This window comes from Salvia miltiorrhiza, chromosome 5 (assembly GCF_028751815.1).
Source record: "Salvia miltiorrhiza cultivar Shanhuang (shh) chromosome 5, IMPLAD_Smil_shh, whole genome shotgun sequence".
NCBI lineage: Eukaryota > Viridiplantae > Streptophyta > Magnoliopsida > Lamiales > Lamiaceae > Salvia > Salvia miltiorrhiza.
In genome coordinates this window covers 55,432,399-55,715,988 of record NC_080391.1, presented here as the reverse complement: position 1 = coordinate 55,715,988, position 283,590 = coordinate 55,432,399, and the positions used below count along the sequence as shown (strand labels likewise).

Genomic DNA, 283,590 nt, shown 5'->3' with positions numbered 1-283,590 from the left:
GCAAGAAAACTTGCATATTTGGAAATGTAAAAGATGTTTTAAATGTAATTAACAAGCTTAGTTTGTCAAATTTACTTTCCTCTTGATTATTGCGTGAGAGACAAATTTTCAATGAGAGATCATGAGTGTGTGTTAATCTTTTCAACAGTGTAATTTCCTATAAATGGGAAAAAGAGGATTATTGAGTCACATTAGTCAAATTGAGGGTGCAATTGTGAATGATTTGTGATGTATTGCGTGGTTATTTTCTCTGCCCTAATCTTTTTTATTGCGACAATTCAACTCTATGTACGGCTGAAAAGCAGCTATATTGGGACTTGGAAGTATTCAATTGAAAGTGGTTAATTGAGAAATTATCATCACACAAGAAGATAGTCCACTTTTCACCATCAAAGAAAACAATTTTCACCATATGTATATAATTACATGGTAATTGTATATAATAGCACAATTATTACTTATTTTTGGGTTTCTAAATATGACTTTTAAGCCTACACATAAAAATATGACACTTATAATTTATAAATTTGAAAACATGAGTTTATCCTGATTACTGTTAGACAAGTACGCATGAACTTATCAGTCGAGTCGACCACCTTTAAACGAAGTTTAAGTTCTTCCAACTTTTGCAACCTTTTTATGTATACTACTAGTCTACATGTACTTTTCTAACATCATGTCAACTTTAATTTGATTGAAATTAGACCTATGTTAACACACAAATTGTAAAAGTCATTTTTTATCAAGTTATTAAAATCATATTTTAAAGCAAGACATGTGTAAAAAGTGGTAGAACCAATATCATAATTCATTTGGGAGCTGAAAATGAAGGGTGAGAGAGAGCCAAATTAAGGTTAGCCTTATCAACAATTTTTTAGTGGGATGAGAACTATCCAAATTATGAGCTTTTGAGCTCCATATAATTAATTATTTACATGAAAATCCACTCTTATTTATTAACAAACAAATTTACAAGACCATAAGGTTTACCAACGAAATAAACTACAATAAAATTGAAGGATATACTTGTCTAATCATTATTTAACCAAAATAAAACAACATATTCAACTCACTACACATCAGCCAGACAATCACCAAATAATTAACACAAAGATGCATGTATGTTGTCACATGTTTAATATATTATTTTGTACTGATAATGATTAATTAGCAGAGATAATCGCATAATTTATTACATGTATCATACCAATCCTATCTCAAACCATGATTTTAACCAAGTATTATAAGACCGTATCGAAATTTAAAATAATGGGGTATATTCTCTCCAATGAAAACTAAAATAATAAAAATACAAAAATAAAAATACATTAATATTAGTATTATTATATTTGTGAAAAGGAAAAAAAGAAAAGAAAGAAGATGCATGAATGGAAGTCCATTAAAATCCAGCCGCACTCACGCGCGTGTGGGAGCCAATGCACCTAAAAAAAAGATGACACGTCATCGACATGGTGGGTCCCGCCTCTTATTATCTCTCCTGCCCGAGCTGCCCGTGAACTCCACTTCCCACTCCGTGAAAACTGACCGCTCAATCCCTCCGAAGTGCTCAGCTTTCCACATTTGCCCCTCACTTTTTCCCCCACTTTTTGTTTGGTTAGGAGGGAAAAATGTTGAGAGGGACATAAAAGTAATACATTTTTTTATTTGTTTATTTTCATTATCCATTTGAAATTTTGAAATTTTTATTTCAATTTAAAGGCTACACTATACCCCCTCAATTTGGTCACTTGTAATGGCTTTTCACCTTTTTTTTTTAAGTTTAAGAACTAAAAAAGTATTATTAATTACTTTGGATTTTTTCATTCACTGTACAAAATAAAGTTTGATGTCATTTATATATCAAGTTAATTTTCTTTTTTGATGAGATATATATGTGTATCTTATTTATAGGGGTGGGAATTTCGGGATCGGGTAATCGGGTACCCGATACCCGATACCCGACCCGAAAAAATCGGGTATCGGGTACCCTATACCCGAAAAATTAGGGGTCGGGGTCGGGTTCGGGTAGTTAGGGTGTTAAAAAATCGGGTATCGGGTATACCCGATCGGGTATCGGGTATACCCGAAATACCCGATTTTTTAATTAATAAATTTTAATCTATTTTATTAAATTAAATATGAATTCCAAGTAAAACTCCCAGCCCTACACCCTCGGATCCTCCCTCCCGCCTCCTGTATCAATTCCCTCCCAAATCCAATTCCCAAACTTTTTTCCCAGCCCGCCGGCCCTAACCTCTCGGCGGCCTACCACCCAGCGGCGCGCCAGCGCCCCTCGCCCGTCCACCGTCCACCCAGCGGCGCGCCAGCAGCCTCCCCCCTGTTCGGCTGTCCCTCCGCTCGCCTCCCACTTTCCGTCGCCGTTTTCCGTCAAATTGCACCGCGCAGAAGCCAGCAGCACTCCATGCCTCCACCGGCCACTGCGCATGTATTCTTCTTCTTTTTTTTTTTTTTTTTTTTTTTTTTTTTTTTTTTTTACAGATTTCTAATTTCTCAGTTTTGAGCACAAACATATTTGGTATATACAAATTCAATTGACAATTGATTGTTATTTGGTAATTGGTATACACAATTTTGGTTGTGTTTTGAGCAATTGACATTTGAATGTTATGATTGATCGGTGATATTTGCATATGGGCCATATTTTCCAAATTTTTTTAAAAAAATCGGGTATTAGGGTAAATCGGGTACCCTAATACCCGATTTAATCGAATTCACAGTTTGACTTTAGAAATTGAGATTTTGATCGGGTAATTTAGGGTACCCGAATACCCGATTCGGGTACCCGAGTCGGGTATTAGGGTACCCGATTAAGAAATCGGGTTCGGAGTCGGGTATTGGTTTCTGGCCTTATTCGGGATCGGGTACCCGATTTTTTCGGGTAGGGTACCCGATCCCGACCCGATTCCCAGTCCTACTTATTTAGTTGTAAACACAACTACAATGTGATGCAATCTTCTTCCTAAATATGAAAATTTGATGGGAATTTCATAAAGTGAAATTTAAGGTGCTGGACAAACCTTTTAAAATACTCTATTTTCAAATATATAAAGGGAAAGGTCCACCAATTTTTTTTGAAAAAATTACTATAAAAGAAAAGATAGTTGCTCTTGTAATTGTGAAAAGGAAAAAAAAAGAGGCAAAAATTAAAATTATAGAATAATGAAGATCATTGTATTACAGTATGGCTTCATGTGCTCTTTGGAGAATGAAGAGAATAAAGTGAGTTTAATTAGATATAATTTCGGGATATACAAATATTTGTACATAATATAAAAATATTTTTTGATCGTTATATATATTAACACTATTCTATTTTTAAAACTATGCATGACTTTTACTATTAACATTACATAACCAATCACACATATTTTTGATATATAAACTCAAAACAGCCAACGATTTATGGAGATTTGAGATTAATATATCACTATTTTGATCTAAACATCTATTTGGATTATTCATAAAATTATGTTAATTAATTAGATTAGAATTTTCAGATCATTGATAAAATCTATTATTTTGTTTGACTCGTATCATATTAAAAGACTAGAATTAGAGAAATTATAGTACTCCCTCCGTCCACGATAAGTGTGGTTTTTTTGTCATTTTCGTCCGTCCACAATAAGTGTGATCGTTCTATTTTAGGAAATATACATTTATACTTTTACTCACACTCACACACAATATTTACGAAAAAATCATCTCACAGTCATTTATTAATTACGTTACAATTCAACTTTGATGGGACTCTTTCTTCACTTTATATACATCTAACAATATTTTCTTAAAACATGTGTCCTCTCATCCACACCACACTTATTGTAGACAGAGAGATCAATAAAGATAAAATCATAAAAGTACACAATCATAAAAAGTAAACGTCATCTAAAAAAATGTCATTCTTCAAGAATTTGAAAAATCAACTACATCAGTGCATGTCCTTCGTCCACAAAAAAATTAACTATATTCTCACTATCCTTCTATTCCACGATGATACATTTTTTTGTGGAGGAAGAGAGTATTTATTAATTAAAATAATTGAACAAACTCGTCCAAGAAATAAAGTATCACAGATTCTAAAAAAAATTCAAGAAAATACTCTCTCCGTCCCGCGAAGCATGACACAGTTTCCTTTTGGGTCTGTCCCACGAAGCATGACACGTTTCTAAAAATGGCAAAAAAATTACCTTTTATTCACATTTTCATTTTTTCACCTACCACACTTAACACACAAAATATCAATTTCTTAATTCTCGTACCTAAAAGAAGTGTGTCATGCTTCATGGGACGGAGTGAGTAATTACCTAGAAAATTAGTAATCACACCCTTTTCCAAATCACTTCAAAAACCAACAAAAATAAAAAGAAAAGACAAAAACAAATCTATTTGTTTCGGTTTAGACAAGGCGAGGTCATTTCCGGTAACTGAAAGTTGCTGCCCGTATTCTCCGGGCAGGCTCCGATTTGCTTTATTTAGTCTTAGATTCTATACAAAAAGCAACAAACCGATTATTCACACATTTTTTCTGAAATATACTTTTCCTTTTTTGTTTTCATACATAAATAATTATTTCACACATCACACATCCAAACAACTCGATATCTATTGTGGATGATTACTATATATATTAATTTTCCATTTCTTTTTTTCCACCTTTCAGCAATTGAAGCAGTCAGCATAATTTTGTGTTTTCCGCAGAGATTTTGATACCTTTTTTTTTCAAGGGGAGAGACATTTCTGCGGTGGTGGCACTGTTTTATTTTCTATTTTTATTTTTCTTCGAAGTGAGATTATAATCACTATTATTTTCACTATTTCCATTTTATTCCACCTTTGCTTGTTGCACTGTGCAAACTTTTTGTCAAGCATGTGATCTGCAATCACTGAGCACTTCGTACCCTAATCTCAGTGTGATTTTCAGCTCATATTTTCAACTGGGTTTTTTCAGTTATTCAGTGGATTTTTTTTTGCTGTTGTGGATTTGATAGGGAAAGATAAATTGTTTCTTGGAGGTGGGAGGGGCGAATATTCTGTAATCTTTTATGGTGTTTGGCTCGAGCTGATCTTTGAGCTTTTTTTGTCCCCTAATTTCTAATTCTTTTGGGGGGATTTTACTAAGAGAGAAAATCGTTTATTGAGGATTTAGGTTTCTTGAAAAGAGATTAAAAAAGAGAGAGAGTGATATTTGACTTATTTGAGGTGTTTCTGTGGGATTTGAATGATTATTGGAGTACTTTTTAAGGAGGAGGTGGGAAATTTGGGAAATCTTGGAAGATTTTGATGATTTTTGCTTCTGTGGAAGATGGGATTAGCTGATGATGGCTTAAAGGTTGAATCTTGGAGCGTTGAGAAATCTAAGGGGAGGAAGAAGAGAGATGATGATGATGATGCGGTGGAGGAGACTGGTTGTTGGATTAAATTGAGGTTTATTGGGAGCTGTATTTCTTCAAGATCTAAAGTTGATAACTCTCTTAGTGGCATCAGCACTCATGGTAATATTTTCTTTCCCCTTTCTATAATTAATCTTATTATAATCTGGTTTTGTAATTAATCCAATTTTGTTTCACATCAGTTTGTTATCTCTAGTTGATTTGTGGTCCATAGTGGTTTCTTTGTGTTGGGATTGATTGTGATCACAATAATGTGTTTGGAGGGGATTATGCTAAATCCCTCAAGAAATGGATCATTATTAGGTAGATTTATTGTTTTGTGTAGTTTGATGTTGAGACCATGTGAATCTTCGTGTGGCGATTAAGGAGGTAGGAGAGTGTTAGAGATTCTGTTAGCAACAATGTAGATGGAGTGAGGGAGCATGATAAGGGCGTTGACGGATGTTGGGAGCGTTTAGTTCGACTTTGTTCATCAACCACGGGCTAGAGGTTCTTCGTGAAGCTAGAATTATGCATCCACGTTTTGTGAGCTAGCATAAATTTAGGTATGAGATGTGTCTAATGTATGTTGAGTAGAATAAGTGGATTTGTTTGGGAAATTGTGTGCGATTTTGGCACAATAGTTGGCCGATTTTGTTTGACTTTGTAAATGAATGATGTATAACAAACATGAGTTTTGAGAAAGACTCGAGGATTGGTTGTATAGATTCAAATATACTGATGGAAAGGGAAGACCCTGTGAACTCGTGTGTTATGTGATCGAAAAAGTACTTCTTGACGTTGGCATATCATTTGGTAGTTAATTGATAATAGAAATTGGTTAGAATATGCAGCTCTTATTTGAGAATGCTTTTATTATGTTCTTCGATTGTTTGGGCAGACATCTGGCTGAGCTCATTTGGGAAACTACACACAAAATGCTTTAAAATGTTCCACTCTTTTTGTTCACTTGATTTATGTCTCAGTTGTTCTGCTTAAATAATAATCTTGCAATCGTATAGTAAACGTAATCAATCCAATCATTTTAGGCTTTATTACGATGATGCTGTTTGTCTCCTATTATATTAATTATTTTTTCAATGTGCCAATCCGAGCAGAGAGTAAATCTACGAACGGGACTAGTACGGATCAACCAGTTGCCCCGGTAATCCCGTCCACCACCACTAGCAACGCTGAAAGCAATTCTTCCAGTAGCAAACTCGAAGAAGAACTTAAAGTTTCTTCTCGACTGCGGAAGTTCACATTTATTGACCTTAAGTTGGCAACTAGAAATTTCAGACCAGAATCTCTCCTTGGCGAGGGGGGCTTTGGTTGCGTGTTTAAGGGGTGGATCGAAGAGAACGGCACGGCCCCAGTCAAGCCCGGGACGGGACTCACAGTCGCCGTCAAAACCCTGAATCACGACGGACTTCAGGGTCACAAAGAATGGCTGGTTTGATGCTTTCTCAATTTCATTGAGTGCTTCTGTTGTATGTGGTTTCATTGATACGTATCCGATAATTCTGACTTCCCATTTTGCTTGGCAGGCTGAAGTAAACTTTTTAGGCGATCTCGTTCATCCTAATTTGGTTAAATTAATAGGCTACTGTATCGAAGATGATCAGAGGCTGCTCGTCTATGAGTTCATGCCCAGAGGAAGCTTGGAGAACCACCTATTCAGAAGTACGCACACGGCCTTCTTTTGGTTTCTCATTGCTGACTATCTTCAAGTTTATCGTTAGTTCTTTATATGCACGATCTTGAGTGTTTTGTTTGCGCGTTTACATATCTAATACTTTGCCATTTCTTGCTGGTTGGAAACATTCTCGATTTTCTTTTCAAGTTGGACGTTCGAGTAATTGATACTCCCTCCGTCCCATTATGGAAAGTGGGACATTTGCAATGGGACGGAGGGAGTATAATTCGTGAACAGTTTTATTATTTGACATTTGTTTTTATTTGTGATATAACCCGTATTCGACCATTGTTAATTCCAGGGTCGTTGCCACTCCCATGGTCGATCAGGATGAAAATAGCTCTAGGAGCTGCCAAGGGGCTTGCATTTCTCCACGAGGAGGCGGAAAGACCGGTGATATATCGTGATTTCAAGACGTCTAACATTTTGCTAGATGCTGTAAGTACATAACCTTTGGTCTCTACATATATAATTGCTAGATCTCGAGACTCTCGTTTGATGGCCCGATCGTATTCCTCCAGGAATACAACTCGAAACTTTCCGATTTCGGACTCGCTAAAGATGCTCCCGATGAAGGCAAAACTCACGTGTCTACCCGCGTGATGGGAACCTACGGTTATGCAGCCCCCGAATACGTCATGACAGGTAAAAGAACCTTCCTTTCTCGTTGCTCGTTCGATCAATTGCGATTCTTGATTTCATGATGTTTACTTTGGATGATAGCTTAGATAGATAAGAATAATACATGTCTATCCACTACATATTTTGATGGATCGAACAATTTTGCGCTTGTTCGAGGCGACAACCGTATTCTATACGAACATGCATCTCCGTTATTTTTTTTTTCTTCTTCTGATCAGCTCGTCTCCGGTTCCATGCAGGACATCTTACATCAAAAAGCGACGTATACAGCTTCGGCGTCGTCCTACTCGAAGTGGTCACGGGTAGGCGATCAATGGACAAGAACCGGCCGAACGGGGAGCACAACCTCGTGGAATGGGCTCGGCCTCATCTAGGCGACCGGAAGCGCTTCTACCGTTTGATAGACCCCCGGCTCGAAGGTCATTTTTCTATTAAAGGCGCCCAGAAGGCCGCCCAGCTGGCGGCCCGTTGCCTCAGCCGCGACCCGAAAGCCCGGCCGCTGATGAGCGAGGTGGTCGAAGCCCTGAAGCCTCTGCCGAACCTCAAGGACATGGCGAGCTCGTCTTACTACTTCCAGACGATGCAGGCCGACCGGGTCAGCTCCAGCCCCAACGGGAAGAACGGCCTGAGAACGCACGGGTCGTTCACGAGGAACGGGCAGCATCAGCAGCAGCACCCGAGGAGCCTCTCGATATCGAACGGGACCCACGCTTCGCCGTACCACCAGTTTGCTCATAACTCCCCGAAACCAAACGGTAAAACATAGGGTCGTCTCTCATGGCGCCCAATATGGATATAGTTTGTGTTGTTGATGGTGAAAAAGGAATATGAGTGAAGACAAGTTGTGTTGTGGTAAGAAAAAGGAGATTTTAGTGTTGTAGATAGTGTCTCGTGGTCGTGGGGGCTTCGACCATTCTTTGCACTCTTAATTCATACACTTTCAAATGTTTTTGATTGATTTTCTAATTCTTTTTTCCATCTCACTCCATCTTGGGTTGGGATGATTTCTTCTCTAAATTTAACCACTTTATATCGCATGCAAATCTAGATTTTTTATTTATTTTTTATTTAGGGAAGTGACAAATATTGCTCCATCCGTCCATGAAAAAGAGTCCCATTTGGGGTTTGGCTCGGATTTTAAGAAAGTTGTTAAAGTAGGTGTAAGTGAGATAAAGATATAATTTGTAGGGGTATTATTAGTACAAAAAAGTAGAATAAAAGTACATTTTTAGTTAAAAAGTGGAATAAAAGTACAATTTATAGTTAAATGTAAGAGAAAAGGTATGATGTGATGGTTCAAAAAGTTAAATGAGACTCTTTTTTATGAAAAAAAAGGGATAATTAGGACTCTTTTTCATGGACGGAGGGAGTATTTCATATCACGACGCATAATTACAGAAAGTCTGACTTTTAAATCATTATAATATATAGTAATATATTTTGAGATGTCCATAAATTAAAAACAAGCCCAATAAATTAGAAGGAATCATCTTTTAATACTCTCTTCGGGGGAGGGGCACGAGTTTTAAGAAAAAATGTATTTTTTATTTGTTGAGTGTAGAAAGTGGCACAATTTTTAAGAAAAAATAATTTATTTGTTAAGAAAATAATTACTCCCTTCGTCCCAATAAAAATGACTTGTATTCTATTTTGGGTCATTCCACTATAAGTGTCCCGTTTTCATAAATAGAAAAATTTAACCCTTAAAAAAATGTGACAACTTTACACCTCCTTAATTTTTGTGCCGAAAAGTTTTGAGCCACTTATAGTGGGATGGAGGGAGTACTAAAAATGAGTAGGACACGAATTGGACGGATCAAAATGAAAATTATGACACGAATTGGTGGACGGGGGGAGTATTAAAAATGAAGAATAAATGCGAAGAATTAAGAACAAAGCTAGGGCTTTTTTATTTGGGCTTTTTGAGCTTTCAAAGTTCAAACTACCCATCGGCCCAAAGGGAGTAATCGGGCTGGGCTTGTTTTGGACCGCTCATGTACCTAATGCATAAACAAATCTACTTGAGTTATTCTAGTGTTTTATATTTATTTTATTTTATAATGATCGTATCATTATAAAATAAAATAAATTTAAACATGAACCCAAACTGGTCCCAAGGCAAACACTTCAGACAATATTAAGAGAGCAAAACTGAGGTTCAAGAACATGATGGTGCTTTGTATGTATAGCTTCCATTTCTACCGATTTCGTCGGTATTTACCGACGACTCGAGTGCTGATGAGAAGCCCCGGGCGTTCGTCGCGTTTATGTTTTGTCGCCACATTCATAAAAATTTGTGTCAGACTGTCTGTATTTATAAAAACTCTATTTAGAGTCGTGTTTACAAAAATTTGTGTCAAATCGTCTAATGACTCGATCTTCCGACCAATTTACTTTTGGAGTTAGACAGCGACGAATTGATGAAATAAAATACGAGATGATACAAGACTACTCCGAGCCGGAGTGAGTAATGTTGATTACAACTTCCATCATCACTCCAAAAAACAATTATTAATTAGCATATAGATATAGTCAAATACGATCACCACCTTTATTGCTAGCTCTGTCTAACTCAGAGAAAAGAAGCTTTGAATTTCTCATGGCTTGATAGCCACAGCCAGCCCAATCTTGGCGCTCTTCTCTATGGCTCTGGTGTCGACTTCGCCGGAGATGGTGATGAGGGACTTCGGGCGCCACTCGTGCTGCAGGAGCGCGCTCGCCTTGCCGTAGTTGTTCACCCGAGCCTTCACCGCGGTGGTGGGGTCCATCAGATGATGCGCCCCGAAGGTGAGGGTGTTCTCGTTGCTCGAGAAGCTGTGGGTGAACTCCGCCCCTACGGTGGTGACCGTCAGCGGGCTGACAGTGTGGAAGTAGGATGCCGTGACGCTCTGCCCCTTGTCGTTCCTGTCGAATGAGGGCAGCCGTCACGGACCCGAGACGAGTCAAGGGGGCTCGAGCCCCCCACAAAACATTTAAAAAAAATTCTTTTAAAATCGTCAAATTAAAGTATTTTGTGTGAATTATTGTACCGATAGCCCTCGTCACCGAATCAACCCCACCAAGAATTTTTTCTGCGTCCGTCCCTGTATATAGATATACAAAAAGTTGAGTTTAGAATGGAAGACTCACACCATCAAGGATGCGATTAGGTCAGTACTGGCGAGACTGATTCCGGCGTTCAATTTGGTGAAATTCCCGGTACCGGTGTCGAAGGAAATGTCTGTGCCAACGGTGGCCCGGTGATTCCCGGCCACACCGGAGAAGTTGACGGTCGGCTTGGCAGTAAACCCGAGGCTCGTGCTGATCCCGGCGTACTCGTGTAGATATTGAAGCTCCACCTATGATAAAAAAAATTAAAAAAAATTGAGACATTACAAGTTACAGACACCACGGGATTTAGCATCCCGTGATGCTGCAGGCAAATTCACTCTCCCACAAGAGAGAATAGAAGAAAAAGACCTTGCCGGACTTCTGATCCGGAGCCACAAATCTAAAGATCGCCTTCACCCCGGGAGCCGGCTCATCGATAGTGATGGTTGTGAATACCTACCAATGTTAGAAAGAGTTAGATAAAAAAAAAACGATCTAAACCACCTACAAAATCCATATTGTTTTCACCTACAGCTACAACAGTTGATCAACAACTATATGAACAAGAAGTGTGTGTGGCGTATCAATATAAACATTTCATAAGAAACATCTCATGTTGTTCATAGGTATGACCGTGCATCACACGAAGAAAACATCGAAGTGACTAACATTGGAGCTGGTATCCACTTTCACATCAGTGGTGATGTTCTTGTTCTTTAAAAGGGTGCTAACATCAGCTAAGAACAAGTCCCCTTTCTTAGTCCCTGATGAAGTAATGGCCTGTCGAGCAAATACGAGCACAACAATTAGAACAAATGAATTTCTTACACATTTACCAAACATGGATAAATGCATAAAACAAAACCATTGCCAAATTAAGTGATACAGAATCCATCAATTGCATATCTACTTTGGATAAAATGGGGTACGTCTAATTTCGTATCAATTACTCCCTCCGTTCCAACTTTTATTATTCATCTTTCCATTTTTGTCCGTCTTATATTTTGGTATTCATTTCTATTTATAATAAAAATAAGTGGAACTCTTACTCCACTATAACACTCTAATAAAGGCAGGATTCTTATTTCACTCACAACACTCGACCACTTTATTAAAACTCGTGTCATTCTCAAATGGATACTAAAAGCTGGGACGGAGAGAGTATTATCTAATTTCATAGATTCAAGAGTAGAGGAATTGACCTTTCTCTACCAAAATCTACTTAAAAATGGCGTTGCTTCATCCAAAACCATCACATTGCATTGAGAATTTGCTCATTCAATCCTTTTTTTTTTTCAATAGAAGCAAAGAGAACAAAACCTTCTATGCACTATTTAATTAATCCCAACAGCTAAAAGTGGTTTATCAATTCCATTATAACATATGAAATCATTATTCGATTGCATGCGATTCAATCAATCAACAATTTCTCTTGCCATAAACGAGCACATATTATTAATATTAAAAAAATCAAAAGAGGATTTTATTTATTTATTATTTATAAGATACTAACCACCCCAGTTGAAGTCAAAGTACTGAGAGTGAACTTCCGATCGCCCTGATAATCCTTGTAAAGAAGATCTGAAAAAAAATAAACAAAAATCCACGAAAAATTTAAAATTGGGTAAATAAAAAGGAATTAATTCGTTCAAAATGCAAATGACACCAAAAAAAGAGGGAAAAAAATAAAAATAAATATACCTCTAGCTCTCTTGCCAATGTCTGAGTAGAGGCCTGGACCCTTGACGTAAACCATTTTCTTCTTCTTGAGTTTTGCAGAGAAATTGCAGAGAGAGAAATGAGTATTTTTGAGAGAGAGAACGAGAGAGTATGTGTACTTAGCTATGAATTTTCTGATCCTAATTTGTTGCGTCAAAACATGCAGATTGTTAAACACTTTAAATTAGAGCAAAAACTATAGTAGTATTAAATAGTACTAAAAATGATTTTTTTTAATTAATGTTTTCGAATTGGGAAGCTGCTAGCATAATTTTGGTGTGTATATATATCATATATGAGTGAATAAATTAAGCAGCATGCATTGGTGGCTCCACGTACTTGTTTCGTCACGTCAATTTAATTAGTTTGAACTAATTAATCGTCTAAACTTATATAGTTTAGTAATTTTGTATCCTCGGTTTTAATTGAAAAAACAATTTTACTCCTTTAACTTGGCCTTAATTTCAAAATTTCGATGTCACTTACATTGTAATATATTGATTTAGCTAGTTAGAAATATCAAGGTTCAAAGCATATTTCCTCGAGAAAGAATGAAAGAGCGAGAGAGTGTGTTTGTCTTTTATTCCTTTAAATAGAGAAATAATATAATACTAACGTATAAATTTATCAGTTAAAATGAGGGTCACATTTTGTATATTTCTTTTAAATGATAGTACTATAAAATTGTAACACTCTCGCTTACGAATAATATAAAATGTGTTGTCCGATTTTTTTTTAATCTGTATAATTTTTTATTACGTCAAAACGAACGTTCATTTCTTTATATCTTGATAATAAATTAATATAAAAAAATTTACGATTGAGTTACCATCCAAATATATGGATCTTCAACAATCTTGTCTTGGAATTATATTGCATAACTTGTTGAGATTTTCTATTTATATCTCTATATCTTTATAAGAAGTATGCACACATATCAAAACCTTCAAACTAAACATGAGACAAAACACACACACAAAATAAAGAAAGAACATTCAACAATATTAATATTATTACTATACACAATTAATTAATACTATTAAAATAAAATACAAGACCAAAAAAAAAGACCACATTCGTTTTAAGATTTAAGATTAGTAGAGTCAAAATTCGATGGCAACGAACCAACAACCTTAAACTTCTCGAGAAAAATGCACATTCTTCGCGCCAAAATCAATCTCAGCTCTCCACTTCCTTATGTGGTCTAAAAAATCTTGTATTTTATTTTATTCTTTTATTTGTCAAAAACATCTACTTATAAATAGCCAAATCACTTTCTTTGAAATCTTCATTGTTGTCTCCTACAGCGATAGGCGAATCGCTGGTGCGAACTTTTTCCAGTGGTTCGCAACTGAGAAAATAATGATATAGAATAAAAATATATATATTTTCAAAAAATAAAAGAAAAGCATTATATGATAGCTCCAATGGCGCTCACAAATTATAAACTATCTATATTTCTTTTGTGCATCTTGCTGCCGCTCGCAGCTCAGGCTAAAATCGCCGATTTCGACGAATATTTGCAAAAGAAGGCTGCGGAATCGTACGAGGAATCCTTGAACTCGTTCGATCCCAACCCCGAAGGCGTGACCGATGATTTCAACATGATGGTTGGCAAGTAAGTTCGTTAATTTGGTTGATTCGGTAAATTCAATGCTATTTTTGGAGATATGATGATCCGTCATAAAACCATGAATAATAGTGATCATATTAGGGTTGATCGACCTGTCACATTGAATTGACATAATTTAAAAAAAAAATCATTTTGTTAATTGAAGGTGATTGTCCATGATTGTGTACCAACATAAACAAGACCATGTGCTATCCTTCTTGATATATGACATGTGACATGTGGCAAAAATTAATTGGTTCAACATATTTAATTTAAATATTAACATATTCTTTATTAAAATCTCTATTTTTCCTTACATATTTCTTCATTTTTATTACTTTCTATATTTTCTCCCAAATTCTCAAAATTTCTCGAACTACTAAGATTATATTATCCTAATCTTGAATATATTCTCTTCCAAGATTTCAAAATTGGTTCAAACACCCAGTATTTCTTGTTATAATTATAATTATAATTTTTTATACTACAAAAATGGCATTGTCTGCATATTTTTCCTATCTGAATAAGGTAGACAGAAGGAAAAATATGCAGGTAAAAACATTTTTACTTATTTTTGTGAATGATTTGCCTACAAATAGCACATTTTCAAATAATAATAATAATAATGTCCATTAAAAGTAGTATCGAAGGTTGTTCATACATAAATATTGTTCTTTTTTTTTAATAAATTAATAAGTAAATAAAGAAATTTAAAGTTTGCATTGCGTTGTGCATTTATTTGTGTATTGTGCATATAGGGCCTTGATCGGTACCAAAAACGCGACGAGGAGAAATCTCCGTAACGAGGATGGGTGCAAGGCGACCAACCCGATCGATCGTTGTTGGCGGTGCGACCAGAACTGGGACAAGAACAGGAAGAGGCTGGCCGAGTGCGGCGCCGGGTTCGGGTACCGCACAACCGGCGGGAAAGAAGGGAGGTACTACGTGGTCCACGACCCGTCGGACGACGACATGGTGAACCCTAGACCGGGCACCCTGCGGCACGCCGTGACCCAGAGCGAGCCGCTGTGGATCGTGTTCGCCCACAGCATGGTGATCCGGCTGAAGCAGGAGCTGATCGTGAGCAGCCACAAGACCATCGACGGCCGCGGCGTGCAGGTCCACGTGGCCTACGGCGCCGGCATCACGCTGCAGTTCGTGCAGAACGTGATCATCCACAACATCTGGATCCACAACATCGTCCCCGCCAGCGGCGGCACCATCAGGGACGCCGTCGACCACGTCGGGCTGCGGACGCAGAGCGACGGCGACGCCATCACCGTCTTCAGCTCCAGCAACGTCTGGCTCGACCACATCTCCCTTTCCAAGGCCACCGACGGCCTCATTGATGTCATCGAGGGCTCCACCGCCATCACCATCTCCAACTGCAAATTCAACCACCACAACGATGTAAGCAACCCCAAATTTTTTGCTCATTTTCAACTTAATTTTTTACAAAAATGTAGTCCAAATTTTGAACTTAATTTTTTTTAGAAAAATATAGTCCAAATTAAGAAAAATATAGCCCAAAAAAAGTGGTTCTTGTTAAAACAAAGTCCAAATTTTGAACTTAATTTTTAATTAGCCCGAATTTACAAAAAATATAAATATAACATAATTTTTTCGACCAATTGAGGAGTGTTTGGCTCGTTGGAAGCTGAATTGGCAATTAAAAACTAAATAAAATAATTACATTAAATTTTTTTTATTTCCATATGAGCTCCCAAACGTTTAATTTTAAATCAAATTAAAATTTGAACTCTTAAATGAAACGATGACTTTGGGAGCTGACGTGGAGATAAAAGATCTAATGTAATTCTTTTTTTTTTTTTTTGCAAAATCAACTTCTAACGAGCCATGTCACCTCTCAGTTGGTCAAAATTTTCAATATACATATATTATTATTAAAAAATAATTCGAACTTGATATAGTTTGGGGCATGAGTTTTAATAAATTGTACTAGTATCTCCTCAAAAAAAAAAAAAAAAATTGTACTAGTATAGTTTGGGTGCATAAGTGGATAAACTTGATGTGTTAAAAGGTGAGTTTTTTTTATATATTGAACGTGAATGACGTTTAAGAAATAGTTTCAAAAAAAAAAAAAAAAAAAAACTATTAATTTTTGTAGGTGAAAAAAAGTAGTAATTAATAAGATTACAATTTTCATGGATCGAGAAAGTAATTAATTACTTTGTCAACCGTCACAGGTGATGCTCTTGGGGGCAAATGACCTGAGCTCCAAAGACGCGATCATGCAAGTGACGGTGGCCTTCAACAGATTCGGGATCGGGCTCATCCAGCGCATGCCCAGGGCACGATGGGGGTTCGTCCACGTCGTCAACAATGACTACTCCCATTGGGAACTCTACGCCATCGGCGGTAGCGCTCACCCCACCATTATTAGCCAGGGCAACCGCTTCAGAGCCTCCAACTACCGTTACACTAAAGAGGTAATTAATTGTGTGCATGTGTGGACCTAGCGGTAGAGTAGTTAATTAATGCCTAAGGGCAAAAGTCTTGGATTCAAATCCACCCACCATGACGCAATCTTTAAATTTATTTATTTAATTATTATTTTATATAAAAAGAAAAGGTAATTAATTAAGGAAATATTTTTTCTGCGTCCGCCACTGAATGTACAGGTGACTAAGAGGGACTACGCCCAAGAGAGCGAGTGGATGAAATGGCAGTGGCGGTCGGAGGGCGATCTGTTCACGAACGGGGCCTACTTCCGAGAGTCGGGCCCACCGTTGAAACACACGAAGAACCCGTTGACGGGGGAGAATTTGATCAAGTACAAGCCGGGATCATTCGTCGGGAGACTCACGCGCAGCTCCGGTGCACTTAGATGCCGCAATGGTCACTATTGCTAGATCATATATATTTCATTTTGTTTAGAGATTGAATTTTTATTTTTTGCTTTTCGATCGACTTGTGTGAGGCATTGAGGAATGAGAAAGTGTAATGAATTGCCACTACCGGACTATTTTAATTATAACAAGACTTCTATACATATATATATATATATATACAAAGAGAAAGATTCTGTGGAGAATGCAAAATATTACGAGAATTGAGAATGTGTGTGCATTCGTGTGAATAAGTCAATAATTTTTACGAATAAATCAATGTAGCACATGAATAGACATTCTCTTTTGGGTTTGAAATACTGAAGGAGACGAGATTTTCACCATATTAACTGGATACGACTATTCTTGAGTTATATATATTGCTTTATTTGTGGATTTTATTGATTTATTCGTTATTCTTATTTTTCACGAAAAATATAATTCTCACTAGTATGAATATAAAGTTTATTTTCAGTCTTTCGATTATCAAGATCTATAATGAACGAGTTTACGTGGTTTGCTTATGCAACTACTATCGTCATGTGCGAATAGAATTTATTGACTTTTTACATCAAGAAGGTGTTGAAGAAATTCAATATGAAAGAAGCAAAGTGATTTGAGTGTTTTTCTGCGCCTCAACATAACTAACTCCTGAAGCTTAGAAACCTAATGTTGAAAAGGAAAAAAAAGAAGAAGATATATATGTGTGTGTGTGTAGTCGTGTAGAATTTCATATACAAATGTGGTAGGAAGTATTATGTATACACCATAATTAACATGCACTACACCTAACTTAGCACATTCAATATATAAGTGTTACTAATAGATTTATGGCCAAATGGTGTTTGGGAAGCTTTGAAGTATACTTTAAGATATATTGAGACAAGGAAATCACAAATTTATGTTTTCACCTTGTTTGTGTTAATATTTTGAGTGACAATCAAAATGTCATTTCACTTGGTGAAACATTGAGCCCTTCATAAAAGATCAAAGCATATAGATATGAAACTGCAATTGTTAGAAATACTATTGAAAAATGCATAATATATCCAAGTGGTCAAGCTATAAACTGATGAAGAGAATGCCTCAAACATGTTAACTAAAGCTCTTCCTTATGTCAGGTTTAAGTATTGTCTTAAACTAATTGATGTTATTAGATTCTATAATGAAACGAAGAGGAAGGGAAATGGCTAAATAGATGATTATGAAGGTAGCAGTCAGTGTTCTTGACTTGTGTAAGAAGTTATTATTATTATTATTATTATTATTATTATTATTATTATTATTATTATTATTATTATTATTATTATTATTATTATTATTATTATTATTGTTACTCATCAGGATTATATCTATCAAATGTCTTTTCGTAAACTTAAATCTTACGATTGAATCACGTAAATTCGGTGTGTATTCGGTTCTTAAGCTATAAGCCTATAATCATGTAATTACTCATCAGGATTAATATATATACCTATCATTTATCTTTTCGTAAACATAAATCTTACAATCGAACCATATAAATTCGGTATAACACTGCATGTATTTAAATAAATAGATAGATATGAAAAGTATGTATTTATTACACTACATCCACTATAACACCTTAAAATTAGTTCTGAGATCGCTATTTATAGTAATTAATGTACAAAAATAGAAATTCAATAGCATGTACGAGGATTATGCCCTGACACGTGTAGATGCTGCAAACACATGGCGCGACCATATTCTTTTAGCCCCAAAAAAGAAAGAAAGAAAGAAAGAAAGTGGCAAGAGATTACTGAAACATATAATTTTGTGAAAAAACTGCAAATTTATTAATCAATCGATTATCAGAGCCGATACTTCAAGCAGGTAAATTCTGTTCTTCACTATATCTCTAGTTTCGATTAATTACTGGTAAATTTGGAATCTAGGGTTGCAATACTAACACAAAATCGAATCTTAAATGCATGTAAAACTAATGGGATATGTAGTTTTTAATGGGAATTGTTAGAACAGATCAGACAATAGTTTCATTAGATTCTGCATGATTCTGTTTTTGTAGATCGATAAATAACTATTAATTCATTGCCCATTTTGAGATAAATTCGCGTACAGAAATTGTGGATTAATATTGAAGAATCTTATGATTATTTTTTCTTTAGATCCTTTGTTTGTTAGGTAACAATTCGAATTCATTATGTAACATAGAAAAATTGAGAGTTAGTTACCACGATTTAGTTGGCAAAAATTGTAGGTTTTGATCGCTTAACGACATTGATCGAGATTGAACCTCCTTATTGTGAGAATTGCAGTAACTTATACGTTCAGTGCGGTAAATTGTACGCGTTGGGAAGTTAATCGAAGTATATTAACTTCCCATACTCAACAAAAACCGCGATATAAAATGTGAAGTTAATTTATTGCATAATGCGTACTATGTAGTACTGCACTGAACGTATAAGTTACAACCGTTCTCACGGTTCTCATAATAAGAAGTTCTCATTTGAATCTTTTTCCTTTATATATTTCTTGACGAGTATGTAAGTATTGATTGTACATTATTTATTGCACTGAACGTATAAGTTGCAACAATTCTCACAGTTCTAGTAATAATATAAGAAGTTCTCATTTGAATCTTTTCCTCTCTATATATAGATAGCTCTTGATGAACATGTAAGTATATGATTGTACATTATTTATTGCACTGAACGTATAAGTTACAACAGTTCTCACGGTTCTCATAATAAGAAGTTCTCATTTAAATCTTTTCCTCTCTATATATAAATAGCTCTTGACGAATATGTAAGTATATGATTGTACATTATTTATTACACTGAACGTATAAGTTACAACAGTTCTCACGGTTCTCATAATAAGAAGTTCTCATTTAAATCTTTTCCTCTCTATATATAGATAGCTCTTGACGAATATGTAAGTATATGATTGTTCGTAGTGACAGAGATGGCAGCGAAGGCGAAGCAAGAATCGAAGAGCGGGAAGGACGAGAGCTACGACGCCTATTTTGATACGGTGCAGAGCAGAAAGAAGCTCCCCTGCGCCTTGCAGGAGAAGCTGACATCTGCGTTTGCAAAAATCCCCGTCTCGTCCTTCCCTAAAGTCCCCGGTGGGAAAGGTAAAGGTGTCGTTACTTACCAATTAAGCTGCACTTCGTCGTTACATAATCACTAGTTTTACATTAGGCCTAGTGTCTGTCTGATCCGATGAGTCCCCGGATTTTGTAGTTATCGAGATTCAAGCCGACATGTCGATAGGCGACGCCGTTAGGGTGTTGTCCGAGACCAACATTCTGTCGGCCCCGGTACTCGACCCCGCGGCTAGTGATAGTAAGGACTGGAGGAAGAGATATCTAGGGATTGTGGATTACTCTGCTATAGTCCTTTGGGTGCTGCAGACGGCAGAGATCGCGGCGGTCACCTTATCCGCCACCTCGGCCGCTGCTGCTGGGGTCGGGACTGCTGCTGCCGGCACTATAGGCGCCCTGGCCTTGGGGGCCACCGGCCCCCTGGCCGTGGCTGGGCTGACCGTGGCAGCAGTCGGGGCAGCTGTGGCCGGGGGCGTTGCTGCGGATAGAGGGATGGGGAGAGACGCCCCCACGGCCGCGGACAAGTTAGGCAAGGATTTCTACAAGGTTATCCTCTACGAGGAGCCTTTCAAGTCCACCACGGTATTTGGCTATTGATCTTAGTTGTTCAATCTCAATTTTTTTCTTCTCTGGTTTTTGATGTGACAAATGTGTGTGTGTTGCTTCAAACTCGATAGGTTAGGTCGATCCTCAAGTCGTATAGATGGGTGCCGTTCGTCCCCGTTGGCCCGGATAGCTCGATGCTGAGCGTGATGCTGCTGCTCTCCAAGTACAGGCTCCGGAACGTGCCCGTGATCGAGCTAGGGAGCCCCTCGATCAACAACTTCATAACTCAGTCCGCGGTGATACAGGGCCTCCGCGGATGCAGGGGACGGGACTGGTTCGACTGCATCGCCGCGAATCCTATATCCGACCTCGGCCTCCCCTTCATGACTCCGGATCAGGTTAGAAAGCCTTAAAACCTAGCTAGCTAGTTAGCTAACTGAAATTGTTTAGTGTACTAGCTAGCTAACTGCTTTTGTGGTTTAGGTGGTGAGTGTTCGAGACGACGAGTTGATCCTCGAGGCCTTCAAGAAGATGAAGGAGAATCAAATCGGAGGCCTCCCCGTCGTGGAGGGCTCGTCGGGGAAGATCTTCGGCAACATAAGCATAAGAGATATTAGGTTCTTGTTGCTCAAGCATGAACTATTCACAAATTTCAGGTAGAATATTCACAAATGTTTCCTTATGGTCATAGCTATTTAACTAAATTGAAATGTGTGTGTGTGTGAATATTTCTCAAGGGAGCTCACCGTGAAGGATTTCATAGGAACCGTGGCGTCGGCCACGGACGACAATGGCAAGATCGTGACACCGATCACGTGCCAGTCGAGCTCGACTCTCGGGACCGTGATAGAGACTCTGGCCTCGAGGGCGGTTCACAGAATCTACGTGGTCTCGGGGGAGGAGAAGCAGGTGCTCGGCGTCATCACCCTCAGAGATGTCATCTCGTGTTTCATCACCGAGCCTCCGAATTTCTTCGATGATTACTTTGGTTTCGCGGCTCAAGAAATTCTGAGCCGATGATGCCTTTGAATGGGACGAGGCCGGAGATTCTCCGGTGATCCGTGACCGTTGTCGATAGGATTCAAGGCAGAGGGTGGCCAGGTATATTGCCTAAGATCACCTAGGATGTACATGCCTTTCTGCTGTGTGTTTGTGTGTGTTTTTTTCTTTTTGGAATTTTAACTAGATTGAATCATGCTTTATCTAGTATTGCATTTTCCTATGTTGAGTTGTTTTTTCTTGTGTTTAAATTTCTTAGATTGTTTTAGGAGGGGATGATATATTAGTCTAGCTAGATAGAACCTCTGCTTTTTGTTTAAATTGCAAGCTTACATGAAATTTTGGACATTAAAAAATTAGTATATGTATAACTCAATGAATGAAAAATAGAATAACATACACAAAAAAAATAAAAAAATTCCGATCTAGCTAGCAAGATATCGGCATCTCCAAACGGCAAAGTGGGCAATAATGACTAACGCCGAGCCACTTCATGATGCAATGATCGTGAAACACGTGGAAGCACGGCGTTCGCAGGCCCTCGTGCAAGTCGTCCATGCAAATCGGGCAGCTCCCGCCGCCCTCGACGACCTCCCTCTCCAACGAGAGGATCGACCACCCCGCGGCCGGTACCATCTCGTCCTCGTCCTCATCCTCGTCCTCGTCCTCGTCCTCTTGATTGATGTCAACATACGTGTTTAGCGTCGCGAGATGGAAGTGGAGATGGACGATGGCGGTGTGGCATCGCCTCGCGATGGCCTTGATATCGTGCCTCGCCTTGATATCGTGCCTCGTGGTCGTCCACACGAAATCGACCACGATCTCGCGGGTCGAGTCCCGGACGGGCCAATCCCCGAGCACCGCGTGTAGGGCTCCGCACGTCTCCGTGTAGTCCAAGAACTGCTCGAGGTTCAACGAGACGAACTTCTCGGTCATGGCGGCCAACCGCCGGCCGTGGAACTGCCACACATCGGAATCTCGCCGGATTATCCATCCGTTGTCGACGGTTTGGAAGGAGAATCGGTAGTTGATGTCGAATCGGGGAGGAGGAATCGGATCGGCCGGCGTCGACGTCGTAGATTCGGCATGGATTGTCCGCCGCAGAAGAGTGAAATCTTCGAAATCTTCCATACGGTACATGGATGTGTTCTTACACATATACTATGTCTTAATCAAAGTGTAATTCAAGTATGATTCTGCTTCTCGTATGTCTTTTATAAGCTCTTGTTTGGCTGTAATAAATAATAAAGTGGTCTCTTTATATTAATCCTAAATTAGTTTGTCTAAGCGAGGATTCTTTCCGAGTTTATCATTGTTACGTGATGTTGTTGGTCTTTGATGGGATGAGATCCAGTGTCCCACAATTTTATGTGTGCCATTGTGTCTCATTCTTATATCTATTATTTTAAAAATATTTTTTATAAAAATAAAATTTATTATGATACTATGAATTATATTTAACTTTTTTTTAAAAAAAATAAAATTTTAAAAAGTATATACCATGACTTTGAATTTATCAACCTATTATTAACTAATAAAAGTGAAATTAAATGATAAAAAATAATTATATACCCTAGACTGATGGAATAAACCCTAGTTAATAATCACAAAATTAAACTAAAGCATATAAAGTTGAAATTGAAGAAAAAATATATAAGAAAAGAAATAAAATTGAAAGTGGGACATAAAGTGTGGTACACTGAATCTCATTCTGTCTTGGATGCGTTGATTCTATAAGCTAGGAAATATATAAAAACACTTCTTAAAATATAAATATAAACGTTTTTTAATGTACGAATTTTATCCAACAGGGTTACGAATTCATCCAACATGGTTACGAATTGTGAAAAATAAATTTTTGCTACCTTTGGGATTCGAACCCAGGACCACGAATTCATCCAAAAGGGTTACGAATCAACCGTAGATCTTGATGATCTAAGGGCTGAAAATCATTTATATTCTATACACTTAAGAGTGTTTTTATTCTAGCCCTCCCCTATATATTTATATATATATATATATATATATATATATATATATATATATTTTGAGTAATGCTATTCATATATACATACTATGTATAAACATAGTACCCTTATATTTTGTTTTTAGTAGTGCGTTGATTCTGGATGGTTAATTGGTGTTCGTTGCTTCTGTTTTTGTTTAGACGAGTGCTCTTTTTCTTCGTTACGGTTTTTCCCTTTTGGGTTTTCTGTAAAGGGGATACCCTTTTGGGTTTTCTGTGAAGGGGATTTAACGAGGCTCGGCCCTTAGTCCGCGTCTCTGTGCTGTCAAGGGTTCTTTAGGTTCGTTTTTTCTTTTTTTTCTTTTTTCTTCAAGAAATAACCGTATTTTAATAATAATATTTTAAATAGGAATAATTAATCTCTTTCTAATCCTAATTTACCCCTAACAAAACTGCCGGCAATGTTGTTGGAGATTTAATGTTGTCTTCTAAATACTCATCATTTCATTAGGCAACAAATCCATTCGCCAATAATTATCAAATCCGCCAACAATCCATTAGCCATTTTTACTGATACTTAACTATGCATAATGCATGTATATATTTTCATATTTTATAGAAAAATATTTGTTAATATTGATCCATGACATATTTTTTCAATGAAAATGAAAATAATGAAATAATGAATACTTAAGTTTTTTAATAAAGGATGTAAATTTTTGTTGATAATAAATAAAAGTATTTTTTAATAACCAAAAATGAAATATTTAATAATAATTATTCATTATACAGTTGTTTAATGAAAAATGAAAATATTTGTTTCTTATCATGTATTTTTATATGAAGATTATTTAGTCTTTAGAAGTGATTATACATAGTAAAATACTGAAAAAAATAAATGGCTTGATTCCAATTTCACTTGAAAAAAAATAATAATAAATAAACAATATGTTTTGTTTGTAATTATTTCCTTATTTTTTGGATTTCAATTCCAAAACATCTTACAAGAATAGTACAGAAAATAAAACAATCTTACATCAATCATACGTACATACGGAATAAGAAAATAATGATGAATATAAAATATTACAAGAATATTTATTAAAATAAATTGAAGATACAAAATAACAAAACAGAAATGAAAAAATACGATCAGTTTGTGAATACTATCATTTCACTAAATACTTGAAGTTATGTATCTTTGAGCATAACAAGTGTTAATATGACTAAAAAGTCATATTCATATTTGATTATTTGAGTAGAGTCAAGAGTGTTAGTGTTTATGTTAGAAGTTATCTCAACATGCAATGCATGGTACAAAAAATAAATCATCATTAACATTTAGAAAACTACTTAATAGGATAGTATGCAAATTTATATTACAAATTACAATTTTGTACTTAAATACAAAATTACAAATTACAATTTTGTACTTAAATTATAACTGACACTACTGTCTGTAATTAACACTATTCTATTATATAAGTGACATTGCATATAAATGACACTATAACATTGTAAATGACACTATTCAAAAATATAAATGACACTTCATGTAATTAACACTATAAGATTGTAAATGACACTATAATATTTTAAATAACACTATAAGATTGAAAATGACATTATAACATTTTAAAATGTTATAGTGTCAATTATAAGCAATGTCATTTCTATAACTGAATAGTGTCATTTACACGATTTGGGTCAGGATGCGGGTTTGGATTAACATGCGGGTCAGGATCTGGGTACGGGTCAACCCGGGTGTACATGAGATTTTGTGTTTAATTTACTTGAGTTGTGTTGTGAAAGTTTTAAATTATAATTAATAATTATTTTATATACAAATTATCTTAATTTTTTATTATATAGTACAATATTAGTGTTTTTGTATTTTAATACTTTTTTATATATTATTATGTCGATATTTATATAAGAATTTTACATCGTCGTACAATATCATTGATTCATATTGATTTTTAATTAACATATGAAGACATTTTTTTTGTTTGTAATCTCCCTATAAATAATATATAATTACATTGGAATGCTATTTTTCTTTTTAACGATTAATCATATAAAAAATAATAATATGGATATATAGGATGCCATGCTATAAATAAAAAATTGTGTCATGGACGCAAGTAAAAAAAAAATTGTTATTATTATTATTATTATTATTATTATTATTATTATTATTATTATTATTATTATTATTATTATTATTATTATTATAGGACACAATATATTTCACTATATAAATAAAATTATGTCAATATTTCCAAAGATAAATAAATACATATTAGGTAATAATTAATTAGTCAAACATAGTATAACTAGTTTAATCTATATAAGTTAATAGTCTTTAACTATTAAAGAAAGAGATTTATAACCATGTATTTGAAATCTAAAGTTTAAATTTATTTCCATAAAATTTGTTCTAAGGCTAAAAATGTCAAAATATATTTTAGTTAATGATAATTTACTAAAATGTCCTATATATTATGTTTATACATAGTATGCATGAATATATTTATCCTTTTTTTTCCTTCATAACACAAATAGTGATACTTACCAAAATCGCCGTCTTTTCTTTTCTGGACGTCAAACAAAAGAAAAAAATACCATTTTTTTGTTGTTTTTTTTTTTTTGTTTTTCAAACACTCAATGTAAGCACCAATTTTTATTTTTAAGTTGCAATATTTCTTTTCTTTCTTTGTATCAATATCTATATGAATATAAAAGCTAAATCAACTACAAAGATTTCCGTCAAAACTTCATCAATATTATCATAATTATGATTAATTTAATTTTAATTATATTAATATATATATATATATATATCATTAATTTGCTTAAATATTTTCCATATTTAAATTAATTAATCAACATAAATTAGTGTCAATCAAGAGATCTTTTAAATCTTGAATAATTTAGGTAGATATCCATATATTTCTTTATTTGAAAATAACTAGTTTAAATATAAAATTAGATAGTATATATTTTAATTATAATATACATGCGGGACATATATTAAAATGAGGTAGTCAAATTAGATGTATTTAATTTAAATATAATTTTCGTAATCAATTTTTAATATATATATATATATATATATATATATATATATATATTATAGAAGAGTTCAATGGAGAACACTAAATATTCAAATAACAGAGAACATTGAGCATGTTAGTAATTCCATTTGAACGTTAAACGTTCGTAACAGTCATTTCGTTGAACATGAGCGTGAATAAATATTGAATTTTTGGGGGTTGTGGGATTCGACCCCTTATATGTTCAACGCCATGTTCAACAAAATGACTGTTACGAACGTTTAACGTTTAAGAGGAATTACTGACATGTTCAGTGTTCTTTGTTCTTTGAATATTTGTTGTTCTCCATAGAACCTAACCCTATATGTATATATATATATATATATATATATATATAGAGAGAGAGAGAGAGAGAAGTAAATGTTTGCAAAGAAATGAGAAGCAATCTCAGTCATTGATCTTATCTAATCTAACGGTCAGCGTTCGTTCGTTTAACGTTCAACGGGAATTGTATTGAACTTATACAGGGTTCGAACCCCCAAACGTTCAACAAAATTATTGGTATATTCAACCGCTTCTACTGACATGTTCAATGTTTCTTCATTCTCTACTTATATATCCTTCTCCATGGAACTTAACCATATATATACACACACACACACACACACACACACACACACACACACACACACACACACACACATGTGTTTGTGAGAGAGTTTCATGGCAAATTTTGGAATAGAGAATAGACTAATTAAAGTTTGAGGTGGTCTTGGGTACACCCAGTGTACCGAACACCCTGGTTGACCCATACCCTGATCCTGACCCGCATCCTAATCTAAATTCGCATCCTGACTCAAATTGTGTAAATGACATTATTCGGTTATACAAATGACACTACATGTAATTGATATTATTCTGTTATACAAATAACACTGCGTATAAATGACACTATAACATTGTAAATGACACTGTATACAAAGGGGATAAAAAAATTCCTAACCGGACTATGGATCTGCACTATCTGGTGTCTATGGAAATGGAGGAATCAGTGCAAATTCAACAAAGATATTTGGAACAAAGAAAAGACGATTGCAGAGATCAAATCGAGGCTTTGGGGATGAAAGTCGGCTTACAACATTCCGATACTGTGCTATGACTTCAGACTTTGGTTTAATGGTGTAAAATTTCTCGACTGAGTTTGGATTCTGTTTTCAGCAGTTTAATTCTTTCATCTGATACTGCCTCTCATTGTATCTCTTCTTTTTCGTCTAGTACCATTGGTGCCTATTATAATGAAATCCCTTTTTCTGATTAAAAAAAAATGACATTGTATATAATTAACACTATTCAGAAATATAAATAACACTTCATATAATTGACACTATAATATTTTAAATAACATTATAAGATTGAAAATAACACTATAACATTTTAAAATGTTACAGACTTACAGTGTCATTTATATGACTGAATAATGTCAATTATAAGCAGTGTCATTTGTATAACTGAATGGTATCATTTACACGATTTGGGTCAGGATGCGGATTTGGATTAGCATGCTGGTCATGATCCAGGTGCGGGTCAACCCGGGTGTACGGAACATCCGGGTATACAGGAGATTTTGTGTTAAATTTTATGTATTTATACTATAATTTTATAGAATTGAAAACATAGCAGCATTCACTAATAGTTTGTGAGTTAATTTACAGCTAATTAACCCTCCAAAAAGATATGTTGTGATTCTTGTGAAATATGCATCTATAAAATAGTAGTAATTAAAAGTTTCGAAAACTCATTCTAAACTAATAGATACTTTGAAAGAAAAAATATCTAGATATTTTGGTGAAAATTTTAACTACATAACAATGTTCATTAGATTAAAAAAAATATGTTGTCAAGATCTTGATCATTTGATTCAATATATACTCAACTATAAAATGAATCCATCTTCAGTTTAATATTACTATATTGATTACAATTATTTAACACTAACTTTAGTCTGAGTTTGCAAGTCTTTATTTACATGGCTTACCATATGATCGTTTAATCAGAATTGTATCCCTTGTTAATAGTTGTAGTGGGCAAAATTCGTCAACATGACCCGTATCCAATCAGCACTCCAGGCTGGCTCAGCAAGCCAAGCAACCTGGTCAATCCAACCCAATTAATCTTTCAAGTTGGACCAATGAGCTAAACAGCCCGGTCAATCCAGCCCGACAAACTTCAAGTCCAACTTGTCTCAATAGTCCGGTTGGATAAATCGCACTTGGCCCAAACCCATCAAGTTAGCTCGCCAATCTGGCACGACCCTAAAAGGCCCAGTCAGTCAAGCATATTGGTCCATCTAGCCCAAGAAGCTATAGATCAACTTGAATCGATAACCAGGCTGGAGGTATCACATCCGGCCCAAGGGTTACCGCCCACCTTGTTGACGAAGTCACATGACCTAGCCATCAACCCTAAAAAATATCTTTCGCCAAGCTGACACAGTCAAAGGATGAATCTTTATGATCCCGTCCAAATCGCAACAACTTGGAAGTGGAAAGCGTGGACGGATAAGGTCAGCTTGTAAAACCCTAGCGGCTGGCTGCCCTTTATATAGACAGACTGACTAGGTTACAGAGAAGACGAAAAAATCTTACTTGCTCTCTACTCTTTGAATTCTCTCTACTCCGCCGCCAGTCTGAATACTCTTCCAAGTTGGATACAGCCAACTTGGCCTATCTCCGTCTCCCACATTCCATTATCACAACCGGCTATCACCGTTTCCACCCTCCGACGCCGCCTACAGCCTGGAATAACCGCTCATTCCAGCCTGCCTTTCTCTCTTATTTCAATTTGTTTATCATTCTATTTTACTATTCCGTTACTGACTTGAGCGTCGGAGGCTCTACGGTCGACACCCCCTCCCGGTGCTCAACCTAGGGTTCTTACGTGTTCTTGTGTTGACAGGTTGCTAGTGCCCGATCTATCCGGACGTGCATACGTCAACTTCAATTGTAGATTTTAGCCTCTACAATAGTATTCACTTATAATCTATGACAAAAAAGAAAACATTGCTATTTCAATCATGGCACTTTAAAACTCCACTCTTTCTCTATACGATTCTCCAAATGATAGTTGTATCCATTTTTAAGAGAGTATCCATTTATAGTCCATCAAAAAGAAAAGAAAAGATCATAATTGAATAGTCATTGAAAGTCATTGGAATTGTTACTTCATCAATAAGAGAAAAAAGTTGAGAGATTTGTAATTGCTACATCTCCTGATAAGCAAGTGCTCTACCATCTTAGCTATTTCAAAAATCAAGAAATGGAATTGAGGAACCTGCATGCACATATTATACATTGTGGATAAGTCTGTTGCAGGGTATTACACCTTCGAGTGCAGCAGATTCTACAAGGATTTATGTTCGGATATTTTTTTTCCCTTCATAACACAAATAATGACACCTACCAAAATCGTCGTCTTTTCTTTTCTAGAAGTCAAACAAAAGAAAAAAAATACCATATTTTTTGTTGTTGTTGTTATTTTTTTTTCAAACACTCAATGTAAGCATCAATATCTATATGAATATAAAAGCTAAATCAACTGCCAAAAGATTTCCGTCAAAACTTCATGAATATTATCATAATAACAATTAATTTAATTTTAATTATATTAATATATATAGCTATATATATCATTAATTTGCTTAAATACTTTTCATATTTAAATTAATTAATCAACATAAATTAGTGTCAATCAAGAAATATTTTAAATCTTGAATAATTTAGGTAGATATCCATATTAATATATGTCTTTATTATATATATATATATATATATATATATATATATATATATATATAGGGAGAAGATCCATGGAGAATGATAAATATTTTGAGAATAGAGAATGCGTTCGAATAAGTCTGACATTTCGATGAATAAATCAATATATCGTATGAATAAGATTTTTGGCCATGGTTCGAATTCTGATATGGGCGAGATTTTCATTATTTTTACCATATTTACTGAATACATCTGTTCATTATTTATGTTGATCTATTCGTAAAATTTATAGGCTTATTCGTTATTTTTCATTCTCTCCAAAAATATAATTCTCTATGGATCCCTACCCTATATATATATATATATATACACGCGCGCAGCAGGTTCCACAAGTTTGAATATTTCTCTTGTAATCTCTTGTATACATAGCATTCTTTACATTCCACACAACTTAATTGAATATATCTTAATTGAGAGTCAAGAGCGACCAATTCAGATCATTATAGTGAACTGAAGCAAATGTATAAATAAAATTTTATAAAATACACATGAAATTTATTTGATGTAGGTGATGTAAAAATTTATAAAATACTTTACTGTAATACATTTTCATATTTTTTTTTTCTTTTTTTTATGGACCAATGTCATAATCCTCACTTTTTCTACGCATTTTATGTAAATATTGATTTGTGCGTATGTATAACTTGAATAAAATTAACTTTTTCTTAACTAATTAATACTTTTAATAATACTACAACATAATCATAAAAGATTAGAACTTAACTCCTGATTAAAATTTTAATTGTAACTTTAATTATCAGTTAGTGTGTATTAAACTATTAGTCATAGATTAGAATTTAATAATTCTAATTAAGAATTAATAATCTTCAAAGAGTTTAGTGATTTGTTTAATTGAATTTTATTAGATCAAATTAGTTTTATTTAAAAAGGGGCAGGCCAGGCCGTCTTCTATTATAATAAAAAGGTTGATATTTAAGTGTGCGTCAGTGCGTGTATTGTCATAGCGGTAGATGGTTAGATGGTCTTGGACATTAGGTCTTGGATTCGAGTTCACCGTGGTGCGGTCTTTAATTTTTTTTATTATTTACTTGTATAATTTATCCCAAAAAAAAGGGTAGATATTTAGAAAAGAAAAACTAAAAGAATATATTAAATTTAAAAGTGAAAATCGAATACAAGTTCAAAAATTATGGCAGTAGTATTATCATGATCATGATGTTTGAAAATCGAAAGAAGAAATGGGGCTAGAAACTTTCTAACTTGGAAAGGAAAGGCCCGTTAAATTAAAGCAGCCCACTTAATCGGCCCAATAATTCATAAAAGCCCAAATTAAATTTGCTAGCAAATATTGACGACCCGACCCGACCCAATGCAGTTCGCTAACCACGTGCTCAAGTTCAACTAAGAGATCCGCGTCCTTCCGTCCAATTAGATTCCTCCAACACTCACTTAACCAATCGGAGTTTGCCACGTGGGATTACACGTAACATCGGGCCCACATATTGCCTTTGTTCATAACCCAAAATTAAAAAAAATTGAAGAAAATGTTGAGAATATAACTGTAACAGAAAACGAAGGTTCGGGCACGAGCTACAACTTGGTGATCGGAGCGGGCGGCGATCTGGTGGTTTCCGTTACATTCGGAGGCAGATGGAGTCTCGCGGCGCCGGAATCCACCGCGTTTTTCTCCTGGCTTTCTGCGTCGCCGGCATTTGGGCGGCTTATATCTACCAAGGGGTTCTTCAGGAAACTGTGTAAGCATTTAGAGCTCGATTTTTCTGCTCCAATTGTTGTGCAAATGTTAATTATCTTAAATATGAATTGTAAATGTTTTGTGATGGAGGTTTTGTTAATTTTCATGGTGAAAGTAATGTTCTCTTTTTTCCGGACAATAGGAGAACTGTGAATGTTGAAGAAAGAATTTGCCAATTTGGAGCTGAGTTTACGTGGCTATGATTATGAATAGCATTAGTCAATGTGCTAGCTCTTTGTGTGTGTGTGGAGAGAGAGAGAGAGAGAGATGTTTTTGTGGATTTTTTTATGTATATTATTTCCTGAGTGTGTTGTGGATTTAGTTATCCGTTTATTTGTTGTAATTGTTCTTTTCTAAACTAATTTTTGGACTTATGGTTGAATTTTGATGACAATGTTGTTATAGGTCGACAAAAAGATTTGGTCCTGATAAGAAGAGATTTGAGCATTTGGCGTTCTTGAACCTAGCACAGAGTGTAGTATGTTTGATATGGTCATTTCTAAGTAAGTTCATAAGTTGAATGCTTTTCAGCTGAATCTGTATATGCTGGGATGCTTATGTTTTTGAATTGCAACTTTGAAGTGAAATGGCTCTGGTCAAATGGTGGTGATGCTGGAGCTCCATGGTGGAGTTATTGGAGTGCTGGCATTACAAACACGATTGGCCCGGGTATGGGGATTGAAGCGCTTAAGTACATAAGTTACCCCGCCCAGGCATGTTCGAAATTCTAAGCATTCTTGATATTTGTAGATTTTAGTTCTTTTGGTTAATGTTGATTTGTTAAGTCATGATTGATCTTAATACTTGTGTCCATTTGGGAGAATCGTCTTTATATCTTGAGAGGATTGTGAATTAATGCTCGATTCCATATTTACAGGTGCTGGCTAAATCTTCAAAAATGATTCCAGGTGAGTTGATATGTATTTGTTGCTTATTGAATGAATTCTCGAGTTTCCACGCTTCCTATTTCATGAAAGCATATAAGGGTGTTATTGAATGAAATCCAATCTTGCGTAATGAATAAAATCTATTCTTGAATTGGAAATGGAGGAAAACTGACTTCACAAGAATAAATTCATTGCAATTTAAAGCTCTAACTTATTTAATTGGAATGACGTTCCATCGTGAATATTATTTATTTACATTTTACAAAGAAGAAGAGTAAGATATCACATTAGAAGGAATGTTCATAATTTTACAAAGTATCTTCATGAAACTTGTGATCATACTTTCCATTTGGGGGTAAAATTGTTTCATCCCTACCTCAATCTTATGAGTTGATTTTCCTTTTGCAGTCATGTTGATGGGCACATTAGTTTATGGGATTAAATATACAATCCCAGAGTATGTCTGCACATTGCTTGTTGCTGGAGGTGTATCCACATTTGCACTTTCAAAGGTAGATATGCGCGCTTCACTGTTTGTAGTCCCATTAGAATAGCTAAATTCTTATGTCAATTGCCGGAGACCGTTGTTATGTAATCTGAATTTGGAGCCTGTTTCTGAATGCAATTTTGAAAAATGGACTCCATATTTCTGAATGTGATTTTTATTTGGTTGCATATTTTTCACCCCTCAGACCAGCTCGAAGATAACAAGCAAACTAGCACAACCAAATGCTCCAATTGGATATGGTCTTTGTTTCCTGAACCTTGCTTTTGATGGATTCACAAACGCGACTCAAGATTCAATCACAGCAAGGTAAACGAAATTTCCTAGTCCTCGTGATCTGCCTCTCTATTGGTATGAGATCTGTTTAATGCGTATGCTTTGATCTCCTTAAGACGCGTTTCCTGCCTCTCTCTCTCTCTCTCTCTCTCTCAAAATCAACTTGTTTATAATCAATGTGACCACAGCATATTTTGATAAATATGGAAGCTGGAATTCCTATTCAGGTACCCGAAGACAAGTGCGTGGAACATAATGCTAGGCATGAACTTATGGGGCACCATCTACAATCTGATATTCATGTTTGGCTGGCCAAACGCCATCGGATACAATGCTATCGATTTCTGCAGGCAGCATCCGGAGGCAGCGTGGGACATCCTACTCTACTGTCTGTGCGGTGCAGTCGGCCAGAACTTCATTTTCCTAACCATAAGCCGATTCGGCTCCTTGACCAACACAACGATCACAACCACCAGAAAATTCGTGAGCATCGTGGTTTCTTCGTTGTTAAGTGGGAATCCCCTCTCCCAGAAACAATGGGGGAGCGTTGCGATGGTCTTCTCCGGATTATCGTACCAGATTTACCTGAAATGGAAGAAGTTGCAGAGAATGCCGAAGAAAAGGAAGTCCAATTAAGTGAGCTCATGATTTTTAGACTCTACATGTAATATTTGATATTTCCCCCTCCCTTGAGCTAAAAATTTGATGTAAAATTATGGCCAAGTCATTACATTAATTTGGATTCTTGTATCCTTGAAATTGTAGATTCGAATTTAGATGAACAGCTAAGATCAATGTTGAATAGATAATATTTTCATTACAAACATGAACTACTCTCTCTCTCTCTCTCTCCCTCTCTCTCACTCTCTCTCTATATTGGCGAGGTGCCATTATATAGTTACACTAAAGAACTAAGAATCTATGTTGGTTACATCTATACAATAAGGCTTATGTAGCCAAATTGGAACAGTGGATTTCCATATCCAAGTTCCATGATGAGGCAAAAGAAAAAAATGACTCAACATTATGTAAACAACAACACTCGAATGAATGTAAACACTAGAAATTAGGAAAGAAGAAACTCGAGGATGCAGATCAACGAAGATCGATCTTCAAAAGCTGGAGTGCTCCTCAGCATTCTAGGCAGCAAGAAGGCAGATCTTCGCGGGCCTATCTGTAAAAACACAGGTCGAGATGGCTGCAATCCAACGGCAAACAAACTCCTAAACGAAGAAACAGAAGATCTCTACACGACAAAAGGCTCCAGACGGGGTTGTGGTGATGATTCCGGTGCCTTGGTGATTTGATCATAGACAATGGAGGAGGGACCTCTTGCAGGGTGGTGGTGGCTGCGAAGGATTCGTGACTTTGCTCTGAGACGACGACTCCAGTCCTAGAGTTTTCATCAAGAAGTGCTTTTCCTGCACAGATTCATTCACTTGGTTAGCAGAGAAAGAAAAAGACATTGAAAAGATTCAAAAAAATAAATAAATTTATATGAAGTCTTACACTTTCTGAAAATTTTGGGCTGGGAATTGTTGCTGCAAGTGCTCTGAATAGTGGTGTCACATTAGTAGGAGAGCTGAATTCTTCATTATCACCTTTTATGTCTTCATATGTTGACATATTTTTCACTGGATTAAGAAAAGAAAATTAAAAGTTAATTATAATACCTATTGCATCTTTGTCTATTAAACTTGTTATGTGTTATACCTTCATCTGTGCTTGTCCCAGAAAGACAATGTTTATCCAACTTTTCTTGATGCAATGCAGCAGTTTCTTCCTCACATTCTCCCCTCTCGTCGCGTGGCACATCAGGCACGAGAGTCGATCCTGTGCTATACTCAGAGCTTGCTGGGGACGATGATCTACTGCCTTCATCGCAGCTTCTTATCTCCTCCGCCAACGCATTGAGCTTCTCTACTTGAAAATCAGCATCAACATCTGTCATCTTAAGCAGTTGTTGCCTTTCTTTGCTCTGTTCCAGAAAATCTTGAAGCACCTGAGGCCATGTTATCTCATAAATCATACCATATCATAAAAATGCAATATAAATTTTATTTTTACTTTGTAAAACAGAATTATCACCACTTACCATCCAAGCATTTTCAAGGCTCTGACCTGTCTTCTCTGCATCAACTTTGATTGCAAGAGAGCTCAGCAGCTCTGCTTGCTGCAGCAATGCAAGCACCTTCGGATCGTCCTTCTCAAGAAACGCTCGTGCAAATTTGAAATCGCATTTATCAGTCGAACCCTCCTCAACGCCATCAACGTTTTCTCCTCTGCATCAGCAATACAAATCACATTTTTTCGTTTTAGAAAATAGTTCAAAAAATTTCACCATACCTCAACTTCTTAGGAGCATTTTCAGATCCATGATTTGAGCTGAGTCCACTGCGAAACACGACCCTTTTGTTGTTCAACTTGACATAAGAAGTGGTGCTGTTTTTCTCCACCAAGGCTTCTCGTTTCGCCCTCTTCTTGCAGAGAGTGGTGAATCGATTCTTCACAGCGTTATCAGTCCTGCAAACGAGACAGAAAACACCCGTTGCAGCAACCGACTTTTCGTTTCTTACATCAAATTCAAAGGAGAGTTTTAAGGAAGGATTCGAGTCTTCATCACCTGCCTGAAACCACCTTTGCTATCTCAGTCCATCTGTTCCCATAAATCCTCTGCGCCTACAACAAAATTTTGAATTTTTGTGAAATCCCACAAAAATAACTAACTAAAACTACAAAGATCATCCAATCTTGCAAACAAACAAGTGTGAATTCGACACGTTTGATGCTAACCTCGCACAAGAGCATGTCTTCCTCAGGCGACCACCCTCCTTTCTTGAAATCGGAATTCAAATAAGTGAACCATCTATTGAAACAAAAACAAAAACAAAAACAAAAATAAAAAACTAACTCAAAAAAGTGTTGCAAATAGCAAGAATGAAATCATACAAAAAAAAACAGAGGGAAAAAGGGGCCTATCACTATCAAAATCAATGCACACTAACCTCCTCCTACATTGTCTCGTCGTTTTGTCCTTGAATTTTGATGCAATAATTCCCCAACTGTCACAAAAATCACACTCATTGAGTTGAGTTTCTCTCACAAGCCACAACATTCAAACATAATCATATTATTACAAAAAAAAATCAAGATTCTTACTTTTCAGAGCCATGTAAACGAATTTGCTCGCGCAGAATATCGTCTTCCTGTGATAAATCCATCAAATAAATCAACTTCATGCTAAAAAAAAAAAAAAACAAAACAAAACAAATTTACCTCTTGACTCCAAGAAACTATATGTCTTTCCTTCTTTTTCAACAACACCTCACCAATATCTGCATCAAGATTGCTGCTACTACAATGCACCTCCTTCTTCTTCATCTTCTCCGAAAATCGTAAAGCTTTTCTCTCTTTCTTGCATGCTCAAGAAATGGATTCCTTTTGTGGGATTGAGGTATATATTTCAAACACCCGTGAAAAAAATCAAGTCTTTTTTCAACCCTTTAAACGAAAAAGTTCAAACAGTTGGTGGTTGAACCAAAATGCCTAGGATTCGACCTTTTCTAGCTCAACTTGTCTCAGGCAAAAAACATCAAACACATTAACACCATCCTAAATATAGGATCCCATTTCGGTTCAGCCGGTTCGGTTAGTTTTTTGGGGAAGTTTCGGTTTCATCGGTCGGTCTGGTTTTCGTGAGTTTGGTCGGTCAAAAACCGAATCGACCATATATATAGATATATATATATACTCTCTTTGTTTCATTAAAATCGACTCAAATCTTTTGAACACAAAAATTAAAGAAAAGATATAACTTGGATAAAATTGGTAGAAGCCCACAACTTTTGAAAAAATAAATATTGCCCAAAACTAATTTTAGTAAGATATCATAAAATTGGATAAAACTGATTTTCCTAGTTTTCTCATTTTTGTGCAAGTAGTGATTTCACTTGCATACTGTTATTTTTTCACTTTTGTGTGGTGTAGAGCCTTCATCTGCGTGCGAATTGTTTATTTAATTATATTTAGATATATCTCTTGTAATACTGACTAAAAAAAATTATATCATAAAAATAAAAAACGAGCCAATTTTAATGGAACAGATGAAATATATTTTATTAATTTTTAATTTTTATGTGGTTTGCAGATAACACACGCCCCTCTCCACCTTATCTCTTTCCACTCCCTCTCCAAACAATGTAGCAACTATGCAAGAAACTCTCCACCTCTCCTCCTCCTCCTCCGCCGCCGCCGCCGCTACTCCCCTCCCCCTCAATTCCCCTTCAATCCCCCGCCCCAAACACCTCCAATTTCCACCCCATTCCTCCACCAAAGCCCCCAGCATTCCCCTCCCTCCTCCGCCCATTTCTCCGGCCGCATCGGAAACTTCCCAAATCCAAGAAATCATCCTCTACTTGGACTCCCTCGGCGTCGACTCCTTCTACTGCCTCCACACCCACCCGCCGCTAATCTCCACCCCCGTCTCCCAAATCAAATCCACCGTCGACTTCCTCCTCTCCCTCGGCATCACCGTCGCCGACCTCCGCCGCATCTTCCCCATGTGCCCGGAGCTCCTCACCTCCTCCTCCACCGCCGTCCGCGCCACCACCTTCCTCCTCCGCGAGGCCCGCGTGGGCGCCGCCGACCTCCGCTACGTCGTCCACCGCCGCCCCCGCCTCCTCGCCTGCAGCGTGGAGCGGCAGCTCCGCCCCGCTCTCTACTTCCTCCAGGGCACAATCGGCATCGAGGACGTCAGCAGATTCACCTTCCTGCTATCGTGCTCCGTCGAATCGAAGTTTATTCCCCGAATCGATTACCTGCAGAAATTAGGGTTTCCGTACAGGGACGCGATCCTGATGTTCCGGCGCTTCCCGTCGCTCTTCTGCTACAGCATCAAGGAGAATTTCGAGCCCAAATTCGACTATTTTGTGGTGGAGATGGGGAGGGAATTGAAGGAATTGGTGGCGTTTCCGCATTACTTCTCGTTTAGCTTGGAGAATCGGATCAAGCCCAGGCACAGAGTGTGTGTGGAAAAGGGCGTGTGCTTGCCATTGCCGACGATGTTGAAGCTCTCGGAGGGGCGGTTTCGGGCGAAGCTGGAGGCGGGGCGGAGCTCCTCCGCGCCGGTGAGGAGTTCTCCGTTGTGGACGACGAGTATAAATGATGATGTGACATAGATGAAGGAAATTAATTTGGTGCTACTATTTGTTTTTTGTTTGTGTTTTTGTATGTAAATTACATTCTATTCTTGAGAATGATTATAAGGTTTATTCAATGGATCATTGCTAAGAAGAATTCATGGATGAGTAGTGTTTGTGTCTTATGTTGATGTGCCTCTCTTTTGGAGGAATGTTGGTGCTAGAATTGGCTACTAATTTGCTTGCTAAAAGTTAGTAATATGGTGGTGATCATTTGTTTCTCTTAGAGCATCCGCGGCGCAGGCTCTAGGGCAGGGCTCGTCCGCATCGACTTGATGCTGGCCCTTAAATTGAAGCCGAGCACGATGGTCGGTTTTTCTTTTTTAAGCAACGATCGGTCGGTCGATTCGTGATTTTTTGGTCGATCTGCGGATGCACACCCCTAAACTCAAGTATGCATACTAAGGTCAATAAGGCCTATCTCAAATAGCAAAGCTGAGCACAGTGAGAGTGGTGCGAGTGTTGATCATTTATATCTTCAAGACTTCAACTCACAAAAACATTTTTTTAATTATAAATTATTAATTTATATTAATTATATGCTCCGTATATTTTTTGGCTTTGAAAATCAACTTATGATATATTTATAAATTACTATTCATTTTTAACTTACATTAAAAAAAAAGGAACAAAAAACGATATTGTTTTGTATTTTCTCCATCCAAGAAACATCTTCCTAGTTTATTTTTGAAAATAATTTCACTAACTATCACATTTACAATTCTTATATATTTACACGCATTGTCACTAATGAACGCACCACTTTTGAAACAGCTCCACCAACTATCACTATTTTTTCTAATTCGTGGGATCATTCTACACTCATCAAATATATAACTAGTTTTTCTTAAAATCGTATCGTATCTTCTAAAAAAGATGTTTCATGGACAGAGAGGGGATCAAATTTTCTATTGGTAATGCACAAAAACTATGTCGTTTTATATCATGTAAATTAAAAAGAATATCTAGCAAGCCATACAACTTTTCGAAATCAAAAAGTTGTATGATTAATACAAAATCAATAATTCATTATTTTGAAAATAAAAAATCAATAATGTATTGATAATATAGAAAATAGTTTGGATTTAAATTGATATTTTTAGCCATTAAAAAAATCAAGTGATTCTTGCTTTGTGAGCGCGGGTATGAAGGAATTTGAAAATAAATAAATAAAATAAGTGAGTATATAAAAATAAACGCTGAATTCCACGAGAGAGAAGTTAATGATGAGAGCATAGAGCAACCCCACACCCTCACTCTGTGTGTTGTGTGTGTGCTATAATTCCCACTCCATTTCTGGATTAGTTTGGCTGCATACTTATTTGAATATTAGGTGCTCGACAAAATGCGTGACTCAACTGTTTCACACTAGCCCTCACAAAAATAGTTGGGATTTTTCAAATTTGAGGAGTCCAATTAATATTGAAATAATTTTAAGTTCTTGATTCTTGAGATAAAATTGGCATAAAAATATATGAACTTAATAAATAATTATTGTAACTTATCATAATTGAGATTTATGCCCAAAATAAAGTTTGCGTCAGCATGATAATATAAATAGCATGAGTTGACTTTGATGTGGCACTGCTCCAATAAGAGCGATGTTGTTTTGGTTATGAACATTTATGTCACCGAGTTGCAACGCCAACTTTAGTTTTGAAGGAAATCTCAATCGTGATAAAATTACAGCAGTCATTAAGTTTGTAACAATTTTTGAAGTTGGTGTGCAAAAAACAATCAGCTAAAATAATGTATTTTAACGCCAATAATACATATGCAATATATGTTAAAGTTTTGTACTGCAAACTCATCCTAATTAATTATAATAAAAAATGTGCTAGCTTCAAACTTGATCTTATATTTTAAGCATTCCCATTTCTCTTTGTTAATTAAAAACTTTATTCTTGAATGAAAGAACAAAAAAATATACTCTCTTCGTCCCTGAAACATTTTCCTAACAGAAAGCGACACGAGTTTTAATAAAAATTTGTTGTATATTTGATGAATCAATTAAATTAAAAGTGGTGAATTCATTTATGACAATCGGTATAAAAATATGAGAATTGTACGGGTAAAAGTTAGTGAAATTGTTTTCAAAAATGTATTAAGAAGATATTTTGGAAACAGGCGAAAATAGAAATAAAGAAAGATGTTTCATGGACAGAGGAAGTAAGATATCGAATATATATTAATTTCAACTTCTTAATTATTTTTTTTATTACGAAAAACAATTCAGGCATTGCATTATTTAAGAATTTTGATAGTCATTTCATTCTACCAATAGAGCATATATATTCAATTAGAGTAATATATAATGTATTGTTACATTTAAAGATAGGATTCTTCGAAGACAAACTTAGTGAGGTATCTTTCTAGATGATGGTCAAGTTTTTTTTTTTTTTTTTTTTTTCAGTTAGTGTTAGTTTGAAATACAGCTTTTCGTAACTTTTAGAAGAGTTTGATAATTAAAAAGTGGGATAATTGAATAGTATATTAGGTATTGTCAGTTTGAAATAATATGGTATGGAGATTATTGGGGTTGCAAGCAAAGCCACGTGATGCTGAGAATGTTGTTCTTCCCAAATTTGGTCTTCTCTGACTATTCAACACTCTGATTAACAGTCAGATTCTTTTTATTATTATCACTATTAATTTATTATTGTAGTTTTGTCGAGAATTGAAAGATACATCAGCTAATATAGAATGTGAATTTGAAAGATGAAAATTATCGATTTAGGTTCGAATTGGAGCTATCGATTTACTCTATAAGTATATTGTATTTTGATTAGTTTTTAATTTGTAATTGTTTTCAATTAGTCCATAATTAAGTTGAAATCATATTTTTATTACATGTTATCCATAAAGGAAGTTCAAGTGAAAACCTTTATTTCAATTTTAAGAATGTGAGAACTATTTTCAGTCGTTTTATTGCAAAGATTTACTATGTATGCATCAGATTTTAAATCTCGGGAAGGGTTAGTATAGTTAATTTTGCAATAATACAGTGACTTTATACGATCAGTACAGTATTATGCATGAGAACCAATCGTGCTTATTCACTATCGCTCAATAAAAAAATGAAGTTAATTGATAAATTATTTAATGGATGTGAGTAATCTTGAGAGATTATATTTTATTTTGAATATTATTCGTAAGTGTATGTGGCCCTGTATCTACCCACAGAGAATATAATAGTGCTGATAAAATATTATTGAACTATAACTTAAATTGTAATTTGACAAAAAAAGAAAGTTGAAGCAGGGAAGGCCCAATGGATATGGAAGTAGCTAGCTCTTAAATAATTGAATTGTATGATGTGAAAGCGACTATGTAAGTGAAATTAAATGATTTATTTCGTGTGACGAGGACGTCAAATTTCAAATTGCTGTGGGTCATAAACCAGAGCAAATCCCAGAAGATTAAGCTATATATATATATATATATATCATATTTTATTTATTTTAAAGATATTACGTCTTTATTTTATGTCCCAAATTTTTAATATTTTCAATAAAATTAATCTGAATTTTCATTTTCTCCTAAAAAACTCTGAACTTTCTGTTTTTTTTTTATATATATATGAAATGTCCCGCTATATAAAATTCGAAGACGAAAATATGACAAAAAATCCTGAACTTTCAGCATTTTCCAACAATGATAGTTCTTAATATGGTTTTCCCACAATGACGGTCCCCAAAATATTTCATTCGACGAGATAAGTCATTTTTCTGTCATCGAATTTTGTATAACAGGTGCAGCTGCAGCTACATGGAGGTGGTGGTGGCGGCGGCGGATCCACCTCAGAGCATGCATGGAGGTGCAGCTGCATTCTCCAAAAAAATAAAATTGCATTTATATAGAAGTATATATATTATTTCAGATTTAATTTTTGCACTCTCAGTTATAAATATAACCTCAAAGCAAAATATAACTCCAACTTAAAAACAAATCTTAAATTTCAAAACTAAACAATAATGTTTGAGAATGTATTATTTTTATCATTAAACATTTTTTACATTTATAATCATGTAATTATTTATCACATCCTCAAATCAAAAATCATGTATCCACCACAGTGGTGGCTTGTCCCACAAAAACAACACTCTTCCTGCGAAACGAAGGAATATTTTTTATAAAAATACTTTAATATAACAACACGTAGAAATAGAACCCTATGTAAAAAGGCAAAGCTCTTGCCATTTCATATCCCATTATTCCCCCCACTTTGCAAAGTCGAATGATAAATTTCCCGACTTCAAATTTGTAGCTACATGTGACACTAAATGCCACTCTATAACTATTACTAGCTAGAAAAACACACAATTAATATAAAGTATTATATATGTCACACTTTCATAAACATGAATTTTGCACTCATAATTTTTGCCTTTGTCATTTCCCAACTTTATGGCAAATCATCGTCGCTTTTCAACTTTTGTAAATCGACACATAAGATTCCGACAGATAATGTGAAGTTCGACCGATGACGAGATTAATTATAATTTTATAATCATGGAGCGTAGTGAATTTATTTATTTTTATTCTTTTGTGGATTAACAATATTTTGAGATTTTGATGTGTACATTTTGTGATGGTCCAAGATGCCCAAAATCTATGTTCAAACTACTCATTGCTAGAGCCGAATGCCCTAATCATGAATTTGACGGCACCTATTTTTATGTTTGGATCATTCGATTTTTAACGAATTTGGTTTGTAGATCTTGATTAAATGAATGATAATGATTATTTTTTTCAAATGGGACATGTAAATATTAATATGCATGGATCTTGAACTTCATAATTTTTACGTTCAAGATTAAATCGAAATTCTTAACCTTGATAAGTCATAGCTTATTGACGTATTTGATAATATACGAAGAGTCGTATATGAGAGGATACCCTCCATCATTTTTTCCATTTTTGGGTGTCTCACAAAAATATGAACATTTCCTTTTTTGTACATTACCCCCTTACTTTTTTATCCATCCTTTTTATACTTATTCACAAAAAAACCATCATGACCCACCACTACTTTTCCTTAATTAATTCATTACTTTCACAACACTTTATAAAGTGGGATCCATTTTTCACTCACAATAATTTTCAACTAATATTTCTTAAGACTTGTGCCACTTTCAATTGTTCATGTTTTTGTGAGACTGAGGGAGTATAATTTTATGTTTCTATCGCCAATGGCGAGAGGATTAATTTTTGATCAGTTATAGTATATTGTAATAATGTTTTTTTTATAACAATAGCTGATTTTGCAAGGATCGATGGTGCAAATTGATTTTGAAGTTATTAATACTATAAAATTTCATTTAAATTGCTCTCTCTATATTATTAAAAGATATAATCGTGCACGGAACTTAATGTAATGATCATGAATTTGGGTACGGCGAGATCATACTAACTAGCATTAATTATATTAGGAGCCTTAATTAATTAGCCTCTCAAAAGAGGAAATGAATCATGTGAAATTCAAATTAAGATGGCAGGGTTTGAAATTCGACACTTTTATATGTGCATGTACCATCATGCTAGTTTTAATAGACAAATAATGAAATAATTATTTGGTTTCACTTGTGTATGTTGGTCAAGTGGTAAGGAGTTAATGCCTAAAATCAAAGGTTTTTTATTTGAGTTTTATGTGGCACGGCCTTTAAATTTTTTCACTTAATACTGTTAATTTATCAAAAAAAAAAAAAAATTGAACGATCAGTCCCTTCAATGACATTCATCTATATTAATAAAGAGGTGAAAAAAAAAGTTCGAGCAAGATCATATAATATAAACATGATAATCAGGGAGCTATATCAATAAATTATTCCACCATAGTCCTTCAAAATTTAGGTATACCACCCCTCCCCCCCAAAAAAAATAGTAGGTCTTCACTCTTGTGAGTAGTGAAATCATCTCACTCACCAAAAAATCTTAAGATAAGAGATTCACATAATTATTTAAAACATAATAATGGTAATGCAATTACTCTACAATACAAAAGTAGTACTCCCTCCATCCCAAACGAAATATCCTATTTTTTTTTTGCACGGAGATTAAGAAATGTGTATAAAGTAGATAAAGTGGGTTGGTGGAAATTATTTAAATATTAAGTATAGAGAGAGAGTGTATTGCCAAAAAAGGAAACAGGACATTTCATTTGTAACAGTCCAAAAAGGAAAATAGAACATTTTGTTTGGGACGGAGGGAGTATCATATTCAACACTATTTTTTAGATGCTCTATTTTAAAAAAATATTTGATAAATAATGTGTTTAGTGAAAAAAGAGACGTGATACATTTTTAAGAGACAGAAATATAGAAGTCCCACGAGATAAGCACAAGGTACACCATCATTGCTCGCAAGAAAGGAGCGTGAGCGAACCCAATTTCCAAGGGTATTGATTATATGAGGAGTGGGCCGTAATACTTGGATATTAAGATTTAATTAATCATCATTAAAACTAATTAGCGCGATTTCCACCAATAGGGATGTTACACGCATCCATATGTTTGGATTAAGCTTCATTCATCACTGTCATTACCACCGTCTATCATCTTTATAATTACTCCAACTATAAAAGAAAAATATCCATTGATTTTATAACAAAATTTCTTTTGTATGTTTTCGTACAATGAATAATTAAATAGGTAATCGGGTGTTGTTGAATATTGTCTACATACTTATTAGACCTAGTGCTCATCATAATTTTATAGAAGCGTAATCATCCTTAATTTGTGGATGTAATAATATTGTAATAACATATCAAGTTTTGTACTAAAATTGAAAAATCAATAATAAAAAAAAAAGTGATGCTAAACGGCAACATTGTGGCCACCCACAAATTACTTAAATAGAAGAAAAAAAATTAATTTAATTTATTTTTTAAAATAAAAATAAGATTTTGTTATTTTATTGTATTGTCTATATTGTAGTTATATTTTTTATAATTTTTGGTAACTTTTTTATTTTTATTAAAAAATAAATTAACAATAAAAATGTAAAAAAAATTAAAAATATAAGTAAATATAGAGAATACAATAAAATATCTAAATTCTATTTTTATTTAAAAAATAAATTAAATAAATTAAAATTTTTCCTATTAAACTAGTTTGTGGGTGGCTACAATATGACTGTATATGTATTGGAAAAAAAAAATCACATATTAATTGACAATGAATCATTTTTGTTATTTGGGTACATTACCAATAACAAACACCAAAAATTAAAGTGCAGCCCACACTTCATGTTTCACTAAGGGGACCCATGAAAAATCTAAGTAACGCTCCTTCTCTTTTAATAGTTTACATTAAATTAAATAAATTGAACAACTATGATATACTATTATTATGTGCCAAATGGATGGGTGTTTTACCCTTCAAATTCATAAAGTTTGTTGGCTAACAAATATAGACAAAGAGTACAAATCCACTTTCTCTTCTTTCCAATCAAATAAAAACTCCTTTTTTTTTCTTTTTTTTTCCTTTTTCTTTCTTTTATCATTTTATTAAGGGAGGGGGTTGCTACGTGCACACCATTTGTAAATGTGTGTCTCCATATTTTAATTTATCTCATTATTTTATATTATTATTACACATTATGCATAATAAAATAACAATATTATCAATGCATAAATATTAGATACTTGATCATGTAATATTATTCTTTATATATGATGTGTGTGTTCTAATCTGCATAATATTTTGATCAAATTCAAATGCCCCTAATTTCTTCACCACCTTTGTACATATCTTGAATATTCTAGGCAATTTACATAGGTTTAAAAAAATAAAATAGAGTCCTATAATCCCACGTTAAAAGAAACAAACTAGGTCAAAAGTCCCCACGTGAAGAATGACAAAGAAATTATATCTTTCGAATTCAATTAATATTTTTTTGTTCAAATATGTATTAGTATAACTTTTTTTAGTTACACATACTTACACATCGTAAATGACTCGAACCCGATCTATTAATGAAAATATTGTATAATTATACAATATATATAGTAGATAATTTGTTTATTTCTTGTGTTTGCACTTTGTACTGCATATTGGGGTGGGGCAACCAATTAGAGTTGTATATATAGATTTTCACTTCACCTTGCTTTCTCCACCATCTTTTTTGCCATGCTCTCTTAAAAGGAGAGGTTGTTGGAATCCAATGCCCTATTTTTTCTATCATATAGTATTGTTTTTGGTCATTTTGCCATATTATTATTATTATTATTATTATTATTATTATTATTATTATTATTATTATTATTAACTACAACATTTCTTATATTTGCAGAAAATCGAAAGCTAAATTATTTGACAAATGTAACATTGATGTGTTTATTTCTTCATTCTTGAGGTGGATTCTCACTTTCTAATATAAAAGGAAATTTTGTTTTCGAGGATATTCAAACAGTAAAGACAATCTGTATTAACAGAAAAATTTAGGGTACAATTCTCATCGTCTTATTTCCTCTAACTCAAAAAAACGAAGAAGGAAGTTCTTAACTCAAAGAAAAAAAATATATAGGAATTTTGTACTCGACAATAATATATATATAGATGGACTAATGTCAATGTCTATTTCTTATATAGTCAAACTTAGCAGTATTATACTCCCTCCGTCCCATTAGAATTGATACTTTTGAGTTGGGCACGGAGATTAAGAATAAAGAATTAAGAGTGTAAAGTAGGTAGGGTTCACTTATTTTATGTGAGTAGAGAAAGTAGGAACCACATACTATTTTAGGAAAGTGTCAATTTTAGTAGGACAAACAAAAAAGGCAAGTGTGTCAATTCTAATGGGACGGATGAAGTATTATAATACGACCCTTCGTAAACACACAAATGTATACATCAATGACACAAAAAAAACTTTGAGCTACTTATAGTTAATTCGCAATTAATTAAACACTTAAAAGCGTGTCAATTAATTTAGGTTGAATTATTAGTAATAGAGTAGTGTATCTATGGGATATGGCAATTTCAATATGTAGAATAAATAAATACATCAATCACCTCACCTTCTTTAACGGCTTTCAATAAAGAGGTGTAAAATGCCTGTTATAGCAGAACAAACACCGCATTTTCCTCTGAAATTCCAAGTGCCTTTGCTTTTTATTTATTGACATTTATTTTATTTCTCTTTTGGGCATGATAGAAAGAGGCCTATATAAATCTGATATTCTCGAAAATAAGGAGAAATAAATAATTTAAAAATTGCGTGACGGGGGACTTTAATTTGAGACGTTCGATCTCAGATATTAATCACTCTGTCGTTAGACCAACACACGCATACACGATCGTGATCTTCGACTATAAGCTCACACACTCTACCCTACAATTACTAGGCCACCCTCATAGCATGTAAAGGAGAGAGAGTGAGAAAGATATTGGGCTATACCCCACTTTGGGCTACTTTTAAGGGTTTGAAATGGTCCAATTTCTGCAACTATTGGAACAGCCTTATTAAAATCACCTGACCATAACTGCTCTTTAATGGGCCTATCTATTAAATATTATAGCCCACCTCTACAACACCTGACCTGATGTGACATATTTTCATATGCAATATAATTTTTTTAATTTTTTAATCTTTTAAACATGTCATGTAAAATATGAGACAAGTATAAATACAGATTTATCTCCCAAACAGCCAAAAGCAATATATGTACATGACTGTTTGTTGTCATTGTATCTGTATTCCATTATTAAATTGAGATTTTATTGAAGAAAACAAAAAAACAAAAAAGAAAACGCTAACAATCCTTGAAAACACATTAATGCAAACTAAGTGTCGAACCTCCTCAAAATCTCTTTAAAAAAAAGTCCATTGAGAGAAATCCTGATAGATGGAGAAGAAGGCTCGTCTATTACAAAGCGAGAAAACAAAAGCAAGGCAATTGTATTTGTATTCCATCAACATGAACTAAGCAAGGGAAAATTATTTAATGATTTATATTGAGTTGTACGTTTTTTAACACCGAGTAATCAAATACTCCATCTGTCCCATTAAGCTTGTCCTATTTCTTTTTGACATGATTATTAATAAAATTATAAATAATATAGTAAAAGTGTATAAATGTGTTAGACCATATTATTTGCAGTGTAAAATCATTACCAAATATATAAACAGAACAAGATGAATGGAACAGCTCAAAAAAGAAAACAGCACAAGATCAATGGGACGGAGGGAGTACAAAAAAATCTAAAATATGTCTATTGCACTTTCCACTAATTCTTTTTGTTAATCACTCTGCACTAATTCTTTTTGTATATTTACAAGCTAATAACTCAAAATATAATATCTGATTATACAAAAATGTAACAGAAAAGATCTCAAATACTACTCCTATTTCTTTTCCGTGACTGGGTTAATTGGACTTGGGCTTGGGCCTGTACAATTAATTTGGGCTAAATGTATATTTCAATGGGTGGCATTAATTTGTACAAGATAATATCTCAATCTAGCCCTTTTCATATCGCAAAAAAGAATTAAAACTATATACTATTAGATAAAATTGGGGTTATCAGCGCCTAAATATATCAATTTTAAAGATACTTTGATTTTGTACATAAACATTGAAATGAATAAAAGAGTACATGAACTTTAATATTGTAGCAATTTTACCACAAATTCAATTTCTAGACATTCGAACTCTATAAAAACTCTACAATTTTCAGGTTTAGAGATGTCCTATACGATGTCAATTTTTAAAACGTCCGATGAGTACACGTTGATATTTCGACTTCCCACGTTAGCTTTAATTTGAGATAAAATTGAATTGTGGCAAAATTACCACAAAATTAAAGTTTATAATTTTTTTTCTCTTTTTGAAGTTCATGTGCAAAACCAGAATACCCAAATTAAAGTTAGTGTATTCAGATGTTAATGACACATAAGATTATAAAAATAGTAGTCATTATGGACTATTATAAACGAATTTTTTGTGTGTAAGGATATAATAATTCAGAATAACTATTAATTTCTATATTTTTATAATTTATTAATTTCTTAGAACTATATACTTTTGGCTAAATCAGTGTGTTCCCTCTAATTATATTTGCCTAACTAATGTTGCCCTTTTGCATTTCTTAATTTCTAATGTTGATCTTTTATTTTATAGTAATATATTGATTTGTTTATTATTTTATAAAATTACCAACCAAGTCTTTGGATTTGGTTTATCAATAACATAAGTAATTATCTTAATTAAGCATGCTTATCAATTCAGCAAATAACTCCAAATTTTATAACAGTCTGATTGAAGATCAAAATACTGTAGAAATAGTATGTTTATCTTCATATAATCAGCGTATTGAAATATTGTACATAGTATTTGTTAAACATATAATTTTCAAACCCACCCCATATATATTATAAAATTAAATTGATCAAGTAAACCAAACTTCAATGTATAATAGCTTACAACTGATAAAAATTAAGAAAAAAAAAAGAAAGAAAAAAGTTGGAAGGGACGTCGAAAATAAGGAGGGCTACTTACATAGGTTTTTAATAGTCGCAAAAAAATATGGAATAATGAATAATGATTATGATCGACATCAATTAATTGTAGGCACGTTCCTTCTATTAAATAGTACTAATTCTGTACTTGGAGAATCAACCTCGTAGACACATAAAAAACTTTTTTGCTCATAATTAATTTCTAGAATCTCATCATCATTTAGCCAAAAACTTATCTTTTTTCTCTTTCGATCAAGTTAATTGATTAATTAATGAATACATTATCAAAGATTCGTTGACATAGACTCAAATCCATCGTCTGCAGCAGCCATTAGAATTAATTAATTAATTAATGTAAAACCTTGTATTTTTTTTTGTTTACCTTTCAAATGCTAAATTCATATGTTGATCACGGTAACATGTTCGTAAAACAATCAAAGGAAAAAGAAATAAATAAATAGTACTAATTTCAAGGTTTTCGTTAATTTCGAGAGCAGACACGTACACTGGATGACTGAAACTCCGACTTATTAATTTGAGGGAAAACGTCTTATCATTGGATCAAATGTCAAAGACCGTTAAAAGAATGTTTTTTTTTATCAAAATAAAATGAAAATTGAATTCATGTTACACGAAGTCATGCACGAATGCAATCATATTTAAAAAAAAAAAAACTTAAATACCAATCATATTTATATTAACTTCTTTTACCCCCTTAAATTAGTATGTATATATATACACAAAAGATCTATCTTTATTCTATACTAGTAGCTACTATACCATATTACTTCTACACATGACAAACACAAAAAAATGAAACATACTAAAAATAAAATAAAATAATTCAAACTGCCCTTTGTATGGCACAGCTTTGGAAATATGGAAGTATTATTAAATAAAGCGATAGAATATTTCCTGGTATTATCTGTTTTACACATACTTATAGAAATTTACGAGCAATAAGAAATATTATAAAATTTCATCAACTCTAACAAACCCTAATTGTTTATTTCTGGTGCGAATGCAGAGTGCATGTGGCCACTTGAGCAGCTTTACTTCAGCAAAGAATATTAATTTATTTTATATAATTATTTATTTCCACTAGATTTAATTTCAGAAATCGCATCTCAAAAACTGATATAATACACAAACTCAAAAGTCTTCCAGCCATTTTCTATTAATTGTGCACATGATCCCAGATTGATCTCCCTTTTCCTAATATTATTAAATTTGCTGTCCAATTATTATTAAATTTGCAAATATCCTCAAGATTCGTAGCTTCCACAAATTTTAATCGTTAAAAAATTGTTCCTTCATAGGATACCTAATCCTTAAATTGTAGTAATAATTAAAAAACCCACAAATGTTGCTAGAGCAATGCCTTTGATGAGTAAAATAGCTCGAACTAAAATAATCAGCTCGAAACAAAAATAGGTAAAGCAGATTATCAATTTTTAAAATTTTGATTTTTGGTACATTATAAATCTCTACAAGTATCACCAACCGAGTTAATTAGGGTCTGAAGTCGCTACAAGAATTTCGCTAAAAGACAACGGGTCAAAACCGTCATCTATTAGAAAATTGTCAGTCATAAATAATGGTGTAGTCTATGTAGAGTCGCTAATAGGCGACGGTCAGCCTAGGCTGACCGTTGTCTATTTTGTTCAAAAAGTCCCTATTCTTATAAAATTATTGTGCAAAACTTCTCGCCGCCAAATCAAACCGAGGGAAAATTCACTTATCAAAATCTCGAACTCGAAATTCAAAAAATTAAATCCTTGTAGATGGAATTTTACTGAATTATTATTTTTGTTACTATTTGGAATGGATGGAAAAATATCTGTAGGTGTATGTGTGTGTTGCTGATTAGGGTTTGGTGTTAATTCCCCTTTTCTAGTATCATTTCCACATCAGTGAGTAAAGCAAAAAAATGAAAAAAAAAAAAGTTGATGAAGAATACAAGGCTGGATATTACATCATTATCACTGATACCCCCCTTGGAATGAGGGCTCCATTTCGAGAAAAAATCCAATCACTGCCCATCCATCCAATCCTGACCATTTTTCGTACCTTCAGTGAAAGGTGCCTCTCAATTATTATTATTATTATATATAAAAATATATTTGTATTTTCCTTTTTTTTCAATCTAGCTAGCCTCTAGATTTTGTAGACGACGATCTGATTATATGTTATTCATATATATTATGCATGTGTTTCTTCGTAATTCTCTGTTCTCACGAAAAGATATGATTCTCACCTGATTCTTCAACAATGGTATATATAGTTCTCACCTGATCACCAGCCACAATATCCCTCATCCATCTACGAAAGCTATGAATCCAACAAAATCGACTCAGAAAACGATCACACATTGACCAAAAGTTATTAAATTCACTTTTATGGATTCAAAATGATTTTTAGTTTACAAAAATTATTTAGTTCAATTTAAATTATGTATGCTTTATCATGATAAGTTTCTCTTGAGTCTTGATTTTTTTTTTTTTTTGAGGAATGCTTCATATTAATTTATTACATGCCTATTCACATAATACATACTCCATCAACTATATAGACACATATAATTCGTCTATTGGAATTGATGAATTACAGTGGGAAAATCTTGCAAGCCTAGAGAGAGCAAATTTGTAGAGTCGAAAATTAGGTTATTTTTTTCTTTGATGAATTTGCAATTTTTATTTAATTTGAAAGTGGATTTTATGAGTGATAGAGATGAATGTAGCTTTTTGTTGTCAGTGGAAGCAAGAAAAACGATTAGAGCAATGTCTCCTTCACGAGAACTAACATTTTCCCAACTTTCACTAATTAATTTTCTTCCCATCTATTTGTCATCTTCCTCTCCTTGAAATCTGTGCTTGATTCTCTCTCACTCTCTCTCTCTAGGAAGGAAATTATAATATCTCTCTCTACTGCTAAAATAAAATGAAAAAGAAAAAGAAAAAAAAATCGATCAAGAACATTTTCATTTGCAGCGTTTTATTTAGAAAAATAAATAAATAAATAATAATTCAGTAAATTTTACTCCTCAAATATTCGAATCCGAAAAGTCTCCCAACCGTGCGATATTAACTTTTACTAATTTGTACAACAAATTAAAACCAAGAAAGAAAGAAAAAAAAATAATAAAAAAAAATCGATCATCAACTGATCAACAAAATATTCAAACTTCTCCCCATTCCACAAGCACCATACCATCTTCACCGTTGCAGATTTAATTTAATGAAACCTTTTCCAGATTTAATTAAACGCAATTAATTTGATTTTAATTGAACTGCTGCTGCTCTAACCACGGCCAGAATCCTGTCTGATCATCCATCCCCACAAACATATTACACAAGCTCTCTTCCTTAACGGCGTGCTCCATTTTCGAGTTGTGGAAGAGCTGCTGCGCCGCGGCCGGCCTCAGCGACGGCGGGAAGAGCTGCCGCCCCGAGATCGGGCTGTCGATCGCCTGAGTCCTCGAGATATCCAGCTTGACATTCTCCGAGCTGTTCTCGCTCCGATTGCTGCAGGAGCCCTCCGTTTCCTTGTTCAGGTTGATGGATTCCGTCGGCTCTCTGTTCTTTAGGGCCACTATCTGAATATCCCAATATGTTCGTAGCTTTAATTAATTAGTTGGGCGAAACTTGAATACTTTAAATTTATATAAAAAAAAGGACCAATCATTATAGTGGGGGTGGGTGCAAAAATCGATAGAGAACTAGCCAAATAAAGGCGAGCATCGATTAACCAGGGGGCTTAGCCCACTGGCCACCGGGTCCTCACTTAAGTGAAGTGACCCGGGTCGATCCCTCTTGGGAGCGAATTGGAGATTGGAGATATAAGGTGGATTTGGTGTATGGAGAGATAAGGTGGTTCTTGGAGTGGATGGGGAACTAACTACTAACATCTTACATGACTTTGCCCGATCAAAAAAAAAAAAGGCGAGCATCGATCGACTAGTATTGTTCAGTGTGCTTGAATTTTGCTCGTCCAAACAAATATTAATCATTACAATGAGAGTGCGGAAATCAAGAGAGATATATAAATAAATTTTAAATAATTAGCTAGCTGGTTAGCGGCGAGTATTGGTCGGTTCAACTATAGAACCGTCCGGGTTTCATTCAGGGCGATTAACGGGCCTTTGCTCGCCCCTATAACATCGGCAGATAGTAGATAATAACAAACAAAGGATGCGAAAACGAGACGATTACGAATATAATTACCTGAGCGTGAAGCTTGTGATTGTGTGAGTGGAGAGCGTCGTTCTCGGCCTTAACAGCTTCAAACTGTCGTTTGAGGATCTCGTAGTCTTTCTCCAACTGCTTTGTCTTCCACCGGGCCCTTCTGTTCTGGAACCAGATGGCGATCTGGCGGGGCTGGAGCCCGAGGGCCCGGGCCAGCTGCATTTTGCGCTCGGGCTCGAGCTTGTTCCCGAGCTCGAAATTCTTCTCTAGGGTTTTCACCTGCTCCATGTTCAGCCGCCGCTTCTTCTCCCCGATCTGCGACCCGTCGTCGGAGAAGTCGTCGTCCCCGACGCTGCCGCCGTTGTTGTTGTTGTGCATCTCCTCCTCGATGCCGCTCGAGAACGCCATCGTCTGAGGCCTCTTTGCTAGCAGCGAAGCCACTCCTACGATATTAATAATAAGCTTACAATTTCCATCTTTATACATACGAATTTTGATAAAAAGATGATAAAGAACGTTGTTTTCTTCCCCCCTTTTCTTTTTTGTTCACTTCTTTTCCTAAAGTGGGAATACAGATTTTCAATATTCCTCGATAGTTTCGAAAGTTGTCAAAAGTCCATAATTGGTGTTTCTCTTTTCGTCCAAATACACACACTAACACACACACACACACACTTAGAGAGAGAGAGAGAGAGAGGAGAGAGATTGTACCATGAAAATCGTGAGGGGGAAGAATTGGGGCTAGAGATGTTGAAGGCTGGCTGTGTTCATCTTGATGAGGGATTTGAAGCATGAAATTGGAGTGAAAGAAGGCCATTTTCACCACTACGAATCATGAGCTATACCGGTTGTACCATCTGCATTCCGAGTGGTACTGAAATGTTGCTGGTGATGATCCAACCGCCGCCATTCTTTTTCTCTATGCATTAATTCATTTCTGTGTAATGAATCTATATATATATGTGTGTGTGTGTGTATCAGCTTCAAGGATAGGTTTTTTTTTTCTTTTCTTTTCTGGTGGAGTGTGTGTGTGTGTGTGTATTTTCAATTTTGAGAAGTGGGGTTTTTATTTATATTAAGCCATTTTCGATTTTATTCTTCCGAGAGAGATGAATTTGGAGATTAATAGTTGTGAACTTGCGGAAAAAAAAGACAGCGATCAAATTTTAAAAAAATTGGGGGAAATTTGACATATATTTTAATTTAATGTGTGAAGTGGGCTGCATATTTTTTCTACTGTCGACAGTTGGCATTGAAATTTGCATCGGTTTGATTCCTTGCTAAAGAGATTTGTACATGGTTTTTAAAAGGAGAAGTTGGTGACTTATAAGAGGGGGCAAAAAAGAAAAGGATTTAATTTTTCAAAAAGTTATCCTTTTTCTTTTTTGTGGGGTGGGGTTAGATTATATAGATGGAGAGTTTCTTAAGATGCTGAGAGGTAAACAAACTTGAAATATAAGAGTTTATTGTGCGCGTGTGTTGACCTGGTGGTAGGAGGTTACTATTCAAAATCTAAAGTCCTAGATTCGAGTCTTTTGCCGCGCGATAATTTATATAAAAAAAGAAGGGATTATAGTCAAAAAATACACGAACTTTGATGAAAGTTGCAAATTTCACCTGAACTTTCAAATTGGCCAAAATATACCTGAACTTATATTTTTTATTGTAAATTTCACCTCGACGGAGTTCAATCATTGCAAGTTCAGGTGAAATTTACAACAAAAAATATAAGTTCAGGTATATTTTGGCCAATTTGAAAGTTCGGGTGAAAATTGCAACTTTCATCAAAGTTCGTGTATTTTTTGGCTATAATCCCAAAAAAGAATTCATTTTTAGGAACATTAAAAACTCTCGATTAGTAGAAGGTAATTGACATTTACTGAGGTTTAGATAAATTATTACTCCATCCGTCCCATTACTATACAAATGTCTCATTACTTTTGGGCACGAAGATTAAGAAAAATGTAAAAAGTAGATAAAGTGAGTTGGTGAAAATTATTTAAATTTTAGATATAGAGAGAGAATATATTGTTAAAAAAGGAATGAGACATCCATTATGGAAAGTAGGAAATTTATAATGGGACGGAGAGAGTAAAATTTTATTTTTTTACTGTACTCAAAAGGAAAAATTAATTTAAAATTTTCTCTCCAAGGTCTAGTAAGACTGAAATATTGGTGAAAATTCAATCCAAAGATAATCAAATAGTGATTTTTTAAAAATAAAATAAAAAGGAGATTGAATTTTGGTTTTCTTTAAACGAATTTTAGTTTATTGTGTGATTAAAAAGATACAAGCATGCATGCATATTTAATATCGAAGGCCAAAACTATACTCTTTATTTAATTAATTGAGTGCAATGTAACACGTAGAATTTTAGGTAAATTGCAATTTCAAATATTTTTTCTAATACGTTTGGCAATCATGTAACTCTGTGATCGGTCTGGCACGCATACATATATTGATCTCTATATTGATTTGCAATAACTAATAAAGTTTGTGTCGGAAATAGCAAAAGTCCAAAATTTTAGTTAAAATTGCAAATTGCCCCCAAAATGTTTATGTACTTTTCCGTCCAACCCAATGATTTTCTATCGAGATAGTAATTAATATATAAAGTGTATTGATATGTTACACATAATTTGTGAGCACCTGTCTTTTATAGTTTATATTAATAATTTCATTTTTCCAACAAATTTATAAACTATACAATAAATATCAAAACTTAACTTATTCTTTTCCCTTTTAACTTCAAATTTTTATGTAATCTTATAAATTTAGTGATTCTACTCATAATCAATGTACGATGTATCGATCCTTTATATATATCATATACATTTAAAGTCTGAACGTCTCTTTGTCTTACTAATCCAGTTCACTGCCTCCGATCGCATGTTTTGAACCTTCAAGATGGACAATAGTATTGAATTATCTATGCGATTCAAACTCCGCACCGGTACACAAATTCATCCAGCAAAGATATAAATACACAGTAGATATATGGTTGAGTTATCATAAAAAAAAAAATCTCATTTAACGTAAAAACTACGAACCTTGCACTTCACCTATAAAGTTGTACACTTCTGTGATCCTCTAAATGCATTGTAACTGTACCGTCTACGTGATTCGAACTCAAAACCACCGGAATGCATATACTTTATGTGTTATTTGATGGATTCATGAATTTTACTGAATGAATTCGCGCAATTACGATTGCGTAGAAAATAAAAAAAGGATAGTAATGGGGAGGGTGAAAAATAGAGAGATGGGGACGGGAATCTACAAAAAAGGGGCAGGCGTTGCTACCTAAACCACCAACAGGCATCGTGCAGCAGAGACCATCTCACGCCATTTTCCTCTCATCAGCCATTCTGCAACTCTCTCTCTCTCTCTCTATATACAAAACTCCAAGAGAGAGAGAGAGGAGAGAGAGAGAGTCTCTTTCTTCTGTATTTGATAACCCTACCAAGCTGTTCCTTATTTTGTCCTCTGCTATACCCCTTCCAACTGTCCATTTCACATTACACTCAACACTTCTTTCTACATCTTTCCATTTCCACCTCTTTTTTTTTTTTTTATTCATTACTTTTTCTAGATTTCTATTTTTATTTTCATTTCTTAGTTTCTTGTATGTATTCTAGCGTATATACAGATATAGGAAATTGCAAATAAAATCATCTTTTTCATGTTGATGAATTGTTATAATAATTGATTAAATTCTTGGGCCACGTTCCTGTGCAATAGACCGAAAACCACACAAGTCGACAGATAAATTACGATTGAAAAAAAATGAATAGTAGTGAAATTCGAAACGGAGACTCAATTATGAATTAACCATCAGAATAAAATTATATTATGATATTTTGTTTTAGTTGAAATACTATATTTTTTTTTGTAAGGTTTAATTTCGATTTAAGAATATATAAAAAATCAAGATTCGGCTTCTTTTTGTAGTTATTATTGATTGATTATTAAAAATTTGTTAACAAATTAAACTATTTTATTTTTATAGGATGTATGCTTCTATATCTTGTTGTTGTGTTATTCAAAGTCATTTAATTAAATGTAATATGAATATGTGTACATATAATTAAGAGAAATGAATGTAGATAGAAATAATTTCTTCTTTTTTGGTATGAAAATTCATAGCAAATCTTGAGGGTTGATTAATGTATAACATTAATAGTCTTGTATAATCGGTAAGAAAATTATTTGACAATAAAAAAATAAAAGAGAAATATTATAAGGTGCTCGTGTTTAAGTTTTTTTTAAAAAATATTTTGATATAATTATGACTGTATTAATTATTTTTATTTTGGGATTATAGCCAAAAAATACACGAACTTTGATAAAAGTTGCAATTTTCACCTGAACTTTCAAATTGGCCAAAATATACCTGAACTTATATTTTTTGTTGTAAATTTCACCTCGACGGAGTTCAATCATTGCAAGTTCAGGTGAAATTTACAACAAAAAATATAAGTTCAGATATATTTTGGCTAATTTGAAAGTTCAGGTGAAAATTGCAACTTTTATCAAAGTTCGTGTATTTTTTTGCTATAATCCCTTTTATTTTTAAAATCTATACTTACAATTCTTTAGATTTATGTAAAAATTGTGCCTCTAGCCATATAATTAATTTCTAGCTCTGCCACTGTGTATATATGTGTGTATTTATTAAGACATGATTCGGTGCTTTCTAAGGTACATGTGCCTTCAAGTGTTCAAACATGTTGTGTCTTATATATATGGTAGTTTTCTTATTCGTAAGGAAAAAAAATCGATGAAATATGTTGTCATCTTTGGTGTAAGTTGAACTGAGATATGAATTACCATACATGATATATATGAAGATCTAATTAACAAGGAAGTCTATCTATAAATAAAAGTTCTTGTACAAGTCAATGATCTATTTCAACAAGAAAATTATCATTTTTGAGTTCATGCTGAATCGATTAATCTTGCATAATATAATATCGAGTGTCTTTTGTACCCGTTAAGTGTCATCGCAAACTTGGTTCTAATGGTGGAATATTTATGAGGTAAACAATTTTTAGTTCATTACTAAAAATTGGTTCTAATATAAATTACCTATTACATATGATATGCATAATATTTCACAATTTAAGATAACGATTACAATCAAAAGAAAAATGATAAGAAACGAGGTACCCACTAGAAAGTGACATTTGAACTAACTATAAGATATTACTCTACAGCTCTCATTCCCATCTTAAGCTAAATTGGAGGAATGTTTGTATAGTGAGATTTCATCAATTTTATTTCCCTCTTTTAATTTTCTTTTGGATCGATCCCACATATTTAATTTTTTAAATTCCAAATGACTTTGAAATCTAATAAATAATTAATAAATACGTGTCAACAACTGCAAAAAGGCATTGGGGGGGAAAAGACAAAGTTGTGTAGTAGAATTAGGTAATATTTTTCACGTGGGTGAAGAAGAAAATCAAACAAAGTTTAATATGGTGATTAATTGCAAGATCATAAAAATAATAAAGTATTGCAAAATGGCGAATCAGCCAAAAATGATTGATTGCATGATCACCTAAAGTGATGAATTTGATGGAAACAAATTCAACTAAAACCAATTTAATATTTAATATTTTACTCGTCGCATCACGCTATAGTAAAACTTAAGAGATCCTAATTTGTTCGATATGAAATTATATACATTAAGAAATGAGGGATATGGAAAAAGATTTCCCTAATCACAACGAAATCTCGATTAGGTCAAATCATGATTATTTAAATACATAAAATTGCTGGGAAAATTTTCTAGTTATGGCAATTTTTACTAATCTAAACACTATCCTAAGATATAGCTTAATCCATTTCCGACTAACTTTTATCTTTATTTTGAAAGTTCATTAATTTACTAAAGAAAATCAATTTTGTCTTTTCCCCCTAATTATGTTCCTATGTTTTATGTTGTATTCTACCTATATCAGCTTCCATTCCTCATTGAATTGTAGCGTTCAATACAACATTTTATTATTTATAGTATGCAAATAGTGACATTCAAATAATAGTGAAAGGTCATATATCATCCATGAGTTGGCAGGACCAAAAAAAAATAAAATCGAACAACATAAACTTGCCTAACTCAGATTATATTTTAAGGGTGTATTCGTTTTTCATCCCTCTAAATAAATAGATAATTGTACAATAAATTATAAATTTATCATTTAAAGTGGAGATCATATTCGTTTTATCTTGTTTGTTTTAAATGATAGTATATAATACTCCTTCCGTCCCAATTTAAATGGTGCGTATTCCTTTTTGAGCCGTCCCAACTAAAATGGTGCGTTTTTATTTTTAGTAATAATTTTACACTACAAACAATGTGGCCCCACATTTACACTATACTTTTATTCTCCTTAAATCTCGTGCCGAAAAGAAGTGCAGCATTTAAATTGGAACGGAGAGTAGTATATTCATCTTGCTCTTTATAAGGTGATATAAAATTATTACGCAGATATAAAATTATACCTTATTTAAGAAAAAAAAAATAGTGTCTGAAATTTTATACGATCTACCTGAATTTTTTATTACGTCAAAGCAAATGAGATATTAAGCGTTAAATAAAATTTGTTAATTTCTTATAACTCGAAGCAAACACACCCTAAGTTAGAAAATTTTGCAGCCAAATTGGGCCGAGCCCATAGACTAATTATAAGGAATTTCGGGTCAAAACTTATATAACTCAAGTTGGCCCATTCACTAGATCGAGTTACTTTTGACTACTTTAATATACACGAGTGAAGTTTATTCCAAGCACAACACACCCTCAAATAGCAATTATGGGCCTAATCTTTCATAACGAATTAAAATATTACATCTATTTATTAAGATGATGTATTCATTATAAATTTTTATGATCGAATGACTGAGAATAATTTTCTATTTTCATTTTAAATAAATATTATCATTTGAACCTCGTTATATATATATATATATATATATATATATATATATATATATATATATATAGGGATGAATTATACTGAGAATGTTACCTTTCGTGAGAAATGAAAATGAGTATATAGTGTTGCATAAGTTGAAGATAATACTATATAAAAATGTTACTTAGGTTCGAATCCAGAAGGAACGAAAATTTTATCTAGTTAATTGAATTTTAAGCTAGCTAGCTCTTAATTTACCAAAACCATCAAGAAAAGAAGTGTATTTACATGAATGTGCTCCTAGCTAGGAAATAACATATATGAGGAAGTTAGTCTAGATATATATATATATATAGGGTGCGGTTATAGTGAGAACCACAATTATCGTGAGAACATAAGAACCAATAAAATTACTGCATCTGCTATACAAATTAATGCATCCGCTATTAAATTTAATGCATCCGAAAAAAAAAATTTGTTCCCTTCAGGATTCGAACCCAGCACCTGCATCCATCCACCAAGATGATGCATCCACCGTAGATCTTGATGATCGAATGGCTTAAAATGGTTCTCCGTTCTTATTTTATTAGTGGTTCTTATTTGAACCTCTCCCTATATATATATATATATATATATGTTAAATATTCTCCCCTGCATGAAGAAATCAGTAGCTGCCATATTTAACAACGTGATCATACATATGTATGCATGATCATGTAATTAGTGGGACCTAAATTGAGAGATAATGGTTGAAAGAGTCCCACTTGTTGTAATATTAAAAGGCCTACATAATATGTGGGAGTTGGATGCACATGACTTTATTAGTTGGAACCTCCCTCCAAATTCTAATGTAACATCCATGTTCTCTCTCTCTCTCACACACACACAAGCATGTATATGATTGGTTCATGATGGTATTATTTGAAGAGAACATATAGTGATTATACTTAATAACGAGAAATGAATCTTCTCCCCCACATGCCCTTGTGATGAAATTTCATTTTGAAATTTTAGAAAATAAAAAGAAATATATATTGGTGGAAACTGTAGCCCATGTGAGCTTCCATGCTTGACGTCACTCTTTCCCACATTTCTTGCTATTGAAAGTGATTTGTCAACCACTCCATATATATACATATATATATATAATTTGAAAAAAGTTATATATAACTTTTTTCAATTTTTCAAGATTTTCGTGGCATTATTTATTTGTTTCAAGAGTTTGAAGCAAAACTCCCTTTTGCATTATCATGATAACCATGTTGTACTCTTTTTTTTTTTTTTTAATCGTATTTCACTCATCTCATATATATATATATATATATGACTGTGCTCCAATAAGATCCTTATTTTTCGTGAGACATTGAGACCTTTATTTTTTAATGAATAAGACATATATATTAATGAACAAGGCAGTATATACTGATGAATAACGAAAATTTAAAATATTTCGCTCCCTCCAGAATTCGAACCCTGAGAAAAAAATTCGTCCTCTTGGTACAATATCAGTCATATGATTGATAAAATAAACGCACAAGATCGTGTCTAAGATCTCACTAAAAACAGAGGGTCTCATTTAGGGGTGAGCAAAAAATCCAAAACCGAATAACCGAATCGATCCAAACCGAAATTTTAAAATATGATTCGATTTTTTCAATTTTTCGGTTCGGTTCAAATTTTTTCCCCATAAAATTTCAATTTTTCGGTTGGGTTCGGTTCGGATTTTTTAAAACCGAACAAAACTGAAAAACCGAATTATATTTATAATATATATATAATATAATATTTTAATTATAATTTTATAATATCTAACTTCTAATATATTTTTAAATTTTATATATTTTTTCGGAATTTTTGGTTTTTTTCTTCAAAATTTTTGATTTTTTCAGATTAATTTGGTTTTTCAGTTCGGTTCGGTTTTAATTATAAAAATTTCGGTTAATTCGGTTCGGTTCGATTTTTTTTTCAAACCAAACAAAAATATGGTTTGATTTGGTTTTAGCAAAATCGAACCATATAACTGAATGCACACCCCTAGCTAGTCTCATTGGAGCGCTCCCCTATATATATATATATATATATATATATATATATATTGATTTTGCCGACATATTTACTGTTCACGACCGTTAGTAAATAAAATATGATATAAGTTGTGGATTTTGTATGAAATATTAATATGTAAGAAAATGAAGCATGTTGTTGTATATGTAAAAGAATGTGTGCAGATGTGCATGGGGCAATTAGCAACAGCTTGGCATTTGATGATGAATGTGCGTTTGTTTCTCTATTTCCGACTGGCAATGTCCATTGCAACCCCACTATATATTTAACTAATTTGTCACTAACAATATACTATAATTAAAAACGTATGCATATATACTAATTTGTCACTAACAATATACTATAATTAAAAGCGTATGCAAATATACTAATTTGTCACTAACAATATACTATAATTTGTCAAATTAATATCGACCTTAAAAGTATGGACCTCCGACTTATATATATTATCCAATTATTATCATAATATAATCAATTATATCATGGTATATATCGATTTGCCACCTATGCTTCTGAAATTTGTACATGCAGGTTGAAACCTCGACTTCCCATTTATAGGAGGTGAGATTCCATTTGTTAAGTTTCAAAGTTCTAGTTGTTTTCTTTAATCTACGCCTATTGAAAAATAATTAAAAAATCGAGTCAAATCAAACCAAATTAAAATTTATCTTTAGTTAGTTACTAGCATGTTGTTGAATATAAATGTAGGATTCCATTTGTTAAGTTTCAAAGTTCTAGTTGTTTTCTTTAATCTACACCTATTGAAAAATCATTAAAATCGAGTCAAATCAAACCAAATTAAAATTTATCTTTTTTTTTTCTTCTTTATAAAACCAAATATTTATCTTTAGTTACTAGCATGTTGTTGATATTCATATTTATAGGATAAATTCTAGTATGAAAATATAGGCTCAGGCAATATTTTCAATTCGGGTTAAAAGATCAGACGTAAGACATATATAATTAACTATATATAGATGTGTAGAAAGAATAAAAATTAGTAATAAACTTCACTTAATTATCGTAAAAAGAATATCATAACAAAAAATAATTGTATACGAAAATATAATTTTATATTGAAAACTGAAATTAAAAGCTTAAAACTTGTCGTAAAATATGCTGTAAACATATTTTAATCATATGATAATGTGTGACAATGTCCATAAACTTGTTTTAAGCATATCTGACATTTTGTTCCATTTTCTCCTAAACTTATTAATTTTGTGTTGGGTATTCCAAATTTAATGTATTTATAATGAAGTAGTTTAAAATTCAATTGGAATTGGGCCAAGATATAACAGCTCTAAGCCCAACACAAAGCCCACACTGTTTTCAAAACCAAGTTTTCATCCCACATCGAATTCCAATGGGTTTCTTAAGCGTTTTATATACCTCCATTCTCTATGTATATATTGTCCCTTCGGGGACATCCGATAAAATTGGAACGATACAGAGAAGATTAGCATGGCCCCTGCGCAAGGATGACACGCATAAATCGAGAAATGGTCCAAATTTTTTTGTCAATATATTCTTCCAATTTTGAATTTTTTTTTTCTTTTTCTTTATATTTCTTCCAGTATTGATTTTTTCCTTTTCTTTGCTTTAGAGTTGCCAAGTTTCAATTTGAAGTGTTCAATAAACCAAAAATTTCAAATCAAATTCATCAAATACAAACTTATACACATACATTCCAATGCAACTTCTTTTTCTCTGTCTCTTTTTGAAATTGCTATATTTTTTTTACAGTTTCATACTCACATTCCCAACTTGCGCACATTAGATCACTCGAACCTCTCACCTAGTAGTTGGAGAAGAAGCGAAACGTCTTATCAACTGAATTGAGCTGCACTTCGTCGTCTTTGAAATTGCTATACAAGAATACACAGCATCTCCACTAGCTATCTTTGCCAGCACCGCGATTGCCAAGATCGGCTGCAACTTGCGAGGCTCTGTCTAGAGCGCCGGACAACCAAAGAGCCCCCTTAGAGAAGTAACTCGAACTAACCACCGCGTTTGCAGCCGAAGCTGCTGCCCTCTGCGTGACGTACGCTGCTGATCTTGTTGTACCAGAAATGTGGTACCTTTGATCCACAGATTTGGCTGCTTCAATCCCAGCTGTTACCTTATCAGTCAACCCGATTCCTTGGCTAAGTTGTGAAGCCTTCGCTATTGCAGCTGCCGGTACCTGATGAGATTGACCATATGCTTTAGCTCTCACCACTGCATCTTTTCCGAGTACAAATCCTTTGGCAGCAACTGCTTTGACCGTGTCTTGGGCGAAAGAGACGGCTTTGCCAGCAGACGGAGCAGCCTTGTGTCTCTCAGGCTGAAATGAGGATACTCAAAATAATTACAGATATAAACATGATATTAGAAAAGAGACGTAATGAACTGAGGGGAATGTGTTTACGCTAAGATTGTAATGAACTGAGGGGAATGTGTTTACACTAAGATTGCTATCATCTTCGATCTTCCATGAAGAGGAATTGTGAACATTATACTCATCATCGCAGTGTCCCCATTGTGTTATGCGTACAGGTTGATCCAATACGGTGTCTCCCTAATATAAACAATCGGCTTCAAAATGTGAAATTCACGAGAGAAATGGAGATGGAAAGAAGGGATAAATAAAGGTTAGGCTTTCAAGAACTATTCAGAACTAAATGGAAAAACAAACCATGGTTAGGCTTTGAAGAACTATCAAAGTTTTACCTTAACATTTGCCATTCTCTCTATCGAATTGAGATTGATATACAAATTTAGTTGAGGTTTTGGCAAAAGAGCATCAAACAAATTCAAACACTTAATAATTTTTATTTTTTTTTATAAATTAACAGTATTAGATAAAGAAATTTAAAGGCTGCGCCACTGGGGACTCGAACCCAAGACATTTGGCCTTAGACATTAACCCCTTACTGCCTTGGCCAACACACGCATACCAAACACTTAATAGTTGATACAACAAAGGAATACCTTTACACATTTTGAAGTGGGAAAAGTAAATTACACATCCAAGTAACATAATTTCAAGTTTTCAACATAGAATGGCTATATAAAACTTGATTATGATACCTTACATGATGCAGATGACTACACATTCTGCGCTTGCGCTCACACACGTGCGATATATAAATATAATTTCATAGAGAGGGTGTATCTCGCACAACATTAAAAAAATATAATTTCTTAAATCAGAAAGTGTTAATTTTAAGTAGTGTGTTCATTTATCTATATTCAATTTTAGTCCCACATTTTTAGTTTGTTACTATCTTCCACTTTCCTTTTGTGTTCATTGCTTTCTTTCTATTTTAATTTCTTATTCTTTTTCGTAATATTGTTTCATTTTATCTATAAATAAAAGAAACAAAAGACTACAAAACATTCTCCCTGTAATATTATTCTTTTCTTCATTTTCCCCTTCGAATAAATACTAATCATGCAATCATGGTATCTTTTTCTCCTATCTTTTCTCGTATCCAAAGTTAATTTACTTCCCTCTTTTATTTATTAGAAGTTGTATATCAATTAAAGTGGTTTTAAAAGGTTAAAGTTAGGAGTACATTCCACAATAAGAGGAAGATAATTATCTTATTAGTGCTTGGTAGAGTGCTAGTGTATATTGAAAGTGGTTTTCTACTTTTTCGGTAAATTAAGGTGGTTCTGTAAAAATGTACTATACTATATAAATAGAAAGTTCCAAACTTCATTATTATATGAAATAAATTTGATCAGTTATCAAGACCAGATAACGAGCCTTAGATCTCAAATCCTCAAATGCTTTATCCAACTATTATTAACTGGAAACTGCAGAATAAAGTTTTCATAAACTAAACTTACACTGAGAAGGACAGCAGTTTCCGCAGCATGCGGATTTTTGAAAGTCACATAGGCTATACATGCAGAGTCACCGGCTCTGTCAAAAGACAAGCAAATATAACCTCTAATGCCATCACATAGAAGAACTTTTGTATAAACAAAAAATCAAAGAAACATTTACAGCAAGCTCTAGCAATAACAATTCCAAAGAATTCTTGTAATGTACCTCCTAATAAGTAATAACCTTCACCCTCTCAATTAAAGAATAATTCTTTTAGAATATAGTTACTAAAGATGCGAGATTCTGCATTATTTATAGATGAGATATCTAAAAAACAAAACCAATCTTATCAGTATATCAAGTACCTGACGAGTTCAACATGTTGAATTGAACCACAGAAGGCGAGAAAATCACGAACATCTTTCTCAGTTGCATTAGGAGATAGGTTTGTAATTTCTACTGCATAACCTCTCGTCTTCATTTCTGGCCTCATTGATCTTCAAACAAGCAAACTGGTCGATCATTCAACTAATACACTTTCAGAAACATTACCAGAAAGTAATTACATCAAAAACCAAGAAAAACGAGAACGTGACAGAGAATATCCTCACTTAACCACAAGAAACAAATCCAAAAGTATAACTCCATATTATCCAGCCAATTTAACTCCGAAAAACATCGGCCAAAAATTTATGAGCAACAGCTACAAAATAGTGTGTGGCTGGCTAAACACGCCCCAAAAATGTCAGCGTGCAGCTGAAAATCTTTGCTAATAACCGTGTATTAAAAATTTCCGAAAACTAAACATAAATGGTAAGATGATAGAGACTGATAGACACAAGCTGAAATTCAGTAAACCTAATCTCAAGAGAAGAGCAAACAATCATCAGCCAAAACGTGCAATTCTCTACAATTGAACTAATACGTTAATGAACTGAGAAATTACCCTAAAATTGATTATGAGCGAGTCACGAGCAAGCAATTAGAAACCCTAAGATGAAGAAACAGGACTGATTCCACAGCAAAAAGATGAAAAAGAGAACAAATAATTTAGCATAATTCGATGGTTTTCAGCTCAAATTCGAAACAATTTTCGCCGCCATACCTAATTTAGCTAAAAATGTGAAACCAAAGATAGAAATTGGGTGAGATTTGAGGATGAAGCTTCGTGTTGATGAACACCGTTAAAGTTTTGAGTTTTTAATTTCGCAATAATTTATACAGAGCAGTTGACCGCCATAAATTTCGTTTATTTTGGATTTCGTCCTTGAAAAACTTTGAATTTTCATTCTGATCCTTTTAACTTTTGAAGGTTGCCGACTTGCCCCTTGATTTACCGTGGAAGTATTTTTTTTTAAGGGAAAAACATGTCATATATTAACTCAAAGCGGAATCAACAATGTCTAGAAGCTGATCAGGAAAATCGACCTTTCAAACAAGATTATCAGAATAAGACAAAGAAAAATGAGCAAGCTCGTGAGCAGCTCGATTTGCCTCACGTCTAACGTGAAAAAAAAATCTAAAATAATATAGTTCCGTGCATGAGTAAAAGCATCCCAGAGCTCATCGCATAAGGACTCGGATTCATCGTGTGAGTCTTGTAGAACATGAATCGCTAAAAGGGAGTCCGTGTAAATAATCACCGGTCATGTATCATTCTCCAAACAGTAGCTCGCCGCCGCTAAAATTGCATGTAGTTTCGCAAGAAGTAATTAAAAGAGCATTTTCAATTTTCATATGCACAATGAGATTTTAATAAACTCTTTTAAATATTTAAATAAAAGCAAATATTAAAAAAATCGATTACCATTATGAGGCAATATTTAAATTTTATTTTGACTAATTAAACTCTTTTAGTCCATAAAATACCTACAATCTTTCTTTGATATGAGTTAATTATTGATGGCTGTCATATCAAATACAACTTTTTAAAAATAGCTAAAAAAACAATTACATAAATCTTGTTTCCATATTTCAACTTCCACCTACCTGATAATAATTGTATATTAATATGCTATGTGATTGTTGAAATAAGAGACATAAGACTATCATCAATCGATGTACGCACTTACGCCGCCGATGAGGCCTAGCTCAAGTGACAAAGTTGAGGCACTCAAGAATTCTCCTTTGAGTAATTTTTCTATTTTTGTGTGCATAGTGTTCGGGCTGCGTGCGGTTATTTTTTCACATTTGTGTGGTATAGAGGTTCCGCCTATGTGCGACAGTGCGAGTTGCTTATTTGATTATATATTAGATATGCCTCTTGTAATTCTAAAAAAATTGATGTATGCACTTATGGACAAACTATATAAATCTCCAAATTGGAAATAGTGGATATTGGTAAAGTTTTTAATTAATTTATAAGGAAAATACACACACACACATATAAGTATATATCTATATCGATGTACCAACTAAAATAAAAATAAAAAATAGGATAAATATCATTTAAAACCTCAAACTATTTTTGCACTATCAATTTTATCTTGAACTATCGAAAATATTTTTTTTAACCTTGAACTATCAATTTTGTATCAATTGTACCCTTTGTCGGTTTTTCACCCTTCAAATTTTTAATTAGTAAGGCATATAATGACATCGTTATATATAATATGGGTTAAAAATAATCATTTTAAATACATCGTCACATCCGACAAGTTATGTCAGATTTTACAAAATTGATAGTTCAAAGTTTAAAAATATATTTTTGATAGTTCGTGATATAATTAATAGCATAAAAATAATTTAAAATTTAAAATGATATTTACCCTAAAAAAAAGTAACTTATAACTATGTAACTTCTGAGTTTGGTATCTTACCTATTTAATTTCCCTTAGTAATTAAAACATAGAATGTGTTACTTGTTTTGTATCCTATGACATGCATCTTACTCCCTCCGTCCCTGAAATAAGTTCCTCTTTTTCCATTTTGGGACGTCCCCCAAATAAGTTCCTCTTTCTTTCTTTCTATTTTTGGACAACTACCCCACCACTAATAATACTTTATTTATTCTTACTTTTCACTTTTTCACCACTCCCAACACTAATTATACCACTTTTTCACCTTTTCACCACTCCCAATACTAATTATAACATATTTTTCTCCACTATCAATACACTTTACCATTTTTCTTAAAACCCGTGCCGTCCCCAAAGAGGAACTTATTTTGGGGACGGAGGGAGTATTAAATTATACATTTTGACTCACTTTAATTTTGTAGTTGTAGTGTATCAGTGTTATCGTTCTGCTTTTCTAGATTGCACGTTCATCTATAATTGAAATCTCTTTAAATTAATAGCCATGAGACCTATAATTAAATTTTATTTTATTTCTATTTTTATTTTTTTACATTATATATTAGCTAAGAAATGGTAGCTATAATGTTTTAATGTATTTAAATTAGAAATATTTATGTATATTTAATTAAATTAATAAATTCATGTATATTTATCGATTCATTTTAACTATATAAACATTTTCATGGATCTACCAACTCATTATAAAAATTCATGTATTTATCGATTCATTTTAGATTAGGGCAATGGTTAGACCGGAGCCTTCGAAGCCGCCTTTCCGTTTCTCCTCCCTCGTCTCCTTCGTGGTTTTCTTTAATTAGATGAGCACTCTTTTTTCTATATATCCGGAATTTTTTCCTATTGGAATTTTTTCCTAGATAGATTTTAATGAAGCTCGGCCCTTAATCTGCGTTTTATGCTCTCAAGGGTTTTAGTTTTTTTTCCTTTGCTTTTCTTTCTCTTAATAAAGCTTATTTCATCATGAAAAACATATATATATATATATATATATATATATATGATTCAATGCATAATTAAATTTATATAGTTAGGGAAAAGTAAGAACGCCACACCTTAATTTTCATTACAATTAACATATATATTAAAGAAGTAGTATATCTTAAAATGGTTATCCGTTCTTATTTTATTTAATGATTTTTTTTTTGTATTTAGTGATTCATATTTGAACACTATTTTAATTACCATATATATATATCCTCCTCTAGGGAAAAGGTAATTGAACGTTATCTAGTGAAGTAAGCTGAGACTATATTGCGATGCACATCTCTTTCAAGAATATGAATGGAAATTTATCACTTATCACCTTATTCACTTATACCTCACGTGAATCATTATTATATTAATGCCCAAACTCATATATTCAACACGAATTTCCAAATAGTGATGGTAGACCATCAGGGGGCGGCTGATGCAGAAAAAATCTAATTTGGTGACAATCTATTTTTTGAATTTCAAATTTGAAATTTTAATGATTATTTATTTTTTATAATTCAATTTAATGTGTCAATAGTGTGATAAATGGCGGGAACTGAAAACCCCTCTTGCGAACATCGACAACGTTATATTTATAAAAGTATCCAAATCGAGCATGTAGCATAACATTATTCTATCAATCAGAACCCTAAAATTAATATAAGTGAAAGAGAAAAAATGGAAAAAAAAAAAAAAAAAAAAAAAAGCATATCCACCCACGAGTTTGGAAGTGAACAAAAGAGAGCTAGCCCTTTCAAAAAATCAAACATATGCAAATGATATAAAAAAAATAGTAACATATATTTATATATGGATAGCATACCAAACCATATAGCTACATACATATACTGGCAAAATTAACCCTAGACGTACGACAACAGAAGCGAAACGTACAACCACATCTATGCGCTGTAACAACATTACAATAGCAAGCTCCTAATAATGGCGGCTTGAGCGCTGTCGCCGTCCGTCGATTCCAGCAGCCCCGACAATCGATGGCTCAGATCATCCACCTCTCTGTGCAAGTTCCTTATGTAGTTGCACGTCTCCTGCAACACCTTCGAAGCCGAAGCCTGCATCGATCATTCCAGAATCTTCCATTAATCCCATCAAATGCGATTTGTAATTAATTTTTCTTTAAATGCAGCGTGTCTGTGTTGACCTAGCGGTGCCGTGGTTAATATATGAATAATTGAGCTTTCAAATCATACCGTCACTTCAGCACTAAGTTTGACGATATATAGTTAAAAAAATGAAAAATTATTTGAAAGTTTAGCAGTAATTTATATGCGACTAACCCTTTACGAATTTGATGACGTGGGCTTACCTTGTCGGAACGGCGGCTGCGGATCTCGGGGATGAGTTGCTGCAATTTCGAGACGAGGTCGGCGATCTGATCGTCGGTTATCCTCGAGGATCCCGACGCCCTCGAACGCGATCTTCTGCTAGACATTTTAAGTTACAAGAAGTTGTGGTGGTGGTGGTGGTGGTGGTGAGAGTGAAGGGAGTTTAATTAGTTGTTGTGTTTGTTGGATGTTGTGTGTGTAAGAGAGAGAAAGAGAGGCAGAGGGTTAGAGAGAGAGAGGGAGGGAGGAGGGAAATGGGGCTTAAATGGTGGAGGGAAAGATGACTGTTGAGGGACAAGTTATGGACAGAGGGGTAATGGAAGAGTGAGGGGTGGGATTTTGGAGAGTAGATATTGTGGCAACACTAAAAGTGGTTGTGTTGGAGGAGATGAAGACAAGTGCATGGGAGGAAGCGGTGCCCTCGATCGCTATCGAGACGGATCCCGAACATCCCTGTTAAGTATATACTCTTTCCGTTCACGAGTAAATATTCTGTTTCGAGATTAATTAAATTAAATATCTCTCCGTACTCGAATGAGCGTCCAATTTCAAAATTTCACGGTGAAACGATTGTTTTCGGTGCAAATTCTTGATCAGGTAAAAAATAAATAAAGGTAACATATACTTCTCTCACTATACTAGTTTTGACGGCCGATGACACTTATCCAGAAGCATAATAAGTCTTCCATCTAACTTAGACTAGTCAATTTTCTACATTCTATTGTTCAAAAATAAAGTGTGTGTGTGTGTGTGAGAGAGAGAGAGAGAGGTTTTGGGGTTGGCCATGTCCATACCGTATGTGTTCCCCAAAGTGGCAAACTAGGGTTAAGAATTGAAGTGAGTTAGACCAAATTTGGTTGTTAATCAGCCAACTTTGCGGGCCTCTTTGTGTCGGTCTAAGCATGCACTCCCATGTTATCTCTCATTTAAATAATGCTATATGTTTCTCAACCTAAATCATTTTTTTATTCCAAGCATTAAACTCCAATTAATAAATTATCACCTGACTAGGGAGTTAAGAAGCAAGTATGATATGTCTCCTCAAGTGTTCTAAACAATGTGACATCTCCTTCATAAAGAATGAAGTCTAATTAACAATCAAATTTCAAAAAAAGAAAAGAAAAAAGTCAAGCATGTTCATCATTTGTAGAATGTTCATAAAGGAAATGTGATTGGGAGCGTTTATACTCTCTTTTAACATTCAAACAATGCGATCTACTTTATGTTACATGTCAATTGAATATAAATTTTCTATTAGTTAATTACAATATTGATTATACTAAATGAAAGAAGAACCATCTTTAGAAAGTTCACATTTATACTAATTTCACATAATTTTTTTATGGGTTAATTGCATCAAAATACCTGACCTTCTCCCAAAATTTGGTTTTTTGACAAACTTTTTAATTATAGCAAAAATTTTAGCTACATTTCAATTTATTGCAATGTCCGTCCCGCGTATATTTTCGGCCAAATCCATACATTTTCGGCCAATTTATTTTAGCTACATTTCAATCTATTGCAATGGATTTGAGACGACAATGTTTCATTACCCGGCACGACATGCCACCTAAGCTTTACGGAGGTCCACCTCAGCATGGATTTGGCCGGAAATATACGCGGGACGGACATTGCAATAAATTGAAATGTAGCTAAAATTTTTGCTACAATTAAAAAGTTTGTCAAAAAACCAAATTTTGGAAAAAGGTAAGGTATTTTGATGCAATTTTTTTATTAATTTACATTAAAAATAACTCATTCGAGATATAATTATGCTGAGATACCCAAAAGCTCTTATTCGTGAGAGGTATTGGATTTGTAGTTTTCTCACTTTTATGTGGGTAGTATTCACACTTTGTGTGGTAGTGATCCCACCTTTCTATGGTGTAAAAGTTTCATCTGTGTGTGAATTATTTATTTGATTATATTATAATTCTAATTTAAAAAAAAAACACATATAATTATGTTGTTGGCTATAGATGTGCTTTCCACAAATATTATGTGCCACACCACACAGGATTTGAGTCTAGTAAAAATAATAATAATAATAAAAATAAATCTATGGGGCATGCAATCCATATATTTCGGCTGCAGATAAGTATAGATTGATGTAATTTGATGGTACAAAGTGACTTGTGGTAGATATCGAGGCTGCATTTTCCAACTAGATAAGTTCAAATTCACAAAGATCTTTTATTGTAATCTCACATGAGTATTATTATAGTATTATATTAATATATATTTATGTTTTCATATATTAATTAATAAAGGTTTACTAACTGTAAAATACATCAATTTTAATTTGGCTACCTTCAAAATATACGAACTTCAAATTACTATAATTTTTATCGCTATTGAGATTTTCATAAAAATTAAAACTGGCATTGCAATTCAATAACATAAATTTTCATTACCAAAACAATATAAATAGTGTCATGTCAAAGCCAGTGTGCACCATTTATGCCATTAGATCTTTTTCCCTTTATTTTAGATCAAAATCTGAGTCATGATAATGTTACCATAATTATAAAATTCGCGTGTTTTGCTTATACCTATTCTAAAATTGGAGTGCAGAGTTAAAAATCAACAAAAGTTTGTTTATTTTACGACCAATAATTCATTAATAAAATAGACTATATATAGGGAGAAGATCAAATGAGAATGGACAAATGTAGTGAGAAATGAGAATGAATGCATAAGTCAGTATATATCTTGTATAAGCTAGTTGTAATGACTGTATAATGAAATTCAATTAATTAATAAAATTTTCACTGATTCGAACTCATGTAAAAATTTGTGCAGTATTATATTGCAGTTTATGCAACTCTATATACTTATTTATGCATTATTCTTATTTCTTATAAAAGATAGTATTTTTAGTAGTATAACCCAACCCTATATATATATATATATATATATATATATATATATATATATAGATATATTGAGGATGTGTTTGCTTTATATCCCTCTAAATGGAGGGAGTAAGATATAAATTCATTATTTATAATGAAGATCACATTTTCTATATCTTGTTTAGTTTGAATGATAATATATTCACTTCATATAAGATGGTATAAAATTATATCGTTCTCTATTAAATACATAAAATTACTTATTTTTTAAGCGAAAATATGCTATCCAAAAATTTATATCATTTATTTATATTCTTTATTATGTCAAAGCAAATAAAGTATAATGTGGTAAATAAAATTTATCCATTTCTCATACTTCAAAGCAAACAAATTTTAGAGGTGGTCTCCTATGAAATCAATTTTTAAAAAAATATCATCTTCACAATGACACTATTTCAACATACAAATGATACTTTATAATAAAGTATCATTTGTATGTTGTGAAGATGATTTTTTAAAAGAGTAATGCTAAACAGCCACATTGTGGCCACCCACAATTCACTTAAATAGAAAAATAATTAATTTTTAAAACTTATTTTTTAAAATAAAAATAAGATTTAGGTATTTTATTGTATTATTTATATTGTGAGTTTTTTTTATAATTTTGTTGTAATTTTTTTATTTTTATTAAAAAATGAAAAAAAAAATGCAAAAAAATTATAAAAAAATAACTACAATATAGATACTACAATAAAACAACTAAATCCTATTTTTATTTTAAAAAATAAATTAAATTAATTAAAATTTTTTCTATTCAATTAAATTGTGAATGACCACCATATGGCTACATAGATTTATTGTTTTTAAAAAAATCGATTTTACCTGAGTTTTTGTGCACTTTTTAGAGCTAGCTAGAAGTTAGCATGACGTTGTTGACCGCATAGAACGAATGATTTATAAGGGCACATTAATCGAATATTTTGTTTGAGATCAAGCACGTGTTATCTAATAAACTCTGCATTAGATTCGACAATTAACCTTAATTGTGCAGCTTTGAAATAGACAAATACTAGCTAGTTAATAATCAGGTGAAAATAAGATGCAATAACCTCAAGGTATCATTTTACTACCTTTTTGAGGCAACCCTACTTAATTAATTACACTTAGAGTAAGACAAAAATTTGGATTATTGAGCATATTGAGACTCTACTTTTTTATTATTGGTGTCGGGTGTGTAACACGACATATATTTAAGTGTGTTAGTTATATGTGATAAGATGTATAGTTCATTGAATATTTCATATGATCATTTACGATAAAAAAATACTTCTTTCTCGAAAAAGAAAAAATTAAAATTTAATTAATATTTGATGCCACTTAGACTATTTTAGAAAGTGATTGAAAAAGATCACATAAAAAATAAGGGATAGTGGGCATGAATGATGCATGGTTAGGATTTCAATACGTCCAAATTCGATATTTTGAGATCAGCTATTTCGTCATCTCTAACTAGCCAATATTAATTTTAACGATAAAATAAATTACCAACAAACTTTATCATCAGTAGATTTTTCTCTTTTATTATTATCTTTTTAATTACTTTCTTGGTTAAATAAATAGTTAATGAAATGATGAATCTAGAGATGCGGTGGCGGTGGTGGCACGTGACGGGGGATTAATTTGTTACAGTTTTCTCCGGCGAGATTTCAGGTTCTTCTAACTTTGTGAAACTGCGTCGGAATTTGCGGTGATTAATATATATGGATGAGTATTTTATATAAGAAATAAGAATAATGATTGCATGAATTGTTTATAATGATTGCATAACAGAATTCAATTAATTGATAAAATTTGAAAATCTATCATTACATATTCATTTTCATTTCTTATAACATTTGTTCATTCTCATTTGATCTTCTCCTTACTTATAGATTAAATAAGAAGTTCGTAGTTTTTACGTATTAGAACCCAACAGTATATATATAATATATTATAAGAACTCGTTTACTATGTGATATGAGATAATGTGTGATAGGTCTTGGCATTACGATTCTTTTACAGTCTTCTAATGCGCTAAGGGCTGGGATCGTGGACCTCGTTTTTGCCTTTTTGGCATTCTTTACGTCTCTTGGTCTGATGTTTGTTCTTATCTTTTTCATGCTTCACAAGCATGGGCGGTTGGAGGATTCCGGGCGATGGTTAGTCAGAAGCTCGGGGTTTCTCTGACTGTTGCCCTTGACCTTTATACAAGCTTTCGGTGTGCTGGAACTTAGGATCTTTTGAGCAACTTGATCCTTGGTTTCCTCAACAGTGGCCATGGTTTCGTCTGGGTGATGGTTAATTCGAAGCTTGGAATGATTCTTTGACCAGGTCGGTCCTCTTGCTTTTGTTGTCCTTTTCGTTTTCGGCACTCTTTCTCCTTGACTGAGATTTTTTCCATACGGGCTTTTCTCAATTAAGATTTTGATGAGGATCTGCTTTTAATCAGCAGCTTGTGCTTTCAATTCATGAATTTTTTTTCTCTTATATATTAAACACAATTTAATAATGAGATAATGCGTGATAGTATTTTCAATTGAGATATATCTATTAATTTATTATATATCGATATCATGTTGGGTAAGCTATATATAAAAAATGTTAAGCTAGATGTGATATAAAATAAAAAATACATATAAATAATAGATAATGTGTTATTAATTTATAAAGAATTTTAATTTTTAAAGTAAATAATAGTATATTAAAATATTATAAATATTTATTTAACACTTATCCTACGTAGCAAACAAGCCCTTAGTAGGGAGAAATCTATTCCAAAATTGCGTTACTATCTCTGAGAATATATTAATGTTGAAAAGTGATTGGCAAATTGAAGGAAAATATTTATTAACGATAATCTCATAGTTTGAATAAGGAGTGTACGACTTTTAAATAGAGGATCTAATTTGGTTCGTCACGTGAAAGGTTAAACACACCCTCAGTCAGTAGTGGTTGCAGATCTAAAATGAATAAATATTGTTCTTTTTAATTAAATACAATATATATTATGTCATGAAATTAAATATACAATAATTAACAAAGCTACTCAAATCAATAATCAAAACTAGGTTAATTTCGTAAAACTTAGTTAAGTTTTAATGATTTCGTACAAATAAATAAAAATACAAATCGCAAAATTAATGATTTCGTAAAACAAAGATTTTGATACATCAACTTTACCGCTTGATTCCGATCTTTTCGAAAAAATGAATAAACACATGGAAATTAGTTAAGTTTTTATTGACTAAACGAGCTAAATAAATTATAATAAATAAATCCTTTCAAAAAAAAATACGGGCTAAATAAATTATAATAAATCAATTCTCTATTCTTTCCACTTATTTTTTTTATCAGAAAAAAGGAAATCTTATAAAACAAATGGTACCAGAAGTACCAACACAAAGTTACACAATTTCACAAGACACTTTCTCAGTCATCCAAGAGGAAAAACTGAGCTCAGTTTTGGAAAAATTAAAAATCTTGTTCCAACTCCAAAATCTAACTTTGATGTCGCGGATCACATTCTGAATATCCTAGGGTTTCCCTTCAAAGCGGCTATCATTCCGGTTCTTCCACAGTATCCAAATAACACACATCCAAAGTGCTGTAAGAAATTTTCGGCTCTCAATCTTTCCACTTTTTTCTTAACATACGACAGAAACGATTCATCGAGATTAATTGCACAAAATAATTTGTTAGAGAAGTTTTTCAGTGCCCATCAGTATTGGATATATAATTTATTAAATTAATTAATTTGCATATCAGATGCAAATATTATTTACTAACATCCTAATTAATTTGTTGTTGAGTCAGATACATAACATGTAACGTGGAAATGGAATATATATTGATGCATCTCAGATGAGCTGTTTAACAGTACGAGATTACAGAAATTAATCATAATTAATAATGTATTTAATTTAGCTGTAAATTAACTAATCGCATTATGCAATTTTCTTTTTCTCGGTGTGTGCACAAACTAAATAAATAAATAAGAACAATAAAAAAAACAATTTTATTGCATGATTTCGTTTCTTGAAGCTTTCCACGTGAAAATGTTTTTCTGTATTCTATGTGGTCGTCCGATGCAAACTGTCAGATGAAAAAAATGTAAACTAGGCCCCACAAAAAAATTAAAAATATAAATTACACGTCAAAGTTTTATACTCCATCCGGCTATAAAAAATAATACTCCATTTTTTGTCATTTTGGAATGTCCACAAAAATAATCTCTTTTCATTTTTTAAATTTTTTTTTATCACATGATGGGCCCTTATCTCCACTCACAATACATTTAATTATCATTATTAATATTATCTTTTTAGTAGAACTCTTTCTCCACTCACAATAAACTCAATCATTTTTATTAAAACTTGTATCGTCCCTTTCTAGAACTATTTTTTGTGAACAGATGAAGTATATGATATTAAATATTAATATAAAATCAAATATTAAAGAGACAATATATATATATATATATATAATGTAATATATAGTACATCTTGTACCAAGAAAATTAGACCCCATAGAACTGAGAGATTATTTTATAAATACTATTAACATATTATATAATGTAAATATTGTTTCATTTTTCCTCTTTTAATTGTAATTGTATAAATACTAGGATATCATATCCAATACAAGATAATATATATATATATATATATATATATATATTGTTTCATTTTTATTTTTTTTGGATGTCTCACTCCAATAGGCTCATTTTCTATTTTAAGTATAGAAAAGTGTGTACTTAATTGATGTGGATCACACCACTTTTCTACTAAAAAGTAAGTTTTTTTTTTAATCTCTGTGCCCAAAAGAAGTGAGCCTATTGGAGTGGGACGGAGGGAGTAGTATATATATATAAACATATAGTATTGTAATATTATTGATGGAGTTGCATTATTAAGGAAGCACTAGGTCCCTTTAAATATTGGAGATTTTTATGGTACTATAGCAAAAGATATGTGCGTTCATATATATTTTTAAGGTAAATTTTTTTATTTTTTATTAGATTAAAATTTTATTACGAATGAAAAAAGAAAAAAAATCTGTAAAAAATTCGATGAAAGCACATCACTGAGCACGCAGTCAAGGTTTTCATGCGCTCACCTTATTATTTATGCGAACCTATCAAGCTGGTGTGGTCTTAACCAAACCCTGACATATAACCTTATATTCAACCCGAATCTGATCCAAATCCTAAACCCTAATATGAACCTATGTTTGAGTCGAGTCTGTACCCAAATTCGGCTCACGCGCACTGTGTGCTAGGACCTACTGAAGTGTAACTCGTTTTTAAATGAGAAACGTATATTTTTATTATTTGTAGAGCCCACACTAAGTTTTATATTATTCATAATATAATTTGTATCAAAATCCATATATAAAAATATTGATTGTAATTATAAAATTAAATATAAAAGTGTGAGAATCGCCCTCATGATCGTCAAAGTTTATGGAAAGAATTTGTAATTTTGACGCAAATGTTGTTTTTTCTAATTTCAGTTTCTTTGACTATCCATTATTCATCAAGAATCAATTAATGAGGCAAACAGTAGTTATTAGTCGGGCCCTTTAAAGAATTTTTATTCCTCTATCAATATATGTGGGGTCTGAAAATATAATCTCAAACTTAAAATATAAAAATACAATTTTGTAACAAAAATATTATTTCGACGACAATCGCGACTATTTCTGAACGTACATAGTCCCCATTGGTTCAGCTGCCAGTCACGTGATTATTATTATTATTATTATTATTATTATTATTATTATTTTAAAACACAGCATTAATCATTTATTTTGCTTTTTGGCTTAATATTCAATATTCATATTTGTAATTAAAAGATGTACAGTAAATTCAATTGAAAAACGTTGTTCATTAGTATAATTAGAATGGACGCAGAAAATCTCTTTAGAGGCTTTAGTTTTTAGATTTTTAGTTCAGGATTAGTAAGTGACTCGTCGAAATGATTAAAATATAAATTTATGAAATTATTAATGTATTTTTTGTTTCATGAATTTTTTTTCACTAAAATAAAGAATTTAATGAAATTATTTCGAAGTTTATTTGAAATTGACTGACCCAATTTAAATATCTTATGAAATTTATATGTAAGCAGAGTTTCGATTCAAAAAATATTAAAAGAGAAATTGAAACAATTATTTGAAACGTAGCTATATTATATGTCTGTAGTTGTAATTAGTAATTAAAAAAATAAGAAAAGAATAAATTAGATGATATCACTAATGACTTAAACTTTAAAAGTTTGAATAAATTATTAATTTTGCAATTACCTCGTAATCTATCGAAAATTTCATCATACACCACGTTAGTTGTTGCGTCTTGCGTAAGACATCTTTTTTAGTGACTTTTGAGATTGCCGCGTAGAGTTGCCCATAACTAAAAATAGGTTTCGACAGGTATAATCATATATTTGAAAGAGATTATCCATGACTTTTATTTATTGTCGACATAGCAAAAAAAACACTCACAGATAATTGCCTTCTCTGGAAGTCTGGAACCGAATTGAAAATTTAGTGAGTTGCGATGAAATTGTAATCATTCTAACTATAGAAATTTTCTTGAGCGTATTTTTTTTCCTGAAATGAGTTTGCATTCACTTACGTGTTCCCCAAGTTGAGTTACTATTAGTCTGGTGTCATTGCAAAGCTCATTAGATTGATCATATTTTTGAGAAGCGTAATTATGTATGACACGATCAATTTAATATCATGACTTAACAATCCTGAACACTTGATCGTGTCGAGATATTCAACTGAGAATACTTGTTCATCGAGGTCAATTTATCCGCAAATGCTGTCTGAACTTAGGTAAACCCTTTCTTTGGTGGACATTAGAGACATTACGTAATCATTTATTGTATCAACCATCTCATTAGGGGCTAAGATAGCTCTATTCTTAAATATTTATGTATCAAATGCATTATTAATTATGTTATGGATATAGATAAATTTTTCTTGATTTGTGAAATATTAATATAATGATTTTTAGATATTTCATAGTTTTTAGATATATACTGATTTTTAGATATTTAATGATTTTTGTATGTGGAAACTAATTAAAATTTAGAAAAAAAGAAAGAATGAATGAGAATTGAGGAAAATGAGTGTTATACGACGTCACATAGGATAAAATTTATTTTGTTGGAATATTAATATAATGACTTTTAGATATTTAATGATTTTTAGATATTAAAATTGATAAAAATTTAGAAAAAAAATAAGAATGAAAGAGAATTGAGGAAAATTAGAATGGAGTAATTAGAATAAATGAGAATTTATAATCCGTCATCTCCATAAATGAATATTACCAGATAGTGCATCAGAAGATTGAAAATGACTAAATTCATTCAATCGTATAAGTTCACCAGTGCTCTTTTGAACAATGAAATCAATTTATTTATATTTGATGGAATAAATGTTAACAATTGAATTTAATAGTTAATATATATATATATATATATATATATATATATATATATATATATAGGGGGCAGTTATTCAATAAACCACCCTTATTTTAAGAATTACGAACCAGCAAAAATGCATGAATTTTATGTATAACACGCATGAATAAACTGTATAAAGTCATGAATTGCGAAAAATAATTTTTTGCTACCTTTGGGATTCGAACTCAGGACCATGAATTTATCCAACAAGATGATGAATCAACCGTAAATCTTGATGATCTAAGGGCTGAAAATGGTTCCTAATTTATATTTTAAGAAGCGTTATTATTTTAGCATTCCCCTATATATATATGGTAGTTCAAATAAAAATCATTTTATTGTAGGAACTTAGAACTAATTATTTTTCCATCTTAACAGCGATATGATTAAATCTTATTTCAAAGGTTGTTTTTTAAGATCAACTTTGTTGTGATTTTTAAGGGATTTATAGTCTTTTTCTATAGTAGTTTTTTATTCGTGTCCATTAAAGTATTAGTGATTAAGGGTATAGATCAGTTCTACATTTTTATCTTAAGGGTGGTTTTTATTTTAACCCAATTAAAATATTATATACGTCGGAAACTGAATTGGTCTGCCATGAGGTTGAAGATAATTTTTTAGGGAATATAAATAGAATCAATAACATCAAAGTCATATATATATATATATATATATATATATATATATATATATATATATATATATTAAACTAAAGTAAATCAAGTATGTTTTTAAATTGAAACTGGAGAGTAGGATATCATGAAGTATAATATTACAATAATCATTACAACATCAAAATTACAAATATATGTATTTTCTATTTTCGTGTATGGACACAAATAAAATTTTATTGATCAATCGAATACGTATATAAAGATTTTTAGATATATAATGATTTTTAGATATTTAATGGTTTTTGGATATGGAAATTGATTAAAAAATAAAAAATAAAAAATAAAAATGAATGAGAATTGAGGAAAATTAGAATGGAGTGATTGTACGGCGCCACGTAGGATAGAATTTATTTTGTTGGAATATTTATATAATGATTTTTTAGATATTTAGTTTTTAAATATATCATGATTTTTATATTTTTAATGGTTTTTAGATATAGAAATTGATTAAACTTTAGAAAAAAATTAGAATGAATGAGAATTGAGAAAAATTAGAATTGAGCGACTGTACGACGCCACATAGGATAGAATTTATTTTGTTGGAATATTTATTTAATGATTTTTTAGATATTTAGTTTTTTAAATATATCATGATTTTTAGATTTTTAATGGTTTTTAGATATAGAAATGGATTAAAATTTAGAAAAAAAATAAGAATGAATGAGAATTGAGGAAAATTAGAATGGGGTGATTATAGGATGCCACACAGGATAAGATTTATTTTGCTTTAATATATAGATTTGACAAAAATTATTTTTCTATAATTCTTTACCATAATTATTTGCATAAAATACTAATTATTTGACCAAAAAAAATTGAATTAATTATTTGACAAATTTTTAAGAATGAAAAGCAATTTGTTTCCCGCCCCCATCCCAGCATCTCTTTTTGGGCCCGGCCCGGCCCAGTCCTGATATAGTTCTCATCCCTACGAAAATAAAAATAATGTATTTGTATGTGTTTTTGAAACTCGTAATTATTTTACAAAAAAAATATGGTTTGCTAGTTGGAAAAGTAGGATATACTAAAGTATTCAGTCCGACTATATATTTTATGTGCGCAATGTATGGTTATAGTATTATTTTTATATTTTTATATTAGAATATAATATTGCAAAAAAAAAAAAATTGGAGATTGCCGTCAATGTGGCATAGCTCAAATTGTAAAGTTGAGTCACTCAAAAACTCTTCTTTGTGAGAGGTCTTGGATTTAATCCCGCCTGTGTGCGGGTAGTTTTTTCATTTTTGTGTGGATAGTAGTCTCGCCTGTGTGCGGGTAATTTTTTCATTTTTATGTGGTGTAGAGGTCCTGTCTATGTGAATTGCTTATTTGATTATAATATATATATATATATATATGTCTTGTAATTATAAAAAAAATATAATAATATTATTATTATTATTATTATTATTATTATTATTATTATTATTATTATTATTATTATTGGAGATGGCCTTGTTGTAGAAATCTACGCTTTTAAATATAGTGATGGGCTAGTTTGCCGACATTAGGCATGTGACATAAGCCTTGAGTTTCTGATTTTTTTATTTTCTTACCAAGAAATAAAATAAATAATTCGGGTTTGTTCAAATTATTAGTGATTATTTAATTTTCCCCTCAAGTGGGTCCTTCTTTCTTCAATTATATTTTGAAAGTTTGAAATTATGATAACAAAATCAGTGGCGTAATCGAACCGAGTCGAACCGAATAGTGGCGTGCTCAAGTTTAGTTTGTTAAGTATCGAATCGAATCCCGAACTTTATTTACCGAATACTTTGAGGCTCACGAACGGCTCACGAGCCTATACGAACTTTCTAAATTTATATTTATATTCAAAATATTGATTATTTTATTTTAAAAATAAATTATTTTATTTAAAATAATAAATATATTAATTAATTTCTTATAACAAACAAAATTAATTAGAGATTTAATATAATTATTATTAATTTTAGTGGATAAATATAAGTTATGTCTACTAATAATTTATATTTTTCAAGCTGAATCACTTGACGAACATGTTCACGAGCTAATGAGCCCTAGGCCCTTCAAGCTTCAGATCATCGAAAAAATTGAAACCCTCATATATTTTTTTTTTTTGGTAAGAAAAGGGAATAAATAATATTAAAAACCAGAAGCATGGTACCAGAGGTACCACGAGAGAGTTTTTACAGAAGCAAAGGGCATGAATCTCTAGAGATCCAGTCCATAAAGCGAGACCCAACGTCTGACATTCCAAAGACTCTACCCCAACTCCACATTTTTGCTTTAATCTCCAAAACCACGTCATTTATTTCCCAGACTTTATCTTCAAATCGGCTTAAATTTCGGCACCTCCAGAGAACCCAGTTAATGCAGCACCATAGCGCCCTAAGGAACTTCCTGCTCTCTTTCCGTCTACTCCATTCTGTGAACAAACGAAAGTGTGAAACCACATCAAGTGGCTGCACAAAACAGATGCCCAACCACTTATAAACTTCGTCCCAAAGCTTTCGAGTCTTTGGACAATGAAGAAGCAAGTGATTAATAGACTCCTGTTGATGAAAGCACGCGTTGCAACCCCGATCAGCCACTTGCAACGGGATATTTCTTCTGAGGAGGTTATCACAGGTAGGTAGTCTATTTCTCAATATTCTCCATGCTGTAGTTCTCGCCTTATGTGGGGCTGGAGCCCTCCACACCTTCGCAAGGCTCTCCTTGGACTCGTTCTCTGCTACCGCTTCTTTCTTGACCTCACTAATGATCGAGTACGCCGATTTTGCTGAAAAGATGCTGTTTTTATCTGCTTTCCACTGCCAACCGTCGTCCATTTCTGCTTTAAGAGAAACCAGAGAAATAGCAGATAGCAGTTCATTTGCCCCGACTCTTTCTCTCTCAAACAACTCTCGCCTCCACCTCAACTCCCACTGCCACTCCCCGTTTTCCCATCTTCCCGACTCGCTAATCAGTGCATTCCTGTTTGCACTGAGACGGTATAACCTAGGAAAGACGAGCTTAAGAGGTTTATCACCCAGCCATCTAACCTCATATATTAAAAAATAGTACTCTATTATTTTATGTTATTTGTGAAAATTACCTTATTTATTTAAAAATCAATCATCTTTTTGTTTTTTATGAATATTGCCACAAACCTTAATTTATTATTACTCCATTATTTTAATTAGGTTGAGGAGAGATGCATTTTTAAAGGTCCTGTGAATGTGATGATGGACTCGAATTGAAAAACCTTCAATTTCATTTACCAAATTTCAAAATTTTATGTGTTTTTTCTTTCTTTTAATATCATGTTATTTTTTCTTCTTGTCTTTGTTAATCCTCTTGAGATTTGACTTTCATATAGTATTAGGATTTGATTACCAATTTATTGCATATGGCTGCTGCTTTTTCTTGTCGAGTGACAAATAATATTTATGAACAACAATCCACCAACAGCCCATGTAGATTTTTTTACTTTTTTTGTGTTAATTATAGACAGTTTCAGAGTAATGGACCCCCTCGAATCACCATTAGCCTAAACAACCACCACATTCACGCATTTGAAAGATAATTATTATTTTTTTTTTATCATTATATTTTGTAAATAATTCAAATGCCTTCTATATATATATATATATATATTTTTGTTGTTGGTCCTCGATATTACTTAAATTTTAATATTAACAATACAATACAATACAATAAATCATAAAATGATAAAACAATGATCAAATTCATTTTTCATTCTCATTCTCACGAAGAGTTCCCCTTTGAGTTTTAATTACCTAAGCAATTATTTTTCTTTTGTTTTTTATTTTACTACCCGGTGTATATTTTCTAGGCAACATCATACCCACTCAATTTTTATCTAAGACACAATCATAGACAAGTGATTTATGAATTTTTGATCGAGAACTTTTAAATTCATATAGTGTGTGTGTGTGTGTGTGTGTGTGTGAATTTAAAAGGAAAATGTTTGAATCAAACATTTATTTGTTTAACCCAAATGATTGTGTCTCAAATGAAAAATATTTTGGTTGGCAGCCCATTCTGGAATATAGAAATACTGGTTAATGGGCTTGGAAAAATCTAACTGTTGAACCCAATAAAAAGAAAATGGGCCCAAATCATTTATAAATTTTCTTTGTAAAGTTTTGAGAATTTCAATTTGCGTAACGCCTTTGTCAAATTGTGAATACAACTTTCAAAATTAATAGTAGGATTTTAAAATTTTGAAAAAGCTTGCTACACAGTGTGCGAAAAAAATGGGTGTTAGTGTGCGTTTGCTATAATCCCATCAATAGATTTAAGGATGAATTGTATATAAATTATCGATTTTTTTTTAAAAAAATTGCATATTAATTTGAAAATTTGTATTAAAATTATTTAATTATTAATTTATTCCCATTTTGCTGTCTCACTTATAATTCAGCCAATCTTAACGTTAAAATAGTCATCTGAAATGATACTATCTCGTCCATTTTGCTATATTTGCAAATCGGCACCGCTTTAATAATTAGCAGATTTGGACACATAAGATTTCAAACGGCCACTTCATCACCGAGTTTCATCGAAAAATGGGTGAGATGGAAAAATGAAAAAAATAATTATAGTTTAATAATTTTACTACATAATTTTATTGAGGGTTTAATAATTTAAATGCAATTAATTATAGATTTAATTATGCCATAATTGCAATTATATTATTGACTTAGTCAGAGACCGTATGACACGTCGGAGGCCAATAATTCTTCTTGGAAGTTAGAAAAAAAGTGCTGTCAATCACTAGTTTATTCATGATTTAGAGCACAACACCTCAAATTATAATTATTTTGTACCACCACCCATAACTTACCTAGTAATTTAAATGCAACTAACGTACTCCAAATTTTTATCCACTATATATAAATTTTATTTTTGTTCCTATCCAATAATAGCTCACGAGTCTATATTTCCATTTAAAAAAAATACTCTATTTAATCATAAATTACGTTTTTTCAAATAAAATAGTCGAATTCTCATATCTTACTGCTTACGTCCGCAATAAATTATTTACGAAACATAAACACCCTGTATATAAATTAGGTCATATTCCACATAAACATTGAATGTGAAATAATTTTTCAGTCAGCCTGAAATTCAATTTTATTGCATCAATCTACGTACATTAAATGCCGGTTCAAATTCCAAATCTTATCAATTTGTTATTTTCCCCAAAGTGATGTTACAGTTATTGTAGAGTGTCGTACTAAAATTACAAATACTATCCACAAACACGGAAATATAATAGTCTTCAAGGGGACATCAAGCGGTGCGACCTCCTGTATGTGAACAGTGAGGTTCCGGGTTCGAACCCCACTGCTTTCCCTCCCCAACTCCCCCAAGTAAAAAAAAAAAAAAAAACGCGGAAATATAATTATTTAATTTTTGTAACGCTTAAAAACCACGTTCACAAAATAATTTACCAATAATATGCCACATTAACATTTTGTAAAAAAATAAATAATAACGAAGTAATTATTTATATGCTTCAAATGTTGCTCTAAAATATTGTTATTAGTAAATCGGGACGGTCATAATAAAAAACATGTACTCCCTCCGTCCGCCAAGATTATGTAAAAATTACTATATTGGGCGTCCGTCAAAATTATGTCACTTTCCTTTTAAGGCAATGGTTCTACCACCCTCTTTAATATTTTATCCTTAGTAACACTCTTTATTTACAAAAAACTCATCTCAAATTCAATCTCAACCACACATCTCATAAAGTGGTGGGACCCTTTCTTCACTACATCAAAATCATCACCAATTTTATTAAATCTTGTGCCCAAACAATTTTACATAATCTTGGCGGACGGATGGAGTAATTAATATTTTAATTAGAATTGCATAAACTAGCAATTAGCGTCGCCTCAAGGCCGTGTTTGGGTAGGAAAATTATGCGGCATGCCGGAGATGTTTCAGTGTTCCCTATTAGTCCACGTGGCATTATATGGTCCATGCAGATATAATTTAGCTAATACTAGCAAATAATAGTGATCATTGACTCCGATCTGTCATTTGATTGACCTTATTAAACAAAATAGATGCTTTTAATGATTTTAATTGCGTGCATGATCATAACGTCCCATAATTTTTGTCTTTGCAATATTCGTATATATAATTTCCGAGGGTGACAACGAAATGCAGCTGAATTGATAAGACGTTTTATCTTTAATTAATAAATTAAAAGTCTTAATTATGGAAAATAAAAAATAAAAAATTCAATTGTTCACCTTTTTTAAACAAAAAGGGGGGAAAAGAAAGAAACTCTCAATCATGATTTAGTTCGACCACAATTTACAAGTTGGTGTACATGTGTTGCCTCATGTTAGATGATTAATCTCTGAGGTCAAAAATTTCGAGTTTAAGTTCATCATGATGCCACGTTTAAAAGTTTTATTTATTCAATAGAAAAAATCGTTGAGTTTATCGGGCCAGATCGAGCAGAGCCATCATTTACCACATCTAATTAAAGTAGAACTGTCAAAAATAATTCCAACGTTGTTCGACAGACTTGTCTGATTTTGAGTCGTGCTAGCTATAGAATTTCTGAACTGACAAACTTCTTTTTTTTTAAGTACAAGATACATGTATTTTACACTTGAATTAATCAAATAACAATCATGCTATCATGCGATCAAAAACTAGACCAAATATCCAAACAAATACAAATACAATTCAATATTCAAATAAAATACAATTCACATGTCAACGGTGGAACTTGATTCAATAACCTCTTGAAATAGAGAATCTTTGGTGCTTTAATATTTGGTACTTCAATGGCCTCTTGAAATTGGGTCGACCCGACCCAATTTGACCCCTTCTTTAGTTGGGGTCGGGTTAGAAGGCCCTATCCGATCCCTTTGTCAGCTTTAGCTACAGATAGTATTAATTATTTTATTAGTGGTATTATTATTAATATGTATTATTGTAATTTATAAAACGTATATAAATATTGATCCACGAGCAAGTGCCGTTATAAGAATAACCTTACGTATGATTTGCCCCTTTTGCTTGAGGAATAAATGCACAATTTTTATGGCGTAGCTTCTTTCAGAAAAAAGAATAATTAGAATTAGGGCCTATATACCACAGTTATCTTAATGAAATTTTTTCTGATCAAAAAAAAGAATTAGGGCCTATATATTCCTTATATAATAAGAAAGATAATGCTAAAACCCCTATATTAGAAAATGCATAACAATAAACTAATGACACAATAATAATTATATAGGGGCAGAGCTACATAGGGCTCAGGGGCCATGAGCTCCTGCACGTTTTTTTTTTTTTCATTAGTAGCATGTACTATTAATTAATAATTAAAATCAAATTATATTGCAATATTTTGATTTAGTTGATATGTTTAAGATTGAATTTTGATTTGAGGTTCATTGTGGATTTATGGTGGGTAGATAAAAATCATGATTCAAAGTTTCTTATTCTTTAAATTAAAATTTGTATATATTTAGTAGTTTGATTTTTTTTTTTTGTAGCTATTATTGAATGTTTGTTTGATTATTTTGTCAATAAATTAAATTAATTAATTTTTGTAAGATATATCTTCAATTCCTTAATATTCTATTATATTATTAGAGAATATTTAATTAATTATATGAAATATGAATATGAAGGTGTATAAGGAAAATGAATTTAGCTAGGAACAATTTTTTTTTTCTTACGAAAGTTTTAACACGTCTTGATTGTAAAATATTTATATTCTTGTGTACTTGCTGATAAAACTATTGAACACGGCTTTAACAATATAATAAATAGAAGATAAATATTATGTGGTGATTGTTGTGTTTAAACATACTATTTCTGATATTTAAATATAATTAAATGGCATTACAATTACAGTAAAAAAAAATTATATAATTTTTTACTTATAACTCTTTAAAATTTTGTTTAGTTGCCCCTACCATTATTTCTGCCTCTGTCACTAGCTTATTATATGTCTATCTATATTATATATCTATAATATATCGATACCTATATATTATGACTTGACTATTTATCTACTAATAATTTTTAAATAAATCAACCATCTTCATATTAAAATAAATTTATAGAACTATGCCAACCACATAGCACGAGCATATAAAAGAATATCCTAAAATTCCGTTTTGTTATGGTGGTGATTTAATTTACCGTTTATAAATGTAGGCAATAATATATCGCAAATATATCCTAAATACAATATTTATTCAAATAAATATGTCAAGTATATCCATCACTCGATAAATCTGAAAAGAAAAACAACCTATTATGTTAAAAGACATACGTAGAGAATTGAAAGATTTCCGAAGATATAATATTATTTTGCACAAACACTCAGATAAATAATTGGTTCATATTAGTTGATGTAATACTTATTAATCCATTTTTTTTTAGAATTGACATGACATGTAACTAATGACGATACAATGATAATTTCCACAAGAAGAGTTCGAATTATAAATGCTCAATTCTTTTTAGATTTGACAGTTGGTTTCTAATCAAATCGTGAATCCCCCATTTAGGAGAAATTTGAGAAAAGTATCTCATTCCCCACTCTTAATCACCATTTATTCCAAATTTCAATTTCGTTATCATCATTATATTACAAGTATATATATATCTTATTGTTTATCTTTTCCAAGTGGCATGAACTATCATAAATGATCGTATCTTATTAACCAACGATCGTCTAAATAATTTTTTTATTACTATTATTATATTATTACTAAATTTAGAATATTTTTTTGTATTTTTCTCCATATATATATATATATATATATATATATATACATATATATGATTGATTTTGGTAATTTAAATTTATTTTCAAATAATTTCGTTAGTCTGTTTTCAAAATTCTAGCTCTGCCCCGTAAATATTCAGATTAAGCTATTGAAAATAATGAAATCTCAATTCATATATTTTTCATAAATTACATAAGTAAATAAACAAAATTTAGAGATCGCGCAACGGATGACTCGAATTCAAAATTTCAGGTCTAGCGTATTAACCTCCTCCCGCACAACTTGGATGGTGGTTCTACTATACTTTAAAATAATTACATATAACCAATTAAGAAACCATACTTGTTCTAGATCAACCCAAATAGTGATTATTGCATTTAATTTATATTTTAGTTGATGATAGTAAATAATCTACATGGCCAAATATTCCCTCGACCTCAAGTAATCAACGAAATTAAATGCATCACTCAACTAATTTGTCATATCATATACTATTACACACACTAATAAGATTCCCCACCTTCGATGCTACCCATAATGATTAAGATGAATGAATTTAGGTTGTAAGCCGGAACAATTCATCTTTTCCAAATTTTATTGAAAATTAAATAAATAAAAGTTCTTGGTATTCGACCACTCAATTTTTTGCAAGAGTATAGGCATTTTCATAGGAATAATTAACAGTGCAAAAAGAATAAATGAAGCCATCGAAATGGAAGTGAAATGATTAAAGAAGGTTGATAAATATATGAGAAAATTTTAAAGTGCTTGGTGAAGTCATAAGTGAGGTCTTTTTCACGAATAAAAATATATTATTTGAATTAAATTCACTCTTCATTTAATTTTTGGATTTTGCAATCAAAGGTCGGTTTCTTTGGTTTGCCGAAATTCACGGATTTCTTGCTTTCTTTAATAAGTAGGAAGAGGACATAAAGTTGTATATACATGCATGGAAATTATATTTTATATTAATCCTACATCTTATAAGTTATAAGCAATTTTTAATTAATGATGTGACTAAGTCTATGTGCGCAAAAAAAAAAAGTCTATGTGCGCAAGTGTGTGGTACGTGCTAGTTAAAGTAATGTTTTTAATTTGAAAACAATTGTTTCGAATAATCGCATAATTACCATTTTATATCGATTTAATACTTTTAATGTATTTATTTTGTATGATTAATAAGATATAAGATTCGGTATTTTATCATGAAAAATAGGATTTCTCTAATTTCATCATTTTAATGGATATAAATCAAGTAAAATTATTGAAATAATCAAGAGCCTAGGGATATCTCAAGTTCCAATTCATCTAAATAAATAAGAGACTAACCTTATTAATTTTATCTATCAAGACTAATCCTTAAAATTAAACACCTCCTTAAAAGTTGAATTATTACTTTCATAATCAAAGGTATCATTTTTTTTGTCAGATAATCCTCCTTCCTCAGAAAGTTATAAAACTGATACAGGCTGCTTGTCATATATTCCTCCTTCCTCGCGAGAGTCTTGGTTTTTGAACAACATTAGTCTTAAGGTCGGGGATGGGCAGACCACAAAAATTGGGGAACACAGATGGTTGGGTTCTAAACCTCTCAAGTTTGTCTTCCCTAGGTTGTACCGCCTTAGTGCAAACAAGAATGCACTAATTGGCGAGTCGGGGAGATGGGAAAACGGGGGGTGACAGTGGGAGTTGAGTTGAGACGCGAGCTGTTAGAGAGAGAAAGGGTTAGGACAAATGAATTGTTATCTGCTATCTCTGTGGTTACTCTTAATGCAGATACGGCCGACGGATGGCAGTGGAGCACAGGTATAGACGGCATTTTTTCAACAAGATAGGCGTACTCGATCATTACTGAAGTCAAGAAAAAAACGGCAGTAGAGGATGAGTTCAAGGAGAGCCTTGCGAAGGTGTGGAGTATCCCAGCCCCACATAAGGCGAGAACTACAGCCTGGAGGATTTTGAGAAATAGACTACCCACATGCGCTAACCTTTAGAGAAGAAACATTTCGTTGCACGAAGTTGAACTTGGATGCAACACGTGCTTCCATCAAGAGGGGTCCATTAACCACTTGCTTCTCCATTGCCCAAAGACCGAAAAGGTTTGGGATGAAATGTATAAGTAGCTTGGAATTTATTTTGTGCAGCCACAAAATGTGGTATCGCACTTTATCATGTTCACAGATTGGAGCAAACGGGAACGGAGCAGGAAGTTCCTAAGGGCGTTATGGTGCTGCATAAACAAGGTCCTTTGGAGGTGCCGCGACTCCAGTCGATTTGAAGATAAAGTCTGGGAAATAAACAATGTGGTTTTGGAGATAAAAGCGAAAATGTGGAGTTGGGGTAGAATCTTTGGAATTTCAGACGTTGTGTCATGTTTTAAGGACTGGATCTCAAGAGATTCATGTCCATTGCTACTCTAAGTTACTCTTGGTACCTCTGGTACCTAGTTTTGGTTTTAATATAATTCATTTTCTTATATATAAAAAAAAAAGAAACTTTCTCTGGACTAGAAAATCAGGTGCAACAAAAAGAGTATTGGAAGCATGGAAGCAGATGTGCCTCCCTAAAACAGCTGGAGGTGGGAACCACCCTAATATAAGAATATGGAATAAAGCTGCAATGAGTAAGCTCCTTTGGAACCTAGCTAAGAAGAAGGATTGTTTGTGGATAAAATGGGTCCATGAACACTACATCAAAGGCCAGAACATCAATACAATGCAAATTCCAACTCAAACTTCATGGATAATTCAAAAAATCCTGAGTTCTAGAGCTCATTTCTTTAACAATACTACTGGCTCTAATACTTTGTTTCAGGCTACATTCTCCATCAGGAAGCTATATCTGAAAATGCAAAGAGAAGCTCCAAGAGTGGCATGACACATGATGATTACAAGAAATATTACTCTTCCCAAATTCATGTTCATAACTTGGTTGGCTATCATGAAAAGACTCTCTACCTGTGATCGTTTGGCGAAGTTTGAAGTTCAATGTGAGCAAGAATGTTGTCTCTGCTTACAAGAAAATGAATCCCATAACTATTTATTATTTCTCTTCGATGGTGTGGAGGCAGATTGTTGATTGGTGTGGGTTGCATACTTATGTATATGTGAATGACAGGATGAGGTGGAATATATGAAAACCCAGTGCACAACCAAATCTGGTAAACAGTTCATTTACAGATTGGTTTTGTCCACAGTGGTGTATTGGCTTTGGAAAGAGAGAAATATAAGGAAGTTTTGTGATGAAAGTAGCATAGTGAAAAGAGTGGTAAGACAATGTCAAATATCCATTGCCAGAGTAAGGAATCAATATGGTAAAGTGATGCAGTATTTAAAGTCATAGATGTTAGAATTGAGTAGTTTGTTGGATTGTTGGTTGTATAGTTTTGCTTACAACCTGGTAATACAAATCATTCTAATTACCAAAGAAAAAAAAAGATATCATTTTTACTTAAATCAAGGATGTGTGTGATATTCTTAACATAGTGAGGGAGAATTCTCTTATTAGTGTATTTCATATGTCTCGTTCGGCTAATAGAGTTGCTCATTGTCTGGTTCGGGTTGCTAGATCCTTATCGCAATCACTGTACGTGTTGGATTGTTGACTTCTCTGGATGGTTTAGGGATATTGCATTTGAGGAAGTCGATTCATTAATATATTTCTTTTTTGTCTAAAAAAAGAAATCGGCAACGATCTCATAATAGAATGGTGGATACTCTTATTTGGGATTGTATATTTGATATATGAAACTATTTTATTAAATGTGTATAGATTCAAGTAGCTACAAAATGAAAATGGTTAATTGGAGTAAAATACATCAACTTCCGTGCTACGGCCATTTGACGCCGTCTATTATTTTAATTTTTTTTCTCATTTATTTACAATTGTGGGTGGGTCCCACTACATTTAAATAAAAAAATTAGATATAATTCTCAACACAGTTGGTGCAATCACACCCCTCCTGAGTCGACATGATTTGAAGAAGCTGCTCGATTTGAAAAAACATGCGCAACACATCCAGTCATCGGTCATGAATATCGTATTTTGTCACAATGGCCGTCCAAGAATACAAATCCTTCTTCACCATCAAATTTCGGAAAACTCCACCATAGTTGGATTGCGCGATGAGTCCCGATAACAAGATTGTCCATGTAACTATATCTCTCTCAGACATTTCATCAAACACCATGAATGTTGATTTTCCTTTTCTTTCTTTTTTTAATAAACTCTCGATTTAATAATAATAGTGTGATTACCTAAGATTGGGAATGATCTTAGTTTATGTGTAAAATCATGGTATAATTGAAGTTGATGTATTCTATGATAATTAACTAGTGTGAAAACCTAATATTGTGAATGAGCTTTTGATAAGAATACAAAGTGGTGGTGGATTTATTTCAATGTTTTTTTCATCATTATTATTTCAAAAGGTAAAAATATACATTAATTGAATAATCAATCCACCTTTTTCACTTTTTAGAATTGAAGATGAAATTTGAACTCTTAATCTAGACGTTTTGTTAAGGTGGCCGGTTGCAACACTTGCTTCCACCTCATTTCTCTACACATCACAATTGAATAAAAGGAATATGAATTGGACATGACATTGTTAGCTCAGAAAAGGGGATAATTGAACGTGACATTTGCCTAACATTGCAGTTGAAAATTGAAAATTGAAAATTGAAAAACAAATCCATTTCATTGAGCAGCGAAAAAAGAAAAATAGAATTAATATCACAAGAAATTAACACGTCTCTTCCATTGACCATTTCACTTGGCTTTTGCGGTTAATTGACTTATTGCCTCGATTGTACAAAAAGGTGCCTGAAAACATAAACTAATGCAATAAAGTTATTAATTTTTTATGTACAAATTTATAAAAATTATGATTTTTTTCAAGTACAAAAATTATACAAACAACGTGGACAAAATAGTAAAACTAAATAATTCTTCTTTTATCTTGAATAATTTTTTTAAATAAATTCAAATTTTCATTTATTTAATCATTTTTTATATAGACATATTTTATCCAAATAGCACTACTCATTATCATAATACACCTTTGTGTATAACTATCAATAATGCTATTTGGACAAAAAATGATTAAATACTTTATAAAATCGATTAATTTTAAAAAAAATTGTTAAAAAAAAAGGATTTAGTTAGTTTTATTGTTTTCACCACATTATATTTTTTGTAATTTTTAATATTTTTAATTATTTTTTAAGTACAAAAATTGCAAATAATAACAATAATTTAAAAATTACGAAAATCCTACAATATGAAAAAAAAGAACAATAAAACTAACTAAATTCTTTTTGAATCTCTAACAAAATTTATAAATAAATATATTTTTTAAATATTTAACTTTTTTGTTATTAAATATTTGCATGTCAAATTCTCTTTGCTCTCTTCATGAAATGGCAAATTGAAATAATTAATCGATAACGTAAGAAATCTGATATATTTATGTGAACTTCCCAATAAAATTTCAAAGAATGATCTTTTTGAAAACAGCTCAAAAGATAAAGGTCAAATTAAATTCTAGCTCATTCCTCGCAAACATCTAATTTTATAAAAAGAATCAATCATTAATTTATGGGTAAGAAAGTATACTTCTTTTTCTTATTTTCTATCTACAATTCTATCGGCAAGAAGAAAAAAAAGGATGGTTTTTGTTCTAACTTGTGGGCTGTTTTTTTTTTTTTTTTTTTTTTTTGAATTATAAAATATTGCCCTTAAACTTACTTTATATGTTGAAATTGGACCTTTGCCAACTCCCAAACTAATATGGCAACGTGTCAAGTAAAGAACCATACATGATACATGGCACGAGAGTAAAGCCCCACATTATTTTTTTATTTACTACTTTCACATCGTATGAAGTTTAGTTATTTTTTTAGGATATCCCAAAAATTTAGTTTATTATTTTTAATTAAAATTAAATTAAATAATTTATTTTATTTAAATATTCATAGACAATGTTTTAAAAAAATGATATATGACGCATTAAATTATTTTTGAAATAATTACATTGTAAATTATATTTTCTAAATAACATTAATTATTCTTAATCTATATAAAATAAACGGGAACTAATTTCGTAGGACTGAGGGAGTATAGCAAAATAAAATAATCAAAGTAATTTAAGTATTGATGAATATATTTTTGGACCGTGATTGACGTCACCAACAAGTATCACAAGTTCAAATGAGTCTATATATAGAGAGAGAATAGATTCAGTAAGAATAATTAAATGTATTGAAAATTTAGAATGAATCTGAAATGTCGAATATTCAAATTTTATTACTAATATTAATCTATTCAAATTATCGTGTAAATGAAAAAAATAACGAATAAGCTAGTATAAATTTACGAATTAGCAATATAAATCTATGAATAAGCTGGTTGTAATGCATGAATGCTCATTCAAACCCGAGTTCAAATCTTGTATGGGACAAAATTTCACAATATTAATTAAATACGCTATTCATGTATTACAAGCAGATTATTCGTAAATTTATATTTTTGACTTATTCATTATTAATCTTATTTATTACGAAAATATGCATTCTCTTTATACTCACAAAATGATAAAAAAAAAAAAAAAAAAACTACCAACTATAAAACTCGAATCATGAATCACGAACTTATTCAATAAAATAATAAATTCACGGTAAATTTTCTATTTAAAGATCATTATAAATAATTTAATTTGGTATAATATATATAAAGTTATTTGAATCACTCGCTATATATTTGTGTGCATCCATTAATAAAAGTCAAAAAGCTGGTAGTAAAAGAAATCCTATGTCAATCCGCTACATTTTGAATGAAATTAGTAGTAATAGTTTTTGAACGAATAGTCAGTAAAAGTTTTATTTAAAAAAAAAAAAAAAAAAAAAACGTAGTAGTAAAAGTCGTGACGGAAATGGTGTCTGTTGTGTGCGTGTTTCGACTTTTTTTTTTTTGAAGACGAAAAAAGAAAGGGAAAAATCTATTCTTATTTTGTTTTTCTTGAGTATCGAAATAGCGTGTTTTAATTAGTGCGAAACTCTGTAATTAGTCCAACAAAAACTTTTTCGCGTCGCCCAATAATGTGTCACATGATGTCGCCACGTGGCGAAAGGGGATTGGTGGGGTGGAGCCTCGAGATTAATTATTAAGTAGTTAGTGCACGCCAGAATCTTATTGTGTGCGGGTTGAAATTTTCACAAAATAACATCTAACTAAATTACATAGTGGGAATTGCTTGGTTTTGAAGTTTGTTTTTTATAGTATTTATTCTTTTTTTTTTTTCGAATGACCCTTTTTTTTTTTTTTTTTTTTTTTTTTTTTTGATCGGGCAAAGTCATGTTTTTTTTTTTGGTAAAAGAAAGATATATTAAGAAAAAAGGGAAAGGTACCAGAGGTACCCCAAAGTTACACAATGAGAGAGGTAATCTCTTGCGAGAACCAAGCAGAGAAAGAAGGCTCCTGGCCAAACAAGTTAAAGAGTTTATTCCAGCTCCACATGCGTGTCTTGATTTTGTCGACCGTTTTTTGAACATCGGGCTGCTCACCTTCGAACCTGCAGGCGTTGCGATCTCTCCAGATTTGCCAGACTGTACAGGACCAAAGTGACGTCAAGAATCTCCTACCCTTCTTCTCCTTGCAGAGGTTAGTGAACGAGAGGAAGTGAGAGCTAACGAGGTTTGGGCGAATCGTGCTTCTCCCGATCCACTTTTGAATCTCGTCCCAGACTCTATCAGCTTTAGGACAACAGAGAAACACATGATTGCACGTCTCGGGGCTGAAACAGGCGCTGCAAAGAGATTCGACGACATCAAGAGGGATGTTCCGTTTAGAGAGGTTGTCGCAGGTAGGCAGCCTGTTCCTCAGCGTTCTCCAAGCTGAAAATCTAGCCTTTTGGGAGGCTTTTGATGACCAAATCTTTGACAGCAGCTTCGTGTCAACGTCAGTGGGCGGGAGTGGTGAGGGGCTGATTGCCGAGAGCAAGGAGTACGCCGATTTGGTGGTGTAATTTCCATCAGGAGAAGCACTCCAATGCCAATAGTCGTCATGATCTGCAGAAACCAGAACTGAAGAACATAAAGCAAGAAGATCATTAATAGCTCCGAGCTCTCTATCGAAAACCTCCCTTCTCCATCGGAATTTCCACACCCAACTTCCATTCACCCATTCCCCAAAGTCAGCAATACAGCCTTCTTGATTCTCACTAAGGTGGAAGAGCCTTGGAAAAACAAGCTTAAGAGGCTTATGGCCGACCCACCTATCGGTCCAGAAAAATGTGTCTTTCCCATTCCCAATTTTCCGGGTAAGACCGCTCCACAATCCCCTCCCGTTCTCCCCACCGCCTAACGACAGCACCTTCGGCCACCACCCTGACCCCACTGTGTGGGAGCCCGCCAGCTCGAGCCCCCCCTCTCCCCACACGACATCCCCGTAGCAAGATCTAACGACTCGAGCCCACAGCTTGCCTCTCCCTTGAAGGTACCGCCAAACCCACTTCGCCATCAAGGCGTGATTAAACCACTCGATATTACGGAAACCCAACCCCCCTTCTTTTTTCCCCAGACATAAGGCGTCCCATTTCACCCATGGAATTGAGCAAGGGGAATCGCTCCCACCCCAAAGGAAATTTCTAGAGAACGAGATCAGGGATTTGACGGTTGCTTTAGGAATCACATAGAAGGAAAGCTGGAAAGTTGGGATGGCTTGAAGAACGGCTTTCACCAAGGTTGCCCGGCCGGCCAGAGAAAGCTTCCTAGACTTCCACCCTTCAATCTTTTTCCTGACCTTCTCAGAGAGATAATGCCACTGGTCTATGCTCCGTCTCCTTCCTCCCACTTTAATTCCCAAATATTTAAACGGAGTCGTCCCCACTTTGCAATTCAAAGCTGCCGCCATTCTCTCGACTTTGCATCTGTCGACCCCGAAGCCTGTAAGACTGCACTTGTTGAAGTTAACCTTCAAGCCCGACAGTAGGTGGAAGAGCTTCAAGATTTGTTCCACAACCTTGACGTCATCCTCTTTGTCTTGCAAGATAAAAACCGTATCATCGGCGTACTGTAAATGAGTGATCTGGACCTTGTCGTTGCCTAGCTCAATTGGCGACAGGAGCTGTTTCCCGGCGGCCCTCTCGATCAAATAGTTGAGGCCCTCGGCGGCAATAAGGAAGAGAAACGGCGAGAGTGGATCTCCTTGCCTGAGACCCCTTTCCAAGCGAAATTCGCCGGACGGAGATCCGTTAACGAGCACGTCAGCCGATGCCGAATCAAGACACCCGCGAATCCATTTTCTCCAGATTGGGTCGAAGTTGAAACGGTCAAGCATTGTGTCAAGGTAGTCCCACTCGACTGAATCAAAGGCTTTGGCGAAATCGATTTTGAAAACAAGTCTGCCCTTCCCTCTCCTCTTAGCTTCTGAGATTGCTTCATTCAAGATCACCACCCCATCAAGTATGAACCGGTTACCGATGAAGGCGCTCTGGTTGTCCGAGATAATTGAGTCCATCACCCGCCTCATTCTTCTAGCAAGGACCTTCGCGATGACTTTGTACAAACTGCCGATGAGGGAAATGGGTCTGAATTGATCAAGAGAGCTTGCATTAACCTGTTTCGGGATGAGAACAATATAAGAAGAATTGCTTCCTCTAGGCAACTTCCCGTATTTGTGGAAATCCGACATAACTTTAAGGAACTCGTCCTTAATGATCTCCCAAGAGGCCTTCCAAAAACAGAAGTTGAAGCCGTCTGGCCCAGGGCTTTTGTTGCCGTCGCACTCCCAGATTGCATCCTTGATTTCTTCCTCCGTGAAGGTGGAGACCAGGGACAACTTGCTTTCCTCAGAGAGCTTACGGCTCACAAAATCTTGGGGAAGAATCGGGAGGATTCTGTCACATTTCTTGTAAACTGATTCAAAGTGATTCTTGACGAGAGCCTTCACCTCCCCAGGATCGTCGGTCCAGCGGTTGCCAAACTGTAGTCCAGTTAGTTGATTCTTCTTTCTTCGTCCCGTGATGGCTCTGTGGAAGAAGTTTGTGTTGAGGTCGCCGTCAGTGATCCATCTATTGGTTGCTTTCTGTTGAAGGAGGCTCACTTTGTTCTTGGAATGAATGATGAGGTTGGCTCTGGCTTCGTTTCTTTTGAGAATTTCCACCTCCTCGAGGCCGAACGTATCATCCACCAAATCCCATCTGTGAATCTCCTCCTTGAGTTCCTCAATCTTGGAGTCGATATTTCCAAACACCTCCTTGTTCCATTTCTTCAATTCGGCCTTCAAACTTTTAAGCCTTTCTTTGAAGACAAAGCAGCTCCAGCCCCTAGTCTGGTTTTGATTCCACGTGTCCTTCACAATCCTCAGGAAATCTGGATGGGACAGCCAAGCATTTATGAAGCGAAAAGGCTTCGGTCCCCAGTTAAGCAATTTGGACGATAAGAGGATCGGACAGTGATCCGACAGAGTTCTCTGGAGGCCACGCGCTGAAGACGACGGCCACGCGTTAAGCCAACGCTGGTTAACGAGAAATCTGTCAAGCTTGCTTTTACACCTCCCATCCGGCTGATACCAGGTGAACTTTCGTCCTTGAGTTTGGATTTCAGTAAGTTCGCCGTTCCTGATGAAGGAGTCGAAGGTTCTCATTTCGCAGTTCCGAAGACAATCGCCATTTCCCACTCTTTCTCCTGGCTCTCGTATTGCGTTGAAATCACCCGCAATACAGAGGCAGACGTCAGAGAACTGATCAGCAAGGATACTCAAAGAGTTGAACAGGTTAAGCTTTTCTCTTGTGTCGTTCGGAGCGTACACATTAACGAGACAACACGAGATGTTTCCCGGGATCCACCATCCATTCACTACCACCGCCCCCGTCATGTCCCAGTAACTTGAGGCGACGAACTTTTCCGAGTTCCACGCCGTAAGAATGCCTCCTGATCTTCCCTCCGCCGCTCTGACCACAGAACGACAACTATTCGCGCCCCACCAACCGAGGCAAACCTTCTCCGAAAAGGATTCCATTTTGGTTTCTTGCACAAAACAAAAATCAATGTCCAGTTTTGTGATAAAGTCGCCTATCTCTCTTTTCTTTGCCCCACTCCCCAAGCCACGAATATTGTAGGAAAGTAAATTCATGGATGACAATTACCTTTTTCTCCGAGCTCTTCTGTGCAATCAGCCTTGGTCTTCTCTTGAGAAAGTAATGCTGCCATTTCTTCATCTGGGAGAGCACTTGACAAGCCAAGCTCTTTGCCTAGTTCCCACGTTTTCAGGCCTTCCTCTGAAGCCGAAGATGTACCCCTGAAGTCAAGAGAGCCCCTTGGCGATTTGCGTTTGGGTTCGACATGCTGGTCCTCTGCCTCCGCCGGTTCGATTTCCGCGATGAAATTTCCCCAATTCTGCCTTTGTTTCTTCCAATCGAGAAATTTCTGGGTTCTCTTAGGATTCTTCGATTTGTTCCGCTGAGCTTGATTTCTGCCCCGGCCCTCCTTCTTTCGAAACTTTCCGGCGTCATCACCGCCTGTAAGAGCTCGATCAGTAAGGTTCCTGTGCTCCGTTTCAGCAGGGGGACTCGCGGGAAGAAGTTCCGGCTGAGATTCACGCTGATTCATGGTTTCTCGAAGCTGGGAGTCAGAGCCCTCAAAGGGTTCTTTTTGTGACGAGATTGGGGGAAAATGGGTCTCGGGACATTGGGCTTGGGGGGACGTGTCAAAATGGGCCAAGGCAGAATTCTGTTGTTGGGCTTCCAGCCCTTGTTCAGAAAAAAGGGCGAGTCCAGAGCCCGAGCCCAGAGGGGAGTAAGAGGGGTCTGGCAGACCGTTGGGCGCCTCAATCCCCACATCATCAACCTCGGTTGTTGCGCCCTCATCATTGACGCGTGCGTTGGTAACGGTTTCACATTCGAGGTTGCATGGGGGAGGTGAAAGGCCGCCGGCTTTGGTAATCGAGGCGTCGCCTTCTTGATTTTCGGACAGAGGAAAGCAACCGATGATGGCATTCTCCGGCGCCGGGACTTCGTCTTCACATGACCAATCAGAGTTGGAGGTCTCCTCGTCGCTGGACTCAACTAAAGGAGTAGCGTCAGGAGCAAAGTTCTGCATTTCTTCAACGCGAATATGGAAGGAAGCTCCGTCGACGCAGCACTGGAAAATTCTGTCCACCGATTTCAGCCCCGTTGAGATCTGGACGTAAGCTTCGTCCAGCCTCTCCCTGTTGATGGATTTCTCATCAATTTTAAGAACAAGGCCGAAGCTGGCGCAAGCCAAACCGAAGAATCTGCTACACCAAGCGTGAAGGGGGACGCCCGTCCATCTTGTCCAAACAATTCTCTGTTGGTTGACGGGCAAAGTCATGTTAGATGTTAGTAATTAGTTCCTCATCCACTCCAAGAACCACCTTATCTCTCCATTCACCAAATCCACCTTATATCTCCAATCTCCAATTCGCTCCCAAGAGGGATCGAACCCGGGTCACTTCACTTAAGTGAGGACCCGGTGGCCAGTGGGCTAAGCCCCCTGGTTTCGAATGACCCTATTTGATCACCTTATGATTGGCTATAAATTAATTAAATTGAAAATTGATTTTTTAAAAATATTTTTATCAAAATAAAATAATATTGAGTTAAATTCATTTTGACTCGATCTTTTTTTTTTTTAGGGGATTTCGACTCAATCTATTAATACAGAAGAAAATATATATTATAGTGTGGCATCTCACTTCATCCATTATTTTTAATTATCTTAAATCCTTTCCTACATTGAATTGAATTTATACAATACTCCATGAATTCATAATCTCAATAAAAGGTTCAACCGCCATTTATACATTAGCCAAATCATCATTCCCAACATTGATATTTTATTAAACTTTATCATAGAAAAATTTAAATAAAAAAGATACTGTTAATATGCATCCCAAATTAATAGTTTCTCCTTTTTTTTTCTATAATAACAATAGTTTCCCACATTGAAAACATATATAAACTTCACAATTCAAAATCTATATAGAATGGTTATTAAATTTCAACATTTGTAAATGTAAAATAAAATTATAGATGTATTTGATATAATTAGGGTTTTCAATTAAATTTGATCGTACAAAATAAATAAAAGGATACTTATAGATACTATAAGTATTTGAAATAAATAGATTATTGGATTTATATTAAATTTTACAATTCAATATTTAAATAAAATAATTATTAAACTTTACCATTTGAAAATCTCAATAAATGATACTCCATCCGTCCACGAAAGAACTTCCTAGGAGGGAGTGGCACGCGTTTTAAGAAAAATATTATTGAGTGTATTAAGAGTGGAGAAAAAGTTATTGAGTGTATTGGGAGTGGTGAAAAAGTATTATAATTAATATTGGGAGTTGTGAAAAAGTGAAAGTAAGAGTTATTATAAGTGGTGGGTATAGTCCAAAAATAAGTAGGAAGTTCTTTTGTGGACATCACAAAAAGGAAATATAGGAAGTTCTTTCGTGGACGGAGGGAGTAGTTAACTTCAAACAAATAAATAAATGATATTTAGATGTATTTGAAATAAATAGGTGCATATTGTTTTAAATTTTATTGAGATTATTGATCAATTATTGCTTTAAGTTTTATTTGATTACACATTTTATAAATTTAAACAAATTTGAGAAATTAGTGGATATTATTATATGGGTTTAGGACGAAAACGAGTATTAAAATCATCGCATATATAATAAGGAAATGGAATAATCCTATGTGGCATATCACCATATGTTTGCATTTTTATTTATCTTAAGTCTCCAAGCATTTTCATATTTATTCATTCTTATTTATCTAAATCATCTCACCCCACATTGATTTTTTTTATATACCAAAATAACACCTAGAAAAATGACGCTCTTACCCTCCCAAAAAACCCCACATTTAATTGACAAGTGATTGAGATTAATTCAAGTTGAATTGTGTTGTTAATTTAATTTGATCAAATTTATTTGATTAAATAAAAATGTAATTAATTTAAAAAATAAATAATCGTGATTAACTAAACTAATTCTTCAGGACCTCACTTCCCTGTCCTCCGTCTCCATTTGATTTTCAGCTCAGCCTCCATCTGCAAATTGATTCAATTTTGTCAAAAAATCCGTGATTTTCCACCCCTCCCAAATCTAATCACTCACCTGCTGCGCCATCTCTGGAGTTTGCCGGAGTTCCCTCTCCGACTGCCGTCGTATTCTCCCTGCCGCTGCCAGGCTGCCACCGCCACTGTCGGTCTCACCCCTTGCCACTGAAGAAGCTCTGCCGCTGATGTCGGACTAAAGAAGGCCTACCGCAGCACTCCAGTCCGGCGAGATCGCGCTTCAGCTAGGCCTTCCGACTCTTTACGAAAGATCAGCGTCCAGATCCGCCGCCCTGAGGTCTTTGCCGGCCACGTCATCTTAGCCGAGCCCTCCCCTACCGCGCACAGTTATCAGCCAGATACGCCCACAGATACGGCGCCCAGAAGTAGTCTCCCTTCGAATCCAGATCAGCGACACCTTTCTCCGGCGAAACCTGCAGTAGCTACCTTCAACTCCAGACCAGCGAGACTATTCACTCCGGCGAGACCACGCCTTCAGGCCCAACGCAGCCCTCAAGTCCGGCGAGAACGCGCATCTTTTGACTCTTTTTGAAAGATCAGCGTCCAGATCCGCAAGTCAGCCATTCCTATTCAAAAGCTAAGTTCTACTTCCTTATCTCGGGTGATGTGCAGTTGATATGGATGCGAACTGAATTTAGTACTTGAGACAGCAAATTACCTTGAAGGTTTTCAAGCAGATGGGTTGTTGTTGGGGTTGAATGTATTGTAGGATAACTGTAATGAATTGAAAGTGCCATGTTGAAACGAATGGACAAGACTTGAACTGAAATTAGCAAAGTTTAAGGACAGAGCTTATCTTACAGATGTTTGGTTAGATTGATGTATTGTTCGTTGTAGTTGATTACTTCATAAAACAGGTGATTTTTCTACAATGGAGCCTAGACAGAGCGAGAGAGAGTGGAGAGTGGTGAGAAGAAGAGGGATTGGTCCAAAACATGTAGAGAGAAAACAGGCAAGAAGCTGGAATCGGAGCAGTTTGAATGGGAGGAGAGATTGGAGTTCGAATGAACGTGATGACACTACAACCTTTTTCTTTAACAACATCCCAGAGGATTGCAGCCTTGATTTTCTCAGACGTAAGTTCGAGACGGTTGCGAAGACGGTGGATGTATACTGCCCAAGGAAGAGAGATCTTTGGGGAAGACCGTTCGGTTTTGTTCGATTTGAAAAGGTGGAGAGGTCCGAGACTTTACTGGTGGACCTGAACAAACTTTGGATTGGCAGTTATAAGGTTAGAGTTTATAAGCCTAAATTCCAAAGGGATTATAAACCTAAATTCGAAAGGGTTGATGAGAAGAAAAGGAATGAGCAGAATAGCGTCAAAGAAAAGAAGTTGGAACAGATACAGCCATGCACCATGAAGGTGTATAATAGGCACGCAGGTGTCTCTTTTAAGGAAGCTCTTACAGGTGCTAAAGATGATAAAGAACTTGATGATGAAACATTACAGTTCAAGACGACGGAAGAAGACTTGGTTTGGCTTAATGGGGCTTTTACAGGTTACATTAAATCTGAGTTTCTCTGGGAGGAAGTTCGAGAGGAAATAAATAGTGAATGCGCAGGTTGTTTTAAGCTGAACTCCCTCGGTGGCAACATGGTCCTAATCCAAAGCAGCAACGAGCAGACGACCGATGAAAATCTCAATAAGCTCAACGAATGGAGAGACTTCTGGTTGCAGTGGTGGAGGCCTTGGAAATTTGTTGATATCAACTATCAAAGAGTTGTCTGGACTAAATGGACCGGAGTCCCGCTACATGTTTGGAATTCTCGTTTCTTCAGTACGGCAAGCGCGAGGTTCGGGTTGCTTCTGAAAATTGAAGAAAAAACAAGAACGAAAGAGAGGCTGGACGTGGCTTTTATACAGATGTCTACTGGGTTCAACTCCATCGGAAACATACTGAAATGTAAAATCGACGGTGCTTCGTTCCAAATCCGGGTGGAAGAAATGCCCTATAATTTCGTTTCCCCGGAGGAGGAAGTGTGGTCTTTGGACGAAGATGCTGACTCAGAATGTTCTTTACAAGATATCTCACAGTCTCCGGCGAAGGCTTTCATCGTCGAGTCGGAAACAGAGGACGGTGAAGGAAACGATTCGGTTACTCAAAAAAATGGCGTCTCGGAACTCGAGAGGAAGGTTGTGGAAACTAATGGCCCGTTCTCACATTACTCTGACACAGATAAAGGAAGCCAAGTCCAGCGGGTTTCCTCCGAAGGGACTGATAAATCGCCTTCAAATGAGCCACAGACTGGAGGTAGAGAGATCAATGAAGGGAGTAGAAACGAGAAAGAGAAGGAATTTCAAAATGAACTTGAGGGGGAGGAGTGCGATCCCTCGAGGGTACCAGATTCTCTCACTGCGGGGGTTGTTTCTAAGAAAGGAACGGCGAACAGACGAGGAGGAGGTCCGAGGAAGAAAACTCAGAAATCAAAAGCCATCGAAAATCAGCATCAAGTTTGGGGCAATTTCATTGCTGATATTGAATCAGAGGGTGAGATGGGCAAGAATGGAAGCGGCTCGCGATCTACTGAGGTGGATTGGGAGAATTCGGAGAGAGATGAAGATACAAGAACATGGCTCTTTGCCAAGAAGTTGGGTTTGTCGAGCAATCACCAAGACGCGGTCATGATCGAGCAATTGAAGGAGCAAAAAGCAAAGGCAGGACATCCGACGGTCGTGGGTGATATTGAAACAGGTTTTTAATGAATATTTTATCTTACAACATTAGAGGCTTGGGGAGTTCCATTAAACAGAGTGATATCGGAGAATTGGTTAGGAAAAATGCTTTAGATTTTTGTTTTGTTCAGGAAACCAAAATGGAAATTTTCTGTTCCTCAATGTGTGATAAGTGGTGGGGGATGAGTAATTTTGATTGGGCTGTGAGGGAGTCAGAAGGCAGATCGGGTGGAATACTATCGGTCTGGAACAAGGATAAGTTTGTGGCAACTAGTAAATGGAACGTGACGGGGGCTGTTATTGTTAATGGGATTTGGCTACAAGGAGGCCTGCATTGTTGTTTTGTTAATGTGTATGCGCCCATGGGAACCACCGAAAAGGAATCTTTGTGGGATACATTACAGCTCATTGCTCTTCAAAACAAAGACTCTTGCCTGTGTTTTCTTGGCGACTTCAACGCAGTGCGTGATCCGGGAGAAAGGGTGGGGAAAGGTGCTGTCTTTAATCAAGCAGATGCAAGGTCTTTTGACGCTTTTATTCGGCAAAGTAATCTGCTGGAAATCAGAACACAGGGGAGAAAGTTTACGTGGTATCAACCTGGTGGAGGATGTAAGAGCAAACTAGACAGATTTATGGTCAACGAGAAATGGATGCAGGAATGGGCGGACACAGTCGGAAGGGGGCTTCAGAGATCAGTGTCGGATCATTGTCCGATCTTCCTAACTACAAAAACCAAGAACTGGGGACCCAAACCTTTTAGGTTCCTCAATTCTTGGCTCTCTCACCCAGATTTTTGCGCGTTGGTAAGGAAATCTTGGGATGAAGCTAAGATTGAAGGATGGAGCTGCTTTGTGTTCAAAGAGAAATTGAAAGTGGTGAAGAGTGCGTTGAAAGAGTGGAATCTGAGGATTTATGGCAACATTGAGCACGGATTGACAGATCTTAAGGATGAACTTCAGGAGCTGGACATTTTTTATGACACCTTTGGTCTTGAGGAGAGTGAGACAATCAGGAGAAATGAATTACGAGCAAAGATTTTCCTTAAATCCAAAGAAAAATGTAGTCTTCTCCAACAAAAGGCGAAAGTCAAATGGGTCAAGGAGGGCGATCTGAATACTAGTTTTTATCACAAAGCAATTGTTGGGAGAAGAAAGAAGAATGAAATTGCAGGGCTTGATGTTGGGGGCTGCTGGATCGTGGATCCAAAGACCATTAAGGAGAACGTCAAAACGTTCTTCGAGAATCACTTCAAGAAGACGCCGCGCGTCCTACCTATGATACCGGGAGATTTCACTGCTCGGAAAGTTTCTGCAGCGATTAATGCGGAGCTGATCAAAACTTTTTCAGAATCAGAAATTAAAGAGGCCATTTGGAGTTGTGACGGTGACAAGAGCCCGGGACCGGATGGCTTTAACCTCAAGTTCTGGAAAGCATCATGGGAGATTATCAAGAAAGATTTTTTAAAGGTGATGACTGAATTTCACTCCAATGGCAAAATCCCTAGGGGATGTAACTCTTCATTCATCGTTCTCATTCCTAAAAAAGAAGGAGCTTGCTCACTTGAGGAGTTTAGGCCTATTTCACTTATTTGTAGCCTCTACAAAGTCATTGCGAAGGTTTTGGCGAATAGGATGAAGCAGGTCATGGATTCAGTTATTTCGGATAATCAGAGCGCCTTCATTGGCGGCCGTTACATCCTTGATGGGGTCGTGGTTCTAAATGAAGCAATCGCGGAGGCTACTAAGAAGAGAAAAGGGAGGATTATCTTCAAGGTGGATTTCGCGAAAGCATATGACTCTGTCGAGTGGGATTTCTTGGATTTAATGCTTCAAAGAATGGATTTTGCACCATTATGGAGGAAATGGATTCGAGGTTGTATCTCCTCGGCGACGACGAATATTTTGGTGAATGGATCTCCATCTGGTGAGGTGTGTTTAGAAAGAGGATTACGGCAGGGGGATCCGCTTTCCCCATTTCTCTTTCTTATTGCAGCGGAGGGGATCCACTCTTTGATCACGAGAGCTGTTGAGAAGGAGCTGATTAAGCCGGTAAAGGTAGGAAATGATTACATTTCAATTTCGCACCTCCAATACGCCGATGACACGGTCTTCTTGATGGAGGATGATGAAAGAAATGCAGTGGCAGTTAAAAGGATTCTCAGAGTGTTCCAGCTACTGTCAGGGCTTGCCGTGAATTTCAAAAAATGTTGTCTCTTCGGAGTTGGGGTCGAGGAGGATAAGATCGAGAGGATGGCGGCTGTTTTGGGTTGTGATGTAGGCTCCTTACCTTTCAATTACCTCGGTATTAAAGTGGGTAGCAAGGGCAAAAAGGTTGCTGATTGGAAATACTTGGTTGAGAAGGTGAGAAAGAAAATCGATTCGTGGAAAAATGGGAAGTTCTCTCTCGCGGGCCGAGTGACTTTGGTGAAGGCTGTGCTTCAATCTATACCGATTTACCAGCTCTCTTTTACCTGTTTACCAAAATCAATTGTGAGTTCTTTAAATGCTTTACTTGGTAATTTTCTGTGGGGAGGGGGTTCTAGTAAAAGTGCGATTGCTTGGGTGAAATGGAAGGTACTTTGTGCTTCAAAAGATGAAGGAGGCTTGGGACTTAAAAATATTGAGTGGTTTAATCAGGCACTTGTCGTTAAATGGTTGTGGCGGTACCTTACTGGAAGGGACATGCTTTGGGCTAAAATTGTTAGGTCCATTTATGGTGAGGTTGAGTGGGGAGAGACAGGTCTGGAAAACGCGGGGAAAGGTAGATTTAGAGATGGGTGGTGGCCGAAGATCGTTTCTGCGGCGGGAGGGGCGAGCAATTTTTGGTTTGTTCAAAATTTGAAGCCAAAGGTGGGGGATGGGAAGACCTTTAAATTCTGGAGTCAGTGGTGGGTTGGACAAAAGCCGTTGAAGTTTACTTTTCCTAGATTTTTTCAGTTGAGTGCTAATAAAGAAGCTGCAATCTGTGAAGTTGGGAAATGGACTGATACTGGATGGTGTTGGGATTTAAGGTGGAGAAGAGAGCTATTTGAGAGAGAGAGGGAAGGAGTTTCGGAGTTGCTTAGCCTTGTTTCTGGTACTAATCTGTGTGCAGGTAACAAGGACGGATGGACATGGAGTGGCGACATCGGGAGAGGCTTTACAACCAAGTCCGCTTATGAAGCTATTAAAGATCAAGCAAACGAGACTACGGAGGCGGTGGAGGAAACTGATATGAGTACGAAGGTGTGGAAGATCCCTATTCCAAACAAAGTCAAGCTTACCGCATGGAGAATTTTGAAGAACAGAATTCCGACGTGTGACAATCTCTTGAGAAGAAATGTGATGCTGTGTGAAGTCGAGGTGGGATGTAACGCCTGTTTTCATCGGCAGGAATCCACGAACCACTTGTTGATCCACTGTCCAAAGACCTCAAAGGTATGAGAAGCAATCTTTCAATGGCTCGGAGTTAGCATGGCGCAGCCATATGAAGTGTCCTCGCACTTTCAGTTCTTTACTAGTTTGAGTGGCCGGAAAAGAAATAAGAAGCTCTTGATGGCTCTTTGGTGTTGTACTACTTGGCTTATCTGGAAAATGCGTAATGAGAGTAGATTTGAGAACAAAAGATGGGAGAGTGCAAACCTGTTTGGAGAAATCAAAGCTAGAGTGTGGAGTTGGGGTAGAATTTTTGGTTTTGTTAATGATGGAGTTGGGATTCATAGGTGGATGTCGAATGATGAATCCCCGATGATTTTGTAATCTTCTTGGTACTACTGGTGCCTTTTCGTTCTATAATATTTACTTTCCTTATCAAAAAAAAAAAAAAAAACTAAACTAATTCTTCAATTTATTTTGGCCATAAAATATGATAGTTTGTACAAATTTTAAAAATAAACTAAACTTTGGATTCAACATTAAAATATATATATTTTTTAAATTTATTTATTGATATGAAAATCTTTGTTTACATTGGATTGGATAAAAGCATCTTATGTATGTTTAAAAGAAACCAAACACTTTTACCTAATAAATTCTGAATTAATTAAAAGAATATGATCATACTTCACGATGTATCCCTATATATATATATTCTAATTATAACGAAATGAAAAACATGATAGTTATAATAATAATAATAATGTCTATTCGCACAGTCAGAATTCAATCTAAAATTTCAAAAGTTACATAATTGTATAAGCACTTGAATTAGATTAATCTTTGGCCTTCGAAATACGTTCAATTAGATAAATTTAATCACTGATATAATGTCAATGTAATGATGCTTTTAAAAAAGAGACGTGCTTAACAAATGTCACTCCCGTGGTGATATTATCACATGATAGTGTAGTATTAGCTAAAGTTAAAGTATAATTAATTATATAATCGAATATTAAAATTATAATTTATACTCAAATGGGACTTAAAGCCGGCTCAAGCGGACATCTTAACACCTGTTGTTCTAATTAATTATTTTACTCGTGTTTGGTTATGCAAAAGTTAATTAAGGATTAAGAGAGGCTACTATACCCTTGATTTAATGTTCATTAAATGTAAAATAAAATAAGATCATTATTATTTTTTGTCGATATTGTATGCTTGAAATTAACATATCAAAATCCAATACAAATTAATATTTTATTACAAATCTGATAAGAAATTGCATGTATTCGAATATGAACATGTTTGATGGAATTTCTTATTTTAGTGAGAAAAGAAATTTCAGCCGTTATTTTATATGCACAGTAGATAAATATATAATTTTTATGCAATAGTTTGCAAATTACATATGTTAAATATATTGTATTTAAAAGGGAAAATTGCACATAAATACACAAACTTTGCCAAAAATCCATATTTGACGCGAAGTTAGGATTTTACATTTTAATACACCAACTTTCGTTGTTGTCCAAATATGACACGACTTAATTCTTAAAAATCAAAAAACAACCCCTTTTTGTAAATAATTATACAAAGACCCACTTATGTTATAATTTGGGACATTTAAACCATAACAAGATATTTCCTTATGATGTTTTCTTTTAAACCATTTTAGGTGCGGATCAAAGATTATAAGAAAACATCATAAGGAAATATCTTGTTTTGGTTTAAATGTCCCAAATAATAAATAAGTGGGTCTTTGTATAATTATTTACAAAAAGGAGTCGTTTTTTGAATTTTTAAGAATTAAGTCGTGTCAAATTTGGACAACAACGAAAGTTGGTGTATTAAAATGTAAAATCCGAACTTCGCGTCAAATATGGATTTTTAGCAAAATTTGTGTATTTTCACGCAATTATCCCTATTTAAAAATATAATGTACTAACATATTTGACCAAAAATGCGTCTAATGAAAATTCTTGTTAATATTTAAACTTTTTTTGTTTGGTGACAATAGACCTGAGGATGTTCCTTTTAGCACCATAATAATAACAATAATAATAATAATAAGGTGGAAATTAAAGGAAAAAGATCGGGTGCTTTTAGGAGCAGGGTGTAGGCGAAGAGAGGCGAGCACGTGCGCCGACACGTGGCGCGGGGAACGAGGAAGGTGTGTTTTTCGGCTCTAAATTCCAGCGCGTCGGCACGTGTGAGATTAGATTGGATCGAATATAGAAAAGCGGCAATCACGTGCGTCGCACGAGAAAGCATTTTGGTCGCAACACGACGCCGTCAACTCCAACACGCAAACTTATCATTTACTGCTATTTACAAATTAACATAGCGGCTACGACTAGTTCTTTTTTTCATCCATTTTTAAGTAGACTCGATGCGATAATAATATAAAAATAAGTTGAATTGAGATATGTTCTTTACATTGTATTTAATTAATGAACATACTGATGTTTATATTTTGATTTGTGGATTTAAAAACACGAGTATATATACGTACATACATTGCCATTATAATAAATCAGAACGTTTGCATCATACATAGTAACATTTTAATATCAACATAACAATGTAACATTTTTATTAAATAAATATCATTTTTTTTAATTTTACATCTAAATATTTTATGTTAAGTACATTAAATTAAAAATACAGAGAAGAAGAAGAAGTACTCTAAAAAAATACAGAGAAATGAAATAAGAAGTACAACTTTCTAATATTGAATCAAAATACATTTCACAAACTTTTGGAAAAAAAAAATATCTTATTATACTGATGTAAAATATTTTATGTTAAGTATTGAATTAAAAATATAGAGAAGTGAAATGAGAAGTATAACTTTCTAATATTGAATTTCTAACATTGAATCAAAATACATTCACGAAACTTTTGGAAAAAAAAAATATCTTATTGTATTGATGTAAAATATTTTATGCTAAGTATTGAATAAAAAATACAAAGAAGTGAAATAAGAAGTTTTCTAATAATATTGAATTTCTAATATTGGATCAAAATACATTTCACAAACTTTTGAAAAAAAAAATCTTATTATACTAATTTTCATGAGCAAAGTAATGAAATTGAAAATCAAATAACGATTTTTTTTTCATATAATCAAACGAACACGTTATTTTTGGGTAAAACCTATAAGATTTTAGGTTAGTTTCGGGCCGACCCTATCGGATGTCAGGTTATTCGGGTTGTAATTCTTATTGGATTGAAATTTTTTAACCCTAACCCTCTCAGATTAACGGATTAATCGGATTAGCCCATGAATTTCGAGCTGAATTGACATTCCTAACTAATATCAATATATTATTCTGTAGAAGTTATTAATACTCAGTTATAATTATTAGATTGTAATTAAAATTTAATAATAGTTTAATTATATTTAACTAAAAAATAATTAAAAAATATACATAAATAAATAAGGCATGGCCCTGGCCTCTTGCTGTGTAGGATGGCAACGGAGCGGGTTCTTGACGGGTATTGCTTTTCACCCCTATATCCGCCGTGCATCGCACGGGCGAATGTAATAGTATATAAAAACTCAAACTAGATAATGGTATCATTCAACATTTTAAACAAACCATAAATTTAATTATTAAAACTCAAATATATCTTCATAATCAAAACTCATATTAACATCGGGTATGGGGTGAAATTTCGGGAGTGGGTTCGGAGTGGGTCTATATCTCCGAACCAGATCCGAACCCGACACGAGTATATTCTCGTACCCGCCTCTAAATCCGTCCACAAAGTCTCACCCCCATACTTGATTCGTTAGGGGCGAGTATCCGTAAGTACCCGAATCTACGTGTATTATTAATTACCATCCCTAGATGTGGCCGATCGTATCCCAATACTGCCTCTAATGGGATCATACGAGCAAACATCAACCTAACTTTTTTTTTTCCTAGTTGAGAGGCATTCAATTTTAAAAATCATATATATGATGACATATTCGATATTTTAATCTCATACATCAAGGGCTCGTTTGTTACGAGTGATTTATCGTATAAAAGTGTGTAAATGTATGTGGGCCCATGTAATTTGTAGTGTAAAAGTGTGTAAATAAATATGGGCCCATGTGATTTATAGTGTAAATTATAACAAAAAATAGAAATGAGCATTTTAACTTGAAACACCCCAAAATGAAATATGTGCCATTAACAATGGGACAAAGGGAGTATCTTATTTGATAATAAGTAATACGAAACACACGACCTTTTATAAATTTAAAGTCCAAAAGTATTATACTATTTTGAGGGGTTCAGTATACCACATGCGGACGTGCTATAAATAGTACAAATCTTAATTATAGCTATTATTAACTTTAGATAATTTTAATACATTATATCAAGCAACATATTAAATTTTTACAGATATTTCAATATATTATGTCAAATATGATATTAATATAATATATAATAAAAAATATCTCAATCAAATATATCACATCTTATTCATACCGCGTATGAAATAATTCCTGAATATTCTATCATTAGACTAACAAATTCATAATTTATCTCATTTTTGATGTGACAGTAGGTGACCAAAGATATTATTACTTGGGCATATATTATATTATAAATATTTACAAGACATGATATCAGTAATTTATAATAATGAATTGATAATACAAATTGGTAGGACCATTATCATAAAAGGAAACAAATAGAAAAGATGGCTTGGAACTACATTCACAACCATACAAAATCGTTTCTCTCTATTATTGTTTGCTTATATGTATAATATGGATTAAAGTTGGAAAATAGCCGCTTTCACAGTCAGATTAACATGATATGCACAAAGTTGCAAATTTTTTATGATTCCACATGCAGTTTGTCACACTGTTTATTTATAAGGGTGTGCAAACATCAATTTCGGATCGAAAAAATTCATCGAATTAATTATTTATGATTTGATTTGGTTCGCAAAAAATAAGGGTTAATAATAGCGAATAGTATAAATAGTACTCTCTCCGTCCACATAAATTATATTATAATTTTCTTTTTCATTCGTCCACAAAAAATATGTCATATTTATTTTTAATTAATAATTAATAAGCTTCACATCACTTCACTTATATTTAAAATAAAACTCTTATTTTATTATTATCTTTATTCATATTTTATTAAAATTCGTGTTAGAAGTATTTATCGTGGATGGAAAGAGTACTAAATTTGTCATAGGCAAAATGTAAAGAAGTATTACAATATTATCATTTATTAAATTGTTGTCCTTTCTTTTCTTTTCTTTTTATTAAAAGAACGTAACGCATCAAGAAGGCCAACATTAATGACCAACAAATAATTAAGAAGGGCAATTTCATTTTATTGTGCAACTATAAGAAATCAAATGTGTTCAATAATGTTCGAAGAATACAATACTGCAGTGCAGTGTATTTTTTTTTTTTTAAGAATATTTTATCTTCCAATATTATTCTTTTTGTTTGTAGTTGTGTCCTTTTCGAGTATTTCAAGTAGTTGTATTAATTACCACAATATGTAATCAATTTTATGGGGAAAAAAAAGAGGGAGAAAGAAGTAAAAGGACAATGTACCTATAACATTTATGACCATTAAATTCACCGGGTGAAAATGATTTTCACCACATATAGACATGTGTGTATATGTATATATAAATTAGATATAATGAGATGTGTTAATGCTTATATATACTAAAGAGTGAGATAATTTATAGATCATATTATTATTATATTTAGAGTCCAAATTTGATATCTATCCAAAAATTAAACAAATATAGTAAATAAAATCAATGAACAAGTCAGTAAAAATCTACGAACAAATCAATTATGCAGAATGAACAGTCGTATTAAATTAATGTGGTAAAGTTTCATCACCTTCGAGATTCAAACCCTGATTAGATGTAGGAATGGTCATAATTAGTAATGTCAATCGGGCCAACTCATCGTATTCAAGTCAACTCTATCGAGTTTATCGGGTTAACTGGGTTGATTTTTTTTTTTGGGTTATTCCAATCCTAACTTTAAACGTTTGGATTTCAAGCTAGCCCATCGAATTAGTCGGGCTAAAAAATTTATTAAAAAAATTAACTAATATATTTATATTGAGAATATTTTAAATGTAATACAAGCATAAATAAGCGACATTTCAATATCGTCTTATATAATAATTGATATGAAACTCTTAGAGATATAAAGGTGCACAAACTTTTGTTAAATGATTATAATTTTATAAATTTTACATCTAAATGTTTTATGTTACGTATCTGATTAAAAAACACAGATAAGTAAAATGTTGAGATATAACTTTCTAATATTGAATAAAAATATATTTCACAAACTTTTGGGATAGTAATTTTCAGAAGTAAAATAATGAAATTGAAAATCAAGTAACGAGGAAAAATTCATATAATCAGGCGAACACATTATTTTCGGGTTAGCTCTATCGAATTCGGGCCAACCCTCATATACAGTGAAATTTTTTTATATTGATTTGTAGGTGTTGATTTAATGTATCATATAGCTTATATTTACCTGGATGAGGAAAAAATTACCTGGATTCTAGTTATGGAGGGAAAGAAAATTTTACCAATTTTTTGAATATTGTTATTCAACACTATATACTGCATTATTCAATATTATATATTGGCTTATTCATTATTCTCACTTCTCACAAAAAAATAGCAATCTTATTATTCTCACTTCTCACAAAAAATAGCAACATTATAAGAATTGGATCAAATAAAAAATCTCTCTTAATGTACAAACCACAAACATCTTGCACTTAACCTATAAAATAATTGCACCTGATTTATAAAGTATCTGCACTTTAGTGGTTTTGAGTTCGAATCCCAAAGAGAGTACAGTTATAAAGCAATTTATTACCACGAAATTATAGTTACTTTAAGTGCAATATTTTAAAAAGATTTACATTAAACGAGTTTTTATTGAAATTCAGCTCTTAGATCATTAAGATTTACGGTTGATTCATCAGCCTGTTGAATAAATTCATGGTCTTGAGTTCGAACATTATAGGTAGCGAAAATTTTATTTTTCATAATTCATATATTTACACAACGAATTCATATGTGTTATACATAAAATTCATATATTTTAATTGATTTGTATTTTATATGATAATACCTGTTTTTTAGCCTAGCCCTCCTCCTATATACACACTGAGAACAACCAAATTAAATGCATCTAGGTTGAATAGACCAATATCTTATCCCTGGTCCATTCAAATATTTCTTCACCAATAGTTAGGCAGATATGATTATAATTCTGAGGGTGAAAAGTAAGATAGTTTGATTTACTAAATACAACATTCAATTTTTTTAGTTAAAACATAAATTGATTTAAAGGTATCATGTTGACCACCTAACTATTTTTGTAAAGGCTACATCTTGTATGATTATAACATTGAAATGATTGATTGAGAATCCATCCACATCTACCAATTAAAGAAAAATATAGTATTGGTACATGTTGCTGCCTTGCTGGCACATAATTAAACATCTCAAAAACCTATTTTGAAATTCATATATACTCACTTCCTTTCTATTCTATACATTCAAATACAAATAGCCAGAAAATTGTAAATAATAGTATATAAATTAATTATCACACCCGTGCCAAATAAAATCTTGAATTTGTTTGGCTCTGACTTATGTCCTATATTTTTTAATAGTTTGAATGCACATTTTTGTCATTTGAGAATAACCACTTATAGCATTGACCTAGCCAATTAAGATGCGTATAGGATTTGTGTCCTTGGATAGTGAGTGGTCAAAATTATGTGCTGCTTTAAAAAAAAAAAAAAATTACTACTACTATGTTTAGGATGTTTGATCTGATCTATTCAAACATTTGTTTTGATTTTGAAATATTCAAATGGTTGGTCGAATTAAGACTAGTCGAGTGATTGCAAGAAAATAAGCAATCACCCACACACAAAAAAAGATCAAGAAGAAAATATTAAGTGTCACATTTTTTAGATAATATATACATTATGGTACAAGAGCAAAATTCTTGTACGGCGCAACGTCCATAATTACATTCAAATAGTTAACTAGGATTTTAATTATAATTTATTTATTTTCTATTAAAATTTATTAATCACAATAAGGACGAATGCATGACGAATATCCATGTGATGCACGACGAATATCGGAATCAAATGATATGTTTAAATAAATAAATACTATTAAACATAATCAAAATATAAACAAATGCAACTATATTTTAATAAATAAATAAATATTTTACATTTTAAATTTTTCGTAAGTTATTCATTTTAAATTTATTTTTGATAATTTTTATCATACGTCACGAACTTAAATTTAAGATGCATATTGAATATATTTTTCATAAATTCAATTTGTCGATATTTAGAAGAAAAAATAAGAGAAAAGAGAAAATTGGTGGGAGAATAGAGAGAAAAATGGAGGAAAAAAATAAAGGGTTTTTTTTTTTTTTTAAATATATACTCCCGTCGTCCCAGCCAAGATGACATTTCTTTTCGGCACGAGATTTAAGGAGTTGTAGATTAGTGTTTTAAGTGTGTAGTATAAAAGTGATAAAGTATGAGAGAAAATGTAATAAAGTGATAAAGTAAGAGAGATAAAATAATAAAATGATAAAGTATGAGAGATAATGTAATAAGTGAGTGATTAATTACTTGTAATTCTGCAATTAATCCCTTATTATTATTTTTTTCATATTTAGAAATGTAGCATCTTCGTTCGTTAGGACGACCCAAAAAGGAATATGTAGCATCTTCGTTGGGACGGAGGGAGTATTATATTAGATTTAACAACAATGGACAATAAAATCAAGTTGTACTGTATATACTATAATGGGAGTTACCATTTTTGCCTGATTATTACAAACTCTCCGAATTTCTTTCACATTGTTTTTCTTAGTATTGCAGGTTTCATGTGATGAAAGCCCTATTTCTTCATTTGGTCACACTCCACCAAATCTTTTCTATTATTATTTATTTTAAGAGACACAAATGTTGTTTTGAGTCATGTGATGGGCACGTTACCGCACATAGGTTGTTCGATCAATTTCATACAAATGGTAGCATTTGACAGATCACATTGTTAATGTGCCACAAAAATTAAGCCACGTGCGTATATGATAAACCTAAATCTCGCAATCATTATTTACAATGTCCAAGATTCTATCACCCATATACAATTTTATTACTATATACATGTCAAAACCGAATTTTCACATTTTAAGAGAAACCATAAATTTTGAGCACGCCAACGAATCACAAAGCCCACATGACATGGCAAATAAATGGAAGTATAGTTGTGCATGACATTGTAGGAGTCGGTTATTATAAGTACTGTGAGAACGTGAGAATACTGCACTCGACTTATAAAAATTTAATCACGAAGATACAGTCGCTATAGATTTTTATGATCGAAAGATTATGAATAATTCTTCGTTATCATTTTAAATAAAGGTTCTCATTTGAACATCTTCCAGATGTAGGGTTAGGTTACAACTGAGAGATTGCTATTTTTCGTAAAATGTGAAACTAATAAATATATAAGTCAGTATACCGTGATGAATAAAATAATATATAATGTTGAATAACGATTTTCAGAAAATTAGTACTCCCTCCGTCCGCCAAGTCTATGTCACAATTACTATATCGGGCGTCTGTCAAGATTATGTCACTTTCCTTTTAAGGCAATGGTCCCACCATCCTCTTTAATATTTTATTCTTACTAACACTCTTTATTTACAAAAAAACTCACCCAAAATTCAATCTCAACCACACATCTCATAAAGTGGTGGGTCTCTTTCTCCACTACATCAAAATCATCACCAATTTTATTAAATCTCGTGCCCAAGCAATTTCACTTCCTCCAGAATTCGAATCCTGATAAAAAATTTCTTCCTCCAAATAAATATCAACCATAGAATACATTAAATTAACACTTACAAATCAATCTAAAATCTCACCATGTATGAGAGATCTCATTTATATATTTTAATTTTTTTTTAATCCTAATCCATTAAATTCTTTTTTCCAAAGAATATGAAATTTAATATAGTTTGCTTCGCTTAAAAAGATGCAAACGAGCCCGATTTAAAAATATTAAATAAATTAATATCATAAACTTTCAATCACAAATTCACTTGCTCTTCGTTGAACCACTTAAGATATGACAGAATTGTTTAATAATAATAATAATAATAATAATTATTATTATTATTCGAGAAAGGCTAGAGACGTAAAGAAACTTGCAATAATTCTAGAAAGATTTTAAGAAAATAATCAAATTAAATCATAATTTTTTCGTCACAAACTTCACAGCTGATCACTTAAAATACGACTGAATTATTTAATAATAAAGTAATAATAATTCAAGAAAGACTCGACGTGGAGAAAAGGGGGGTCCCTAATCTCTTGCGTCTAAACCGTGTCGACGACGCACGTGTCGCCACCGACTATAGCCGGTTTCCGGTTGCCAGAAAGAGATGAAGCGAGCCTCAGCTGTAATGGCCCCACACCAACTTCTCCTCATTAAAAACAAAATTAAATAAATAGAAAGAAAAAGGGAAGAAAAAGGGCGGAAAACAATCTACTCACAATAATATTCAATTTTTTTATAAAGAAAAGAATCTAAAAAATTTGATTGCAATAGAATACAAGCAAAATTCTGCATGTGTTGCTAGCAGTCCAAATGATGTAAATGTACACACTACTAGTTAGATTACACCTATCAATCTATCATCATTTTGTTATATAACAAAATACTCCCTCCATCTGCGAAATACTAGTATTTATATTTTTTTTTTGTCCGTCCATCAAATAAGTATTCATTTTCTTTTAATAAGTGTATCCCACACAATTTACTCACAATAAAAATAGACTCATTGTTCCACTTACACGCAGTTAATCAATTTCGTAAAATCCTTGCCACTTCCAAATGCATACTTATTACGTAGACGAATGGAGTATTGTTAATTCGTCGAATGTAGTCGATCTCTCTCGTACTCGTAATTCTATTTGATTTACCATATCAATTTAAAATAAAAAGTTACGGTTACAATTATACTCCCTCCGTCCACGAAATGAGTACCCATATTTCCTTTTTCGTCCGTCCACGAAATGAGTACTCATTTCCCTTTTTGGCAAGTGTACCCCACACATCTCTTTAATTAATACACTCAAAAAGTGAGACCATTAAACTATTCACACTACACTCCATACATTTCTTAAAACTCGTGCCGTCCACAAATGGGTAATCATTTCGTGGACGGAGGGAGTATTACATTTATTATCATTCATCATATATAAAAAATATATAAATTTGTTTAACACAACCTGTTTCTCTCTCTCTCGTCGTCATAATTTTATTTAATATATAAATCAGTATATGAGAAGATGTTACAATTAAACTTATTACATATATCAGCATTCGTCGCGTATAAAAAGTACCATAAATTCATCAAATGTAGTCTCTCTCTCTCTCTCTCTATCTCTCTCATCCTCGTAGTTCTGTATAATATACAAGCTGATTTTGAATAAAAAGTTAAAATTATAGTTACATTACATTTATCATCATTCATCACATATAAAAAAATATGCAAATTCATCAAATATAGTTTGTCTCCCTCTCTCTAGCCATCGTACTTCTATTTAATATACAGACCGATTTTGTAAAAGAAATTACAATTATAGTTACATTGCACCTATCATCATTCATCACATATAAAATATACGTAAATTCATCGAACACATTCTATTTGTTTCTTATCATCGTTGTATTCCCATATACATATTGATTTTGAAGAAGAACTTACTATTGTAGTTGCATTACACCCATCATCACTCACTACATATAAAAAAATACGAAATTTGTCGAATGCAGTATGTTTCTCTCTCTCATCGTCGTAATTCTATTTATTATACAGATCGATTTTGAAAAAGATGTTACAATTATACTTACGTTACACTTATTATCACTCATTGCGTATAAAAAAATACGTAAGCTCATCAAATGCAGTCTCTCCCTCTCATTGGCATACTTTTATATTTAATATACAGATCAATGTTGAAGAAAATTTACAGTTGTAGTAGTTACATTACATCTATCATCTTTTTTCACATATAAAATACGTAAATTCATCAAATGCATGTATGCATGTCTCCCGTCGTCGTACTTCTTTTTAATATACATACCAATTTTGAAGTAGAAGTTACAATTATAGTTACATCACACTTATAATCATTCATCGCATATAAAAAATACGTAAATTCGTCAAATGCAGTCTCTCCCTCTCATCGTCATACGTTGATATTTAATGTAGAAAAAATTACAGTTGTGGTAGTTACACTACATCTATCATCATTTTTCATATATAAAATACGTAAATTCATCAAATGCAGTATGTATGTCTCTCGTCGTCGTACTTTTTTTTAATACACATTCCAATTTTGAAGCAGAAGTTACAATTATAGTTACATCACACTTATAACCATTAATCACATACAAAAAATACGTAAATTCATCGAACACAATCTGTTTGTATCTTGTCATCATTTTATTTCATACACAAACTGATTTTGAAGAAGAACTTACAATTATAATTATATTACACTCATCATTATTCACTACATATTAAAAATACGTAAATTCATCGAATACAATGCGCCTCTCTCTCGTTATTGTAATTTTATTTAATACATTGACTGATTAACATATAAAAAATATGTAAATCCATCTCATACAGTCTCTTTCGCTGTGATTCTATTTAATATACAAATTGATTCACGTGTAAAAAAAATACGTAAATTTATCGAATGCAGTCTGCCCTTTTTTCCTCGCCATCCTCATAATTCTATTCACTGTATGGACCGGTTTTGAAGAAGTAATTACAAATTTGACTAAAATATTTTGATAATTCTATGATGAAATACTATGTAGTACACATTTTTGTTTGCTATAACCAGATTAGAAATTGTAGGTTAAGTCCTTACAACCTAAGATAGCAAGATCCTCTTTTTAGCCGTTTCAGATGAAAATTAGATTTTTTTACCGTCTGTCTGAATAAATCGCCTGCGTTAAACCGAGGAAAATTACATATATAAAGGGGAGAAAGAAGGGAGAGAGAGAGAGAGAGGAGAGAGAGAGGGGGTCCTCAAAGATTATGCTCCAAAGCCAAAGCCCAAAGCCTTTGCTTTGATTTTGCAGAGAGAATCCAAAGGATTTCTCAAACAAGAACACAACTCTGCAGTTCTCTTTCACACACAAGCTTAAATACAGATAGGAAAAGAAAAAGAAAAAGAAAAGAAAAAGAAAAGAAGAAACACGCACACACACACAAACACAAAGAAAGAATTGCAGACATGCATATATAAAGAAAGAAATTGGGTAGTTTTTCTCTGTGCTTATCCAATACTCATGTAAGCTCTTTCTCTTTGAATTCTCTTGTTTTCAACTTTTATTACCATTTTGTTGACTCTTTTCATCTAATATTGCAGCTTTATTTTGTGAGTTGTGATGTTAGGCTGTGGTGAATTTTTCCTCCCTTTTTTCTTGGACTGTTTGATAGATCTAATTTTGATGGGTGGTAAGTGATGGAGGGAAACCAAATGCAAGATTGAGAGCTTTTTGTTTTGCTTTCTGCAAATTTAGAGAAGTGGGTATTAGTTGATCTGATTTTTGAGATCTAATCCTTGGTTTTTGCATGTTTAATTGATCAAAGGTTGAATCTTTATGGTGTTCTGCAATCTGGGCTTTTTTCATGCTTGAGTAATTTTGCTGTTTCATTGTGCATTTAGATTAGTTCTGTTGTAGCTTTTGTGAAAAGATCAGTTTTTTTTTTCTTTTTCTTTGTGTGTGTGTGTTTGTGGAATCTAGTTATCTATCTTGACCCGGATTAGCTGGTTAGGATTGTTATTGAATATGGTATTGAAGAAAAGTTTTATTCTCACCTTACATATTCCGTTTCTTGAACAATACTTTTTGTTGAAAAAATTAAATTTGAGAATTTGAAGGGATGAATGGAACAGAAATCTTGGTAAATGTTTCTCCATTTATGTATGTAGACGGATTCTGATGTATTTTATGAATTCTTGATTCAGTTTCTGATTTAGGGATTTATGCTTTTTGATTTTTTGACAGTGGAGTGTTTTAGGCTAATAAGGAAAGCAAGAAAGAGGATTTGCATCCATTTTAAGTGAGGAAATTGTTGCTCCTTTTGGGGGGTTTGCATCCAAAGATATGCTGGAAGAGCGGGCTTGTTTGGTGTCGAGGGACTATTCACGTAGTTGTGACCGAAAAGGCAGCTGGCCTTACGCGAGTTTGAGGTTGGAGCAGGCCGAGATTCAGCAGACGAAGCGGCCACTAGAGGAGATAAATAGGGGTGAGGAGATTGAACTTGGTGTTAGGAAACTGCCTAAGCGATCCTTTGATCAAATGGATTCTGCTACGCCGATTGGTGGGATAGTAAATGCGGCCTTGGCCCAATCCGAGCAGTCTAGGAGTAGGCGGCACGCAGGTGATAACTCTAACATGAGCTCATTAATTGGTGCCATTGGTCGTGACCTCTCCATTAGTTGCCTGATCAAGTGCTCGAGAGCTGATTATGGGGCGATTGCATCTTTGAATCGGAGCTTCCGATCGCTCGTTAGAACCGGGGAGCTGTATAGGTTGAGGAGGCAGAACAAGGTGGTGGAGCATTGGGTTTACTTGTCCTGCCAGCTGTTGGAATGGGAGGCTTTCGACCCTAACCGTCGCAAGTGGATGCGCTTGCCAAGAATGGACCCTAACGATTGTTTCGTGTTTGCAGATAAGGAATCTCTCGCGGTTGGCACCGAGCTTCTTGTTTTCGGGAGGGATCTCATGTCCCACGTGATCTACCGTTACAGCTTGCTAACGAACACGTGGACTACGGGGATGAGAATGAACGCGCCCCGGTGTTTGTTCGGGTCTGCCAGCCTCGGGGAAATCGCCATATTGGCCGGAGGCTGCGACTCGAACGGCAACGTCCTCAGCTCCGCGGAGCTCTACAACTCTGAGTCGGGAACATGGACAACGCTCCCGAGCATGAACAAGCCGAGGAAGATGTGTTCCGGGGTGTTCCTCGACGGGAAATTTTACGTCGTCGGAGGGATCGGAGGAGCGGAAAACGTGCTTCTCACGTGTGGAGAGGAGTACGACTTGGACACTCATACCTGGACTGAGATACCTAACATGTCCCCGGTGCGTACGGGCGCGGCAAGGGACAACGAACCGCCTGCTACGTCCGAGGCGCCACCGTTGATTGCTGTTGTAAATAATCAGTTATACGCTGCGGACTATGCGGATATGGAGGTTCGGAAATACGACAAGGATAACAGGGTGTGGGTGACAGTCGGGAGATTGCCCGAACGCGCTGATTCTATGTATGGCTGGGGTTTAGCATTTAGGGCATGTGGAGATCGGCTCATGGTTATCGGGGGTCCTCGAAACGCTGGCGAAGGTTTCATCGAGGTCAATTCTTGGGTTCCTAGCGAAGGTCCGCCGCAGTGGCATCTGCTGGATAGGAAGAGGTCTGGCAGTTTTGTGTATAATTGTGCTGTGATGGGCTGCTGAATGCATACAACCGGTTGCCGGAGAAATGGTCGAGCTCGACGCGCTGCTTCATGGCTAATGGGGTAATTTATCGAAAGTTTTTATATTTACTTCTTTTGAATGGGAGGAGGATAGGAAGGATTATCAGATTTTACTCAAGATTCAATTGAATGTTTTCTTTGAAATAGTCCTAAAACTACAGTTTCTCTTTTTTCTTTCTTTCTTTCCATTTTGTTCAATTTTTTTCTTACTTTGTATGATCTTCTCCCATCAAATAACATGATTTTTCATACTTGGTTTCACATACCAAAGAGAAAAGGTAAAAACATCTGCTTGATTTCTCTTTAGATCTTCTTACCGTCTTCGACTTCCTTGAAAAAAATTATTTTCCGCGATTCTCTTTATCTTCTCGTGTTTGGATGTTCACTTGTTTGCATTGAACTTTATCGTTTCTGCATAGAATAACTTCTCATGAATTTGCTTGTACCTATTCTATATGCAAGACATCCACGCGATCAAATGTTTGTCCTTTGTTATAATTCAAGTGCTAGTGCTATAAGCCATTCATGCCGTTACATTGATTCGTCTATTAGATCACAATTTTGGAAGTAGCTAGTTTTAGATGCTTACGACACCCCTTATCCGTGCATTCTTTAGAACGGCTCGAGTTTAGATTTAAAGTATATTCTGAGCTTTGCCTTTCGACTTTATCTTGTCTTGCTTGATGGATGCATAAGCTATGATGTTTGTTGAGGTGTGAATGCATTCTTGCATTCGTCGTTGTTCGTTGCATCGTGTTTTCTTGGATAGGAATCGTTGCGTGAACGATCCTTGGCCGTCGGGTCGAGGTTGGGATCGTTGTCTTGTTGCAGCATTGATTATTTTTGGAAGTATATTTGTGAATATTGGCAAAAATAAGACATAATTGTGTTGAGAATGCAGAATATAATTAATTTGCATGTGTTGCAGGTGGTGAAATATTCACCTAAATCTGTCTGTAGCTATAAATTCTAAGGTGAGACTATGACGAAATTGATTTAAATTTTCTCACCTTCAAGTTAAGGTAGGCTGTAGCAGCATATTTTGGGGTAAGAATTCATGAAAAAGTGGAGTTTTCATTTGGATTTATCTGTTTGAATTTCGTGGAGCTGTAGTTTTTGCATGTTTTTCTATGTTTATTTATCAAAGCTTATTAGTGCAAAATGTAAATATATTGAATATATGGTGTTTTCTTATTTGCCCTAAAATAACTAATTCATGAACTTCCTTAAAAATTTGTCGTATTCATTACATGTCGGATTGACAATCTCTAATTTGAAATATCAATAAATTAGGTTGGTTTACTTTCCATAATTGATGATGAAATGTATGATTGAAAAATTTTATTTTTATTATTAGGATTTATTCGATTTTGTTAGGGGATTTTATTTTTGAGAATTAGTTCAGATAGATAAAACAAATAATAAGCATACTCCCTCTGTTTTTTTTAAGTGTCCTATTAATATAAATTTATTGTTCCTTTTTAAGTGTCCTATTTCAAAATTTGAGAATAAAAAATAACAAAGTTCCTATTTTACCCCTTTTTAAGTGTCCTATTTCAAAATTTGAGAATAAATTTATTACACTTTGAAAATAATAAATATGGGCACAAAAGTAATACTCCAACTTCCTTGATATCTGTACTTTTTTTTCATGGGACACTTAAAAAAAACGGAGGGAGTAATTCTTTGGTTTACTAAGATGAATTGGAAATTTGAGATGTTTTAAGGTCTTTGATAATTTCTTTCTTAACCAATTTTATCGATTCATGCTCCATTAAAAGGAAAAATACCCAATCGTTCAGAGTTAATGCGTAGTAGAATATGAATCAAGTAAAATTAGGTTAAATTTTAGAAATTATCACGGGACTTTGGAATTTTCAAAATTTTAATTCATCTTCGTAAATAAAAAATTAGCTTATTATTATTATTATTATTATTATTATTATTATTATTATTATTATTATTATTATTATTATTATTATTATTATTATTATTATTTAGGTTAGTTCTCAAAAGTAAATACTTCAAGAGTGTATTATCTTAGACACCATGGGGGTGTTCCGTTTGGTGAATGAAATCGATCGATAAGATTGATCCGTTTGGTGAATGAGATCGATCGATAAGATTGATCGGATAAAGTATGATTGAATTATTTAGTTATGTGTCTAGATTGATTGATTATGTTGGTGTAGGATAAATTGAAGGATTATGACTAAAACCAATAATAATTTTAAGGTATTTTTGAAAATTTGCATTATGAATTGAAGGATGATTAAATAATGAATTCAATTTTTGAATGATAAATAATCATCTAATTGGATTATTAGAGTGAGAGTCAAGTCATTCATCATAGGTTGTATCATGCACATTAAATATTTAATTAAATTAAATTATTTATCATTCATATCTTATTATTCAAATCAAAGGTCTCCCTTAACGTTTATTTCTAGTCTTTTTATTCTAACTAAATTCACCCTCCAATATATTATATTTTTAAAATTTTAAATTATATATAAATGTGAATAGTTTAAGATTTTTTATGATTTTAAAAAAAGTTGCATTCATCTGATTCAGAAAGCTCCCTATTTTTTTTTTTTTAAATGCATCGTTAACTCGAGTAACTATTATTATTCTGCTATTTAGGTTAATAAGTTATGCTAGTGGTTATGATATTAGAAGGATAATTTTATTTATAGCTTTAGTTTTACTTAGTATAACTTCTCATTTAAAATAATAATAATATTAAAGAATTATTAATTTATTATTTTACCTATAGCCCATAACCCCCAAATTAAATACAGTATAGTCCACAGTTTTTGTAATTTTTATTGCGTCGTATTTTGTTCTTAGTTAAAGTTCTGCCACAAAACTTCACAAATCCGATTATTGACACGAACACAATCCGATTACTTGTAAGAATTTCTATATTTAATTCACTTGATTTTTTTTTTTGCTTATTCTAATTATTTGGAATTGTTCTATAATACTTAAGTAATGTGGAAGCCATTAATCTAATTTTAGCTAACGAAATTAGTTTTTTTCACGCGAGGGGACTAGTTGTTAATGTATTTGAGCAATTTACTTTAATTTTCTTCACCTAGTTTGTAATGTACTTGCACAATTCACTTTAATCCTAGTTTTGGAGAAAGAAGTACGATGCTCGGATTTGTGAAGTTGTGTGACAGAACTTCAACTGAAAACGAAGTACGACATAATAAAAATTATAGGAGCTATGAGTTATACGATATTTAATTTGAGAACTATGAGCTATATGGTGTTTAATTTGAGGGCTATAGTCTATAGACTATAGCATAGAATAATAAATTTATAATTATTATATTTAATGGGTGCTATAATGAGTAAAACGAAGTTTACGAATAGAACCCTACTAGAATCGTAATTTCACTACATAGGCAATAAGTCTTTTGAGGTCCCGAAATAATGGGCTGAGCCAACTTCCTGGCCCAATGTTGCAAAATCTAACATTTGTGGCCCAACTAAAAATGCAGTAGGCCCATCTTGCAAAGTTCAAAAAACCCACCTTCCTATTTTCTCCTCTTTTTTGGGCTTCTATCCTCACAACATTGAGTTTTTTAATTAATAAAAATAAAGTATACATTTTATACCATTGATAATCATAATGCAATATCATATTTCTCCGTCCATAAAAACTGTAGCAATTTGATTTGACATAAGGTTTAAGGTAATATTTGGTCAATTTTATGTAGCGGAGAAAGAGGTTCCACTATTATATAAAATAATTTATTAATGTTAAATTAAGTGTGGATAGAGGTGTTTTTTTTTTTTTTGTAAATAAAGGATATTTTTAAGGGTAAAAAATAAGAAAAAAAATATGAGGTCATGTCCTAAAAAGAAAAGTGCTATATTTTTTGTGGACATCACAAATAATAAAAATGTCACATTTGGCCTTAAGCATTAACTCCTTACCGTTTGACCAACACACGCACACTTTACACTATATTTTATCTGGGTATAGTACCATATTAAAAATTGACCTATATTAAATTTTACCATTCTAAATAACCGTGTTTCAAATAAATACACCAAGTGAAGTAGAATGAAGGGAGTAATAATTGAACAAGTGAATTGACACATCAAGAAACACTACAACAGTGTACGTGTGTTGGCCAAGCGGTAAGAGGTTAATGTCTAAGGCCAAAGGTCTTGGATTAGAGTCCCCTGTGGTGTTTATATATATATATAGGGGAAGGCTAAAATAAGAACGCTTCTTAAAATATAAATTAGGAACCATTTTCAGCCCTTAGATCATCAAGATCTACGGTTGATTCATCACCTTGTTGGATAAATTCATGGTCCTGAGTTCGAATCCCAAATGTAGCAAAAAATTATTTTTCGCAATTCGTACCTTTATACAGTTTATTCATGCGTGTTATGCATAAAATTCATGCATTTTTGTTGGTTCGTAATTCTTAAAATAAGGGTGGTTTATTGAATAACCGTCTCATATATATATATATATATATATATATATATATATATATATATAACACTACACCTGTGTAGTGTGCGTGTGTGTGTTGGCCAAGCGGTAAGGTCTTGTGCCTAACACCAAAGGTCTTGGGTTCGAGTTCTTTGTGGCGTGACCTTTTATTTTTTTTATTTAATATTGTAAATTTATCAAAAAAAAAAAAAAAAAGACAACACTGCATCTCGCAACCCAATCAAAATAAAATAAAATAATAATATAATGATACTATAGTAATTATTATGAACTGCTTACATTTAACATACTCCATAATTTATTTGTTTTTTAACTTATAAAGTACATGCATTTTTATAGTCCTGGATTATCCTATAAGAGAGTACAATTACAATGCATTTATAGAACTATGAAAACTCAGTTACTTAATACGTTTAAAATATAATTACTTTACAAATTAAGTGTATATTTCGTAATTTTACATTTTTACTGTAATGCAACCAACTATAACTAAAAAGGTGAGTGCTAATTAAAAAATTCTTTTGATTTAAATAATTTATGGAGGGCATCTTCCTTTCAATTTACGCCCCTCATATTGAAACCCACAAATCTCACACTTAAAAATCAACCTGAATTAATGGGTATCCAATATTTGAATTATTTTTTCATCAGCATATGATCAATTGATTAATGGTTTTACACGTATTCAAAGCATAAAAATAGCTTTCCTTAAGCTAATTATGACCCCATAATCATGGATTTAGTGGATGGGTTGTCAATGCTGACCCCTCTTCTTTTATCCCAAAATAGAATAATTAAAAGTATAAAAGAATCTTATTTCGTAAGATTGATAAAAACAAGATTATAATCTAAGCAATGAGGTTAGCTAAAATAATTTTATTTAAAACAGTTTAATCATCTTCGAATGAACATGTTAGCTATAGTAATAGCTATTGTAATAATAAACTATACATTGTGGAAGACACTAAGTATAGCATTTAATGGCTTTATTTTATTTTTATTTTTATTTTTCATTTACATTTACGTTACGCCTATGTGTGTATCACTACAAACTTGGACTTTTAGAGATATTGTATAACCAATACACATACTTTATCTTATACAAACACTATTTTATTAGTGGGTATTATATGTGCTAAATTCCTTTACCATCGATCATTTAATAACACTAATTAAAATTTTCGGCCAACTAAAACTAATATGTATGGTCAACGACTGATTTGTCAACATTATCATTCTTTTAAATATATACATTATCTTCATTTATCATCACATCCGATTATTCAATTTATACCAAATCAGCTTCAGTCAATACATATCAATTTCAATCGGTTGAAAATTTTGATTTGATCTATTAAATGAACAAAGAAGATAAGTATATATTTATATGTGTATATATATAAAAGTACCCACCCCATAATATGTCTATGAAAAATACTCACCCCCTATTTATATTTATAATATTTGTAAATTATGCCGGAAAGTCATCACGTGGTTAAAGTTATATTGTAATTTAACTCTTAATAAATACAAGTGCATATAAATTTGTTCTCAATTTTCATTCATTTGAAGTTAATGGAAAAATGAACAAATTAATCTTTATGTACTTACCTCCATCCCGTGAATCTTGAACAGTGTTCTTTTTCGGATTGTCTCACAAAGCTTGAGCATTTGCCTTATATAGTAAACATTTTTTCCTTTTTTCACCTTTTTACTTCTTCACCTACCACACTTAACACAAAATACTACTCCATCCGTCCCAACTTTTAGTATCCAACTTTCCTTTTTTAGCCGTCCCACATTTTGATATTCATTTCTATTTTTAGTAAAAGTATGTGGAGCCATTAGTCCACTTTAATTATTTTAACTCTCACATAAAATGTGGGACCCTTATTCCACTCACAACACACCAATCACTTTATTAAAACCCGTGCCGCTCTCAACTGGATACCAAAAGCCGGGACGAAGGGAGTAATTTTTTAAAACTCGTGTTGAAAAGAAATTGCTCAAACTTCACGGACGGAGGGAGTAATTTGTAAAATTAATAACATCAATAACAATTTATAAAGTATTAAAATTAAAATAAATATACAAAACAAAAAAAAGGCACTCTCACGTGCAACTGGTTGCACCGTGCAACTGGTTTCCGAACGACACTTATGGAGATTTCAAGTGTCATTTGTATGTTGAAGTAGTGTCATTCGAAAATGTTCAAGTGTCAGTTTTCGAATGAAGTAGTGTTATTTTGAAAACCAGTTGTACGGTGCAATCGATTGCACGTGAGTATTTGTGAACAAAAAAAATGATAGTATAACCGACATGATAAATATTTTTGGAGCATATATATATATATGCAGTGGATATATAGTGGTTGAGGAGCAGAACCCACAAAATAATAATGGTAACTTAGTACAGAGCTTTGATGCTTTATTTGGGTATGATTTGAAATCGACTTTTTTTGAAGAGATTAATCATAGTGGTGCCAGTTCAGAATATATATTATTGTACTTATTCATAGTACTACAGCAACTTGTCACCTTTAACACAATTTTTGTATTTTAAATATTCTTTAACCACAAAAGCTGAATCATTGTAGGTAAATTAGGTCAAGTGACCACGTGCATGCCCCTTTTTAAATTTCTTATAATGTATGTTTATGGTACCACCATCATCCATTATTTCATGTGTTCCCCCCCTCTGCACATGCCTCATGCCATACAATTTCTCTCTCATCATCATCTCTCTCTATTCATTCATCGAGATGATGCGTTTACAATAAATTTTCATGACAGAAAGAGTTCAGAATAGTTTTTTAAATAAAGAATAGTTATTCTCAGCTATTTCGATCATAAAAATTTACGATGGATGTCTATTTATTTTTTAATTTTTTTTCGAGTGCGGGTAATTTCACGATGGATAGAATAACTTTACGATGATATGAAATATGAAATTCTTTAAAATTACGATAAAAGTTATTAATTTTACGTGCGTAGTACGTATCATCTTGTTAGTGTATAATAAAAGGACTATTAACGCCTAAACAAAATAAAATGGTCTGAAAGCATCCACAGTCGCGAGCCGGCATCTCCGACTCATAGATGGGCTCATCCGTTCAAGCCACCGAGCTCTGCAGTGCGCGAGCCTCACCTTACACCCTGGCTCGCCCCATGCCTCTAGCGGTGTTTGCACGCTAGATAAGAAACGCGGTGCACATCCTCCAGCCTGGCGGCGGTATCAGGTTCGTTCGAGTCAGGTGCGCGTTCACTTCGTGAATCCTGTTGTAAATGCTCTGACCAATATACTTTTTCCTATTTTAAAGAAATGTAAACTTCCCTACTATCATTAGGTTATGGGGTTGGAGTCATCTAATGTGTGTTGATATGCAATTTATTTTTATATTTTTTAAAAAAAGAAGAAAGAAATGTAACATTTGTGGCACACAATTGGGGCAACAAATATTCAAGTATGAGTCATTGTTCCCTCTCTTATTTTCCTACCCCATCATCAACGGAAACCACCCTCACTTTGCCTATAAGGGCATTCACGTCTTTTTCACATTCTCTTAATTATATTCACACCTAGATTCTCTTTATCAAATATTTTATAATAATAATATTGTCAAATTTTACATGTGCACATACTAATAAAATAATATTTTTGAAAAAGAAGAGGATGGGACAAGAACACAACAAGATTTTTTATTTTTTTTTCAAAGAAAAAGCAGAAATATGGGCTCGCATGAGTACATATATCTTGATTCTTGAAGGTGTTGATTCTTTTTAACTTTTGGGTAACAGTGTCTAAATAAATGAATTTTTATACAAGGATTTTTCTTTTGATTTTTTTTTTAATTTTCATACGATAAATATTTCCGTCGAATAATTATTGAGGTGAAAATTAAAACTGTTTACGTGACTTAAATATAAGTCTTCTTAAACGATATAATTGAATGTTAACTAGATAATATACACTATGAAAACACAAAATTATATTAAGTGAGCCATGGAAGGTGCTAAAAAAAGTATGAACACGACTTCTATATCCCACTTCTTGTTGATTCAATAATATCTTTTGTGTTTCTGTAATGTATAATGTCAAGCTACGTCGTTTAAGAAGACTTTCATTTCAGCTACATTGATAATTTCGACTTCCACAGTATTCACTCGCTAAAAATGTTCGTCATGTGTAAAATAAAATTAAAAAAAATAGTATGTTAAAGACAAAGTTTTAAATTTATGTACAAAACTAAATTAAAACGTGTAAAAATTCAAATATGTTTGTATATTTAAGCGTTATTATCCCTTAATTTTTTTGTACTATCTGAAAAATAATTGAGCTAATACAACGTTTGGATTTTGACATCTCAACGACTTCTTTAAATTTGATTGGAAATAGATATTTGGAATAGAAATTACTAATTTTAATAAACAAAAAAGAATATAGAGAGAACCCTTCGCATGTGGGCCTTCCCAAATTCCCAATAATTATTTGCCTTTTCAGTACATAATAATTACACTCACATAAATATATTATACATATATATTGAAAAATAGGAAGGCAGCATGCATATACCAGAGAAACCTCAGAGAAGCAGTAATTTCTTATTAAATAATAATTCAGATTTAAAATACTAACTATCTTAAATAATTAAACCGATTGGTTAAGAACTTTGGACTCTGGGCTCTGAATTGAGTTCATTGAATATGTGTTAATGAATGTGATTAATGATCGGATTCAGAAATAAAATAGTAAAAACTATAATGGATTAAATATATTGTGTAATATTATTCACGAACATGCAGTACTGAGTCACATGACACGAGTTTTGTGTCTTAATATTATCACTAGTTTATCTAAGGGTAATGCTATTTGAATCAATTTAATTCGGATTAAATTTAATAAATATTCGATTTTCAACCTAAAAAACAGTCTTAATCTTACCCTATATATATTTCATTCCATAATTTTAATATAATAATTGTGTGTGTATATATATTTTGGGAGTACAACTTCTATTTAATGTTTGTATTTTAATAAGAATTTTGATCGAAGTGGTGTGGGACATTATTCATAGCTGGATCGGTTTTAGCTCGAACCGCTCGCAAGGTATTATCGAACACTTTACCTTGTTTACTTCTTTGGGAAGAGGAAAGAAGAGCCGACAGTTTTTGAAAGCTCTTTGGATTTGCACAATATGGATTTTGTGGAGGCGAAGGAATGAAAGCAGATTCGAAGAAAAGACGTGGATCATGGATATTAAGACTAGAATGTGGAGTTGGAACAAGATTTTTGAGATTTTTGCTTGGGAATCATCTTTTTCTGAGTGGTGCTCAACTGAGCTTTCTTGCTTTCTTTGTACATGATTTTTGGTACCTCTTGTACCTAGGGCTGTAAATGAACAGAGCTACTCGCAAGCTATTCGAGATTCGCCTCGAAAAAAGCTCGTTCGGAGCTCGATTCGATAATAAACGAGCCGAGCTCGAGCCCAATTTCGAGCTCGAAATTTTTATCGAGCCGAACTCGAACCTGACAGTGCTCGGCTCGTTGAGCTTGCGAACATGTTCGAATTCGATTGTTCGCGAACATGTTCGCGAGCTTGTTCACGAACCTTCAGTCGAGCCTTCAATCGAGTTAGTACACGAGCCTTAAATGAGTCGAACTCGAACTCGTGTAACATATTAATTAAGAAGATTTTCTTAAATTTATAACAAATTCGAGCTTGAACACCATATATACGAACATCTAACGAGCCGAGCTCGAGCTCAAGCTCGAATTCGATATTATCGAGCATCACCCGAGCCGAACTCGAACCGAGCCCGAGCTTAGTAAGTGGATGCCGAGCCGAGCTCGATCATCAAGATAAAAGCTCGAATCGAGCTCGAGCCGAGCTCGAACACCCGAATATTTAAACGAGCCGAGCTCGAGCCTGCTAGTATTTGGCTCGGCTCGGCTCGTTTATAGCCCTACTTGTACCTGTTTTTTATACTATCTTGCTTTTTCCTGCTTAAAAAAAAAAGAATTTTGATCGATTTATGGTGTGAATTCCATAAATGTTTGTTTATATTTCAATAATTTTGAATCATTATTAAATTTGTTTAAAAATCATCAATAAGTGAATATGTGGATTTAAAAAATTGGTAATTTATTTTAATTAAAATATAGTACTATAATTTTTAATTCCATTTTATAAATATGTTAATTATATCATTTAAATAAAATTATAATATAGTAGTATTATTCAAATTTTTAACTTAATTATATATACACACACACACCACATTGAAAAGGAGATAATTGATTTATTTTAAATTTATTATTTTAAAATCCTAAACTTTTATTCGGGATATTTAAAGTAAACACATTTTAATTTTTAAAAAAGTGGCTATTTTACCTTCATTGATTCGGTTCAATTTGATTGATCCAAATAGATTTACCCATCATTTAATTATAATTATTATTGTAGATTTCGGATCCGGTTTTAGAGATCACATTGACAGAAATTAAGAATTTAATTAAGATGCATCCCTTGGCCAAATGAAAGTGTATATTATTTCCAATAAAAAAATAATTTGTGTACATAGTTTAAAATTTTACTAGAGAACATTAAATGTTAATTAAGCAGTATTTAATTAAATCTTATTTTGCGGGTTTGACATTGGAAATTTTATCGAGGTGGTCAAAATTACATCTCCAAAGTGCATGGGTTAAATACCAAGAAACAAAAAAATAGCCAATTAATTAGGAATTTTGGTATCCACGTAATCTGGGATTAGCAAATTAATAAAATAAAAACCATAGTGCTGTTCTGTCCATATTATGAGTGTTGTCTGCTCTGTCGGTTTTATTATCTACTAATCTTTATTAATTAATTTTAAAATTTTATTATAATATAATTGGAGTCGCATACTCTTGATTGCAAGTTGCAACATACCTAGTTTTGTGCCACTAAAAATAATTAATTTTTTATTTTGAATCGTATTATCATTAAAATAACTTATTTTTTTATAAAAAATAATATTTAATTTTTGAAAATTTATAGACTGTATCGATTTTATCCAATTTACACATTTTTCTTAATTTTTGTATCGGAAAAAAGTGGATCATTTTAAGGGGACGAATGGAATAATAATTAACGATGTCAAAACCACCACGTACATTCAATTCAAAATACTTCTACTACATTTTAATCTAATTAACGAAGACAAGTAAAATTTATAATATAAGTAGCAGTCTTTATCTTCTAGAATTTTTTTATTTATAAATATTGAGAGGATAGCAAATATTCGAGAAGTAGAAGAAGAGGAGGAGATATTGCCACATTTTTTAATGGTAGACACATGCACATGCAGAGAAGATAACTTTTTATTTTAGGAGTATTTATTTGTTTTGAATTATTTTACACAAATTGTAAATTTATAATTGTGTTGAACCCGCCCTTATACCATCCCTCAAAAATCACCTTTTCAATTTATTTGACATTATAACAAAATAATTACAAGACGACGAAATAAATATTACTATTAAAATAAAATATCAGAAATGGAGGCTCTTGCTTTGTAGAATAAAATTAAATTCAAATATGATAAGATTTCAAAGGAAGCGATTATTTTCAGAATCGTTGAACTGCAATTGTCGTAAAATATGTTTTAAGAAATTAAACAAAAGTGAGGGATTAATTATATCTGAGATTTAAATAAACAAATAAATCTTCTGCCGATATTGAGTAAGACACATGGCATGTTTACAATCGTGAACACAAAAATTGTCATGTAATAATGTTGTCAATGTCATTAATCAATAAAACTATACTATAGTGAAAATGCCTAGTACTTGAGATTATAAAATTGATTTGACTAAGATCATTCTAGCAGCTATACCTAATAACTAAAAAGCAAAAATAATAAAATTTGAATTCAACCTTCATGTACTATCCCAATGTTTAATCATATTTTCAGAAGTGTCTAAACTTAATATTTAAGTTACTTGCAAATAGATTATACTCACTCTGTCCTAAGCTTATTGAAATTTACACAAATATTAAGAAAAATAATTGAAAATGAAAATATATAAGTAAATTTATGACCAAAAAATACACGAATTTATATTTTTATTGCAATTTTTACCTAAATTTGACTTTTGATAAATTAGGCTTATTAGTTGGCATTAAGTCAAATATATTATTTTTTGCATTCTTAGACCTCCGAGCTTTTAAATACTCATAATCATCAGAAGTTAGACCAACATTAGTTGAACTTTCGACTACCAACTAAGCTATGATTTCGCTGAAAGTCAAACTCGGGCGAAAATTGCAACTAAAATATACTCCCTCCGTCCCATAATAAGTGGCCACATTTCCTTTTTCGTCTGTCCCACTATAAGTGGATGCTTTCTAAAAATGGCAAAAGTTTACTTTAATTAAGTCAACAATTACTCACTAATTTGGTCAACAATTATAGGCCACTTTCTACAAATGCCAAAATTACTTTAATTAAGTCAACAATTACTCACTAATTTGGTCAACAATTATAGGCCACACTCTATTAAAACATATAACACTCAATTTCTTAATCTCCGTGCCGAAAAGAATGTGGCCACTTATTATGGGACGGAGGGAGTAAATTCAAGTATTTTTTAGCTTAATTGAAAATTAAGGTTAAAATTACAATTTTTTTTCAAAGTTCGTGTATTAAAGATGGATTAAAGTTTGAGTAAATTAAAGAATTAAATATGAATATAATAGTAAATGAGTAAAACAAAAAGAGTATTACGTTTTAAAGACATAAGTCTATATAAATGGGACATTCGAAAAAGGAAACAAACACATATATAGATGACAGAGGGAGTAGAATTTTCGATAAATTTTCATTTTGCATCTCAATCTTAAAAATTATATTAAAATTACTTAATTATTACTTCTTCTTCTTTTTTTTTTTCACATTTTACTATGATTCATTGATTTGTAATAGTTATATTTGGAGAATACCGAGGGAGTGTATTAACATATGTAAGGACGTAATTTATAGATAGAAGAAAACAAAAGGTATGAGGGGTCACATGTTGAATGAGACAAAACTAGATAGACGTGAAGGAAAAATACGATAAATAGACCCACAGGATTATTTTATCCCTTGTTTTCAATTTTCCATTTTGCCTCAAATAGAAGAAAGCAACAATGATAATAATAATTCTAAAAATAACAATGATAATAATAATAATAATTTGAAAAAAAATGGTGTGTGGTACTAACTGTTGATGGAAACTAGTCTCTCTTATCAACTCATCATAGCCATTCATTTATAACCCAACAGTACTACTCATCCATTCTATTCATGAAGCCGATTGATCATTGTGTTCATGGCAGATAAAATTTACTATATTTTTTCTTTAGTAATTCAAGAATTATATGCGATGGATATTTAGGAGATATTTGGTTTGGTGAATGTGATAGATAAAATTGATAGGATTGGATGGGTGATTAAATAATCCACCAAACTTTGGGGTGATAAAGAATCACTCATTTGGGCGACTAGATACGGGACACGTTATCAATCACGGACTCAATCATGCAAACGAAACAGTTAATTAAGGTGAATTGTTTTATCAATCATGCCTTATCACCCAAATCAAACGGCTCCTTGGAAAATTCGATGTGACATACTCATACTCATTTCAGTGTAGTAACCTTCAAATAAGGCAAGACTGGTAAATAATATTTGAAAAATTAGATATGATATGGTCATATCTATGGAGGCGTTGGAGGGATACAAATTTAAAATTTTTCGACTCGAGAATACTCAGTTCATCATTAGATGATCAGCGAGGACTATCTCAATATTTTTTAATATTATATTTTATTCGTTCTATTTAATTTGACAAGTGTTTTTCTTCGAGTTGTCCCACTTAATTTAATCTATTTTCTCTTTCAGTAATCATTTTACAATAAATATGAACTCATACACAATTATACTTTTATAAATAATTGTGTCGAAAAGAAATAAGTCAAGTCGACTGAAACATATGGAGCAATTGTTTGTACCATTGTTGTAAATATATATAATTTACAAATGATTTACAAGTATGGACTTTAGCCAGCTCATCGCAAATAAAGACGATGATATAGACAATTTTTTCGGTAGAAGAAACAAATATTTTAGCAGCCCACATGACAATAAACTGATCAAATCTCAAATTTAAATTTTTTGACATTAAATATTAACCACGTTATCACCATATTAACACACACACAATAATAACAATATACTACTCCTTCCGTCCTACTGTATTTGAGACCCTTTCTATTTTAGACTTCCCACTGTAAGTGAAATTCTTTTCTTTTTGGGTAATTTTTTTTTCTTTTAAACACTTTTTCACCTCCACACAAAATAAATATTTCTTAATTTTCGTACAAAAAAAAAGGTCTCACTTACAGTGGGACGGAGAGAGTATCACTTAGTGATATACAGGTTATACTATAAACTCCCTCCCTTCCACAAAACCAATCATCTAAAACTTTAGTCCAGTTGCATAATTAGAATTGCATTAGGACATTCTTTTACTAAAACGATTTTATTTAATATTTGTAAAAAATGATATATAGAGAATAAATAAATAAAAATTGAATATAAATTACTCCTTCCGTCCACCAAAAATATGCCACTTTACTTTCGGCACGAGTTTTAATAAAATGTGAGTGAAGTTAGTAGTGGAGTAAGGGTCCCACTTTAAATGTGAGTGGAATGGTGTGGACCCTACTACTAAAAATGGAAGTGGCATATTTTTTGTGGGCGGATGAAAAAGGAAATTGTGACATATTTTTGGTTGACGGAGGGAGTATGTTTTTCAAAAAATAAATTTATTTTTTAATCTGTGTAAATTTATGTTGATTTTGCCAAATAAACAATTATATAGTGAGACTCACGAGGCCTGCTTGGACCTGCCGACTAAAAAAAGATAGCCACTACAAAACCACTCCAATTTTTTCCATTTGCATTAATTTCTCTCTCTCTCTCTCTCTCTCTCTCTCTCTCTCACACACACACACACACCAAAAAGCTGAGAGAAGAGCTAATTAATTATTCATATCTACACATTTACACACTTCACTCATTTGACCGCGACTCCATTTGTCTATATAAACCTTTCAAACCCCCTTCTCTCTCCTCATCTCTCTCTCTCTCTCTCATCTCTCTCCGATGGCGGAAACCCCAACCAAACGCCTCCGACAAGAGACCCCCGGCCTCGAAGATTCATCGAATTCGAAGCGCCACAAACCCTACACCACCATTCTCTCTCTCCTCGACGACGACGAAGAAACCCTAGAACAAAATCAGGACCTCTCCGCCATATTCACCACCCTAGAGCAAGAGCTCTCCTCCTCCGCCGCCGCCGCCGCCGCCGCCGCCGCAGAATTCGATTCCCCGCCGCCGCAGCCGGAGGCTGCCGAGGAAGACGACGGCGGCGCGAAGTCGGTGATGAGGCACCTTCTCGAAGCTTCCGACGACGAGCTCGGGATTCCGAATTACTCGTCTGAGGAGAATTTGAATAATGATACTATTAATATCGGATTAATTAAATCTGATGAGAATATTTCGTTTAATTTCTTCGATAATGGGCTCTGGGAATTTGATGACGTGGCGGCCAACTACTATGCGATTCTGCAGTCGGAGCTCTTTATGTAGATTTTCTCTTTTTTTTGGGGGGGGGGGGATTTGAAATTAGTGGGAAATATAGGGGTGTAAAGATTATTAAGGAGGAAGATATTGGAGGCGTTTTTGGTGGTTTTCATCTTGGTCCCCCCTCTTTGGTAGAATTGGATATGTTCCCCCCTCTTTTCTTTAATTTTTAGATTAGAATATTTTTAAAGATGTAGAATTTGGAAAAAAAAGGAAAAATTATTCCATTTTATTGCTGCTTTGGTAAAAGATGAAATGGCGAGTGGAATCGATTAACACGAACCGGCTTTTTGTCCCTCATATTTATTTATTTATCTAATTATTACTCTTTTCATTGTATTTATAATGCCTCAATTTCCTTTTCGGAATGTCTATTTATAATAGTTCCAATTTAAAAAAAAAAATACTCCTACTTTATTTACTCTTTATGTGTATCTTCTCATTTAATTTATCTTCATTTATTTTTTTCACTGCTCTCACTATCTCTCTTTTTATTTACTTTATCTTAATTTACTTTTTTCCACTACCCTATCTATCTCTCTTTCATTTACTTCTTCACTATATTGTCTGTATCTCTCCTTATTTACTTTATCTACATTTCATTAATTTACGTGTTTAATTTCTTTGAGATGTTATAAGCAAGATCGAGGAAATAATATTATACTTCAATCATCCTGATTATAATGACACACTTTTCTTTTTAATTTGTCTAATTTATAATAACACTTTCTAAAAATAATAGTATATAGTTTCTATCCAATCTACACACATAAAATAAGTGATCCATACTCACTTTACACTCTTAACATCATATTCTTAATCTTTTTGCTCGTTTATATTATGTCATTATAAGTAGGGCGAAAGAATATGGCGGTTGTTCATGGAGTTACTATAAGTCTAAAAGTACTATTTAGAGCCTATAGAATTAGTGGCGTTTATCTTTTAAGATTAATTTTAATATATAAAAATAGTAATATTAGTTCATTGTTTATTTAAATGAATTGAAACTTTAGAATATTCTAAAACCCTTGGTTATTTTTATTACTTAAAACCATTGAAAGAAGTGACATTGGATAAATTCTACATTTAAAAATAAAAATATTCAATCATACATCTTATTAATTATATAAAGTAAACGTCATTATAGGATTCTTTCTTTGCAACAATAGTGATGTGGGATTTGGAGGAGGAGCTCAGTTGCTATCTGATTAATTGTGTTTATAATATTGTGAAAGACAACTTAAATTATGTTAGAGAGAAGAGAGAGAAGAAAAGAGAATAGTTTAGAGAAATAAATCTGCATGAGCGTATAATTATTGGTGTTTTTTCACATGTACATATCAGTGAATCGAGCAAGTAATAGTATTGCTTAATTCGTTGCACATAGCATTCAGCTAAATTATTGGACTGATAATTTTTTCACCTGATTGAATGATATATATTGTAGAAAAAGATCTTATGGAATAAAAACAATATCATTAATTTCCCCCTAAATTGTAACGTCTGCCATTGACATCCCCTTTGTTAATATATTAATTCTTTCAATTTCCTTCAAATATGCACACTTCAAAAAAAAAGTTTTTATTAGTGATATATGAGATTTGGTAACTAATATTCATGTCATAAAAATTAGTGGCGTTTGAAAATATAACTATTAGTGATTAACTACATCATCAAATGACACTAATTTTTATGACACGTGTAATAACTACCAAGCCTCAAATAATTTTTTTTTTTGTAATGATGGTGGAAATACTAAAAAGTAATTGAAAATTTTGGGTATCATTTACCAAATAGAAAAACATAAGTTTATGTGAAAGCGAATGCACAAAATTCGTTGGTCCTCTTATAGATGAGGGAGAATAATTCTTTTTCTTTCTTCTTTTCATTCATTGTTTTATAAGTCACAATCCTTACAGCAATTCCATTTTCCAATATGAAAAATATCTTTCTTTCTTAAATCTTTTTTTTTTCCAAAAAGAAAATATTTCGTTATCCTTCCTTTTTATTTTTTTATCTTTTGGTTTCTTTTTTGTATATATACACAAAATTCGGTTTCTTTTCTAAGTAGTTACGTCTTTTATTTTGAAGCAAAATTCCTTGTTTGGTAATATATGGAAATATTACAGCGTAGGAAATGGGAATCACCTTTTCCCAACTTTTTTTTTACCACAAAACTTTTAATTTTCGAATCTAATTTTTCCATGTTATCTGGCATAAAAAAAATCCCTGCATCTGATACGACATTTATTTTTTTTACTTTGTTTGACTTATCTACTTTATAAATTTGATGATTATAGTCATAATTTCTTATATATAATACAATATAATGATTATTGAATTTCGGAGTTTGAACTAACAAATAAAATGTGTAACTGTGTGCCACTTTAAAGTGCTAAAAAGAACTATCATTAATAGTCAATATAAATCTCTCTAAAAAAAATATCAATATAAATAATAAGTTATGATGTGGTATACTTTAAAACCCTTTTTTAAAAACAATTATAAGAGTTATCTATTATATATTCAAATAAATAATTCGCACGCAGGCGAAACCTCTAAACTACACAAGGATGGAAAAACTATCCGTACGCAGATGAGACCGTTACCTATTTAAAAGTAAGAAAACTACTTGTACGCGGGCGAGATTAATCTCAAAATCTCTTGTACACCTGGATGTACCGTACACCCAGGTTGACCCGTACCCAGATCTTGACCCGCATGTTAATTCAAACCTGCATTCTGATCTGAATCGTGCAAATGACACTATTCAGTTATACAAGTGACACTGTTTATAATTGACACTATTCAATTATATAAATGACACTGTAACATTTTAAAATATTATAGTGTCATTTTCAATCTTATAGTGTTATTTAAAATATTATAGTGTCATTTAAAATCTTACAATGTCAATTACAGGAAGTGTCATTTATATTTCTGAATAGTGTCAATTATACACAGTATCATTTGCAATATTATAGTGTCATTTGTATAACAGAATAGTGTCAATTACAAACAGCGTCATTTATACGATTTGAATTAGGATATAGGTTTGGATCAAGATGCATGTCAGAATCTGGATACAGATAAATCCAAATGTACGATACACCTAAATGTACCCAAGAGCACCCGAAATCTCTTATAAATGAGAGTTGCTTAGCTACTTTAAAAGTTATTAGTATACATCAATAACTTAAATTAAAGTAAATTGTGAATAAAGAATTGAAATTATTTTTATAAAACACTACTTCCCTTAAAGAATGAGTGAAAAAGGGGAAGTTGACCTGTAGTGCAATGATGGGTTTTGTGTTAGTGCTTTGAAATTCATTATGTCTGCTCCTATTGTATAGATTATTAAAATACAATCATATCTATCATGATACGAATCGAACTAAATTCTTAGTTTACTTAGGTAATAATATTGTTTAGCAAATAATGGAGACGTGATTTGAGGGCTTCGGCTTTTTTGCTGCTTCTTTTTTTTTTGTTAATGTTCTTGACTAATTTATGCACGTCTAGTTGTGGCTTATCGCTTTAGGATATGTTCCAAAGTAATATTTCATCTCATATTTTAATCTTTTTTTACTACCTGTTGAGTATTTGTTATACTCTTTTAATGCTTGTCATTATATATGTAGACAAATATCATTCAAAGAATCTATTGGTGTTGGCATTATATATGTAGACAAATATCATTCAAAGAATCTATTGGTGTTGGTACTTCGACTATAGTACAGTTTAATTCGGATTTGACTCTATCTCTTCACAATAATGTATATTGTGAGCTTTTGATATACATAGTTCTTGAGTCCTCTACACACGTCTCCTTGGTAAATTGAAGGAAATGAGTTATCAAGAAGAGTCAATGGCTCACATAATCTCTTCTAGGGTTTCCATCGCCACATCTATATAAGACGAAGAGATCTTTCTTTGCAGTTCATAAAGAGTGTTTCTTGTGAGTGATGAGTTCGTTCTTTACGTGAGTGAACGAACTGTGTGTGCTGCTTTATGCGTTTGTAAGCAAAGTTGGGAGAGTTGGTTTTTCTTGTTTTCCCTTTATCAGGCTGTTGGTAAAGCTTATTTTCGTGGGTGTTGGTGGTGAGTGAGGTTCATTCACACTTAGAGAGTTGACGTTGTTCTTCTCTCAATTATTCATCGTTATGAGAGTTTGTGAAGATATTGAGGCTAGAAGGTTAGAGAGTCTGTCGCATAAATCCTGTCTTATCTTCACTAATTGATAATTTACCCTGGGCGTGGCCCCCCAGACGTAGGTTGTTTAACCGAACTGGGTGAACAACTCTTGTGTTCAGTGTTGTTACTTTCATTGATACTTTGTGTTGCACGTTTTCTATTTTTTTGTGTGTGCGGTATATGTAATTGGATAGGTAAATCAGATGTATTATAATAATTATTTTACTCATAATAGTCTAATATAAAATCTAAGAAACACACGTGATTGCAAACCCATAAGATTAAACAATTATTTTACTCATGCGGATTAGGTTAATTCGCACTAGGTCAATTGCCGCCCTCACATTGTTCCATTGAATTATTATATACATAAATGATATTTCAATAAATAAATGACATTTTTATCAATAATAAATAAAAACTATATACATGAATATGATATATATAAATTAGTCTTTTTTATTAATAACAATTGACATTTTTTGTAACAGCCCGAAACCAAATAATTCATTTAAATTTTTGTTTTGAATTATTTCATATTTAAATTATTTTGAAGCATTTTATATTTAAATTGTGAGGTTATTTAAAACTTTAGTCTATGTCATGAATTATCTAATCGCGCCGCTAGTTAGATGTGACTTTGAACTATAAATTATATCTATAAAAAAAAATAGAAATTTATTTTCCCAAATATTCTTTTAATATGAATTTGGGCCTAAATAAACTATTTGCAGCCTATTTAGCTCATCTATATTGGGCCATAATTACTTATTTATTTAATTACTTTTTGGGCTAGATTTTTAAAAGAGCCCATAACATTTTAATAGCTTAATGGAATAATTCTTTTGTTTGTACTGTTTCCTAATCTTGTGACTGCAATACGTGTTTCCTTTCTCAAGAAGCCACAATTTGTTTTCCATTTTCAGCTTGTGACTGCAATACGTGTTTCCTTTCTCAAGAAACCACAATTTGTTTTCCATTTTCAGCCAGCCAAATTTGATTTCTTTCCGTAATATTTGATAAACACAGCAGCACGTAAGATTTGATCAACACAGCAACAAACTTTGATTTCAAACTTTGATTTCTACCGCAGCAAACTTTGATTTCTTTCACACAGTAGTTGACGAACAAGTAAATTCAATCTATTTAAACCTCATTGTATCATCCTCAAATTCACAAATCAACAAAACAAATTCAGTCTTTTAAGATTCATCCTGTTTCTTCCCACTGCCGAATCTCCATCGGTAATTCTCATAAACTTGTATAGTTTTATTTTCATATGCAAAGATCTATGCTTTCTTTCAATTTACAGAAAACAAACAAAACCTTACAACAGAATTCTGTTTTCGAATCAAAACATGCATACATCCATTTTCTGTAATTCTATAAGGAAATCAAATAGAACAAATATATTATTAATTACATAGAAAAGGGAAAAATAGGAGAAGAAACTGGAGATGGAGTTTGTGGCATAGAACAGGGGGAGGGACGGTGGAATAGCGCCGTCGTACGCTGTTGCTGGCGGAAGGCGGCGGCCGGCGGAGAGAGGCAGGGGCGGCGGTGCTGTGCTCTCGGCCGCTGCCGTACTGTTTCGGACGGACAGACGGAGCAAGTGGCGGGGCGGTGCTGCTGTCAACGCAGAGGGCGGCGATGGCAGCCCCGCTGCTGCTGTCGGACAGGAGGTAAAGGAGATGAGGACGGGGCGGTGGCACTGGCAGGCGGCGAAGAGAAGGACAGAGGGGGATGAGAGGCGAGGGCAAGAGATAAGGGAAGAAGGGAGATAGGAAGAAGGGGGAAAGGGAGAGGAGGCAGAGCTGCCGGATCCGGCGACGGCGCTGCCGTCCAGTGGCGCGGCGACAGGAGGCCGAAGGAGAGAGAGAGTCGGGAAGGGGAAGAGTGAGCGAGAGAGAGAGAGAGAAGAGAGCGGCTGGATGTGTGTGTTTGTGAGGGTGTTGTGGTGTGTGAATTTAAATTAGGGATTTTTAGATGGGTTTGGGCTTTAGTTAGTTTTATTATTAATGGGTTAAGTTTTATTAAAAATGTTTGGACTCAACCTTTAATTTCTTAATGGGCTGCAGGATTTTATTTTAAATAGGTTATATTTGTTTTTAAAATAAATATCAACCCATATTTTTTCATAAGAAAATATATTTTACTACTTAAATTTATTAGATCAATTATTTTTAAATGATCCTATAGTTTATATTATTTTCCTAAAAGTTCAAATAGGCCCTTATGTTAATTATTTGAATTTATCTGACTAGGTGCGGCGCGACTAGGATGTGAACTTTAAATTCTTGCAGTTAATTTTCAAAGCTCAAAAGTTCAAGTTTCAGGTGTGGGATTTATTTCAGTACATGCACGTGGTTAATATTTGTCCATTTTAATATTATGTGTTTACCGTATGTGTTGTAAAAATATTTATCGCTAGGGGCCAGCATAATTGGTCCAGGACTTCACCGTCCTTGGTATGCCACAATGCGATTTCACGTTAAAGGGTTGCAACCATTATATTGTCGCCAGGGATCCATATATAGGGTCCGGGACATTAAAGTCCTTGGAGTTGCCACAGTGCGTATGGAAGTTATGTTACGTTATGACAATATGTGTTACCATTTTATTAACATGGACAATTATTGCATGTTCCCACACTGAGTGTACCCTGTATGCTCATCCCATATTCAACAGTTTCAGGTGATTGATATCGGAGGCGCGTGGAGAGTCGAATGGGCGCGTCGAATCTATTTAAAATAAATGTTTCTTAAAACATATTATGTTATTTCATGTGATATTTTTTGGTTATGTAAACTCTGAAATTCTATACTATTTGAGATTTGTGTGTGATTTGTCTAAATAAATGTTGTTATATTATTTTAATGTCATGACTTGTTTAATTTATATTTAAATTCATTTCAAATATTTATTTAAGAATTTACATCTTTACGAAAATATATACATGGATACATACATAATTTTTAATCATATAAAGATTTTATTTTGTTATATTTTCCGCTGCTAAAAAAAAAAGATATTATTTTATACTTAGAGTTTTTCCTTAGTAAAAGTTTTATTAATTAGTTAATTATTTTTCTGACATCTTCATGTCGTGCTTTGAAAATAAAGTTGTTTAAATTTATGAATTTAAAATCAAGTTTTATATTTGAATACATTATTGAAAATTTTGATATCTTATAAATCGTTTTAAAAGTGCTTTTAAAAACCAATTTTATTTAAAGATTTCTTTTTCTTAAAATTATTTTCGAAAATATTTATTTTAAAAGTGAGTTTTAAATTATTTTAAAAGACTTCCGCATTAAATATTTATTTAAATTTTATATTTAACTCCTTAATTAGATTAGGGTGTTACAGCATGGTATCAGAGCAGGTCTACTTTCCTGTAGACTCTGCAAAAATATTTTATTTAAAATTTTTAAAAGTCATGTGTGAGAAATCCATTCGACCTCTACGTGCTCCGACTTCAAGGTAAATGTATTTCAAAGTATTTTTTTATGGGGATGAGTATAAATTGTTTACGTTGAAAGTATGTTGAAATTTGCTGCAATAATTGAAGTTATTATCAGAAAGTTCAAGTTCATTATGCAAGTTATTATGAGAAAGTTCAGTATACAAGTTATTATGTTGAAGATTAATTGCAGCAATGAATTTATTTCAGAAATTATTTCAGTTCATGATGTTAAAGTATGATTCAGGAAAAATTTATTTTTGAACATAGTCCTCGAATTACGAATAACCTAGAATTTTCTTTTAGTATCATTCTCTCAAGCGAGTGTAGAATAGAAACTGATAGTGCCTTTGAATATAGAACAATGAGGAATACACGCGCACAGTCCCACAACGCCGAGAGTTCAAATACTAATCACGAAGCAGAAGCAGGACGAACTCATCCAACAAATGGAGGAGACTTCATGAGTCAATTCTTGAGCGCTTTACAGGGTTTTGTCCAACAGCAGGCCCAAACTCAGGCTACCCAAACCGACCTAAACCGAACCTCTAACACGATAGATCAAGCTGTAGAGCGATTTCGGAACTATAATCCACCACGATTCAATGGACGTGATGGACCACTAGCAGCCGAAGAGTGGTTGGAAGAGCTTGAACGTATCTTCACTCACATCAACTGTAGTGATGAGCAGAAAGTTTCATGCGCTGTTTTTCAACTCAAAGAGGACGCTCGACAATGGTGGAAACATTTCTATCGCTTGTTGGGAGAGGAAGATCGCAATGTTCTAAATTGGAAAAATTTCAAGGATGTGATAATGAATAAATACTTTCCCCTCTCATTCAGAGAAAAGAAGGAGACCGAGTTCTTTGAGTTGAAACAAGGGAATATGACTATAGAGGAGTATGAAAGGAAATTCAATGAGTTGGCCCGTTTTGCTCCACACCTAGTTGATACAGAAGATAAGATGATCGCTAGGTTCAGAAAAGGGTTAAGAATTGACATCAAAGGAATTATGGCTGCACATGTGATTGACGATTTCAGCGACCTGGTTAAGCGAGCGGAAGAAGTGGGCACGGCTCTTGGAACAAACCATCCTACATCAAAATCGACAAATCAACCAATAAAGAGGAGATGGGAAAATCCTAACCAAAGTGGAGGAAACTTCCAAGATAAGAGGTCGAAATTTGGCGGTAACACCAGTGCAAACACACAAGTAACCAAACCACAATGTCAGAAGTGTGGAAAGTTCCACAATGGAGAATGTCTGTGGGGAAAAGGAGTTTGCTTCTTTTGCCATGAACCGGGACATACATCGAGTACTTGTCCTAAGAACAAGCGGAATGTGCTAGAAGGGAGAATGAACGTTGGGCTAAACAAAGGAAGTGGCAAAGAGCCAGAAAGAAAAGGAAATGCTCGTTTCTTTTCCTTAAAACAACAAGAAGAAGTTGAGGATGACAACACAATGACGGGTACGCTAATTATATCAGGAACACCTGCTGTTGTTCTATTTGATTCTGGAGCTTCACACTCATTTATTTCCCTTAAGTTTTGTCAAAAGAATAAGATCATTTGGGAGGTAGAGAACTTAGACTTGAACATAAGTATTCCCTCTGGAGAATCCATTAAGACTAATAGGATTGCTAGAAAAATTTCCTTGAATTTTAGGAATAGAAAGCTTGAAGCTGACTTATACCTTATCGAAATGCACGATTTCGATGTGATTCTGGGGATGGATTGGTTAAGTCGAAACCATGCAACAATTAAGTGCCGCGAAAGAGAAGTCGTGTTCAAAATACCAGGGGAGAAAGAAGTTGCTATTCAAGGATCAAAGTTAAGGAAAATGCCCATGGTGATATCTGCTATGAAGGCGATGAAGATATTGAATAAAGGAGGCTGCAACGCTTATTTGGTGAGCATAGTAGGCAAGGAAAATGATGAACTCACCCTTGAAAATGTTCCAGTAGTATGCGAATTCCCCGATGTTTTCCCCGAAAATCTACCTGGAATACCACCTGATAGGCAAGTAGAGTTTACGATCGATTTGTTACCTGGAGTAGCGCCTGTTTCGAAAGCACCGTATAGAATGGCACCAAAGGAATTGGAGGAATTGAAGACACAATTGCAAGAACTTTTGGACCTAGGGTTTATTCGACCAAGTGTATCACCCTGGGGAGCACCAGTCTTGTTTGTCAAGAAGAAAGACGGAACGATGCGGATGTGTATCGACTATCGAGAACTCAATCAACTCACCATCAAGAACAAGTATCCTCTGCCAAGGATAGAGGATTTATTCGATCAGTTGAAAGGAGCAGGAGTGTTTTCAAAAATCGATTTGAGGTCGGGTTATCACCAACTCAAAATAAAGGAAGGTGATATACCAAAGACGGCTTTTCGAACGAGATATGGCCATTACGAATTCGCAGTCATGCCTTTTGGTTTAACAAACGCCCCTGCGGTATTTATGGATTTGATGAACCTCGTTTTCCATCCTTATTTGGATAAGTTTGTCATAGTATTCATTGATGACATTCTGATATATTCTAAGGACAAAGCGCAACACAAAGAACATCTCAGAATCACTTTGGAAACCTTACGAAATGAGAAACTCTACGCCAAATTTAAGAAGTGTGAATTTTGGCTAGATCGAGTTGTCTTTCTCGGTCATGTGGTGAGTGCTAATGGAATTAAGGTGGACCCAGCGAAGGTGGAAGCTGTAAATAACTGGAAGGCACCTACCAACGCCAGTGAAGTGAGAAGTTTCTTAGGGCTCGCTGGTTATTATAGAAGATTCATCGAGGGATTTTCAAAGATAGCAGGCTCAATGACACAATTAACCAGAAAAAGAGTCGTGTTCAAGTGGACTGATCAATGCGAGCAGAGTTTTCAGGAATTGAAAAGAAGGTTAACAACAGCACCAGTGTTAACCATACCCGATGAATCAGGAAATTTCGTCATCTATACCGACGCCTCGAAGCAAGGTCTGGGATGTGTTTTAATGCAGAAAGGAAAGGTTATCGCTTACGCGTCAAGGCAGTTGAAGACGCACGAACATAACTACCCTACGCATGATTTGGAGCTAGCAGCCGTAGTGCACGCGCTAAAGATTTGGAGACATTACTTGTATGGGGGAAAATGTGAGATCTTCACAGATCATAAGAGTTTGAAATATTTCTTCACGCAAAAGGAGTTGAATATGAGGCAAAGAAGGTGGCTAGAACTCGTGAAGGATTATGATTGTACCATACAGTATCACCCTGGAAAGGCTAATGTGGTGGCCGATGCACTTAGCAGAAAAGGAGAAGGACAACTAGCCTCAATGATAACTCAACAAGAAACCTTGATAAAAGAATTTGAAATGATGAATCTCGAGGTGGTTAGCCCAAATACCCCAGAGGCTACGCTTGCAGCACTAGTTGTTAAACCTACATTGCGTGATCGTATTAGAAAAGCGCAGGAGACCAACAGCTTCCTCCAGAAAATGAAAAGTAAGCGGTTAAAAGACAATAATACAAGCTTCTCATTGGCAAGTGATGGAACACTTACATATGCAGGGAGAATTTGCGTCCCTAAGGATAAAGAATTACTAAGAGAAATTTTGGATGAGGCACACAGCACGACTTACACAGCACACCCAGGAAGCACCAAGATGTACAAAGATCTTCGAAATATATTTTGGTGGAGAGGGATGAAGAGGTCAATAGCTGAGTATGTTGGAAGATGTATGACATGTCAACAAGTGAAAGCTGAACATCAACGACCGTCGGGATTACTAAATCCATTGGAGATACCCGAATGGAAATGGGAACACATTACGATGGACTTCGTGGTGAGACTTCCAAGAACAACACATGGACACGATGCAGTTTGGGTAGTTGTAGATCGACTCACTAAGTCCGCACACTTCATTCCAGTAAAAATGACATACTCAATGGACCAATTGGCGAGACTGTATGTTCAAGAGGTGGTTAGACTACATGGAGTGCCAGTATCTATTGTCTCTGATCGAGATCCAAGATTTACATCTAGATTTTGGAAAAGCTTACACGCAGCTATGGGAACTAAACTTAACTTTTCAACAGCATATCATCCTCAATCAGACGGACAATCCGAAAGGACTATACAAATTTTGGAAGACATGTTGCGGACTAGTATCATGGATATTGGAGGCACTTGGGAAACTCATCTACCATTAATCGAATTTGCATACAACAACAGTTTTCAAACAACTCTTAGAATGGCTCCGTATGAGGCATTATATGGGAGAAAGTGTAGATCGCCATTATATTGGGACGAAGTTGGTGAACGAAAAGTGTTAGGTCCGGAAATCATTGAGAAGACGGTTGAGGTCATTGAAAAGATAAAGGAGAGGATTAAAATGGCGCAGGATCGACAAAAATCTTATGCAGATCGCAGAAGAAAGGAGTTATATTTCGACGTTGGCGAAAAAGTATTTATCAAAGTAGCACCAATGAAAGGAGTTCTACGATTCGGGAAGAAAGGAAAATTGAGACCTCGATTTATTGGACCGTTTGAAATCCTAGAACGCATAGGTGATGTTGCCTATCGTCTAGCTTTAACACCAGAATTGTCAGCAGTGCACAATGTGTTTCACGTCTCCATGTTGCGAAAGTATCTGCACGATCCTAGTCACATCGTCCATTATGAAAATCTCCAAATCAACAAGGACCTTACATACGAAGAAGAGCCAAGTGTTATATTAGATCGAAAAGTAAAGGTCTTGCGAGGTAAAGAAATACCTTAGTCAAAATTCAATGGACTAGGCACGGACCTGATGAAGCTACTTGGGAACGTGAAGAAGAAATTCTAGCTCGATATCCCCAGTTAGAACCAAGTAAGTTAAATTTCGAGGACGAAATTTTATTTAAGTGGGTAGGGTTGTAACAGCCCGAAACCAAATAATTCATTTAAATTTTTGTTTTGAATTATTTCATATTTAAATTATTTTGAAGCATTTTATATTTAAATTGTGAGGTTATTTAAAACTTTAGTCTATGTCATGAATTATCTAATCGCGCCGCTAGTTAGATGTGACTTTGAACTATAAATTATATCTATAAAAAAAATAGAAATTTATTTTCCCAAATATTCTTTTAATATGAATTTGGGCCTAAATAAACTATTTGCAACCTATTTAGCTCATCTATATTGGGCCATAATTACTTATTTATTTAATTACTTTTTGGGCTAGATTTTTAAAAGAGCCCATAACATTTTAATAGCTTAATGGAATAATTCTTTTGTTTGTACCGTTTCCTAATCTTGTGACTGCAATACGTGTTTCCTTTCTCAAGAAGCCACAATTTGTTTTCCATTTTCAGCTTGTGACTGCAATACGTGTTTCCTTTCTCAAGAAACCACAATTTGTTTTCCATTTTCAGCCAGCCAAATTTGATTTCTTTCCGTAATATTTGATAAACACAGCAGCATGTAAGATTTGATCAACACAACAACAAACTTTGATTTCAAACTTTGATTTCTACCGCAGCAAACTTTGATTTCTTTCACACAGTAGTTGACGAACAAGTAAATTCAATCTATTTAAACCTCATTGTATCATCCTCAAATTCACAAATCAACAAAACAAATTCAGTCTTTTAAGATTCATCCTGTTTCTTCCCACTGCCGAATCTCCATCGGTAATTCTCATAAACTTGTATAGTTTTATTTTCATATGCAAAGATCTATGCTTTCTTTCAATTTACAGAAAACAAACAAAACCTTACAACAGAATTCTGTTTTCGAATCAAAACATGCATACATCCATTTTCTGTAATTCTATAAGGAAATCAAATAGAACAAATATATTATTAATTACATAGAAAAGGGAAAAATAGGAGAAGAAACTGGAGATGGAGTTTGTGGCATAGAACAGGGGGAGGGACGGTGGAATAGCGCCGTCGTACGCTGTTGCTGGCGGAAGGCGGCGGCCGGCGGAGAGAGGCAGGGGCGGCGGTGCTGTGCTCTCGGCCGCTGCCGTACTGTTTCGGACGGACAGACGGAGCAAGTGGCGGGGCGGTGCTGCTGTCAACGCAGAGGGCGGCGATGGCAGCCCCGCTGCTGCTGTCGGACAGGAGGTAAAGGAGATGAGGACGGGGCGGTGGCACTGGCAGGCGGCGAAGAGAAGGACAGAGGGGGATGAGAGGCGAGGGCAAGAGATAAGGGAAGAAGGGAGATAGGAAGAAGGGGGAAAGGGAGAGGAGGCAGAGCTGCCGGATCCGGCGACGGCGCTGCCGTCCGGTGGCGCGGCGACAGGAGGCCGAAGGAGAGAGAGAGTCGGGAAGGGGAAGAGTGAGCGAGAGAGAGAGAGAAGAGAGCGGCTGGATGTGTGTGTTTGTGAGGGTGTTGTGGTGTGTGAATTTAAATTAGGGATTTTTAGATGGGTTTGGGCTTTAGTTAGTTTTATTATTAATGGGTTTAAGTTTTATTAAAAATGTTTGGACTCAACCTTTAATTTCTTAATGGGCTGCAGGATTTTATTTTAAATAGGTTATATTTGTTTTTAAAATAAATATCAACCCATATTTTTTCATAAGAAAATATATTTTACTACTTAAATTTATTAGATCAATTATTTTTAAATGATCCTATAGTTTATATTATTTTCCTAAAAGTTCAAATAGGCCCTTATGTTAATTATTTGAATTTATCTGACTAGGTGCGGCGCGACTAGGATGTGAACTTTAAATTCTTGCAGTTAATTTTCAAAGCTCAAAAGTTCAAGTTTCAGGTGTGGGATTTATTTCAGTACATGCACGTGGTTAATATTTGTCCATTTTAATATTATGTGTTTACCGTATGTGTTGTAAAAATATTTATCGCTAGGGGCCAGCATAATTGGTCCAGGACTTCACCGTCCTTGGTATGCCACAATGCGATTTCACGTTACAGGGTTGCAACCATTATATTGTCGCCAGGGATCCATATATAGGGTCCGGGACATTAAAGTCCTTGGAGTTGCCACAGTGCGTATGGAAGTTATGTTACGTTATGACAATATGTGTTACCATTTTATTAACATGGACAATTATTGCATGTTCCCACACTGAGTGTACCCTGTATGCTCATCCCATATTCAACAGTTTCAGGTGATTGATATCGGAGGCGCGTGGAGAGTCGAATGGGCGCGTCGAATCTATTTAAAATAAATGTTTCTTAAAACATATTATGTTATTTCATGTGATATTTTTTGGTTATGTAAACTCTGAAATTCTATACTATTTGAGATTTGTGTGTGATTTGTCTAAATAAATGTTGTTATATTATTTTAATGTCATGACTTGTTTAATTTATATTTAAATTCATTTCAAATATTTATTTAAGAATTTACATCTTTACGAAAATATATACATGGATACATACATAATTTTTAATCATATAAAGATTTTATTTTGTTATATTTTCCGCTGCTAAAAAAAAGATATTATTTTATACTTAGAGTTTTTCCTTAGTAAAAGTTTTATTAATTAGTTAATTATTTTTCTGACATCTTCATGTCGTGCTTTGAAAATAAAGTTGTTTAAATTTATGAATTTAAAATCAAGTTTTATATTTGAATACATTATTGAAAATTTTGATATCTTATAAATCGTTTTAAAAGTGCTTTTAAAAACCAATTTTATTTAAAGATTTCTTTTTCTTAAAATTATTTTCGAAAATATTTATTTTAAAAGTGAGTTTTAAATTATTTTAAAAGACTTCCGCATTAAATATTTATTTAAATTTTATATTTAACTCCTTAATTAGATTAGGGTGTTACATTTTTCTTTAATGTAAATGATATTTTACTACTGGTGCTTTGAATAAAAATAAATGATAAATTACTAATGATACTTTTAATAACAAAAAATAATACATTGCCAGATGGATTGGGACAGGTGTGGATTGACACGGGCTGCATGGTACAATCGTCTTAAAGGAGAAGTTTAGTTAATTTAAATTTATTGAGAGAATAATATATATATATATTTTTTTTGAAGAGAATAAGAAAATTTTACTTGAAGAGATCACAAATAGATCAAAAATTAATTTAATTGAGCAATCGATAAAATATACTCCCTCCGTCCCAATATTCAAGTCTCCTATTCCTTTTTGGGCCGTCCCAATATTCAAGTCTCCTTTCCCTTTTTGGCAAAAATTAAGATACAATTAGTTAAATTAACAATTCTCTCTCTCCCTATCTATTGCCTATCTATCTCTCACTCTCACTCTCTCTCTCTCTATCTCTATCTTCGTCCTCTCTCTCTGAAATCAAGCGCCGCCCGCTTCTGTGGGAAAACCCTAAGGCTCGTCGTCTTCCTCCATTCTTTGAGTCCGCCGCCTTTCTCCGTTCTTCTCCTCCGCCGTGATGAACCCTTCGTATGGTTGGAAGGAATATCTGAGCGACGAAGTCATTCCCGACACCGAAGATTCTCTGTCGTTGTGGGGTGATCCACCGCCCGTGTTTTTCCCTTTCTCCCTGTCGGAGACGTTGCCGGCGTCGCCTGAGGAGCGTGGTGGTGGCGCGTCAGAGAGCGAGGGCGTCCGAGAGTATGAGGTACCTGATACTCCTTCTCCTCCGTTTCGACCTCCGATCATCCGACGGCCCGCAAGGATGAAAACGAGAATGAGGTCTGGCGAACTCGGGGATTTCGACCTTCTCTGTCATGAAGCTTGGGGATCTGACTTTCTGAGCGAGGAAAACCCTAGAGGTCTGGCGATCTCGGAGGAATTGGAGGCGAACTCGGAGGAATTGGAGGCGATCTTGGAGGAACCGAACGAGTGGTGGCCCACTGCATCCAAAGCCCACCTACGGATGCTCGCACATATGTTCCCAATTCTGTTTCCGGTGAGATCTTTCCTTGGGCTCATGCTTATTTCTGCTTGGGTGATTCCCAAATCTGTTTTCCCTGATTAATTTTGGGTGATTCCCAAATATGTTCATGATTATTTGTGCTTGGGTGATTCCCAAATATGCTCTGTATATATAGCTGATGTTGTAGCAATTTCAAATTTATGGAATGAAATGATTAAGTTTGGCCCACCATTTCTGCCGCCTTTTTTTTCCCTCTATTTTGCCGTGTTTTAGCAACAGTTACTGTTCCCAATTCATAGTTAATCTAATAAACAATTCAATCACATTAAATAAAGCATTTTAAAATTAATTTAAATTGTTGAATTAATTTAAAAGACATTTTATTAGTCACTTTAATTAGTTAATAAAATAACATTAAATAAAGCACTAATTCTGTGGTCCCTACTACTTTTACATCTAATTCAACTCTCCTTAATTCCCGTGCCCAAAAGCAAGGAGACTTGCTTAATGGGACGGAGGGAGTACTTAGTTTAATTGGCAAAATTGAGGCACTGCAAAATCCAAATGTGAGACATATTATAGTTATTTATAATGTTCATATATGTATTTAGTATTAACAAAAATGATAGTTTGATAATTCATTTTTTTGGGGGGGACTAAAATGCAAATAAATAATTGTGATTTTTTGTATTCTTTTTTAGTATCATACCAAACAGTTTTTTGTTTCCAAATGAAGGAGCGTTTTTGAAAGTAAATAAAATGGGGCCCGCAAATACAACACATAGTAGAACTGGGAAACATCCAAACAGGCCCTATTGCGGTGGTCCCTCTAGAAGCCTTCAATAATACGGAGTATGTTTCATAATGCTCTTTTTTTTTTTTCAAAATTAATACTCCTAATTTCAAATCTTTAACTAAATTAAAAAAATATTAACAAAACAATTTTAGTACAAACTATTTATGTTATTAAAAAAATCTCAAAGAAAAAATGGAGTACAACATAATTAGATTTCTCATATGTAAAATTACTAATTGAATAATATCTCTATCCATGACAAATATATTCATTTGGTCTGTCATTTTTTTTTTGTTGTTTCATTTGACTTGATCTGTTTTTTTTTTTATAATTAATTTTTACTAGTATAATAAATATTAGCTCAAACGTCTTTACACATTTTTACAATATAATCTTCTTTTTCTAAATAATTGTAAAGAAAAGAACTTGGTCAAGTGAAGCAGAATATAAGAAGTAGTAATAGATTCGATACGAATTTAATAAAATATTTGATAAAAATTCTTTTTTTATTGAATAAATGGTCACATCATATAAAATTAAATGGTTAAAGTTGAAAAATTGAATGATTAAAGTTGAATTATAAAGTTTAAGGACGAGCCAATAAGGTGGGGGGGTTTTAGTAAAAGAGAGGTATTTATAAAATTGAATTATAAAAAGTAACTGTGAAGTTTATACCCTCAAAAAGAAAAGTAGTGGATTATATTTTTCAGTGATAACGAATAAAGTAATTCTCTTATATTATAGGTGATTGAGGGGGTGTTGATAGACAAAAATAATAAGATTAATTTTTTATTTATTTTGCTGAATTAAAATTTTAAAATATTCCAAATTTTTTAATTATTTTTATTATTGAAGTAGTTCTACTTTTAAAAATAAATATTTATTTAATTATGCAAAATAAACGGCCAAGGTCATTATTATTTTGGTGATGGAGATGGCTACCAAATACTGTGAAATGTGAATCTAAATTTAAGATTTCTGATCCAAAACATAATTGAGATATGCCCACCACTTGGACACATTTATTGTGATTTTTCTTTTGGTGTGTGGGGATATATCATTATTATCTTATCAGCTGCAGTGGCTGGGCCACACGATGATATTAATTTGTAGTACTAATAGTATATATGTAAGAGAATAAATATCGATAGTGGTAGTAAAAGCTTTTATTTGTTTGAATTAGGTCCAAATTGTGAAATAAAATATGCCGACACGAATGCTACCTCACTTTATTCAGTAGGAGGGAATCACTACACTCCTATTAGAGAGAGAGAGAGAACACTTCCCACAAATGAAAGAAAGATGAACAAAAGAAATTTGGAAGACATCACATGATATTTTAGTATCACAAAATTGGATTTCAATTCATATTCTAATGATGTACTTATATTTTTTTTTTGTATTTATAATTCCAAATATAGACTATATAGTAATGGATTGGTTGGCACATCACTAGTTCAGATTTATGATGAATAAAATGCACATAAAATCTCTCATATAAATAATGAAGACATATATATACGTACTTACCGCGCCATTATCTACTCTTTTTAATAAGGCAGAATTAAGTGCAAAATTTAAATATATTCTACAAAAAGTGTGAAGGATAATCTTGCTTCAACAAGTGAAATCTTGGTTAAAAAAAGTGTAAAATTGCAGTGTCCTATTATATGCTCGCACAAGTGAAATAGGTATCAATTCATAAATAAAAAACAAATAGGAATATATGCAAACATAATTTTCACAATTTTACACCTATAATTTATACTCCCTTCGTCCCAAACGAAATGTCCTGTTTTTCTTTTTGGGTTGTCCCAAACGAAATGTCCTATTTCATTTTCGAGAAAAAATAAAGGATAATAAGTGTCTAATTAAATTACTAATTTAATCTTAATTAAAACCTTAATCTCTTAAACCTTAATTAAGTTACTTTATTGTAGGACCCACTAAATTTTAACTTTATACAACACCACTTAATACTCTAATAAACTTACTCCTTAATAACCGTGACCAAAAGAAACAAAACATTTCGTTTGGAACGGAGAGAGTATTATTTACCCACAAACTACTTCACAATAACAGGATAATCTTGCTTCAAAAAAAAGAGAAAAATGACGGGATCATATATGCATTATGGAGAAATGGAGAGAATATAAAGAAAATAAGAAAAGTTCCAACTTCAATATAATTAGCAAAATTTAACACTTCATCCATTTAACATCCATTGTCAAAGAAACAACTTATCCTAACTTATAATATCTCAACAAAACCACTGATAATGTAAAGTAGTAGAGAAAGACTCAATCTACTGCTCCCAACAGTAACATTATAAAGTGAACCTCACTCACTCCTCATCATCCTCGTCTCCATCACCACCAGACGCCTTCTTCGCAGCTGCCTTTTGGTTCTTTCGCTTCACCCTACCAGGGCGACCACCACCGAAGGGGCTTGTGAGAGAGAAGTCAATGTGCTTCTGGGAATCAACTCTCACAAGGAAAGATGGAACATTCACAACCTGTCTCCCAACCCTGGAGAAGTATATAATTTAGTCTAAAATATCATATAAAATTCAATATAGCAACACTCGAGAAGTATACAATTTAGTCTACAATATCATATAAAATTCAATATAGTAACACTCGAGTAAGTATATAATATAGTAGTATACAATCATCATATTAAAATCAAGATAACAACAATAGAGAAGTATATAATTTAGACTACAATCAAGATATAAAATTCAAGATAGCAAATAATTTAGTCTACAATCATCAAGATAGCAACACTGGAGAAGTATATAATTTAATCTACAATCATAAAGATAGCAAAACTGGAGAAGATAGCAAGGGATCATCTAGAATCAAACACAATGTGTGTGTGTATATATATATATATCATTAATACCTAATGTGCCTTTGCCTGATCAGCACTCTAGCATGGTGAATAGACTTGGCCATGCCAGCCTTGAACACTAAAGTTTGGAGGCGACGCTCGAGGAAGTTCTCCACAGTGAGGGACAGGACATAATCGAGCTTGTTCTGGCTCTCATCCAGCAGACCATACCTGTTCATCCTCCTCAGAAGGGCCTCACCCTCGAAAATACGACGGGGATCCTTCTCATCAAGGGTCAAAAGATTTCTAGCATTATTCCTAATCCGGCTCAAGGCATACTGAACCCTCCATAGCTCCCTTTTGCACCTCAAACCATACTCTCCAACAAGCTTTAGCTCAGCATCGAGTCGCTCCTTCTCATAAGGACGACGAGGCTTCTTGAATGTCTTCCCATCTGTAAGATGGACATGTCACATTCATATGTCTGAACCTTTTCCATATTACATCAACAATTAATTCGACTAATGCTCGTCAAATTGCAAAATACAGATTTTGGATTTATCAACAAATATTCTCAAATTAATAAGCTAGTTCTAATACTAAAACATATATCGAGCTCAACAAATATTCCAGGAGATGGCAGATTATTGGTAAAAACACCAAACACTAAGTTTGATCCTAAAGTTTAGCAACTAAACACACACATATCTCTCTATCTAAATTGCATTTGCCAAATCCAACATCGATACTCATCAGGAACACGAGAAACAACAAATCATAATACATACAAAGTGGCAACGGAATCAAAGAGTCGCGCGCACAAAAATCACCGGCAAAAAATTAGAGTGTATATCGATAGCACTACAGATTAGAGCTGGAGCAGCTTACAATTGCGGTAAAATGAGACGTGCACCATGGTTACTGGCCTCCTCCGCCGCCGTCAGTCCGCCGATGTGCTCTCTGCTGTGGCTGATCGCGGTGGTAATGGGAGTTAGGGTTCCGAATAATTTGAGGTGCAATTTATACTCATCTCTTTTGGGGCCAAAACCCTAATGGGTAAAGAAGGTTTGTTATTAACATTATTGGGCTTCAGATTTGGGGCATTCTGTAAAGCAGCCCAAATTAAAACACCGTTGATTGTTTAATTTTCTTTTTCTTTTTAATATCTTAAATAAAATGGGAGAAAAATCTTATATTAAAAAGTGTACAGCACGACAAAAATTTCTAAATACGACATGAATTACTATTTTGTACCAAAAAACTTAAAATATGAGATGCCAATAGATTATATTATATGAGGGATTTAATTCATCATTCGTTTATAATTATGGCATATGTGAATTTAATTGATAGATTTCTACAAAATCAGATGAGATTACCAGAAATACAATTCTGCTAGAGGATTTTTATGTTATTTTTATTTTTATTTTTATTTTTTTTGGGGAGAGAAAATTGGCGAGAGTAGTGAAAGACTCAGATATTATAAACATAAAACAAATATTAAAATTATAATATTACATATATTTTTGTTTGTATTTATAATTACAAATATATTATTGGATATTAAGAGTTTGAATCACAACTTGGATCAAGATTTTGGCTTGTTTCACGATGAGACATATATACAAAATAATGGGGTAATTGCCGGAAAATATTCATAGTTAGCCAATTTTCTAATTTTTATCTTATAATTGGACCAAAAAATACATCAATTGTCAATTTAATCGCAATTATAACATGACTTTGTAACTTGACTAGAAAATACACCGATTTCCAATTTAATTGTAATTATAACATGACCTTATAATTAATTTGTATAATAATAACAAACTTTAACATTAAATATTTTTAATTTACTTTTCATCTCACAATATACTTCATCCGTCCGCCAAGATTATGTAAAAATTACTATATTTGGCGTCCGCCAAGATTATGTCACTTTCCTTTTATGGCAATGGTCCCACCATCCTCTTTAATATTTTATCCTTACTAACACTCTTTATTTACAAAAAACTCACTCAAAATTCAATCTCAACCACACATCTCATAAAGTGGTGGAACCATTTCTCCACTACATCAAAATCATCACCAATTTTATTAAATCCCGTGTCCAAGCAATTTTACATAATTTTGGCGGACGGAGGGAGTACTATATATATATATATATATATATATATATATATATATATTCATCATATATATATATGATGAATATACATCTATATGTAAATAATATATAATATTATTTACATTTTTAACATAGTTCCTATTATATTTGTACCTAAATTATTTATTGGTCCTAATATTTTATAATTTCATAATTTAAATTAATAAATAGTTATTATATATGTAATATATTAATAGAATATTAAAATCAAATTTATATATATGCATTTGTGTGTTGAAAATGTAGAAATATATATATATATATATATATATATTATGAAATAATTATTATAAAATAATTAATCATCTAACTTAATTTTTATAAAAATAAATCAGTCAATTAACAATATGTTATACGTAACAATTTAATATAAAATTACAATAAATATTAATACATCTATGATGAACAATAATCTAAATAAGGTCATGTTAAATTGAAACTTGGTGTATTTTTTTGTCAGACTATAATGTCATGTTATAATTGCGATTAAATTAAAAATTGATGTATTTTCTGGTCAAATTATAAGGTCATATTATAAACAATAAAATTGACAAACTATATGTATTTTTCGGCACGAAAACTAAGGAGAATGTGTAAATTGGTTAAAAGTAGTAGAATCTACATTTTTTTAAAGGTTAAATTTTTTCATTTTTGAAAACAAGCAACTTATAGTGGAACGACCCAAAATGGTATACAGACCACTTTTAGTGGGACGGAGGGAGTACACTCTTCATCCACAAAAAATAATTTTAGAAGGCAACTACACAAATTTTAATAAAAATTATTATTGTATTGTAAATGAAGAAAGAGTGTCACATAAAAAATAGTGTTAATAATAATAATAATAATAATAATAATAATTAATTGTTATTGTGATTGGAGATAATGAACCACCATGTGATAAAAAGTTTTCAAAAATAAAAAGATATTAATTTTTGTGGATGCCTCAAAATAATAAAAATGAAATATGTTTTGTGGACAAATAGAGTAGTTAATAAAATAGTACGCCCCACTGGCCACCGGGTTCTCACTTAAGTGAAGTGATCCGGGTTCGATCCCTCTTGGGAGCGAATTGGAGATTGGAGATATAAGGTGGATTTGGTGAATGGAGAGATAAGGTGGTTCTTGGAGTGGATGGGGAAACTAATTACTAACATCTAACATGACTTTGCCCGATCAAAAAAAAAAAAAAAATAAATAAATAGAATAGTACGCCCCATTCAATATATCATGTGGTTGGCACATGTCTAGTTCATATTTATGATGAATAAAATGTACATATAAATAATGAAAATGAATAAAAGATAAACATGCATGATTTGGAAATGCAAGGCATATATATACATAGCGCGCCATTATCTACTTAGGGTGTGTTTACTTTGATAAAAAATGTTAGAAAAAATATATTTTTCATTATTTTCACATGTTTCCTATGATGGATAATTTTCTCCGATCAGGCTGAAAAATTTATTCGGACATCCCCTTTTCACTTCTTTTCTCACAAATGTTGGATAATATTATCATATTGGGAGGGTGTGAAAATATTTTCCAACATTTCAATTTGTTTATCCATCTATTTCTAACAAAGTAAACACATGATTAAAAAAAGGATAAAAAGATAATATTGTCTCACATTTTCTTATCCAGCCTTTTCAAATGAAAATTTTACTACCAAAGTAAACACACCCTTAAGTGTAAAAGTGTTAAATTGCAATGTCCAACTTATTCTAAATTAATTAAATGAATTGTGTTTAATGCTAAATGGCAAGATCAACTTTCAATTTAGCTTAAGACATGATTTTAAGACGTAATTTTCAGATACTTTTGATGATAATTGAGCATATTTGATTTTGTAATGACACACAATAAAACATTTTAAGTAGACAACAAAATTAGAAAAAGCCAAAACATGAATTAGTACAAAATACTTCACAAAGCCATTTCGAAATTTTGAATAATTAAGCCTGAGTGTATTAAAAAATCATGCTTTTACACAAACAAATATAAAAAGAATTAAAAAAAAAATTCAACTTGTCAAAATTTAACATGCATTGTCAAAAAAAAACACAAATTCATCCATTTAACATCATTTAACATCCATTCTCAAAGAAACAACTTCATCCTAACTATTAATATCTCAACAAAACCACTCATAATCCACTGATATTGTAAAGTAGTAGAAGTAGTAGAGAAAGACTCATAATCCTGCTCCCAACAAGTAACATTATAAACTAAGACTCACTCTTCATCATCCTCGTCTCCGTCACCACCAGAAGCCTTCTTCGCAGCTGCCTTCTGGTTCTTTCGCTTCACTCTACCAGGGCGACCACCACCGAAGGGGCTTGTGAGAGAGAAGTCAATGTGCTTCTGGGAATCAACTCTCACAAGGAAAGATGGAACATTCACAACCTGTCTCCCAACCCTGGAGAAGTACATAATTTAGTCTACAATCATCATATAAAATTCAAGATAGCAACACTGGGGAAGTACATAATTTAGTCTACAATCATCATAAAAATTCAAGCTGTCTACTGACCCTAGGAGAAGTATATAATTTTGTATACAATTATCATATAGAATTCAAGATAGCAACAATGGAGAAGTATATAATTTAATCTACAATCATTAGATAAAATTAGCAAGTATCATCTATCATTAATAATTGATAGCAAGGGATAATCATCATATAAAAATGACAGCAAGGGATCATCTATCATTAATAATTGATAACAAGGGATCATCTATCATTAATACCTAATGTGTCTTTGCCTGATCAGCACTCTAGCATGGTGAATAGACTTGGCCATGCCAGCCTTGAACACTAAAGTTTGGAGGCGACGCTCGAGGAAGTTCTCCACAGTGAGGGACAGGACATAATCGAGCTTGTTCTGGCTCTCATCCAGCAGACCATACCTGTTCATCCTCCTCAGAAGGGCCTCACCCTCGAAAATACGACGGGGATCCTTTTCATCAAGGGTCAAAAGGTTTCTAGCATTATTCCTAATGCGGCTCAAGGCATACTGAACCCTCCATAGCTCCCTTTTGCACCTCAAACCATACTCTCCAACAAGCTTTAGCTCAGCATCGAGTCGCTCCTTCTCATAAGGACGACGAGGCTTCTTGAATGTCTTCCCATCTGTAAGATGGAGACGTTAATACAGTATTGCATAATCTCAATCATATGTCTGAATCTTTTCCATATTACATCGAATTTAACTAATGCTCGTCTAATTGCAAAATACAGATTTTGGATTTATCGACAAATATTCCCAATTAATTAGCTTGTTCAAATACAAAGACATATATCGAGCTCAACAAATATTCCAGGAGATAGCAGATTATTGGTAAAAACACCAAACACTAAGTTTGATCCTGCAGTTTAGCAACTAAACACACACATATCTCTATAGCTAAATTGCATTTGACAAAATCCAACATCGATACTCATCAGGAACACGAGAAACAGAAAATCATAGTACATACTAAGTGGCAACGGAATCAAAGAGTCGCGCGCACAAAAATCACCGGCAAAAAATTAGTGTGTGTGTCGATAGCACTACAAATTAGAGATGGAGCAGCTTACAATTGCGGTAAAACGAGACGTGCACCATGGTTACTGGCCTCCTCCGCCGCCGTCAGTCCGCCGATCTGCTCTCTGCTGTGGCTGGTCGCGGTGGTAATGGGAGTTAGGGTTCCGAATAATTTGAGAGTGCAATTTATACTCATCTCTTTTGGGGCCAAAACCCTAATGGGTAAAGAGGTCTGTTATTAACATTATTGGGCTTCAGATTTGTGGCATTCTGCAAAGCAGCCCAAATTAAACATTGGTGCTTATTTAATTTTCTTTTTCTTTTTAATATCTATATCTATAATAAGTTATATAAATGAGCAGTATAACGGCTACTTTTTTTCCCACCAAAATTTATCTCTCTAAATTTTTCATTTTTTTATTCTCTTTTAAAAATTATCAACTTTGATTCATAAAAAAAATATTCAATATGGATGTTAAATTACAGATGATGACAAGATCTTTAATTTAATTAAGAATTATAAAAATTAAATAAAAAATAAATAAGTTATTATCGTTTAAAGTCACAATTTTTTTTCTCTCTCCTATCTCATTTATCCTCTCCTCTCTCCTATCTTCTTTCTTTAAATGTCACGGTTCTTCATTTTTTCTTTCTGTTTCACTCATTTTTCTATTTTTGTTTTATTTTATTTTTTTGTTATAAATTATTTTTAATATTTTCTATTTATATTTTTTCCATCATAACAATTTAATGCAACTAAAAAGATTAAATTTATATTTGTTCATTTTTATCAATTATATATAATTAATTAGTAGTTCAAAATTGAAAATTCAAATGTTTTCAAATTTATGTGTTTATTGAGATTATGTCGTTTGACGATGAAGCGCAGTTTGTTGGTAAGATACTTCTCCTCCAATCAATAGGTCGAGGGTTTGAGTCACCCTAGGAGCTAGAGTGTGAGTGTGTTTTTTCCTTTCTTTGGTTGTAACAATTTTTTTAAAAAAAATTGAGATTATGCGGTTCATAACTTCGAATTTTTTATTGAGATTTATATTTACATCTATTTATATTTAAATTACATTTAATATATGTGTTTATTTATTTAAAATATCGTTCAATTTCAATATTGGTCGTGCATCACACGAGCGGGCATACTATTCTTAAATAAAATGGGAGAAAATCTTAGAAGTGTACAACACGACATAATTTTCTAAATACGACATGAATTACTATTTTGTACCAAAGAGATGCCTGTAAATTATATTATATGAGGGATTTAATTCGTCATTTGTTTATAATTATGGCCAGGGGCGGAGCCAAACTTTCGGCACGGGGGGTCCAATTTTTTCACCCCAAATAAAATTAATAGTTATAAAAATAAAAAATAATAACCATTAACACAATTAGAATGTCATTTAAGTTACATAACAAGTCAAAAAAATAAAATAAACATAAGATTTCTTTCCTATTTTTTATGTTCTAGAACCTCTTCATTAGTACAATAACATTTATAAATATATTATGAGAGAGAACTCATAATTGGCAGAAAAATAGAACCTAATTCCGTGTAAACACTGAAAAATAAAAATAAAGAATATAATACTAGAAAAAACTCATAATATACATATGTAAAAATTATTATTTGGCTGAAATCACGAATGAGTAGGTTAACAATTATAAGACCAGCTCTGTTAAGTTCTAATTATATTTTAGAGGCAAAATGAGATAAACCCTTTTTGAAAGCTGAAACATAAAATATACTCATTTTTTCAAAATAATAAAATCTACCCACTTAGGACATTTTTACCGTTATGTGTCATTCGTGCATTGCTCGACACTGAACCGTCGAGCACTGAACCGTCGAGCATTGTAGTGACCCGCTCTTTTATATATTTTAAATCCAGTAATGAGTGTGTATTTTTGTTCATCAGTGAATGAAAACGGATATTATTCTGATATGAATTCTGCTTATGATCCTGAATTTATATTGTTAAAGCAGTCAATGATATTATTTCAGAGTTATAACTGACTTAGCAAAGTCACGTTATTTATTTAAGCGAGATGGAATTAGATTTTATTCTTACTCAAGTTGTGGATTATTTCAGACTCGTGAGTTAATTAAATCTGCGGATTTAATTTATATATTAGAACAACGAACGAATTAAATCTACGGATTTAATTTTGATTCATTTTATAACTTATCGATTTTAGCGAGATATCACATGTCGAAATCGAGATTTATGTAAATACAGTATCAAGCAGAATCGAAGCCAGTATTTTATTTCAGTTACGGAATCACCAAGACATAGAAAATACATCATTAATTCTTCTCTATTTTTTTTCTTTTTCTTTCCATCAATCTTTGACCACCACTTTTCCCCACCACTCATTTTTCACCCCGACCATTCACTCTTTCCCAACCACTTTCCCCCATCACTCATCATTTTTCCCACCACTCATCACTCAATTATGCAGCAATATATATTTTCTATTAGTATCATCCCCTAACAAATGCAAACTTTCACTCTCATCTTGTTTCACCGAGAAAACAAAATTTAAGAACAACCCAGTTTGTTTCTGCCAAAGCTCTCAAGGTAAGGTTTGGCTCAATACTTTCATTCTCCCTCGACTAAATTCACCTGCATTATACAATGAACCATCATTTATTTCAGTTAATTCCTCAGTGGAACTAATCAACTACAACGAACAATACATCAATCAAACCAAACAATTGCAAGGTAAGCTTTGTCCTTAACTTTGCTATTTTCAGTTCAAGTCTTCTTCATTCGTTAAACAATGGCAACTTCAATCCATTTCAGTTATTTCACCCTTCACTACACTCCAGCAACAACCAATCAATTGAATACAAGCGAGGTATTTTGCTATCTCAAATAACCATTCAGTTCGCATTCATATCAGAGGCATAATCACGTTTCACCACTATATCAAATGGGCATGATATGTATAGCAATAAAAAGACTTATGCTTTTCATCCTACTGCACTATAGAACAACAAGCTTGAGAATCATTCACTTTAGCAACTAGAAGATTAAACAGAATACGAGAATTTGCTTAATCAGTAGCAAAGAGAACCACAACAACATTTTATTTGTGTAGTAAAAGAAGAATGACTAGAGAACTTAGCTTAAGGAATAGGGCTGACTGCCCTGCTCTGAATCGGAAGACGACGCGACGACGGAGCTTTCATTGACGTCTGAATCGGGACTGTCGGAGCTCTGCGAATCATGGCGACGGCGGCTCCGGGAAAGGAGGCTGCTGGACTCTTGCTGTTAACAGCAGCGGCTGGCGGCGGCGCTCCCAAGCGGCTACGTCCGGCGATAGAATTCCAGGCCGCGACCCGGCGAAACAGCAGCTGTAGTTAGAGGCGGCGGAAATCTCGAAGGCAGCCGACGACGCAGCAATAGGCAACCGTGAGCAGGCTGGCTCGCCGGATTCCAGTAGCAGCAGCGGCGTCGGGGCTCGGGGAATCGACAGAGGCGTCGAACTTTTATCTGCTCACTGGAGGAACGCAGCAGCAACGACGAGATTGAGAGTGACAGATCTGTTTTGGAGAGGATAAGAAGGACGTTGAGGGATTGACGTTGACGAGGAGCTGCAGCGGCAGGCGCCTCGGCTGAGGCCGGTTGGAGGCGGAGCGAGAGGGAGAAATAGAGAGAGAGAGCTCGACTGTTTTGAGTGAGAGAGAGAGAGGTGTGCGTTCTTTTGTGTGTGTGCGTGATTTGTAAGGTAAAAGAGAGAACCGAGAGTGTGTGTGAGGGTGTATGTGAGTGTGTATTGAAATAGAGAGAGAGAACCGAGATGTTGGGGGGGGAAATTTTGGGCTTTTTCCTATTTTAATTAAAGTTGGGCTCCTTATTTTAATTGGGCTTATTTATTAAATTCTTTGGGCATTGTTGATTTATTTTTAGTGGGCTTGAGTTGGGCTGGCTTATTTATTAATATTGGGCCTCTGATTTTATTTAAATGGCCGATTTTAATTACTGATTGGGCCTCCGATTTTATTTATATGGGCTTTGATTTAATTGTTGTTTTGATTTGTATGGGCTTCATTTAATTGAGTTGGACTTTATTTATTTTAATAATTGGGCCATTACATTGGGCCATTTCATTGGGCTGGAGTTTATTTAATTATGTTGGACTCCTTATTTGGGCTTCGTTTCAGTGGGCCGATTTTATTTTAAATTACAGTGGGCTTGAGTTGGGCCGAAAATTTGGGCCTTTATTTTATTTTCTTTGGGCTTCATAATTATTTATTTTTGGGCCTTGTTGTATTTATTATAATTGGGCCTAATTCAATTATTTTGCTTGGGCTTTAGTTTAATTCATTGGGCCTAATTTAATTAATTCATTGGGCCTAATTTAATTAATTCATTGGGCTTTGTTATTTTATTCCGATTGGGCCTCCTAATTATTTTCTTTAGGCCTTGGTTATTTATTCAACTGGGCCCTAAAATTATTTAATTACTTGAGTCCATGAATTACTCCAACTAAACTTTTCAATTTAATTATTGGAATGCCACGATTTATTTAAATCAAGCCCATATTTGTTTAATTAATTATTAGGCTGCCTTATGTTGAGCCTTTTAATTATTTAATCTTATAACATTACTTGTTCCTATTTATTAAGCCTGATTAATTATGAGGTTATAAAGCGAATAAGTTGAAGTATTTATTTATTTATTTTATTTTTTTATTGACTACGAGGAATGGGGTTTATTTACTTGGCGGATTGGAACACCTGAAGCGAACGGATTATTTTAGTTAATTACTTAACCACGCAAGATGAAACCTAGTTGGTATTTATTTGATCCGATAGTGAGGATTAATAGTAGTAATTATCTAATATCATCTCGGAGTAATAAATCATGCATAAAAATCATGCATAGTTAATTCTGTAATCTCGTTATTTGAGGATTTTACTCGAGCAATATCTTATTTATATTCTCGTAATAAAGGTCAAGCACGAGATTAATAATCAGTCAAGGAGCTACTGTACCACAAAAAGTTTCTAACAGGTGGGCATTACTTTCATATATATCAAATGAGTTTAAATGTTACGTTCAAGCAAGTTATTTCATGACTAAATTAATTGAAGTTATTTCAAATATTGTCTTGCCAGGAAATGTTTAAATTTCAGTATGATATCTATCTGATGTGGCTTTTATCATGTAATCGAATTCGGGTCTTGAGCAGTTGATAGCTATCCTGCCAGGGCTAGTGTACACCAGTGGCCGTGAGTCATCTAGCGGGTTGGCCGGTCAGGTGACCGTGAGAGGTGGCCACCTCTCCGGCACAAAGTTCCAGATATGATAGATTACAAGAGAACTTAAACTGCAGTCGAACTTTAAGAATCACAAATGAATTTAGTAAGCTTGGGCCTTTTAGCGAAAAACTCCCTTGCTGTACTGTTTATGATGGCATGACAATTTACAGTTTTGAAGCATGTATTTTTTTTATACTTAGGCATACGTGCCCACTGAGTACTTTTGTACTCAAAGCCCTGCATATATTTCTAAATGTGCAGGTTGAGCAGCTGCCGATGGTGATGAAGTGACGAGCGGGATTCTTTTGTCTTATTATGTATTAATGAACTCTAGGGTTATATGTCTTCATACATGTAATCAGAATCATATTCCGCTGCGTACTCAGAAGTTTTATGTTTATTTGGCTAAGTCAGAGATATCTGAACTTATTAGTTATTTGAGTCTATACGACTAAACTTCTGTTATATTATAAATATTCCTTTTGTTAAATGATGAAATGTGATTCTTCTTTGTTTAATTATCCCCTTTCTACCCCGCTTCTAATATCCCTCCATTAGTCACGGTTTCCCGGCTTAATTATCCTTAATTAGGACCGGTCGTGACAGAGTGGTATCAGAGCAGTTCATTTGCTCTGAACCCTAGAGTTAATAAATTTTTCTAGTATGATCACTAGTATGAAAGAGTCAGTCGGCAAAAGCTCAGCACTTCATCACATCGCTATGCTCAACAGAAAGGAATGCAACAGAAAGTTTTGAATGTTGAAGTTTATATTTCGCCTTGATGCAAATGTTGATTTTACTTATGCCTTTTTATGGAGATGTTACTCAATGAACTTAGATGCGCTAAGGATGCATGATCACTGTTATGAACACAACAATAGAAGGAATTTAGCAAGAACATTTTTGCTTTTCTCTGTAAATTGAGGCGATGAGTAAGTTACAAAGTTAGTGAACCAGACGAGAAATCAACAAACAAAATACAATGGGGAGTAAAGAAAAGTGTCACACACGAGATAGTGACACGAGCATAGATCTTCGTTCGGATTATTCACGCGAGGCGGATACCGAATCAACTATTGCCTTAATCAGAGTATAGTGGGAACACTTTTCATAGTAATAAGAATACCCTACATAGTTTGGAAACTGCAACATAGCGGAGTTATCTCTTTTCAAAAACCTAGTTAGTACTAGTTGCAGCATATTTAAGACTTCACGAATTATATTCGAGTCTAGTGTTAGGCTATTATGATTATAATACCGTGGTTTGAATTTCGAGACCTCAAGTAGAATTATTACCTTACTGTTGTAGATATGTTTGAACCCTACTGTTTTTGCCACCTATTTTGATATTCGTGAGTTTGATTATGCGACCTTCATGTATAGATGGCAAGGATGCGCTTTACCAGACGACGGCCGTTGCGTCGAGATGCTAGTCCGGATGCTATCAGGAACTCATATTTTACTTATCGCCGATGCCACGGTGATGACTTAGGCCAATTCTTGGCCGGCTTCCATCGACACTGGGTCGCTGCAAGAGACCATGGGATATCGGACTATGACGGAATGGAGCGGCTAATGGATTTGCTGCCATCAGAATGGCAGGGATGGGCGAGGATGATTTCCGCTCACTACATCACTCGTTCTGGCAGGTCCTATGACTTGCATTATGACTTCTCTGGATTTACTGCTGAGATCCAGGCACAATTCACTCGTTGGGGAAATGCTCCTCGAGGGCCGTATATACGTCCGGGAGACCTTGCTCGAGTCGGAGTACCTTCGCCCGACGAACTACTGGACCCACTTCCGGAGCCGACTCCACCAGCAGCCCCTATCTTAAGGCAACCCAGGAGGCACGACGCTGAGGCAGGCCCCTCTAGGCCTCAAGCCTACAGAGATTTTCCACCTGGCACGGGTTCAGTGCCATTAGTCTGTGAGCCACCATTGTCATCGAGGCAGTTGAGCAAGGCAGAGATAGCAGCCGCTATGGCTGACGTTGACAGAGTCTTAGCCGATACCATGGATTTCCTCAATAGGGGAAAAGCCCCGGCCATGGACGACCGCCCAACTCTTCGAGTCACCTTGAAGATGATTCGCTCAGCCATCATTGGCCAGGCAGCAGGTGAAGGAGGGGGTGAGTCGCACCCATCTGGCGGAGAAACAGATGAGGACCCAGAGGAAGATCCGGAAGAGGATCCAGAGGAAGACAGCCATGCCCCGACCCAGGGATCTTGTACCCGATCTTCTTAGACCGGTTTATATATATATCTAATAGGATGATATTTAAATATTCCAGAAACATAGATTGTTCTGATGCTTTTGTATGCCATGTGTCGGCATAGACTTTTGACTAGTATTAGGACGGAGACGCGAAACCTTGGGACGTTCCGTGACTGAGTAGTTTTTGTAATGGCTCACTAGGTAGCCAGTTCATCATGTGTGGTACTTAGATAGATCTTTGAATCTAGATTTTATGATGATGTAAAGTCCTCATTGAGGCAATTTTCCCTATGTTATATATGGTGATCTTATTGGTTTTTCGCAGCAAGTCGTTCCGCTATGTTTTATTTATATGTTCGTTTAAGTTTTAACAAGAGCAGAACTCGATGAGTTAAAGAGTAACTATAGAAATGATAGTATGGCCTTATTGTTTTTTTTAATGCGCTGACAACTTGTGTTTAACCTAATAGAATGCCGCCAAAACGAGGACGACCAAGAGGAGGGGGCAGGATTCCCCGAAATGAAAGAAGAGGCCCAGAAACAGGGCCAGAACCAGAACCCGAAATAGTTCAACCACCTGTTCAGCCAGAACGACGGATTGAAGAATTATTCTTGCGACAGAACCCACCTACCTTCAACGGGACAGGAGACCCGGCAGAAGCTGAAACTTGGGTTCGCGCTATTGAACGCATTTTCAACTTCCTGCGTTGCACCGACCAAGAACGTCTGACTTGTATGTCCTTTCAGTTGACTGGGTCAGCTGATTTCTGGTGGGAAGCACGGATGAAAACGATGACAGCAGAGCAGTTAGAAAACCTGACCTGGGAACAATTCAAAGCTGGTATATATGACAAGTATATACCCAAGAGCTACCGCAAGAAGAAGGAAGCTGAATTTTACAATCTAAAGCAAGGGAAGATGTCGGTAACTCAATATGACAGGATGTTCTGCGATATGTCTAGATATGCGCCGGAACAAGTGGACACAGATGAGAAGATGGCTGAAAAGTTTTGTGCCGGTCTGAGGCACGAGATTAGGATGGCCTTGGCAAGCCATGGAGGATTGTCTTACACTGAGTCGCTCAGCCGAGCGTTAGACATTGAGGCAGCCATGCCAGGAGAAAGACTTGCAACTGTACCTGCTCCAGCACCTCTACATGATCAAAATTATAATCAGAATTTCAAAGGGAAGAGGAGATGGGACAACAGTAACCCGAACCAAAGCGAGAAGAAGCCATGGCAGGGACGGGTCTTCCAGTCACAGGGCTATGGAGGTCAGAGTGCACCGAAACAGATGGGAAATAACCAACAGAGGGCCCCACATTGCCCCAAATGTAACAAAAATCATGTGGGAATCTGTAAGGCCGGCAGTGATAGTTGCTATATCTGTAACCAGAAGGGGCACTATGCAAACCGGTGCCCGAATAAGTAACATGGAACGAGTTCAAGGCCAAACCCACCTATCCAGGCTCCGCATCTGCGAGCAATTCAAGCTTTGCCCCAACCATACCCAAGGCAGCAACCACAGTATCAGCAGCCACAGCAGCACCAACAGCTACAGTACCAACCACAACCTCAACAACAGTATCAGCAACAGGCCCGCCAACAACAGCAGCGACAACAGAAACAACATGAAAAACCTCGTCATGCTAGAGCCTATGCTATGAGGCAGAAGCAGCCCGAGAACAACCAGGGAAACCTGGCAGGTATGGGCATGCTACTCAATACTCATGTTGTACTTCTATTTGATACGGGCGCATCGCATACTTTCATTTCAAATACATGTGTTGATACATTAAAACTTAAAATGGAAAGAGCTGACCAGGAGTTGAGTATATCATCACCTATAGGAGGAATGACGACAGTAGATCATGTGTGCTTGAACCTAGAACTGAACATAGGGTCACACAAGATTGTAGTGAACAACTCCTATGTTATACCGATGGGAGATGTGGACATAATCCTAGGAATGGACTGGCTAGCCGAGAACTATGCCACCATCCTTTGTAACGAAAGACAGATATTGTTTCGACCCCCAGGAAGGGAGCCGTCACATTTCCACGGAATTAGTATGGGAAGAAGAAAGATGATCATCTCCGCCCTACAAGCAACGAAAATGATGAAGAAGGGATACCCAGCTTACCTCGTATACTTGCACGGAGAACTGGGTACTGAAAAGAGTATAGAAGATGTAGCAATTGTACGGGACTTTTCAGATGTATTTCCAGAGATTCTGCCAGGGCCACCACCGGACAGACCAATTGAGTTTACCATTGATTTGGAGCCCGGGGCAGCTCCCATTTCGAAGGCACCATACCGGATGGCTCCTAAAGAGTTGGAAGAACTCAAGATACAACTGCAAGAACTTTTGGAACTTGGATTCATTAGGCCAAGTGTATCACCTTGGGGTGCACCTGTACTTTTTGTGAAGAAAAAGGATGGCACATTGAGAATGTGCATAGACTATAGGGAACTGAACAAAGTGACACTGAAGAACAAATATCCTTTACCAAGGATAGATGACCTCTTCGACCAGCTCAAGGGAGCAAGCGTGTTCTCGAAGATTGATTTGCGGTCTGGTTATCACCAGCTGAAGATTCGACCAGAAGACGTACCTAAGACGGCATTTCGAACTAGGTATGGCCACTACGAATTTGTAGTTGTGTCATTCGGGCTAACTAATGCGCCAGCCGTGTTCATGGACCTCATGAATCGAGTGTTCCATCCGTATTTAGACAAATTTGTCTTGGTATTCATAGATGACATCCTGATCTACTCGAAGAACGATAAAGACCATGAGGAACATCTGAGAATTGTTCTAGAAACGTTGAGGACAGAGCGCCTTTATGCCAAATTCAGCAAGTGTGAGTTTTGGCTCAGCGAAGTCACGTTTTTAGGACATATTGTATCATCAGAAGGGATTAAAGTGGACCCTGAAAAAGTGCGAGTGCAAGCAGTGCGCGAATGGAAATCGCCTACTAACCCTAATGAGATAAGAAGTTTCTTAGGATTGGCAGGTTACTATAGGAGGTTTATGGAAGGATTTTCCAAAATTGCAAGGCCAATGACGCAACTACTCAGGAAGGGAATAAAATTTTCTTGGACAGAGGAGTGCGAGAAGAGCTTCCAAGAACTTAAGGAGAAGTTAACTACGGCACCAGTGTTAGCCGTCCCAACAGCTGATAAGGAATACATGATCTACACAGACGCGTCCAAAAATGGACTTGGTTGCGTGCTGATGCAAGAAGGAAGAGTGATAGCATATGCGTCACGACAGCTTAGGCCACATGAACTGAATTACCCGACTCATGATCTGGAGTTAGCTGCAGTGGTGCATGCGCTGAAGATTTGGAGGCACCACCTATATGGAGTTAGGTGTGAAATATTCACAGATCATAAAAGCTTGAAATACTTTTTCGAGCAAAAGGACCTCAACATGAGACAGAGGAGATGGCTCGAACTAGTGAAAGACTATGACTGCGGTATTAACTACCACCCAGGCAAGGCCAACGTAGTGGCTGATGCATTGAGTCGTAAGACCCAATCTAAATTGGGAGCTCTCATCACTCGAGAGACGGTGCTCATAAGGGAATTTAGCAAAATGAGCATAGAAGTGGTTAAACCACCAGGGACGATAGCAAGCGTTGTGGCAACAGTACCTAACTTGAGGAAGATGATCGTAGAAGCACAAAGAAAAGACGGGAAGATGGAAAAACTACGGGAAGCAGTAAGAAAAGGAGGCGTCAAGAATTATCAAGAAGCATCAGATAATGTTATCCTCTTTGAAGGAAGAATATGCATCCCCCACGATGACGAGCTTAAGGATAAAATCATGAGTGAGGCTCACGATACCCCTTATACTGCCCACCCAGGCAGTACTAAGATGTATCAGGACCTAAAGAAACACTTTTGGTGGGAAGGAATGAAGAGAGACATAGCGTCATTTGTGGAGAAATGCCTAGCATGCCAACAGGTGAAGGCCTTACATCAAAGGCCATATGGAAAACTACAACCGTTGGAAATTCCAGAATGGAAGTGGGAGCACATCGCAATGGATTTTGTGACCAGTTTGCCCAAAACAAAGAGAGGAAACACTGCCATTTGGGTAATAGTGGATCGACTCACAAAATGTGCTCATTTTATACCAATACCGATCACACATGGGTCAGACAAGCTAGCTCAGTTGTATGTTCGAGAGATTGTACGCTTACACGGTGTACCAGTGTCGATCACTTCAGACCGAGACTCAAAATTTACTTCTAGATTTTGGATGAGCTTACAGAAGGAGTTAGGCACGAGGTTAAATTTCAGCACCGCCTTCCACCCGCAGACAGATGGGCAGTCTGAAAGGACAATTCAGACCCTCGAAGATATGTTGAGAACAGTGGTGTTAGATAGAGGTGGAAGTTGGGAAGTAGTACTGCCGTTGATTGAATTTGCCTATAATAACAGTTACCAGGCGACTATCGATATGGCACCATATGAGGCATTGTATGGAAGAAAATGTAGATCACCACTTTATTGGGATGAAGTGGGTGAGAGAAAAGTTTTAGGACCAGACATGGTAAATGAGATGGTTGAGATAGTCCGCCAGATCAGAGGGCGAATAAAAGAGGCACAAGATAGACAGAAATCTTACGCTGATGCACGTCGAACTGAGTTATGTTTTGAAATAGGAGACAAGGTCTTCCTAAAGGTATCTCCTACCAAGGGGATAACTAGGTTTGGTGTCAAGGGAAAACTTAGGCCCCGATTCGTAGGACCTTATGAGATTTTGGAAAGAATAGGCCCAGTAGCCTATAGGTTGGCATTACCGCCAAGTTTTGGAAACGTTCACAATGTTTTCCACGTATCACAACTCAGAAAATACGTTTTCGATCCAAAGCACATAATCCACCAAGAAGAGATGATCCTTTGCCCAGACTTGAGTTATGAAGAGAGACCAGAGGCCATTCTAGATCGAAAAGTACAACAACTCAGGAATAAGGCAATCACATCAGTGAAAGTCTTATGGAGACACCACGGACAAGAGGAAGCCACGTGGGAGCTTGAAGACAAAATGAAGGATAAATACCCCGAACTGTTTTAGAAGAAATATGCAAATTTCGGGACGAAATTTTTGTTAAGAGGGGTAGTATGTAGTGACCCGCTCTTTTATATATTTTAAATCCAGTAATGAGTGTGTATTTTTGTTCATCAGTGAATGAAAACGGATATTATTCTGATATGAATTCAGCTTATGATCCTGAATTTATATTGTTAAAGCAGTCAATGATATTATTTCAGAGTTATAACTGACTTAGCAAAGTCACGTTATTTATTTAAGCGAGATGGAATTAGATTTTATTCTTACTCAAGTTGTGGATTATTTCAGACTCGTGAGTTAATTAAATCTGCGGATTTAATTTATATATTAGAACAACGAACGAATTAAATCTACGGATTTAATTTTGATTCATTTTATAACTTATCGATTTTAGCGAGATATCACATGTCGAAATTGAGATTTATGTAAATACAGTATCAAGCAGAATCGAAGCCAGTATTTTATTTCAGTTACGGAATCACCGAGACATAGAAAATACATCATTAATTCTTCTCTATTTTTTTTCTTTTTCTTTCCATCAATCTTTGACCACCACTTTTCCCCACCACTCATTTTTCACCCCGACCATTCACTCTTTCCCAACCACTTTCCCCCATCACTCATCATTTTTCCCACCACTCATCACTCAATTATGCAGCAATATATATTTTCTATTAGTATCATCCCCTAACAAATGCAAACTTTCACTCTCATCTTGTTTCACCGAGAAAACAAAATTTAAGAACAACCCAGTTTGTTTCTGCCAAAGCTCTCAAGGTAAGGTTTGGCTCAATACTTTCATTCTCCCTCGACTAAATTCACCTGCATTATACAATGAACCATCATTTATTTCAGTTAATTCCTCAGTGGAACTAATCAACTACAACGAACAATACATCAATCAAACCAAACAATTGCAAGGTAAGCTTTGTCCTTAACTTTGCTATTTTCAGTTCAAGTCTTCTTCATTCGTTAAACAATGGCAACTTCAATCCATTTCAGTTATTTCACCCTTCACTACACTCCAGCAACAACCAATCAATTGAATACAAGCGAGGTATTTTGCTATCTCAAATAACCATTCAGTTCGCATTCATATCAGAGGCATAATCACGTTTCACCACTATATCAAATGGGCATGATATGTATAGCAATAAAAAGACTTATGCTTTTCATCCTACTGCACTATAGAACAACAAGCTTGAGAATCATTCACTTTAGCAACTAGAAGATTAAACAGAATACGAGAATTTGCTTAATCAGTAGCAAAGAGAACCACAACAACATTTTATTTGTGTAGTAAAAGAAGAATGACTAGAGAACTTAGCTTAAGGAATAGGGCCGACTGCCCTGCTCTGAATCGGAAGACGACGCGACGACGGAGCTTTCATTGACGTCTGAATCGGGACTGTCGGAGCTCTGCGAATCATGGCGACGGCGGCTCCGGGAAAGGAGGCTGCTGGACTCTTGCTGTTAACAGCAGCGGCTGGCGGCGGCGCTCCCAAGCGGCTACGTCCGGCGATAGAATTCCAGGCCGCGACCCGGCGAAACAGCAGCTGTAGTTAGAGGCGGCGGAAATCTCGAAGGCAGCCGACGACGCAGCAATAGGCAACCGTGAGCAGGCTGGCTCGCCGGATTCCAGTAGCAGCAGCGGCGTCGGGGCTCGGGGAATCGACAGAGGCGTCGAACTTTTATCTGCTCACTGGAGGAACGCAGCAGCAACGACGAGATTGAGAGTGACAGATCTGTTTTGGAGAGGATAAGAAGGACGTTGAGGGATTGACGTTGACGAGGAGCTGCAGCGGCAGGCGCCTCGGCTGAGGCCGGTTGGAGGCGGAGCGAGAGGGAGAAATAGAGAGAGAGAGCTCGACTGTTTTGAGTGAGAGAGAGAGGTGTGCGTTCTTTTGTGTGTGTGCGTGATTTGTAAGGTAAAAGAGAGAACCGAGAGTGTGTGTGAGGGTGTATGTGAGTGTGTATTGAAATAGAGAGAGAGAACCGAGATGTTGGGGGGGGGGGAAATTTTGGGCTTTTTCCTATTTTAATTAAAGTTGGGCTCCTTATTTTAATTGGGCTTATTTATTAAATTCTTTGGGCCTTGTTGATTTATTTTTAGTGGGCTTGAGTTGGGCTGGCTTATTTATTAATATTGGGCCTCTGATTTTATTTAAATGGCCGATTTTAATTACTGATTGGGCCTCCGATTTTATTTATATGGGCTTTGATTTAATTGTTGTTTTGATTTGTATGGGCTTCATTTAATTAAGTTGGACTTTATTTATTTTAATAATTGGGCCATTTCATTGGGCTGGAGTTTATTTAATTATGTTGGACTCCTTATTTGGGCTTCGTTTCAGTGGGCCGATTTTATTTTAAATTACAGTGGGCTTGAGTTGGGCCGAAAATTTGGGCCTTTATTTTATTTTCTTTGGGCTTCATAATTATTTATTTTTGGGCCTTGTTGTATTTATTATAATTGGGCCTAATTCAATTATTTTGCTTGGGCTTTAGTTTAATTCATTGGGCCTAATTTAATTAATTCATTGGGCTTTGTTATTTTATTCCGATTGGGCCTCCTAATTATTTTCTTTAGGCCTTGGTTATTTATTCAACTGGGCCCTAAAATTATTTAATTACTTGAGTCCATGAATTACTCCAACTAAACTTTTCAATTTAATTATTGGAATGCCACGATTTATTTAAATCAAGCCCATATTTGTTTAATTAATTATTAGGCTGCCTTATGTTGAGCCTTTTAATTATTTAATCTTATAACATTACTTGTTCCTATTTATTAAGCCTGATTAATTATGAGGTTATAAAGCGAATAAGTTGAAGTATTTATTTATTTATTTTATTTTTTTATTGACTACGAGGAATGGGGTTTATTTACTTGGCGGATTGGAACACCTGAAGCGAACGGATTATTTTAGTTAATTACTCAACCACGCAAGATGAAACCTAGTTGGTATTTATTTGATCCGATAGTGAGGATTAATAGTAGTAATTATCTAATATCATCTCGGAGTAATAAATCATGCATAAAAATCATGCATAGTTAATTCTGTAATCTCATTATTTGAGGATTTTACTCGAGCAATATCTTATTTATATTCTCGTAATAAAGGTCAAGCACGAGATTAATAATCAGTCAAGGAGCTACTGTACCACAAAAAGTTTCTAACAGGTGGGCATTACTTTCATATATATCAAATGAGTTTAAATGTTACGTTCAAGCAAGTTATTTCATGACTAAATTAATTGAAGTTATTTCAAATATTGTCTTGCCAGAAAATGTTTAAATTTCAGTATGATATCTATCTGATGTGGCTTTTATCATGTAATCGAATTCGGGTCTTGAGCAGTTGATAGCTATCCTGCCAGGGCTAGTGTACACCAGTGGCCGTGAGTCATCTAGCGGGTTGGCCGGTCAGGTGACCGTGAGAGGTGGCCACCTCTCCGGCACAAAGTTCCAGATATGATAGATTACAAGAGAACTTAGACTGCAGTCGAACTTTAAGAATCACAAATGAATTTAGTAAGCTTGGGCCTTTTAGCGAAAAACTCCCTTGCTGTACTGTTTATGATGGCATGACAATTTACAGTTTTGAAGCATGTATTTTTTTTATACTTAGGCATACGTGCCCACTGAGTACTTTTGTACTCAAAGCCCTGCATATATTTCTAAATGTGCAGGTTGAGCAGCTGCCGATGGTGATGAAGTGACGAGCGGGATTCTTTTGTCTTATTATGTATTAATGAACTCTAGGGTTACATGTCTTCATACATGTAATCAGAATCATATTCCGCTGCGTACTCAGAAGTTTTATGTTTATTTGGCTAAGTCAGAGATATCTGAACTTATTAGTTATTTGAGTCTATACGACTAAACTTCTGTTATATTATAAATATTCCTTTTGTTAAATGATGAAATGTGATTCTTCTTTGTTTAATTATCCCCTTTCTACCCCGCTTCTAATATCCCTCCATTAGTCACGGTTTCCCGGCTTAATTATCCTTAATTAGGACCGGTCGTGACAAGCATTGAATTGTCGAGCACTGAACCAACGAAGCGGAGGAGCGGCGCAGCGGAGGAGCGTCGTTGCAGCAGATCTAGAGAGAGAGCCGCAACGAGGCGAGGCACAGCGGCAGATCTGGACTGCATGAGATGGAATCAGACCAAAAAATGCCTCAAACATTGCCCAACCTTTTCGCAGGCGATGCAACGGAGTGGATCCGACTGCCCCGAATACCACTGGTGGATCCACGAAGACCTGCACCACTGGAGAAACACAGGAATTACCGAGAAAATCGACGCAAAGGCGCAGCGAAGATAGATTTGGGAGAAGTGGAGAAGCGGTGGAGAGAGAGAGAGAGAGGGACAGAGAGAAGAGGGGCAGTGCGGCTGGGCGGAGGAGAGGCTGGGAGGCAGAGGCGGGAGGCCGCGGCGGATGCGTGGAGGCGCCGGAGGCGCGGTGGAGAGAGAAAGAGAAATAGAAGAGTGTGCGATTTGGGGATTTGGGGGGAAGGGGATTTGTTTGGTATTTTTTTTTGTCTTAAGGGTATCTCAGTCCTTTCAACCCCGAAATGAGTACATTTTATACATTTATTTTATAGTGAGTATATTTTTGTTTTTGTCTTTCAAATAGGGTAAAGACTACCATTAACCCTATTTTATTTTAGTGTTTAAGAGTATTACATTATTATTATTCAAGTTCAAATTGAATATTAGCTATGAAGTGAATACGCGAATAAGTATTGTAAAGCTTGTTCTAGAGGAAACGAATATTAGACAATAATTAAAAATAGGCAGATTAACACCACAAACAGTTTAGAGAGGGAAGAAATAAGAATGAGCAAAATTTTCGAAGGCTAGAAACTGAGTGTTATATTATTTCATGTTAAAAATTAGAAAAGAAACTATATTTTTATATTTTTAATTACTATATGTGAAATGACAAAAAACACCCCTAAAAATTTTGAAAAATTCTAGAGGGATCAGTGACCCCTCTGCCCCCTCGGGCTCCGCCCCTGATTATGGCATATGAGAATTTAATTGATAGTGTCGATTACATTTCTAGGTAGATGCTACCCAAAAACAAAAGAGATAGCCAAAAATACAATTGGCTAGAGTTAGTGAAACACTATATTATAAACATAAAACAAATATCAAAATTATAATATTACACAGTGGGCCAACATATCAATTATCCACTTCGGGCCAGTTAAATCGTGCCAAACTAATTGAGAATCAGTTTACTCAGGCCAGATTCATACTTATTCGAACTAATGTAGTATGAAGTTTTTGAATGAGATGCCTATTAATTTATTGAAATTAAATTTGGTAAGATATATAAAAAAAATTGTTAAGCTATCCCATCTCTCAAGTATGATACATAATGAAAAAGATATGATACGAGTCATTAATTAATTTATAAATGTCTTTTATTTTTTAAGCAAACTACGTTGGTAGTCGACATCCTCTTTTTCTAGTAGTCGACATAATAATAATAATAATAATAAAGAAAATCCGAATAATAGGTGTGGTCGTAGGAAACTTGTCCTCGCCTTTTCTCTATAGCATAGGAAATAAATTGTAACAAACTGGTGTTTCAATCCGTGTTCAGAACTTTCTATATGAACATCTATAATATACTTCATTATGAGTTGAATTATAGTAAAAACTTCATTTAATGTAAAAAAATTCAATATTTGCACGTAAAATATAAAATAATTGTATTTTCGCCCATATGAGATCCCAATGTTGGACCTAGAAAATGCATAAATTAAGTGCAAATTTATAAGCAGCTAGCAGGAAACACGTGCATGTATGGGAGCAAAAAGGAAATTATTTAATATGGGAAATGAAGAATATTAAATATTTGGAAGAAAAAAAAGGTTGAGATGCATTATTTGCGTACGTACTGCTGCAACCTGGAAATAACATCTGATACAAAAATGACAATAATGTACTGCCCATATTACAGCAAACAAAAAATAAACAAAACAATAGTACTAATATTTAAATAAAAAAAGCCAGTTTGATACCCTTTAATTCTATGAATGTATATTATAATTTTGGGCAATTTAATTTTGGTCAGCAGCAAATTGACCACCTGATGAAAATGATGAGAGATGAAAAATGTACATGTGGGCTCCTCCAATATATGCAATAATATTGTACTCCCTCCGTCCCGGTAATCTTGTCCCCTTTCTTTTGGGCACGGAGATTAAGGAGTGTTGAGTTAGTGTAATAAATTGTAAGGTCCCACTTATTTTAGAAAAAGTAAGTATCAACTAATTATCTTTGTGTTTATCTTCTTTCTTCTTCACCTCCTCCGGGCAACAGTAGGCGGCAGAGCCACACCTGCGCCACCTCCCTCCCCGGCGTCGGCACAGCCACCGGCCTCATCGCCGCCTCTCTCCATCCGGAGCAGTGAACAGAATCAAGCAAAAGAACAAGAATAAAAATCAAATCTTTAGCCCAAGAACAATTTCTTCAACAAATTTTTTCATCATCTTCATTAACCTCTTCATTAACCTCTGTGTGGCGAAGGCAGGAGGACGAAGGCGGGAGGACGAAGGCGGAATCGAAGGGGTGGCGTTTGGATTTGGGGATTTAGGGCTCGGAGGTGGAGAGAGAGGTGGAGACGGAGAAGGGAAGCTTGGGCGGCGCCTCTGTGTGGCGAAGGCGGGAGGACGAAGGCGAAGAGGTGAGAGGGCGGCGGAGGCGAAGAGGTGAGAGGGCGTTCCGCGCATCAGAAACGCGTCGATTCCGACAGCTCAGTTCGATTTCGCCGAGAATGTGACGAAGCTCCGCTTCTTCTCCAACTGCAGCGATTCGATGTTTAGGGTTGGGGATGGCGCGGACGAGGCGAGGGGGAAGGAGGGAGGCGGCGACGGCGGCGGAACAGAGGAGGAGAGGGAGGCAGAGGCGGCGGCGGCGAGCCCTAATACATGGGGGAGCGGATTTACAGAGGGGGAAGGGGGGAGGCGGAGGCGGAGGCGGCGGCGGCGGAACAAAGGGGGAAGAGGGAGGCGGCGCCGGTGGAACAGAGGGGAAGTGAGCGGCGGCGCCGGTGGAGATGATGGAGCGAAGAGGGAGAATGAGGGAGATGGTAGAGAGAGAGAGAGAGAGAGAGGCAGAGGCGAGTGATGTATTTGGAGGGGTAAGTTTAATTAGAATCATGTTTAAGTTAGAGTTAATTAGCCTTAAAATTTACCCAAAAAGGAAATGGGACAAGATTATTGGGACGGAGGGAGTACCTTTTTTTCCTCTCCTTGTTTTGATGCAATCTTTTACCAATAGTCGAGTGGTTAATATTAGCCTATATTATTTCATAATGAATCAATATATTATATAAGCAAATATGTCGGTACTATATATATATTGATCAAAAAGCCACGTCGGTCTCCCAATCCTATATATGCTGCAAATTTGGTACCTTTTTCATCGAAAGTTTGTTTGTTTGTTACTCATTGCATAAACATGCCTATTTTAACGGTAAAACAGTACTCCCTCCGTCCCACGTCAAATAATCTAAAAAAATTGAATACGAGATTAAGTAATGTGTGATAAAGTCATAAAGGTGTAAAGTGGTAGTGGAATAATTTAAAAAGTAGAGTTAAATGTCTAATTTTATTTCTAAATTTGAATTGAGTTATCTGAAATAATTTTGAAAACGGGTCATTTGAAGTGGGACGGAGGCAGTATAATAATGATTGTCAAATAGAAGTACTATATGTAATAAGATATATGCATGATACATTGCACTATAATGCAACATGTTAATTTAATTTTCAAATTGTGGGTCATATGCATGGATGTTTAGTCACTTAACCAATTACCTGTAGGAGATACAAAATAAATTAATTGTAAAGAAATCTTCAAATTTTTGATCTAATTTCTAATTTGGAGTATTTATATAATTGCTTAGGATAATTAGGATCAAATAAAAACCCCTTTTGACCTAAAAACTACGAACTACCCTTGCACTTACCGTATAATATAACAATATTTCGTGGTTTTGAATTCGAACCTCATGAGGAGTGTAATTTACATTCTAGATTAATTAAGTGCAGTGTTGCAGTTGTTTTATAATATCAATATATATAATTACTTTATAAATTCAGTACAAGTAATGTTTTACCATAAGTCATCTCTAGTTAATTGCTAATTAGATTTGTACACTTGTGCCGACTTTAATTACGAAACTACAAATACTATCTTCAAGAATTAAACGCTAATTATAGGATTCAAAGTCTATTAGTGTTGATGAATGTATTGGAAAGAAATAAAGAGGGGATGAAGTAATCATTATATAGATTAAGAGATCGAAAAATCACATCCATTAATATGTGATTTTGAATGTGGGTTTTACAGCAAACTAAAGTCATTCCTTGAGCAAATTTAAAGCATAATTTCAGAGATGAACTGTTAAGAGATGATTATAAAGTAATTATTATAATTAAATTCAAACTAATGCTAGATAATCCCAAGAATTAATCAAACCTAAACATATCAATCATAGCTTTTCCAGTTACAGGTTGATATATATATACTAGTGTATTACCCGTCGAAATTCGACGGGTACATATTTTCTTGTAATTTATATATTTTATGTTATTTTTATGATAATTATATAAAATAATTTTTTATGTAAATTATTTATATAATTAATTAATTAAATTAAATTAGTAATACATTTTAAATTATATTAATGTCAACAACTTTTAGCAATTAAATTATTAATTTTGTTGAGATCATAAAAATACCCATTAGTTTTCATATGAAATTTTATAAAAAGTTGAAACGTAAGAAAAAAAAAAGTAGAAATACATATAAATTTGACATAGGTATCATATAATTCCGAACTTCTAAAAGCATAACTAATTATGAAAATAATCTCGCCTGATATTTAAAAGACCATAACTGATTTATCGAACATCGTATCATTTGGAGTTTTAAGACCAACCAAGTTGTGGGCATCAGCTCGTCGCAAACTTGACAGATCACCTCTAACTTCTGAGCATCATCTTGTCTGAAACTTGAAAGAGAATCATCTCGTCTAAAACTTGAAAGAGCGTCATCTCGTCTGGAGTTTTGAGCATCATCTCATCTAGAGTTTGAGAGAGCATCATCAAATATGAAATTATATTCAACCATGACTCCAATTGTCAACTATCTAACAAACATAACTCTAACAATTTAGATATTTTATTTATATATGTAATTTTATTAGTTCAAACTCTAGAGAGAAAGGAAAGAGAAGAGTTCTTAAAGCAGTAAAAGAGAGAGCGTGTGCTTTAATTATTTCATCATCGTAGGTATTTATAGGCATTACAGTCGGAGTAAAGTAGTAAATTCGTCTAGTCATCTATTCCGCATGTTCGTCATTAAACTAATTAAGGCTATTATTAGATTATAACTTGTCAGGTCGTTGCCCCCTAATTACAGAGCTGGATTCTGTCCTCATCATCCCGCTCTGTCTAGTAACTCTGGATTTCCTTCCTTGGGGCAGACCTCTACTCTTTGGCTCCGCTCTGCTAAGTAGCTCCGCCTTCTGGCGAATTGTCTCTAGCGTGTGGCTCCGCGCTCTGGCTCCAATAGCTTAGCTCTGACTCTGGATCTGGCGATTTGGCTCTGGCTCTGACTCTTATGACTTAGCTCTGACTCTGGATCTGGCGACTTAGCTCTGGCTCTGACTTTAATGACTTAGCTCTGGAATCTCTGCTCGGACATCTCTGCTCTGGCAACTTGGCTCCGTCAGCTCTGCTCTGGCAACTCTGCTCTGGTTAGCATTGGCTCTGGCATCTCTGCTCTGGCTAGCTCTGCTCTGGTATCTCTGCTCTAGCAACGTGGCTCTGACCCTCTGCTCTGGCTCTCGCAGCTCTGCTCTGGAAGCTCTGCTATGGCAACTCTGCTCTTTAAGCTTTACTCCAGTAACTCAAAATGGTATTACATGGACCCAATCAACTGTAATTTACATATTCCGTCGAAAGGCTTATAACATATCTTTCACAAGTCAGAAACAAATTTTATTCAAATACGAAGAACTAAAATTACACAGCAAAAGGTTTGCTTTGCTCCCTAAACACAGCAAAAAAAGAACAAAAGTACCTTGTGTTGGCTGAAAAAACACGATGAAGCGTAAATCATTATTAACTAAGGAATTTATAGCTAAAAATCTAGGTATGCAATTATAGAATTTAACTAAGGAATTATCGACTTTAGAGAGAGAAAATGATTGAGAGAAGAGAGAGACAGTGAAGGGGGAGACGACGCCGACCGGATTCAGGGACGATGGCGATGGGGTGAGGAAGAGGCAGGCATGACTTTTGTTTTAAAAGTGAGAATGAGAATATATAGATTGGATTCTCAAATGCCACATTGGAGATTGAAATTGAAAAGAAAGAATTTGAGGCCTGCCACGTAGGCTAAGGTCTAATCGTATTATAGAATTTATTATTATTATTATTATTATTATTATTATTATTATTATTATTATTATTATTATTATTATTATTATAGTAATGGACGAACATAAACAAATAAAGTTTGCAGAAATGAAAAATATATTTTTCTTCCCTATATAAATAAAATGTATGGATTTATTTTATAAAAAATAAAAATAAAATTTTAATTATTTTGATAAACATAAAATAAGATTTTGTTTTAAATTAATCAGTTTATAGAATTTGTGCCTTATTATGCAAACATGTAAATCAATTACCAGACCCGTTTATAATTTACATATATGTGCATGTCTCAATTCAAACTTAATTTAAAATTAATTTTATTGAAAATTATTAAGAATATAAATATTATATATATATATACACACACACACACACACAATATAATATATTGCAACATATACATATAATATGTACGCTATTGAGAAATATAAAATTAATAACAAATATACATCTAATCACTAACATTCAATTAAAATAATTTATCGTATATAGATTATAATTTTTTTTCTTATCAGACATATAAATCTAATTTTTATCTAGAAAAAATAAATAATAAAATTTATTAATTTAGATTATATGTAATGTTAATATTATTATATATATACATTTATTATTAGTTATATTTATTATGATTAATGAATCTTTATATAGAATGTAATAGTTAATTAATTAATAAATGATGAAGATTATATATGGAAAATTTTGAAATGGTGAGATTTTAGACATGCCACATAGGCTAAGGCTTAATCCTATTATATAATAGATATCATTGTTCCTGCATTTCTCACCAAAACCCTAATTCTAGCACATAAATAATGAAACTAGTTTAATAAAATAACAAATACGAGATATTCATAATTCACTCAATCAAAATTAAATAAACACTCATATGATATATGCATGATATATATAACCCCAATTTATGTCAAGAACTTCATAAAATTCAAGATTAGGGCACAAAATCATACACTACTTGAATTCTTTTAATCGATCATGTTTTCAAGAGCGATGAGTAGCTGCGATATGTAGTTGTTCATGGCCGCTCTCATGAGCTCCGGCGGCGCCGCCGCCGGCCGGAATCGACGACCGAAACGCGTTGAGAGCTGCCAGCATGCCTAGGTGCCCGTCCACCGCCGCTCCACCGCCACCTGCGCCACCATTGGCCGTAATCTGCCCCGGAAACAAAGCCATCGGCGTCGTCGGAAGATTCGCGAAACGCCCTCTGTGCACGCCGGAATTTCCCATTGACGGAAACTGCCACAACGATTCACCATTCGTTGAATGACTGCTGCTCGCATTCACCGTGAGAAAACTGGTCGCCGGAATCTGCCCCTGCGACGCCGGAATCGACCCCGAACTCGACTGCAGCATGTAGTTCCCGGCCAGATCTCCCTCCGCCCTCCGCCTCTCCGCCGCCGCCTCCGATTCGCGGAGCTCCTGCTTGGCACGATGCATCGCGGCGCTCGAATTCGAAAAACCTAACAACGGATTGCTCTCGCCGAAGTTCAATTGCGGCGGCGCCGCCGCCGCAAAACCCTGGCTGAAGTAGCCGAGGCTCCTGAAATGCGACGGCGCGGAGAGCGACGAGCCGGAGCTCCGGACGGAGATGTTGAGGGAGGCGAAATTCGCGGGGATGGTGCCGGTGCCGGTGGCGGCGACCACAGCCGGCTCCGCCTGCTGCAGCAGCCACTCGATCGTCTCGCCGTCGGATTTGTGCCCTAATTCTCGCGTGAGCTGGAAGACGCGGGCGGCGCAGGTCGCCGGCATCCGGATCCTGCGGCCGCGGCCGTCGACCTTGGTGTGCCTGTCCTTGGTGGAAGGCCGCTTCGGGGGCGGCTTCCTGATCGCCTCCGGCGCCGTCAACGCCGTCTCGCCGCCGCAGACGGCGAGATTCGAGCTCGAACAAGCTTCTTCTTCCCTCTTTTCCAGCAATTGCAGTGGAAAATTAGGTCTTTGCATTGTGCTTCCATCCACACCATCATTCATGATGATATATATGTCTAATGCATCACTATATGTTTTCACTTGCTTTCTCTCTCTAAATCTCTTTCCATTAGCTGTAACAAATTCCTTTCTGAATTATTATAGAGAGAGAAAAAGGAAAGAGATGAAAGAATAAGAAGATAAGGGAAGAGGATTGAGTGCAAGCTTTAAGCAACAAACACAATGAGTGGGAATTAATTTCTTTATGATTTTTAAAAATATATATAATTGATAATAATTTTTCATTTTTTTTCCCTTATGCTGATTCAAATCCCTAATTTATTGATTAAGAGTTAAAATTTCTTTATGAAATTTGTGAGGGTATCAAAGTAATTTCGCTCATCCTCAATCATTTTGGGGTGGCGCCATCAATTAAACCCCATCAATCACAATTTGTTTAATTTCTAGGTTTTTTTTGTCTATCAATACACATCATTTTACATGTTATACACAAATTATAAGATTTGAAGTGTTTACTTATGATTTTTTAAATTTTTTTTTTTCATGAGGGGTTTAATTATGGTTGAATTGCACAGTCAGAAATGCACGTGCATTGCTCTTTATTGAGAGTACTATTCAATGTGTGGATTGGGACCCAACTCTTCACTTACAAAAATTGTGCTAATTTACACATTTTCTCTTGCTATAAAAAAGCGTACTTCTTTTATTTTATATCAAGAATTTAGGCATACTTCTTTTATTTTATATTGTACATTAATAGCTCACGTGACATAATTGATTGAACAATTTTAACTTGATGAATTATGTACGTAATTACGACAAAATCATGTGAAGTAGCACGGGACAAAAAAAAAAAGCCTAAATTTGTACCATATATTATATACAACTCAAATTAACTATGCTCACAGCATATTGACAAAAGGGTAAATTAAATTTTTGGAAGAGAAAGAAAATAACACTGAATTGTAGCATATATAAGTAATTAATAAATTTGATAGATGCAACAATGATTGTCGCTTTCAACTTTCTGTTGTTGGGTAAACATGCATAGTGTGTACGTGATTGCTTCCAGAGATTATGAATATGTTTGTAGAAACATTTCAATGATTAATTGATTTGAAAAATAATGCGCCATATATCATCAACTGTTATTATGAGTTTTTGAGCAAATTAAGTAACGCATAGCTTTCATTTTGATCCACATCTTCAACACACTATATATATAATAATTTTTCAATGGAACCTAATCCTATATATATGGATCTCATTTGAAACCATTTCATATATATGTGATTATAATGAAATTAATTAATTCTTGGGTCCAATGTTTTCTATATATCATGCAGAAAATAATATAGCCTATATATTTAATTAGCAAAAAGATTTTCGACCTAAATATTCTTTAACATGATGGTTGGTCGTGATCAATCCCTTTTAAAAAGATTTATGCTATACCTAAATATTTCATTTCCAATATTTTTCGTAAACATTGTGGATCATGTATCAACTTAATTAATTATTGGCCTAGTTTTTGGTTGCTAACGACAAAATCGGTCCTAATTAAAATCCATTTTCCTACAATTGGGCTCATCAACATTCAACATATTCCAAACCAGAAACATTATCTATTTGGGGTTTAATGCATTGAAAGTACAACCTTCGTAACCAACGACAAAGCCACGTTTTCATGAAAAACTAGTGCATATATGCCTTTATTTAATTAAATTAAATTACTCCATTATTTTTAATTTTAGTTAGGTACATTTATGTCACAATTTCATAATTTATTTTGTAGATATATTTACTATACGTGCATGATGTCAATATTCAATAGAACAGTTTCTAATATATTTGGTTATAGTGAATTAAATTAATTAAGAAAATTGTATATATAGTTAAGACAGATATTAAAATTACTAATGAAGCATATTAATTTTTTTCATTTTTAAATCGGTTCACTAAACTAACTTGCATTTATAAAAATAATATTCATGTAGTTTCATTTAGTGTTTTTTTTTGGGCCTATAAGGGCATTTTTGCTTATTAACACCATTCATGTTTATAATATTTTAATATTGTGTACTGTAAATGTATACTATTCAATTCACAGCAAAAAAAAAAAAATATAGGTACAATGAAATATACTCATCTTGAGATAAGAAAGATAAATTATGCCAACTACTATATATATAAGTAATGCTAGTATATAAATAATAGGTGGGTGGGGTGGGTCCAGGGGCGGAGCCAGGGGGGGCTAGAGCCCCCCCAAATTTTGAATTTTTTTTTTTTTTAATATGTCTAAAAATGTTGTTATTATTATTATTATATTTGTATTTTAGTAAAAAAAATGTCTAAATGTATTGAATGCCCCCAAAAATTTTTTAGTAAATGTTGAACTATATTATCTATGAAAATGTTGTTATTATTATTATTATTATTATTATTATATTTGTATTTTAGTAAAAAATGTCTAAATGTATTGAATGCCCCCAAAAAATTTTTTAGTAAATGTTTTGAACTATATTATCTATGAAAATGTTGTTATTATTATTATTATTATTATATTTGTATTTTAGTAAAAAATGTCTAAATGTATTGAATGCCCCCAAAAAATTTTTTAGTAAATGTTGAACTATATTATCAATGAAAATGTTGTTATTATTATTATTATTATTATTATTATTATTATTATTATTATTATTATTATTATTATTATTATTATTATTATATTTGTATTTTAGTAAAAAATGTCTAAATGTATTGAATGCCCCCAAAAAATTTTTTAGTAAATGTTTTGAACTATATTATCTATGAAAATGTTGTTGTTATTATTATTATTATTATTATTATTATTATTATTATTATTATTATTATTATTATTATTATTATTATTATTATTATTATTATTATTATTATTATATTTGTATTTTAGTAAAAAATGTCTAAAATGTATTGAATGCCCCAAAAAAAAAATTTAGTAAATGTTTTGAACTATATTATCTATAAAAATGTTGTTATTATTATGATTATATTTGTATTTTAGTAAAAAATGTCTAAAATGTATTGAATGCCCTCAAAAAAAAATCGGGGCCTACCGCCCCCGAACCCCCGTAACAATTCAGCCCCCCCCAAAAAAAATCCTGGCTCCGCCCCTGGGTGGGTCAGGGGTGAATGAGGCTGCATGAAGGGGAGTAGGGAAGATGATTATGGATGGGGAATATGGGGTTTCAATTTATTTTTTATTTTATATATTTATTAAGGGTAAATATGATTTTACATATAATAGATATATGTGTGTGTATATTATTTGTTTTTCTTATTTTAAAATGAGTATTTTTTTAGGATCAACCCGCCAAAAGATTATATAGACTCAGAATTTTGCGCAATAATTTTTTTTTAAGTAAACAATATTACGAAGATTCAACATAAATAAGTTTTTTTTTTTTTATAAACATAAATATGTATTTAAAAAAAATAAAAATTAGGGGAACATAAATATGCAGTATTAACTAGGCCTATATTCTTGTTTAATTGGAAATCACGTGCCTTGTCATGTCATCTAGTGAGTAGTGATGATGTGAATGGCTCACCATCTAACTATTTGCAATTTTAATGTACAAAATTGAATTAATTTTAGTGTACAAAATTGAATTCATATGTTTTTTTACATTTTGTTGCTTCCCAATAACCACAAAATGAATTCATTCCGGCACGTTCAAACGGCGAATGTTTTTATACAAAATTTAAGGTTGTCAGTCTTATATATCGTCCCCCTTTTCGTATTATTATTTTTATTTTTGGAAAAGCCTACAATTAATATAAAATATACAGTAAATAGATAATCTTGGACAATATTTATAAGAGTAAAATTTTGGAATAGCCAAAATGGATCATAAAACACAAATTATGGCCACTCATCGAAAAAACATAAAATTTGGCCATTTTTATAGCTTTGGGACGTTTTTGCCCTTAATTGGGCGGACTGGGTAGGGTCAGGAGCGCGGGTCGCGTGCCGGGTAGGATTAGGCACGCGGGTCGGGTTAGGCACTTATGGCACTATTAGTGCCATAAGTGCCAACGAATTTTTTTTTTACTCCCCCTGCCCTGTCTACCCCCCAGACCCCCGACCCCACCCACCCCCAAGCCAAAAACAAAAAAAATATTTACTCCCCCTAGATAAAAATAAATCAAATTTTACTTTTGTTATTTTATTTTATGGCACTAATAGTGCCATAAGTGCCAACGAAAATTCAAAATAAAATAAAGTAAAATGGTCTTTTTAGCACTTATGGCACTATTAGTATTAGTGCCATAAGTGCCAAACATGCAGAACAAATATAGAAACAACAGCATCATCTAAACCCTAAATGGAACATTTAAACCCTAAATGAAATATCTAAACCCTAGGGGAAGTGTTTAAAAAGTTCCTTTTGGCTTGGGGGTGGGTGGGGTCGGGGGTCTGGGGGGTAGACAGGGCAGGGGGAGTAAAAAAAAAATTTCGTTGGCACTTATGACACTAATAGTGCCATAAGTGTCTAACCCGACCCGCGTGCCTGATCTTACCCGGCACGCAACTCGCGCTCCTGACCCTACCCAGTCCGCCCAATTAGGGGTATATTAGGCATATTGCCTAATTAATGGCCATAATTTGTGTTTTTTCAATTAGTGGCCAAATATTGTGTTTGCATGTTCAATGTGGTCATTTGACACCATTGTTTCATATTTATAAACTATGTCTAATTATATATTAAATTTGGATAAGCCATTCTTCATTCTTCCACTATTGACCTGCATGTATAGAAATTTCTCAAATCGGCAATAATATATCCAATTAAATCAAATCCGAGATTACGATTAATTTATTCATTTAAACGAAATTATTTGAAGAATTTATTCCCAATCAAGAAAATTAAGCCAAGGCCACCTAATAATGTTTGAAATTTGTGTTTCCGGGCGTCACATTTTTCGAGATAGATGTCTAATTATGCACAGTAATGGTAAAATTTTATATGTGTAATTACCACTATATATAATACCGACATATTACATGCAATTTTATATAAATTGACTACCTAGTTTCGTGTCCTCTATTTCATTTTTGGACTCCTGCTACTAATTTTTGCTAGTTTTTAATTATTTTCTTTCTTCAATTTCAATCTCTCTAGTTTTTGTTTTGTTTTATATTATTATCTACGATTCACTAATTAAATTAGAGTTTATAGTTATTTTTTACATTTTAATTAATATATGATTATTTGGATTGATTAATCAATAATTGTAAAGGATTAATTACATATATATTACTGCATTTTTACCAAATATTAATTTTACATACAAATTTTAAAATGCAGTGTGATAATGACTGATCTTTTGATTTGATATAATTTTGCTACCAATCGAAATTCCGGCTAAATTTACTGCTTACATGGTTAATTAGTTGAATAATTGGCGCGACATAATCGACGAGGAATAAAACGACTTATATAATGACACATCGCAACCACACTATTCAAAAGCATGCGAAATCAGATTATCCGTCTAGCCATGTCAACAATAATTTTGGTTGGAATCTAATTAATAGTAACATCAAATTAAAGCAATAATTCAATAGTTACTACTACATTTTCAAATTTGTATGTTAAATCATAATCTAATGAAAGTTTAATAATTTATAAAAAATTAACTCTATTTATATTATTTAATTTTTAAGTTGTACTCCCTCCATCCCACTCTAATAGTCTTATTTTTTTTTCGGGACGTCCCACTCCAATAGTCTCATTTCTATTTTTGGTAATGATTTTACACTACAAACAATGTGGGCCCATACACATGTACTCACTTTTATACTAAAAAAAGTAAGTTTCTTAATTTCCGTGCTCAAATGAAATGAGACTATTGGTCCGGGACGGAGGGAGTAATTTTTAGTAGTGTAAATTAATTAGAATTCGTTATATACTATAGTAAATTTTGTGTTCATAATTAATTTTATTAAAATAGTGAATGTAATGAGACATAAAATTGTGAAACAAATGGATCCGAGAATTGCACACGGTACGAAAAGATAATATAATCTCGAATAATTTCAACGTCATCTCTAAAACAAAAATTGGCCGACACTTATGAGAACTATATTTCAAAATAAATGGCTCCACAAAATTAAGAATGATTAAATATTGATGGTGACAAAGCGTTAATCATTAATCGGATATGTCCACCGACGTACAATGACACATCATCAATTTTATTGGTTAGTTCAATTATGAAAACAAATATCGTTAAAATTAAATATAACGATTATGGGGTAATTTTCTCAAATGAAAGTGATGATCATTTTCGACTTCATCATCAACGTACAAGGACAAGCATCGATTCCTTGTCAGAAGAGGAAAATAAAAGCCCTAAAAAAAGGAAAATAAAAACAAAAGATTTATGAATGGCAAGAAAAAATAGCTTAAATTTATCGAATAAGTTAGTGATTATTTGTGACTCGATTAATAAAAGGTACTCCCTCCGTCCCACTCCAATAGTTCCATTTTTCTTTTCGGAACGTTCCACTCCAATAGTCTAATTTCTATTTTTGGTAATGATTTTACACTACAAACAATATGATTTCACACACATTTACTTACTTTTACACTCAAAAAGCAAGTTTCTTAATCTCCGTGCCCAAAATGAAAATGAGACTATTGGATCGGGATGGAGGGAGTAATATTTTGCAGAAACACAAAACGGAACATGATTACGATCATTATTTTAATGATTCTTAATTTCATTTCCTTTGACTAGCTATATGTATTTATATAGGTACACTGAAAAGATTGAATAAAACAAAAGAATTGGATCAAATGTCAAAAAATAGAAAAAAAAAAGAAGGAACAAAATGCTAAAAGTAAATTGAATTAAAAAAATGCAAAAAGTAAATTATGAGAAATTACTTACTGCTGTAAAAAATGAAGAAAATGCAAAAATTGGATAAAATGAATAAAAATAAAATATGTATGTATAGAAATGCAAAAAAAAAAAAAAAATCTCTTTGGTGTTGTACTACTTGGCTTATTTGGAAAATGCGTAATGAGAGTAGATTTGAGAACAAAATATGGGAGAGTGCAAACTTGTTTGGAGAAATCAAAGTTAGAGTGTGGAGTTGGGGTAGAATTTTTGGTTTTGTTAATGATGGAGTTGGGATTCATAGGTGGATGTCGAATGATGAATCACCGATGATTTTGTAATCTTCTTGGTACTACTGGTGCCTTTTCGTTCTATAATATTTACTTTCCTTATCAAAAAAAAGAAATGCAAAAAAAAAATAGTGGATTGGAAGCCAACGGAACATGATTACGACCATATTTTAATGATTCTTAATTTCATTTCCTTTGACTAGCTATATGTATTTATATAGGTACACTGAAAAGATTGAATAAAACAAAAGAATTGGATCAAATGTCAAAAAAAAAAAGGAGGAACAAAATGCTAAAAGTAAATTGAATTAAAAAAATGCAAAAAGTAAATTATGCGAAATTACTTACTGCTGTAAAAAATGAAGAAAATGCAAAAATTGGATAAAATGAAAAAAAAAATAAAATATGTACTAGCTATATGTATTTATATAGGTACACTGAAAAGATTGAATAAAACAAAAGAATTGGATCAAATGTCAAAAAATAGAAAAAAAGAAGGAACAAAATGCTAAAAGTAAATTGAATTAAAAAATGCAAAAAGTAAATTATGAGAAATTACTTACTGCTGTAAAAAATGAAGAAAATGCAAAAATTGGATAAAATATGTATATATAGAAATGCAAAAAAAATGAAGAAAATGCAAAAATTGGATAAAATGAATAAAAATAAAATATGTATATATAGAAATGCAAAAAAAAAATAGTGGATTGGAAGCCAACTCTGGAAACTATCAGAGCCAGGTTTCGATCCTGGGACCTGTGGGTTATGGGCCCACCACGCTTCCGCTGCGCCACTCTGATTTGATGTTAGATAATATTTATATTTATCAACTAATTTAATTCAAGTAGATCTTTGAATAATGAACTGGGCCTCAAATCAACTATTTATTGATCTTCGGCCCACAACAACTGTCAAGTATATTAGAGAAAAAGATATTGAAACACCCCCAAATTATAAGCCTTTTATGAATAATGATCCATTAGTATTTACTAGAAATATACAAAGATAGTGTTATAAATATAATGTTTTCCAAGTGATGAGAGGAATTACAAATTCAAGGGAATGTAAGTTATGTGACTTATGCCGAATAATTGAGCTTTTATTTAACTATATATTTACTATATTTATTAAGGTTTATATATTTACTAAATATGATCTATGAGAAACACAATAAATGAAATTTGCGAAAAGAACTTTACAATAAGTCGCAATTAGAGCAATACAGTTGTTCCATAGTCTCATATGTCAATTTTTGTATGCAAAAGTGAATTTAAGAACTCGCAAACGAGTATTTGAAATAAATACCATTTTTTTGGACTAAAAGACATTAAATTTGCGAAAATAAACAAGATTGAGTAATTAGTAATTACTAGGCTAAAATGATTAAGTTTTTCTTTTTAATTGTTCATTTTTCCATAGAATACCATGATTTATTTCCCTCCTTTTCATAAGAAAGATAATAATGAATCTTGGTAAAGATAGAATCTTCTATCTTTTAGCTTTTTGACATGTTGAATCGATGAGATGTTGATTTATCGAATCAAAGTTTTCATCTATTTAAATGTTTTTTTTGGGCTCTGAAACTCTAGCCGCCTAGGATTTCGGGAGCACAGTTTTCTTTTCTCTTGGAAAAGGTGGATTCCTCTCTTTTGGAAGCGAAAATTTTCTCGTGCGAATTGTCTTCAAAGTGTTAAATAAATTAGAGTCATGGACTCGGAAGAAATCACGATAAATAATAGCGTTACAATTAATTCCATCGTAAAATTTCATCAAATCATATGTTCGACTTATTAACTTTACGGAATACTCAGTGGGCGAAATGATGATTTTTCGAATATGAAATAGACATCAATCCACCATGATCAATACAAATATAAGTGTTGAACACAACAAGTAATCAACTCTCTATGTCCACGATATCGTTTTTATTTTTATTTGCGGACGACACAGATTGATAGTAGTAAGTATTGTTGTAAGTGGAGTTTGGATCTCATTATTATTATTATGATAATAGGAGTTTGTGGATTCTACTGTTGTAAATGGAAGTAAAAATAATATTATAAACATACTAAAATGATAAAAATAAAAATAATATTGTGGACGGATGTATAAAATTACATAACTTCAATATAGTTCAATATGTATGTAATTGCTAATAAACAATTAATTGAAAAATGGATTGCGTTGTTGCGAAAACAATCAAACGACCGAAATTCCAATCCCTTCCTTCCAAACATTTAATTTCTTCGCACCCAAACAATCCCTAACGGGAAACCCATCGCTTCTTCACAAAGGCCTCTGAAACTTCCACAAATTAAAAACAAAAAAAAAAAAATCGAAAAGAAAAATAAAATAAGAGAAGAAATTGTATATACTTCTCCTCTCTCATTCAAAATCGAAATCCATTAATGGCGGATTAGCTTAACGTGTAGCTCAAACTTTCTCTGTATTCGCTCTCCGAATCCGAGCGCTTCACCTTATTAACGGAACCAGAAACTGCATAATCTGAGAAGGTGAAATTACTAAAAGTCGATTAATCGGAGCTTGTACGAGCAGATTTCGGATAATCGATTTTCCGATTTCGAGGAAAATTAGGGGGAAAAGATGAGTAGTGGACAGAAGAAGAGGAATTTTCAGATTGAGGCGTTCAAGCACAAAGTAGTGGTGGATCCGAAGTACGCAGAGAAGACTTGGAAGGTTCTAGAGCATGCAATTCATGAGATTTATAATCACAACGCTAGTGGACTGAGCTTCGAGGAGTTATACAGGTTTTGCTCGATTTGTTTCATTTTTTCTGCGAATTCGTTATGTTTTTTTTTACTGAAACGATTTTTGGTTTGGTTTTGCTGCATCTGTTGGTGGTATCAGTAGTTGGATGAGTAACTGGATGTAGAGTTGATTTTGATTTTGGTGCTGCATCTGCTGTGATTTTGGTGATTTTGATTTGAGCTGCAGGATCCGTATATGTGGCTAAATTTAACTCTTATTGAGCGGCTAGTTCTACTGTTTGATTATTTGATTAAACTTGTTCTCTTCGTGTTTAGCGGAAACTGGATAGTAGTTATGCATGATGGAATGAGGTTTTGTTTGAATCTGTATGCATTTCAGTTATAAATCAATGACCAATTTATGTATTATTGAGGTAGAAAGAGTGCTTAACTGAATTGGGGGATTTGTATCTTGATCTTTTGATCATGGACGCCATTGTAGACTGGTAGTTTAGTGTTTTCAGGCAGGATTTTGGAATTTTTTTTTTCTGTCTTGTGGTGATTGAGTTTGTTGCAATATGATGCCTTCAAATGGCCTTAGTTTTAGTCATATAACCTTTGCAGTTCCTCTGTTTTCCTTTTTTGTTATTGAAACAATTGGAATCGAAGAGAAGTATTTTATGCTTAACTGTGTTGTAAATGTATTGAGTCATGCCTTATGTGATTTAGTGCAAGGACTATGGATTTTATTGTCTTGAGTGGCTGTAAGACTCTGGCAAGTAGCGATGTGAAGGAGCCAGTGAGCATAAGTTGCTTAATACGACGTTATTAGAGTTGTAGAATGGAGAATATGCAATTTTTAGTTTCTGCTTCTCTATAGCTTGTAATGGTCAATTAGCATAGTGTTTATTTGAGATGAATGTTATCCTTGTTTTGTCCCATTGCTTCCGTTGTTTGTTATGTTTAAGTTGGTCCATGGGATTGTGGATATATGTTTCGATCTCTCTTTTAGCTATGAAAGATGTGGTTTCTGATTTGGAGGTTTGTTGTGGATCCAGAAATGCTTACAATATGGTACTACATAAATATGGGGAGAAGCTTTATTCAGGACTTGTGTCAACAATGACATTCCATCTTCAGACAATGTCCAAAAGTATAGAGGCTGCCCATGGTGGTTCGTTCCTTGAGGAGCTTAACAGTAAATGGAGTGATCACAATAAAGCTTTGCAAATGATTCGCGACATATTGATGTACATGGACAGAACTTTCATACCGAGCACACACAAAACTCCTGTTCATGAGCTCGGGCTAAATCTTTGGAGGGACAATGTAGTCCACTCGGACAAGATCCAGACTAGGTTGCTGAATACGCTTCTTGAACTGATACTTAGGGAGCGTACCGGTGAAGTTATCAACAGAGGGCTGATGAGAAACATAATCAAAATGCTGATGGATTTGGGACCATCAGTCTACCAAGAAGATTTTGAGAAACCGTTTCTTGATGTTTCTGCTGATTTCTACAGAGCAGAATCTCAGGAGTTTATAGAGTGCAGTGATTGTGGGGACTATTTGAAGAAAGCTGAACGGCGTTTAAATGAAGAAATTGAGAGGGTATCTCATTACTTGGATGTGAAAAGTGAAGCAAAGATAACCAATGTTGTGGAGAAAGAGATGATAGCCAACCACATGCTCGGACTAGTTCACATGGAGAATTCAGGCTTGGTAAAGATGCTTCTTGATGATCAGTTTGAGGATTTGGGAAGGATGTACAACTTATTCCGCCGGGTTCCTAATGGGCTCTCAACGATTAGGGATGTAATGACATCCCACATCAGAGATACTGGCAAACAGCTTGTCACGGATCCTGAGAAATCAAAGAATCCAGTGGAGTTCGTGGAGTGCCTGCTCGAGAAGAGGGATAAGTATGATAAGATCATAAGCTTGGCGTTTGGCAATGACAAAACCTTCCAGAATGCTTTGAATTCTTCTTTCGAACATTTTATCAATCTGAATCCTCGTTCTCCAGAGTATATATCATTGTTTGTGGACGATAAACTGCGGAAAGGTCTGAAGGGAGTGAAAGAAGAGGATATAGAGCTCATTCTAGATAAGGTGATGATGCTGTTCCGTTACCTCCAGGAGAAAGATGTCTTTGAGAAATACTATAAGCAGCATTTGGCAAAGAGACTGTTGTCGGGTAAAACCATATCTGATGATGCCGAGAGAAGTCTCATTGTTAAACTCAAGACTGAATGTGGATATCAGTTCACTTCAAAATTAGAAGGCATGTTCACAGACATGAAGACCTCTCAGGACACGATGCAAGGGTTTTACACAGCCTACGGTGCTGAGTTGGCCAACGGACCTACGTTAGTTGTCCAGGTTTTGACTACCGGATCCTGGCCCACTCAATCTAGTGTCACCTGCAACTTGCCATCCGAAATGTTGGCTCTCTGTGAGAAGTTCCGTTCGTACTACCTTGGGACCCACACTGGTCGGAGATTGTCGTGGCAAACGAATATGGGCACGGCTGACCTCAGAGCTACCTTTGGGAATGGACAGAAGTATGAGCTGAATGTTTCTACTTATCAGATGTGTGTCTTGATGCTGTTCAACGGTGCCGATTCTCTCAACTACAGGGAGATTGAGCAGGCCACTGAGATCCCATCTTCTGATCTCAAGAGGTGTCTGCAGTCGTTAGCTTGTGTGAAAGGGAAAAACGTGCTGCGCAAAGAGCCCATGAGCAAGGACATCGGGGAAGATGACGGGTTCTCTGTCAACGACAAGTTCACCAGCAAGCTTCGCAAGGTGAAGATCGGGACTGTCGTTGCACAGAAGGAATCCGAGCCTGAAAAGCAAGAGACGCGACAGAGGGTGGAGGAGGACAGGAAGCCACAGATTGAAGCTGCAATAGTCAGAATCATGAAATCGCGGAGGGTGTTGGATCATAACAATATCATCGCAGAGGTCACGAAGCAACTGCAGTCGCGGTTCCTGGCAAACCCCGGGGAGATCAAGAAACGGATCGAGTCCCTCATTGAGCGAGATTTCTTGGAGAGGGACAATGCAGATAGACGATTATACCGATACCTGGCCTGAAGGAAAAAAAAATTAAAAAAAAATCCAGCATCTCTACTTCCATTTTCAGGTTAGCTTTCTGCAGTGGAAATGTAACTTAAATTGACAGCTGATGACATCACTATTTCTGCTGAATGCATTTCTTTTGCATAAGTTTTCATGAATTTCTCAAGTGATTTCTGCATTTTATTTGAATAGGATGTGCAATATACATATAAGTTACAAAACTTGGTTCTTGCTATGGATCAAATTCTGCACTATATCTTCTCCTCTCTTGACCAATGTTTCACAAGTTCAAAATGAAAAAAAAGCACGGAAACGAGCTGAGTCGTTGCCCAGATTAGGACAACGACACTCTCGTTTCCCTGCAAAGCTTGCACAGTGTGATTTTAGGGCTCTGATTGAAGTATGCGACTTTCTATATCTGAGAAGCTTCTCACATCCTTTCCCCATAACCTGCATATCCATGTAAGAAAGTGTGTTTACAAGTAGAAATACATAGGAAGTTAGAATGCTACTCCAATAAATTAGTGATCAGTTGAGGTTTGTAAAAAGACTAAAAAACCCACCAGCAGTCGATTCCGACAGCGTTAGCCCCTGCTTTGTCGGCCGTTGCATCGTCTCCGACATGAACTGCTTTGCTCGTCTCTACGCAGATTTGATCTACACTATTGCCAATTTTGTAAAAAAAATAGTAGTAATATCATCAATAACATCTCTTGGCAGTATTTGAGATCCCTACCTAAAGCAGCTCTAAATATTCTCTCATCCGGTTTTTCGTATCCGACCTCGGACGATATGATGACAGCGTCGAACCTAGAACACCAAGAACCAGGAAATGATGAGAGGAAGCTCAAATTAGGGCATGATCATATAGAGGAGATAAACCTTATGGCACTCACAGATGTAACACATTGAGGTCCTCGAGCAGCTTCCTCAGGCGAGAGTCGAAGTTGGAGACGACGGCTAGTTTAACTGCACTATCATTCGTTCAGTCGAGATGTAAACACGACCCGTTTATACAGAAAGTGCTCGTGTAAAGAAAGTAACGAGGACCTCCGGAGTCTTTCAGGGACAGCATAGCTTCGTGGGCTCCTCGAGGAAGATGCCATGCCTCACCATTGGCGTAGTACTGATGAAGATCATGAGATCATATGAGTTGATAATACAACCTAGTTACTCATAGAAAACACTATAACAAATAGGTTTATTTTAGATGCGTCAATGTTACAACACCCTAAGTAGAATTCATACTCAAAAGCCAGACTATCACGGAGGGGGTGCCTAAGGTGTTATAAACTACATCAATCGGCCCATACTTAATCGATGTGAGACGGATCATGACACTCAAACCCAAGAAACTAACCTCGTACACTTCTTCAAAGTAGTCTACGTTGTCGCAGCCGGTGGCTTCAGACACGACGTGTCTCCAAAATGGCTTGCCGTCGCCCTGCCCAAAACACATAACCGGAGCCCGATTAGGCGAAGGAACGCGCCACAGCCTTCGCGTTCGTTTCTTGATGTAGCACTCTTCTTTTCAAGGATGCCAATATACACACATCAAAACTACCCATATGCATATTCCTAATGCTTAAGAAAACGAATACTTTCACTGCTTCGTTCTTTAAAATCAACAGCAATCACACACATTAAACTAGGGTTAATTACATATAAATATAGGAACTCTATCCAAATTTTAGTTTTTAACTTGGAGCTATTTTTTGGAATTTGGCATGTGTCCAAAAATTCGTTAGCTAATAACTTGATCGTCTGAAGTCCGATGAGCAATTCGAAAGCACCATTGGAAACCTCTTGATGATAGCTCTCTAAAGATACTCATATTATTGAGTTTTGGTTACCGAATGTAGTCGGAAAAAAGAAAAAAATACATAGTTTCATGACATCAATTTTCATGCCATTTTGCCACTATCAGTGACCAAAATCCAACAATATGAATATCACTAGAGAATTATTATCAGGAGATTTCCAACGGTACATTCGAATTACCCATCAAACTCTAGATAATCAAATTATTGATCAACGAACTTTTGAACTCATGTTAAATTCCAAATTTTTTAAAACTTATGTACTTTTTGACCCGAAAAAATAGATAACGTTAAAAACCAAAATTTGACTATAGTTCGTGTATTTATACGCAATTAACCCTCAATCACTGATTCCTATCAACACACACATTAAAAACTACCCATATGCATATTGCTATCAACAAATAGAATCAGCAATCAAGAATGGCACATCAAAACTAGCAATGGCGCAAACCTGGTATCGAAGTTTATGATGCCATGGTGCAGAGAAAGCCCTCTTAAAACCTTGCTTTATATCAGCTGCAGTTGACTGCACACCTGCAAAAACTCACCACCAAAAAAGAAAAAAAAAACCCTTTTCACAATACACCAATTTTATGATCCAAGATTTCATCTTGATCCGCCAAAACAAGCGAGGAATTGGAGAAAATCAAAAGGGCTAATCCCACACCGTATTTCGCGCCGATGGTGAAGTAAATTTCCTCAACCGGCTTCGCCAATTGCAGCAATGTGCCGCCGGCGTCCAGCAACAGCCCGCCATACGCCTTCTCACGCTTTCCGTCGTTGCCTGAAAAAGAGAAGAAGAATTGTGGAAACGGCATCGAAATTAACGCCGTGATGATCGGAGATGAATTCTGACCTCTGTGAATTGTGGGGGCGGAGGAAGTGGAGGAGAATCGGAGGGGAGTGGGTTTTGGGAGCTTGAAACGGGAGGGTTTAACGGCTCTGAAGAGAGTGGCGGCCTCCATTACTGATTCGCGCAGCTGTTTGTTGCAGGTGACGAACACGAGAGCATCAATAAGGGTGTGTTTGGTTGTCTGCTAATTCATAGCATGAATTTATAGCGAATTGTTATAATCTTAATTTTAATTTATTTTTTATGTGTGTCAAATTTTGAGAAATTATTTAATTATAATTATAATAATGTTGAATTTGTGTTAGTAGTGTTTTTTTTTTTTTTTTTATAAAAAAATCAAACTACACAGTATCGGTTGTCACGAAATCAAAGCCTAATGTATTCTACACTGAAGGGCAAGGGAATGTCATTAGTCATCGTTTTAAATATAATTTGATAAAAAATAATAATGTCATAAATTAGCATGATTCTGGCTATAATTGAATAGTTTTTTTCAAAATTTAGGACATAAGAGAAATAAATTAAAGTTGGACTATAAATTGAAATTTGTTGAAAATTGAGGTTATAAATTACTCCCTCCGTCTCACGAATCTTGACACGTTTGGTTTCGGCACGGAAATTAAGAAATTGTAGATTAGTGTTTTAGGTGTGTATGTAATAAAGTATAAAAGTGATAAAGTAGGAGATAGAAGGTAATAAAAGTGATAAAATAAGAGATAGAACGTAATAATTATTACCTTATTTGAAAATATGTCAAGATTCGTGAGACGACCTAAAAAAGAATACGTGTCAAAATTCGTGGGACGAAAGAGAGTATAATTAAAAAGATATGACGAGTGAGAATTAGCATGATCATTTTGGAATTTTGTTAGATATGTATAGACCATGTTTGCAGCTCAGATCCCATGAATCCAAATTCAATCCGTAAACTGATGGAATATTTCTAAATTGAGTTAATTGACTTTAAATTCATAAACTAAAACTGGTGAATAAATACACAAATTTTACTATCTTTTTAACGTTTCCAAAATTAAGATTCATGCCAAATCGAAACTCAATTGGCATTTGAATTTTTAGACACAGGAGCTAGAATTTCTAAATTTCGATGTCACATCAATTTATTTTGGCTGGAATTTTCTCATTTGACCGGAATCTTAATTCTAGAGAAATTTCGAAAATATTCAAAGTTCTTGAAAACGAAACCAATATAACGTAAATGCTGCATCTTATGTTATCAACACCAAAATGTGGTGATTCGGATCATGGCTTTAATTGCACAGAAAATTATGTTCAATTCAGATGATGTCCAAATATGAACTCATCACTAATAAATAGTATATATATATAACTATTTTCACTTCAAGAAAGAAGGAGACGTTCCCTTCTCTTTACAGACTTGCAAGTTTAGAAGCAGGGCCTGATCAAAGAATCAACCCCAGCTTGAGGTTGTTCTGTTGTCCCTACAAAAAAACGACGTAGACGACTATACATCGTTGGATGTGCCAGATTTGGAGACTTTGAGTCCCAACTGCTTCACACAATCAGAACGACAACAGCAAAAGCTCGTAGTATCCATTGCATCATTGAAGAAGAATGGCACAAATTAAGTTTAGGCAACGATTCCTTTCCACAGTGTGTTGAGAAGAAATCAATGGCAATTTCTGCGAGCTGTGGGCAGATTCAGCAAAATGATGCTTTTCGCGTGCTGCATATCACGATATATTTTTAAGACTGATTTCAACCCATTGATTGGAAAGGAATTGCAAGTGAGGAAAAATTTTACCTTTGCATCAACCTAACGCTGGTGGAATCTCTACGTTTCTGTTCTATGATGAAACAGCTTTGTGATTGCTCTGCGTTCGCAATCCTGGAAAGGGTAGCTTTCAAAATCATCGGTAATTCTAGATACAAACTAGCAAATACGACTAGGGAACTGAAGCTCAACCGGACTAAAGTAAAATATTTGAGAAATTAGCTGCTCTATTGCTTGCCTTAACTGACCTTGAACATATTCAAATAGAAGGGCTTGTCAGGATTCAGTCTTCTCAACTTCAAGTAGGTATATGCAAAGCTCAGCTGATCACGTGATGTAAATCGATCAACTTCATTGAACCAAAGGCATGAGAACAAATTTGACATTGCCGTATGTGCCCTGACAATAAATGATCCTTCAGGCACAACTACAGAAGAACGAAGCAGAAATAGTTTGAGTCAGATTGCAAAAACTAGCAAATAAGAGGCACTAATAGGAAGAAAATGAATTTGCTAAATCACACTCACAGCTCGGGAGATGAATATTTGGATCTGACGAGTCATACTTGGTTAGACCATCAGACTGATAAAAATGGAACTGCTCGTCAATAACAGAGTGATTGTACTTATTTAGCCGTTTATTTTGGAGCACCTCCTCCCAAACACAATGACGGGTATAATGATTTGAAATAGCATATTCTGAACCGGCTCGCCACAAAAAGTACTCAATGATCAGCATTGGATCAGCATTAAGACGCAATTTACTATCAACCCAAATAGAATACCTACCAGTGGAAAATGCCACAAGCAAGATTTTTAATTATTTATTCAAATCAACAAGATATTATTGGAAATGAAAAGGAATCATGGATATTTCATGGCTGGAGGATCACCTAGAAGACGGGAAAAGGCGATGCGACAAAAATTTTGGCACCTTTCCAGTTTTCCGCATATCTTCATATGGTAAGTTCTTCACAACAACTATCCTCCATAACCCAATGTTTCCTCTTTCGTCTGGAATATTTCCTTCGGTTGAGAGCTTAGCTAGAGTTTGCGCATCAACAAACATAACAAAGCAAACATTTTTCTTGGAGTACTCACTGATCTGCAATTAGTAAGTCAATGTCAGTCCAAGAAAGTATGTACAGTTTAACCAACCTACACAGTGCTAAGCAGAAAACATCATATGCAACCTACAGCAAAAAAGATGCCTGAGATCTATAGTGAGTTTTATGCCTGAGAATCTAAAGTGAGTTTCATGACTGAGATCTATAATGACAAACTCCATCTAGAAGATGATGTAAGAATAATAACCTAGCATTTTGCAGTAATGGTCCTAATGGACATTTGATGTAGATGTACTGTAAGATTTCCTTCAATTTGCGAGAATGCCCTTGGCTCCAAAGTATTTGGAACAGCATGAACTCAAAAATGGGTTGTACAATAATTACAGTGTAATTTACCACATATATGTGTGTATATATATATTATATAAAATAACAAGCTAGCAAGGCAATGATTACCAATTTGCTAGTTGGTCTTCTCAAAAAGTCAAAGCTTCCGAAGATGCACGAGGATACAACAATTTTACATGCATTCATATACTTTTTATCCTCCTCATCCAAATCAAATCCAGTGCTTGGAAATCCATCAGGTCCTCTCACAAAGCCACAATTAATAGTTTGATTAGTTGCATGGAAGGATTTCTCTCTATCCTTAAGAGTCTGATGTCCTCCAAATCGTGCTTCACTAGGAAGGATCCCCTGCTCTCTTTCAAGATACCTCAAAGAGAACCGAGTGAGCTTCACATTATCCTCAGGCTCATGGAGGGAAGTAACAGAATCAAGAAAAGGTACATCACAAGGAAAGTAGCCTGAAAAATATTTTAAAGAAAGGAATTGAGGATAAACAGAAGGATCAGTATAGTACTTCCTGATTTAATGACCGTACTGACTTATAATTTACATTTGAGAAACACTGGCTTGAAAATCAATATTCTTTTTCCAGGTAAAAGTTTTCAAATCCATATCAGTAACTATATAGACACCTCACAGGCAAAAACTTCCTTATATGTCTCTGTTCTGAAATGAGCATAGTAGAATTAGCACTACCAGGACTACTTCACTAGGCATATATAACTTTGTACATGAAATATGTTGAGTTCTTAAATGGTCGTGTGCTGCACTAATTAGGTGAACCAACAGAACTTACACCTTAATATATCCATAGCACATGAAACTATATACTACCTCCGTCCCCCACATAACTTTCTAGGAGGGAGGGGCACGGGTGGTTTTAAGGCAAAGTTGTTAAGTGTATTGGGAGTGGTGAAAAAGTATTGTAATTGGTATTGAGAGTAGTGAAAAGGTGAAAAGTAAGGGTAAATGGGGAATTAATTGTGGTGGGGTAGTGTCTAAAAATGGAAAGGGAAGTTTTTTTGGGGATGGACCGAAAAGGAAAGTTAGAAAGTTCGGGTACCAACCGAAAAGGAAAGTTAGAAAGTTATTTTGGGGACGGAGGGAGTATCATAAATGACAGGGTAGAAAGTAACCATTATACACTTACGCTGCCTATGCGGCTTCTTTGGTTGCTCTGTTACGTTATTTGATAGCTTCTTCTGTTGCTCTGCAATGCCATTCACCACAGATTCTTCCTCGACATCTTCCAAGGACAAAGTTGTCTCTTTAAATGTATATACGAAAGCTAGTATCAGTTCCGGTCATGAGAAAGTCAAATCAGAATCAGCATGTATGTAGATCAAAACGACACTCAATATAAGAATATACATTATTATTGGGACACTTTAAACAATCTGTAAACACCAAATTACCCAGTTTTCAAGATTGACTGTGAGATGCTCTTTGTTTTCAAGGCCGTCTGATAAAAAGATTGCAAGAATAAAATCATTTCTCAATTTCATCAAAAATCTTGACAACGTCGTCAAAAGGCAGTAAGAGATGTAAGTCTCCAGCTTTTGGTTTTAAAAAGTCAAGTAGAGGACAAATCCAAAGCACAAAGCATGCACACAACAAAGTTCCATCGATGTAGTGCTTGGCAATATCACTCACCATATAAATGCATCTTTGCCCCAAAGTATGTGAAATATATCAAGAAGAGGACGGCAAGTGACAACATTTTTCTAGAAATCCGACTAAACCTCCTTCCTCGGCGAGAAACCGACAAATGTTTCTCATTCTGACTCTGTGACTTGTTTCCAAACCACCAATGCATCTTCTCTTAAATGAAAGGTTAATGTTGCTCGTGTAAGCCATTGGGATACACATCCAAAACCTCAACTATGAAACAACTCATCTGCAGGATATACATACACATTGCTATTACATGTACTTAATATAAAACTTCCAACATATATCAATTCACGACCACAAACATTGAAACGGTGTTTCAAATTAAACTTAAAAAAGATAAATAAATCCAGCTCAAAACTAACTGAAAATAAGTTAGTACACATCTTCCACCAAAAACACTCTTCTATTTTATGTTAATCAAACGCTATGTGCTCCATAAACTTCAGATTTTTCACTGTGCAAGTAATAACAAGAAGTATTCGATGCAAAATTAGCTATAATCCGGTTACTTTACAGATTTATCACAGAATACACTATCCAAATCTACATTTGCACTTCGCGAAAACTACAATATCTCATTTCGTAGCATATGCAATGCCGATTTCCAGTCATACCATGAATATGCAAAAGGGTTTAACCATTTGATTGCTAGAAAAAAAGATGTTAGGAAAATTGAAAAGCGAAAAATAAAGAAAAAAAGATGTTAGGGATTACCGATTGAATCTTCCCTTGGTTTAACGTAATTGAATATTTTAGCGCGCGGATTAGAAGTTGCGGAGGGAAGAAGATGAAGAAAAATGGCTGCGGCGGATCTAAGCTGCAGCTGCTACGCTGGAATTGGCTTTCAGATTTGAAATAAATTTTACTCGCTCACTCTTATATAGTTATATTTTGTAATTTTAATAGTAATTCATATAAATGTCACCCTTTATTATTATTATTATTATTATTATTATTATTATTATTATTATTATTATTATTATTATTATTATTATTATTATTATTATTATTACCTCCGTTCACAAAATAACTTTCTAGATGGAGGGACACGAATTTTAAGAAAAAAATTGTTGAGTGTATCGAACATGATAAAAAAATATTGTAATTAGTATTGATAGTGGAAAAAATATGAAAAATAAAAATAAATGAAATATTATAGGTGATGGAGTATAGTCCACAAATAAGTAGGATTTTTTTTTAAAAGTCTCAATAAGAAAAAGTAAAAAATTATTTCATAGACGAAGATAAGATCATTTTCTCCACTCCCCCGTCGCAATATCATTTGTTATTATTGCGAAATCTTGTTTATTTTATTTATTTTTTTAATATTCAACTCAAATATATTCAGTTAAAATTAATATTTTATTATATTTCTAAATGAAAAAAATAAGTTGGTATCAATTTTATATAAATATAAAAATATAAAACAAATTTTCGTATATTACACTATTTGCAATTGCTAGTTACATATAATAAAATTTATACATATCACCATTCGAGAATATGTACAATATCTAACCGGATGAAATGTATAAAAGCCAAACATCAAATTTAGTGAGATGTATTTCTCTAATTTTTCTTAGAAATGAAAAATTGATAAAATGTAGAATTGAGTATTTGAAGAATAAGATGATCAAGTAATTTTAAAATTAATAAAATAATCAAATAAATAATAAATTAATTTAAATTCTCTTTATCCATTAATTATATTACTCAAAATAAACGCTTCCACATAATATAAAATAGAGATGATAAGATGCACAAATACATTTTGATAAATATATATATATATATATATATATATATATCGATTTTGTATGCAATTTTGTATTTGTTGAATTAAATTAAAAAATTTGTTTACTAAATGAGTTTTTTTTCTTTTTTTGGGGGTAACTTCTAATCCATATTTTAGTAAGCACATTGGGCCTTTTGGGCCGCTTAAGTGGGCTAAAATTGGTCCAGCCCATAACTTTGGACTAGTTTTGGATTGGGCCTTGACCTCTAATTAAATTTAACTCATTTCCTCTGCAACTGCTAGTCGTTGCTCAAAAACCTTCGAGCAGCAGCAGCAATGGCGACGGAGCTAGAAGAACTCATCGGCTTTCTCTCACATGATTCTCCACCTGTAACTCTCTCTCTTCTTCACTACTCTATGTCTCATAAGTAGCATATATCTCTCAGCTTATGCGCTAGTTCGACTGAGAATTAATTAAATATAGCCGTCGAGATCTTCTAATTTTGTTTTCAGTACTTTTTTCCTTGCTGATTCAGGTATTTTTTTTGCTCAATTTATGATTTTTATTACTGTCTTTGCAATATAGATTAAAAAGGCCGCGGTAAATATTTTTCGGGATTATACGGGTTCAGAAGATGGACTACAGTCTCTCGGGAAATATTCCGCCGTCGCCGTTCCGTCGCTGTGCCGCCTCCTTGCTGAGAAAAAGGTTCTACTCTGCTGAACTTCTCGTTGATAAAAGGAGTTGATGAGCTTGATCCTTAATTTGTTTGTTTAATACTCCAGTATACGATTTTTTGGGAGAGGCTTGAAGAATTCGTATTTAATAGTTAAATTATGAGGATATGAAGAATTAAATTTAGGTCACTTATTTTGGTGAAGTGTCTAAAATTGGCTGAATGGAAAATCAAGGCATGGGAAAGAAGTTTAAAGTGATTTTGAATGTTGTTTAAATCCACCTATTATTTGGTCAATGTAAATCGTTGAGAGCTGCCTTTAGGTGAGAATATGCTCCTCACTGTTTAACTTGTCTTGAACTAAATGCAGTTTCTGCTTCCTCTCTAGTTTGAATGTTTGACCAGTAAAGGCATATATCCAATTCAATTAAGTCCGTCGGACTATTTATCGTGCAGACAGATTTGATTGGCTATTTGGTTTTCTCGTCTGAATGGAAAATTTAGACAATGTTGTATTTGGATTGCTGTTAGTTCTTTTGTAACATTTGATTTCATTCATTCGTTCAGGAAGTGTCTGAACCTGCCGCAGAAGCCCTTGTTAATTTGTCGCAAGTTCCAGATTTAGCGGGAAAGATGGTTGAGATGGGTATCGTCAAAATTGTGATGGATATGCTGTACAAAATAGACTGTGACATAAAACACTTACTGGTCATGCTAATTGTCAATATCACACAACTGGATGCTGGAATTGAATCTTTACTTCAGGTTGCCATTATCATCTCCTTGGCTTTTCCATTTGTCCTTTTATTTTTGGTGTTGCACTATAGGAAAATTGTTTAGTTGAGTAACCATATACTGATAATTGTACTATATTCTGCAAAATAGTTATGGGTCATAAAGTGTGTTTTTGTTGTTGAAATTCTGTCGGAGTTTACTGTATCCCAGTTTCTGAAAGATTGGTTAACCAAAATAAATATAGCAAATATTATCCTGGATTCCAGAATGGAGATGAAAAGATGCAAGGTCTGTACATCATGAAGCTGGTTCGATCATTTTGTGCTTCATCTAGTGAAAGGAAAGGTGAGTTTTTCCTTCCATCCTTTCTGTAATGTGTCATTTCAATATCTTCACACGGATTATAGGAATTTCAAACAAGTTGTAATACTTTTCTGGACATTCTTTGTGTAGTTCAGAACCCAAATATTTGTCTTATTTGATGGCTTAACCTTTGTGCTCTTTTTCATCCTTACTAGGTGATGATCCCTTTGAGCATGTGGCTTCTATACTTGTAAACATATCACAGAAAGAAGCAGGAAGAAAGCTTCTACTGGAACCCAAGCGAGGACTTCTAAAGCAAATTATCAGGCAATTTGATTCACCAAGCCCATTGCGGAAGAAAGGGGTATCTGGTTTTATTTTCGTGATATGCAACATTTCATCTTGGTTTTCTTTTTTCTTACTCTGTAGATTATACTTGAGTTGATAACCCCTAGTTTCCTTTTTGATATTTATTTTTTCTAAACTTAGTTCCTCATTGTTCATCTTTCTCATGAAATATGGACATGCCAGTTATATAAGGATCAACTGGAATATCTTTTGCATTTGTTTGATTTATCTACATCTCTGGTACTTCTCCTAAGTTAACTTCACATGTACTAGTAATTTTTCTGTTGTGCAAAGGGGGTTGTTGAGAACGAAATGAAAGGACATAACGACTAGTAGCCAAAAGAATTCTTGCCACATACACCCTGTCGAAAATGCTTGTGTTGCGTTAGAACCACAACACTTAGGGTGTCTTTCTGGGGGAATTGTTTGGATGATTATAGAACTAGCAACTAGAAAGCAGAATGGCTTTATATGCTTCCGATACATTAAGTTTAGCACCTTTGAGGGAATTATGGAACGTTTTCTGATTGCTACTAGTTTTATTTTCTTTTTACAGGTCTCGGGAACTATTCGCAACTGTTGCTTTGAAGCAGAAAACCAGCTGCAAAATTTGCTTCTCGTATCAGAGTTCCTATGGCCTGCTCTACTGCTTCCAGTTGCTGGAAACAAGGTAAAATTTTCTTTGAAACCAGCTTTTTCTTTAGACTAATTTTTCTTGTTCGTCCTTCACATATATTTTCTCCTCTCCATAATCTCTGATGTCAAAACTCTTGTGATTAGTAGTAATCTTGCTTTGACCTGAAATTGTTCTACCAAACGTATAAGCACCTAGCAAGAGATGTATAGCCCTTGATGAGTTAATATTATGTGACCTAATGCAAATGATAGCTATGTAGCACAACATTCATGGTTGATGGTTTTCACACATGTAGTACATGTGTGTGGTTGATGGTTTTCACTGTCGTCTCCACCGCAGAAATGCTGTTAGTTACTCCAGTTTCTTGTTTCTGCTCTCACACATAATCTTCTGCATTCCTTTGATCTTTAACAGATATACAGTGAGCAAGATACGTCTAAAATGCCCCCCGAACTTGGGAGTGCGCTCTCAATCGAACGTGAAGCAATAGCTGACCCCGAAATTTGTGTTCAAGCGCTTGATGCCATATACCTACTCGTCTTACAGGTGAATTAACTTAACCCTCGCTAAGACAAGAACTATTCAGGGCCATTTTCTTCCGATGATTTGATGGATTAGTCTATCTTATTTTTATCTACTTTATACTATGCAAACGTAGTGTTCACCGTCGTTTCTTCTTCTAGGAAGCCGGCAGGAGGGCTTTCTGGTCCATTAATGGTCCTCGAATACTACAAGTAGGGTACGAAAACGAGGAGAACCCTCAAGTAATGGAGGCATTCGAGCGAGTTGGCTCACTGGTAGCCCTACTTCCTCTCCCATCCCATAATAGCATTCATTCTGCATTTAGTCTAAACTACATCACTATTTGCATCTGCCAAATCCTTAATATATGTTCTCCGTGTCTCGCCAGCTGATCCAAGAGAACGGCGTGGACGCAGACTCCACGCAGGCATCATAGGAGCGGCACTCCCGTTGCTATGCTGCCGTTAGTGATGATATCTCACGAGTTTCGGGTTGGACTGACATCTCTAATCATAAGTTCTCAACAACTTAGATGATTTCTTGAAATGTGTTGTATTCTAGCAAAGATATTTTGGGCAACATGGTGATGTGAAAGTGTGCTTGATGGATGGATCCATCTTAAATTAATATTTACGTTTGGAGCTTTATCAATTTTGAACTCTTAACTCTTAAGGTCTCTAAATTCATGTTGCTCGAAAAAATTATCCATTTTAAAAAACATATAAAATAATTGGAAAAAAATATGAAAATATATGTTTTTTGAATAGCCCATTCCGATTCATTCTAAAAAGACTAATTAAAAATTAAAAAAAATGTGATTTTTTAAGTTATAAATTGATGGTTTCAACTATTCATTGTCCAAGTCAAAATTTCTTCTGAGATTCTAAGGGGCCGTTTGATTTGCAGTTTAGGATTGATTAGGATTAAAATTATCTTTAGAAATTAGTGTGGATTAGTGTGAATTTATATTATTTCATGGGTGTTTGATATCATGGCTACTTAATCCTATATTATGTTTGATATCCATAGGATTATGTTGGATTATATTATCTAATACCAAAACTATCCTCACATAATTTTAAAAATATCATGTGTGTCCACCATTACTTGGGCATTTGCATCGATATGCGTGAGGAAGGGTAGCAGAATTTTTATCCAACTTCTCAGTATTAAATTTATCCGAGGGGGGTGGGCGGATTATTAGTATGGGTTAATCCCACAAAATAGCATGGAGAAGTAGGATTAAGTAGGAGTTGACCATATTAACTGCACATGATATCAAACATCACACTAATCTGTATTAATTTAATTTATCCTACCTATAAACCCATATCAAACAGGCCCTAAATTGATAAAGAACGTGCTTCCTCTGTTTATAAAAAAATTATTATTTCGTCTATACAAAAATTATCTTAGTAGAGTTCGCACAATATAACAATTTTTTTGTAGAGGCATGAAGTATTCTCTCCATTTCAAGAATCTTGACACGTTTTTTTTTTTTTTGGCCGTCCCACGAATCTTGACATATTTTCAAATAAGGTAACTTATCTCTTCTATTTTATCATTTTTATTATTTTACTTTATCATTTTTATCACTTTCTCTCTGCTACTTTATCACTTTTATATTTTATTAATACACACTTAAAACACTAATCTATAATTTTTTAATTCGCGTGCTGAAACCAAACGTGTCAAGATTCGTGGGACGGAGGGAATATCTATTAGGCATAGATTAATAAAATCCTTTTACTTTTAGGAAAAAGTAGTTTTATTTCCTATTAAATTAACGGTTAATGAATAGTAATTTGAAAACAACGGAACATGCAAGGCCCAAGGGTCCCACTCGGAGACAACAGACAAAGAAAGTAGTGGTCAATAATTAAGACACACGTGTAAGAATGCTATGGCAAAGCAACACGAGATATTTCAAGGGCAAAAATGAGAATTCCAAAAGCACCTAAAGTCAGAAGACCCAAATCAAATGGTAAGTCAATGAGAATATATGGTGTATTTGTATTACTCCCTCCGTCCCAATATTGTTGGCCACATTTGGTTTCGGCACGGGAATTAAGGAGTTGTAGATTAGTATTTTAAGTGTGTGTGTAATATAGTATAAAAGTAATAAAGTAGGAGAGAGAAGGTGATAAAGTATGAGAGAGAAGGTAATAAAATGATAAAGTATGAGAGAGAATGTGATAAAGTAGGAGAGAGAATATAATAAAGTGATAAAGTAGGAGAGATAATGTGATAAAGTAAGAGATTGAATGTGATAAATATTTCCATTTTAGGAAAGTGGCCAAGTGGGACAAACTAAAAAGGAAATGTGGCCAACAATATTGGGACAGAGGGAGTACTATTAATTAAATTTTACTATTATGATTAATAAATGAATCAATAAATTTGATGGAAAATTATGAATTTAAAGTACGAAATTTAGTGAATTTCTCCTGGAAATTCTATACTCTCGCCATCCATGATCAATGTTCCCCACATTTTTTAATGCGAATTTTAAGAAAAGTTAGAAAAGTGTATTGTGATTGTGAGTGGAGTTTGGATTCCATATTAAAGGTGTTATTATACAGTAGTGTTTAAAGATATGTAGTGAAAGAGTAAAATTTGAGTTCCACCGTGGTATTTGAAAATGTGTGGTGGAGGAGTAAAATTTGAATTCTATATTAATAAATTATACTGTTGGGTAGTGTTTAAAAATAAAAAATGAACAGTTTTTGCATACGTACTGAAATTAAAAAAAAAAAAATAATTCAAGTTAAAGCAAATAATAGGGTAAAACAAGGGAAACTAGAAGACTCGTCAAACGGAAGCTACTAATAATTCAAGTTAAAGCAAATAAAATATCATCAATCTTGATATAAACATTGTCGGCTTCATACATTCAAATGTATCAGGGTCCCACATTTTATGTGAGAGCTAAAATAATTAAAGTGGGGTAAGGGCTCCACCTGCTTTTACTAAAAATAGAAATGAATACCAAAATGTGGGACGGCAAAAAAAAATGAAAATTGGATACTAAAAGCTGGGACGGGGGAGTACTATGTTTGGGGTTTATTGCCAACCTAAATGAGTTGATTCTGACTCACTAAGAATGGCTTTATGTCTTTTTAATGAGAATAAAACAAGATAGTTTATTGAAAATGTATCACTTTTTTTGGTTAAAAATAAAGCTTATTTAGTGTTACCGTTAATAAGAAAAATTAATATTGAACAATTCGTGTTACCGTTAATAAGAAAAATTGTATTACAATGAATGCAACCAACCTGCATGTACAATTAATATTCTAAGTTCCTTAATTCAAAAAAATATACTCCCTCCGTCCCGGCCAAGACGCTACATATGTTTTTCGGCACAGAATTTAAGGAGTTGTAGATTAATGTTTTAAATGTGTAATAATAAAGTGATAAAGTATGAGAGAGAAAGTAATAAAGTGATAAAGTAGGAGAGAGAAGGTAATAAAGAAATACTTAATTAGTATTCCCTCCGTCCCAATAATCTTGTCCTACTTTCCTTTTTGGGTTGTCCCAATAATCTTGTCCCATTTCCTTTTTGGGTAAAAATTAGGGGAGCATTACTTAACTTAATGAAGGCTGATTTTAATTAAGTTCCTAATTAAGTCAACATCTATTAATTAATTCTAACCCTAGTCTATCACAATTCTCACTCGGCTCTCTCTCTCTCTCTATCTGCCGACTTCTCCTTCCTCCAGAAACCCTCATTCCCACCGGCGCCGCCTCCCATTCTCCTCCTTTACACGGTGCCTCGCGCCGTTTTACCGAACGGTGTACCGGCCCCGTTACGATCTTTCAGCGATTGAGTTCAGATCGACACAAATCTAACTCTTGTAGCTGTTGATCGGCATACTCGCTTGAGTTCAGATCTACACAGATCTTAGCCAAGCCGGCTTAGATCGGTAAACCGCAGTGATGAGCAACCTTTGGGAAGCCTACCTGAGCGGCGCTTACATTCCAGACACGGAAGATGAGGACTACACTTTGTGGGGTGTCCCGCCGGCGGTGGATTGCCCGTTCTCGACGAGTTTCTCGGAGATAGAGGAGGAGTCGGAAGTGGTGGAGGAGGCAGAAGCTGGGCGTGAGTCGCCCGGAGCCCTAGCTCCGGCGAAACCAAGGTGGTCCTTGTTTAGGCGTCCCATGCCTTTAAATCCATCTATATCTGTTATTAACCCTTCATTTGAACCTGAAAATTCTGATTTTGATGATGGTTCCTTGTTTTGTGAGGAAAATTGGGACGAGGTTGTTCGTTATTGTGGTCCGGAGGCCCCTGTGAGGAAGTTCATGCACTCTCCTGCGATGTTGGCCTTCATGAATGGCCTGCTCTATTTTCCCGAATATTGGGTGAGGCCTTCCAATTTGATGTCTTCCCTGTATTTGTGCTTGGTATAGGCTCACTTGGCAGCCTTTGTTTTGTATGGCTTTTCATGTATATGTGCTTGGTATAGGCTCACTTGGCAGCCTCTGTTTGTTGGCTTTACATGTGTGTGTGCTTTGTATAGGCTCACTTGGCAGCCTCTGTTTGTTGGCTTTGCATGTGTAATGTGCTTGTCAATGAGTTGTTGGGCGATGGATAATGCCTTAGATGATCCATGCCACTTACTATTCCATTTTCCATGAGATAGTTAATTGCCTCCTTAACTAAATCATGGGGAACTTGTAAGTTGAGTGGTAACTCTCCTTGTCTAATAAGTGCTCCTTTCTTCATGTGAGGAATTTTGTAGGTGTTGTGCCCTTTGACCTTTAGAATTTCAGTCAAACAGCCTTGAAGGCTCAAGAAAACATTGTTTAATGTTATGGGAGATAGTTCATCAAATGAACTCTTGACTGCCTCCACTAATGTATCTATGTTGGTACAAACTGATTCAGTTTGTAGGCTTTGAATAGCCCTAAACCAACCTAGATCATTAATGTTGGTATCCGGTGAATTCGGTGGTTGATGAACAATCTTTATGTCAAAGCCATCCGAGCTGGCAGCCTGTCTAAAATCAGGATCACTGTCTTTAATGTGTGGTTTTGCGTTGTCTTGTTGAATGAAGATGACCCTACTAGCAAACTGTGGCCACTTGGCCTTAATTGCAGGAATGATCTGCCAACATACAATTAAAATAAAGATTCAGCATTCATTAAATTGAAATAACAGTTCATCATTCATTAATGTTACATGCTCTAGTTCATTAAATTGAAATAACAGTTCATCATTCATTAAATTGAAATAACAGTTCAGCATTCATTAATGTTACATGCTCTAGTTCATTAAATTGAAATAACAGTTCATCATTCATTAAATTGAAATAACAGTTCAGCATTCATTAATGTTACATGAGATAGTTCATCAAATTGAACATTAAGTTCAGCCCTAATTAATGGACAACCCATCTAAAACACAACTTAATTCAATACATATCATACTAGAGTGACATACAGGACATCTTTCATGTGAGTAAACTACCTTGTTTATAATGCAGTCCTTAATTACTTCCTTCGTGATTGATTGAATGGGCTTTTGCTCGAGTGTACCAGCCTCCCTGTTTTTGCTATTCCTCTTGGCTGGTACATATTCTGTAAATGGGAAAATCCCTATTTTCCCATCAAAAAGAACTGTTCCATCCTCTGCAATTAGCGGTCTGCATACAGCGCACATAAACATGACCTTAGTGATGAACTTTTTATTTTTGCAACTCCTTTGTGGTTCAGCCTCTGTTGGTGTGAGATAGTATCGATGATTTGATTTGGTTAGGTAAAACCATTTCTCATTGATATGCACCGTGTTGTGCATGCTCTTGTATTGAAGCACCTTGAGTATTCTATCATACTCGATTGCTTCAAGAGAAAACTTTAGACGTAACAACTTATTAGGGGCTGTTAAATCGGGCTTAATAGCACTAGTATGAGCCCTGATCAAACCTTTGCTTACCCATCGCCCAACTGTGCTCTTGCTGCAATTAATTCCACGTGCTAGCCTTCTAATAGTTGCTCTTTTGTTTAACTCCATGCTTGAAATTAATTCCAAGTCTATTTCAACTCTTTTGCGCCTTGTTTTGTTGATTTTCCCACTGCAAGAATGCATATGCTCACCTTGGCTTTTCTGTTTTTTGGCAGCGTTCCATAGGCGAGTCACCGTCCGCCGACAAACGCCGAACTTGACAGCAGCCTCCTTCATTCGGCCACGTTTTGGCTTCCCACCGTGGCTGTCTTCAAGCACAAATTGGATGATGGAGTTTCTCTCTCCCGTGGTTAGATCGTTGCGCCTCACCATTGTTGATTTTGAAGTGATTTTGGTGATTTTGTAGTAGGTTCTTCAATTTTCAGATTGTGAATGTAATAGGCATTGTGAATGGCAGATTTTATAGATGTTGGAACTTGTGTTTTGGTGGGAATACTTGTCAGCCGAATGTTCCTTGTTTTGAATGAAAATTTCATTTTCAGCCAAATGTTCCCTCTCTAATTTCACTTTGGTATTGAAGTCTTCAATTGGCGCCACTTTTTAATTCAGTTTGGTATTGAAGTCTTTTAGTTACAGGTGAAAAGAAAGGGTGACAGCCGAACTGTTACACTTTTTAATTCAGTTTGAGTGTAATTTAATTTCAGTCAAAAAAAAATTTAATTATATTTATAATTTAATTGAATTTAAAAATAAACTAAATTGTTAAATTTAAAATAAGTTGGTCAATATTTTAATGAAGTCAAACACAAAGATAATTAGTTCATACTTACTTTTTCTAAAACAAGTGGACCCTTACAATTTACAACACTAACTCAACACTCCTTAATCTCCGTGCCCAAAAGAAAGGGGACAAGATTACCGGGACGGAGGGAGTATTAATTAAGTATTTAAAATTCCTTATTTTTGCCAAATATAGAAATGTAGCATCTTCGTTGGGACGACCCAAAAAGGAATATGTAGCATCTTGGGCGGGACGGAGGGAGTATATTCTATGTTCCTAGGAATTAATTATGCACATTTAATTTATTTTGGGAGTATGAAGTTTCTGACATTGTCTGTACTTTATATTTAAGCAAACGTTGCTAAAATAAGCATCTACTGTATGTTACTAATATTTTAAAATAAATTTATTTTTAGACTTTTTATGTCTGTTTCTTGCGATATTATTTATTTATGTTACTATAAAATATGCCAAATACGGCATGTTTTTTTGATTTTATCACAGCGGAAATAACAACGCGAGATTTTTCAAGCTGCAGGCCATTATTTAGATAGCAGGTAGAATCATATTTTAAATTATTGATTGTTAATATTAATATATCCTTCATCCGTCCCACGAATCTTGACACGTTTTCCTTTTGGGACCGTCCCAGGAATCTTGACGCATTTCCAAATAAGATACTAATAATTATTATCTTCTCTCTTCTATTTTATCACTTTTATATTTTATTAACTATACACTTAAAACCCTTTCAAAAAAAAAAACTATACACTTAAAACACTAATCTACAACTCCTTAATTTCTGTGCCGAAATCAAACGTGTTAAGAATCGTGGGACGGAGGGAGTACGTAATTGCAACAATAAATATTTATATTTTGTCATGGTAACATAAATATTTAAATTAAAATTGATGCAACGGCCACTAGATTTATAGTTTTATTTAATGATGATGAATTGATTCTGGATTTAATTGAATTATAGAGCCATTTCAATATTTAGTTCTAATCTGATTTATTCTTCATTTAGTAAAAAAAAAGGTAATGCTTATCCTTTGGAAGTTTCTTTTTTAGTTCGGTTTGGGAAGTCTCTTTTATTAGTACAATATAGTTGATCTAGCTACTAACTTATGGAACTTCCACTAATTTAAACTTTTATTTCTATTAATTATACCTTGTAATTATGTTATTAATACTAAATTAATTCCAACATAATTAAATTAAATTAAATAATGCAAAAGCAAAACCACTAAAGTCCCATAGATTTTTTTTTTCTTCTTCAGAAAATGGTCAAAAACGACAGCCACACGGTATTTCGTACAACTGTCTGTCGTATTTTCTCAAATACTAATATTTATATTTGTGAGAACTCAAATGTTTATATTAAGATATTTTCGAAAGTTGAATTTTAATGTGACCAGCTGAGCTAAGTCATAGAATATTATCTAATAATGGAGTCGCAATAATTAAAATTAAAATAATTTGATATAATATATAAATACAAACACATTTCATCTCTCTCGGATCAACCCAGAACTCTTCAAGTGTGTGTGATTATCACTTTTGAGGAGGGAATAATTTGACCCCAAATTGATCCGTCCAATCATCTCTATCTAGGGTTTGTTCATCGGAATTTCGATTCAATTTCCTGTGTCGCTCCACGCAAACCCGACGACATCTTCTCGATCGGGCGATGTTAGGTATGGAGATGATGAATGGTGTAAAAGTGTCGGACGAAATGCTGGGGACATTCGCGCCGATAATCGTGTACTGGATGTATTCGGGGATTTACGTCTTGCTAGGCTCACTCGACGATTACAGGCTGCACACGCGCAAGGATGAAGATGAGAAGAATTTGGTGTCCAAGAGCGATGTGGTCAAAGGCGTGCTCCTCCAGCAGGCGGTTCAGGCCGTCGTCGCCACTCTTCTCTTCGCCGTAAGTAGTGTTTCTATTTCTGTTTTGTTCGTTTCCTTTGTTGAATTTTGTTTTTTTTTTTCTCTCGTTTATTTGTTGTTTTTGTATTTAATCGATGTTGCTGCGTGTGTGTGTGTGTTTCGGCGATGATTGGGTGTGATTTTTGTTGAGTGTGAGGATGAGAGCTGGTGAATTTTGTTGCGTGTGTGAGCGTGCACTTTTTACTTGGCTGTAGATTTGGAATCTGCCGTTGTGCGTTTTGGTTGATATTGCTTGTGTTTGCATAACGGTAGGACTGTCGTATCTGCGTGTTATTTGCGCGATGTATCGTGATCGTATTGAGTGGTTGATCAAGGGGGTGTAGTAGGTCATCCTTGTGCTGTTGTATGGAAATTGGAATCGGTATTGATTGTTGTTGTTACCTAACTATATCTTGAATCTGTGACATCAGATACTTGAAATATTTCTTCCTTCTATGTGGATGTGCTATGTCTTTTTTTGTTGGTGTCTTCGTGTAGCATACGGCAGCTACCTTTCGTTTGCTGTCAGTAGATGTGATCAGTAATTCTACTTTTTAGATTATTGAATGCTTACAGCAATTTTTTAGGACAATCTGTTTCTTGAAGTTCTCTGAAATGCATTGGCAATTGAGCATATGAATGCTGCTTAAGTTGTTGGGCATGAATACGCCAAACGGCAAAGCATTTTCTTCATTTGAGCAGAATTTATGGCAACTGATTATTGGCAAATATATGAACTAGCAATTAATATTCCTTGGTTTGTCGGGATCTTGTTGTGCATCGAATAAGTGCATTGTTTTGGTTAAATGAGTTGGAGCTTATATATTTAATATCCCACTATTGATTTCTTTGTCTGAATCTTATAAAAACACTTTACAAGTATAAACTACTCCCTGGAATCTAGCTTGCTATAAATTTCTGCTTCTCCATGTCTCTTTAACTCTCACATCAATATTTTGGTTTCCTCAGCAATATGTAATCTAATTGGTTGTATGTAACAGAAAAAATAGACGCAATCGAGTCAGCATAATTGTTTATAAAGATTTATTTTAAGGGATTCTATCTTGTTTTTTGGCATTTGACCACGTGGTAAATAGTTCTTGATTAAGGGGATAAGTTGCTTAGATCATGCCAACAACTTCATTATCTTTAAAAAGAAAGTCGCTATGCGTTTTAAGATGCTTTGGTCCTAAAATATACCTTATTAAGTTTTGACTTGTTTGTCGTTCTCTGACAAAGTTTTTCTAGTTGAACAGATTAAATTGATAACACGCGATTCATGTGTGACATAACAGTAATGTAATTTGAATGTAAAGAACAGAGGTTGATCATAGAGTTTATTCTATAAACATAGTTATCTTCGGTAATTTCCAGACTTCCAGTGGAGTATTAGTACTTTCCAGATATTGTTCCTTCATCTCCAGATTACACCTGGATTTTTAAAAACATGCTTCAAAATTATGGTTTAAAATCAAATAACAACGATGGTTGGCCCATCTCATGATTATTTTGTTGGGCCTGGGGGGCATTAATTTCATTTCCCTTCTACTGAATTATTTCCCTCTTTGTTCTGTAATGAGACCATAGAGAATTGGTGCTGATATTTAATGTGACTGTTACCATTATTAATGCCTACACTTGTTGAGAAATTAGTGCGTACTGAGTCGTCTTCATTTTAGTTGCAGTAGTGGTAACACCCTTTGATTTAGCTGCTGATCTTATCTGACTGAGTTATGGATTCGCCTCTGGATTCTCGAAACCTGTTTATTCTAGGAAATTAAAGCTCGTAGGTTGCTGTTTTCATTGATATTACTTAGTTAATGAGTATTTCTGGAATGAAGTATCTGCTAGCTCACTTGTTATTTGTTTTGTCAATTCTGAGGTGAGCTATTCATTACCTGTGAGATTATCCTGTGGCTTCTACTTTTCCGTTCATTTCTTTAGTTAAATTTTGTCAAAAGCTATTGTAACATGATGCCCATACCCCTCTCAGTCTGTCCGCTTCAGTTAACATCTACTCAAGTGGTATCTGTTTCTTATACGACATAATCGGGTTCTGTAGAAATTGTTTTGACCTAAGTAGACCATGTTGGTAATCCGTTGTCTATCAGTTTGTAAAATGAATTATTATACCATGCAGGTTACTGGAAGCGACAGTGATCCCGCACAAGCTCAGCCGACTTCCCTCATTGTTCTCGCTCGACAATTCTTGGTTGGGATGATGGTGTTAGATACCTGGCAATACTTCATGCACCGGTACATGCACCAAAACAAGTTCTTGTACAAGCACATCCACTCTCAACATCACCGGCTGGTTGTTCCCTACGCGTTTGGAGCTCTGTACAACCACCCCGTTGAAGGCCTGCTTCTGGACACAGTTGGCGGCGCTCTATCCTTCCTCGTATCAGGCATGTCTCCTCGAGCTTCCATCTTCTTCTTCTCGTTTGCTACCCTCAAAACAGTCGATGATCACTGCGGGCTGTGGCTACCGGGCAATCTCTTCCACCTGCTGTTCAGAAACAACTCCGCGTATCACGATATCCACCACCAGCTCTACGGCAACAAGTATAACTTTTCGCAGCCGTTCTTTGTGATGTGGGATAGGATCCTCGGCACTTACATGCCGTATTCGCTTGAGAAGAATAGCAACGGGGGCTTCGAAGCACGGCCCTCGAAAGAATATAAGGATGACTGATTTTGAACAAAATAATCACTGGCTGTAACAATTGTGTATCACTATAGGTTTTCTTCTTTTTTCTTTTTGGAATTGTTACTTTTACCTTGTTTAGTGATTATGAGTGCTTTTTTATATTCGTTCATATACATACTCAATGTGCATGTACTACAATTAGCTCTTCTCAATATAAGCATTTTGAAGAATGGAAAAAGAAAAAAAGAGAACTTGTTACTTTTGCTACTATATATATATATATTCTTTTTCTGATTTTGGTTTCTGTGATATAATAAGCATTACAAAATGTTTAGTTTTCTACTCCTTTAGCATAACATCAATTGATGAAATCTTGATATATAACAATAGGTCAAAACTATGTTACAAAAAGCATTACAAGAAGGGTGACTTCTATAATACATAAAACACCTTGAAACTACAAAGCATAACAAATAAGGCTCGCTTCTGTTTTCCTACATCAAGGGGACAACACATGCTCGAAATTTCTCAAAAAGATCGATCGCGTTACGTTTGAAGCTGCAACGTACAGACCAACCCTCCCGGGTTAATGATATGTGGCCCTCCACGGCAAGATCATCACCGCCCTGCGTCACTTTCAGACGAGGAGATCTGTACGTGAAAATCAAAGAATTGGGGACTGGAAACGTGCACCCCGGTCGAGTCTATGCAGAAGTGGAGTTCCCCACCCAGTATTGCTTGACTGCAACCAATATCTTCTGAGGTATGAGGGGGCCGTCTTCATGATCCATCATTTTAGAATCCCACCTCATACCTCCGATGATCTTCTTCACCTTCACGAGCACGTCCACTTCGTCACGGAATATCACCGCGCCTTCAGGCCTCAAGATCCGGTCCATTTCTAACAAGATGTCTTCAAAGTCACACCTGCATTCGTATTTTAATGTTTACTATATATAGCCTTGAATAGAAAGAAGTCAGAGCATCCCTAACCCAACGCCTATAGATTTCACTTCGGAAAGAATCAATCCGACATGGAGGGAGTTACGACACCATCCTAGACTACTGTTATTTTCTTAGGCCTAATACCAGAAAGATGAGGCGTAACGGATGCTTACTTGTCCTTGTACAAGCTAAAAACGCCATTAGCATGGATGAGATCGTAGGTCCTCGGATATGTGGAGAATGCTTCACACCTAGCAAGAAAAGAAATCAATATGAAAACACGTTATGTTTGCAGCCAAAGAATATTAACTATTCAAGTAAAAGACGCGGGGAAAAAGCAGTGTGAAATGCAATCAAAGACGGAAAAAGGGAGCACCGAAAGAGATAACAAACTAAGACTAAACATCAGCAAAACGAGCACCCAAAGAAGCTAGTAGCATCTTATTTGCGATAAAACAATAGAGCACACATCTGAGGTTCCAAAGAAACGCAAGTCCCAAATCTAAACTTGGATCGGCTACCATCAGTAGAGTTCATTGAGACCCCTTCATAAGTTCATAACTACAATTTGGAGTTAAATGCATCAAGTATTTAATCCTGTTGGTTTATGAAAATTCATCTATCTAGTTACCCCCCCTGAAATGCTTAATCAACCAAAATAACGAACTGAATCCGGGGCAAACATGATACATCGACAAAAAGAAAATTCAAGAAGACTGAAATAACAAGTGAGTTTAAGGGCATGTACAATAGGAGGAACAGTCAACCACGTATGTAAAGAAGCAGTAAGACAAGGACGTACCAGTCGTGATAGATGCCAATCAATCCTCTTTCAAATATGACACCGAGGGTGTTCTTCTCAGCAATTGTCGGTACTACATTCATAACCCACAATTTGGGAGATTGGAGAGCAGCAGCAAAACCTCCAAAGCCGGCATTCATATCCATGATATTGCGATACCTCCCAGAGTTGATAATCTTGTTAATCTTTCTATAGGCATTCACATGCTTTTTCCATTGCTTGTTGTCCTCATGGTATGCCTCAACAGAAACTCCAGCAATCGAGCCACTAGCAATCCTTGGGGGAACGGCATAAAGCCTCTCGGGGAAAGGTCTGAGATCCCCGGAAGCTTCTTCATTTTTACCATTGTTATTCTGAGTAATACATGACTCCATTTTCTTGTACCTGAAATTGGAGGAAACAGTTAAAACCACAAAGTTTTGAAGCTTCTGTTAGTACCCGAAATTTCGAACTGACTATCTATCTGAACACATCAAGGACTTGGTCATAACATATGTGCTTGCAAAATAAAAGATTCGTACCAGACGTCATCAGCATCTTCAGATTTACAGAGAGCAGCTCCAGAATTTTCTTGTGCAGCAAGACAGGAATCAACATCCCTGGACTTCTGCCATACTGCAATTTCACCAATCTCAGACTTCTTCTCCCAGCAGAGAAGTTTAGCAACCTCTTCGATCTTTCTTTGTTCCTCCTGGAGATCTTCCTTTGGGCGTTGCCATGCCTTATAATTAGTCTTCCAATGGATGGGAGGGCCCGAAAGCACCCAATACCCACCAGGTCTAAGAACACGATCGACTTCCTTCATATACAGTCCATCTGTAACCAGAGAGAACAAAATCACTAAGCATCATAGGCAGCTCAAAGATGATAAAGAACCTTCTTTTTTACAAAATGACGATTGCAAACAATATCACATTCATCACGACACGATAAATATAGTAGCTCTTACCATTGACCCCCCAAGGTATAAGACAACGAGAACAGTGAGCCATATCAAAAGCACTTGACGGATATGGAATTTTAATTGTTCCAAGAACACCAATGACAGCAGGCACGCCCCTTTCAAGAGCAAACTGAACCTGGGCTTGGTGTGAGTCTCTTGGTGCAAACGACATTGTTATGACATTTCGTTTCCAGAGATATGCACCCCAACTAGCAACCTGAAACATAACATACAATATATAGTTAACCACACAGATTTCTGACAGCAATACAATAAGAAAACCATAATATTCAGAAGACAATCCATTAACAATTGCAAAAAGACACTAGAGTAACACTTTTGTAGCATCCATCATACCCCGCAACCAGTGTCCAAAGCCGTCCTAACTGTTCCATTTGCAATTGGAATGACCGAAGCAAGCTGGTCAATGTATTTATCAGCTCCCTGAGGAAACTGTGTTCCTCCACCTGGAAACCTGAAGACATTTCCCTCGTACTGGATCCAGTTCTGAATGGCCTTCTCGACTGTCAAACTTTTGTACGGAGCGTTAGCATAGGGAACATAGTCACGACTCTTTGGCCACGGGAACGGGGTCACATATCCTTTAGGAGCTGGGATAAGGCAATGCAGCTTTTGTTCTTGAGAAGGGCAATGTCTCTCACGGTAGAACATGTTATCCCTAGAGAAAGTCATCGCACGTCTCTGATCTTGGCAGGGTGTGTAATCGGTGTACTTAGAAGGACAAGGCTTGTACACTGTCACCTTAGAATCAGAATCATCAATCACCCCAGCTTCACCACCATGATGGGTTTCGAAATTGAGATTCGGGAGGATATTGCAATCTGCTCCACTCTCGGCCATCCGGATCGCTATTCTGTCCCCTTTCCCAAATCCACTTCTCTGCCATGCCCCTAGTATGTAGAAGAAACAGCATAGACCAGCTACTATAAAGATCGACACGGAACTCCTGGTCCTACCATCCCCCGAATGAAACTTGTTCGCCATCACGGTCCCTGAAACAAGTAGTACCCGGATTTAGTAGAAATAAAAGAAAGAATAGCATCAAACCAAAGGCAGTCTCTTTTTAAATTTTACTGTGAGAAGCTCCTGCATTTGATTACACAAAGCTAATCAAGCAACTACTAAGATTATTAGCCACATCTTTTCTGCAAAGTCAATGCAATTAAACATCAATATTTTCTTTGCTATATACTTTAAAGAAGTATCTTAGCCTTAGTAGCAACAGAAAGCAGATCAAGTATAAAACAATCAAGGAACAGTTCAATAGTCTAGAACCCAAAAAAAAGAAAGATTGATGGACTACAAACTTCAGTTAACCTATACAAGATTCCAGTTAATAAATGTCTCAAATGAATAACAAGCATATATGCTTTGGGAAAAAAACTGAATAATCAACAATACTTTAACAAGAAACTAGTAAATATGCAACTCAGTCAGTAAAATTCTGGCACCCTAAACATTTCCCACGTTAAACATACCTCAAATATTATTTATTTATTTATTATCTCTTTCATTATCTTCTCTTATCCCCCTATCCTAAATGAATCCTCAAAAAAAAGAAAAGCAAAAAACAATCATCGCGTTCAGAGCAAGATTCAACCTTTACTCGAAGATAGTGAAACCCATGAACAGAATTAAATAGAAGGCACAAGATTTCGTAAAGAATGTAGAAAAGCATTATTATTCAAATACCAATGGCATCGGTTGCTACACTGACGCGAAACGCTGATTCAACAATCCAACAAAAGCTTGAATCTTTCTGCGGTTTGCCACTCGGCAAATCCGGAAATCGGATCCAATGCTCAGAATTTTTCGGATTAGAAAGAACCGCAAAAACCCTAATAATGTTACTTCGTAAAGGCGCGCCCTAGAAATAATCGAAGCCGTTTCGGTTTATATCGCCGTGATCGGATTATTAGGCCGCGTCTTCTTCTTCGTATATATAAATGGACTACACCACCTCCCTAAATCCTCTCTCTCTCTCTCTCTCTCTCTCTCTAACGTTGTACAGAAATTAATTTTGGGTATTTGCAAATTGGAACTCAAAAAGGAAAATGACAATATAAAATATAAATAAACGTGTAATTTTGTTTTTTCGTTTTTTTCGATCACACCAATAATTGCGGTAACTAAAATGATTTCGGTTATTTTTATTTTTACTTTTTTTATGTCACATTTTGTTCGATTGTTGGAGCATTTATATCAAGAATTAGATGATATCAAAGTTTCATAATATAATTCTACTATATTTGAATATGTGTGTATCCAAATATGATTATTAAGGGATGATTGTCATTAAATTATTTCTTAATCCAATCAAATTTTCGAATCACAAAGAAACACAATAAATGAACACCTAAATACTCTCATTTGTGAAATGTTTTGGGTTCAATCTCGTTTGACGGCGATATTTTCCCACTTTATGTGATAATGTATTGTTGTTGTATTATATTGTTTGATGTTTTTCTATTATTGAATGGTGTTAAGGTCCCGCCTACATACATATTGCATAATTAATTATATTCAAATATCACTTGTAACTTAAAAAAAAAATGGGAACAGACTCAAGTAAAAACTCAAATATTATCGTCGTAAAAAAAATGTAAGGGCAAGAAGGGGTAGAGTATGATTTACTTTCTTAGTAAATTTAAAAGAAATGAAATATTGTTAAATTAACCTTATTTAAATGAAATATCATCAATTTATACAAGATAAGTGGTACTGAGGGCTGGAAAAATATACCGAAAACTCGGTATACCGGCCATATCGTACCGTAAAATACCAAATTTAAGGTATATTGATTTTTTTGGTAAGGTATGATACCGTACCGAAGATTAACGGTAAGGTAAAGGTATGAATTTTCCAGATACCGGGGTATACCGGTGTATACCGATACCGTGGTATATACCGAAAAAATCAATAAATACCGTATTAAAGGTATATACCGGAACACGATATGATACCGTATTATTGGTATACCGAATATTACTGTATATACCGGTGATGCGGTATCATACCTTATTCTGGTATACCTTAATATTCGGTATATTCCGGTAATAAGGTACAATATCTTATTCTGATATACCGTAGTTGTCCGTATATATTGGTATACCGAAAATCGCGATATATATCGTATCAAAATCTATAGTTTTAAAATATATAATATATATTTTTATGTTTATAATTTTAAAAATATTTATAAATTTTATAAAATAATGTATATATCTATATTATGTGAATATATACAATTGTACATGAATTTATAAATATCATCAAATGATACAAAAACAAATAAAATATAGTATATAGTATAAGTCATACAATAAAATAAAATTGTTTATTTTGATATTATAGTATAGTTATAATATAGCATAGTTATAATATTAATATTATATTATAAATAATATTACGACTATCATATAAATTATATGTAACTTATAACATCTATATAATTTACTATATATAACATGAATGCATACAAGTATGCGAATATAAATATCATCAAATGATATAAAAGTGAATAAAATATAATATAGTATGTAAGTTATATAATTTAAATATGAGACTAATTATATGATAGTATTGAATACTTGGGCACGAAATGATTGATTAATAGTGATTTTAGTTTTAAGTATATGTTCTGTCTTGGAGTCTTTGATTTCATTCAGTATGTCTTCTATTTTTTTTTATGAACTAAATATATTATATTCTCTAAAGTTTAGGATTTTCTTTTTCTATATATAAAATATAATAGAAATTACACCTGATGGGTGTTAATTTACATGGATATCATTAATAATAAATGTATTATTTTTTGTTTATTTGTGATATATATTTTAATTATTATGTCATTATTATATTTGTTAAATAGTATTATTCATTATCTAAACATGTTTTAAATAAATAAGTTATCAATTTTTTACCGTATTGAATTTTTTCGATTTCGGTAATACCGATTATTTTGGTATACCGTTAAAGTGCGGTATACCGTGAAAGTACGGTATACCGAAATTTGGTAAGGTATACCGAAATAAAGGTACGGTAAAGGTTTTGTATATTCTCCATACCGTACTTAAGGTATACCGAACTAAGGTATACCGTAGGTAAAGGTAAGGTAAAAGTATGAATTTTCTCCATACCGGAGGTAAAGGTAAGGTATAAGGTATGGTCGATTTAATAAGGTATACCGTACCGTCCCACCCCTTGTCTACCATTCATTTTATACCTTATTTTGTAGATATGCGCATTTATATAAAAAATATAAGTATTATATTCAAATTAGCCTCATTTAATGATATTCTATTCTTAACGGCTTTCGCTATTTTGATTTTAAAAAAAAATGAAAGCGGGCGTTGTAGAAATAAATAAGGGCATGTTTGTTTGGCACGGATTCTGTCCTGGGAAAGTAATCTGATTCCAAAATATTAAATTCATGTGTTTGGTTAAATTTTTGTCATATAGAGAAAGTAATCAGAATCCTGAAAACAAGGAAAATAGACAACTTTCCAGGATTCTTATTCCTAGCTTTTCTTAGGTATTCTTTTTCCTCATTCTCAGGATTCTTACTTACATATATATCCAATATTATTTTTTATAAAATGAATATTATTATTATTATTATTATTATTATTATTATTATTATTATTATTATTATTATTATTATTATTATTATTATTTTAAGAAAATCATAATTTAATTTTTAGAATTATGAATCATACTTATTATTATTATTATTAATTAATTAATTAATTAATTAATTCATGAATTATTTTAAGAAATCATAATTTAATTATTAGAATTATGAATCATACTTATTATTATTATTATTATTATTATTATTATTATTATTATTATTATTATTATTATTATTATTATTATTATTATCTAAGAAAAAAAATAAATTTAATTTTAGAATTATAAATCATTTAGTTAATCTTAATAATGTACTTTGTTGTTACTATAAAATTAAGGGTAAATATCACTTTAAACCCCGAACTATTTTCACACTATCAACTATATTCTGAATTACTGAAAATAATTTTTTAAACCTCGAAAATTATATTCTGAATTATTGAAAATTAAGGGTAAATATCACTTTAATTCTTACATATATTAATTAAATATATTTATTTAATGATACAATCCAGAATCCTAATAATTAGTTTTGATATTTCTAAACACTGGATAATGAATCTATTAGGATTCATTTTCCATTGAATAATTTTCCTGGGAATAACAATCCCAATTCAGATTACTTTCCTGACAAACAAACATGCCCTAAGAGTATTTCTGACAATAAAACTCAATATGTTAATTAAATTATCAAAAACATGAAAATCACCAAACCTACATATATGAAAAATGGGAGGAAGTATTAAATTTTGAACCACCTACGCCAAAATCTTTTTTATATATATAAATTTACAATATTAAATAAAGAAATTAAATGACCGAAAATGGGAGGAAGTATTAAATTTTGAACCACCTACGCCAAAATCTTTTTTTTATACATAAATTTACAATATTAAATAAAGAAATTAAATGACCGCGCCACAGAGGACTCGAACCCAAGACTTTTGGCCTTAGGCATTAATCTCTTAACGCTTGACCAACACACGCACACAATCCCAAATCTTTGTTATATACTTATAAGAGCAAATGAGGTATTATTCTAATGGCAAGGTTGAGACATTTAAACACTCTCCTTTGTGAGAGGTCTTGAGTTCAATCCCGTCTGTGTGTGGTGATGTTTTTTCACTTTAAGTGATATTGTATTTTTGTTTGCGTGCGGTGTTGTATTGTTTGGTGTTGAGGTCCCACACGCATGTCGTTTTTTGCCTACATGCAGTGACGTTTTTCCACTGTTTTGATGGTGGTGAGGTCTCATCTGCGTGCAGATTGCATAAATAGATTATATTCAAATACCTCTTGTATTTAAAAAAAATATTTATTGTAAGAGATCATTAATTGAAATTGATAAATACGAGTCCATCTATTTATATGCTCATAGTAAAAACCATATCAAATTCCAACTACCATTTACAAAGTCATATTTCGAATCAATAAAGAAGAAGAATTATTTGATCAATATTGTGGAAAAGGCCAATAATTATCAGAAAGCATCCTTCCAGAAAAAGAAAAACTTAAAAAGTGATCCAATTTTAGGAAAAATCAATATTTCATAAATGATACTACTAATCATATACTATAATTTCATAAATGGCAATAATAATAGTTTCACAATCTATAATAATTTAAAAATAAAAAAATAAAAAAAATCACCGTCTACGAGTGCGGCGTGGTCCCCACCAAGTAGCAATCGCCAGTTGCCAGCTTGGCAGTCAGTCAAATGGAACACGGCCCCACGTGGCAATAAAGATGCAGTGGGCCCAGCAACCGGCATGGTGAATCCAGTACGCTCAGGTCCACCTACTCCAGCTGCATCTGAGGAGGAGAAATTATATTTTGATTTTTAAATTTATTAAAGGGACATTTAAATGATACTAATAATCTTTTATATTAATATAGAGTTCAAACTTCATATTTATCCTTAAAAATAAAAGGCGATATGGAAAGGGCCGGCATAAGAAAGAGGAATTTTTATCTTTAAGAAAATGAAAAAATGGATATGTTTTTTAGATGAATTATATAAATAGAAACAAAAAATGGAGTACTTATTATTTCCTTGCCGCTGGTCCCGAAATTTTTGTTTTATTATTATTACTATTATTTTATTTTGTTGTTTGGTGAGCGGCAAAATTCCAAACTTTAAGTGAAGATATTTATATAGTGGACCTATATATCTCCCTTTGCAGGTCTTTAATTTTAATATCTCCACGTTCTTTTTTGGTTTGTTCCACGAAACTTGACTAGTTTCTAAAAATAATAAAAAAAATTACTTTTTATTCACTTTTTCACTTTTTCACTTTTTCATTTTTTCACCTACCACACTTAACACATAAAATATCAATTTCTTAATTCTCGTGCCAAAAAGAAATGGGTCATGTTTCATGGGACGGATGGAGTATGATAAAAGAGTGTTACATTCTAGTAGAAATTAATGATAGATTAATACTTTCTTTGTTTTGATAAAAGTTTGAGGGCAACAATGCTTGTAAAATTTTGAAATTACATCCTATTTTTCCAACCAAATACTAAATATTGTCGTTTTGTGAAATTATTATTTAAAAATATATAGAAAATACACAGTTTTATTGCAAGCTTAATAATTCAAGCCTTTAATTTATATCATCGATTGTTTATAACATTTTTGGGAGTAGGCATATAATTTTAGATGTAAATTGATATTTATCCATACTTAATATATGTTGATGATGTATATACTTTAAACCTTTAGACAAGTATGATATACTTTACACCTTTAGATAAGTATGATATTGATATCTCATATAGTAAATGCATCTTAATCATACATATAAAGTTTGTTGGAGCATGGATACTCTTATATATTTGTCATTACGTAGACTATACTTTTGAAGTTATGTACATGATGTGATACACTATCAAAATATGCATTTGCCTACGTGATACGCGTAGAAAACTCTTTATTCGACTGTATAATATTTCAAAAATATATCAGTAAATGATTTAACCATACGAATCCGAACAGCAACAGACCTTTGGACTCTTTAATATTGAAGAATAAATATAAGATGAATCGTTCATTATTATCTTCAAATGAATAGATGTATTCGTACTTATCTTCAACGAGTTTTTACCCTTTACGACTATAAAAGGATTAACTCGAGCTACAAGAAAAAATTGAAGGCGTGAAGGCTAAGAGGATCCAATTTCGTTCAAGAAGATGGGAAAAATTCATGCTAAATTGCTCTCGCCATGTAATCGAGAATTTTTGTGTTCCTGCTATCAGGGCCGGTCATGTATCTCACAGGGCCCTAAGCAAAAAATTAAAAAATGGGCCCTTATAAAAAAAATTTATATTGACGAAACAACAATAATATATTAACATAAACTTTTTCAACCAATCATTCAAAAGAGTTTTCAATCAAAAGAGAAGAAAATATAAGTTACTAAAGAATTCAACATTAATAGTATGATCTAAATGAAGAAAAGAACTTTCATAAGACGAAGCTATGTAAATAAATACCTTATAATATGGTTCACCATAGCAGCAATATTGAATGCAATCTGTCCCCACAATATCTAACCAAAACACAATTTAATTTCTTGTATATCTAGCAAGGATAAAAAGGACAAAAATATTAGGATTTGAGAAAAAATAAATAATATGAAATATTGATAGAACATACAACAAAAATTAGTTCAAAATAGGGATAAGTTTCTTACTTTATCTAAATATAACACGTCTTGCGGTTTTAGAGACAGATGTATTTATCAAGTTTGTGTAATCTAACTAATCAACCAATTTTCTTTCAGTTGATAACATAGTCAACCCATTCAACATGTCTTGCGACATAGTTGATCGTAGATAAGTTTTTTGATTCACTTTTTTTTAGAATGTCTTTTCAGTTACTGCATTTATTTTTGGAATACTATTTGTTAAACAAAAATAATTTTTATAAGTACTATATATATAAAAAAAAATTGGGCCCCCAAAAATTTGGGGCCCTATGCGGCAGCATGTTGAGCATGCCCTCAGGTACGGGCCTGCCTGCTATATGTCCCCCGAACTAGTTGCATGTGATGCGTTTCTTGATATTAGTTCTTTTCTTGGTGGTGAATGTGTTTCAGGGATTAGGTGGTGAATACGTTGAGATCACGTCTAGGGGTGAGTTGTTATCCTGCTTGTAGTTGTTCACCAGCTGGGTGAGTCGTTATAGATCATTTTTCCTTGGCGAGGCCCTCATTTGTAGGTGTTTTATTATCGGAATTGGATAATAATTTTTTGTGTACTGTTCTTTATTATTTTGGATACATTCTATGATATTAGATTATTTTCTTTGGGCGAGGCTCCCATTCTTAGGTGTTTTATTATCGGAATTGGGTAATCATTCTTTGCACAATGTTCTTTCTTGTTTTGATACATTTTATGATACATGTATCATTTTATTATTGTTTTGACACATCTCACGAGTTTAGTCAATTTTTCAAATTCTTATGCTACAATGCCTTGCAAACCAGCCTATATATTTATTGATGAATTCCAAATATATATAAAAATAAATATATCATCTTTGATCCAAAATATTACTCCTCCTTAATGTAGATATATAAATGGATATGGTTATTAGTTATGACCTGATATGCTCAACTACGACTGAAAAATCATTTAAAGATCACAACTTTTTTCTCTTCTCTTTTGCAATAATTTAAAGACCATAACTCGACAGCCCTAAATTCGCAAGTCGTAGGCTTCTAAAACAAAAGCAAAATTATATAGTATGTAGAAAACCACCTTATTAAGATTAGTATAAATAATGATTCATGAATGCGTTCGTACAAAGCCAAATCCCAAATGTAAGATGGTGTAGGCTTCCTTTTGAATTTTATGGTCCAACTTTTGATTTATGTAAGATGGTCTAACAAATGCATTCGTATTGAGCTGAGGCACCCAAATACTCTCATTTATGAGAGGTTTTTTGTTCAATCTCGCTTTCATGCGGTGATATTTTTCCATTTTAGGTGGTGTTGTATTCTCGTCTGCGTGCGGTGTAGTTTTGAGGTCTAACCTACTTGCAGGTTGCATAATTAATTATATTTAGATACCTCTCGTAATTCTAATTCAAACAAAAAATTTGACTACATTTTTTAGGGATAGGTATTTCTTTTTAAATTTGGTATTTTAATTGAGCTTTTAAATTCCTTCACGAAAAAAATAAATCATCGACTTATCATCAATAATTGGTCATACAAATGCGCACCACATTTAAAAGACTGGGGGAAAATAAAGCAAATTAAATATTTTTGATTACTTGATCTTTTATATAAATAGTAAATTGCGTGTTATATTAATTGTGGCAATTTACATTTTTTCTTATTATTGCTATGTAATGATGTACTATAATAAATCAACTTTATATCAATTTTTAGAATTATTTACAATAAATTCATTTAAGAAGATTAACTTTTTCCTACCGACATAAAATTCAGAGCCCCACCACATTTATTCACATCCATAGAAATACTCGATAGGTTTGGTTTAAAATAAATCATTTCTTTGTATCAGCTGAATTGGCCCTATTTATTTTTGTCACTATTATGTAAAAGAATAAATTATAATGTTATGAGTATGAGCCAATATTTAACATAATGAAAAATAATTATCCAATAAGAAAATATACCAAACTAATTAATTAGTGGGACGATCTAATAAATTAAAGAATATACCAAACGGATAGAGTATTGTTTAAGCCTTCTTAACATCATTAAAGGCTGATAATATGATTACAAATCTAGATTAGACAATCATTTTGCTATTTATGCCTACATCCATTTCCCATGAAGACAAATTAACGGGAAAAAAAGTTGAAATTTTAGTATATACTCCCTCCCTTTTTTTATAAGTGTTCCATTTAGCTCATTTTTTGTTTCTCAATAAGTGTCCAATTTTAAAATTTGAGAGTATATTTATGACATTTTTCCTATTTTATCCTTATTTAATACTTGTATGAATGTAATAATTAGTTGTATATATGCATGTATTATGATAATTACTAAGGTTACAAATGTAAAATATCTTACTCCCTCCGTCCCAAGCTAAGTGAGACCTTTTTTTTGGGCACGGAAATTAAGAAAAGTGTATTTTGTGTGTAGGTGAAAAAGTGAAAAGGTGTTTAAAGAGTAAAACTTTTACCAAAAAGGGAAAGAGTCTCACTTATGGTGGGACACCCAAAATAGAAAGAGTCTCACTTACAGTGGGACGGAGGGAGTATTTATTGGTATGTGTATTTTGACGGCTGGGGACACTTAATAAAAAACGGAAGGAGTAGCTATTAACCTATTGCCACCTAGAATTAATGGTATTTACATTTGAATTGATGATTATTGCATATGCTTATAAGACCATCTCAATTACTCTATTGTACAACGAAAAAAGAACATTTCAAAAGGCACATTTTGAATTAGTCTTATTATTGATTAATAGGTGAAATTTATTACAATTAATGCAAATAAAATAACAATAGTAATGCATAAAAAAATAGTGTAATGAACAATGTTCCGTTATATATAAGTTGATTTAATTTAAGCATTATGGTCATCAATGTATTTAGTTGATTATATTGCCTCATCTATTATTATATATCTAGATAAAAGATTGTTTTTCTCAAAAAAAAAAAAAGATAAAAGATTGTTAATTATTGTTATAATGCATCACGTACAATCAAACGATCAATGTGGGGTATATAATGCACCAAAACAATTATTACCCAAAAAAATAAATGTTATTATTAGTAAATATTTGGATATGTGACATATATTCCCACACAACAATTTTGTAGATTGTGAGTTGGTGGGAGGCAGCAATAGGGCTCACAACAATTAAAGGAGCCTATCAATGTTATAATCAAACAGATTCTATTGGGCCCATCGTATTGAATGGGCTCGGCCCAATTCCAAAAGAAGCATATCGATTTTAAGATTTATTATTCTCTCTCTCTCTAATATTGTGAATTAGTCATTTCTACATTTCATGAACCTGAACAATAGTATTTTTTCTTTTCTTAAAAAAAAAAAACAACATCCCAAGGGGTGAGGGGTTAGGTATAGTACTTGTTTATTTATGTATTCATTTAGCTTGAGAATTATTTTATTCTTTTTTTTTGTTTGGCATTATTCATATGTAAGTTTCAAAGACTTTATTTAAGCATCTAATTTTCAAGTTTAGGTTGTTTCATTCTTAGAAAAAAAGAAAAAAGAACACTCATGTAATAGTAGGAATGGACTTTAGTGTTAATTTGAATTTCAATCAACACATTACTCAAGGCTCATAAATTGATCAGTGATAATTTTAGTTAATCAGTGATTTTTAGTGTCGAAAAGTCTAATTGACAGCCAGATTTTACACGTGACATTTTCAGCCCCACATAGAATATTTAATAACGTAAAAAATAGAGATGTTCCACATCATCAAAATGACGTCGTCTTATTCCACTACAATAAAAATGTGTTATCAATGATAAATGCATCTTATATATTGCAGTAATGAAACTTTTAGATTGAATCATACAATGACCTAATTTAAATTTAACATACTACAATGCAAAAATAAAGATCTAAATATATATATTGTACATGATCCCATCTCTCTATGGCTTTTTGTTAGGAGAAATATAGTACTTATTAGGACTCATATATAGAGATTGCACGTTTGGGAAGCAAAAAACCAAAGTCGAAAATACAATAAAATAAAATAAAAAAAAAGTGTAGGTGAAAACAACCGACAAGAATGGGGTGGAAACGAGGGTTAGGTTTTTGGAGTTGGGCATAGTTTTGAAGGTCCCGAGTTTATTTGGTATTTGACTCAGTGAAAATCGAACTCACCATTTAATTCACACTACTTTTATTGCCGTCCACATTCAAGACATTTTGTACCATAAACCCAATTAATTAATATTTTTGCTAGAGAGATTTATAGCTTTTATGAGGGGGTTTAACTTCTAATTAAAGTTTATGAATGACTTTTCAAGAAGCAAGAAATTTTTGAGGAAATCCATGCCCTTGATTTCCATAAGCCCACAAAATTCGAGATTATTGACTTCTGCTGCCTTCCATTTAACACCAAAAATCAACGCATATATAATTAATTTAACTATTCCCACCAAATAAAACGAGGATACATACATACATATATACATACAAATTCAAAAAAAAAAAAGGTATATAATGTGTGACAAGTGTGTTTGTTGAAAGTTAGAGCAATTCATGTGTTCTTATGTTGGTCTAGTGATAGCTGATTGGTTCGAGTCCACCGTCATGATCTTTAAAATCATTTGATCTACTGTAAGAAAATGTTAGAACAAGTAATAGTGAATAGAAATTCATAGTCATTACTAATTTGTGAGTGTGTTAAATTAGACAAATTAATTAATTGCGTGCATTAGATTCGGCTTAATTAATTAATTGATTGTATTAGTCATTCACTAGTTAAATACGATTAAATAATTGTTTGTACAAAGCTCAACTCTTTTTATCGTATACTATCTTCTCATTGTCGTTTGAAAAATTATAGGAAAACAAGGAGATGTGTTCTTGAACTAATCCCTTATTTTTTAAGCAAACACTAAAGCCATTTGTTATAAATTAATTAAGGCTCCCACGTGTGCCCCATTATACTCGAATGAGTTTGTAGTTTTATTTATTATCTACTATACTTTAATCTAGCATTTTTTATTAATATGATATATATATATATATATATATATATATATATATATGTATATTACATTATATATAAAAGTAATTTATGACCAATTAAGAAGAAAATATTTCATTTGTGATGTGTCCAAACAAGAGGTCCATTAGCGATTTTTATTAATTGCTTATATCAAGTTCGTTGTGTAGATTATATGACTGCATTAATATATAATACGTGTCACATATATATTAATTCTTAATTACTTTACAGATTTTACAATAAATCCAAAGCACTGATGCTTAAGAAGTAATACAACGTATGTGTCAATTTCCTTTATCAACTTGATCGACAAAAAACCACATAATTAATTGCTAAAGCTGAATTAAGAAGAAGAAGTCAACTTTGTTTTAAGCAAACATATATAGTAATTAATTTAGATGATGTAAAAATAAATAAATAGATAAAGGGCCCCAAATAATATTGTAAAACAGTAGTTAATTTCATTGATTTGTCAATAATCTTTACAATACTAGTGTATAACCCGTCGAAATTTCGACGGGACTTTAAATTATGTATATTATTTTTACATAATATAATTATTTTTAATTAATTTAATTTGATGTAATAAATTTACATTATATTAATCTCAATTATATTCGTCAATTAAATCTTAGTTTTTTTGCTAAAATAATAAAAATACTTGTTTATATAATTTTTTTATAGTTTTTCTATTTTGACGCATAAAAATTAATTTAAGATCTCATATGTCATATAAGCATCATCTCATCTCAACTCTGTAAGATTAGAAGATCATCAAGAACTCGAAAGACAATATTTGACTTTTGAACGCTAAACTTTTAAGCATTATTTCGTCTGGATCCTGAAACACTATATCTGACTTTTATGCGTCAATCGTTTGAACATCATCACTATCTGATGCTTTAAATATCATAACTCACTTCATAAACATTATTTCATTGGGAGCTTGAAAGACCAGGACTGACTTGTGAGATTATACAATTTGAAGCTTATAAGATCATAACTAACTTTTAAACATCATCTTGTATGGAGCTTGAAAAAACATAACAGACTTATGTGCATCATCTCATTTGATGCTTAAAATACCATAACAGCATTTCAAGTATCATTTCGTTTGAAGTTTGAAATAATAAAACTGGCCAGTAAGCATCATCTTGTTTGAAGTTTGAAAGACCATAACTAAGTTTTAAGAATCATCTCGTCGAAGGCTTAAAAAATTGATATGAGATTCAAACTAATTCATGTCAATTTATATGCGAATATTTATTTATCATAACTATTTTATATCCTACGTGGCACTCTCACAATTTATTATTTGCTTCACCCTCAATTCTATACTATATGACATTTTTACATTTGTTTTCATCAATCCAACATTGTGTTTATACAAAACTTCATCAATTCATAACCTAAATAAAAGGCTCAATTTCCATGAATACATTAGCTCATCTATCTTTCCCACATTGATATTCTTTTAAATTTAATCAAGGAAAAATCTAGATAAAAAAATACTTGTAATATGTATTTCAAATAAATAGTTTTTCATATTTTTTTTATCATTGCAATAGCTTTTTACAGTAAATTTATATTAAACTTCATAATTAAAAGTCTAAAAAAATTGTAATTAGATTTAAATATTTGCAAACCTCAATAAAAATATATATGTTTTTAAAATAAATAGGTTCGTCAATTGAATGTTCAATTTTTTGATAAAATAATAAAAATACCCTTTCATATAAATTTTGTACGATTTTTCTGTATTGACGGATAAAAGTTAATTTAAGATTCATATGTCATATAAGCATCATCTCATCTCAACTCTATAAAACCAGAGGATCATCAAGAACTCAAAAAATAACGCCAAACTTTTAAGCATTATCTTGTCTGGATCCTGAAACACTAAATTTGACTTTTATGCATCAAATAATTTGAACATCACTATCTGATACTTTAAATATCATAACTCACTTCTAAATATTATTTTCATTAGGAGCTTGAAAGACCATGATTAACTCGTGAGGTTATACAACCTGAAGCTTATAAGATTATAACTAACTTCTAAACATCATCTTGTTTGGAGCTTGAAAAAACATAATAGGCTTATGTGCATCATCTAAAATACCATAATTGAGTTTCAAGCATCATTTCCGTTTGGAGTTTAAAAGAATATAACTGGCTAGTAAGTATCATCTTGTTTGAAGTTTGAAAGACCATAACTAAGTTTCGATAATCATCCCGTCTAAGGCTTAAAAATATTAATACGAGATTCAAATTATATCATATAAATATATTTAGTATCTCAATTGGTAAATTTTCATAAAAAATCAATGTGTAATCCAACTTTTACAAATAAAAAAATTGTGCAAAATATCTTATTTTATGACAAAATTTAAATGAAGAATTATTTATTTAATCACAAGTATTTGTTTTTAAAAATAAAATTAAATAATTTTTTATTTAACCAAATAAAATTGATCAATCATTCCACCAATTAAATGTGAAAATTTGGTTTGAAGAGTAAGAACATCCTTTTATATAGGTTTAATTTTGGTGAAATCACATAAAAAAATCAATATGGGATGAAAAGATTTAGATAAATAAGAATGAATAAATATTCAAATGCAAAAATATGATGATGCAAAATATAAATTAATAATTGGTTGATAATTAGGATAAACCAAATATTAAAATCTTTGGAAAATTAGGATAAATAAAAATGCAAAAATATGATGATGCAACATAGGAGTATTCCACTTTTTTTATTATATATGTGATGATATTAAAGATAATTTATTTGAAATTATTTTTTATGATCAAATTAAATTGAAGAATCTATTTATTTTAAATGCATCTCATCAAAAGTATCCTTTTATTTATGTTTTTTTCATGATCAAGTTCAATTTAAGATCAATGCAAGAATGATAAAATATCAACGTGGGAACGATGATAAGCTAATATATGCATGGAGATTAAGCCTTTTTTTTTAGTGCAAAAATATATAGGAAATAATTTAATTTGAAATAAATGTCATATATGAGAATGTGTTAGATCAACACATTCTTACAAAACTTCATCAATTCTACACTTATTATGACCATAATGATATATCTTAGTATCATTTTCTTTATTTTATATGACGAAATTAAATTGAATAACTTATTTATTTAAAATACATTTAAGTATTATTTTATTTTATATGACCAAATTCAATGAAGAACCTATTTATTTTTAAAACATCTAGTATTATTTATTTAGGTTTGTAAATATTGAAATCTAATTACAATTTTTTTTAGAGTTTGAATTATGATGTTTAATATAAATTTAATGTGAAAAACTATTGCAACTATAAGAAATGTGAAAAATTATTTATTTGAAATACATATTATAAGTATTTCTTTATCTAGATTTTCCCATGATTAAATTTAATAGAATATCAATGTGGGAAAGCTAGATGAGCAAATGTACTCATGGAGATTGAGCCTTTTATTTAGGTAATGAATTGATGAAGTTTGGTATAAATTCAATGTGGGATGAATGAAAATAAATGTAAAAATGTCATATTGTGTAGAATGAGAATGAAGTAAATACTACATTGTGAGAGTGCCACATAGGAGAGAGAGTGATGGGAAATGCTCCAATATGTATCATATTAAATAATAGATAGATATGGCTAATTAAACCTACCTTAGATCTATATATGTCACACGTAAGCAAATTATTCAAACAATTAATTCAAATCTGACAAAAGTCAGTGGAATAGAAGCTGTGGGGAATGGAATTAGAAGTGGCATTTTTGGATCCTGAGACACTGACTCCATTTACAAATTTAAATTCAAATATTTTAAAAATAAACAATTCTGACCAAGACTATAGCTCAAAAATATATACATATAATAATCTAATGGGAATTTGACAGCTGAATATAATTTTGAGTTTTCTGCATTGGTAGTTGGTTTTCTGTTCCTCATTTCTATGCAAAGATTTCAAACACAACCCCATATGGAAACCATGCATTCAGAAGCTTGCTTTGTCTTCACATGAAAGATACATACATACATACATACAATTTAATTATATATACATATATATCATGTCAAACCTCAATATATATCCAAAACCCTCAATATTTTACACTCTTGAGATCCCTCAATTTGGACATAAACTAATCCAAACAAGGTTAAGTTCATGAGTCGTAATTAAGGAAGTGGAGATTTTAGTCAAAGCCTACACACATATATATTTTTCTTCTTCACTTAGGGTTTTCTTGGTAGCTCTTCTTCTTCTTCAACTCTCTTCACCCTACGAATCAAAGCTTCTTCATCTCTTGCAAGCGAAAACCGCGATTTTTTCAAGAATCGATCCGCTTTAAAACCAGCAAGAAACGCGGCCGATCCTCCACCTCCGCCTTGCCTTCTTCATATTTAGGGTTTTCAAACTCGAGAATTTTTAGGGTTTGTCGATTTTTTTAGAAGTAGAAGTAATTAATGGAGCAGGAGAGGATTGAAAGTGATGATAATGCAGAAGTTATGCTTCCTGGCTTCAGATTTCACCCAACTGATGAAGAATTAGTAGGGTTTTATCTAAGAAGAAAAGTTCAACACAAACCTCTCTCCATTGAGCTCATCAAGCAGCTTGATATCTACAAATACGATCCGTGGGATCTTCCAAGTAAGAAATTCTAATATTTTATTTTATTTTATTCGTATATCTTGTAGAAAAAAAAAAAATCTTTGATAGGAGCTGTATTTTTATTATTAATTTTTTTTTAGTTAGAGATTTTCAGATGATAATTTTTTTATGATTCGATTTGATGAATTGTGTTCGCCACCGTTGACCAGAGATGGCGAGCACGGGAGAGAAGGAGTGGTACTTCTACTGCCCTAGGGACAGGAAGTACCGGAACAGCGCGCGGCCAAACCGTGTCACGGGCGCCGGATTTTGGAAGGCCACCGGCACCGACCGGCCAATCTACTCATCCGATGGCGGCGGCGCCAAGTGTATAGGGTTGAAGAAGTCGCTCGTTTTCTATAGGGGGAGAGCCGCGAGAGGGACTAAAACCGATTGGATGATGCACGAGTTCCGGCTGCCCTCGGCCTCCCCCAAGAAATATTTGGACAAAATTATCCCCGCACATGTCAGTGCAAGGAATCTTTATTTAAAGTCTCGAGTTCGAATCCAACCGTCATAAGTTAACCTAACTTTGACTTTTTGACTTTTTCTAGGAAGCATGGGCCATATGTAGGATTTTCAAGAAAGCAAGCTCAAGTGCACAAAGGGCTCTCTCTCTCTCCCAATCTTGGATCTCACCAATCTCCGACAACACTACGATGAGCTTCTGCAACGATTTGCAGCCGTCGAGTTTCTCTCACCTAAATCATCAATGGCCGTCAAATGGGATGCAACAAAATGCGATCTTTAGTGCTCCTCGCGACGAGACGACGTCGTTTCACGATCACGAGCAACGAGCTCCGAAGATCTCCACCAACGACGCTTCCTCGTTGTTGCTGGACATGTCGACTTCTGTGCTCGGGGACGCGGGTTTTCGCAGGCTGCCGGAGCCGAGTGACGGGGCGGCGGCGGAGGAGAATGGTGGAGGTGTGAATGATGAGGAGGAGTGGGGGATGATGATTAGGTATCCGAGTTATGGTTTTGCATTGAGCTCGAATTTGGTGTGGGAATATTCATCTCCTTGCCCTAGTGAATTGTCCACGGCTTATTCTACTAACAATTGCTACACTTGATTAGATATATCATATCATGCTTCGAATTAATTTATTCCAATTTTTTGTATCTCTTCCCGTTTTTCTCTTTGATATATTAGTAGTGTTGTGTTAGGACTTTGGTAAAAGAAAGTAGTTAAATATACTACTTTTAAAATTAAATTAACTCTCTCGTGCATTTTTATTAATTAGCTTCTTCGCACGAGATGATTGAATTTTCTTCGTCCTCGTAAGATTTAAACTAAGAATAGCGAATTCATTTAACAACGTGAATTAGCAGTTTTTCATGATCGAAAAATAATTTATAATTTATATTTTAAAATGAAATTTTATCTATTTATTTAATATATATGGAATCATGTAGTACAACTTTTTTCTGCAGTAAGCTAGGGACCAAGATTTTTTTTTTTTTTTTTTGACAACCGTTGATCATATAGTTTCTTTTTTATATATGTATATGGGCCTCAGATGAAAGGTAAAAGAGCGGTCAAAATGATGAAGAATAACAACTCATAAATCATGAAGAATAACGAAGTTAAGCTTCCAATTCCAGACAGATAAAAATAACACCAATTCAACTCAAAGAAAAAAAAAATCACAAATTTACGGTAAATAATAAAAGAAGAATACGAAGACAGAAAAATTTGTTCGGACTTTCTCAAATTTATACAAGGAAAAACATAAAAACTATATATTGTAGTACAAAACATTGCTTTTATTTTTACTAATTATCTTATCGGTTACAATTTATTTTTTGCCTCATGAATTTTCTTCTCACAATTATAAAGAAAATAAAAGTACACGGAGAATAGTTAGTGCTACTATTTTGGATGATTATATATTTATTTAAAAAAATATTCCCTAATATGGATACAATTGAATAGATCTTCATACATTGCTGCTAAATGAACTAAAGAAGTAATGATCCGACAAGATGGTTTCTGTTAAAAGGATTCCAAACTGCTAATTAAGGCAATATACAATTTAAGAAAATGGTGAAAAAATGAGTTTAAAACAATAAGGGCACAATAGTAGAAGTTAAGTCATATTCTAACAACCAAATAAACACTCATATGTCCATTACTACATGACCTTATGAGCTATCTTTCACTAAGCATCAATTTTCAATATTTAATTCTTTAACCACATGAGAAAATATGGAAGCAAAATTGAAAAATGATATTAGCAACAGCAAATAAAGAGAGCAGTACAAAACATATGAAGAAATAAGAAACAATCACGAATCACAAATTAATTAGACAAAATTTTAAGTTGACATAAACGAAGCCCAAAATGAGTTGATAGTCATGAAAGGGACGAAAACTGGAAATCCTAAGGAAGTAGATATCTCGACAAACTGAAGGAGAAAAGGAGAGGTGATATTCGAAAGAGACCCAACGAAAAATACAGATATCACACTTAAAAACTCTCGGTATAGTTCCATGATTCCTCTTGGCTACTCGTATCCAAAACTAACTCAGCGCGTAACTCACACTTAGCTCTTGCCAGCAGCCTTTTCCTTTGCCTTCTGTATCTTCAAAACCTTCTTCACGATTTTTTGTTCTTCAACCAAGAAAGCTCTAATGATCCTAGATAACACAACGAGAGATGGATGTGAGACAGTTTAGTGTATAGAAATGCTGGAATCCGGCACAGGCGAAAGGTAGTAATCAAAGTGCACGAACCAAAACATTAAAAAGTTGAATGGCACAAATGCAAGTAACCAAAATCTTGAAAAGGTGAATGGCAGGAAAGGTAGTAATCAAATGCAAGAACCAAAACCTTAAAAAGGTGAATGACACAAATGCAAGTAACCAAAATCTTGAAAAGTTGAATGACAGTAACTAAATGCAAGAAAAAACAAACCTTTCTCTCACAGCACCACCAGACAAAACACCACCATAGGCACGGTTCACAGTCCTCCTGTTTCTGGATAGTCTAGACCTCTTGTACTCAGCAGGTCTCAAGTGAGGAATCTGATAATAAGCAGCAACGAAAAAGATCAGACACAAAATTATTAATTTGAAAGGGGAATCAGATAATTCAGAACAAAGAACCACAAGCAAATACCATAAATTCAATTAACAGTTCAAACTTTCATAGCAGCAGATGAATTACAATCTAGAAGCACGAACAAGATGACTAACGAGCTACATATCATATAGTAAAATTTTCAGACTCAAAACACATCTTCAATGGCAAAAAAAAGATGCACATATCCATCGTATGATCATGATGAAAACAACAGACAATAAAGTAAACACAGTTCGAATATGTACATGAGCAAATGACATCACTCATTTAACTAGACAGCAATCAAATAAGCAGCAAAGCTAAAATGTGATTCATTTACAAATTGCAACGAACTGTAATTAGCAACCATCTACTACTGATCATCCCAAACTCAGATATTGCTAAACAGAGGCAGGAACAAAAAAACTATATAGATAACATCGAAGAAAACAATACATTAGATTTTATACATGATATTCAAAAGATAACATTCTCTCAGCTCGATACCACAGAATCAAACTCTACAGTTTCGATTACATTCTCTCGGTCCGATTACACAGTATCAAAAAATAACATTCTCTCAGTTCGATTACACAGTAATCGCACAATTTCACCAACATAATCGAGAAACAACAATCATCACATTTCACACACTACATTAACATAGACGAGCTATACATACCCCTTGGATTCTCTTGCCAGTGACAGGGCACTTAGGGCCACTTGCCCTCTTTTTGGTAGTCTGGTAGACTAGCTTCCCTCCTGATTTTCACACACAAACACACACTCAATCAATCATAAAAACCAAACGAATCGATCAAAATCAAATAACGCATTCATCGAATCAATCAGTAAGAGCAAATCCGAACAAAAAATTAAAGTGAGAAAAGTTTTACCGGGAGTCTTGACGACGCGGTGCTGGTTGGATTTGGTGGCATAACTGTGGCGCTTCCGGTAGGTGAGCCGCTGCACCATTTTGGACGTGAATCGAAAAAACTCGGCGTTGTTGAGAGTGGCTGTGGCGGAGGAGGAAGAAGAAAAATGAAGTGAGAGAAGTATATAATGGAGTGCTGCGGATGTTGAAGCCCTAGCTTCAACGGTTGTGATCTTCCCTTCTTATGCGTGTTTGAAATCTAGGGCTCTGATTCTTCTTTGGGTTTGGATGGCCCGAATGGCTTCTTTCGGGTTACATTTAAGACCAAATCCTTTAGGCCCATTTTGTTTAGGTGGGCTGAATATTTTTTTAAGTCCAAATCCGTTAGGCCCATATTGTTTAGGTGGGCTGAATATTTAGTCTCCTCTTTAATTGTGTCTTTATAAACATAGCATTATTAATGTTAAATGTACTTTCCTCCGTCCCACGAATCTTGACACGTATTCTTTTTTGGGTCGTCCTACGAATCGTGCACATTTTCAAATAAGGTAATAATTATTACATTCTCTCTCCTACTTTATCACTTTTATTACATTCTCTCTCCTATTTTATCATTTTTATACTTTATTATCTGCACATTTAAAACACTAACCTACAACTCCTTAATTCTCGTGTCAAAACCAAACGTATCAAGATTCGTGAAACGGAGAGAGTATCTAAAAATTTAAATTTATTACCACCTTCAACTTTCAAACTTTTTCACATGAAAATAGCCCAATTAGATAATGGGTCTAATGAATCCACAAGTTTTTATTATCCTAGTTTTGCTATCGTGGGAGAAAAATAGTAATTAAATTAATAAAAGACATATATATATTTTTCGAAGTGGGATATCTTTTATATTATAGAATTGAATATAAGTTTTAATAATATTTTCATAATTATAATTTCGAAATTAATGCTTTTCATAATTATAAATTCAAAATTCATTAATTTCTTAACTTATAGTATGTTTTTATATATATATAACCAAATAGAAAAAGAGTTCATTCAAGAATCAACAAAAACAAGAGTTACACAAACCCCATCAATATGCGATGGAAATCATGGAATTACATCATAAAACAAACCACATGGGCCCCTTGCCAAATAATGTGCATCGAAATTAAGATCTCTCCTATTATAGTTGGATATGTGTCAAATCAACTATCAATATGTTATCAACACATTTTTTATTTATCGATTATTTTGAGCTAAAATTTTCATCAAAATATTTATAGATTTTTTCTTTCATACTTCTATTAACTCGGATTTTCTTCAAAAATATATCTTACCCACGCAATTGAGGAATAGAGATGAGTGGAGTTGACTAGTTTGATAAAAAGGCAGCATTGTTGAGTACTTCCTCCGTCCCACAAATCTTGACACATTTGGTTTCGACACGAGAATTAAGGGATTGTAGATTAGTGTTTTAAGTGTATAGTTAATATAATATAAAAGTGATAACGTAAGAGAGAAAAGTAATAGTAATTATTACCTTATTTGGAAATGTCTCAAGATTCGTGGGACGGTCCAAAAAGAAAAACGTGTCAAGATTCGTGGGACGGACGGAGTACATCTAATAATAATAATAATAGTCAACTATTTGGTTCAACAGACGAAAATTAACTTTTTTTCAATAATAATAATAATAATAATATAATAATAATGAAAGTACATCAAATATGAATGAACATGTATAATATATAAACACGTTTTAAATATGGATAATTAATGTATTCCACCGGCCCAAGTATCCAGGCCCCATCTCAAACACCTAAGCTTGCATGTCTTTTTAGTTGGCCCACTAAAATTCAAACCATCTCAATATGCAATAATATAAATTTATTTGCAAGAAAGAGACACTAAATATTATACTTATTACAAATATTTTGCATTTTTTTAAATTATTATTAGCATATAATATGCACCACCACTTCCAACACCTTTATCCCACCAAAAGCCTGCACTTTGTTTCCCACAAACACACCACACGATATAACCTCATAAAATTAATCTTAGATGTAGTTGATTACACCATATAATAAAAAGTGGAAAAAGATAAAAACTACCTAATACAAACATTATAATGTCTTCTTCATCTTCTTCTTCTTTTCTTTCTTTTTTACATATATAATGTCAATTTTTCTTGAATGGTTTTCTTTTTTTCTTCGGAGCTACTATAAAATTGAGTAAAAAAACAAAATTTGTTGTTTACGGAAAGATGTCGACTGTTTCTTCGTTACTTTGCTTTTCGTGTTAAATTCTTTAGACGCGACGCCGATATTATGATCCATTAATTTCGTCCAAAATTTTCTAATATGTATGCGTGGGATGACCGATGGCCCCTTGATTTTATGTAAAAAGTGAATTTGAATCCGTACATATATTATACTCCCTCCGTCCTAGCTGAAATGTCTTTTTCTTTTCGGCACGGAGATTAAGAAATGTGTATAAAGTAGATAAAGTGGGTTGATGAAAATTATTTAAATATTAAGTACAGAGAGAGAGAATGTATTGCCAAAAAAAGAAACAGAACATTTCAAGTGGGACAACCCAAAAAAAAAAATAGGACATTTCAGCTGGGACGGAGGAAGTATAAAGTTAAGTATTATCGTATTTATATTCAAGTGATCCCGATTTTACATAAGAAAATCATCTAAGTACTTCTCCTAGCCTTGATTTACAAGTGGGAAGCAAAATGCAGCTACATATATAAAACTATAAAACAAGAAAAAATCTAAGGGAAAAGCAAAAAACATGCATCCCTTCTCATCTTCCTCCCCACAAAATCAATGTTGTTCAATTTCTTTTGGCACCAAACTAATTGATCCCCACTCAATCTCGACATGTTCAAAACCCTCGAAACCAACCTTAAATCCACCTGCGCCGCCGCCATCTCTCTATCCAATCCTCTCTCTTCATGCTTCCTCATCTTCCTCACAATGCACGTTTGCCCTCTCATCACCTCCTTCATCCTCCTCCCCTTCTGCGAATCGAGCCTCGAACTTAATTTATCGAACATAACCACTAATAAAACGATCTTTATACCCGAAAAAAGAAGGATTATAGCATGTAAATTACCGAACTTTGACCATATTCAGATTTTGCACATCAACTTGAAAATCTGCGTGACAAGTATTAAATTTTTATTTTAATTTGATTTTGTCGACGATTTTGGATTCCAACCCAATTTTACTTACCAAAAATCGTCGTTTTCAATTCAATTTGAATATGAGGACATAATCAAACCAACAAAATCAGATCGTTGATGTGCAAAACTAGAAAATTCAGTAATTTACAGACTATCATCCCAAAAGAGAAAAACAAACCTTGTCAAGGCTTGAGACAACATCCAAAAGCAACCCATGTTGTTGAACATCATCAAGCTTAGCCATTAGGCCACCACTATTAGTCATAACCTTCTTGTCACCAAAAACAAAATCTTGAAAAATCACCATTGTCTCACTTATGATCCCCATCAACATTTCTAGTGTGATCACATCTCCCTCCAACTCCTTGCTCATCTTCCCACAATCATCTGCAACACATCGAATAAATAACGAACGTTTAAGCAGTATATGCACGGGCTCAACGGGCTCCTAATTACCTTTGATAGTCGGGACCTGGAGGAAGCTACGGAGGGCGCACCGGGTCCTCACGTAGTTGTCGTTCCTACGCCCTTGGAACGGCTCGTCCTCCATGAACCGCTGCAGGAGGACCTGAAATTGCTGGAACTCCTCAGCGGCCCGGTTGTAGGAGCGCCTTCCTTCACCACCACCGTGCTCAAGCAGCTCCCACGCCCTTGCATCGAGCCACCACAGGATCTCCCACGACAGGCAGATCTGGCCAACGTAGACCACCTCCAAATCGCCGCGCAATTGGCTCAAGGTTTTATGCATCGGATCAGCATAGACCCTCCTCACTTTCCCAGCCAAGAATCTTGGCAACACAGAGCTGCCCCTTTTCTTGCCTGCTGTGAATACATCACAGTCCTTCAGCTGCAAGAAACCTTCAATAACCAAATAAAGATCAAATTTTTTTAGGTCAAGAATGTGACTAGGCTATGAGCAAGAATGCACTAAGTGAATAGTAACCATACTTTCCAAAATAGAATTTGATTAAAAGAAGCCATCCCCATATTCAAAATTTGATCTTTTTTCAGCCCAATTAATAGTTTTACACATAAACAAATGGAGGTGGATGTTGACTATAAAGTGCCATACCATTCACTAAAGCTCAATAATTCAAACAGCAAAATCAAAAGTATCCAACATTAAATAGAACCTACTTATTTTGATCATGTTTTGCAACCAAATTAACCTAAATTCTTGAATTTTTTTTAAAAAAAGAAGAAGAATAACTTACTAATAGCTTTTGCTGTCTGGTAATTCAAGATGTCCAATTTTCTCATCTTTTCTGCATAGCTCTTGTAGAATCTCTGGATTCCCTCCATCAACTCCTTGTACCCAATCTTGTGATCAATCTCAAGAGGCCTCAAATCCTCAACCACCTTAGGCGTCTCCGAATCCTCGGAGATCGTCGGGAGGCCGCCGATTCTGCAGCTCTTGAGCTCCATCTTCATCTGCTGCACCAAATTCTGGTGTTGGGACAGAACATCTTGTTCATCTTCATCTTCATCTTCATCACAATCCGAATCCCAACACTTTTTTGGCTCTTGTTGTGAAGTGTTAGCATCTGCACATGATGTTGGTGAACATGAATCATCACTTCCTCTGTCCAAATCCAAATCCAATTCATCACTCAGCTTCACACACTGAGGCTCCACCTCTATGAACTCATCATCATCAAAACTGGCCTCATTTTCATGATCAACTTCATCAAGAAAACTACTCATCCAATCATTTTTCTCGACCTTTTCAGGCGCGGCGGCGCAATCTCTATCACCATCCGATTCTTGATCAGCAGAAAGGGTTGAAGAATGGCTGCTGGGAATCAATTCAATTTCATAAGCAAATTCTTCATCTTCTTCAACCCGAAAATCGACTTCTTCTTCTTCTTCTTCTTCACCATAAACACCTACTAAAGAAACAGTTTTCTCCATTTCTGATGATTTCTCTTCATTGCTAAAGGGAGAATTGGGATTAAACAGTTTGAAGTAAAACGGTGAGGAAAAGTCCGATTTTTGATCAAATTCAACACTTTTTTCTTCATAACTCTGCTCGAATCCCATGATTTTTTCAGACTGATCACTGCTCACAACAACGTTATCTTCTCCGACAAACAATTCTTGGACCACAAATCCCACTGCTGTCTTGGGCTCTTCCAAGAATCCACTCACATTATTATTACCAGACAAAATTTGGCACTTACTATTTTTAGAAACTAAACCGCTCTGAAACGAAACAGAGCTCTCATCTTTATCTTCAGCAAGACTCGATTTTGATCTGCAAAATGCATACAAATTATTCCTAAAATGATCATAACAATAATAATAATAATAATAATAATAATAATAATAATAATAATAATAATAATAATAATAATAATAATAATAATAAAAGTTAAAATTGGGATTTAGAAGAATATATATATACATGTATATGTGTTTGTGAATGAGGCCAAGAATCTTGAGCATCAAACTACACAGAGAAGCCAAGAAAATACTACAGAAACTAAACATTGTTTTCTGCAAAAACTCAATCAACAAAGAAGTGATTTTTCATTTCGAAGTAAAGAGAAAGTTTGAGGTCTATGAGCACTCGAATATATATATAGTGGAATTTTGATTTTGATTGGGGAAATTATTAAGTGGAAAGAGCACTTGTGGGACGGCTAAATTGGTGGAGAAGAATCTGAGTTTTCAACTAATAGAGGTGAAAAAGAATTATTGTAAAGAATAGAAATAGTTAATTTTGGGAGATAGGAGAGAATTAGGAATCTTTGCGTCTAGCATCATGCTTGATATTTGGGGTTTTAATTTTGTAGGAATTGAATTCCTTTTTCTTTTTTTAATAATTTTGGACCGTCGAGTTTGGCCCTTTGGATTTCTCAGAAGTCTTTTGTCGGTTTGAGTATTTGGAAGAATTAACGGTTAACACGTTTCTAAAGAGGGGAGGGATGTTAGAAAGTCAAGAATGTTTTGTCGATCGTTTCATTCTGCAGAGAGAAGAAGACAACTTGTTCGAATACATGCATTCATTGTTATTTAAAATCCTAAAATTATCTATATTTTGTGTGAATTATTATATAATACTATTCCCTTTATAGATACTCGTGTAATGAAGACAAAGATAAATTTTAAGAAAAAATATAATAATTGTATTTGAGTGGAAATTGAATCCTACATTTTTTTTTTAAATAGTGAGAGGATAAATTTGTAGAGTCATTTCTAAATAAGAAAAAAAATCATAATTTTTAGAGACGTCCCGATATAATAATAAGACCACCACAATTTACAGGGACGAAAGGAGTAATATTCACGTGTGCGTGTATTGGCCAAGCGGTAAGGAGGTAATGCATAAGACCAAAAATCTTGAGTTCAAGTTCTCTGTGACGCGGCCTTTTAAATTTCTTTATTTAATACTATTAATTTATATAAAAAAGGAGTAATATTCATTATAAAATTAAATATTAAGAAAATTGTCTTTTACAAATCTCAAACTTTTTTATGTGTATGTTAAAGTATACTTTAAGTTAAAGGTTCAAGTCTACTCTTACATCGTTTTTAAAATAAAGGTCATTTATGCTTAAATATATCAATTTGGGGTAGACTCGTTTTCCACACAAAATTTGGAAGAAGACAAAAAATATATAAACTTTAATGATTCAATAATTCTACCATAAATTTAATTTTTGTCTAAATTAAAACCGACGTGACAGGTCAAAATGTCGGTGTGCATTCATCAGACGTTTTAATTGACTTCATTTAGAAATGTCCTATACGATGTTTTTTAAAACGTCCGATGAGTACACATCGACATTCTTACTTGATAATTTTGGAAAAAGTAAACATAAATTACTGATAAATTTGCTATAATATTAAAATTTATGTATTTTTTTATAAAAAAAATTATGTGCAAAATCATATTATCCCCAAAATTAATGTATTTAAAACAACTTGTTCTTTCTCTCTCCATATATATATACACACATATATATTTTAAAGGATGAAGACCTAACAACTAAAAAGAATCTAAAACGTATGCAGGAATTTATTATCTTTTAGGTCGATCATGTGTTTCTTTTATTTGATCGAATTTTGCGATGCCCGAATCATGAGAAGATATTAACTTGAAAATAATTTAATCAATTTTTTCAACAAAAAAGAAAAAGAAAATAATTTAATCATTTTTTTTTAAATTGTCTTTTGTCAAGATGTCATCGTCATTGAAGTGATATAGCGTTAATTTTTGCCACACTTGTTCCTCAATTGTCACCACACATCGATAATATCAGAAAACGAAATTTATCCCAATTGTCACATGGGAAAATATCAAAATATTATGCTCGACATCAAAGTCTTTGGGGAATGCAATTCCCTACATTTTTCATACTACTAGTTTTAATGGTAGAATATTCCCAATCTTTAATAAAATCGACCCAACAAAAATGATTCTCATTGAATTTACGTGAACGTGGGTGATATATATGGTTTTTAATTTATTATCACACAAATCCATTATCATTAATTACTTTATGGAATAAATTATTATTTTTTAAATCAAGTGATATTATAAGGTACTATTGTTCATATTTAACGAATGAAATTTAATTTAAGTCGTGTGATCTACACTAAAATGATCAATAGATTTGATCACATATAACCATTTTAATGTTAATTACATATATACTACTCGGGAAAAGATCCGTAGATAAATACAAATATTTAGATCAATAATTTTGATGTTAATTACATATATACTATTCTAGGTCATTTAAATTGATTGATCCTACAATCTATATTTATTCTTGAATTTATTCCTTTTTATATATATTTAGCGAATTTGCAAAACGCTGAACAAATCAATAATTTTGATGTACGGGTCATTAATTTTGATGAACATACGTATTTTATTTAATATGTTGAAAATCTTGTCATTCCAGAATTCGAACCCCAAATTAAAATATTTGTTCATCAAAATTATTAATATGTTAATAATTCTAAATTTTGCAAAATATTTAATTTCTCCATAGAATCTATAACCCTATAATATTCATCGTAGATATATTGAAACTATAATAATTATTGATAACGTGCTAGTTTGATTGTTAAAAGTTTAATTGACGAGTATTTATCATAATTGATCTCTTGATTGGTAGATCGCATAGTTTAATTTGAATAAAGTTACAAAAGGTGGAAAAGGAAGTTAGTGGCTTAAATCTCAAGACTACATAAAGGTGGCTTGCATATACTTAAGACATAAGCACTATTTTTAGAAGCTAATTACCTCGATTTTTTTAAGGTAGCTATATATTTACCACATTTGATTTCATCATTATGCCCGACTTTGGATTGAGTTATAAAATGGTTTGAAATTTAAAATACACGTGAAAGAAAAAAAAATTGGTTTGAAATTTAAAATACACGTGAAAGGAAAAAAAAAATACTCCATTCTGTTGAAAAAGTTACAAATATGACACGAGACAAAATTTTCGACCCTCAGAATGATGAGTTGGATCATCATTTTATATTAATTTGTAATTTTTTTACAAAATGGTCGAATCATTTTTTCCTAAACAAAAATTATGCACGTAGGAAAGAATTAGTCGACAAATCTCTTTTAAAATACAAATTACAAACTCATTAATTTTAGGGTTAATAGCTAGAAAATACACGAACTTTTATCGAATTTGTAAATTGCACATGACCTTCAAAAATAGCCTTAGAATACATGACCTTTTAATTTAATTGCAAATTGCACACGTGTTGACCAACACATTAATCTCATTTGACGCGGCTCCCAGAATTTTCCTACGTGGACCACCGCCGGCCCGCCGCCACCGCCTAAAACCATGCAGCCACCCCAATCCACCACCACCGCCTAAATCCAGCCACCCCAACCAAACCCTCACAAGACTCAATTTTCTTACAAGATCTACAAATAGAGAAGGAAATGAACAATAAATGAACCTCCGTTGCCGATTTCAGGTTCTCGAGGTCGGTGCAGACTTGGAGTCACTGAGCGGGATCGCCGGAGTCATCTCGCGAACCTAGGGAGAATCCCCAGATCTGAACACGTGCCCAGATCTGGTGTGCCTCTCGCTTCATACACGAGTCACAGGGCACTCAAATCCTCCGCTACTTCCGCTAGGCCGCGCGTGGCGGAGGAGGATGAAAGAGAGGATGGTTTGAAGAGGAACACAGGAGAAGAAGAATTTAAAGAGGAAAAGAGGGGCGGAGGAAGAGGGCGTGGAACGACGACCAATCGCCGTCCTCGTTGGTCCCTCGACAGCGACGACGGTTCTCTTACAGACGGAGAACGAGAGAGAGCTAGGGCTCAGTTTAGGAGAAGATTTCCACCTGAGTTTGAGTGAGAGAATAAATGGGTCGAAGGTGAGAGGCGGCGCCGGAGGTTAGGGCCGCAGAGGCGGATCTATCGCGGAGGTGAGAGGCCGGAGCAAGATTTTGGAAAGAGGGGTTTTGGGTTTCCGGCTTCTTCAATTTTGTTTTTTTGTTTTTTTTAATATTAAGAGTAATACCATGTCAAAAAAAGTGTGTATTGTGGAGCCACACGTGTAAAAAAATCCACGTGTAATGCCATGTACGTTAAATACTGTCCACGTCATCGCCGGTCAAACTTAAAAGTAATCGGAACTTTCGCCGTGTGCAATTTGCAATTAAATTAAAAAGTGATGTGTTCTGGCTTCTGGGGCTATTTTTGAAGGTTATGTGTGCAATATGCAAATTCGGTGAAAGTTCGTTTATTTTCCGGCTATTAACCCTTAATTTTATGTAGAATATGTATCAATTCGCTGTGAGATTGTATAGATTTAAATATTGGATTTTTTTTATTCTCGTGGAATTTGAATCTAATATCATAATCTTATTCAATAAAGCGATGGATTCATCATAAATCTTCATAATCTAAAAATTAAAAATAACTTTTAATTTATATTTTAAAATAGATTTTTATTATAGGACCCAAAAATTGAAAAAAATTGAATCATGCAGTATAATCAACTTTAATCACTATTATAGCGAAGAATTTGGGCGGTGAGATTAATTGCTGCATATCCACGCGATTCATGTCACTCTTTAGTTGACTCTTAAAGTCCAAAGTTGGGGGCAACTAAATTAAATTGCTAAACTAAGATATTTTTATTACTTTATAGGGATAATTGTCTATAAATACACAAACTATACTCAAATTTTAGTTTTTAATCAAATCTATTTTTTCGGTCAGAAAATACATAAACTTTTAATTTTTTAGAATTTGACATGACCCCTAAAGTTCGTTGGCCAATAACTTGATTAACTGAATTTTTATGGCCAATCTGAATGTACAGTTGGAAAGCTATTGACGTTGTCTTTCTAATGATACTTATATTGTTGGGTTTTGGTAATCGGAAGTGGTCGAAAAAAAGAAAAAATATAGAGTTTCGTGACCTCGACTTTCATGCCATTTTTTTTACCACTTTCGGTTATCAAAATCCAACAATATAAGTATCATTAGAAATATAACATTAAGAGCTTTCTAACGGTACCTTCGGATTGCCCATCAGAATTCAGACAATCAATTTATTAGCCGACGAACTTTCGGCTTCGGTCAAATTCCAAAAATATAAAAGTTTATGTATTTTTTGATCAAAAAAATAGATTTGGTCAAAAACCAAAATTTGAGTATAGTTTATGTATTTATAGGCAACTAACCCTACTTTATAATGTAGTGGTTATTAATTAAATATCCGTATAATTTATATTTGAATCAACTGACGTCACAAAACGATGTCATTTTTTAAAAATGTGCTGACTCAAAACGACGTCGTTTTGTGTCATAACATTTAAAACAATAAAATGTAAATTACACGGTGGCATCTGGCTAGCCACATCATGATTCCGACAACTGAAAAATGGACGTGAGATATTTTCTTTTATATTAATCTAATATTTTGGAGTTTTAGAAAGCATTTTTTATAATTCGAGATAATTTTAATAAAAAAATGTATAATTTGGAATTTAATAGTATAATATTTTGCCTTTTTATAGTGTTTCTACAGTTTCAATTTCACTATCATGTCCTATATAATTAACGCAACGTATCTAAATAAAATTGATTGCAGGCCCACCAATCTTGAATAATTTATAAATTCAAATAGCAACATAACTTACATTTGCAACAAAATAAATAAATCGCAATTATTCTAATGACGGCAAGAGTCACGCAAGTTCTCTTATAATAGGAAGTAATTCTTAACAATTACGTATAATTTAGTATTAAGGTGTAATACGTATATAGTGATAGTTCATCGTACATTAATAATTAATATATAGTGTTGTCACTATTGAACTTAATAAAAAAAAGGAAATATGTCAATTTTGGGGAAGACAAAATTAAATGTATTATCACATCTACGTGCATTTAAAGGGGATGCAACAAGTTGCCGTAACGTAATATTCGGGAAGTATTATTGATTGATGGTGAAATAAATCAAAAATTACTTCTAAAAAATAATTAAAAAAAATCGATAGCTGTCGAATTAGTGAGCGTAGGAAGTAGATCACGTTTTTTTTTTTTTCCAATAATCGTCAATGTTGTATATAAATTAAATGTTATTGTGGGTTGAAAAATATAAGTGTTATTGCATATATAAAATCATGTTTCTACGGTATATAAAGATGATTATACGGAATTCCAATACATGGAGACGCTTTTCTTAATTTTCAGTTATGCTACTAAAATTCAAAGGTTAATTATCTACAAAGTAACGAACTTTCATCAAATTCTGATTAAACATATAAATTTTAAAAAGTAGTGTTGTAAATATTGAACTATTGATCTAATCTGATTTTGCTACCAATCGGGATTACAACCAAATTTACTACTAACACGACTAATCGGATAATCTTATTTTGCATACTTTTGAATAGTGGTTGCGATGTGCCTCACATACGTCGTTTTATTCTCTCACCGATTATGCTACTTCAATTATTTAGCCAAAATCTCGATTGGTAGCAAAATAAATAAATCAATAGTTCGGAAATTATCACGTTGCATTTTAAAATTTACATGCAAAATTAGAATTTGATAAAAGTTCAGTAATTACAAGGTTTATCTTTAAAAGTTTTTATGCAAAACTAGAATTTGACTAAAGTTCGATAATTTATGGACGAGTAACCCAAAATTTAATATGATCCATACACTAACATTTAGCTGCCTTATTAAAATAAAAATGATAGGTATTAAAATAATCATTCGGCCCAGCCTAATTAGCCCACTATCATTTAAATAGGATGCATGCACCAATGTGTGCTAGATTCATTGGGCCATCTGGGGCGTGGGCCCAAATGAAAAATAGGGATTTCACTTTTTGGGCCCAGTTGCTTTGAGCTTGAGCCTGTCAAAACATTTATTTGCAAAGATGATACACCATTTTGTAGGTTTAAATTTACGAAAAAAAAGCCAATTAATTAATTAATTAAGATATTCTCCAATGTAATTTTGTTATATTGATGAGGAGTAATTTATTTAAGAAGAAATATGCCTTTCAGGTAAGAGATTGCTAATTCGTGATCTGAGAAGTCATAAAAATCATTAATTCATAATTAAACTTCGTTAATTCATAATCAAAGTGTATTAATTCATACTCATTATGTCCGCACAGGAGTGTAACTCTAAATATAAAATTCACTTATTTTCAAATTCAAGTTTTTGTTCATAATAATATTCATATCGTAAAGTATTTGGGGAGAGTAAATTTCTTTTTTATTTTTAAAATTTATTATTACAAAATGCAAAATGACTCACACATGCATTAAATTAAACCCCTCAAAATAACTCGAACCACAAATAATGTAATTAAAAAATGAAATTTTTTGTGTCTGTGCGTTGGCCTAGCGATAGATGATTAATGACCAATGTTTGAGATCTTGAGTTCGAATTCATTGTGGTGCAGTCATTAATTTTCTTTATTTACTTATACTCCATCCGTCCCACGAATCTTAAGTCACTTCTTTTCGGCACGGGAATTAAGAAAATAAAATTTAGTGTGTTAATTGTGGCAGGTGAAAAAGTGAATAAAGAGAATTTTTTTTGTCATATAAGGAAATGACTTAAGATTCGTGGGACGGCCGAAAAAGTAAAGTGACTTAAGATTCTTGGGACGAAAGAAGTACTCCCTCCGTCCCCAAAATAAGTTTCTCTTTGGGGACGGGACGGGTTTTAAGGAAAAATGGTAAAATGTTTTGATAGTGGAGAAAAATATGTTATAATTAGTATTGAGAGTGGTGAAAAAGGTGAAAAAAGTGTTATAATTAGTATTGGAAGTGCTGAAAAAGTGAAAAGTAAGAATAAATAAAGTATTATTAGTGGTGGGGTAGTTGTTCAAAAATGGAAATAAAGAAAGAGAAATTTATTTGGGGGACGTCCCAAAAAAGAAAAAGATGAACTTATTTTAGGGACGGAGGGAGTATAATTTATCAAAAAAATAAATAAAAAATAAAACATCTTATCATTTAAAGATAAAAAGGGAGAGAGAGAATTGGTAAGGTGCAGGGCCAAAAATCCCTACTTACTACTTGCCTTAAAAGTTCAGATTTTTAACAAGAAGATAATATTTTTTATTTAGTTAATGGGGACACAATATTTGAAATAGCTGCGCCGTCCGATTCCTTCCACGCAATTTACCACTTTCACCCTTTCACTAATGCTCCGATTTCTTCTATCTACAAACGAAGTCAATTAACCTTGCAGGGGTAGAAGCGTCTTTTACACTATCTTGTTGAGTTGTATGATATACTATATTTAACATTTAAGTAGATGATTAATTAGTCGGCTTCACCATCCAACAACTATATTTGGGAAACTCAAATATATAATACGAAGTTAATCCCAATTACGTAAGTCGATTGAATTTTATAATAAAGAGTTATTTAAAAAAAAAGCTATACAAATTTCTTCGTAATATATTCATATATATATTCTTTAATTATTTATTACTATTAAAAGTTAATTAATAAATAAATTAAAAACACACTACCTTTTACAAAAACCAACTTCTATATCCGTGACATCCAAAATAAAATAAAAGTAAAGAGTATTAGTTTAAAATATCGACATTATCAATTAGATAATGGATAGGTCTAGTCGTCATTACAATAAGTGGATTTTCTTTAAAATATATAGAATAGCAATGATTGCAAAATAGAAATTCTGTTTGTGGTCAGGTGTGGCATTACTTAAAAGGGAAGTGCTATTTTTTCAGTCTCATCATTGAATCCTACTGTTGTTACACAGTACTACTCCATCCGTCCACGAAATGAGTACCCATTTGTGGACGGTACGGGTTTTAAAAAATATATGGAGTGTAGTGTGAATAGTTTAAGGGTTCCACTTTTTGAGTGTATTAATTAAAGAGATGTGTGTGGTACACTTGCCAAAAAGAAAAATGGGTACTCATTTCGTGGACGGACGAAAAAGGAAATACGGGTACTCATTTCGTGGACAGAGGGAGTATATTCTAACTAAACTATTATTAAAAAATTACAGTATAATTATTTTTCACTCTGTTTAAAAATATTTTTAAATAAATCAAATACAATAAAATAAATAAACAAACTATTATATCCTTTTTTCCTCTCAACTCATTCCAAATTCTACCAACTAAACATTATGAGACATTAAATGCAACCCCATGAAGCCACGTCTACATAACTAATTAATTCATAGGGAGATAAATATAAACAAAAAAATATTCTCCATCTACATATAGTTAGTTATCTCCTTAACCAAAAAAAAAAACATATAGTTAGTAATCTCCTTAATACATAATAACCCTAATATTTTATGAAAAAATATAAAATAAAAACACTGAAAAATATGTGGGACAGTTTACAGACAGCAAAGTATGGCCTATTCTGACCAAGTCGTCATTAACAACTAATCAATTATCATATAATTAATTAATACAACCACATCTCGGACTTTATATGTGAACTCTAATTTGCAACCAATAAAACAATAATTTACTAATTAATAATGTATTATATGTATAATATCTGTGTGCGTGTGAAAAAGACGGTGGAATTTTCAAAATGAAATAGAAGTGGAGAAAGAGACAGTCAAAATTAGTAGCTAACACAAATTACTAACCCTTTATTGCTAATTAATTACTCCCTAATCCTGCATTTGATTAGCGATTAACCTACCGTTAATCAGCAAAAAGCAAACACATTAACAATTAAACACCATTTAATTAATCAATCTACCTTTAATTAAAAAAAAAAGTTACATCACGCAGGTGAAGAAGAGGAGCCGTAGAAACGATGAACTGATCCATTTCCGTTCTCAACAAAAATATTACCGTTGCGATCACTCTTCCTCTCCTCCACCCCGCCGCCGCCGCTGCCACTGCCGCCGCTATGCTCGAAGCTGATCACACTGCCATTAGCAATGCCGCCGCCGCTTTCCGTCTTGAATGTGTGCTTGTTATTATGCATCCAAACCTTGAGCACTCCTTTGGAAACTCCGATTTCATGGCAGAATTCCTTCACCGCCGCCTCATCGCATTTCTGCATTTTCCACCCTAATTTCACCGAGAACGATCTCATCTTCTCCTTCTGATCCTGGCTGAATTTCGTGCGGAAACGCTTCCGGCCGACCGGATTCTCCACGGTGGGGGTCACCGGCGCCGGGTGGTGGTCCTCGGCGCCGGCGAAGAACACGTGCGACGGGGCCGCCGCAGCCGCCGGAGGCGGCGGCGGCGGCGAGGGGGAGAGGGAGAGGGAGAACCGCTTGGGGAGGGGGGCGGCGGGGTGGCGGAAGTCGAGGAACGGCGGGGTGATGGCGGCGGCGGAGGTCGGGGACTCGGGGTCCCGGCGGTGGAAGTTGCGGTGGCAGCCGCACGCGGCGCAGGTCAGCGCCGCGGGGTCGGGGGACGGCTGCGGCGGCGGCGGCATGAACTCGCCGCAGCCGTCCACCGCGTGGCCGCCGATCGCGGCTGCATGGTTCTTCATGCATTCTTTGTATGCCGCCGCGATGGGCGGATGGCGGCGACGAGGGAGGTGGTGGTGGTGGTGCTTGAGTGCGCCGCCGCCACCGCCGCCGTTGCTAGTGTGCGGCGGCGTGTCGATTTCGTTGTCGTCCGGGCTTTTGGCGGAGGTGGGGGTGGGGGTTGGGGTTAAGTCTATGTCCATTGGTGGTGAGATTTCAAACAAAATTGGGGCACAAAATTTTGGGGTTAGGGTTGCTAAATAAGGGTGGATTTTTTTTTTTTTTTAGTACTATTAATTTTTTTTCTTGATTTGATGATTTTGGATTGGCACTGAAACAATTGGGGGTGATTTAGGATTTTGAGTGAAGGTGTGGGAATTTGGTGGATCTTATTGTGTGGGGTTTTGAGACAAAAAGTTAGTGTTTTCCAATAATGTCAACCACTTGTTTATTGGGAAAATTGAAGGTTGGATTCATAGGGTTGTTGTGGTAATAACTTACAAAATGTGATAACTCACAATGCACACGCCAATGTTAGTTGTACCGAAATTAATATTCACACTCATGCAACCGTATTTAATTTTCAAATTCAATTTTTCCCTTATCCATCTTGCAATTTTGCATATTCAAGTTTCCCTCCAAAAAAAATTATATTCATTATATCTAAATACACCTGAATATAAATACGTAACGTGAGTATATATCATATCAGATGAATAATGAAAGTTGAAATTGTATATGTATGAGGCTGCTCAACGATTTTTTCTAGAGAGTAATTACGTTAACAATGTAACGACGAATATCAAATAATTACCAGCAAAACGCATCAAATCGATATATAAATACAGATACCTGTTTTCGTAAGTTTCGAATGTTTTATATTTCATCCGTCCCTAAATAAGTTTTCTCCAATTATTAGTGATGTTCACTTTTTTTTTTTTATCTCTAATAATTCCATGAAAAATAAGATATAGTATAAATAAAAACGATTACATTAGTAACACAAGTAAAATAAAAAAGTTTAATATTATCCTACCGTAAAATTGATCTAGAATGAAAAACTTATTCGAATCAAATTTTATTTTTTATTTTCAAACATGACACTTGTTTTTAACAATGTAGATAAAATTATGTGCAAATCGCAATACATCCGACTTGGAAGTTGGAAGTATTGCAAAGTTCTTTGAATTTGAGCTCGCGATTCTCTATAGAATATTTATTTATTGATGTGTTTGGGTGATCTTAATATATAAAAATATATCACACGTGGCAGGAGTAGAGTATGGGAGGGGGACTTGGCCCCCACTAATATAAGCAGTTAATTTACTTAATTACATGTGGTGGTTGTACTGTTAATTAATTGGGTGTGCCATATCTCACAAAAATACTGATGTTTAATTATATAAAATAATTTGAATAAAAAAATTATATAAATTAATTATAATATTATTGAGACACACTTCCAAGCATCGGTTTTAATTAAATTCTGACTCAATTATAATTATATATTATTAAATTCAAATTATAATTAATTAGACTGTAATTATGAGTTATTAAATAACTAAGTACAAAATAATTAATTCTAAAAATTTAGGATTAGTCAAGAGATTCAGGAGTTAATTTTTGACTAGTGAATTCAATATTGTTAAAAATATGTACCTTTCATAAACGGTTCAATGCATCAGCATGCACATACTCACGAAATTTGTGAACACATTGAAGGGCACAAAAAAAATGCAGTTATTACGTCATTAATTATTGGGTTAATAGATCTAATTCTAATTACATTTCGAACAATGTTTTTTGGCCATAATTGTAAATATTTTGTTCAAAATAAAAATATAATATTGTTAAATTATTTTGTACATATTGTATTTTTTTGCATTTTTTATTTTACAAAAAATAAATAAAATTAGCCACAATGTGTAAAAAAAAAACTAATTAAATCCTAGTTTTATTTTAAATATAAAAAATTAAAGGGTTAATTGCCGCAAAAATCATATACTTTTTCGATTTTTGAGTTTTTCCCATGACAAAAAAAAAATTGAACAGAAATTCATGAATTGAAAAATTAATTGCAATTTCCCCCCTGCGTTCATTTTTTTTCCCAAATTGAATTCGAGGTGGCAATCTGATTTCCAGCGTGTCATCGCTGGGAATTGAACGAGACGACGCCATTTTAATTATAATTAAACGACGCCGTTTTATGGTTTTTTGACAATTGAATTACAAAATCTGAAGCTTAGGGTTCGTCGAGCAAAATGTCCTAAAACCTAACTGGAAGCTCGAATTCAGGAGCTTTGCAACCGCTTGCACAATGTGGATGTGGAATACCAGCCGTCCTTCGTGTATCTCACACCAAGAAAAATCCGTTTCGGTGATTCTTTTGTAGATCTTAATGGCTCGAAATCTGGAAATGGAATGACACCAAAAATCTGCTCAAAATGTAGTTCTTAATGCAGAGCAAAAATCTAGTTCTTAACTTGATCATGCCTTCTCAAAAATCTAGAAATGGAAAGCTCAAAAAATGGTAGCCAGAGCTGACCAAGGAAGCTCTGGCTGCTTTGGTCAGCTCTGGCTGCCTTGGGCTGCCAGAGCTGACCAAGGCCACCAGAGTTGCCATGTGGCTGCCATGTCATGATTTTATTTTAACACTTGGAATCAATTAAGCCACGTTGGATCGGAGCTCCATCAAAGATCGCCGGAAAATGGACGCGGGAAAAATTGCAATTAATTTTTCAATTCATGGATTTCTGTTCAGATTTTTTTTGTCATGAAAAAAAATCAAAAATCGAAAAAGTATATGATTTTTGCGGCAATTAACCCAAAATTAAATACATAAATTTTACTATAAACTTTCCCTTACATTTTCTACGACTACGATTAATGCTGGCAAAAAGTTGCAGAACAAAAAAAAAAGAAACACATTATGAGCCATGAGAAAGATAGATTATTTTGAGAAAAAAAATACTCCATATATTAACGAAATAGTGCATTAATCCCCATTGAGTTGATAGATTGCTATGCATTATTCATCAGTTGAAGTTCTAAAATACTAACAGATGCATTAATTAATCGTTTAATCACATTTAACTCATTCATTTCATTGGCTCACAAAGTCAGACTTTTCTTCTAATACAATAATTAGACTAATCCTTTCTTAATCCAAGAAGAAACTGAGTGAACTCTTGATTATCTTCACTTAAATCAAAGTGAGGTAAAACCGCAACGGTTACAAACAAATACTAATTGAAATGTTTAATTATTTTAATGTTGAGTATCTTCCAAAAATAGGGTGGACTCGGTAACCTAATCACAATTCCAGATTTGGAAAGATATTAGATTTGCTAAAATATTTAAATATTTTCCCCCTTGGTCTTACATGATTACATTTATATTACATGATTACATTTATATTACATGATTAAGATAATCATGAAAAATAATAACAATTTGAAAAATTGTCGAGCACGCTGACGGGGCCAACGAGGCCGTGTTAATCACTTTTTTTGAATTCTTTAATCATCACATTAAGCGGACACGTTGCGCATCTTATAGCCATTGCTTAAGCATTAATTATTTGATTATCCTTTGATTAAATTCTAAAGCTTACCATAAATTCGAGATTAATTAATCTAGGAGATAGCTAAGTGTCAACTAGAGAAACCAAATGAATCTCTACTTGTTTTTCTATCAAAAAATTATTATTTCGAGAGAAAGATTAACTAAAATAAAAGGGATTATGGGGAAACAGTGCCGATTTTCCTTTAGGCCCCCCAAAAAACTGAGGCTCTATTGTACACATATGACATACTCCCTCTGTCTCAGTGAAATTGAGGCGTTTCTTTTGGACATAAAATTTAATAAGTTAGTGTTCAGTGAAAAATTGAAATGAAAGAGAGAGTAATGTGTTTAAGAAAAATAAGGTGTAATTAGTAGTTTTAATTTATTTCAAAAAGAAAAACGACTCAATTTCGTTAGGACCACCCGAAAAGGAATACAACTCAACTTCGTTGGGACGGAGGGAGTATCATATTATGAGTTCAATTTTTTTTACGCCACTAATTTAAGACGCTTTTAGAAAAGTAGACTTTTTTTTTTAAATTTTGCAAAAATCAATTAATTATTTTAAATTTTGGCATCCGTGAACCATATTAGAGCTTAATCGAACTGGCCCAAATGTGACATACATACACCGAATTGGGTCCAAATGTGACTCCAAAACGCTAAAATTTAAAATAATTAATTTATTTTTGTAAATCGTCCTAAGATAATGAATATAAATAATTTTAGACTATCGTATTATAGGTATATCGATATATTTATTTTTATTAATATAGTTTTCATTATTGATTAATTAGTTTAACGGTTGCTGTCGTCGCAAATTAACTTGAATTAGGATAATATATATTCTTGAAAGAATAGGGTAATTATCTTTTGGTAAATCCAATTTTATGCATATTGGGGCGGGCCAAAAGTGACCTAGAAATATTTAATGTAAATTTAATTTGATGAATACTTTTGATATTTAATTTATTCTCTATCAAGGTAGAAGTTAAACTCCGGTCTCGCGCCTACATTGATAAGCTACAAAATATTTAATACTATATAATTAAACCCTTTGAACTTTAAAAATGTGAACATAAAGCTAAATAGGCATTTTATCTATTACAAGTTACAAAGTAATACCTTTTTCCTTTCTTTTCTTTTTTCTCTTTAACATTTTCTTTTGCAAGCATGATTTTTTTAATTGAAAATTTTGGAAAAAGATAATTAAATAAAGAAATGTGATAATTAATGGTCACGTACTCAGACAACAACCATGAATAACAGCAACCATTCCAACCACCCAACCATCCAACCTCTTTAATATTTAATTAATTTCTCTCTCTTCCACATCATCAATTTTCATCCAACCCAACCACATCTATTTTGAATGATTTATCCATGACCATCCAACCACCCAACCACAATGTTATCTATAATTATTTTTATTATAATTTTTAATTATTAATAATTATTTTTGTTAAAAATAATATATAAAATTATGATTAAAACAAGAAATTATAAAAATTTTAAAACTAAAATTCGAGCAATAACTATGAAATTAAAAGGCAATACAAAAATTACACAAACTAAATTAAAAATATAAATTACAATAATAACATTGCAAAAATAATCATACTATATAAATTACAATAATAATCTTGAGAATAATTTTGAGAGTTCATCATATATATATAAATATCATACTACTATATATAAATATCATACTACTATTTAAATTAAATTTATCACCAATGAAATGGTGACATGTGGACAAAAAAGTAGAGAGACCAGGTGGTCTCATCTCCATCGGCTGCAGACCGAGGTCGGTCTCTTCCAAAACTGAAGCAAAATTTTTTCTTTTTTTTTTAATTGCTAATGTCTATGTGGCGGTCGACCTCTTGGAATTGTGGGCGCCGATATTCATGGTCTTAGTGCAAGATGCATCAGACCTGAAAAAAAAGGACTGCAACATTATATTCATGATTGATCTTTCGCAATAATATCTGAGTCAGTATTTAATTTGAATTATATTTTTTTTAAAAATCTGTGATAAAATTAAAAAAATCTACAATTTTTTTACTACTTTAATTTATTGACCACGGCACGAATTTAATTTCATCACGGCATAATTGTTAAATAATTTAGCATTTATATGAATTAAATGTAATTTGTTGAATTCTAAAATACACACACACAAAAAAGACTCTAATTTTTACGACTCGGAAAAATCTCTTGTTTTATAAAAAATCAGAAATTATGAACCTTAACTGCAAATGCAAATCCTAATTAGCGTTTATGCGTTACAACTAATATGAGTCTTTGATCAAAAATTGAAAAGATGCATAATATGTCAATGAGGTCTAGTTTAAGTCGTAAAGTTGAGGCACCCAAAGACTCTCTTTTATGATTTATGGGAGGTTTTGAGTTCAATTTTATCTGTGTGCGGATAATTTTTCCACTTTTTTATGGATAGTTATCCCGCTTGCGTGTGGGTAGTTTTCCCACTTTTGTGTGGTGTAGAGGTTCTCCCGCCTGCGTGCAGGTTGTTTATTTGATTATATAATAAATATCTCTTCTAATTCTAAAAAAAAGCATGATATTGCTACAGTAAATGATAAATGATAAAGTTTTAGAGTTTAAAATTCACCGTTTCACCCATATATGATATAGCTACAGTGGAATTGGAGTTGGAGGAGAGAACTTTTCAATAGAGAAGTTCTGTTGGTGAATGAATTGTCCGCTGTTATTGCCAATGTCAATCTTTATGCAGGTGTAGAAGACGGATGGAAATGGCTTGCAGATAAAGAGGGAGTTTTCACCACGAGGACAGCTTATAAAGTAATTAAGGAAAGCCGATTAGTGGAGACAATAACAGTAAGCCTCAAGGAGAGATCTGCGAAAGCATGGAAGATTCGCGCTCCCCAAAAGGTGAAAGCCACAATGTGGAGAATCCTGAGAAACCGTCTGCCAACCTGTGACAATTTAGTTAAAAGGAGGATTCCACTTGGCGAAGAGGAACTTTTGTGTAATGCATGCTGTCAGAAGGAGGAATCAGTTCAACATCTTTTCCTTCGATGTCCGAAGACAGAAATGGTGTGGAATGAAATCCAAAAATGGGTGGGAGTTGCCTCAGTTCGACCCGACAACCTCGAAGCACACTTTGAAGCCTTCTCAAACCTTGGGACGAGGAAGATCAGTTCGAAGTTCCTCTCGGTTCTTTGGGCGTGCACCATTTGGCTTATTTGGAAAGGGAGGAATGAAAGTAGATTCGAGATGAAGATTTGGGAGATTGATAAGATGGTAGGAGGTCTTAAAGCTAGATTGTGGAGTTGGAGCAAAATCTTCGACTTGTTGGAGGGCGAAGTAAATTTTCACGATTGGATGACAAAAAGCATCTCTCATCTTATTTTGTAACTTTCGGTATCTCTGGTACCCCATATTAATATATAATATTATCTTTTTCTGATCAAAAAAAAAAAAAACTACATAGAAAAATCAAGTAAAAAAAATAAAAACAAAATTATTAAAAATGAATTTAATATATTAGTAAATACGTATTTATTTGTAGCAAATTAAATATGACAGAATCAAGTACAATATCTAACAATCTCAAAATTTCAAACATATCTTAGTTGCTTCTACAATGATTATCCTTTCATTATTATAAAGTTAGAAAACTATTATTATTATTTTTTCACCTTTTTATCATTTTATTATAGGTCGGCCAAATCTTGAAAGAGAATAGTCTCTCATTTTTTGTCATTTCGTTCATCTTTTGTAATTACATTTTCCCCATTTTTTTTCAACGGTAAAATTGTGCAATTTTGCTCCTATGTACTTATATACAAATCCCGTCAAAAAAATAAAAAATAAAAAAATATTTAATTGCAAAAAATGAAATTATAGGATGTTGTAATTGAAACGTTTATAAAAGAGTGGATTGTGAAAATACCCACTTTCCTTTAGTAAAATTAAAAATTAGTCATTAAGATAAAAACTTAAAAAAATACCCACACTTACTATTTTACCCCTTCAAACACTACTCTTTAAAAAAAATTCATATTTCACAACCAAGTGGAATTCACCACCAGGATTTTTTGGTTGTGAATTCACAACCAGAATTTATGTTGGTTGTGAATTCAAGTAGTTGTGAATTTGAGTTTTAAAGTTTGAATTCACAACTAAAAACATCAGTTGTGAATTTACAATTAGCAATAGAGTTGGTTGTGAACTCGAGATTTAAAACTCGAATTCACAACTAACACTAGCAATTCTAGAATTCACAACCAAAATAACTAGTTGTGAATTCAAGTTTTAAAACTCGAATTCACAACCGAGATTTATTTTGGTTGTGAATTCAAGTAGTCGTGAATTTGAATTTTAAAGTTTAAATTCACAACCAAAACAACTAGTTGTGAATTCGAGCTTTAAAACCCGAATTCACAATCAGGATTTATTTTGGTTGTTAATTCAAGTAATCATAAATTTGAATTTTAAAGTTTGAATTCACAACTAAAACAAGTAGTTTTGAATTCAAGCTTTTTTGGTTGTGAATTCAAGTAATCGTAAATTTGCATTTTAAAGTTTGAATTCACAACCAACACTATTTCAAGTTGTGAATTCACAACCAATAAAACTTGAATTCACAACCAACACTATTTTTAATTGTGAATTCACAACCAATAAAACTTGAATTCACAACCAACACGATTTCTAGTTGTGAATTCACAACCAACGCTGATAATTTAGTTGTGAATTCAAGAACATTTGTACAAAATTGCTTGATTTTCATCAATTTCTTCATTACTTGTATTTTTTTTATTAAAATCAAATTGAATTAATTTTTTTCTCGAATAATCTAAATAATCTCCTAGTTAACTTCCGAGTTGAAATCAAACTAAAAGAATATCAAATATTATTGAAAAAAAATCAGAAAAAAAATTCCCCTAATTCACTGATCCATCAACTCGAAGAAATTGTTGATCAAGTCAATCTGCAACAATTCGTAGATCCCCTAATTCACCAAATTCACTAAAATTCACCAAAACTCCCCTCAAATTCAACAATTTTAAAATAAGTCACATGGAAATTGTACACATTCGCCCCATTCGTTAAGTAAACTGGAAATTGATGGCAGAGGGAGATCGACGGCCGTGCACGCGTTTCTCGCCGGCCGTCGCAGGAGAGAGAGAGAGCGAGAGAGAGTGGAGAGAGCGCCGGTCGGGTCAACTGATAACACTCATGTTTCCATGGTTTTTAGTGTTCTTATGATGTTAATTTTATAGGAAATTGAGTGGTGGATGATTGTTTTGTGCTTAAATTGTTTTATCTTGTGAAATATGTTACTTTCTCGTACTTTGATGAATTTTACAGAAATATGGAGTTCGAATTTGGACTGTTGATCTTAATGAAAGTTGTAGTTCGTCTCGATACGAGTTCGTAGGCGCAAACGGTTCGCAAATCCGAGTTCGGACGAGGAAGATATAGCCGAAACAAGAAAGTCGCGCACAACAGTGAATAGTGCCCGACAGGAATTTCCGAATTTTTGGGATTTTGCGGGATTTTCGGATTTTATCAGTATTTTCGAGCTCTACACTGTATTTATCTCATATGCCTATATATAGGTCCTTTCCCTGACCTATTAGACACATCTTTTCACATCTCTTTACCTCTTTTTCATATTTTTCAGTTTTAGACTTAGGATTTTAATGCTTTCATAGATTAGATTTCTTTTCCTGCAAGATTCAAGATTCAAGCTGTTCATCCAGAATTTCTTCCGGGTTTTATCTATTTTATTTATTTCAATTGCTTTCTTTTATTTATGCTTTTATTTTATTTTATGATGTCCAGCTAGTTCTTTTATCTGAACCTAGGGTTTGTACATAGCTGATTAATTATGTGTGTATGATTTATTGATATCAATTTGCCCTCCAACTTGTGATTCATGATTCCTGGTGCTTAATTTCTTGTGAATTATTTGGCCAATAATTTACATGTCTAGCTGTTCAGTTTGAGTCTTGAATGCGATAATTGTTCAGCCGATTCAGGAATGCATGTTATAGTAGTAGCCTTGACACTTGAATGAGATAGGTGAAACTATAGGGAGCTATTCTTTGTGTACGCTTGGGAGTTAATTTATTCCTTGGAGTCTTGAATGCGAAAAGGGATTACCTTCATAGGTGTTCTTATAACGAACACCTCTTTGTGATCACCACATGCATGACAAAACTCATAACAAACAATAAACTGTGTATGATAAACAGTTATGGCTCAAAATCTCACAGTTTTATTCAACGTCTAAAAGTCAAGGTTAAAAATCACTCTAGAATTATGCAAATTAGTTCCAATTATACTTAAATCATCAAAGAAAATCAAATTCAATTTTTTTTTCACAGAAATCATCATTGGCATCTTACCAGAAATCTAATGGAGCTAACAATCACACACCACCAACCAAGCAAGATAAAACAATAAAGCCAACAAAAGTAATAAAAGTGATACACATATCTACTCTCACCCCCCTCCCCCAAACTTATTACAGAACATAAGTTCGAAAACAAGTTTGGAGGGATGATGATATGTGTGTCACTACTCACAGAAACACATGCTTCAAGGTGGTAGTATGGACAAGGCGCGAGTTCCCGCAACTTCCAAGCTCAAAAAGCTCCCTATAAATTACTTATGATCAAAAAGTTTCTCTAACGAACACCTATGAAAGTAGATTAATTTACCCCCTTCACATTCAAGACTCCAAGCAATAAATTAACTCCCAAGCGTACACAAAGAATAGCTCCCTATAGTTTCACCTATCCCATTCAAGTGTCAAGGCTACTACTATAACATGCATTCCTGAATCGGCTGAACAATTATCGCATTCAAGACTCAAACTGAACAGCTAGACATGTAAATTATTGGCCAAATAATTCACAAGAAATTAAGCACCAGGAATCATGAATCACAAGTTGGAGGGCAAATTGATATCAATAAATCAAACACACAAAATTAATCAGCTATGTACAAACCCTAGGTTCAGATGAAAGAACTAGCTGGACATCATAAAATAAAATAAAAGCATAAATAAAAGAAAGCAATTGAAATAAATAAAATAGATAAAACCCGGAAGAAATTCTGGATGAACAGCTTGAATCTTGCAGGAAAAAAAATCTAATCTATTAAAGCATTAAAATCCTAAGTCTAAAACTGAAAAATATGAAAAGAGGTAAAGAGATGTGTCTAATAGGTCAGGGAAAGGACCTATATATAGGCAGGGACGGAGCCAGGAATTTAGTTCGGGGGGGGGCTGAACCTGTACGGGGGTTCGGGGGCGGTAGCCCCCGAG

The 283,590-nt window shown here is 33.9% G+C and overlaps 27 protein-coding genes, 1 long non-coding RNA gene and 2 other non-coding genes across 46 annotated transcripts; 13 read left to right on the top strand and 17 right to left on the bottom strand.

Moving 5' to 3' along the window:
* The first annotated feature begins 4,524 nt into the window (after positions 1-4,524).
* On the top strand, positions 4,525-8,745 carry LOC131025235 (serine/threonine-protein kinase PBL34-like). The gene is made up of 6 exons (XM_057954902.1): positions 4,525-5,513; positions 6,509-6,843; positions 6,938-7,073; positions 7,388-7,524; positions 7,608-7,731; positions 7,968-8,745. Exons 1-6 carry the CDS (start codon positions 5,324-5,326, stop codon positions 8,492-8,494), a joined length of 1,449 nt encoding a protein of 482 aa, XP_057810885.1. The 5' UTR covers positions 4,525-5,323; the 3' UTR covers positions 8,495-8,745.
* A 1,400-nt stretch (positions 8,746-10,145) lies between these two features.
* Positions 10,146-12,712, bottom strand: LOC131025237 (mitochondrial outer membrane protein porin of 36 kDa-like). Its single transcript, XM_057954904.1, has 6 exons — positions 12,520-12,712; positions 12,332-12,399; positions 11,488-11,598; positions 11,188-11,274; positions 10,858-11,066; positions 10,146-10,632 (listed from the first exon to the last, which is right to left on the bottom strand). Exons 1-6 carry the CDS (start codon positions 12,572-12,574, stop codon positions 10,326-10,328), a joined length of 837 nt encoding a protein of 278 aa, XP_057810887.1. The 5' UTR covers positions 12,575-12,712; the 3' UTR covers positions 10,146-10,325.
* Positions 12,713-13,813: 1,101 nt separating this feature from the next.
* Positions 13,814-17,170, top strand: LOC131025236 (pectate lyase-like). The gene is made up of 4 exons (XM_057954903.1): positions 13,814-14,155; positions 14,908-15,559; positions 16,357-16,599; positions 16,792-17,170. Exons 1-4 carry the CDS (start codon positions 13,953-13,955, stop codon positions 17,020-17,022), a joined length of 1,329 nt encoding a protein of 442 aa, XP_057810886.1. The 5' UTR covers positions 13,814-13,952; the 3' UTR covers positions 17,023-17,170.
* Positions 17,171-18,430: 1,260 nt separating this feature from the next.
* LOC131025232 (SNF1-related protein kinase regulatory subunit gamma-1-like) lies at positions 18,431-21,854 on the top strand. Of its 4 annotated transcripts, none has more exons than XM_057954899.1 (6): positions 18,431-18,852; positions 19,937-20,116; positions 20,226-20,668; positions 20,764-21,030; positions 21,116-21,288; positions 21,396-21,854. In XM_057954899.1, exons 2-6 carry the CDS (start codon positions 19,945-19,947, stop codon positions 21,610-21,612), a joined length of 1,272 nt encoding a protein of 423 aa, XP_057810882.1. In that variant the 5' UTR covers positions 18,431-18,852; positions 19,937-19,944; the 3' UTR covers positions 21,613-21,854. The 4 variants fall into 4 exon arrangements, with proteins under 4 accessions (XP_057810882.1, XP_057810881.1, XP_057810880.1 ...); XM_057954898.1 differs by having other exon boundaries at positions 18,433-18,852; positions 19,943-20,116; positions 21,370-21,854; XM_057954897.1 differs by having other exon boundaries at positions 18,433-18,852; positions 19,897-20,116; positions 21,370-21,854.
* A 10,134-nt stretch (positions 21,855-31,988) lies between these two features.
* Positions 31,989-34,694, top strand: LOC131025230 (UDP-galactose/UDP-glucose transporter 3-like). Its single transcript, XM_057954894.1, has 7 exons — positions 31,989-32,201; positions 32,606-32,703; positions 32,783-32,913; positions 33,078-33,108; positions 33,496-33,599; positions 33,780-33,901; positions 34,096-34,694. The coding sequence occupies exons 1-7, from the start codon at positions 32,098-32,100 to the stop codon at positions 34,502-34,504; spliced, it is 999 nt and encodes a 332-aa protein (XP_057810877.1). The 5' UTR covers positions 31,989-32,097; the 3' UTR covers positions 34,505-34,694.
* LOC131025228 (transcription factor MYB124-like) lies at positions 34,641-37,561 on the bottom strand. The gene is made up of 10 exons (XM_057954893.1): positions 37,145-37,561; positions 37,028-37,074; positions 36,874-36,930; positions 36,662-36,734; positions 36,492-36,547; positions 36,215-36,391; positions 35,964-36,150; positions 35,582-35,870; positions 35,378-35,502; positions 34,641-35,289 (listed from the first exon to the last, which is right to left on the bottom strand). Exons 1-10 carry the CDS (start codon positions 37,247-37,249, stop codon positions 35,176-35,178), a joined length of 1,230 nt encoding a protein of 409 aa, XP_057810876.1. The 5' UTR covers positions 37,250-37,561; the 3' UTR covers positions 34,641-35,175.
* A 406-nt stretch (positions 37,562-37,967) lies between these two features.
* LOC131025231 (transcription termination factor MTEF1, chloroplastic) lies at positions 37,968-39,171 on the top strand. Its single transcript, XM_057954895.1, has one exon. It carries the CDS (start codon positions 38,077-38,079, stop codon positions 39,043-39,045), a length of 969 nt encoding a protein of 322 aa, XP_057810878.1. The 5' UTR covers positions 37,968-38,076; the 3' UTR covers positions 39,046-39,171.
* Positions 39,172-53,537: 14,366 nt separating this feature from the next.
* LOC131025227 (homeobox-leucine zipper protein ATHB-13-like) lies at positions 53,538-56,080 on the bottom strand. Its single transcript, XM_057954892.1, has 3 exons — positions 55,422-56,080; positions 54,750-55,153; positions 53,538-54,121 (listed from the first exon to the last, which is right to left on the bottom strand). The coding sequence occupies exons 1-3, from the start codon at positions 55,525-55,527 to the stop codon at positions 53,807-53,809; spliced, it is 825 nt and encodes a 274-aa protein (XP_057810875.1). The 5' UTR covers positions 55,528-56,080; the 3' UTR covers positions 53,538-53,806.
* Positions 56,081-65,109: 9,029 nt separating this feature from the next.
* Positions 65,110-65,212, top strand: LOC130987279 (U6 spliceosomal RNA). The gene has a single exon (XR_009089669.1). It is a non-coding gene; the product is annotated as a U6 spliceosomal RNA (small nuclear RNA).
* Positions 65,213-65,331: 119 nt separating this feature from the next.
* Positions 65,332-68,743, bottom strand: LOC131025226 (binding partner of ACD11 1-like). Of its 8 annotated transcripts, none has more exons than XM_057954888.1 (6): positions 68,618-68,715; positions 68,459-68,522; positions 67,878-68,009; positions 67,533-67,608; positions 66,142-66,255; positions 65,332-66,021 (listed from the first exon to the last, which is right to left on the bottom strand). In XM_057954888.1, exons 3-6 carry the CDS (start codon positions 68,003-68,005, stop codon positions 65,590-65,592), a joined length of 750 nt encoding a protein of 249 aa, XP_057810871.1. In that variant the 5' UTR covers positions 68,006-68,009; positions 68,459-68,522; positions 68,618-68,715; the 3' UTR covers positions 65,332-65,589. The 8 variants fall into 8 exon arrangements, with proteins under 8 accessions (XP_057810871.1, XP_057810869.1, XP_057810867.1 ...); XM_057954886.1 differs by having other exon boundaries at positions 67,878-68,024; positions 68,618-68,693; XM_057954884.1 differs by lacking the exon at positions 68,459-68,522 and having other exon boundaries at positions 67,878-68,024; positions 68,618-68,743.
* Positions 68,744-72,080: 3,337 nt separating this feature from the next.
* Positions 72,081-73,068, bottom strand: LOC131025225 (transcription factor PRE6-like). Its single transcript, XM_057954882.1, has 2 exons — positions 72,628-73,068; positions 72,081-72,373 (listed from the first exon to the last, which is right to left on the bottom strand). Exons 1-2 carry the CDS (start codon positions 72,751-72,753, stop codon positions 72,221-72,223), a joined length of 279 nt encoding a protein of 92 aa, XP_057810865.1. The 5' UTR covers positions 72,754-73,068; the 3' UTR covers positions 72,081-72,220.
* Positions 73,069-85,860: 12,792 nt separating this feature from the next.
* Positions 85,861-86,720, bottom strand: LOC131026149 (uncharacterized). The gene is made up of 2 exons (XM_057955918.1): positions 86,716-86,720; positions 85,861-86,671 (listed from the first exon to the last, which is right to left on the bottom strand). Exons 1-2 carry the CDS (start codon positions 86,718-86,720, stop codon positions 85,861-85,863), a joined length of 816 nt encoding a protein of 271 aa, XP_057811901.1.
* A 38,844-nt stretch (positions 86,721-125,564) lies between these two features.
* On the top strand, positions 125,565-128,475 carry LOC131025224 (F-box/kelch-repeat protein SKIP11-like). Of its 2 annotated transcripts, XM_057954881.1 has the most exons (3): positions 125,583-126,031; positions 126,110-126,198; positions 126,753-128,475. In XM_057954881.1, exon 3 carries the CDS (start codon positions 126,852-126,854, stop codon positions 128,202-128,204), a length of 1,353 nt encoding a protein of 450 aa, XP_057810864.1. In that variant the 5' UTR covers positions 125,583-126,031; positions 126,110-126,198; positions 126,753-126,851; the 3' UTR covers positions 128,205-128,475. The 2 variants fall into 2 exon arrangements, with proteins under 2 accessions (XP_057810863.1, XP_057810864.1); XM_057954880.1 differs by lacking the exon at positions 126,110-126,198 and having other exon boundaries at positions 125,565-126,031.
* Positions 128,476-143,642: 15,167 nt separating this feature from the next.
* Positions 143,643-144,661, top strand: LOC131025222 (uncharacterized). Its single transcript, XM_057954879.1, has one exon. The coding sequence runs from the start codon at positions 143,900-143,902 to the stop codon at positions 144,383-144,385; it is 486 nt and encodes a 161-aa protein (XP_057810862.1). The 5' UTR covers positions 143,643-143,899; the 3' UTR covers positions 144,386-144,661.
* Positions 144,662-157,323: 12,662 nt separating this feature from the next.
* Positions 157,324-159,346, top strand: LOC131025221 (uncharacterized). Its single transcript, XR_009102115.1, has 2 exons — positions 157,324-157,693; positions 158,713-159,346. It is a non-coding gene; the product is annotated as an uncharacterized LOC131025221 (long non-coding RNA).
* A 4,451-nt stretch (positions 159,347-163,797) lies between these two features.
* LOC131025220 (40S ribosomal protein S9-2) lies at positions 163,798-165,572 on the bottom strand. The gene is made up of 3 exons (XM_057954878.1): positions 165,365-165,572; positions 164,549-164,930; positions 163,798-164,172 (listed from the first exon to the last, which is right to left on the bottom strand). Exons 1-3 carry the CDS (start codon positions 165,390-165,392, stop codon positions 163,989-163,991), a joined length of 594 nt encoding a protein of 197 aa, XP_057810861.1. The 5' UTR covers positions 165,393-165,572; the 3' UTR covers positions 163,798-163,988.
* A 3,102-nt stretch (positions 165,573-168,674) lies between these two features.
* On the bottom strand, positions 168,675-170,431 carry LOC131025219 (40S ribosomal protein S9-2). Of its 2 annotated transcripts, XM_057954876.1 has the most exons (3): positions 170,227-170,431; positions 169,398-169,779; positions 168,675-169,065 (listed from the first exon to the last, which is right to left on the bottom strand). In XM_057954876.1, exons 1-3 carry the CDS (start codon positions 170,252-170,254, stop codon positions 168,882-168,884), a joined length of 594 nt encoding a protein of 197 aa, XP_057810859.1. In that variant the 5' UTR covers positions 170,255-170,431; the 3' UTR covers positions 168,675-168,881. The 2 variants fall into 2 exon arrangements, with proteins under 2 accessions (XP_057810859.1, XP_057810860.1); XM_057954877.1 differs by having other exon boundaries at positions 168,675-169,779; positions 170,227-170,387.
* A 23,653-nt stretch (positions 170,432-194,084) lies between these two features.
* Positions 194,085-195,465, bottom strand: LOC131025218 (transcription factor TCP15-like). The gene has a single exon (XM_057954875.1). It carries the CDS (start codon positions 195,219-195,221, stop codon positions 194,235-194,237), a length of 987 nt encoding a protein of 328 aa, XP_057810858.1. The 5' UTR covers positions 195,222-195,465; the 3' UTR covers positions 194,085-194,234.
* Positions 195,466-203,085: 7,620 nt separating this feature from the next.
* Positions 203,086-203,157, bottom strand: TRNAM-CAU (transfer RNA methionine (anticodon CAU)). Its single transcript has one exon. It is a non-coding gene; the product is annotated as a tRNA-Met (tRNA).
* Positions 203,158-204,495: 1,338 nt separating this feature from the next.
* LOC131025216 (cullin-3A-like) lies at positions 204,496-208,296 on the top strand. The gene is made up of 2 exons (XM_057954871.1): positions 204,496-205,125; positions 206,124-208,296. Exons 1-2 carry the CDS (start codon positions 204,962-204,964, stop codon positions 208,162-208,164), a joined length of 2,205 nt encoding a protein of 734 aa, XP_057810854.1. The 5' UTR covers positions 204,496-204,961; the 3' UTR covers positions 208,165-208,296.
* Positions 208,297-208,307: 11 nt separating this feature from the next.
* Positions 208,308-211,010, bottom strand: LOC131025217 (uncharacterized). 2 transcript variants are annotated; one of them, XM_057954873.1, is made up of 9 exons: positions 210,829-211,010; positions 210,640-210,756; positions 210,424-210,515; positions 209,510-209,593; positions 209,200-209,275; positions 209,046-209,118; positions 208,886-208,959; positions 208,713-208,806; positions 208,308-208,599 (listed from the first exon to the last, which is right to left on the bottom strand). In XM_057954873.1, exons 1-9 carry the CDS (start codon positions 210,935-210,937, stop codon positions 208,533-208,535), a joined length of 786 nt encoding a protein of 261 aa, XP_057810856.1. In that variant the 5' UTR covers positions 210,938-211,010; the 3' UTR covers positions 208,308-208,532. The 2 variants fall into 2 exon arrangements, with proteins under 2 accessions (XP_057810856.1, XP_057810857.1); XM_057954874.1 differs by having other exon boundaries at positions 210,424-210,506; positions 210,829-211,009.
* A 1,041-nt stretch (positions 211,011-212,051) lies between these two features.
* LOC131025215 (probable hexosyltransferase MUCI70) lies at positions 212,052-216,534 on the bottom strand. Of its 3 annotated transcripts, none has more exons than XM_057954870.1 (9): positions 216,381-216,534; positions 215,646-215,889; positions 215,143-215,259; positions 214,101-214,450; positions 213,471-213,682; positions 213,106-213,362; positions 212,827-213,005; positions 212,609-212,692; positions 212,052-212,530 (listed from the first exon to the last, which is right to left on the bottom strand). In XM_057954870.1, the coding sequence occupies exons 2-8, from the start codon at positions 215,806-215,808 to the stop codon at positions 212,639-212,641; spliced, it is 1,332 nt and encodes a 443-aa protein (XP_057810853.1). In that variant the 5' UTR covers positions 215,809-215,889; positions 216,381-216,534; the 3' UTR covers positions 212,052-212,530; positions 212,609-212,638. The 3 variants fall into 3 exon arrangements, with proteins under 3 accessions (XP_057810853.1, XP_057810851.1, XP_057810852.1); XM_057954868.1 differs by having other exon boundaries at positions 215,143-215,280; positions 216,381-216,524; XM_057954869.1 differs by having other exon boundaries at positions 215,143-215,280; positions 215,646-215,912; positions 216,381-216,508.
* A 1,126-nt stretch (positions 216,535-217,660) lies between these two features.
* LOC131025213 (uncharacterized) lies at positions 217,661-221,274 on the top strand. Its single transcript, XM_057954867.1, has 9 exons — positions 217,661-217,791; positions 217,988-218,110; positions 218,646-218,843; positions 219,080-219,158; positions 219,332-219,480; positions 220,021-220,134; positions 220,516-220,647; positions 220,785-220,898; positions 221,012-221,274. The coding sequence occupies exons 1-9, from the start codon at positions 217,738-217,740 to the stop codon at positions 221,057-221,059; spliced, it is 1,011 nt and encodes a 336-aa protein (XP_057810850.1). The 5' UTR covers positions 217,661-217,737; the 3' UTR covers positions 221,060-221,274.
* A 3,877-nt stretch (positions 221,275-225,151) lies between these two features.
* On the bottom strand, positions 225,152-226,906 carry LOC131026148 (uncharacterized). Its single transcript, XM_057955917.1, has 2 exons — positions 226,100-226,906; positions 225,152-225,736 (listed from the first exon to the last, which is right to left on the bottom strand). The coding sequence occupies exons 1-2, from the start codon at positions 226,904-226,906 to the stop codon at positions 225,152-225,154; spliced, it is 1,392 nt and encodes a 463-aa protein (XP_057811900.1).
* A 1,754-nt stretch (positions 226,907-228,660) lies between these two features.
* On the top strand, positions 228,661-231,957 carry LOC131025212 (sphinganine C4-monooxygenase 1). The gene is made up of 2 exons (XM_057954866.1): positions 228,661-229,248; positions 231,388-231,957. The coding sequence occupies exons 1-2, from the start codon at positions 229,006-229,008 to the stop codon at positions 231,940-231,942; spliced, it is 798 nt and encodes a 265-aa protein (XP_057810849.1). The 5' UTR covers positions 228,661-229,005; the 3' UTR covers positions 231,943-231,957.
* A 293-nt stretch (positions 231,958-232,250) lies between these two features.
* Positions 232,251-236,754, bottom strand: LOC131025211 (probable methyltransferase PMT2). 2 transcript variants are annotated; one of them, XM_057954865.1, is made up of 7 exons: positions 236,301-236,754; positions 234,945-235,600; positions 234,594-234,804; positions 234,166-234,460; positions 233,645-234,028; positions 233,016-233,093; positions 232,251-232,824 (listed from the first exon to the last, which is right to left on the bottom strand). In XM_057954865.1, the coding sequence occupies exons 2-7, from the start codon at positions 235,590-235,592 to the stop codon at positions 232,602-232,604; spliced, it is 1,839 nt and encodes a 612-aa protein (XP_057810848.1). In that variant the 5' UTR covers positions 235,593-235,600; positions 236,301-236,754; the 3' UTR covers positions 232,251-232,601. The 2 variants fall into 2 exon arrangements, with proteins under 2 accessions (XP_057810848.1, XP_057810847.1); XM_057954864.1 differs by lacking the exon at positions 236,301-236,754 and adding an exon at positions 236,087-236,224.
* Positions 236,755-251,941: 15,187 nt separating this feature from the next.
* Positions 251,942-253,739, top strand: LOC131025210 (protein FEZ-like). The gene is made up of 3 exons (XM_057954863.1): positions 251,942-252,612; positions 252,783-253,078; positions 253,167-253,739. Exons 1-3 carry the CDS (start codon positions 252,429-252,431, stop codon positions 253,683-253,685), a joined length of 999 nt encoding a protein of 332 aa, XP_057810846.1. The 5' UTR covers positions 251,942-252,428; the 3' UTR covers positions 253,686-253,739.
* Positions 253,740-254,891: 1,152 nt separating this feature from the next.
* Positions 254,892-256,836, bottom strand: LOC131025209 (60S ribosomal protein L34-like). Its single transcript, XM_057954862.1, has 4 exons — positions 256,574-256,836; positions 256,360-256,439; positions 255,531-255,640; positions 254,892-255,253 (listed from the first exon to the last, which is right to left on the bottom strand). The coding sequence occupies exons 1-4, from the start codon at positions 256,650-256,652 to the stop codon at positions 255,160-255,162; spliced, it is 363 nt and encodes a 120-aa protein (XP_057810845.1). The 5' UTR covers positions 256,653-256,836; the 3' UTR covers positions 254,892-255,159.
* A 2,351-nt stretch (positions 256,837-259,187) lies between these two features.
* LOC131025208 (uncharacterized) lies at positions 259,188-262,563 on the bottom strand. The gene is made up of 5 exons (XM_057954861.1): positions 262,149-262,563; positions 260,959-261,998; positions 260,201-260,602; positions 259,923-260,131; positions 259,188-259,579 (listed from the first exon to the last, which is right to left on the bottom strand). Exons 1-5 carry the CDS (start codon positions 262,232-262,234, stop codon positions 259,331-259,333), a joined length of 1,986 nt encoding a protein of 661 aa, XP_057810844.1. The 5' UTR covers positions 262,235-262,563; the 3' UTR covers positions 259,188-259,330.
* Positions 262,564-271,845: 9,282 nt separating this feature from the next.
* Positions 271,846-273,218, bottom strand: LOC131025206 (zinc-finger homeodomain protein 11-like). The gene has a single exon (XM_057954860.1). The coding sequence runs from the start codon at positions 272,903-272,905 to the stop codon at positions 272,003-272,005; it is 903 nt and encodes a 300-aa protein (XP_057810843.1). The 5' UTR covers positions 272,906-273,218; the 3' UTR covers positions 271,846-272,002.
* Positions 273,219-283,590: the final 10,372 nt, after the last annotated feature.

Coding starts and splice junctions, on each gene's coding strand:
- LOC131025235 (XM_057954902.1), top strand. CDS start 5,324: ATGGGATTAGCTGATGATGGCTTAAAGGTTGAATCTTGGAGCGTTGAG. Junction 6,844..6,937: donor AGGGTCACAAAGAATGGCTG/GTTTGATGCTTT, acceptor TTTGCTTGGCAG/GCTGAAGTAAACTTTTTAGG. Junction 7,074..7,387: donor GGAGAACCACCTATTCAGAA/GTACGCACACGG, acceptor TGTTAATTCCAG/GGTCGTTGCCACTCCCATGG.
- LOC131025237 (XM_057954904.1), bottom strand. CDS start 12,574: ATGGTTTACGTCAAGGGTCCAGGCCTCTACTCAGACATTGGCAAGAGA. Junction 11,599..12,331: donor CTTTGACTTCAACTGGGGTG/GTTAGTATCTTA, acceptor TTTGCTCGACAG/GCCATTACTTCATCAGGGAC. Junction 11,067..11,187: donor CGGATCAGAAGTCCGGCAAG/GTCTTTTTCTTC, acceptor TTTTTATCATAG/GTGGAGCTTCAATATCTACA.
- LOC131025236 (XM_057954903.1), top strand. CDS start 13,953: ATGATAGCTCCAATGGCGCTCACAAATTATAAACTATCTATATTTCTT. Junction 15,560..16,356: donor AATTCAACCACCACAACGAT/GTAAGCAACCCC, acceptor CAACCGTCACAG/GTGATGCTCTTGGGGGCAAA. Junction 16,600..16,791: donor ACTACCGTTACACTAAAGAG/GTAATTAATTGT, acceptor CTGAATGTACAG/GTGACTAAGAGGGACTACGC.
- LOC131025232 (XM_057954898.1), top strand. CDS start 19,945: ATGGCAGCGAAGGCGAAGCAAGAATCGAAGAGCGGGAAGGACGAGAGC. Junction 20,669..20,763: donor AGCCTTTCAAGTCCACCACG/GTATTTGGCTAT, acceptor CAAACTCGATAG/GTTAGGTCGATCCTCAAGTC. Junction 21,289..21,369: donor GAACTATTCACAAATTTCAG/GTAGAATATTCA, acceptor ATATTTCTCAAG/GGAGCTCACCGTGAAGGATT.
- LOC131025230 (XM_057954894.1), top strand. CDS start 32,098: ATGGAGTCTCGCGGCGCCGGAATCCACCGCGTTTTTCTCCTGGCTTTC. Junction 32,704..32,782: donor TTTGATATGGTCATTTCTAA/GTAAGTTCATAA, acceptor GCAACTTTGAAG/TGAAATGGCTCTGGTCAAAT. Junction 33,902..34,095: donor CAAGATTCAATCACAGCAAG/GTAAACGAAATT, acceptor ATTCCTATTCAG/GTACCCGAAGACAAGTGCGT.
- LOC131025228 (XM_057954893.1), bottom strand. CDS start 37,249: ATGAAGAAGAAGGAGGTGCATTGTAGTAGCAGCAATCTTGATGCAGAT. Junction 36,392..36,491: donor GCAAAGGTGGTTTCAGGCAG/GTGATGAAGACT, acceptor TCTCGTTTGCAG/GACTGATAACGCTGTGAAGA. Junction 35,871..35,963: donor GCCTTGAAAATGCTTGGATG/GTAAGTGGTGAT, acceptor ACATGGCCTCAG/GTGCTTCAAGATTTTCTGGA.
- LOC131025231 (XM_057954895.1), top strand. CDS start 38,077: ATGCAAGAAACTCTCCACCTCTCCTCCTCCTCCTCCGCCGCCGCCGCC.
- LOC131025227 (XM_057954892.1), bottom strand. CDS start 55,527: ATGGCCTTCTTTCACTCCAATTTCATGCTTCAAATCCCTCATCAAGAT. Junction 55,154..55,421: donor TCCCCCTCACGATTTTCATG/GTACAATCTCTC, acceptor TTAATATCGTAG/GAGTGGCTTCGCTGCTAGCA. Junction 54,122..54,749: donor ATCACAAGCTTCACGCTCAG/GTAATTATATTC, acceptor TGGGATATTCAG/ATAGTGGCCCTAAAGAACAG.
- LOC131025226 (XM_057954884.1), bottom strand. CDS start 68,005: ATGAGGCCAGAAATGAAGACGAGAGGTTATGCAGTAGAAATTACAAAC. Junction 66,256..67,532: donor AAACTGCTGTCCTTCTCAGT/GTAAGTTTAGTT, acceptor TGTTTATATTAG/GGAGACACCGTATTGGATCA. Junction 66,022..66,141: donor AAGATGATAGCAATCTTAGT/GTAAACACATTC, acceptor TCCTCATTTCAG/CCTGAGAGACACAAGGCTGC.
- LOC131025225 (XM_057954882.1), bottom strand. CDS start 72,753: ATGTCTAGCAGAAGATCGCGTTCGAGGGCGTCGGGATCCTCGAGGATA. Junction 72,374..72,627: donor GCAGCCGCCGTTCCGACAAG/GTAAGCCCACGT, acceptor TGATCGATGCAG/GCTTCGGCTTCGAAGGTGTT.
- LOC131025224 (XM_057954880.1), top strand. CDS start 126,852: ATGCTGGAAGAGCGGGCTTGTTTGGTGTCGAGGGACTATTCACGTAGT.
- LOC131025222 (XM_057954879.1), top strand. CDS start 143,900: ATGGCGGAAACCCCAACCAAACGCCTCCGACAAGAGACCCCCGGCCTC.
- LOC131025220 (XM_057954878.1), bottom strand. CDS start 165,392: ATGGTGCACGTCTCATTTTACCGCAATT. Junction 164,931..165,364: donor CGTCTCATTTTACCGCAATT/GTAAGCTGCTCC, acceptor TCCATCTTACAG/ATGGGAAGACATTCAAGAAG. Junction 164,173..164,548: donor ATCAGGCAAAGGCACATTAG/GTATTAATGATA, acceptor ATACTTCTCCAG/GGTTGGGAGACAGGTTGTGA.
- LOC131025219 (XM_057954876.1), bottom strand. CDS start 170,254: ATGGTGCACGTCTCGTTTTACCGCAATT. Junction 169,780..170,226: donor CGTCTCGTTTTACCGCAATT/GTAAGCTGCTCC, acceptor TCCATCTTACAG/ATGGGAAGACATTCAAGAAG. Junction 169,066..169,397: donor ATCAGGCAAAGACACATTAG/GTATTAATGATA, acceptor GTACTTCTCCAG/GGTTGGGAGACAGGTTGTGA.
- LOC131025218 (XM_057954875.1), bottom strand. CDS start 195,221: ATGAATGATGGTGTGGATGGAAGCACAATGCAAAGACCTAATTTTCCA.
- LOC131025216 (XM_057954871.1), top strand. CDS start 204,962: ATGAGTAGTGGACAGAAGAAGAGGAATTTTCAGATTGAGGCGTTCAAG. Junction 205,126..206,123: donor AGCTTCGAGGAGTTATACAG/GTTTTGCTCGAT, acceptor TTGTGGATCCAG/AAATGCTTACAATATGGTAC.
- LOC131025217 (XM_057954873.1), bottom strand. CDS start 210,937: ATGGAGGCCGCCACTCTCTTCAGAGCCGTTAAACCCTCCCGTTTCAAG. Junction 209,276..209,509: donor ACTTTGAAGAAGTGTACGAG/GTTAGTTTCTTG, acceptor GATCTTCATCAG/TACTACGCCAATGGTGAGGC. Junction 208,807..208,885: donor AATATTTAGAGCTGCTTTAG/GTAGGGATCTCA, acceptor GCAATAGTGTAG/ATCAAATCTGCGTAGAGACG.
- LOC131025215 (XM_057954868.1), bottom strand. CDS start 215,808: ATGCATTGGTGGTTTGGAAACAAGTCACAGAGTCAGAATGAGAAACAT. Junction 215,281..215,645: donor GGCAAAGATGCATTTATATG/GTGAGTGATATT, acceptor AACTGATACTAG/CTTTCGTATATACATTTAAA. Junction 213,363..213,470: donor CGCCTTTTCCCGTCTTCTAG/GTGATCCTCCAG, acceptor TTCCACTGGTAG/GTATTCTATTTGGGTTGATA.
- LOC131025213 (XM_057954867.1), top strand. CDS start 217,738: ATGGCGACGGAGCTAGAAGAACTCATCGGCTTTCTCTCACATGATTCT. Junction 219,481..220,020: donor GCCCATTGCGGAAGAAAGGG/GTATCTGGTTTT, acceptor TTCTTTTTACAG/GTCTCGGGAACTATTCGCAA. Junction 220,648..220,784: donor TATACCTACTCGTCTTACAG/GTGAATTAACTT, acceptor TTCTTCTTCTAG/GAAGCCGGCAGGAGGGCTTT.
- LOC131026148 (XM_057955917.1), bottom strand. CDS start 226,906: ATGGTGAGGCGCAACGATCTAACCACGGGAGAGAGAAACTCCATCATC. Junction 225,737..226,099: donor AGGACTGCATTATAAACAAG/GTAGTTTACTCA, acceptor GTATGTTGGCAG/ATCATTCCTGCAATTAAGGC.
- LOC131025212 (XM_057954866.1), top strand. CDS start 229,006: ATGTTAGGTATGGAGATGATGAATGGTGTAAAAGTGTCGGACGAAATG. Junction 229,249..231,387: donor TCGCCACTCTTCTCTTCGCC/GTAAGTAGTGTT, acceptor TATACCATGCAG/GTTACTGGAAGCGACAGTGA.
- LOC131025211 (XM_057954865.1), bottom strand. CDS start 235,592: ATGGCGAACAAGTTTCATTCGGGGGATGGTAGGACCAGGAGTTCCGTG. Junction 234,461..234,593: donor TATACCTTGGGGGGTCAATG/GTAAGAGCTACT, acceptor CTCTGGTTACAG/ATGGACTGTATATGAAGGAA. Junction 234,029..234,165: donor GAAGATGCTGATGACGTCTG/GTACGAATCTTT, acceptor CTCCAATTTCAG/GTACAAGAAAATGGAGTCAT.
- LOC131025210 (XM_057954863.1), top strand. CDS start 252,429: ATGGAGCAGGAGAGGATTGAAAGTGATGATAATGCAGAAGTTATGCTT. Junction 252,613..252,782: donor CGATCCGTGGGATCTTCCAA/GTAAGAAATTCT, acceptor ACCGTTGACCAG/AGATGGCGAGCACGGGAGAG. Junction 253,079..253,166: donor ACAAAATTATCCCCGCACAT/GTCAGTGCAAGG, acceptor GACTTTTTCTAG/GAAGCATGGGCCATATGTAG.
- LOC131025209 (XM_057954862.1), bottom strand. CDS start 256,652: ATGGTGCAGCGGCTCACCTACCGGAAGCGCCACAGTTATGCCACCAAA. Junction 255,641..256,359: donor CTGGCAAGAGAATCCAAGGG/GTATGTATAGCT, acceptor GCTTATTATCAG/ATTCCTCACTTGAGACCTGC. Junction 255,254..255,530: donor GGTGGTGCTGTGAGAGAAAG/GTTTGTTTTTTC, acceptor TGTGTTATCTAG/GATCATTAGAGCTTTCTTGG.
- LOC131025208 (XM_057954861.1), bottom strand. CDS start 262,234: ATGTTTAGTTTCTGTAGTATTTTCTTGGCTTCTCTGTGTAGTTTGATG. Junction 260,603..260,958: donor CCAGACAGCAAAAGCTATTA/GTAAGTTATTCT, acceptor TGGTTATTGAAG/GTTTCTTGCAGCTGAAGGAC. Junction 260,132..260,200: donor CCAGGTCCCGACTATCAAAG/GTAATTAGGAGC, acceptor GATGTGTTGCAG/ATGATTGTGGGAAGATGAGC.
- LOC131025206 (XM_057954860.1), bottom strand. CDS start 272,905: ATGGACATAGACTTAACCCCAACCCCCACCCCCACCTCCGCCAAAAGC.